Source organism: Adelges cooleyi, unplaced genomic scaffold (genome assembly GCF_023614345.1).
Source record: "Adelges cooleyi isolate 19-005CV unplaced genomic scaffold, UGA_ACOO_1.1 ACOO_flye_CR_arks_rails_tigmint_CR_PRNA_9, whole genome shotgun sequence".
Classification (NCBI taxonomy): Eukaryota; Metazoa; Arthropoda; class Insecta; order Hemiptera; family Adelgidae; genus Adelges; species Adelges cooleyi.
The window spans coordinates 14,619,024-14,864,168 of record NW_026096579.1 but is presented as its reverse complement, the minus strand read 5'-3'; the positions used below and the strand labels follow the sequence as shown (position 1 = coordinate 14,864,168).

The window sequence follows — 245,145 nt, the reverse complement described above, 5'->3', positions numbered from 1 at the left end:
TTTTTTTTTTTTTTTATACTAAACAATTATATAAACAGAGGTTTTAGTACATAAACATTGGGGGTGCATATAACCCAAAGCCCCTCCTCCCCCTACTCAATTGCGGCTATGCAGTTTTGTAATATCATATATTGTCGATATATGATCAACGAAAAAAAGGGCCCAGAGTGATTTGAAAATATTTGGCTTTATCAAAACGAAAAATAAATCTGCTATAATAGAAATAGGCTGGTATCATAGGTATATATGTATATGTTAGTCGTAGTACAGCGCAGTCATGTCACGTCCTACCTTAAATCATTATACATGTGTATACGGTAATACACTCAAGTTTGTAAATCGTATGCAGAGATAATTTCATATCGCAGTAAACAGTCAATTCAAGCTCGAACCATTTCCAAAATACTTGTATTTCGCTAAAAGATTTAAATACAATCTGCTTTTATGTTTGTACTATCTTGTTGGTCACTTTTACCAGTACAAACGTTCTCGTCCATCATTACAATGATTTTAACTTTTTAATTTCATTATCATCTATAGCTTACTAGCCTTAAAAGGCCCGACGAATGGGATCACTTACACAGCTACTTTTTAATTTTATTACAAGGCAATAAAATGACTGTATGTATAATAACGATTGGCTCTGTTAAATAAAAATCAACTCATAATTTTGATTATATTTAAATTTTTAACGCTCTATTTCTTTTAAGTTTCAATTAAGCATAATGCAAATGTTGTTATGAGGGCAGCTATGCGTCTGTTTCTTAGCCGTTGAGGTTCAAATAGGGTAGTTTTTTTGGATAAAGCTCGACATCTCATCTACTAATAAAATAAAACATAACAGTCAAATCAAATATCTCCTCCTTCAAATAAATTTTGGTTTAGGTCCATTTAAGTATAATACCATCTACAATTACACCCCTCATAAAATATGTATGTGCGCCACCGACAGTTTATAGACACCTTAAACATTTCGGTATCATATTAGTTATTCAAATTGTAGAAACTCATCTGACAAAAATGTTCCACTGACACTAGGAGTTGGGATTTAAATTTTTATCATCACACCAATTTTTAACTCTTCGCAAATAATGAATAGTTATTTTTAAACATATTTTTTTTAATAACTAAGTGTATTGTATACACTACCAAAAACGATTGCGATCAATTCTATTTTTGGCTAAATAAAAGTAAAAAAATGTAATTTAAAAACGCTAATAAATTGTTCATGTTGGTCCATGTTGGCGATTGTGGAATAAAGCAAAATCAGTAGTGAATTATTTATTTTTAATTATATTGTATTCGTATTACGTCCATGCTGCATATTTTAACAATGACACCAGATGTAATATAGTTAACAAAGATCATTACATATCATCATACTATCATACATACACGTATACATCATTATACATAGAACAAAGAAATTATTAAAATATTAAATTTTTTAATAGTAATCGTTATTTAGATAGCTTAATTAATTATAAAATAGATCATTTGACCACGATGAAATACAATTTTAATTCAGTACAACTAATAATAATAATAACAATTAAAATAATTATTTTTAACAGTGTTTTTCATATTTTTGTAAAAGCATTGCTGATAGCCTATGCCCTAGATGATGGGACTTATGATTGATATTCGCCACAATGTAGTAATATATATAGGTAAATGTGCCTAATATATTAGACATTTAAGTCGAGATTTGGATCTTTTTAATTTTATTTAAGCGACGTTTGGTTGTGGTTGTGTGGACACGCAAAACAATAGAAAATCAATTCACGTAGTGAATGTCGCGTCGGTATTGCGACCAGGCGATCACGGTCCACCTGCCTGGCCCGGGCCGTACGCATAATCTCTTGGGCATCCCTAGGGCGTATGCCGTCGTACAGACGGCCGCAATTCAGCTAGCACTATTGTTGTTGCAGTAATGTTTCCCGTGCAGGCCTCGCGGGCGACGGATTTTTATTGCCACTTCCCAATGACACCAGTAATTGGCGCCCACCGGCCGCCGCGGCCCACAGCACGGGCGACTACGGGCACAAACAGTCCGCGACGGCGACGGACCTCCCGACCGGACGGCCGCGCCGCGCCTCGCCGCAGCGGTAGCCACGCGCACCGCCGCCCAGCGTGTTCACCGGCCATCAATCACTATACGGTATATAGTGATCCGCACGTGCGCCAAGACTCCAGCGCACGTGCCGCAGCCACCAAGCACACATGGTACTCAATAAAACACGCCGCACAATCCCGGTATATAATCATTGCAAATGGCCTGTGTAATCATCGAGTTTGTTATTTTTCCGATCAACACAAAGATTGATCATAAGCGAGTTGCTCAAGTGCGTTAATGCTTTGACAAAAAATAACAATACCATATTAATTTATTAAAAAAAAAAAAAAATGGATCATGTACTGAAACTGTCGTGATTCTTTTAAACAACAATTGAACTGATACATTTTTACAAAATCTTTTTAAAAATGTTACAAATTTTTCATTTGTATTAACAGCATTTTTTTTTTCATTTATCACCGATGCGTTAAACAGTGGATTCTTGTAATATCGAATTTCTAGTATAAACAGAAAAAGTTGGTTTTTATTAAGTGAAAAAGCCAGTATGGTAAGGCTGGTTTTTTTTAAATTATTGTTTTCCAAATATTTTATTAATGGTTAAGTGTTTAAATTGAAGTGACCGAAAAGGGAATCGGTTGCTATCAGTTTTGTCTGAAAAGGATCAATTCTTTATATTGACATTAGACCAGAATTCGACTTACAAAGAAATCTACGGTATAGCATATATTTCTATTTATATTATCAGAAAATAATTTAAACATTATATATTTATAACATTGGGGGAACAATAATTAGAAGTGTCTTCCAAATTAATTCTTTTTATTTGCAAGTAGTTACAATTCTACAATGTTTGTCTTCTAGGAAGCAGATTTATGTTATCACAACCTACCCCAATTATCTTGGGGTTTGATAGAACGTTTAAAATGTTACCATAAAATGACCAAACCTATTTAATCTTCATTGTGTTTACTTTAGAAAATATGAGAAATGGCTAAGGGGGAATATTTTATTATTTTTAATCTGAAAGAAAAGATATAGAAGCAAAAAAAACGAGGGATTGAAGGGTAAAAGTCAATGGTTACCAGTAATAATATGACTATTTGATTTTCACAAGTAATTGAATATTTTCAATAACAAGCTCTGATAATTTTAATTTATATTTATCCCAGAAATTGACAGTTAATAACAGGGGAAATGTGAATACTTATTCTTAACACATATACATTTTAACAACAAATTTCCGGATGGATTTATGCTCAAACACATTCTGAAGTGATAATATAATTTATGGATAATATAACTTAAAATCAGTTTAACATTGTTTACGCTATTTAATATAACCACTCATAATTAAATGCAACTGAAAGAATAAATTACTGTGCTTATTCTTTAAGATCAACCACGATTATCATTATTATTATTTGTATTAATTTATTATACATATTTTTTCTACTGCTGTGTTAGTACTTTTTTTCATTGCTTTATTATTTTATACTTTGTTTTACATAAATATAATTTTATAAAACTATTCTTGTCGATAATTCGAAACACGTTAAACTCTATAACGTGGTGTGAATATTTATAATTTTATATTACTTTATAATCGTATTATGTTGCGCGGTCCGTGCACACATAAAACTTCTGGTAAAGTAATTCGATTTGCCTTCACTAAAGTAATCGTCCAATGCAATTACTTCCCCTTTTAGTTTCCGCATATTAATATGATCTAATTGAATAATGATACTCATATTATTATATGTTATATATTAAGTATGAGGGCATACCAATATTCATTCATATCCTCGGTTCTCACCGCCTGCGTCATGAATTCTTTATCAGTACCATACACAAACAATTGCTTAAGTACAGCCATTGGTTAGCCGATTTCACCAAAGACTTTGGAAACTTGTTTCGTCTTGAAATTAATTATTGTTTCCCATCGATGTTTTTAAGTGCACTTACTTATTTTCCAACAGTTACATGTGCCGTTTAGCATGTATACTTAAACTTTGAACTCGTGACCTTGATTACAGAATAGGTACATAAATAATGAATTATAGTACTAAACAGCGACAAAGACTTACTTTTTGTTTAGAAAAAACAACGCTTATAACTCTGTAAGATTATAGACTTTTTTACTCGAAGACCGTGTTGGATATAATGGTTCAGGTTGGATAATTTAATTATAATTAATATTATGATAATTATTATTATTATGCATGTTATGCGAATGGTTTGCCATCATTTGGAATCGTGACGGTAAAATAGAATTAAAAAATCGCGAGACTTATTGCATATAAACATCATAGGTGTAAGCGCGTCCCGGCGTGACGGCGGGGTGGGGTTAAGGGATGTTTTTTTCGAGGACGGAAGGCGGTGGCCGGCGGGGGTTGAGCGCGCGCGCCTAGGCCAATGGTAAGGGGTCGGCCGCGCGAGGGTGTCGGTTGTACGCTCCGCCTTCGCCGCCGGGTAGTGCTGTTGGCCCTCGGAGGCAGGGATGGTTCGCACTTTTCTACACAACGGGCAGTTATTGAATTACGCAGGGCCATCATTTGATTTGGAACCGACGACACCGTCGTATATAGCGCGTAAGCTATAATCATAATCATCCTCCTGTCCGTCGTTATGTAACTTAAGTATTTTCTTTTCCTCTCACTTTCTCTCCTCCTTTTTTATTTTTTTATCATTTGATTCTTATTTTTCCGTTGAAGTGTCTCCAGAATATCGTGGAATTAACATATCTAATACGTTATTATAGATCCCACGTCGAAGACACCACAACCGAACCGACGGGTCCACGGCGTAGTCAAGGTAATTAATTTCCGACCATAATTCAATATTGGCCTGTGATCCGATTACGCATCTTCCTCTTTCTCTTCCGACATCGTTCGGCCATCGTCGGTTATCCCGTTATTAGGCCAATTAGCTTAAAACGTTTGTTTTATCGTTACGACGTAAAGGATCACCTAATCGGGAATATATAATCACAATCATACGCTGAATCCTCCAACAGCAATAATTTAGCACATGCTTGTGCGTGTGTATGTGTTAGTATCGCGTGGAAAACGCGACAACAAGAGCGACACGAACAAGAACAGTCCAAGTAAATGAGATAATCGCAAATCCGCAGATGGACTACTCGTACTTGAACCAGGCCAACTTCGACGGGCTGACCGGCAGCTCGGTGGCCGGCAACATGGATCACGGGGCCATGGGTTACGGCGATCTGTCCGCGTGCGGACAGATGACGCATGCCGCGTACCGGTTCGGACCTACCGCTGCCGCTGCGTCCATGGCGGCCCGGTCGTACAACACGGCCATGGGCCATCATCTGTCGGCCGCAGCCGCTGCGGTAGCTGGCAACGGTCATCACAATGCCGTGACGTCTTCAGCTAGGGCCGCGGCTGCCCATCATGCAGCTCATCACCAAGATCATTCCGGCAGACCGACCATGTTCTCGACGGCTATGAACTTGCCAGGTAAAGTAATTTTCATTTAATAATATTACCGACACGTATCGCTTTACTTTAGAAACATTAAACCATTCTGTACTACTCTTTGTATATTTTTAAAAAAAAACTAATATTTACAATCCATACATTGATACACATATCTGTACATCGAGTAATCATGCTTACACGAAAAATATATATACAATGGTAAATCAGTAGTGTCATCCGTCTGTTTCCAATATTTAAGTGTGGGCAGATGAAGTTTTTTAGCCAGTTTCTTTTAAGTCATCAGGGAGGGTTTGAGAAAAAAGACGTTTGATTTAAATGGATTTTGATGATATTTTAGATTAGCGTAAAATAGGCTGATTTATAGTTTTTAAATCTGAATGTGGCTTTATTAGTTAAAAGTGGCGTATGTAGGAAAGGGATGGATAATAATCAATGATCTAGGTGTTAGAATACACTTGTTCGGCTGTCTTTCAATGTGTTTTATATAATCCACCAAACACAAAAAATCTTGGTATATCAAGATAATAGTAGGCATGAAAATATAAGCAAGTGCTAAAAATATAAATGGAGAACCGTTTAATTTTCGATTTTTTACACATTTATTAACAATATTTTGTATGTAGGTAACCACGTAAAGGGCATAGGGGAAAAACGGTAGTATTGACATATGAAAATGTTTTTTTTCAAATAGTTTTTTTCAATTTATGCTAATAATTTTTTTTTTATTTATGTCAATAGATTGTTTAAATAAATACATTTATTATTAGAGTAGCATTTTATGTGATTTTTTTTGTTCTTATTTAAGAGGTAGAGGAATTCACGAACTTCGTTTTTGCTATACTCTAAAATTTTCATAATGTGACAACTACCGTTTTTCCCCTGTGCCCTTCACATAATATTTTAATTCACGAAAGCTTTAACACATTCATAAAGATATTTTTTATTTCAATTATTGAAAAATAATAAAATATTTTTTTTAAAAAAAGGTTATAATGAAGGTAGGGGTAAAGGCAGATACTCTTTTATTTAATAATTTAAATAAACACTTCGATGTGACTGTGTAGACTCTAGAGACTGTAGATGGTAGAAAATCAGGTATTGATAAAAGCATTGTATTGACAATAATGTGTACAAAATGATATTTTCAATATTAGGGTGGATATGGTAGGGTAGGGATTGCCTGTCTATGATCATTTGTTGCCTATATATTTTAATCACAATATAGTAAAAGAATTTAATGAAACCTGTTAATTGTTGAATCACTCACACGTAGCAACCTAGACATTTACTACGGACTACAGTCTAAGTGTAATTCTCCTTTTTTTTGGGTGGGGGGGAGGGTCCAATTAAGAAAAAAGGTTTTATTTCAGATTTTTGAGAAAATTTAATATTTTACAATCCCACTCGTATCTACCTCCAGTCTAATTTTGAAACATTAAGCCCTACTACACTTTAAAAAGCAAAATAAATAAAAAGTTCCCATCCCTTCTGGAGGAAAGGGCTTTTGGTATTTGTTTTGTTGTTCAACTTAGACAACCTATATTGATAATACTACGTAGTCTAAAAAGTATTCTTTACAAATTTGGAACTAATTTGACTATTTTTTAACAAAGTTATAAAACACCGAAATTTTAGAAATTAGGTTGAAAAGTATGTACATTTTTTGTATGTTTCAACTTTATTGTTTACAATAGAGAGCCTTAGATAGCCAAAATAATTTTTTTTTGCCCATCGATGGTTGTTGATAATTTATATTGACTCTGTTATCTTGAAAATTTGGGTAGGTTTGTCTAGGCGTCAACGGATTCCCTGATTTGCATTTTATTTTGATTTCTGCAATCAAGTTAGCTTTGGTAGCATTATTTACAAAATAAACAATTTTCCCATTTAAAATCTTTTTGATTTTCCTTTGAGCGGTGAACTTTTTTAAAATCCGTTTTATTAAGAGTAATATTTAATTTATTACCTAGACAAACAATCACATCTGCCAGGGATTCGTTTGTAAATTTTGGAACACCTGATATTTCTATATTGTTTGCTAAACTGTTTTGATAAAAAATTTCTTTTAAATGGTTGTACATTTTCTTAAAATTTATCATACTTATCCTCAATACAACTTAATCGTGTATCGACCATGCCGATTATTCTGTTATCTATCTCCTTGACAACAGCTGCAGTTTTCGGCACATTTCTACTGACAATAGCGCATTTGTGGATACAATTGATTATGAAATATACGATTCAGTTTATCGAGTTTCGTGAGTTCAGCAATCACTTTTTCTTTGCGTGCTTGTAACGAGCCTAAGTTTCCCAATCAAACAGCATAGTCCGTCGTCATTAAGAAACGTCAAACGTCTACCAAAACGAGTAGTGCATTAGCCTGATTGCTTAACGTCACGCCTAATGCCCACTCAGTATTGTGCTCGTGGTTTAGCCCGGATTTGACTGTTGTCGAAAAATCCTAGCCTAAGATTTGGTCAATTATTGTTCTTATTCCAAGTAATCCGTTCAGGCTTAAAGCTTTCATAGAAACCTGTCGTTCGCCGTTAAGGAGCATACCCAAATGGCTGTTAATGCATTTCTGTTGACCGAACACCGACTTGACATTCGCAATAAACGCTACAAGGCTTCCCGATTTATTTGTTAGTGTCTCACAATTATAAATATTCCAAAATGTATAATAATAAAAAAAATCACAATAACCATACATAATATGTATGTGATGTACATTTTTTTTAAGGCCAAGCCGAAAAAAAAATTAAAATTAAAATATTCCGGACAACTTATGTTTTATATAAAAAATTGCACTTCAAATGAAAAAAAATTTACATACATTTAAAATAGTATTTGTATTTTCAGTACACTGACGACAAATGTATGTAAAAAATGTGCAATGTTTTGAGAACGGTTGGAGAATCTTTTTTTAAAACTGTTTAAACATTTCGGTTAGTTTTTATTTTTGTTTAATTGGAAATTGTCTATGTTAAATATTAATCAAGTGTAAAAGAAAAAATCATGAGGTATAGTTTATGCCGAATTAATATGTACATATTTATAGTTACTTAGTGAAAATTTAAAATCAATTGTTTTTTATAAATGAGCTTAAATTTGCAAAACAATTCATACATGGTATTTTAAAATGATACATCACAATGAAGTTAACAAATTTACTTTTGGGTAAATATACCGTAAATATTTTTTAATTTATGGTGGGCTTGTGAGTTTAAATACACAGGCACGCAAGTATTTTGTATTTTATGCTCAAAAACGTTGCACAAAAAATTGAATTCATTTTCTCGACTTTTTTTTAAAATATACATAAATTATTGTTCTTTTTTGTTCTATTTCAGTGGGCATAACATAACAGAAATATATCGTATTTTTAAGTTCTGTAGTATCACATTCCCCGCTATATTGTTGTATACATAATAAAGAATGTACGCATGTTGAAAATGTTCGCCTAATGGTTTAAGCTTTATACCGGGTGATTATTTTAACGCCCTACGCCATTTTTTCTCTTAAAATAATTGATATTTTGTAGTTTTTTCTTTTTGAAAACATTTTTGTTTATGCTTTGTTTCAGCTGTTATTTCACGTACTCAATATGAATAACAAAATTAAAAAAAAACATATTATAGTAAAATGTGTAATTTATAGTTAGCGCTGCTTAATCGATAAGCAATTAACGATTTTCCACGTTAAATAATGTAAAACTTTTAGGTACATAACATCATACACCGTACATACCTAGTTATTATATTTAAACATAATATGTTGTATGTAATTCTATCAGATCTCCGCAGTACACCGTATACACCCTATATCTATATTTATATAAGAATATTAGGTTACACATACTTGCTCTTCGGAGTCTTATTCGCCTGACCTTAAATTAACTAGATATATAATAAATAAAGAGCTAAAAATATTTGTATATAATTATCAAATTAGATTAGATGGGGTCCTAATTGTAAAACATTGGAATGAACATGCAATTTTTTTCTTATGGAAATAACCAAAAAATATGTATATTTTAACTAACAATTAAAAATTGAAATTAAAACATTGCTGATAATATTTTTGTACAATAACAAGTGCACCTATACAGTTAAAAAAATTGTTTTTTTATGGCGTATGTACATTGCAAAATTATTTTGTAGTTTACATTCGCAGATGATGCAATACGGTTGCGCTTAGGGAATATAGTTCTAACAGAGTATGTACATCAGTTGTGATGTATTTTAGTTGAAGGAAGTTTTGACACGGGGTCGGGCCGTTCTGATAGACAAGTGGGAAGACAGACGAGCAAAGTTGAAAGGGGAAACTATATGAGAAATTGACCGGTTAAGTAGGTATGACGTACGGCCTATAGAAAAATATTGTTTTTCACCGAAACAATGTGTTATTATCCTATTTTTATTTTTTATGTTTGCTCGAAAAACGTACACTTGACATTTTTATCTTGATATAGTAATATATATTATAGTAGTTGTTTACTTTCTGACTTAGTCAAACACACTACTGCGATACTCACTTAGGCAAACAATTAACCGTTTAAATGCGGTATTCAATTTTAACCGTTTAAAATGGTTTTAAAGTTAATTTAATTGTCGAGTACTAGACATAATAAAATTATTATGCATTCAATAAAGAGACTTGTTCTTTTTTTGTATTGATCCATAAAAAAAGTATAGAATATTAATATGTGGTTTTATATTTGGCATTATCGAAGTCATCCAGTAAGTACCTAATTTTTAACAATTAATAAATCAAATAATGAGGATATTAATGTTATGATAATGGTCTAAAAAAGTGAGGAGAGTTATTGGTTAATTTACGTTTTGCGGTCAGGTAGGCAAGCATAACGTTATTGCTAAAACAAGCCGAGAGTAATTCAATTATACAAAATGTAATCCGCTGCGTGCAACCGACGCTGAATTCATTCCGGAATTATATAATATACTGTTTTAGGTACCTAAAGTTTTGATGGTATTCATGAAAAGTTAATAATAAAATTTGCTGTTTTCCATTGAAAATTATATTTAAACAATAACACTATCAACCATTCACGTTTGAATTTTTACAAACTGTAAAAAAAAGCTTTAATTAATGATGGTGTTAAAATATAATAAATGTGGTGCTGTTTAATGTATATAGCACGGTACTTCTAAAGGGGTTGAAATACATTTTATGTTCAACATATAAGCATAGATAAATCAAAATAAACTCTTTGCTAAATATCTACGTAATTATATACCAACAATATTATTTACGCATATTTCGTGGGTCGTGTCCTTGAAAAATTCTCTTTAAGTACTTCAACGATAAAAAAATAATAAAAATACAAAAAATTATACTTCATTTTTTTTGTCCAAACACATTGCCAACACTTTAATGATTCGGCTAGTCGTAAAAAAAATCTTGACTTTTGTTCAGTCATATAAAAATAAAGTCTGTCATTCCATATAAATATCACTGTTGCATATTTACTACGGTAAATAATAAATAATAAATATAAATATAAAGGAATAAGACCATTAAAATTAAAATTTTCACAAAAACCGTTATTCTAGTTATATTGTTTTCTACATTTTTTTCTAATCTCATTTATTAATGTCATTGCAATTTAATTATACAATTAAGCATACAATCCACCGCAGAATTTTTTTTTTTAAAAGTATTGTGTCTTACCTACTGCCCGGTTCATAGTAGCATTTCATTAGTAGGTTCTTAATAAAATGCCATCAAGTTAGTATCAATGAGTTTTGTATTGTATGTTAAACGGCTGTGAAATTGAATTGAATGACGTAAAACATTATCAAGTGTGTATTAAATGATGTTAAAATATTTATGGACATAAACATTTTAGAAATACGAGTGTCAAAATAAATACAAATGTATAGTAATGTCAATTTTCCAAGAATTTCTATATTTCTGTAAACGACGTATATAGTCATTAATTAAAAAAAAAATCCATTTTGATCATGATTTTTTTTTAATGAGTCGTTATAAGTTGAGTGATTTGTCCAACCATTTCCTTTACATAGATGGTTCATTTTAAGTTCTAAAAAGTAAAGTACAAGTAATTAGAACTGGTTTTCAAATTCCTATGTGAGTAAAAAGATTTGCATAAATGCTATTATGAGCCCACGCGACTTTTCCAATTTTTCCCCTTTAAAATATTTTTGATATTAATAACGACGACATATAGATTTGTTCGTTCAATCTTACTTTTAAAGTTATTTACAAAAACCTTAATTTTTAAAATAATTATTATATAATGGAAAGTGCATAATATCATACCTAATTTTAAATATTTTATCTACCGACATTAAATATTGTTTGGGGGTTATCGTTGTATTCGTGGTTTATGATTATTAACAATACATAAATATTTGTTGCCAGAAATTGATTTGCCAATGACATGGTTCAATGTTAAAAACAGTATTTAGTAATATAATATTACATTATTAAATTATTAATAGATTAATTATTAAAGGACACGAAATGACGCGCTTTTAATTATTACTTTATCCCCATTTCATAATAATAAATAATCATTAAAAAAAAACTTAAGGAGTTAATTAGTATGGTAAAAATGGTAAAAATGTGTTAGGTTACGAAAAGCGTACTCAACTTAAAACGTAACATGAAAATTGAAAATATCGCTTTGGGCATTGCTGATCACTCGTGGGGATCATTAAGAAAAATCTGCAGGTGGTGTTGGAGTGCGTGAGGTGTTTACGGGAATTTGGCCCTATACAAATAACACTGCTGCCGAATTACCTCCCTCGTTCCAACGGCACGCCCGCCCGCCCGTTCGCCGTCACAGGCACGTCCTATTCCGGGGGGTCGTAAAAAATGGCGCACACCCGTCTATTGCGTGCGTGCGCCCGGCCGTCGGGACGGTATAGCGGTTGCCCGTGAACCGCGCGCCGCTGCGTCTACACTAATAACATCATAAGCCGTTAAAGAATATATGCACAGCCTTTTCGCGAAGAACGCATTGGTAGCGGCAGAGGCCCCACAGCGGTTAATGGGATTAAAAAAAAAAAACCAGCGACAATGTAAGCGTCAGCGGCGGCCGCGCGCAGTCGTTAAAATGTTTTACGCTGCCGCCCGGCAACAAAACTTTGTATACATACATTTAGACTCGCTGCATTTCACCACAGCCTCCCCCGGATCCGATCAATATGGACCCGCGCGCCAAACACCGCAGAGTAAAAATGGCGGCGGCGACGGCGGTTCGAACGGTTTTTGAGTGTATACGCACAAAGCTCGTCCGCACCAAACCTCATACACTCATTACACGTTTCCTCCGTCTGGTATGCTCTCCCCCTATCTCCCCAAAAAAAAATCACCTTATTTTTTGGGAAAAGATGTGAAGAGAGTGTCTGATACTTATATGAGTCTAAGGATTTGACGGCTTCCGGGATCATGATCACGCACGCAGCAAGCAAACCGAGTCTTCTCAAATAAACTTTCACATTATTTTCCGGTGACACCGGAAACGAGGAGCACGCGTGATTTTTCACCATCCTTCCCGTTCTTGCCCTCGGCATCGCTCTAAGATATATTTCTTTAGGTTTTTCACCCCTTGTGGTATTAAAAGGTTAACGTATTGTGGTATTCGCGTTACTATAAAAATATATTATGCTCAACTATAAATAATTGTATTATAAATATATATCACGACACGGGAACGGTATATAAACAATGCGGTGACACGAAGAAGGAAATATATTAAGAGAAATTTAAAAGTTGACATAATAAAATACAAATACAAATTCTACATTATTCTATAAATAATATATATTATATGACTGCACTATTTTTTCTGCATATTTTGATATACGACATATATGCAGCACATAAATTTAATAATGTATTATTTTATATTTTTATAAGAAATGTGAAGATTCTTTGGCGCTTTAAATAATCATAAATCGTGTAACATATTATACTATATTTATACGGTCTCCGCAGACAACCGAGTATAATTATTTGCAATATGTAGGTATAAATCATGTTACACGAATAATACAATTTTAAGTCATGTTGAATTTACATGGTTTAAATTAGTAAAAAAAAAGTGCTTAATTATCACAAGATGGATAAAACCAAAAAAACATAAACAATTGAAAACATTTTCTATGAAATGTGTTACAGGTGGTTTGGCGGCATACAAAAGTCTTCCATACACAACCCACGACAGTATTCTCACCGAAAAACGAAAACAGCGAAGAATACGGACTACTTTTACTTCAGCGCAGCTGAAAGAATTGGAAAGAGCTTTTCAGGAGACCCATTACCCCGATATATATACAAGAGAAGAAATAGCGAAACACATAGAGCTTACAGAAGCCAGAGTTCAGGTAAACAAAACATACTAATTGATTCAAGTAACTGTAAAAGACTTTTGAATTGAATTTCGCGCTTAACCTATTTTTGTGTCATAGTTCATTAACTATTGTTTGTATAAGCGATATTAATAATAGAAATAATAATAATAGTATTATTGTTTGTCTCTAATAGTCATTATACGGACAAAACCCTATATTTTTAGAGGAATTGACTTCATGTATTCTCTGAAAATTATGAAATCAAATTTTAGTATAATATACTAATTATGTAATTATATATTTAGTATATTATACTATTATGATTATGTAATTACATTATAGACTATACTGTAACAGATAAAACGTTAATGTTACATCAATATTTAATGTTATTTCGACCTCTTTCCTTGGCCCCTGACCATTTGGTGTGCAAAAAAAAAACGAGCTCATTCTACATTTATTTCGAACGACCGTGACAACATTATTGAAAAATATTCCCACAAGCAATTTTCTCGGCTGTCGCTTTGAATTCCGTATATCAAACGAGGTAATCTGAACCGCGTTCGGGTGTTGGCTGCCTGTTGTTATATTGTTGTTGATGCTCGTCCAAAAGGAAAAACGCGTTTGCCGTTGCTAATCGCGCGTGTACCGCCGCCGCCGCCGCTCAGCCGACGACAGCTCAATTTGCAACTACGCTTGACTCGAGCCACTATACATAATAGGTGGCCCTCTGTTCGATTACATGCCCACTGACCCACCGTGAAACAAGATACTCCTGTAATGTATGTTTTGGCCCGTCCGGCCGAGACAAGCGCACCACTTGACGCGGCACGCGACCCGCCGGATCTCCCCAATTTGTACCGGCGCGGCGACGATGGTGTCCGGTTTGCCCCCGACGAGACGATATTATTGTTAATCATTATCTTTGTGTACACGGTACATTATCGAAATATTATGTCGGCCACCGTATTACTACAATACAATAACAACACTGTTGTCGATGTCGCCGGCGAAATAACCGTGTAACGCCTATATATATATATACACCATACACTGTGCCCATATTATGACTTCATGCCGTGTGAAACGTTTTCGCATACATCGTGTGACCGTTTAGCAGTGGCGTTTCCAAGGGGCAGGGGTGGTTAAGGGGTTGTAATCCCCCTACTCCACCGAAAATGTTTCTAAAAAGTTGCGAAATCATCCAAACGAAAAATGAATTTATATATATTTATGGTTTAAAATAATTACATACTTTAATTTCAACGAAACAATTTAATTTGTTACAATATTTTTAACCCCCCCCCCCCCCCCAAAAACAAAAAAATCTGGATACGCTCTGAAAACGGAATCGCTATTCCACTTTATTATACTGAATAAATGTATGTATTATTACTATTACTATTAGGTATTATTACTACTGTTCGTTCGCTAAGTGATTATTAATCATATCAGGGTACAAAAATGTAGGGTTTCCAAATCTTTGCGCAAACAGCGCAAAGGGTGTTGTTATTGTTCATTTCTATTAACATTACACATGTACTTGTATTATAATGATCTTTCGCAGCAGCCCTGAGTAGTCAAACTGTCATATTGTCAGATATATATTTCATTAGCCGCAGGGGGCTTACACAATGCACAGTGAACATTTAATATATATTAGTAATGCATTCGTTGAATCTATTTTTTTGTTTATATCATAAATCATAATACATATGTGTGTGTATTATTAAAAGCTTAAATTGTATATTAATTGATTATAATATCAAAACATCAATAATATATGATAGCTAAGTTCAACATTTAGTAAAGAAACACACATATGTGATTAACTATTATATAATTCCTAAAACTATAATATTGTATATATATTTATTTTTCGCCAAACATAATTACGTAACTTATTGATTAGTTTATAAAAAAATGTCATAAGAAAATAGTGTAAACCATACTTTAAGGTAATATCTGCTCATTATTCGTAATTATAGTAACTTGCATAATTTTAGTACAGCTCTTTTTTTTTTGTAATTAGTAAAATTCAATTGTAATCAAAGTTTACCATTCGGCTATGCCGTAATATTAAATATACGTACAATTTTTGTACGTATTTACGTAAATACGAATCAGGTTCCTGTTTGTCGATTTTTTTTTGCGGTTTAACATAATAAATACACACAACAAAAAAAATGTAAATCTCTTTTCGACAAACGCGACCAGTTTATCTAATGAAGGGACAATATTGTGCTGATTTATATTAATAAAAAAATAATACATATGTATATATTTATATGAATCGGATGCCCGTAAGCCCCGTCGTGCGTGTATTTATGTACTAGATATTTGTTTTGTATGTAGTATATTTAAACGGCGTCACGGTCCCGGTGACGGACCAAAACCTTTTCTGTTTGCTCAGTTGTGCGAAAAGCGGGTCGGAGGACGGCGAAAAAATATTAACATGTGTTAAATAAGTATTTAGCCTTCTGTCGTCGCCAAAGGCTGCCGGTGTATATTTATTGTTTTCGCGGTGACAACGGCCAACGAAGGCGCGAGGTGAGGATCACCCCTCGCAAACAACAACAAAACACACTGGCTCCCGCTATATGTGTAGTAGTAATAATAATAATATGTGCACACACTGCACAATGTCCGTGTATAACTTTGTACTTGTGAACGCGTCACACTCGGTGCACCGGGGACAGTACAGGCGGTTGTTTGCATTACCGGCTTACATATATAATATAGGCGTGTATATAGGTACCGTCGCGTCATAGGCAACCAGACTGAAGTCGGTGGTGTTGGTGTTGTCGCGACTACGGTACGGACATGATGATAGTACCACCGCCGTCCACATATTAATAAACGCTTACCGGTTTAATGAACTGTACAACGGACAACTGTCTGTGTGTAAAAAGGATTCGACCGGCCCGGCCGGTGCAACCCATTGTCGTCCAACCCTATGTCGATGTAGATTTATATACAATAACGCTACTCGCAGTTTATTTGTTTATTATTATTATTTCTATACGCTGGTTTTTATGTCTACATTAAACTACTGTATTAAACACGCTCGTACATGTACGAAAACAATAATAATACAGGGACTTTTATAATGTACATAAATATAAGTCGTTTCGCAACTGGTCGCGAGGTCATGTGTAGCACTCGGTCGAAACAACACATCGCTTTCAAAGCACTCGCCCACGCGTTTGGACGGCGACCAAGTAATAATATATATGTAACGCGATCTCCATTTATAATTGTTTAGATTGTTTTGAAAATATATTCTCCGGAGTTTAACAGTCGCTAGGAGGTGACTTTTCGGGTGGTTATTTTTTAATATAATATTAACACGTTTTATTGCGGAAGTAAAGCAAAAGCATTCGTTTGCGCAATGTCATCTTGTCTGCGTATTGTCTTAGGGGGTGTCGCATGGTCGCACATACAATAATAATACACGTGATACGATGATGACGGCTGAGGAGAATACAAAACAGGCCTTGGGGATCGGCGTGAGGGGGTCCCCGATGGAAATGTATGAGTGCCGCGGGCCACACTCGCTGATTGAAATAGGCGCGAGCGCCTCGACAGCACGTCCCGCGCGCTGGTCGTGTGGTGACACACATACAAGGGTTCTATTAAATTAATAACGGCCCGCCGAACCAGAAGAACCGCCACCGACGGTGGTGTCAATTCTCTGGTGGTAAAGATGTCATGGCAGTCGCAAAATGTTGTCGCGATAGATACACTAACAATGTATTTTACGTATAAATAAATGTTAAAAACGTATGTATTATGTGTGAACACTATCAGTTATACATTAATACTTAAATTATATAAATATATAAGTATGTATTCACGGTATTTATTGCTAATAATTATTTATTATTTTATTATTAATTATTATTGATCATTTTTTGTGCGTACTTATAAATTATATATAATAATTTATAATTAAGTATGTACCACAAGTTTTCACTGAGATTATAACTGATAACTATAAATATAAATATTTTAGACGTTTAAACAGCTATAATGGAAAACTAAAATTAATCTACTAGGAAACTAAATAATAATGTAAACTCATTTTAAGTTTGACTCCTGAATGTTAAATGTCTTCATCAGTAAATAAACACTCTGTAAGGAGTTTATTAAATTTTTAAAAAAACTTCTAAGTACGTTCCCCTAGTTGTTTTCACAAAACGACCTGTGCATACCAGTTTCTCGATTATACTGAACGCTAAAGATCGATCTGTCCACCTCCCCTCTGTTCTCTCTGGATAATTAACGACCAAGAAGCTGTCTTGGGAAACGACACGAATTGGGCCAATGGAATAAATGTGAGAGCAAAATGAAAAGGGAGGGGGGTTTTGGTAACTCAACGGATTGGCTATCCTGGTCATCATGTCGCGGTCCACCATAATATTTTAAATTAAGTGTAGTAGGAAATTCTAGAAATACTAAAAAGGCCGTGATCACATTAGAAGTAATCAACATTTACATATTAATTTATGCTAAAAAGTAAACTAATATAAATCAACCGTTCTTATAAAAGCCAAACGAATTTTAATAATTTAGAACCATCGCGACTTGATATTGCATTCAAAATTTTATTTGTATCATTATATTATTGTAAAACAATAATACTATATTTTATTATTTTTATTTATAACATTAAAACAAGAGAAGACACGAATCCCTGTTTCATTTTTTCTGCGAAAGTTTAGATTAAAATAAAATGTAATATTTTGTTAATATAACTTATTGTTAATGATAAACCAGGAATATAGATTTTATTAAATAAACATGTTAATGTTGATTATTCTATATGCGACGCTTATACCTCTAATGGTTATGGGCTAAAGGCCAGAAACTCGTGTAATACTTCAGTGCTTATCCGTATAAATAATTGTAAGCACTCCGCGATATCATTGTTTGTAGAAATTTAATGGAACCCAAATAAAAATAGAAAAACAAAACAGTATACACCCATAATTTCTCATCTAGGCCTAGTGCCAATTACTTAAGTATGTAGTATGCAAATTTGGATTATATAATTTACTCTTTTTATTTTTTTTTCACTTTTATTTTCGATGAGAAGCCTAGTATGAGGCAGATAAGGCGAGCCTGAGAAGCTATTTTTACAATGTTTTTTTTTTTTTTTAGTATTTATCAATATACTACCGACGTTACCACTTATTTAAAATTAGTTTAGGTGTGCAAACCACTTGCAACGATACTATTATTTGTCACTTTGGTACACAAGTGCATGGATGATTTAGCGATTATTATACTAAAGCGTAGGGGATGACTTAAGCGTAGTCACAAAATATAATAAAAAAAAACAACATTAACGGCCTACGAAGGCATCATTCTCCTCTATGGCCCCGTCCCGTTTATCGATTACACAATTATAAATGACATGCCATGGATGAAAAAAAAACTTTTTGTTAAACGCGATCCCAATGAACACATCACGGTCCAGACTCATTCGGGCTTACCAGTTGGGCATGAAAATAAATCTATGAATCGCCCAACACAGCCGCTGGCGATGACACACCGCTATATACACTACAAGATAAGTGTATAATATTTATATTAAATTAGCCGGTCGCGCAGGAGTCGACGGGGGGTGAGCCGGGGATGACCCCTTTAACTGTTACGCCGTACAGCCCCAGAAATTGTTTTATGCTGACACGGTCAATTAAATCGCTTACACCGAAAGCTAAGGTCTGTACGGTACATTGCTCACGTATACATACTATAATACAAACAAATATACACCGTACATCTGTTGAGTTTTCTGTTCTAAGCGCAGAACGATCCGGAAATACGTGGCCAAATCCTTTGGTGCTTCATTAATAGGGATAGTAGATATCCCGGATCAATATAGTATTCTATAAAACCGTAATGAGCATTTCCTATTGAAAACATAATAATTTGTTAAGAAAATTTCATTGAGTTTTACAACTACAGCGGAACCTCGATATTATACAGGGTGATCACTTTATTGTGAACCACTCAATATTGCATAGGGTTAATAAGAAATTACATTTTTTTTTTCATAATGTTTTTATACAATGTTGAACTCAATTTTCCAAAAAATTGTATGTGCCTACTCCCCTCTCAAACTAATTATTCGTATACCAAATTTTGAAACTGGTAATGCATACATTTTATCAAACTTTTATATTGAGAAACATTTACTACAAATTTTGACTGGTCGATAACCAGTTTTGGATAACTATTTTTGAAGTCATTCAAGTTTGAAGTTTAGGACAAGAGGGCACCTCACCTATTTATATGCGATACGTTTAAAAATTTTAGTACAAATAATATGTTATATTGTTTCAATAAATTTTAAATCATCAAATTTTCAGCTTTGTTTTATCTTTGCGGGCCCCTGTATAATGGTACTGTGGTGTATTTCATATGTATGTGCAGTGTGGGCAAAACGCTTCTTTATAGTTTTTTTTTGTAAATTATATCAGTCGCCAGTCGTATTCGAATTAAAGTGTCTCTGTTTATTTTACCCGACTGCGGACCGAAGGAGGGTAATATGTTTAATTTTTATGTAAATGTAGAAAAATAATGTTAGCGATTGTCGACGATCAACGAGGTGAAGGATAAAAACAAGAAAAAAAATATACTCGCGTACCTACTTAATTGGCAATACCTTTATAATGATTTTAATTAACTCTCTCGCGGCCAGTAACAACAACAACGGGAGGGTGAGGGGAGGGTGTAATTAAAAAAGTCGACGGCGGAGGAGCAGCAAAACCAACGGACGAGCCTACTTTTTGCACCCTCGCTTATACATTGTTGTTAAAAGGTCACCGTACAGCCGAATCAAAGGTCCCGGTCGCGTATGTACGGTCGGTAAACGGAACAGAACTTTATTGGATTTAAGAGGTACAAGACAAACATCACGTGCTCCCGGTCGTTTTTATGCTCACAACCGACGGCTGAAGGGAAAAAAGAACAAAAAAAAAAAAGAGAGAGAGAAATCCAAAAAGAAAGGGCAGAAAAATTAACTATACACTCGACCTCTCCTTTTACCTTGCTCACTTCTCTTTACACAACCCGAGTACATATACATATACACATACCTACATACACCCGCACAAGTTCAAACAAAAGACCGGTCGTGTCCGACTTTGAACGCGTTGAAGTTTAGCTGCCGCCGCCAAGGGGCTGTACTCGGAGCGCCCTTCTGTATTTGCTTAGGACAAAAAGATAGATAACCTTTTAAAAACAACGGACAGGGTTGATTAACAGGCTGCGGTGTTGTACGGGTCGACGTCGAAGGTCGGGCCATAAGTACAGGATTATATTTAATGTAAAGCTTGTATACGGTCAAGCCAATCCGATCGGATAACATAATAATATGGCGTATGGTTGTGGAAAAAACTGGTTTTCCTAATTCTGAGTTTTTTCGGCTTTTCAACAAATTGTCTAAAATTGGATCTAAATCAATTTTTGTAAATACTCTTTATACTTGTTGTGTACTGTGTACACACCCGATTATATAGTATATAATATTATATACTGTGCAATACTGACGGCGATTTGTTTTTTTTTTTCAGGTGTGGTTTCAAAACCGACGGGCAAAGTTTCGAAAACAAGAAAGGTTAGCCCAACAAAAGTCGTCGTCGCAATCACAAAACAGCAACAGCACGGTGGACGCGACCAGCATAAAGACCGAACCCAAACAGTGCGGTCAACAAATCAAGGATATTAAGCCCGGTACTCCTTCCACCCCCGGCAGCATATCGTCCAACAATGGGTCCACCGACATGAAATCCATTAACGGATCAGGTAAATACAATTAGTTCATCCGAGTAACTTGTAAGATATAAAATAACATATTGTATATTCTGTCCGTTCTCGAGTTCAGTATTAAAGCTATTAAGTATCAAGTTGACAAATTGATAAATTTAATTTAATTTTAATGCCAATAATATATGACGTAATGTTATACATTTTACCTAAGTATAAATTAAAAATTGATATAGTTTTATTATACTGATATAGTTTCTTAGAGAAACGCATACGTAAGAGGTAGTATAGGCGCGGCTTCGATAGTTGAGAGAAAATGGTCTGGGATGGTTTGGGCTTGTTATGAGGTGTGGGGAATGAATCGGAAGCAGTAAGAATGGCTATGGAAATAAACGTAGGAGGAAAGATAGGAAGAAGAAAACCAAAAAAAAAAGAAAGTAGTTGAGTGCGATTGAGAATAATATGAGGAATGCTGTGGTGTATGTGGGAGATCGTGTCGAGTGGAGGTTTAAGACAAGGGTGGCCAACCCCAAAGAGCTGGGACGAAGGTGAAGGAGATGAAAAAGATATAGTTTTACTATCAATTAACATGGTTTTTAATTTTTATACAATTCAATATGCACAAGGAACATACCTACCACATTACACACACACGCACAAATACATACGTCAATTTAGCTTTACATGTGTAGAAGATACTTATTTGTTTTTCATACATGTAATCATTAAAAAAAAACATCTCGGGTGAAAAGTCATTTACTGCGGTCCTCAGCTGTTAATTTTTTTTTCTCACTCGTTAATGCGGAAAAAAGCTTTCTTCTTATTAAGGGCCAGTCGGAACGGTCTAATAGTTGTTGGAAAATCACGGCACAACGTGCCGGACTTGACAGATTGTATCATTTTATTACTATATAAAGTAAATATAGTAAATCGTTTCCGGAAAATGCGTTTTTGAATTGGCTACCGGTTGCTTACAATATATATATATATATAATAATAATAATAATAATAATAATAACAGTACGAGCTGGGGTCACTTGATATAATATACGAGGTAGGGATAAACGAACGCAACAGGCCCTGTATGACAAATGGTCACGCATAGAACAAGATTGGAAACATATATTTGTGCCAGCCATTCGTTTTTAAACTCCAGCCTGTGCGCGGGGGATGGGCAAGTAGGGTTTAGTAAGAAAAAAATCGCTAGAAGGGACGGACCGAGAAATGACTAATGACTTTTGGAGACCGACGGGAAATCTGAAGTTTCTGGGCGAGTATATAACGTATATAATATAATATTTATCGTAAGACGGTAAAGGAGCAGTGTGGGCGAAAGGCTGTGCGTGCACGTGGCTCGGGGGGTGAAAAAAAAGAGGGGAAGGCGAATGGACAAGAAATCCAAAATAAAGAATCCCGTCGAGTGTAAGCAAACTACCCTTACAACAAAGTCGTTTTCCTCCTGTTCGTCCCCCGGCTTGGCCACACCCACGCACCCCGCTATGCCACCGTCCCACGCCGCAGCGGATCTCTGTGTGTACTGTGTATGTATTGGTTTGTATACAGCTGTATATGTCTACATCCGGCGCGCACATTAACCGTAGGAAACACCGTGACGTTTAATCTAGAAAATTGCTGTTGGTTACGTCGTTCGTTTCCATTAGTGTCAGGCGACCCGTAGGACACATATGTAGTACACACCGAAAGCAGAAAGAAAGAAAGGTACAGGGGCTAGGGACGAACAAGAAGAGAAGAAAAAAGACAACGGTGAACGGAAAGTTCGTCCAACCTCTCCTATAGCTCGCAAAAGGATCGTCGATGATCCGCTCTGACAGCGCCGAACAATCCAGCAGCGATTAAAAGTTAACTGAGATAATAGATTTCCAGTTCGATCGTCCCTCCGCATGCTCTGCGTCGAACAAAATCTATTTATAGCCAACTGTCCTGCAATTTCTTTGTCCAAATATGTAGTGCCCAGTGTATTGGGTGCATGGGTCGGAAAGTAATTTATCACTTATGAACGTTAATAAATCAAACTGTGATGCGTTTTTCGATCGGCATTCGCAGGGCTGGTAGCGTTGTCTTATAAGACTTATGAAATATTAAACACCCATTTTTCTAAAAAAAAAAAATTACGATTCTCATTTGTATAAGTACAAAGTTTGAGTTTTAGTACTAAACTCGTGTCACTTACTACGTGTAAGCAATCTAAAATTACAACAAATACAATATTACTAATTATTTTAAAACAATTTGGTATATTCTATGAAAATAGTTTTATCAGTTCTCAACGGAAAAAACTGAAAAGTACATTACTTAACGAAATAATTGCATATGAATTATACAAATTAAAAAAAAAAAATAGAAAGACACTTGTAAGTTAAACCAAATGAATGTACACATTGACACAATGTACACAATATACACAATGAACACTATATTTTAGACACACCCATTGTAAATTAACTGTTTTTACAGTTTGTTTAGGTATCGCACTACGACGGTACCTACCTTTATGTATTAATAATTTAAACTATTTGTATTATTTTTTTTTTAAACGCCGTTTTTATACACAAATAAAGTTACAATACTGCAGAACAAAGTGCACGACCCCTTTAATTAAAAAAAAAAAGTGACGGTATTTTGTCACGAAATGTAAAATTTAAAAATAATCATCATAAACTACCGTTTTTAATGGTAACGCGTGCGCATTTAACCGAAAAATGATAAATTCAACACAAATCCGTATGTAGTTCTACTCTCGCTAATGACTCATATAAATAGTAATTTACTGTTTTACTTATCAGGTCTACTTGTAATAATTATAATTTAATATAGTATTATTTTAATTGTTTTAGGCATTAAAATGTCAGAACAATCGGAAGGGGTGAACAACAACAAATGGCTGCTGGGACAGGGCCAGAGCTACACGCAGCTTCATCATCAGCTTCAACAACAACAACAACAATGCGGCGGCGGTGGTGACGGAGGCGGTGGAAGTGGCGGCGGATCCGGTAACAATTCGCCGACCTCTTCGTCTTCGGCGCACAAAAGCGTCTCTATCGTGATGAACGGAACCCACAACAACAACCACAACAGCCATAACAGCCATAACCATCATCACCATTCTCCGTCGTCACAACACCCTCACCAACAGTTCGCGCACCATCCGTTCAGCCTACTAGGCGCCGGTAACCCGGCCGGTTACCTGCTGGGTTCCGATTCGCTCAAAATGACTGGCGGCGGTGGTGCCAACCATTTGTTTTAGTCGGTTCCTTTCACGGAGCGTACAACGGTCATGTTTCCGGCCAGATCAAACAGCAGTACCGCAGCATTTTCTTATATAGACTAATCTGGATTGGTATATGGTTTAAATTTGAAAATTAGACACCGAATGCGACAAATATTTAATATTACAATCTTTGGCAAAACCCCAATTTCCAAATATGAACAATAAATTTGTTTTTTTTGCATATTATAACGGAAACATGTAAAGTGTTTGAGTATTGAATAACCTACCTTTGTAAACATAGTAATGATTAATATTGTATTGCACATAGATTTTAATTGTGTTGCGAACTTGGATTTCTTTTTTAATTGTTTGAGTATACAAACATTTTACATTTTTTATTTGTCAACATTGTATGTTTTGTTTCTGGTAAATGTAAAAAGTAATTTATATTAGTATTGAATAAAAGATTGACGTATCATTACGATTATTATTTTATTTTAAGATGCGTGTCCTTCGTGTGATGATGATTTAAAGTTGTTATTTTTCGGATGAAATTCGGACTTAACGACCGAAACGTGTTACAGTGGACGGGCGTGTGTCTTGTTCGCGTTCAGGGCGATCTTGGACAGTGCCAGTTGGCCATTAATGATTGTATATACAGCCAGTTGAAAACAAATTGAAAGTAAAAAAATATTTTTCTTATGAGAAGGCTCGCCAACGGTGGGTGACGTGGACAGACGTACATCATATGTATATTTATAGTATACAGTGTGATCTAAAGTCAAGGGTGCCTTGCCTACGGCTAAGCTAAACCGTATAGCCATCATAATATAATATTACAGTCAGTTAATTTATTTAGTCTCCAATTAATTTATTAATAATTTAATTAGAAAAAACTTCGCCTTTTGTGCAAAAATGTACAAAAACCATCTCACACACAGATACACTTTTGTAAAACGTCAAGTTTACCTAGAGTCGTTGAATGTAAAACCGAAGTATGGATGACCAACTCTAAAGTACTGGTAGACATTTTCACCAACCTAACCAAATTTTAGTTTCCGCTAAACGCAAAACAGTATATTGTCACAGGCGACAGTGGCGTGTGATATAATTCATAAATATAATAATAATAAGGGAAAATTTGGATAATGTAAGATCGCTTAATGGTAATTATGAGCTTATAAAAAATATGCTTCAATCAACAATTTTAACTTATATTCGAAACTAGATTGACTTATTGGTTTGGTTTATAATATAAGCGGCAGTCGTCATAATAGGTAGGTATAATTTGTTTGTATTGATTTGATGTATCAATGTGTAATGTATATAATACCCTATATACTTACTTACACATTATGTAACAAAGATGATCATACTATATTTATCAAACGTGTAACGAAATGTACAATAAAACAAACATAATTGTATGTACATATATTAAAAAACATAAAGCCATAAGTGTTATTTTTAAAAAAATATATTTACAGTTTATAATATTTTGAATAAGTCGAATAATAAATTGTAATTCATTTTTATTTTTTACAAAAATAAGTAAATTTATAAGAAAAAAACATGTCAGAAAAAAAATAAGAAGACTAGTATTCTTTTTCTTCGTTTTTTCACTGTTAGCGAATATTGTTTTTCATTTTGTTTGAGTACATTTTCAAATCAAGCACTGCTCTCTTCGTCGTTGGAATCCATGTTTACTGCCAAATCCTTGACACGTTTTGTGAAGAAAAACAATCCACAGGACTTATCCACAAGCCATACTATTTTTGACGGCGATTTGAAACAAAGAGTTTCAAAATAAAATTACAAACGGCGCTAAATTGAAACAGACTTTCGCTTTTGGTAAAATTCGAATTGGGACCGTAGACACAGTTGCATGAAAAATTAAACATGAAAGATAAAAGTATATAGTTGAGTGAGATTTGCGCAGGCACATATAGTGTTATTTGATTAGGATGAGGTGTACATTTTGGTGTTTTTTTTAAGAAGAATAGCAGTTTAATCATTATGCACGGACGTCAGAAATCATTTAAATTAACAGAAAACTGTGTTCTTAATATCGAATGTAAAGTAATTTTTAAGCTATGTGTGCATAATACATTGTTATCCCTAGTAAATGAATCAGTTCCTTGATCCTTGTGCTCTCATTTTTTGGTACGAGTCGCTAGACTTACTTACCAAATCGACAATTTGTATGAATTCTACACCACTATGAATTTATAGCCATACCTATACGAGTAGTGTTTAAAACAACTTATAGCAACAGTAATTATTCTATTATTAATATAATCTAATATTAAAGTGGTTCTTTCTTTATATGTATTTATAGAACAGTCTTGTTAGCCACGATGTTAAACATAAATTTCTAAATTCTATTTGAGTACATTTTGGCAATGATAAATCACACACTTAATGTGTAAATAAGGTTGTATAAAATTACCTACTGACATTCCTCCGATGGTGTACAATAGACCCACTACAACGGTGTTCAGGTTATTCATGTGTGTGTGTAAATAAGTGTAAATGTATATATGGTTGCTCTCTCTGGCGCTGAGCCCGGATCGCAACAAAAGTTATCGTGGGAGTATTCATATTCATATAGGCCACCCGAAATATTATTGCAATGTGTATAAAATATATTTATAGAATATACTCTCACAAACACACATAATATATGTATATTCGTCGTTTTTTATCCCCAAACGGAGCGACCCGTTAATGCGAATAACTATTTACTTTCATGCGTGTCAAATGATTACGGTTTTAACGCACTCTTTGTCCCGGTCAGTTTTGAGTAATCACAAATAACGACTACACTAATATGTATATTTAATATTTATAAATATGACGTACATTGTACAAGGGTCTTATTAAAACAATTTTTTGCCAAGCTTATAGTAAACAATAAAATGCAATAATGAACAGCTTAGGTAGCTTATTAAATTTGAAAATTAGTTTAGAAAACGTTGAAATACATCAATACAAATCGATACAATAACTACAATGTTTTTGTCGACGAGAAAAACACGTCAGTTGTTAACTACCTTTATATTTATTTTTAAAGTTCTCGGTAGGTCGGCACGTATGACACAGGTGCAATGGCGAAACTAGAGAATAGCGCCCTATACTACACTACCTATTAACATGTGTATAGTAAACCGAAGGAAAACGCCCTAAAATAGGATGAGCCCTAGGGTAGTTGCCCCCGCTGCACCTACAGAAGCTACGGCCCTGCACGGGTGTTAAGTTCATTTACTACGTTTTGTATTTTTTTTATAATCACCTATTTTAATGTACGGCCCCTTTTACTAAATTGAATATTTTTTTTTATTTATTAAAAAACCGATTTTATGTATATTGGTATATGAATTACTTATTCATTAATAGGTATATACTAACACCCGCAAGGGATAATAAGTACAGTGAGAAAGTAAGTATAGGAAAAAAAACAATATTTCTATGTACATACTGCTTATAGACTATATTTTTTTAACTCTAGAATATTATCATGAAAAAAATCAAATTCAGAGTATAATACTCATTACAATATTTAGGCAAACGCCATTGTGGACCTATTTTTAATAGGTAATTAGTAAAACTAGCGGGCGAAGGGAAAGCAAGGGTTAGGTTAGCTCGAGAATTAAAAGAGGAGATTAATTACATCTATAAACTTACGTCTCACGTTAAGAGGGGCTAGCTTAAGAATAAATTTATGTATATTTTAAATAGTTAATATCGACTCATTTAGGGCCATTAGTGCCTCTACCGAGTGGGCGAGGTGTCTTCGTGGGACATACACACGTCCATGCGTAAATCGATACCTAGGTAGGTATTTTGTTTATTGAATTACCGTTTTTAATTGTTGTCCTTTTTTGAGAGAACTAAAAACATTTTTGGCTTTTTCCTGCGTGGCTTCTATATTATATACCATACACGTGCATGTACTGCACAAATATAGTACAAAAAGGCAATTACGAATGTTGGCGTCGAGCGGAGAGGAGAAGACATGAATGTTAACGGTGTACGAATTTTTTATCCAAAGTTTCCCTCGCCAGAGTTTACCCAAAGTCCGTTAATTTTGCACGTCAACCAGAAGCGCGATGAGTTATTACCCTCGAATAGGTGCAGACCGCGAGATAATTACTGCACGTGTGCCGCTAGGTTAATAAACCTTACCGTTTATGCGGCTACAATATTTTGTAATAATGAAAACGGGTTACTTCGTATAAAAAAAAAAAAAAATGGGTTGACTAGAAAATATGTAACTGTATATCGCTTGTGTCGACGTTGAACTGCGCCAAAAAAATATATGTCGAGCTGCCAAGAAAAATGTCTTTAATGTGTCCACGTAACGTTATATTATTATGTTGTTATGATTTTCCACACATTCCTAATTAGTAATTACGGTCAAAAATATATACTCTAACACTTACCAACGTATGTCCCAGAAAAAAAACATTGCTATGTTTATACGTATCGAACAATTTTTTTTTTGTCAAATCAATATGAATCATTTTAAATAAAAAGTGTCTTTTTTGTAGTTTTGGATAATATCTACTGTACATAACGAATCCCCGTGATTAAACTTTACCCAATTGAACAATAACTGTGTAAACATATTATTAATATAGTCTTTTTAATTTGACGTGGTTTAACACAAACATATTACATAATATATATAATTATAATATATTAAATATAGGTACAAAAGACAAATAGCAATCAATATGTATAAATTCAAGTCGACACTTCAATAGTAAAATAGTAAGTGTACCTAATTATAATAACGTGTGGATTGACACGATGTCCTGTTGGGATGATAAAATAAATGATAGTATTTATTTTACAAACGGCTTCGGATGAAAATAACGCTGATCTTCAGCATTGTTGACAATGATTTTATTAACGTTTGTTTTTTGGGTTTTTTTTTTTTAATTAAGTACAATTATTGATTTGTAAGGCGAGGATATATTATTTGCCGATGATGATCTTTCTGCTGGCGCCCATGTTCGATCCTGCCTGCGTGGCTCCTTTGTTCTGTCCGGCTTGCAGTCCAATGATATTCTGTCCGGCCTTCAACGTTTCCTCGCTGAAATCGCGTTTAGCCTCGTCGGAGGGTTTTGGTCCCAAGTAAGGTCCCTTCCATTCGGGGTGTCTGTAAGTCTAAGAAAATAAAAATACAACGACCATTAGTGTAAACAGACAACGATCATAACAAACTAACTAGAGTCTAATAATATTTAAAAAATAAAAATTGTATACCTCACGACCCAAAGCGAACAAGGCGGCGATCACCTGAGCGATGTCCTTTCCTTCCCACAAGTCGACGGTCTGGAACACGTCCGTGTCCGAAACTCCGTACGCCTTGATGGCTTTCTGAAACCTTTACACCGACAAGTTATACATTTTTTACAACGAGTTAACTTAATATATATTTATATACACTTTGACTAGAGTGGTTTTCATAGAAGACCGGTGGAAAAATGTCTGCGAGGTTTTAACACTTGGCGCATGTTAACTTTACGTTGTTGCGAGATTAATCGGTTTCTTGTTTGACGGATAAAGGCAGCTTTATTTTATGATTATTGTTATTATGTTGTATTTTTTGTTCCTACAAACTTCATCCGTTAAGCTTATTCGGCCCGTCAAGCTATTTAGGAAACCCGCTTGCCCCCCCCCCTCGTATGTATGCCGTGTAAAAGCTGCTATTCTTGATTTATGGACTGGAAAACTTTTATAATGTGCCATCGATGCGTTTCGAAAGTTTATATATACCCACTCGACAACAACATATTGTGCTCGAGACGAAGCATGAAAGTTTGCCCACGACCACGTTAAAAGATCTTCCAAAGCCGAGCAAAGGAAACTCTATCCGATTATCGCAAACTGTGTCCGGCTATAGAAATTGGTGTCGTTTTTGTGAATTATCGATTCCCGAACAAAGACATAAACTTTTAAAGCAACGGTAGTAGCAAAAGGAAAAAAACATTACTAGTACCAAAAAGGTAGTGTAATAATCTATATATGATAAGAAATAGAAAAAAACAATTAAAATGGGTTAATATAAACATTATTATTATGTAACATCACTTTTTAAGATTTTTTTACTCTTATTTTTAATCTTCTTATCCCTCTGTAAATTGTTAGTTAATTACAAGCGTGTTGTGCTTTTAAAAATTACCGTTGTAGCGTTTAAATATATAAATATCTATAAACTTGTTTATATATTATATTGTAAATTTTAAATGTGTCATACATATTTATATAAAAAGAGTGAGTAATTTTCTTTTTTCTTGTAATCGACGCATGATAAGTATTTGAATCTTTATTTCATTAACTACTATCCTATTTTACTTAGTATTCTAAATCGTATTAAAAGTGATATGGAAATTGGTCGAATTCATGTAGCTGTAACTAATTTATTATTATTTAGTTATAAATACCTAATTAATTTATCATGTATTATTCTTAATGAAAAAAATCCATAGTTTATTATTATTAAAAATAGGAAGATTATTAGAAAATTTCAATCTTTTTTATTGTATATTTTATAATAAGTAAATTCGTAGTATAATTTGTTTTCTAGCAAATATCTGTTTGAAACACTGTCAATTCATCAGCTGTCTCCTATTATTTCAATAAATCAAACTCACAGGTTAATGTTTTCCATCATTTTGAATTGTCCACCGGATGTGTTGAACTTGGGTACGGATCCGGGTTTGATGGCATTGATAAGTTCGCACAAGACTTGTCCGTCCTTAAGGTATTCTTCAAAGGAAACGCTCTTCGGGAACTTTCTCTTCAGTATGGCTTCGATCCATTCTTGTGCTTCTTGTTCTTGCTGTGGGTCGCGCTTGGAAGCGATCTGCACAAATAATTAACATAAATTTGTTAGTTTCATGTGAAATGAAAAACCCTTATTTTGTGATACTCGTATTGAATCCACTAGGTATTATATAACTCACTTTAGCGCGGACTGCCCGTTCCAGAGACATGAGTACTACGAGGATACACACGGTTTAAAGACAAAAAAATATTACAATATTGTCGGAACGGTGGTGAAACCGCTGTGATCGTCGAGCAAAAAATGTAACTTGGCCATGTCCCTGGGGCACTTTATATATAGGCGACTGGAATATTCTCGAAAATAGATCCAAATAATATTATGTGTTAAGTTTATGGCGTATGACACACGTCTAAAAATAGCGGTCATAGCCATTTTCACTCTCCATTCCAACGGGCTGGTAAAGCTTTACACGTCCCACTCGGAATGACCTGTTTTTTTAAATTTATCTTACTAGTTACTACGAAAAAATGTGCTCCTATTCGGTAGAAAATCGTGCTCGTGTAGAAAAATTAATAACAAAAACAAATTTCGAGTTTATCTCCTGCGAATGACAATCGCCAAACATATACAAATCTGATTCATTTCGACACTGACCTAACGTCTCTAATGTGTGATGAGTGGGTTGGACTATGAACACATCGTCGAAACTACATATAAAACCGAATAGTACACGGAAAACGAATACATGTATACTATAGTTTACATTTTAAAAGGACCTACATAAAATAAGCGGCATAACCTTAGCATTAACTTAACTTATCCGACAAATTTGTTGGATATTGTTGGAGAACTATACGTTTAAGTAATCTGTTCAAGGATAATAGTTCCATAAAATCAAATTTTTTCTGGATCAATCCAAAGTTATTTATTTATCAACATTGTTTTAGAACTACACACAGCTACTATTTTGTGTTGTTTAAGTAATCCGTCTAAGGGTAATAGCACTTCATTTTAATAATTTCTTTAACTGTGGTCAACATTTTTTAGTTTTTTATTTTAATCTAGGTTTTTTAATTACAGTGTAATAAAATGGACATTGCCATGGGAGCTCAAAATATAGTTGATTGTATTTGCGTATAATTTATAAAATATTAATAACAATATAAGGCCTAAAAATTACAATATAACGTGACATATCATGACTTGTATATTGTAAGTAGGAAATATTGGTTGGGTGGGCTTACACTGCGTTATAGTTTGGATAGCCGATTGTAAACTATTATGACGTACCGGTATTTAGAATATATTGTATGTATGCTCATTATTAATGAAGCACAAAAAACAAATTATTTTAGCTTGGATGTATTTTAAATTCTAATAAAATTGGTATATTTCTACCCACATTATTCAATTAGTTATGAGAACTGAGATGGGCCGTGTGACGTCATTGGGCCGTGCTCGTCGTATTGCCTATCTTGCACGTGTAGAAATTGCTCAGTTCACACGATAATTTACCTACCTTTAATATACCATATTTTTGAATTTTTGTTCAAAACTTTCAAACAGTATTTTTTAAAATTTTAATAACTCATTGAATAATAATTTTTTAAACTTAGGTTTTTCATTGTTTTTTTATGATATTAAATATTTAACTTAAATTTTCAAAAAAATGTTTAACGTTGTGATTTCCTTCGACCCTATATACAAGGTCAATAATTAGTAGGCATTTTTTTAGAAAAACCTAAAATCTTGATAAATTTTTTTATCGTCATCGTTATAATTATTGCAATTTGGAACTGTTATTTTTCAAACGATTAATACTTGGAAACAAATTTACAGATAAGTAGAAAAAAACGACCTCAGTATTCAAAATAGTTGAAATAATTATGTGTAAAAATAAGACAATTTTCCGTTTTTCAACGGAATATTATTATGGATTATGGATTATTATTTTTAAATGCATCCAGATTATTAGCATTTAAGTACAGTGGACTTAAATTAGACCCTTTTTACAAAAGTCAATAATTTTCTTAGTAATTTCCGGTAATGGTACTAAATTTTTTTTAACATGAATCGATGCGTTTAAATAGAGTGATAACAAATCTGTTATAATCACGTTTTTGATAAAATGGTGACTTAGACCCTTTTTGCATGAAGCGATTCATATTTAATACGTTTCACAATAGTTTTCATAATTTAGTTATCACGAAGTACCTGTGCATTTTGAAATTTTACAAACAAACGACTGACCGAAAAAAAAAAGTAAAATATTTAACCCGGTCCGGGCTAGTGATAAAATTACCGTGTCGAGTCCCAAAAGTGTGTATAGGTATAATTAAAAAAAAAAAAACGTAGCTCGTATTATTTTCTACTTTAGCCGACGGGAAACAAATTAAAAACTATACATTATTCAACACCGCGTAAAGCATGGCACAATGCACATAATATTCGGTGGATGTTTAATTGGTACAACATTTTCTCTGGGAATAATGTCCGAACGTATATCCAATCCCAGCGGACTAAGCGCAACAAAAGGGCCAATCGTGTACATTCGGAGGGTGAAAAAAACAACAAAATTGAATACCGAACAAAATATATACTAAGTTCGCACACATGTTTTCAAATGAATATTTATTGTTTTCGAACGACACCATACTGAGTTACATAGTACCACTTGACGCTATAGACTATGTTTATGTACCGTATATTAACGACTCTATTACTATATAGGTATGCCTTTGTACATGATATGAAAACCGTAGCTGATATTATAAATTCTAACGTCAAGGGGAACGGAAAGCTCTATTTACCAAGGGGCAAAATATAGGCAATATTTGACAAAAATGTATCCAGTAACCATTTTAAAAGTATACCGACTAATTTTAATGTAAAAAAATATTAAGTTTTTCTAGTTATAAAACTTTTAAAGTTATTTTTCTTCGGGTTATGGTGGAAGTTTGATAACAAATGACTTTCGTAGAATTCATTTTCCGGCGTATCGCTATTGGATGGAATTGCATTTTTTTTATGTGAAGCTTACTAAAAAATCGGCAGACACTTCAAAAAGTGATTTTTGTTTAGTCTTTATTTGTATAAAATTTGTATGGATTTTCCCGACTTTCACATTTTTTTCCTCTGGAATTTAACTTGCTAGTACAATTTTAAAGACAGATTTGTTTTAATCGTGAAAAAATCTATCAGGCCAGGTTGGTTTTATCCTTTGGAAAAAACCCAACCTAAAATTTGTCGAACTGTGTTATATATCTTATATACATATGCAAGTGAATAATGTTATACTATTATAACATTATAACAATTACAAATAATACCTAATAAGTTAAGGTTATTGGGGTTTCACTATATTCATTATTTTGTACATTATATTTCCTATTTGTCTTCTAAGTCCTATGCAATAACATCTTTACTTGTATATCTTGAAATGTATAACCTTTAAACTGATACTTATACTAGAATTCCTTATTGCTTTGTTATTCTCCTTTTTGTACGCGTGTAAGCACCTTACAGCCTACAGGTAAATTAGCATTTTAGTATTTAAGCAGTATGGAAATTATGCATTTTCGTCTGTCAGTCAACGTTATTGTTTTATCAGTTAAGAAAAATACTTTTACTTTTTAAACACTTTACAACAATTTATTCAATTAACTAATAAAAACAATAGATAACATTGGCATTTTAACGTATTGCATATTGATAGCAGACAACTAACTAACTATACAAAGTACTGGTAGTGACTGACTGACGAATTGCCATTATGCTTGAATGCTTGTATGCTAATTAGCCTGTAAGGTATTAAAGCGAACAAAAGTGAGAATAATAAAACAACAAAGAATTAGGAAATCGAGTATAAGTACTAGTTTATAGGTTACACATTTCAAGATAAACAAGTATTGATGTTAACTCGTAGAAGATGAATAGGAAATGTAATATAGGTAAAAAATAATAGCCTATAAATATAATAAAGCCTCAATAACCTTAGATTATTACAATATTATCCCAATTCTAGTAAATGTATGGGCTGCATAAGCTGTTTCCCACCCGATCACGGTTCTAATATCGACAAAAAACAAGTTTTTAATCCGGTTTTTTGAATTCCATTTTAAAGTAATAAAATAATTTTTATAAATAAACGATACATTTTAGATAACTACACGTTGTATAAAAAAAAAATATATTTATAATTTATCTTGGATTACAAATTTAATCCGATTGGATTCAGGGTCAGACCAGACTCACTTAATTTATGACTGTTAAAAAAAATATACCATTTAATTTACAATTTAGGCATATAATTTCTAAATAATTAGCAATTAATAAATGTGAATTTTCTAAACACTGAGTAGTTCGCTCAATATAAAACAGTGTTCTTATAAAAAAATCTTCAACTTTTCCGAGTGCTACTGTGTGTATAAATATATATGCTTAGTATATATCTATTTTTAATAAAACCTGGCGATGTTGTTATTCGGCAACAGATGATGTTGCACAACACATGTAGATTAACGTTGGACATAGTGCACATGTATTTGAATATTGCTCTTGTACGCCAAAAAAGAATAATAAAATACACATTTTAGTTTGTAATAATAATAGTTACCTGTAAAAAGGCGTTCGATGTATGCAAAATAAGTACATGTGTGTAAGTTTTTTTAAACCTACACTTCAAAATGTTAATACAAAAAGTATTTCCATATTTTGTCAATACTCTATAGCACGATTTTTTTTTACAAACAATTTTAGAGGATGTATATTTGTAGGAGAGATAGCCTGAAGGCCTTCAAAAGGTAAAATAAAATCTTGTCATATAGCTTTAGCGTACGATTTTCATACTAATTAATCGACTATGTCTAAGTACTGTCCTAATGACAAATTGCAATTATAATTTATGACGAATACCCCACATACGAATATCAAGTTTAATAAATGTTTGATTAAAGAAATCCAACACATTTTTATTAAAAATTAAAAAAATAATTTATTATTATTGAAAAATTTAAGTAAAAATGTATTTTAAATAAAAAGTAATTTGATGCACTAAATAAATACAGATTTTAACTAATTATTTTCAAATAAACATTTGTTATTTAAATAAAAACGTTCAAGTTTGCTTTAATAACTCCTACTATAACACAAAAAATTAAAATGTGTTTAAGAAGTTCTTTTTTTTTCTTCAATGTTGCTCCCATAAAATATGTGTGTTCCTTGCAAAACATTTTCCTTTTTTTAAGTATTGGTTCAGAACAATATCATTTAAACAAACCACTTGAATATGTTGTAAAAATTAAATTTTGATCACATAAAACTATAGATTCAAAAAGAGAATATACTGCACAGGAACTGTAACGTGTTACTACTGTTTCGCTGTACGAACAAACAATTGTATGTAAAACCACTAACCACGTATCACGTAATCTAATACCAATAGTTTAAGTTGTATTGTAATATCATGTTACAAATATGAATGTGTTGTATTAATACAAGCAGCTATTTTTTTCACTCAAATCTAACTATTAATGTAATCTAACACTGTATGTTATATGGAAAAAAAGTATGTAATAAAATACATCTAACAATTTATATCTCACTAAAATATAAGTATATTGTTTTTCAATAATATATAAATATTTAATGTATATAAGTACTTAAAATTATAAAAAAAACTATAAGTCATAGGCGCCAAAAATATTATGCAGAGAACATTATATAACATGTTACAAATATACATAAACAAAAATTGTAATCTCAAAAAAAAAAATGTATATATACAATATACATAAACTTATATTATATATTGTTATATACTATAATTAAAAATGAATAAATCTATACAAAACACAATATTTCTTATTTAATGGAAGACTAAAACACTGGTAAAGTGTTGATATTAAGTACTAAAGAATGGGATTAAGCCATTATTTTAATTTAATAAGTCACATTGATTGTAACTAATTTCGATTGGATTTTAAGCACATTCACAAATTATTTATTTTGATAGGCTTTAATATTTCAAGCCTTTATAAAATACTCCACTACAATTATTTTAATAGTATACATTTATTAAGTCCCAGAAGAGTTATCTATTATCCTTAACATAAGTATTATTTTAATACAACTAGAATATAAAGATTTTTTTATGCTGGTCATGACTGTATTCAAATAGATACAGCTTTCTCATCAAAATTATAGTTCCAGGTTAACAATTCATCGAGTATTTTCAACATGAGAGGGTTTCCACCAAGATTCTCGACTTCTTTCCGTGCATCATTGTCCAGTTGTGATAGAACCTTTCTAGTGTGCTCAAATGAGCCAAAATTGTTCAGCAATTTCACACAGTACTTTTTAACCTCAATATTTTTTGTCCTTTGTCTCAAAATATCTGTTAATTTTATACGGATAAAGAAATTATTTTACATCATAAACTAATAATTTATATAAACTGAAATAATAAAAAACTAATAATAATAATAAATAATAAAAAAAAATTGAATTGTTTAGTGTTGATACGTAGTTTTATAATTGTCACAAAAAAAGGATACTGATTACTTGTCTATCCTCGGGATGATTGTGAATAGCATGAATAATAGGAAAACTAAATTTTCCTTCGGTAAGGTCTTCACAATAACTTTTATTTTCAGAGTACTGAAATAAAAAATCAACTTATAAGATTTTTATAAATAATTTGTAAGTACAATAGTTTTGGTAATAAGTAGGTAGATAATACCATAGATTGTACATAATAGTATGTATAATCAATGATAATACTAGAACTCGAAATATACATTTAATATAACTTTTTGCAATCCTTTAGATAAAAATTAGTAGAAAGTAAATAAAGCTAATATTTAGTTGATATCTTTAGCCTGCCAACACAAGAAAATTTGTTGAAATCTGATGTTTGGCAGGTAAAGTCTGTGAAGAATTCCAATTCTGTGTGTGGACATCCACCGAAAATCTGTTGAATTTTATCCTTCGGATTTAATTCATTACTCGTTACTAATTGACCAAGGACTAAATCTATAGATTTTTTGAAATAGTCTAAAAGACCTGATCAGACAGATCAGACTCTCAGAAAAATGACTCATTAGCAGGCAGGTTTAGGCCATAGAAAATTGTTCCTTGATAGTGAAGGGATTTTTAATTTTACATCAATAGATAAAACGAAGAACTTATTCACTACAAACCAAAGCTAAAAGGGACTCAAAAATTTTATCCGTCGAAACAAATGTGTTCAAAGCTTCACTTATGTTTGACAGGCTATTTATTATATTGAAACCTTTAGGTTGCAACAAAAAAAATTATTTACAAAAAACTTAACATTTATAAATCAGCTTACCTCTTGCAAGCATAGATTACAGTAGTCGTCTCTGATTTGGAAGTATAAGCCTAAAATGCCTGTAAGTTTCGTAAAATCATTTTTACTGTCACTAAACAGTTGCATAAGTCGAATAGCAAGCATGAATAGGCCACCAGTCTCTAAAAATAATATTTGAATATAACTAAATTGTTAAATATTATATTGTAAATTAATTTGTACATAGTTACAATCATAAATAAACAATACATGAAAATTACTTCTACGAGTAATATTTTTGTTTATCTTTAGAAAACTTAGAACCCGCAGAGTAAGTACCCGATTTTTGTTATTAGTGCATGCAAAAAAAGAAAATTGGGGTTGGGAATACAAAGTATATACTCTTTCTACTACACTCTGTTTCACACCACAATACTACCGAAACAGCATATAATATGCATTTAATTACTTCTAATTGTCATTTTCTTATATTCTTCTTCGGTAGGACATGTATAATTATCTCGCCAATATATTTCCATTCCTTGTCCACGATGCAGTTCTAAAACTTGCTCAGTATAAACGGTTGTTGCCTATAAAATAATAATTTTTCGATCAATACATTTTATAGGATTTAATAGTTTTGCGATTTAGTAATAATGGCAATGTCAAACATTACCATTGGATGACCTAAACTTAATGTTCTTTCTAGGGCAACAAACGACATGTAATTGGCTGCATTTATCGTACTAGCTATACCATAAATGGAATGTGCTACGGGTATTCCTCGCCTTAAGACAGAGTCGTCTTGAATATCGTCAGTCCTTAAAAATGTACACATTACAATAACAAATATTAGTAATTGTTCAAGTCAAATTATTTTAGTTTTAAATTATACTAGCTGAGTAACTCTGCTTCACTTGTATAGAAATAGGTAGAAAGCGTGTTAATAATAATAATATATACAAATTATGATTTAAAAATTATATGGGGGGGGGGGGGTAGTGATTGCAAACACTATGTGAACAGTTTTTGAAATTATTCAAATGTCTCTATGAAAAACTGAAACATTAAAATACAATGTATGCCAAAAATTAAAAAGGGGTGACACTATGATATCTAATATTTGCAACAACTCTGGGAAAAATTATTATTATTATATATATATATATATGAGGAAAAAGATTTACATAAAATTAATTAATTCACTTAACTTTGAATCGTATAATATTACATAAAAGTTTAAACTACACTATTATTTTCCTTAATCTCTATATTATTATATTACATAACAGAAATATTTTTATAATAAAAATATCAGTTAAAATATTAGTTATGTAATATAATACCTATTATAGAGATTAAGGAAAATAATAGTATCATTACACACATATACATATTTATCAATATGTATGGATATCATTATTACATCAACAAATGAGATAATACCCATAAACTATAACAGTTGGTGTTATACTATTTAGCATACTAGACAGATAACTACTGTATAATGTAAAACTGAAACAGTAGTAATTAAGATTTTAAATATGTATGAACTTTGATCTATCATACAATTGGTAGACTTTTGTAATTCAGGAGCCTGCCATACATTAATTGGGATCAGTTATTTAACATATAGCTATTTAAAGATAAACCCATCGGATTTAAATTATTAATGAACAAAGCTTAAAATATATAACCAAAAGTAAAATTACACTTACGTTTATAAATTATACAGAAAAAAATGTATTACAATAGAGTGCAATACTTTCAAAGTAGTTAGTTTAAATATTTTAGTTTTTAATTTTGTATACTTTCTAATAATCAAATTTTTCCAGTAAAAAATTGTATTGTATTTATTAATTATAGCAAAGGTCACTTACAGCAGACTAGAGTTATGCAACATCTGTACTATATCCCCAATAACAGCCAACTTGTCATGGGGAATTTTCAGCCAATAATTAAATGCTAATGCCAGTTTTGCTCTGATCTGTTTTCCAGGCACTTGCATAATATATGTAAAAGGTAGCAACAGTATCTAAAAATATTCATTGTTAAGTTGTCAGTTAAAATATTGCAAAACATACTAAAAATGTTTAAAACTTTCTATACCAAATTTAATACAACCAAAATTAATTTGTTTGGGATTTAATTTTACATATTTTTAAAATTATTTTTAAAAATTATTAACAATTAGTGATTCTAATAAAATATTATAAAAATTGCTATTTACAGAAAAACACCTAGGTACGTTTTTTAAAATTATTAATAAGCCACAATTGTAAAACTAACTCAAATATCAAAGAAATGAAATGCTGCATAGTACATTAGTATCAACAAATATTTAATAATAAATTAAAACAAAATATTTTCATCTTTATACTGCTTACAAAAAATATTAATATTTTTGTTTTTATATATATTTTTGGTTCTTTCTAGTTTTTAACTACAAAATTAATTATTAAATGCGTTATTCTGTAATTTTACTAATATTTGTTCTTTCCATAAAAATTCTTATAAACATTTAAAATTGTTTTCTATAATTGTATTGTTATTTATTTCATTGCTTCATGGTTTTGCAATAAGTACTATATTAATTAATAAATCTATTGAGGTAGACATATTTTAAGTTTCAGAAATTTGTAGCAATACACAACAATTTGTAAAGTTAAGAATTATAATAATAATTACCTAATACAATAAATTAATATGATTAATATACATTTAAATAATGTAATTGTAGAATAATAAATTTTGGTAAACCATATATGAACTATAAAATGCAAAGTATACCAAAAGTTCAAACCAGAATTAGAAAACATTGTGGGATCAATTATTATGGAAAACAAAATTAAATAAAAAAACACTCACCATATTAAAATCAATATCTATTGAGCTTAACATTATAATTAACAAGCTTTATTTATTAGAAAAAATTGGATAAAACTAGTATATAATATGTTATTTTAAAATTTGCAGTAATCCCTTTGCAGAAAATAAAGTACTTTTAAAATTCTATTGAGAACTCGAAATTTTGCAAAACTTATATTAAATTACAAAACTCCATACGAAAAGTAGTAAAAAAAAAGTATCAGCCATATCATAGTATAATGCATATTTTATTAATACAACTTCCAAATAATAAACTAAAGAAACTCACTTCATCAGTCTCTTTTTCCCCGGACGTACTATACATATTATCCATTTTGTAGACGACTTCTAAGTTCAAATACTAAGGTAAAACTAAACGCTTTAACGTTTAAAAGAAGAGTTGAATCTTGAACATAATCCTACCCTCCAACCGATCGATTACAGTAAATGTTATCACAAAAAACATTTTTCATGGAATAATCAATACAAATTGATAACGAACACGTGAGTCTATTGTTTACTCAATAGACTGACCGATCTTATCACAGCTGATAAGAGACCCACGTTAACTCCATAATCTTCGTAATATCTTATGAGTTATGTTGTGAGGAATAAGATGTACATTTTTGAATTCTGTGATTACTACTTAGGTAAACCTACTTAATAATTATTAACAAACTTGTAATCATAATTGGTAGGCGTTAATGATATTACTCAAATAATTAATATTAAACATTAATGGTTTTTTTGTTTTAGGCAGAAAGTTTTAAACTCCAGTTCACGAAAACAAAATATATTCATATTGATCGATAGTTGACTGCAATTTACACAGTAGGACTAAAACTATGAGTGTTGAAATACCAAATCATCTGTTGGTCGTTATGATCCGTTCGTTGGTGTTGGACGGTGATCCTGAATTAAAGAAAGAAGTTCTAGAACATTTGCTCAGTATGTATTTGAAATCAATTGTAAATGAGTATTTATATAATTTAATTTTTTCAGGGTTGACTGCCAACAAAAACGAAAACAACAAAATGTTATTGGACAATATGAACGACCTGCTGGAAGGATTATTTAAAGTTTTAGAAACTGATGTTATGAATGCTAAGACTGCATGCTTGTGTTTGGTTAATATTTCGGCTAGACAAAAAGGCTTGAATAACATATTATCATACATACAAAACAATAGTACGGTAAAAAGTTCCGACTGCTCCCTAAATTTTCTTTTTCTTTTTTAAATATTTAACATTATTAACATTCGTTTTTTGTTTAGGTTATATCCAAAATGATTAAATTCATAAGTTCTGAAACACCAGAAATTGCAAATGCAGTATTAATGTTTTTGTGTAACATTACTCGTGAAAAAGCCCATGCCACCCAGGTATATGAAAAATTCATTGATCCTGTTACAACATTGGAATCTTTAATGAAAATATTTAATACACGAGATGTAAAAAAAGAAAACAATTATGACTACATATCTTATCTTTTATCTAATTTATGCCAATTGCATGAAGTTCGAATGTAATATTTTCTTTGAATATTATTTTAACTAAACCAATAAGGTCTAAGAATGTGTCTTAATTAATCTTTTTTCATTTATTATAGCTGGTTAATGGATAGCGATAATTTGCAAAAGTTGTTATCATTTTTAAGTCACAGTAGTTTAATTCGTAAAGCAGGAGTTATAATGACAATAAAAAATTGTTGTTTCGAGTTAGGTAACAGCTGTCATTATTTATTTAAATAATATATAATAATACTGTTATGTTAATTTAGATAAGCATGAATGGTTATTAAATGAAGATTTGGACTTGTTACCACGTATTCTTCTTCCTTTAGCTGGTCCTGAACAGTTTGATGATGAAGACAATGAAAAACTACCTTTAGACTTACAATATTTACCTGAAGATAAAGAACGAGAATCTAATCCAAAATTAAGATTGGCGCTTTTGCAAGCACTGACTCAGGTTAATTATTTTTAATAATAAAACATTATTCAAATATTACTATTTATTTATTTATTCAATTTTTTTTTTTAATAATTCTGTAAATATTAAATATATTATTATTATTGTCTATTTTTGGTGATGCAATATCTTTATACTTAGTTGTGTGCTAAAAGAGACTGTAGAGAAAAAATTAGAGATCAAGGAACATACCTTATATTACGAGAATTACATAAATGGGAACCAAATATGGAATTGAAATTGGCTTGTGAAAACATAGTGGATATATTAATCAAGTAAATACTTATGTTACAAGTTTATTTTTGCCATAAAATGCAGTTTACTTAATGGTCGTCTCTTTCAACAATTGTTTTTTGAATATATGCATACATTTATTATGTTTAAGGAATGATAATAACAGTAATTATATATCAAACTAACTTTTCATATTATAGCAAAACTTTATTTTCGTCATTTATTTAGGATAAAAAAATGTTTACATTTTTAAAGTGTTTATCGAGATTTTGTTGGAAAAGGGATAGGTTTTAAACTACAAATGCATTATAAAATCAAAAGCTAAAAAATGTAAACAGTTAATTCAAGATAGAAGATATTTCAATGTTACACATCTATAATTTCTTATAGGAGAAATTGGACATAGATTTGTGAAGAAAGAGAAAAAAAAAATCCCTTTAATACATAATTTTATTTTGTCTTTTATCTGTACTTTCGTTAGTGTTGTTGTAATGTTGTATTGTTATGCTTGTCATACGACTAAATAAATAAATAATTTCTTATGTTTGTACTTCAATGTACAGTGCTTCAATTAAAAAAACTTAAAATTTAGTTATTAAAATTGTATGTTTGAAAACTGTCAATATTTACTTTACAGAACTGAAGATGAAATTGGTGCTGATAATTTCCATGATTTGAACGTACCAGAAGAATTGTTAGACAAATTTGCAAAAATGGATGAAGCTTATTTAAGTTGATATTGTATCAGTGAAATGTGTTATTCCATTTAATTGTAAATATAAATAATAAACATATTTTTATGTTACATACTTATCATCATGTTATGATATATTATCATTATGTTACATATAACATTGCGTATTATATTTTATGGTTTAATGTTTTTAAGCAGTGGTATATATCATAATTTGTTTTAGAAGAATCTGGTTTGATTTATCCAACACGGTGAAATAGACGTCTGTCTTCAACTTATCCAAACTACTTATTTGGGAGGCTTGCCACCTTAGAAAATTAAAATAAATCTACAAAAATTAATAAATAAATCTAGAATTTAGACTAATAATATAAGTTTTGGTATTCATATTATGATAAACATTTGTAAAAAATCATTTACAATTTCACAATATTTTTAAGAATACAAAAACAGTAATTTGGTTTTTAAGTGTTACGATATAATATGAAAAAAAAAAGTTACGATACAGAAAAGAAAATCACGCTGTAATAATAAATATAAAATGATTACATAACTTCTTGAGTAATGAAAACATTTTTGTAAGCATAAAAGATAAAGAACTGTACACACTCTTATCAAAAAAAAAAAAATGTATAAACTAATTTTGAATTTTTTAATTGTTGATGAAAACAAAATATTTACATTATATTCTAGAAGTAAGAAATAATTGGTTGAGACAAAACTGTTTTAAGTAATACTAAATATTGGTACTTATAATACACCATGACAAAGTGATAATTTTATAACTATTGTGACAATACACAATATATGTTAATACTTAATATTTTGTATTATTAAATCAATGGTGTTATTATATAGGTAACACTTTTATTATTATAATGTTATATTTTACATTAATATACATATATAATTTAACATTACATTGCGCTTATTCGAATAAATATGAAATACTAAAATAACAATCACAACATTTACCTATTTCAATAATAAACATTTATAAAATGTATTAATAGTAATAGGTATTTGTTTTATTCGAGATACTAACATTAAAAATCTGTATCAATATATACATTTTTATAGTTATACAAATTTAGTGTACTACTAATTAAATGGTGTATTTTAAATGTATATGAGGCTGTAGGTTGTAAGCGTTAAAATTAAAATTTATGTCTTGGGCAGTAATTACTGTGTACAGTGTAAATGGTATTCTGTAACACAAACAACGAAATAAAACTATTTTTTTGTAAACCTCTACAGTTATAGAGGAAAACGTATTACCCGTGTTTGATATATAAAATGATAATATAATTGTTAAATTAAAGGCGGTCGTTTTACTTATTAGGTGGATAAGCGAGCACATTGTTTAGATGAAACGATTTCCAAATAAATTTACATACAAGTACAATATAAAAAAAACAGAGATTAATTTATCCATTCGTCGATAGTAGATTTCTATTTTTTGACGACTAAAGATTCGATAGAAGTGCGGTGTAAAAAAATTTGATTAGCATATTTAACTAAATTGAAACGTCTGCCGACTGATTCTAATCATAATAAAAAGATAAAATAAACTCAACAACAGTTGTACTGCTTACAACCGTATTGTAGTGTTATTATTGTAATTTTTAGGTTTCCACATTAATTAAATATGTAAATAAAAATAGCCCATATAGGAGTACCTCTAATATGCTAAACCGGTCTTAAGCTCTTTCGCACATTAGGTACGCATCCGTGTAAAAATAATAGGCGAACGAGCTCAAGATGAACCGGACGGGTTATAATAAGTATCTAATCGTACCTACTAGTGTAAACAGATTATAGATAATACATATTTTGTTTACGCATGAAGGTATATATTATTATATTCAATAGTGAATAGTGGTTTTAATTCACTGTAACTAACATGTAAATTAATTGCTCATACGGTTTTGCTGGTATATTAAAAAAAAAAACATGCATACCGCAAATAAGTATACGCTGATTATTCACCAATAATACTGTGTCATATTTGTTATTAACATCGACCGTACAAATTTGTATACACATGAATGGAATAATAATTTGGTTTAGGGATAATAACCCAACGAATTTTCCAAGTCTGTGCGGAAAGTCGCCGATAGATCATTGTCGTGAATCGAATGACGTCGTTTGCTTAAATACACTTGACAGTTAGTGTGCATCATTTCGGAACTTAGAGACCTGTTCATTGGTTTTATTGGTGCAAGGCCAGCGCCGGGATAGTATTCGGAGGGACGGGCCATCATAGCGGCCGCCGGCCAAGACGTTCTGGCCGGGAAGGCGGGTGGCCCGCGTTTGTGTTTTACGTAACCGCCCTGGGCCCACGCCGCCCGAACGCTCGTGGCCGATAAGGCGGATTGAGGTTTCCTGGCCCCGGCGAATAGCGCGTAGTCAATGGTTTGCAGGTTGTCCGAACTGCTGGATCCAGCCGTGCGCCGTCCTAGTACGCTAGATCCGGAACGGCTACTGGAATAGGCGGCCACGGAAGAACCACTAGATCGCGAGTCCAGTGCGGGATGAATGTTGTACACTTTCATCCGGTCGGCCCCTTTGAGTACTTTCGAGTACTGCTGCAACGGGTCGTCGGTTTTCACCTGAAGATACTCCAAGCTCTTAGACGCCTCGATACCACATTTGGCCGGGCCCTGTTGCACGAGCAACTGTTCGTTCTTCTTCCACGCGGTACCCGGAGAGTCGGCTCGAACCGACAGACTAGACTCGGATGCGGCGAATCCGCGACTCTTGAGTTCTTCGAATATGTTCGGCCGGCGGCCGCAATAACACTTATCGCTGTCCGCGCAACTGTCTGAGTCACAACTGCACGATATCCACGACGGCGGTTGTCCGCTGCAGTAGCACTTGCCTAGCGAGTTGCAACGACACGTGGTGGTAGTGAGGCTACACTCTGAACAGCTGAAGTAGCCGCTGGACGCCTGGTGCAAACATCCGTCGGACGGGACGCGGCCTCCTTTTCGAGTTTTCGGTCGTTGAACGGCCACAGCCACAAAATCGCTGTCGTCCGAGGTGCTGTTGGTCGACGATAACCGTTGACATTTCATCGCCGACGTTCGCTTTAAAACCCTCTTGTTCTTCCGGTGCTCGGATTTCCGTGCTATTCCCGAAGAGACGGTGGCGGATAAGGAAGTAGTGGTGGTAGTCGTAGCTATTTTGGCGGCTGAGGCTAATGAACACGAACACTTACGCTTCTGGTGACCGTTTCCGAAACGTTTACAGAAATTCGGCAAAAGCGCGGCACTAATTTTAGATTTGGCTCGATTGTAGTTGAACGCGTTCCGTAACCGTTTGTTCAACTGCCGTCCGGTTTTGGAACGTCTCCGTTTTTGCTCCAACATGATCACCTTGGTCCGCTGGTACAGTTCGTCTTTGGTGAGCGTCAACGCTAGTTTCATAAGGAATTCCCTGTAAATGGGTTTCAAATCGTTGAATGACATGCCTTCCACGTTAATAATGGCGTTCAGTATGTCGTCCATGTTGTTTAGGCCTTCTTGGACGCGCAGCTCGTTGAACATGTCCGAAAAGCCCATGATGCTACCGTTGCTCCGGCGCCGCCTCTCCGTAGCCAGCTCAATACCACCGCAACCGGCCGTCCGCCTCGAGTACTTGGAGCCCAGCGCGTTTGTTTTTAAAAAACTCCTACTCCTCGGTATGGCCACTTTGGTCAGGATGTCACCACCACCACCGCCGCCGCCGCCGTTATCCGGTTGTTCCGAAGAGACGCGCCGTATCACCGGTGACTTCTGCGCCGACCCGTCCGTGTAACTGTTGCACACGCCTCGTTTCAACGACGGAGGCTGTTGAACGCTCATCCGAAACGTTCTGGTTTCGCTACAGACCTCGGAGAGTGGTGCCGGTGCGCCGTCAGACGACGAAGCTGTGGATTTCTTATTCCTGCGGGGCGGCCTGGGCGGCGGAAGGGCGGGACTCGTTGTGTTGCAGCCACCACCATTGACGCTCGATCCAGCCGTGCTGCTCATGCTGGTGAACCCGTTGCGCTGTTTGATGCGTCTAGGCGCCGGCACGGACTCGGTGGCAACGGACATGGCCGCTACCAACGCGCCGTACAAATTGGCCGCCATGAGCAATGCGTCGTTCTCGGACTCGCACACAAATCCGTGACACTCGAGCCGCTTGCCCGATTTGCGCATGACCACGGCGAATATAGGCGCGTGCTCGCCCGGTGCGTCTACTCGAGCCCTGTCGTCCGGGTCCACGTCCCGGAACAGCGGCGCCTTGTCCGAACCTTCCGGGTCCGATATCAGCGGTAGGAACGCGTACTCGTAACCGTTCTGACGCCGACGACACACGAACTTCAGCGCGGCCCAAACGGCGATAGAAGGAAACTCATTGGTTCGGTTCACTCCATCACCGTTCGCGTTCTTGTATCGTATTGTCAGTCCGGCGGTCGATATTTCCAGTACACCTGAAAAATCGTTTTGCCCGTGTCCGTAGTTTTTCCGGTATGCAAAGTACATGTCCCGAACCGGATCTTGGAGGCCTTCCAACGATGATATCTTGGCCGACAAGCCTGCGCATCCGATGTACTGGACGTGGTACGTGTTGCCGCCCGCAACCGCCGCCACAGAGTCCATAGAAACGTCAGTATCCAGTTCGGATGAACTCACTTCGGCAAACATTTTTTCGATCTTCTCTTGGACAGTGTTCTTACCGGCCGTATCACCGTCGCCATAACCGTAATCGAATCCGCCGTCGACTACAGACTTGGTTCGTCGGCCGCCGCCGTCCGCCGATTTGTTGAACATGCTGTCGATGCGTTTTTTCGACGCTATCGAGCTGCTCGTGTCGTTGTCGTCGTTGAGCAAGTCGACAGTCGCACCGGACGTCGTCAAGTCGTTGTCAGCCGTTTGCAACCGAAAGCCTTCCAGTCCGTTCTTGATGCTTTCGTAGAAATGGTGACCTCCGCCATTTTGCAGGACACAGTCGGCGTAATCACCGTCGAGACGGCAATCGCCATAATCACTAACAGGCCGCAACACCATTATACGTGGGGCGTCTTGACACAAACTTGCGCTTTTCCACTTATTTCTTGTTACTTTGTTTATCTGCAAAATATTAACAAAACATTGAAAACCCAATCGATTAATGACAAGGGTAACGGCACCAGTGATTGACACTATAATCCAGTCTTTGGAAATGAAGTGTTTTTTATAATATCAGATAATTTTTTTTTAATGAATTTTCTATAAAAAATGTATTCTAACGGTATGAAATATCTTTTACCTAAAAAAAAACTGATCTATCTGTTATGAAAAAACACTATATTGCCAAAAATTGAGGTAGTGCCAATCATTTGGCACTAAAATATATCCAACTATATATTTCACATATTTTCAACCGCATAAGCGTTAATTTCGTGTACTTGACTTGGACGTATAAATAAAACTCATTAACGGTACTGATGGTGTGTGGTTACTAAAGGATGAAAAGAATTTAAAAGTGAAAGAAAATTATCCGCACTGTTATTGTGGTTCAGAGTTTTTACGTTGACAGTGTCTATAATACTAGCCTATAAAACTAGTCTGTATAGCATAATATATAACTTATAGGCTGGCTATTCGTGCAATTGCTCACGTTAAATGAATCTAGATCATAATCGTAAATAGTATTATATTACCGACTATAGTTGTCACATAATATAAGATGTATAATAACGTACACGGTACTACATAAGTGTTAGTTGCTCAAGACTAGAATTACCTTATCCCGCTCGAGTAATTAGAAAAATTGTTATATTATTTTTATTTACACTTGCGTTAGTATAGAAATGGCGTGGAATTTCTTGAGGTAAATAAACGCTATTTAATGCATTTAAAAATCGTTTAAGTGTTGAATATTTTTAAAATATAAACCTGTGTACCTAAGTAAAATATTTTCAATGAAAATGTAAAAATAAAACACCAAAAAGATAAACTCCTTTTGGTTTTCAGATTTGTTGAAATCCGAAATCAATTTAAAGTCAAAGTTAAGCGTTTTATTTTTTTAATTTTCATCAAAACATTTTACTTAGGTAGACAGATTTATATTGTAATAATATTTATATGAACTTTAAGTGGCTCAAATAGCGTTTTTTTCCCGAAAAATACGGATTTTTGGATTCTTATCAATAAATATATTTTTTAATTTTTTAGTTTTCCTTGATAAAAAAAGTGTAACTACCGATTTTTTTATAATAGATAAATGGCAACGCATATAGGTAATAACAAGGTATTTTGACTGATCGATTGGGAAGTTTATATTCTATAAAAAACTAACAAAAATATTTAAAAAAAACAGTAATTACAAAATTACTATAACAAAATTTATCTGCGTTAGTCAATTGTCGATAAATAATAATAAATTATAACTCTGTAGTGATGCAATTATTAATTATATATTACATGTTATGGAAGACGACATACAACTTACAGATATTGATATTTTAATAATACAGGAACGGCATTAGGAGGTATAGATTTCATAGTAATATCGACTGACATATAGCCAGTACATATTATAGTGTACACATAATATGTGTTATAATTAAAAATAAAAATATTACACTATTATTTTGGTGTTTTACGTTAAACCGATCATCCGTATAGGGTAATATAAAAAAAAAATCATTGTTAAGACAATATCATTGTGTTTAATAAAAAAATTGTACTTATTTATATTATGATAAAATGTGGAAACGAATAGGGTTTTTCGACAATCAGTGTAATGTTGTTTACAATTATTACAAACAATAGTCAACTTCTGTTTTTGCCAGAAACGATTTTTCACCTTGAACATAGCAATTAATGTTTTTTTTTACATAGTACTCTGTAAAATTGGTTTATTTTCACTTATTTGGTGCGTTGATCCATTAAAAATAATAACAACGTTGCAAATATAGGCCGAGAATCCCGTTACGACTATTGTAATTATAGCTGTTGATTACATTACATTTTCAAGTTAAACTGCACAAGTAGTAGCACAAACACTTTGTAGTATCTCAAAACACACATTTAGCTTCGTGATATAATCATCTATTAACATAATATTATCCACACTAATGTTGAATATTAAAATGAAAAAGAGTTCGATTAAAATCAAGTACAATATAATGTATGGGATGTACCACGTGTCTATATAATATTATTTTAATTTCCTCCCAAAATGATCCAAAAAGCTAAGACGTGTATTATCAAACCGGAAGCAAATGAAAGACTATTATTATGTATATTTCTTCGGACAAGTGTCACGCACACGCCATACACACACACACACACATACGTTCGACTTAATCTCAAGTTGAAAAATCATTTCAATATAAGTTGTTTATTATAAGTGTTATAACCAGTCGGAAGAGACGACCTTGCCGCCCCAGACTAGTGTCCCAGAAACGATGAAGACGCGCTGCCGGATCCTAGTGAATGAACACTATTATAGTGGTCCAAATCACAAATCCGTAACTATGTTATTAGACGGATAAAAATATTCGAGCCGGATGACCCAAGGCATTTTAATTATTATAAATCTCTCGAGTGTAATGTATATCTCACGAATTAGCTGATATTATTATCTCAACTTACAACACACCTCTCACCTATAATTACCTCTCAAGTATACTATAAATACTAAAATATACAAAAAGGGTAACATTAATAGGTGGTGTCAAAACAGTTTAACATTGGATTTATATGAACTATACCGCTATACGTACAGTATATGTACCTAGCCGTGCAGAGTAGGTACATGACATGTCGACTTAGGGTCTTTAACTTTTAAAGAACTTATATATTAAGTAACACTCAAATCTCAATAGAACAGCCCACACAAACTGAAGCATAGGCGTTAATTCCTATCAGCAACGACTATTACACTTTATTTTATTTTTACAATTCATATTTTAACTACGATAAGATAGCTAGAACTTAGAAGCTATATTGGTTTTATAATGATGTTTTTCTTTTTTATGTCTGTAAACACGATATCTTTTTTTCTTATGGACCGATTTACTCTAATAATTTCTTACTGTGTTGGTTTGAACTATGTTGGTTTAGACTGTGCTGGGTTCTTACTATTTCCAGAATCGCGTTGAAGCGATTGTGATAAAATCACATTCAGATGTAATAATTTATATGAACCATCTTTGATAACTTCTTCTGTACTGTTTTATACTGTGTTGGTTTGGACTGTACTTGGCTGAGCGTGTTGACGTGCACCAGCAGCTTGGATTTGGTGCTGGCCGCGTACAGCAGCGTGTCGACCATGGCCCGCCGGTTGACGAAATTCGTGTCGTCCACGTTGACAGACTTGCTTCCTGAGCACGTTGAACTAGGCGTCGTGATGAGCATGTATCAGAACGACAGCAGCACCATGGAGTTCTCGAAGGAGTCGACGGCGTTCAACGACCGGCTGGGCGGCAAGCTGGAGACTTTGGTGACGGCCACCGGCGTGAGACAGGGTAACGCGGTGCTGGACAAGGACTACCCGAACGTGGCTGTGGCCAACATGGGCCCCACCAAGGCGGGCCTAGACGAAAACGAGGCAATGGACTTGAGCAAGGAGAACGACCGGGAGCAAAGCCGTCGTTCTGTTGCCCGACGAGGGCAGCAACAAAGTGGTGTTCGACGACCTGCTCAAGAGCACGGCGTTCGCCAACGAGTTCATGGCCGACCTGGACTTTTTGCATCTCGAACTAGCCAGCGTCACCAAAAACGCCGACGAGGTGACTTACCCTTACCTGAGGCGGGAGTTCGTCACCGGTTGCATGACCAGAACCCTGATGTAAACTATCTACCAAATGGGCTGTCCCCATGACTCGGCGGCAATCAAGCAGACACCGCTCAGAAAATTATTTGAAATTAAAGTGGTATTAAAGTGTGTGAAACAACTTGTAAAAATCGCCTTCGCTTTTAAATTTGTCGTTTTAAAATTGTCATATATGAGATGTGGTAACTAAACAACGAGAATTTCTCATCATAATTAAAGTATACAAATCAAATGTATTATACGTTCGGACTTTTTTAAATCATTTTAAAAGTTATAGAATTAAAAAAAAGGCTTAGGAATGAAAATTATCCAAGAAATACAAAAAATGTATACAATAAAAAACTGAAGTGGTAAATATTAAAAGACACGAGTATATAAATCTACTAATAATAAATAAACTATAAAGGTTTATAGGTAATGGACAAACAAATAATAATCCAAAAACATATTTGTATACCATTGTCGAAGTCAATAAGAAAACAAGAAATGCTAACAAAAAGTAAAACCAATAACCACATTTTTTTTTTAGCTTCAATATATGTATACATATATATAAATACCTAAAATATGTATTATACCTATATATGTGTCAAACAAAATTAATATTTTCAAATTCCGGTTTCCGTAAAAGCGGAACAGGACTGGCGATTATTATGTTTATTTATACTTAAAATGGAAGTAAATGGAAGTAAAAACTCCGGCGAAAAATTATGCCCGAGAGAGAGAGAGAGAGAGAGAGACATTCAAAATAATAGGTATAATAAATTGTCGTTACTCGTTAGAATTGTACGAGCATGACTTTAATTGCCGGTGTCTTCTTTCGGGCTGGTTGAACGTCAACAAACTAGTTGACCTAAATAATATTCGCAAATTATTTCCATATGGAAATCCGAAACGCGCCTTAATAAACTTATTACATATATCTACATTTTTCTCATATACTTATAACTTTATAATTATAATCGCATTTATCATCATCTTTCCAATGAGCTCCATCCGAACATTGTAGCTTTAAAATAGAAAAAAATATAGACAAAACAAAACAAAACATAATCTTCATACGTTTTAAATAACTTTGAGTCACCTCTAATTTATTTTTTCCGGTCAAGTTCAAGTTTTGACATTGTTTTTTAATGGCAGATAGAAAAAAACATAGTAAGATTGGCCTGAACACGATGTAAGTTGCTGTACACAATAATTATGGTCGGAAAATCGCGATTTTACGGTTTTACGTGTCGTCTGTGTGCATATTCACTATCCTATCAATAGTACCATATACCATTGTATAACAGCCCACGACTGATCTGTATAATAATATTTTATTAGTTTAGATCGAATGCCGTGACGGCCGCCGACTGCGTTTGGCATTTTAAACGCCAATTTAGTGTAACATCCACCGCGGACTAATCGTTTTAGAAAGAAATGCAAACCTCGCTGCTCAGACGTGGGCTTGAAAGAAAGTGCGCGTGCATGCAGCATGTGCATCCGCCCGTTCAAAACAGGTTTGTAAAACATATTTTATCGCACACACACACACACACACACGGCCAACAGGTACATTACACTTGAATTATTGTTATTATATACTAATTTTTAGTGTAGTCACACCGTCTTATAATACTTGGTCTACGCCTTCATTCGATCACTAACTTTTAGTAACAATAATTATTACAATAATAATAATAATAAGCAGTGAACAATTTTTCAAGGGGTGTCTCTGGAAAATGGTTGCATTTATCTTTAGTCTGTCTTGACTGGGGTAATGAGACTTGGTCCTCGCGATTTTAAATTCTTTATTCGATAAGACACAGGGGCCTGGAAGATCCCGTCCGAGACTATCTATCAACGAGACAAATGTTTGAATATTACATTAATTGTACAATTAAATCATAATTTGTAATATTGCAATTTATAATACAGTATATAATTTTAATTTCTGAAAATCCTAGGTCATAGCTGCCAGTAAAAATTCTCCTTCTTTCAAACTAAAAAAAACTTTTCGAAATCCAATAACTACTGCCTACGAGACGTTATCGTTTTACATGTAAGACATGTTTTTTTTAGCAATTACCCGATGGTTTTATCGGTTCATTATAAAAGTAAAGTAAAACATTTCTGGTTGACAGTTGTCTGTTGTAAGAAAAAAATCTTTATAAACTGAAAACAATAATTGTAAATCGATGACCAGTGAGTATAGACAATAACGGTGCAGAGAGACTCGTATTATACAGGATTACGTTTGATGATTTATATGAACGGCTGATCGTTGACCGACATAATACCGTTGTTGTTGTTGTTGTGTGTTACATTACTGCTTGAGATTGTTATTTTTATAAAAAAGGAGCCATTCGCTGTGCTAACTGTAAGATATCCTGGATTCGTATCTATAATATAGTGTTACTTGTTACAGACAAACGCATAATATCAACGGTGTAAGCTACTAGCTATAATATTATATTGTTGTTTCATATTTTCTTATTATGGAAAAACTATCCGTTTACGCTTAATGCTATTACAGGCGTGGGTAGACTTTTTGGGCAGATAGTAGGTATGCTGTTCTAACATTTGAGTCTAACATTTTAGACTCAAATTTGTAGTCAAATCAATTTTTTTTAAAAATGCTCATGTTAAACATTTTTTTTTTCAAATTTGAAAATACTATGTTACCGTTCAGCGCCGAAAGAAATACATTTTGATGGCAAAAAAGCTGTTTTTAGAAATACTTATTGTCTTTTGCTATATCTTATTACTCATGGTAAAGTTGTTTTTCGTAATATGTGCTATGTGAGGCTACATACATAATATACTGACTTTACATTTCGTTCCGCCACAAAAATAGGTATGTTGATTTTATTAAGTATAATTTTTCTGTCGTCCCGACCCATTAATTCATCATCGTAGCACAAGATGCTATTTTTCGCACGAACCTATTATTTATTTAGTGACCGATCAAACACGATGCGATGACTTGAGTATACTGACTGACGTCCACACATATGTGTGCAGTGTACAGTTGTATATACAGTATAAAATACCGCAGTAATTGCCTGTACTTAGACTAGATAAATATACATCACATCGGTCCGTTGTAATGAATGAGTTAATAATAACGTGTCATTGATAAAAAAAAAAATAAATAAATAAACAGCTACCTAAGAAAAATTATTTTCTATATTGTCATTTTGCACGACCCACTCATGCGTTTATAGTTCCATCGACGATGAGTTCTTTTCGTTTCTGCCAAAAAGAGTCGTTACAGTTTATAGGTATTTGTTACTATTACAATCTAAAATAATAATATATGCAACAGGCCATTCAATATGTTACGCGTATCTCATATTATATAGATAGGTACACACGAGTGCGGTATAATATCGGTTGCTGTTATATTTTTCTTGTTTTTTCCCTTCATAGATCACAAAATTACCTAACACGACGAATGTACAATAAAACCGCCATTTAACCGTGAAATTACTTTTGATGCAAAAATCGAACTAACTCTCAGTGTTTGCCAGCGTTCGTACCTACTCGGTGGACGTTCGTGGTATGATGCGATTCCTGTTAGTTAGGACAACAGCATCGCGCAAGTTCCTAAGTACTCGGATAGCAGCTAAGTAGCGGTCAGTAAATGACATAATAACCGAACGACTAGAATATTACCATTAACCTAACCAGGATGACAATAGAGATATTTTTTTTAAAAGGCATGTCCGACTTGGTAATGGAAATTTAGTTCATAACTTATTTGTTTTATTTGTAAATTTGATTCAAAAAACAAAAAAATATGATAAAAACAACTCTAGGTCCCTATAAATACAGTGCCCCGTGTCACCCCGAAATGTTCCATTTCACCCGGGGTTGACGGTATATAGATATGTCTACTTATAATACCTTGATGTAACATAGACTTGTGGTTATTGATCACTGGGGAAAAAAGAGAAGGAAATTAGATTCCCAAAATGTTTTAAATAGCTCTCTCTCTCTCTCTTCTAAAATATAGCAAGCTAAACACAGGCGGAATGCTGTCTTTAGAATAAAAATATACATTTTAAATAGAGGTTTGAGAGACGATCATTTGAGGCGTCTCAAATAGTTTCAAAACCAGCTAAAAGCAATTTTTGAAAATTTTCACAAATAACTTCTTTGGATGGGCGATTTTAAAACCAATCAATAATATTTTCTCAACACAGTTTGAGTAAATTATAATCTTTATTTGATATTAAAAAATAGCTTTACACGCTATATAATACACTGTGCCCTGTGGCCACTTAAAAAAAACACGTTTTCAAAATGTTTTTTAGCTAGTTTTGAAAGTAGACGCCTCGTTTAACTTAACATGCATAACGCGATTGAAAGTTATTTTATCAAACACTTGCCGTAGAACAATATTGCAGTTTTTAGCCAAGGCAAATAGCTAAATGTAAGTAACAATATAAGCCTCTGGTTTTATTTATTATCAACGGTTTTTAATTTTTACGATTTGAATTAATGATTCATTCGTCCGGCCACGTCAGATAGGTATAGTCATAAATTCAAAAACCATACAATATCATGTGAAGGTACAGTAAAGAAACCTACATGCGTACGGGGCGTTACAACTTACATGGCCGTGACAATATAGCGACATTGCACCGTGTGTCTATTGTTATTTGAGACATGGCACACAACGACGGTGTTCCTGCGATAATATTTATCTCGAGTAATTTACCGCAAAACTAACGAAAATCGCGATCCACAGATTAACATCAAGACGGCGGTCAGCGGCGTACCTAGATCATCTCTGCTGCGGAAAGCACTTTTCAAGTCACGGTACAGTACCGTCGGTTGTCGTTAAACTGCGGTTCGGCACGGCATATTGTTACCGTTTCTTGAGTATTAGGATCAGCGAGATGTTTATGTATGGTGACATAAAAAAAAAACATTTTTTCCTTGTCTATTATCAAAATAAATGTTTAATCGCTTAGTTCTTAGAACCTATAGGACCTCTCCGATCTACAAACATCCAGACCGCAGAGATCCAGACGGTGAGCATTTAAATAATTAAATATCGCGAAACGGCGCTAGCAGCTGTTACGCTCTAGTGTCTACCCTAGAATAGCTAGGTAACATAAGGACATTATCGACAAACGTGACACCTTTACGGTAAATATAAGCACATGCACGCTATTTGAACGAATGTCAAGATGCGTCGTACTTAATCTTTGACGTCGTATATTTGGAAAAAAATTATTTGACTCTGTTATTATATTGCGCCTACGAATTTTATCTTGCAACCTACATTTCAAAAGGTGTAGTAATTGTGTGTGCGGTGTAAGTACTCCGGAACGGATTTAGGAAGCGACTGAGGGCTCTTTTTGGTTTTATTTTTATAATTAACTATAATAATATTATTATTATTAGAAATAATTTCTATCATTAGTGCTCAGTATCCGAAGAACTTTTTAATTAAGAACAATTGAAAACAATTTGCTGTTTGTATTTACAAGCAGTACATATATGTTGTATGTATTAATTTGATTGTAGTTAGCATAACGATTACAAATTGTATACGAGAAAATTTACCTATTTTTTTTATGATACAGGCTGGAGGCTATGATTACTACTTACATCGGAATAGTTTGAATTCTGGAGAATTTTATGATACAAATTCATAAGTATGGACGGAAATTACTGCACCAATGCCCACTGCTCGATACAGGTGCAGTGCTGCAGTATATAATAATAATTTAATAATGGATATTCTCTTGCAACTGTAGAATACTATGATTTTGAAAAGAAACACTGGAAACAACTCGATCCTATGCCGATGTTTAATTACGACATGAGTATATTAACAATAGATAACGTCATTTATCTCATTGGTGGTAGAGTTGGTAGGGTTGAAGAAGATAATGAACGACGAGTTATTAAATTAGATTTACAACATTACAAATTTGATGAAATGCCTAACATGAACATGGATTGTGGTCCAGGGAGCTCAAGTCAGTATATTTTTAATCAAGTATATAATCATTTTTTTACTAATAAATATTATAAAGTGTAGATGCAAGTGTAGCTATCATTCACAAAAACGACTTATTCGTGTTAGTGAATTGTGCATGAGAACTGGGAATTCATTGTGAAAGATATGACAGAGGAAAAATCAATGGCAATTGGTTGACAGGGCAGGAGAGTATAAAGGCTTTTTCTAAGAAGTCATATCATTACTTTCAATGATATTACTCTTCAATCCCATGGTATTCAATTAGAGTACAATTTTTTTTTAATAATACTTTATTGTGAATTCAATTTAGTCTTAAAATTATTTGCTAATTTTGTTGTTGATTTTTATTTGTATTTGTTAAAACTTTAGGAGAACTTCATTGTGAAATATATTACACAAAGAAACATGGCATCTGGTTACCAGGGCATAAGATACATCAAACGTTTTTATTATAATATTGCTTTTAATGACGTTACTTTGAAATCATATTACGGTATTAACTTATAATATTACTTTTTATTAATTAAATCCTGTCAGTGAAAATTAGATTTAAAGTTATTTTTATTTTTTTGGCCTTTAATTTCGATTACGTTAGAGGTTGCAATATGTTGAAACAGGTGGAGGGAAATTCCTTGGTTAGCTCCTGCTGTGTAGTACCTCTAATTTATTATTCAGTTTTAATTATAAATTATCTAGAATATACAAAGAAAGTTATACTTTTCATCATATTATAGTAAATAACATTTGTGCAAATATGGCCTACAAGTAAGTTGTATCCGTCGACAAAAGTCTCAATTTGTTATTATATCTTAAATACATTTAACAGAACTTTAATGATATGATAAAGGTTAGGTTAGGGTCTTTACAGAGTTGAAATCAGACCAGCCTGTGTAGTCGAAATTTTGTCTAGTTTTTTGGTCTAAAATGAATCAAAATGGGTGTTGCTCATAGAAAAAATTATTTAAATTAAAAAATATACCTCGAAGCTTATACAAATTAACCGGTAAATTAATTGTCACGGTTAAAATTTATTCAAACCACTTTTTTCTTAAATATCGCCTTTACAAAACTTCTTAAAAATAGACTGCATGCAATCACATTAAATGCTTATTTAAATTTATACTTACAAATAATACAAATAATATTAAGGTTTGGAATGAAACGTCCGAATCCGTATGTTTTCATGGAATCCTTACAGTTTCACAGACCTATCGTTTTAGATTGAGAATTATATCCACCAACAGCGCCGTCTTATAGACTATGGAAACCTTCCCAAAAAAATACCGTTAAAATGTAAATTGTATCATGAACCATCAAGTCAGGAGCCCTGGGCTCGTGCCCTTAAGATAAAGATGGAACTGTCCACCAAAATATACTAGATGTAATTACCGGAATCACTTTCGTTCGTTTTTCATTATTGTATCCTAATTTCCGGACAGGTACTGGTCAGCATGCAGCCGTATAGACGTATACAAAGATGTAGTAATGAATTGTTGAATATATTACAACGATTAACACATTTTTTTTTATATCCGTCAAACGCGGGTTACCGAAAATGGACCGATTCGATTAACATGTTAAGTCTCACGTTTGAAATACGTACTCCTTACAGTGTGTAAAATATATACTATACAAGTACACATAAATATGTTTAATGACACCTCACGTCCAAAGCCGCGGCCACCGTTTCGCCCTACGGCTTTGCGCAAGGATTAACATACACACACATAACGGTTGTTAAAATATATAATAAGTAAAAGAAAAAAAACGATTATAATGCTCACGGTCGAGAGTGTGTGATGACGTTTAGACAATAATATAGCATCAACATACACTATTGGAACCACTGGATTTCTGGAGAACCGGCACAGTAATGGTCCAGATCATTTAAATGTGGGTCAATGGGGTTGTGTCCGCATCGTTCACATTATATATGCATATTATTAAGCGTGTCTCTAAACAGCGGCTACCACTTGGACACACAAACACACTGGAAGAGGAGCAACGACGACACATCGAACTCGTTTTTAAGTGGTCATCGTCGTGGAATTCCAATTGATGGCGTTTACATCTCACAATATTATAATATTATACAGTCGTCGGGTTTTTTAGACATAAAATAACAACTGATTTTAAGAAGAAAACAAACAAAATAAATTAAATTTACTTTTGAACAAATCGGGTTATATTAGGACGTCTGACGCACTCTAACCAGTCCCAGCGCACAGTAATCTGACATAAAAATTAGCTTGTCTAAACTATATATGATTTTCAAATAATTGATTTTGATTATTATTTTTAGCAATTACCTACTGAATATGTAATACAGTAAATCCTACTGAAGCTAAATATAAAAAGTTAAGACCCTAAGTCGGTAGTACAGAGTGGTTTAAATTACATTTTAATTTTTATACCTTTTTTCGAGTTATTGCTGGGAATCTGTTCATAAACTTGACCAAAGCACACAAAAATATATGGGTCAAAATTTCAAATACGAACAAACGTTTAGAACGACCCTCCCTCGATTTTTTTGAAAATTACACTGCATGTCTGTTAAAATGAAAAGAATGTTCTCAAATATTTTGGATTTTTTTCCAATTATTTTGGCCATGGTCGTAAAAAGTATTTTTGGTTTTTTTCTTGACACTTCTATTTATTATTTGTTTTTATAGTATCTTCTGCCTTTAAAAAAATGTATTAAAAATCAGTGTCTTACGTAAAATAATTTCAGCTTTTTGAAAAAATTAATAATTACTTTTTTTGAGTAACAAAACGTCATTAATATTGAGCTTATAATTTAAAAATTTGGTTTTTTCGTGTTGCTCAAGTTGAGAATTTTTCTAAAAAAAATTTTAGAAATCTGAGATAATTTTACATAAAAAGTGTAAATTTCAAATTGGGTTCTCCATAAAAACGCTTAGAAAAAAAAGTGAAAATCATAGAAAAGTCGAAAAAACGATTACAGATCAAAATAGTTGAAATAATTGAATTACGTGTGAAAATAAGATAAATTTCTGTTTTTCCAGATTTTCAATATCAACAATACATGTTTTTATGGTCGCAGAATTCAAATTTAATTTTAATTGTTTTTTAATTTTAAATCTGCCCTCTTATTTGAATTATTTAGAAGAATTATTTTTTCGATTTTTAAACAATTTTCATGAGATACATCAAATTGTATGTTTTTGAGGTAGCTGCGTTCAAATTTTATATTAATTATAAAGTCATCTCCCTATTTCAGGAGTTACAGAGGACTTAAGGATAGTTTTTAGATTTAAAAAAAATGTCCATTATTAATGTCTTTGGGATTATTGAAATCCAATAATGTATACGATTTTCAATAAAATATTATTAAAACCGATATTAAAATTTAAACTATTGACCTTATAAACATACGAATTGGGTAACACCGGAATTTTTCTTCTTTCATATTGGAGATATTGGTTAAGCTAATTGTTATTTCAGACCACTGTACCCCGTTGGCCACAATAGTAATTATAGGTAATAGCCGTCCGTCGTTATATGGTTTGGTCCTCGTCGGCTATATTGAATACTAATGAAACCATTATACTGACAATCCGTGGATCGTACCATGGCAATTGGCAATAGGTATACTTTTTAGCGTTGACTGTTAAGTTTTTTTTTTGTGTTACTGTAAGTTGCTTGTAATGAGTAATACAAATGGGTAAGTACGATGTGCGTTGTTGACGATTCATATAGTGTACGAGAACGATGATACTTCAACAATCCGACGATTACCCGTTTTACCGTAAGACCGAGTTCCAGTAAAGTCAATTTATTCCATATATAGGTATCAGTGTATACTATATGTATCCCCCTAGGTCTCAAATGCGCAACACATTACTGTATATTATGTGTATTATGTAGTTGTTAGATTCAGTAGTAAGCCCTGGCCGTTAAGCACAACTCCATAAACTACAAGTTCTCAAACCCGGCTGGAGATGTCAAGCTGCGCGATTGCCTTTTAATATAGTATATAGGTCGAGTGTGGTAATGTGTAAATAATTCAAAGAGACATCGGACACTCGTTGACAATATCAACAGATTGGATAAGACGGTAAGAATAAGACGATGATTATTTATGTACGTATTATCTATCACTTGAACGAACGAAGTCTAAATAATTGAACAATTTGTCATTTTTATTGGACTCAATGTTGTAAATTTATAAATAAGAATAATTTGTTTTAACAATGAGAAAGTAAAATTAAACGTAAACTGTATAAATAAAATGTATTCAGTTACAAACATACAGTAGCGCAACTAGGATTTTTTTTTTGGGGGGGGGGGTCACAACGCTTAAACCTACCTCCCTCTGGTTGCTCCTCTGCCTACATATATTGTGTAAGGTTACATTTTTTTTTCAAAATTTGATGGCCTTTTATACTTAATATTTTAGACCGCACGACCGGTTTGGCTGACGTCGATTTTTTTTTTCTAGTCCCCCCTGCACACGTTAAAATAAGAATAATTAGTTTAATCAAAAAGTAAAAAATATCCTAATTCTTAATATGTAAGAGCCTAAAAAGTAAGCAGTAAATAGTAGAAGAAAGCGAACGAGGCGGAAAAGGTTCATGGGATATTTTAATAACAAAATGATCACAGATCATTGCAAAAGGATGTACATGTATAATTTGTTCAGAGTAAAATGTTCACTTAAACCTTAACTCTTGTTCTTTTAAAACTAACCCGCTTTCTATAACTCTATAAAACCAACTACTGTGACGGCGTCTAAACCACAAAATGCACAGTAAAGTTCGATGGTAAGTAATCTCGGTATAAACAACTAAGGTTTATTATTAGTTTTCCCTTGCCATCAGCACGACTATTGAAAATAATATTCACAGTAGACAATTGTTAGAAAATAAAGATATCGTAAAGAGAATTTCATTTTTTAACTTACAACAAAACTATAGCATAGACAAAGGCTTAACTCCAATTCAAATAAGCCAATAAGCTTTTTTATTTTATATTTCTTTTAAAGAAGCTCGTTAATGCAAGAATGTAAGATATCTTAAAGAGATCAGAATTAAGTGTAAAGTTAAATTCTTATTTATGATTACACTGACTCACGGGATAGTATAGGTACCTAGATCTAAATATCGAAAGTAAAAGATTCGTTTATGCTTAGCTTATGTGTGTTATAATACTCGCTAACGAATGTAACGAAACATAGAATTTTGAACCGGCAAACATTTTTAACTCGGATACATATCTAGATACAAATTGTAACCATAACACGAATATTTATAGCTAGAATAACATGTTTTGCTAATACTAAATTTATTTTTGTTCAATCCCTTATATATTAGGTACCTATACTTATGTGTCCTATTGATCATGTAAGAGATTATCAAAAAGTTTCAGTCCTGCTGTCGTAAAGCATATTCAATTTTTATAGGCCACAGCATGCGGTCCACAATTTAATTAACGACATTTTTTTAAAATTGACTCGTGATTTTAGCTGCTTCAGACGGAGAACTAAATTCAATAATAAACTGTACTATGATGATATTAATAATTGTAGGTAGGTACGACTCTTACCGAGAATAGCCATATCACGGCGGCAGTTATTATTGCAAATCATGGCCTTCGCCTGTAGTCAAATCAAATTACTCCGCAGTGGACTATTATTTTCGAAACCATCTTGCACGTTGTGAGAACAGAAGCAACACTAAGAAACACCGTGGAAGTAAGACAGCGGTTTTGTCTAGTATATACGACCGGCACGCCGACCTAGTCAACACTGAACGAACAACGGCGAGGAGCGACCGGTCCGCCAGCTTCAGCAGTGGATCGCCGCCCTCTCTTGTGTCCTATTACCTCTGCGGAAGAAGGATAATGAACACTTTATGCCTAATTTATATTATTCTACATCCAGGACGGTATATTATATATGGTGTGTGTGACCACCGTAGCCCGGTGGCAACTAGAGCATTGTAATAATAACTCCACAAAAATCTGGTAAATGAGTTATCATTATAACAACACATATTATTATGTAAAACTATAACAATACAAATAAATTATGCTAACAATACATATGCTATATGTATATACTATTTTAGGATAATTCATATTCCCCTACGCAGTCCAGAGGGAAACCGAAAAATTTAAGATTAAAGTGTTGTGTAAAAAAGTTGTCACAGAAATGTCAAACTTGACTATTGCCTCCTGGCCTACCTCCTTAATTATTATTCTAGTCTGGTTATAGGGTTAGTGTAATTTTAACCCTACTTTATTACCCATAATTATTAATCTGATTTCTGATTTAACTTGTTAATTCGTTACATTTTGTAGTTAGTAACCAATTAAATTAAAAAAAATTAATATCCCGCATCTTATCGATTTTTGAGTACAAGTTATTAATTAATTTTTTTAGTAATACAAATTCTAATATTAACCATTAAGTAAAGCTAATAATATTTAATTTATACCTGAAGACAGCTGTTGGAACAGCCCTTAAAAGCCTACCATACAATTGTCCAGACAATAAATCCAAAATCTGTTTCCAAAAAGTTGCACAAAATTACACTTAAGAACAAAGTATTAAAAAAAAAACATCGAATCTAAAAATACATGGATTTAAATTTGTACTCAATTGAAGCATGTCTAAACAAATTTTGGAATGATATTCACAAAAATGTTTAAGCTGATTAACCATATAGACAATTTCAAATGAGTTTTTTTTTTTTAACGGTCAGTAAACTCTATTGAAATTTATATTAAGTTGAAGATATATTTTATAAGAATTTATGTATGATCAATGTAATTCATTTTAATGGGTAAACCATTTTTCAAATTATCAAAATAACCGCTTTGCGAATGCACAATTCAAGTCCCTACTTTTTAAAAAGTTAAAAAAAAAACTATGTTCTAACTTGGTAAAGCTTTAGTTAGAAGAAGAGCTGTTTTTTTTATAAAAACGACATTTAATGAAAGCTTATTGTCTGAAAAAAATCAGGCATATTAGTATAAAACATAATTTTAGATCTAAATGAAGTTTTGAGAAAAATTGCCTTTTATCTAACGCCTTGAAAGGAAAGGGAATGGGCAAAGGCTAATTATTAAGGGGCAAAGGATAGGCAATATTTGACCAAAATTTATCATAGTACATTTAAAATATGCCGACTAATTTTAAGGTGAAAAAATATTTAGTTTTTCTAGCTATATAACTTTAATAGTTTTTTTCTTCGAGTTATGGTAGAAGTTGGTAGAAAATGACTTATTCTACTATACTAAGAAGTCATTCTTTGACGCATAGAAGGATTTCACTTTTTTTTTTTTATGTCTAGCTTACTAATTTCTCAAAGGGGTCTAAAAGGTCGATTTTTTAATTTAATTATTAGAAAACTTGTTAGATTTCTTAGAAAAAACTATAAAAAAAGTAAAAATATAAACGCTTATAAAAAAATTAAAAAACCAAAAAAAAATCGGCCTTATAGCCGTAATAGAGAAGTAAATTTATAAAACTTAATAACAAAACCAACTATACAGAGACTCTACAACAATCCTCATTGAACTCAAAAACGTTAAATCGTTACTTGTGTCATTTCTGAAATAACAGATTTTTATTATAATACTAAACTCTTAAGCATATTGTAATTTGTATTTATATTTATCATACAATTAATTACATTACCACTAGTATATACCTAATTACACGTGAAACAAATGATAACAGATTTTTAGTAGTTTTAAACTTTTACTCTAGTTAGGTATAATTCTAATAATACATTATATTGTTGGAATTATTTTGTATTGTTAATCAAAATCATAATTTTTTACACACCATAATGTTTATACATTATTTTATAAATTGTCATTGTTATTGCCGTATTAAAATATATAATAACAATCAAGTATAATATAAAATACAACAAAAATTACTATTTGTTAATCTCTAATAATTTTATATCCATAATTGGTAGTTTTTTGGGTCATGTGCATCCGTTCATGATTAGCAACCGCAGAAGCGCTTTTTAGCTCCATACCGCAAAAACTACATTGAAAGTTCATAGTTCCTTTTGTTTTGGTGTGGTAAAAATTGAAATGCACTTTAGCTCTGTCTTCCATTAAAAACATTTTACTACAAACACCACACCTGAATCTCTTTGGTAAATCGTCATGTTGAATCTCATCATGGTCAAGTAAATCACAAAACCTTGAAAACGTTTTATCACATATGTGGCATATATACGGTGATTTTTTTGAAGATCTCAATATGGATTCAGACTCTTGTTTGTTTTTCCTCGTTGGATGAAATTGTGTAACGTGTTCTTGAAGATCAGCTACAGTCAAAAATATTTTGTTGCATTTATTACATTCGGTTTTTTTATTAAGATCGCGATGCCTGGACACCGAATGTTGTTTTAAAAGCACAAATTCTTCAAACGTTGCACTACAATAGTAACATTGGAATTTATTATCTTCACCTTCATCCGACGTAGGAACTTCATTTAATTCATCATAATCAGTCTGAAAATTAAATTTTAAATTATTCACCAATTTTTTTTATTATTATTATTATTCTCTAACACTAATGTTATAATGTTAGTGGATTTATAAAATAATCTACAAAGATGTTTTTTACTTAAAACATACACAGGAAATACTGTCAATAAACAAATTGAATCATTACATTTTAACAGTTAAAAAAAAAACAATGCAGTTGAAATTAATAAGTCAACTTAATCACAATTTAATTTTCTTTTCTATTATTTTTTGTCTATATATCGTATAGAAATTTAAGAAAATGTTTAAACCTGTGTAATATTATCAAAATAAACATCATGCATGAATTGTACGGTTCATTGCAATAATATATAATTGTAAAGAAAAAGTTCTTTAATTTAAATACCTTTGACATAAAAGATTTAGTTAATGATTCTATGTATTGATCACATTGAGCATCCTCTTCATCTTCATCAATAAATGACCGACTATAATCCATACGTTCTTCTCTTTTTTTAGCATTTAATTTTAGTTCTGCAATTTCTTGGTGCATTTCACTAACGTGCTTTAATAATTCATAATCACTAGGAAACATTTTATCGCAAAATAGACAACAATGGTAATCAACTTCATCGATAAGTTCTAGGTGAGATGTAGTAATTGACTGAAATCATTAAAGAATGTTTAATTAATAATCATAAATTCCATTAAATATAAAATACATTAAATCGTTTATTCATGAAAGGAGATAAGTCACAATTTTCCAGTAAATACATTTTGTTTTTAAATATGTTCTGTAATTATAAAGGAATCATTTACTTTTGAAAGGAGTTAAATTCTTATAAAGTTCATGTTTTAAGGTGACCCAAATTCAAGAATTATTAGTTTATTTATGAAAAGTATTATTTTTATTAATGATTTTTATAAAAATATGTTTAAAAGAAGTTATAATTAAATATAATGGTGAAACAGTTTTGGTTTACATCAGTTTACACACACAATCACATTCATGATTAGGTAATTTTATTTATGAAAGTTATATAACTTATTTGTTTATAAAAAGGGTCAATTTATTCAATTAAACTCTTATTGGTTGAGAAATCAATTTTAAAAATTGGTATTCATAAGTTCAATTAAGTACAGTGCATATAATTTTTTTGAGGTAAAATTATGTGATAGTTTTTTTTAATTTTCTGAAATTTTTTTTTATAAATTATTGATTCTACAGGACAAAAAATAAATTGAACTATTACCTCTTTTTCATTAAAATTTATATTCGATTCTATTTCTTTCAAGGCTTCTTCGCTTTGTTTTTTAAACATCACCCAGTCTTGTACTCGGTCATAGCATTCATTACATATATGTTTTGGACCGATAGAATCTGAAGACAACTATAATATACATACAATTTAATTAATATGGATACTATTTATCGAAAACAGTCAAATTTTCAAGTGTATTTAGAAAATCGAAACCCAGCACATACCTTAATTTGTAAACAATTCATAATATCCTTGGCCAAATCAGGATCGGAAGGCATAAATATAGGAAAGGACGATTGCGAATGTCGTAAACAAAACCTACAAAACTGTAGTTCATCATTTTCAATTTCCATTATTCCAAACTTTTATTAAACAAACAATCGACAAAGAAAATCATAAAATCTAAGAAAATATAATAGGTAAATTATAATATTTTTATAATACTAGTTTTCAATTTCAATAGTTGTTATTTGTAAATTTTGTTATCATTTTTCTTATCTTGAATTCTGTGCTCGTCGTTATGAAAAATGTATTTTCTTATGATTAGAAAAACAATATCACCAACATGATGAGAAAACCCAAAATGAAGTTGGTCATTCTAAAACAATGTGGGCAGCGGCCGCTCATCCTTATCTCTCTCTTATCGTATTCGTGTGTTTTTCATTCATATGAATATGGTAGATATTTATTTTCGAAGGTTTAAAGTTTTGTTCTCAGAGTTGGCTGTTACGCTCAGTATACTATACTACTGGTGCTTCAGCGTACTATATTTAACTCGGTTTCTTTAAGAGTCCAAACACTAATGTTCCTATAGATAACAGTCCAGCACTCACCACAATCCACATTGATTTAAGATTTCTTTAAGTAAGTAAAAAATTGTAATACAATTTAAACTTTTTGGTTAATTTAAAGTATAGTCATAAATTCTAGATAGGTATCATCGTGAACGAACAGATCTAACAAATGTCGCTACCAAAGATTCTATACTTTTTAAGTTGTTTCTTAACCCCTACTATCTTAAAACGTGTAACAATTTCCGAAGTATTACTACTAAAGTAACTACAAACATCAATAATATCAATACTAGAAATAAAATGGCTCAAACTCAAAATCGTATATAAATATTTAGGGTTATCTCCGGGTGTCTTATAACCTTTATACAGCCAAATTAAGTATAATAACATCACAATTTGTGACTCATCATATGAAAGATACTTTCACTAAACCATAAAAAAACAATAAAAATATTTTATTTTTTCACATGAGCCTTTCTTGAAAAATATGAATTTTTTTTTATTTAACTTAACAAAAGTAATAGAACTCCCATTTTTATTAAATTCTATATTATCCAGTAGGTAGTTTTTAAAAATTGGTATTTTTCATAAAATATGTTTTCTGTAAAATTATTTGATAATAGGTATGTATTACAATATGTATAAAAAAATTTTTTTAGAAAGTTAGGTAAATGTTAATTTTTAATACATAACTATTAGCTATTCCTTATTTTAACATTTAAGTAGGAATACATTTATTTAGTCTAGAAGCAAACATTTTTAATTCATTTAACTTCAAAAAAAATTATTTTAAAATAAATTACTGACATTTATTTTAGAAAGTAATTATTGTATCTTTTGGTACTACCGTCAATATAATACTAGTAACACATAATAAGAAAACCTAATCTATAATGATAACCTCTTTGTTTACAACACAGACTTAAATATGGCTTAGTTGAGATTTCATGCTGACACTTCAATGCAGGGTATTTTCATTAATACCGTGCATTTCAATTTATACATTTTTAAAAAAAATTCTAAGAATTTTTAAATTATACTTTTTTTAATGATTAATCAATTATTTCAGCTTATTATGTTTTGTCAGTATTGATTTTAGACCATTTATTTATTTATTAACTACACAATAGGCACTATTGTACCGATGGCGGGTATCACAATGGTCAACATTTATTATAGCTTACTGTTGCATTACTATTAAAAAAAACTTACTTACTCGCACTACATGTTTGTACTATGTTTTGTCACTATATTGTTTTTACGGAGAACTAAAATTATCTAAAGATTTTCTACTGAGTTTTGTGATATTGTCACTATATATGAAATTTGTATTTGAAATATCAACAAGTATATTTATCTTTCTCTTTTATCTGGATTCATGTCTGATATGTGCTAGTATGTTAATATTGTAACACCCATAACTCTTAGTTTTAAAGACTATCACTCTCATATGAGTACTGAATTAATATATTTGTTATATAGATTGAAATTTTTTTTAAACAGCGTACATGTTATCTGATTTTTTTTTAATTATCCAATTATTTCATCATAAACTTACAAACCTATAATAGTAGTTCAAAAACCAAGTTTCTGTATTTATTTTAATCAGATATTGTAATCAATAATAGTTATCAATAGAATATTTCTAGTAGGTAATTATCAATTATTTTAGGGAAAACTGAACAAATTATTTTTAGATCAAATCCAATAATTAAAACCTGTATAAAAATGAAATGCATTACCTATTAATTTTAGTTTATTAAAATGTAATCTAAATATTTAAAATTTATTTGTTACAGACATTTTTCATTATGTGGTTAACTTGTCCTTCCAAATTACATAATTTCAAAAATAATATGTGAGTATTTGACAATCTAAAAATATGCAAGCTGTTGCCGTAAGAACTCCTAGGTCAATTTCAGCAGAAGAATGTTCACCCAGACAAAAATCCGATGTTGGAAAAGCAGCACGAAAAGCAAAACGTGTACGATTTCTTGTAAATGGTGATCGTTTTTGCAAAGGTAATGAGTAATAACTGTCTTAAAAATAATATATTGAATTTTAGCATAAATAGTTAATATAATATATTAATCGAATATTTACCCATCTTTCAAATTAAATTTATTAAATAAACAATTTCAAGTTCAATATTATGTTTTATTTATTTAAATTATAATATTTCTTCAACTAATATAAATGGAATTCTACTGTGTGAACATTAAATTATTGACAAGCGTAATGGCATATGTAATTTTTGTTTAAGTTAATTTTCACTTTTTAAATCCTACATTTGATATAATTTTCTGTATTTATTTCTTAGTCAAATTACTGTCGATTATAGTTACTATTTAGTTAGTTATAATCTAAAATAAAAACTGACACATTATAATTATAATTTACAATATCTTTGTCGTTATAGGTGTTGTTGTAGCTGTTACACATGAGCGCTATCGTTCGTTTGATAGTTTGCTCGCCGAATTATCAAACACGTTGTCTGAGAATAAACATCTACCTAGTGGAGTCAGAACGCTGTTCTCATTGGATGGACATAAAATATCTCAATTAGATGATCTCGAAGATGGCAAATTCTACATTTGCTCTGGTGGTAATAACGCAATTTTAAAAAAACTGGATTATGCAGCACTAAACAATGTTAAACCTTCTCGATCCTTGAGCAAATTACAATCCAATCATTCAGTTTTAAGTAGCCCAAGTAAACAACAATCGCAACTCAACATTAGACCTAAAATTATATTTGTCGTAAGAAGTGGCACTAGACCTCGTAAAATAATTAGAATGCTTTTAAACAAGCGCAACTCTCCGTCGTTTGAACATGTACTTTCACTCATCACCGATTCAATTAATTTGGACACCGGAGCTGTTCGCAAAGTATATGCAACATCTGGATCTCAAATAACATTGCTGAAACACTTTTTTGAATCCGACGATTTGTTTTTTGTGTATGGGTCTGAACGAGTATCACAAGATGATTTAAAACTAGATTTTGAAGAAATGAAAACCGTACAATCACATAAACGTGGCCTAAGAAAACCCCCTAATGAACTGAAAAATGGAACACATTGCATGGATGAAACTGGGAGACGAGTACCACGATTGCCAAAAACTACAAAAGCTAATAGAAACATCACTGGATCAATACCAAGCAAAGTTTTGAATAGGTATGTATGACTAATGTTTCTTGATGTATAGTTAAATATAATTTGAATTTAACATTTTGAAGATGAACTGTTTGTCTTAAGCCTTTCCATATTAAAGGCAACATTTAGGAACTGATTAATATTTGTTTCCATGTATCGATAAAAATTGAAATGTGTAACTAATAAAAATTTCCTTGGTGCGAATCTGGCTAAACACATGATTCATCTATCTGGGAAAAAAACCAAGTCTTCAAAATGTTAAATAATTATCTTAAAAGTTAATTTGTATTTAATTTTTTTTTTTACTTTTTATTTACCCTGACACACACATTACAAATAGGTAAACAACAAATATAATATAGGTTGCTTCCAACTCTTAAGACAATCTTTTTGAGGAGGATTGTAAGGCCTCTCCTAGACAGTTGCCTGCTTAAAGAGAGAGACCCATCAAATTGTTTTATTCTATACAATAAATATGTTATTTGAAATTATTCCGTAGAGAAAAATACCTCTCACGTGTAATTTGTAGTACCATGTATATAAAAATATCTAATACTTATCATTTATTTTTTTGTTTATAGATATACCATTGGCGATAGGCTAGGAGATGGAAATTTTGCAGTGGTGTACCGGTGTTATGACAAACGTAGTAATTCTGAATATGCTTTGAAAGTAATTAAGAAAATCGAAGCGCCTCAAATGAGCCAAATGATCGAAAACGAATTATCAATATTGAAAACAGTCAGTCATCCAAATATCATTAATTTGATATCCGATCTAGTGACGCCTACAGATGTTTACTTGATTACTGAACTCGTTAACGGTGGCGATTTATTTGAAGCCATTGCTAGGTGTACAGACTTTTCTGAGCGCGACACTCGTTTAATGACAAGAAATTTGGCATCAGCCTTAGCATACTTGCACGGATTGGATATTGTACACAGAGACGTAAAACCCGAAAACTTACTAGTCGAGTTTGACGACAGTGGGCACGTGCTACATCTAAAACTTGCCGATTTCGGTTTATCACAAAAAGTTACTGAACCTTTGTTCATGGTTTGTGGTACTCCCACGTATGTTGCACCTGAAATTCTCACACAGGAGGGATACGGTGTCAAAATTGACATCTGGGCCGCTGGCGTCATATTGTATATACTTTTGTGCGGTTTCCCGCCATTTGTCAGTGAGAACAATAGCCAAGAAGAACTTTTCGATGATATACTTAGTGGAACATATGGTTTCCCAGAGCCATATTGGGACAATGTGTCTGAAGAAGCCAAGGACTTGGTTTGCTCAATGTTACAGTCGAATCCTAGCTTACGGTTTTCTGCTGAGGACGTGCTCGACCACCCATGGTGTGATGAGTACGAGTTGTGATCAACAATTACTTCCTAATTATCAATTTTTTCCGCCATTTAATCAATTTGGCAAAACAAAATACGCTATTATTGTTTTATATTAATACAATAGTAATAATAATAATGAAGTGCAATTAGACTTGTATAACTGTTACGATATTTTAATTATTATTATTTTTAATTTGAAATTGTATTTTTTTCTTTTTTTTTTTTTTGTAGTGATTTAATGTTGATCTTGTAAGGCTATTTGTTTTTAGACACCCACCAACTTTTTTTTTTGTTTTTTTTTTTTTTGTAATTTTAGCCATTGCGAAAATCAAGCCAAAATATCTTAGACTTCCTAATTGGTATTATAATTTATAATGAAAATATTAAAGTGATATACCTTATAATAAATTATTCATGTGTTTCTTAAAATTGATTATATAGTATGTACAGTTTGAGTCGCAACAAATTCTAAAACTTAACACTTTTATTGTTTTGCACTAATAGGGGCAGTGATATTTATAAATCCATTTATTTATCCAACGTTGAATTTCATTTCTAGCTTTTTTGACGGATTTCGGGTCTAAGTGGTGTGACGCCCTTAGATCCAAATGATGGGCGGTGTCCGGCATCACTATAGCTCTGACGGAAGTAGACACACTGTGCAAAACACCACCGCTTGACCACGGGTCCAGCAAACCGTTACTGAAAATTCCACTTGTATGTATTTCAACTATTATATTAGCAAGCCACTTAAACAGTTTACGACGTTAGCCCTGTACTCACCTGAATACAATGTTGGACGCCGCTTTGAGATATTTGCCGCCGTACTCCTTTTCGACCGTATCGGTCTTAGGCATCACACCGTAAGTCTGTTGACAGTAGTCTGCGTAACCCTCGAAATCCCAGCCGTACGCTTCGAATATGTCCGTGACTCCGTTAGAGCAAAGTGGCATGATCATTTCCGTGCAGGCCTGCGAAACCGATCAAAATCGACGATTACAATGCTCCAAATGTCTTATGTCACCCGACTAAGAACTGATCATTGTTTCTCACTTGATAATTCCAGCCCATCATCATTTCTTCGGGGTAAGCTGTACTGAAATTTAGACAATCGGCCGCACCGGTATGGTTGAAGTACACGCTCAGTCCGCCGAACACCGACTCGAGTAACGTCCGGTCGCCTTGCTTGTGGTCGGTCATGGACTTGCACACTTCCTAAGATAAGGTTGCACGTGTTAAGTACAATATATATTATGTTTGTAGGTCGTCGTAGTCACGAGCATTCTTACCCGTATAGGGTTGCCCGGAAGAGGCGCCAAGAAATCGGCGGGATAGGGGTAATTGACCATGGCCAACGACACGTACACTTCCCAAGCCCAAAGCTTAAGCTTGATGACGTCACTGGTCTCCTGGAGAGGTTGGCATAATTTCCAACTGTCCGATAACCACTTTTTACCTTCGTCTGTATAATATATATATATATATACATATATGTATACAAGGTGGCCATTTTATCGTGAACCACTCGATATCTCATAGGGTTTAATATTAGTAATTGAATTTTTTTTTCATAGTGTTTTTATAAAATGTGATCTCAATTTTACACACATTTTTTTTTGTTACTACCCTCTCCCAAACCAATCATTTTTATATCTACTTTTGGAACTATATATGGTAATACATAAAAAGTTAATGAACATTCACTTTTTAAATTGAGAATAATGTACTACACACCAGTTTTGGGTCGCACTGTATAAAAAACACTATGAAATAAAAAATGCAATTTTATTGTTAAACCCTATGACATATTGAGTGGTTCACGATAAAATGATCACTCTGCATATCAATAATTTTCAACAATAAACCGCTAATATAATACTTTAATAATTATTATACTAGTAACTTATATAAAATTGCTAAAGAAAGACATATTTCCTCATATAACCTTATAATGTAATCATACAACAGATGAGCACAATAGCAAAGTATAAAGGATCGCCCAAATGAAATGGTAGCTATAGCCTATAAAATTGTGGAGTTATTGGACTACCTACCTAATGTAGCCTGACAACTATTTTTTTTTCGGGGGGGGGGCAGAACTAGTTATTTAAGTCATAGATAACTGGATGGTAATTCAGTTTTTAACTAAAGTCAAACCGTTAGAAATGTTTTATGTTATCCTGTACTTGACAATATTACCTATTACCTGATTCGGTGACGTTATCGATTGCTTTCCAAGATGCCCGTATCGATGCTCCACATTCTGCACTAGTATCCGTGTACACATTCGAGGTCACGTTGTAGAACGCGTTGCAGGGAGTCATCCCGGTAAACTGCCATATAGGGGCCGAAGACGCAATGGCTCTACTCAAAAGGTAAAATTCGCACTTAGGATACAATAGTTATAAAACTGTATACACGCGGTGGTGGTTTTCGGAAATCTGGATTTGAGTTTCAGACACAAATTACACACAGACAGTAGTAATCCTCCGACCCATATAACATAGTCGGTCTCACCACACTCTTGTCTAAGTCAACTTTAAGTCTCTCTCATTGGAATTCTCTTGTCGCATAAAACACCTGCCGCTACTCTCCACTCGATCCAACCACACGTAATCCTAATAACTATGATATGACTATATGTGTAAGGGTAAGCTATGATTATTTTGTTTTTTTATATATATATATACCCTTCGACCACCGTGGGGTACTTCATTCGAAACCAGGAAGCCAGCATGCCTCCGTACGAGCCGCCAAAAGCTATGACGGGGTTGGAATGTTTACCAGTTTTTGGACAGGGCGGACCGCGTAAGTGCGCTATCAAGTCGACAAAGTCGGCCAGGGCTTGTTGCGAATTCAAGTAGCCCAACCGGTCGCCTTTAAATGATTCTTCGTGTCCATAAGGCAGAGACTCTCCATAATACCTGTGCTCGGCAAATACCACCAACGCTTGGAATCGCTCTGCTATTTCCCACACAAAACCCTATAATTTCGACATTGTCCCATTATTTTGATTATCCGACTCCGGGAATAAACATTAATTTGCACTTATCATAGGATCGTTGTAGGCACCGAACGCACCTTGTTAATATTTTTAATCTATCATTATAATTCTAATCATTGAAACCGGCTCATGTTGATTTAAATATAAAAAGCTCCAGTTGCCAGCAGCTCTCGGAGAGTTGGATATTGTAAATCAGCAATCAGATTAACATCACAATAAATCCAATGGGTTGCTCACCGTATTGTCGCAGAAGACTTCGATTGTATCTTCACCGCCGGCATAAAAGAAAATCGGACCTCTTTTTGAATTCCAATACGTATCGTTGATGAGGTATTTCAAGTTAAACGTATGGCCGTTTGAAAAACTAAAATGGTCTACCTAATAACGATAAAACATTTGTGGATAAATTTTTTTCGAAAAAGGCTTCCTCTTGGATATTTTTACAATAACGAGCGATAAGGCCAATGACATTAGCTTAAGTAGTAGTATATTGTATGTTAATCCATAATATGACTTAGTTAAAATTATTTTAATAATATCTAAGTGTAAAGATTAAAATATTAGATTATGTACTATGTACGAGTACAGGTAATAGTTGGCCTTAATTGTTAACATTTAACATCAATAATTATCATATTCATATTTTTCAAACTAAAACTAATTATGTCCATTATTTTGTAGGTAACAGTTTTTCTTTTACGAATTTACTCATTAATATGTTGATCGTTTATTAGAATTGCTAATAAACATTTTCAAGCTTAAAGTTATTGAAAAATTTGCCAATTATTTCTACAATGAGATATTTAATATATACTTACCGGTACTGTGATGTATTCAACGTCATAAACATAGCCGCTCAAAACGGACTTTAAAATTAACGGCAAAATTAAATAGAATTTTATGATTGACATCTCTTAGACTATAAAATCGTACTGTTACCGAATATTATAGATATTATATTATGTTGGTAAAATAGAAAACAAATTCTAGTCATAACCAACAAACTTTTTTTTTTCAATCTATGTTTACGTGTAATCGTGGGCGTCGAACTAAAGTGTTAGCGCTTAGCAAACGAAGATAAGATTACTAACTTTTTAGTATCTAACTAAAAAAATATAGGTATAAATCTCATATTACATTATTAAGTGTCATGGACGGCTAATGACAGAAATTGAGTAGGCGGTTCGTATAATAATTATTAATCAAGCTATTCACAGGTATAGTTGCATATTATAAGCAACAAAATTCTAGCAAAACACTAGACAGAAATATGGGACTTAGTTAGTATGAAAACATAATGAAATTTATAAAATTTAAACTAGATTTTTCAATTTTTAGCTACTTAAAAATTTGCACAAAAAACTTTTTTAAATATGTTATGAAAAAGAACACTATTAAATTACAATTCTTCCGTATGAGTTTCATTTCAACACATAATAATAAGTCATCAAGTAACGTGGTCGTGAACTAATGATGCACAATAAATTTATGGAATATAGCATTGCCCAAGTCCAAAAAAAATTGTTTTTTTTTTATTCTTTAGATTTTATGGAACTGTCTGCATAGGTAATATAAGTTTGAGGCATTTAGAAAATACATTAGTACACATATCCAGTGAAACCATAGGCATTATTTATACATTTTTAATCATCAAAATGTCCATCTTTTTTTTAAAAAAAAAAACATTTTACTGCAATCATGACTTACGGTCATAGATACATACAAAAAATATTTGTTTTGTCAGACCAGTAATCGATGATGAGGTTTGCATCAAGATTTAGTTGTTTTTGCGGTAACCGTCAACCCATCTTTTAATAGTTTTTTTGTAGTACTTCCTGGCTTCGGTCACCGATTGAGGGTCCTCGGCGTTCGACGCTCTCAAGTCCAAATGGTGTGCAGCATCTGGCATTATGACAGCTTGTACGGTGTTAGAAATGTCGTGCAACACTCCACCGCTAGACCAAGGATCCAATAGGCCATTACTGAAACGATATAAGTAAATTTAACAGACTTTAATTCACTTTCTAGGGACTTAAGTTAGGACTTGGGCCCCTGACAAATGACAGTCTTTCAGACTCCTGTACTGGCGGTGCCATATTGATGTTATTATTGTAAACATTTTAACAAAATACCCACAAATGTACACTTGTGGGTATTTTGTTATGAAGTTCGACCTTTTAAAAACTCTGAAGTTCAGTAAAAATGATAAACCTTACTTGGGGGCTGTGCTCGATTGGTTGCTGACAATTTGTTTAGATCCTGAACGAGTTAAAACGGATTGTAACTTCCCTAGCCCTTCTCCCCACTAGTTGTGCCAATGGTGTACCTGCTCTATGCCTAATTAAAATATCAGCTGTTACGCTCTATTTTACCTAAATATGATGTTTGACGATGCGATGAGGTGTTTACCGCCGTAAATCTTCTCGGCTAAACCTATTGCCGGATAAACGCCGTATTCTTTATAACAATAATCAGCGTCTTCTGTATAATTTTGCGGAGACTTCTCAAATATATCTTTGATGCCGTTAGTACACAAGGGAATCATCAACTCGGTGCAAATCTGCATATAATACAATATGTTTTATAGTTTTAAAAAAAATAACACAGAAATAGAGTTGTACCACCGACCAAAGGTGTGTTTAGGATTATCTAAAAAAAGAGTTTATAATAATATTCAAACTAAATAATTATTAATAGTTAAATTCTGAGGTTCCGTTAGTAAACAGCCCCCTCTTCAGTCATTCATGTCGTATGTGTACATATTATGTCTTCAAATTGTCTTATTGTTTGAACTAACTTATTGTAAATATTAAAAAAATATATTACATACTTGGTAAGAAAATGCTTTTCTACTAGGCTTAACCGTACCATGAACATCAAGACATTGGGAAGAACCGGTGTAGTTGAAGTACACTTTCAAACCCTCGAAGACCGATGATAAAAGTGTATAACAGTCGCTTTGAGAATTTGTTAATGGCTTACAAAATTCCTAAACATTTACCAGAAACATATTGAATGTAAAAAAATGTTAATTTTTTTTTCAATATTATCGGTCAACAATAATTATGATGTTGGTCTGATTTGAAACTTGAAAAATACTTGAGGTTACCTTAATAGGATTTCCCGGCAATGGCATCAAAAAATCGGCAGGATACGGATAATTCGCCATAGCCATATTTTCATATGCTCTTTTAGCCCAACTTTTTAGCTTTGTAACGTCGGTAGAATTTTTTAAAGGCCAACAGAGTTTCCATTGATTTGATAACCATTCTTTACCTTTGTCTGAAAGTAACCCATTTTATTATTATTACATTATAATTTACAATCCAAGGAAATATGATTGTAGTGCGATTGCGTATAAAAAAAATATATTGGTCATAACTCCAAATATGAACTAACGTTTAGACCGAACCCCCCCTCCGACTTTATTCAAAATAACAATGCATGTCTGTTTCGATGAAAAAAATGTTTTTTTTTTTATTATTTTGGCTATGGTTGTAAAAAGTAGTTTGAGTTTTTATCTTGACCTCTTTTTTTTTATCCTTTTTTTATAAAAAAGGATCTGATTTTTTTTGTATCTTCGGCTACAAAAAAAATTATTAAAAATCAGTTTATTCTGTAAAATAATCGCATCATCCTGAAAATGTTTTTTCGCATAATATAATAAGATCACTAAAATTGAATTTATGATATAAAAAGTAGTTTTTGACATTTTCATGTCTTAGCTCTGGCACATAACCGAAAAAATTGTTTACGTGTTGGCCTAAATTTGAGCATTTCCCTAATATTTTTTTCAGAAAGCTGAAATTATTTTACATAAAAATCTGATTTTTAATACATTTTTTGACGGCCGAAGATGCTGCTATAAAAAATTGAAATACAAGAAGTACCAAGTGAGAGACATGCAGTGTAATTTTCGAAAAATTCGGAGGGAGGGGGTCGGCCCAAACGTTTGGTTATATTTGGCATTTTAACCATAATATTTGCCATACAACTAATATATTTACCTGTTGTAGTGACGTCATCGATGGCTTTCCACGAAGATCGAATTGTCTGACCACACTCTTTGCTGGTTGCCATATAGACAGATGACGCCACTCTGTAGAATGCGTTGCAAGGTGTCAGTCCTTCAATAAGCCATATCGGAGCCGACGAAGCAATAGCCCTAGAGATAATTAAATGGCGCTTACACTTTTCCATTATAAATTCCGTTATAAATAAAGTACGCTTTAGTATATTGTTACTTACCCTTCGGCAGAAGCGGGATACTTCATCCTTAACCAAGCGGCCAGTATACCCCCGTATGATCCGCCAAAAACGATAACCGGATTGGATCTTGTGTCCACCGTTTGAGTATCGTACTCGCCATAATCAATCGTGGGTGGTTTGTCATGTGATTTTGGTCTTAAGTGCTCAATCAAATCCACGTAGTCGGCAAGTGCTTGTTGCGACGTTAAGTAACCTATATGCTGCTTGTCGTCGAACGAAGCATTCCCATACGGCAAGGAGTCACCGTAGTACCTGTGCTCGGCGAATACCACAAGCGCTTTAAACTCTTCAGCAATCTCCCACATGAAACCCTAAAAAAAAACGCATTCATTACCAACTCAAATAGAATATTTTATGTCAGTATTTGGCTTTTAACGATTGCGGTTGATCTCTTCGCCATACTTACTGTACTATTGCAAAACATTTCAATCACCCCTTCGTTACCGGTATAAAAAAATATTGGTCCATTGGACGAATCCCAGTAGGAATCATTTATCAGATATTTCATCTTAAATGTATCATTTTTAGTAAAACTAAAATGGTCAACCTGAAAAAATAAAAATCAAGTTGTACTGACATTTACTTATAAAAATTCAATGTTAAGCAATCAGAAAAAACTAATGAACTCGATTACTTTCTACTACTACCGCTAATAAGAAATTTGACAACAAGCTAAAATTTTACATTAAATAAAAAAAAATTTACTGTATGCCAGCACGCAGAGGTGGGCATTTTTTATTTAAATTAAAAGTTAAATTTTTTCTATGTCTTATTATTTAGGTATATCTATTTAAATTTTAATTTTTACCAACAATAATTGTTTTCGGTTTTTTTAAATAAAAAGAGTGAACGTTTTAAGGTTTTGAATCTGATTGATGAGAAGAACCATTCGGTTGAGACTTCTAATCGATTGATGAGCTTATATTAAAAACCCGCTGTTTAAAAAGTATTACATAAAAAAAAAACAATTAAGTAGATACTGTGTAATTTTATTTTATAAATGTACCTAATTGTTAATTTTGAATAGTAATTCTACTAGACTTACCGGCACTGTGAAATATTTCGTCTCGTATACATAACTTGGTAGAGCACTTTTTAAAGTGATCACCAGGAAAATCAATAATAGATTATTCATCTTCTTCGCATAAATTCTATATTAAGTACTTGCTATTAATTGGATTTGGCCCAGCGGCTAAAAAAGTTATCGCAGGTCTGGATACAGAATTCATGTATGTATAGAAAAACATAAATAACAAATATATTAATTTTCGAAGTTGTTTTCAACGTTTTATACTGGTTTTTACTGTAATTTCCTTATTTACTCGTACATTACACTGAGTGATAAAACACAGGTCCAGGCCATTGTTTTGCTCCCTACAGTAAATTTTGACAGCTATTAAACTACATTTTTGAGGACAATTTATTTTTGTTTTGCGATGCAGCTGCGACAACTGACGGTACACAAATAAAAAAATCTAATTTTGATAGCTCTATTTTTCACAAAACCAACAGGTACACATCGCACGGTCAACAACAATAAGGCCATAACTCAAAAAAAGCAAATGTTCAGGAAATCAATATTAGAAATTAGAACAAAATTCTCATATTTTCACTGAACAAAAAATTATCTCGGAAGTTCTTACATAATTATAACTTTGTTGTGATTTTAATTACATAATTTGAACAATTTATTTATTTTTCTATATCACTACTATTGTCCCATGCTTCGCATATGCCATATAGAACACTGGCCCTTCTTTGGCTGAAAGAAATATTTCTTTGATTATTAATTAAGTCATATAAGTACACATTTATTTTTATTTTCTTATTGATTAATTTAATACAGTCTGTACATTTCAGCAATAGTTAACTACCGTCGATATACTCCCTTTGAGTTTGTGCTCTTAAATAATGAGAGCTTATACGAGGAAATGAATCAATGTAGTTTAACACTTCTTGTTTCATTTTTTCTGAAATGTGGTTATGGTTATCATGTTTACCCTGTTTCGCTGGTTCCCATACTCCTGCAGTATTCAACTTATTAAAATAGTTTCTTATTATTTTGTCACTTATTACTAGGGTTGATTCAAACATTTTTTTCCAACTTCTTCTTCTTCTAAAAAATATTGCTAATTTGTCTATTAGAATTGGGTGTTTTCATTTAATATTTAGGTAAAACTGGAACTGCATGTCTTGCAATAAACTCACGTTGTCTTTCTTTATCACCCATTTCCCAAAACTTTTTATTAATTTTATTTCTGATTTCTAAATTTAATATAGAGTTACACTTATAACGGCAATTTTCTCAAGAAGGTTTAAATGATTTTGACTTGACAATCAACCCTAATGCAATTACATATTCTTCACCACGGTGATTGATTTGTTCCATAACAATAAAATTATTAGTTTCTGCTAAAGTTTCCGATTCATTTTGACTTGGTTGTGTTACAATATTTTGTACAGATTGAAAACTTGAATGTGTTGGTTCAACTTCAATAATATCATTCCAAATATTCCAAACCAGGTAAAGAGTAAAAAGTATCACCCTATAAAAGTTAAATAATTCATTATGTTAATAATTAAATTATACTATGCATAGTGCAAAACAGAGTAACCTACAAAATAACAGATATGGCTTTAGAAAAATGTTATGTTAATAAACAGTATAAATATTATTAAACACAATCATACATTAGTGAAGTAGGTACTTACATTGAATTCAGGAAGTGGTCTATCAATATTTTCCTTAGTGGTTGAGTATTCATCATCTTGAAGAAAACAATTATTATTATTGTTATTTGTAGTCACTTTCTAATAAAAAAAAATCATAATAATGTATAAATACAATGAAATTGAGAAGGTCTATATTACTGAACTGCTGAACTGTATATTCGGTTGCCTATATCCAGGGGCATATGTACTGAACTACTGAAATGCGCTACCCCTCCAAACATAGTTATTTTTTTATAGCAACTTTTGGAACCTAAAAGGTAACGCATTTAATTTTATTACATTTCATTAACATTTTAAATTGAGAATAATGTACTAACAATTTTGATTGGTCAATCACCGTTTTTTAATTAGTATTTTTGAAGTTTTAAGTTTAGGACGGGAGGAAGGGTGGTGTACAGTATTTATTTCAACTGTGCGCATTGCTCAACCACACATCCCCTCCTATCCTAACTTTCAAACTCTAATTGCTTTAAAAATAATTAATAAAACCCGGTTAACCCAGTGACAAATGGCTTGGATTAATTAAAAAAATTACCCTGTGCTTATATATAACTTTTGGTGTATTTTGACCGAAAAAGTGCCACATATAATAATTAATGTTATACGTTATGACAGCGTCGCACGATAAATCGTTCACAATCGTTTGATTTTTGGGTATAAAATAGTTTTTCTTTGATCTACCGACAATCGTTCGCATTAGCGTTGTGAAAAAGGTAAAACGTTCGTTGTCGTGAATATTATTAGGTTGTAGTTTTTGTATTTCAATATCGTGACCTTGCAGCGAGATTAAATTGAAAATAAAACGGGAGAACACATTTTATAAAAACGATGAAAAAAAAATTAAATTATAAATTAAACCAAGTGAGATATTGAGTAGACTACCGGTTCTCAAACTGTGACGCTCGTCTTCCTTGGGAGATCCATGCACTGAACAGGGTAGGCACGAGGTAAATATTGATATTTTTAGATCAACGATAATTTCAAAAGATAACGCACTAAAGCGAGTATTTGTAATTAAATTATTCAAAGTAGGCGCGATTATTTTATTTTTAGGGATGCGTGAACCAAAAAAGTTTGGGAACTGCTGGAGTAAACCACGGTAAAAAAAAATCACCTGTATATACGTATTATTTAAACAACCAGTCACATTATCAACATATATTAAAATACACTGATTACATAAACATATTATGTAAATTTAATCTATGTTATTACTGAGTCAAATGTCAAACCTCCATTCCGACCTCGTTGCGCACATGATCAATTTTTTGGCGACCATAGACTGTTTTGTTTAACTAACCTAACCTAACGGGATGATTATTTTATTGTAAACCACTCAATATCTTATAGGGTTTAATGAGAAATTAAATTTATTTTTTTTCAGTGTTTTTTATAAAATGTTATCTTAGTTTTTCTCAATTTTTTACATTTTGTTTTTTGTGTTGCCCCTTCCAAACTAATTATTTTCATATCAACTTTTGAAACTTAAATGGTAACGCATATATTTTATTTCCTTTTTAAATTAACAATATTATACTAAAAATGTTGATTGGTTGGTAACCAGTATTTTGAACAACTATTTTTTATTATACATAACACATAACTTAATAGATAAAACTCTTTTTTTTACGTAAGTCATGACAGTTATTTTTTATCAATATTTATGACTTAGATTTTGAGTAGAAATTATATCCATCTCAAAAAAAAAAACCAGTACAGTGGGGTCGGGGCATAATGGGGACGGGTAGGTCACAGGTTTAGAGAAATTTTTAAATCTGAAAGTGGCAAAATCACTTTGTAATAAAATAAGCATAAAAATGGTTTTTAACAAAAAAAGACACCATGCTTAAGTGTAACGGATAAGGTTTTATAGAAAGTATTAGTTATAAATATAGTTATTATAGGACTTTTGTGTTCAGATTTTTCTTATATAATATTAAATAAAAATACAAGTTATAAACTACCTATTATTTCGATGAAAAATATTATTTTAAGGACTTTATATTATTTTTTGGTGCCTTGACGTATTACATTTTGCGCGATAAATTCTTTAATAGTTCTACGCCAAAAGTATAATCGGTGATCAAGGTTTGCGTCAAGATTTAGTTGTTTTTGCGGTAGCCGTCAACCCATCTTTTAATATTTTTTTTGTAGTACTTCCTGGCTTCGGTCACCGATTGAGGGTCCTCGGCGTTCGACGCTCTCAAGTCCAAATGGTGTGCAGCATCTGGCATTATGACAGCTTGTACGGTGTTAGAAATGTCGTGCAACACTCCACCGCTAGACCAAGGATCCAATAGGCCATTACTGAAACGATATAAGTACATTTAACAGACTTTAATTCACTTTCTAGGGACTTAAGTTAGGACTTGGGCCCCTGACAAATGACAGTCCTCCAGACTCCTGTACTGGCAGTGTCATAATGATGTTATTATTGTAAACGTTTAAACAAAATACCCATAAATGTACACTTGTGGGTATTTTGTTATGAAGTTCGACCTTTTAAAAGGTTCAGTAAAAATGATAAACCTTACTTGGGGGCTGTGCTCGATTGGTTGCTGACAATCTGTTTAGACCCTGAACGAGTAAAAACGGATTGTAACTTCCCTAGCCCTTCTCCCCTCTAGTTGCGCCAATGGTGTACCTGCTCTATGCCTAATTAAAATATCAGCTGTTACGCTCTTTTTTACCTAAATATGATGTTTGACGATGCGATGAGGTGTTTACCGCCGTAAGTCTTCTCGGCTAGACCTATTGCCGGATAAACGCCGTATTGTTTATAGCACCATTGAACTTGACCTGTAGAATTCCACGGAGACTTTTCAAATATATCTTTGATGCCGTTAGTACACATGGGCATGATCAACTCGGTGCAAGTCTTCATATAATACAATACGTTTTATATAAAAAAAAAAAATCAGAAATACAGTTGTACCCCAGAAGGTATCAGTAGACGGGCGCACACCAGTTGCCTCTCAAAAACAAGGAATTGCCTCCCTTGCCAGGTACTTAATATTTTTTATCCGAATGGCCTCCCAAAGATATCTGAATTTTCCCCGGTTACCTTAATTTCTTATCGTAACTTTTTGGGTCAAAAAGTACTAGTTGCCTCCCGTGTCAGATATTTCATCCGAATCTTATCCCAAAAATATCTGATTTCAAAAAAAAAATTGTATAAATACTTTATTTTTACATAATAATAGTATTTTATGCTGTAATCATTTTTAAATGGTCAAAGTATGACAGCTATCGATATAGTTGTTATGTGTGGGTATCTCGATATCAATGTTATTATTTAAAAGGGATCTTTGGGAAGGAATTCGGATAACCTTGAGAGGCAACTCGGATGAAAAATATTGATTACCTGGCACGGAAGGCAACTAGTAGTTTATGACCCAAAATATTACGACAAGAAATAAAAGTCACTGGAGGGAATTCAGATATTCTTGGGAGGCAACTAGTATATTATTTTAGACGACTACCTGAGGATGGGAGGCAACTAGTGTGCGCCCCTGTAGACAGTGGCGTGTTAATTTGTCAAGAAAGGATATATGAGTTGGTTAACATTTAATTGACCCAAAATGACTTTGTCTCCTTACCCCATCCATCACCACCGTATCTCAACCAGTGTTAGTTTTTTTTAAAACAATTAAGAATGTCTAAAGTTAAAATACAGATGAACAAGTGGATAACTGAAAGGTGTAATTATACAATAACGATAAATGATACATAATAGTCTGTAATTCTATAAGACATAAATACTTTGCACCTTGTCAATGTTGTGACAAAGTTGTGTCTCACTCTAATTTTTTGTGTGATAATAAAGTAACATGGAAAAGCTCGATTAGTGGTTACAGATGCATGTTTAAGAACTACTTTAATATGCAAATATTTACTAGAACGCTGTAACAATAGTTTAATGAATGTTAGCTCGCTTTAAAATATGTTACCACCTACTTGGTAACTCCATCCTTTTCCGCCGAGACTAGGTGTACCCGTAGCACGAACATCAAGACATTGAGAAGAACCGGTTGAATTGAAGTACACATTCAAACCTTCAAAGACCGATGACAAAAGTGTATAATAGTCGCTTTGAGAATTTGTTAATGGCTTACAAAATTCCTAAAAATTAAACAGAAACGTATTCAATGTAAAAGAATTTTAATTTATTTTTCAATATTATCGGCCAACAATAAATTATGGTGTTGGTCTGATTTGAAACTTGACAAATACTTGAGGTTACCTTAATAGGATTTCCCGGCAATGGCATCAAAAAATTGGCAGGATACGGATAATTAGCCACCGCCATAGTTTCATATGCTCCTTTAGCCCAACCTTTTAGCCTTGCAACGTCGGTAGAATTTTTTAAAGGCCAACAGAGTTTCCATTGATTCGATAACCATTCTTTACCTTCGTCTGAAAGTAACCCATTATATTATTATTACATTATTTATGATCACAATTTACAATCCAAGGAAATATGATTGTAGTGCGATTGCGTATAAATAAAATTTAATTTAACGATATTTGCCATACAACTAAATAGAATCACCTGTTGCAGTGACGTCATTGATGGCTTTCCACGAAAAACGAATTGTTTGACCACACTCTTTGCTGGTTGTCATATAGACAGATGAGATTGCGCTGTAGAATGCGTTGCAAGGTGTCAGTCCTTCAATAAGCCATATCGGAGCCGACGAAGCAATAGCCCTAGAGATAATTAAATGGCGCTTACACTTTTCCATTATAAATTCCGTTATAAATAAAGTACGCTTTAGTATATTGTTACTTACCCTTCGGCAGAAGCGGGATACTTCATCCTTAACCAAGCGGCCAGTATACCCCCGTATGATCCGCCAAAAACGATAACCGGATTGGAGCTTGTGGTCGCACAGCCCACAGGTTGAGTATCGCTCATGCCAAAATCAATAGAGGGTGGTTTGTCAAGTGGTTTTTCTCTTAAGTACTCAATCAAATCCACGAAGTCGGCAAGTGCTTGTTGTGACGTTAAGTAGCCCAACCGCTGCTTGTCGTCGAACGAAGCATTCCCATAAGGCATTGAGTCACCGTAGTACCTGTGCTCGGCGAATACCAAAAGCGCTTTAAACTCTTCAGCAATCTCCCACATGAAACCCTAAAAAAAAAACGCATTCATTACCAATTTAAATAGAATCTCACAGTTAACAGCCGGATATCGCCCAAGTATCCTATGATATAATACATATGGTTAGACGAGCTACAATATGATATACCACGATTTATATAATAACAATGTTAATTTTTATTGCTAGTCAAACGTTCATATAATTTATTATGTCAGTATTTGGCTTTTAAAAATTATTGCGGTTGATCTATTCGCCATACTTACTGTGTTTTCGCAAAACATTTCAATCGCCCCTTCGTTACCGGTATAAAAAAATATTGGTCCATTGGACGAATCCCAGTAGGAATCATTTATCAGATATTTCATCTGAAATGTGTCATTTTGAGTAAAACTAAAATGGTCAACCTGAAAAAATAAAAATAAAGTTGTACAGACATATACTTATAAAAATGACGTGTTGGGCAAACAGAAAGTACGAACAAACTTGATTACTTTTTACTACTACTACTAATATAAAATTTGACAACAAGCTAAAATTTTACATTAAATGAAAAAAAAATTTACTGTATGCCAGCACGCAGAGATGGGCATTTTTTATTTAAATTAAAAGTTAACTCGATGACTAAACATTTTAGTCATCATATAAACTTAATTTTATAATCTTGATTAATTTAATCATACAATAACAAATACAAGTAATCATGAATGCAAATTTCAACTTTGAAGTACGATTAAATTAGTCATGATTGAAATATTTAATCATGACCAATAGTTAAATTAGTCATGATTAAAAAATTAACTTTTTTGTAGGTACACACGAATAATTTTATTAGAGATATTTAGAAATACATTTTTTCACAATTTAAAATTATTAATTAGGTATTATGTATGATTTTATTTTTAACTCGAAAACTTAAATAGGACTAAAGTCGCATTTATAATAGTTATTTAGAAAATTATAATAATATGTAATCAGTGAAATTACAAAATCCCACCCAAGTTTAAATAGTTTTTCAAATATATTAGTGTTGTATAATACCTATTCAATATTGTGTTATGACATTCATTTATCTTTACGATGGATAAATTACATTTTGTAATACGTTTTTCGTAAACACTAAACAATTTTAAATATACATATTATAAGAGAGTGGCCGTTGTACGTAAAATTATAATTTTTTGAACATGAGGATTTTTGTTTGTTGAATTTTACACTTATTAGTTATTACCTGTAGTATTTAACCTGATATGTAAAAAAAAAAACTAAAACAACTGTGTAGAATATTTTTTTGTATTATATCAATTTATTTTAAATAATATATTATAGAGATGACAGATTTAAAAATAAGACATTTTTATCTTGAGTGTTTGTTTTTCTGTTTCTTCTAAAACTACTTGATTAGTATAAATTAATTAAATGATCCTAATCAAACGAGTATTACGTAAAAAACGAATTATTAACTACAAATAACAATGATTAAAAATATTAACCATGATAGAAAAATGTAATCATAGGTAATAGTTGAATCAATCATGATTGAAAAAATTAATATAACCAATAGTTAAATTAGTCATGAGTAAAAGAAATTGATCTCGTATAATAGTCAATTAAATCTTTTTTCGTATGGTTATTTGTGGTTATACGAATAATCAACTTTTATTCGAAAAATTATTTAAATAAAATATTAACTAAATAATTCCCAACTCTGTCAGCACGCATTAATGTAACTGATTTAAGATGATATTGAAAAGTGTGCCATTTTTGTAGTTTAAGGCATATTGTTTTTTTTTTTAACCTTTTAATATCTGATTATTTAACTAATATTTAAATTTAAATTTAATTTTTATCATTATTTAATTTCCGTTTTTTTTAATGAAAAAGAGTGAAAGTTTTAAGGTTTTAAATCCGTTTGATGACTTCTAATCCATTGATGGGCTTACTCGAATACAAAATATTCAGAATGAAGACTTTTTTAATATAAAAACTTACAATAAACCATAAGGTATTAAAAACCCGTTGTTTAAAAAGTATTGCATACAAAAAGAACCCAATCAAGTAGATACTGTGTAATTTTAGATTATAAACGTACCTAATTGTTAATTTTGAATGGTAATTCTATTAACTTACCAGCACGGTGAAATATTTTGTCTCGTATACATAACTTGGTAGAGAACTTTTTAAAGTGATCACCAGGAAAATCAATAATAGATTATTCATCTTCTTCGCATAAAAAAAAACAAACAAATCTGTTATAAGGACTTGCTATTATTTGGATTAGGCCCAGCGGCTAAAAAGTTATCGCAGGTCTAGATACAGAATTCAAGTATATATAAACATTAATGCAAAATTTATTAAAACAATGTTTTATTTACAAAGCTGTTCTTACTGTTTTTTAATGTAATTTCCTTATTTACATTACATAGAGTAATAAAACACAGGTGGAAGACATTGTTTTGCGCCCTATAGTAAAATTCGACAGCTATTATCATGTTATGTAAAACGTTGACAGCTATTAAACCATACTTTTGACGGCAATCTTTTTTTTTTACCATACAGCTGCGACAACTGATGATACACAAATAAAAAAATAACCTAATTTTGATAGCTCTATTTTACACAAAACCAATAGGTTCAAGTCGAACACGATTAATTTAAATTATTTAGTGTTCAAATATTTTACTCGAATTTTCTAAATATGTCTAACAACGGGGGACATAGAAGAACTTTATCTACGGGGAAGCGTTTTTAGTATTTTGATGACTTAAGTACAAGTAAAATTATTCATTCGTGAAGTAATAATAAGTATACACTATAGTTGAAACTACAAATTAAGGTTTTTCGAAAAATTGCCTATATTTTACTACTTAGAAATGAGCTGGGTAGCGTCCTCTTAAGTATTACAAGTTAATTATTAGCTAGGTTTTAATAATTCTACCGACTTGGACTAAGTAGCTGTTGTTGACTTATATTTGTTTTTTATCCCAACAAATGTTTACAACATAAATTAGAGTAACATTTTAGACTAACAAGTATGAAAAAATAAAGTACCTCTTCATTATTAGTTTTATATTAGAAAAACAATTAATGAAAATAAAATGATGCCGTACTTACATTTTGGTACAACTGAAGCAACATTAAAACTGCCTATTTAAAATTAAAGGTGAAAACAAGTATTCACTGCGTTTATTTTTACTGCACGTTATAACTAGGAATTCATTTGCTGATTTCATCACAATCAAACGCTTCGATGCGAATATGAAAATAGTACAAATCCAATGCAGTCTAAACAAGCTTAATATAAACCAACGCAGTAAGTAATTAAAAATTTGGCTTTTTCGTGTTGCTCAAAATCTGAGAATTTTTCAAATATTTTTTTTACTGAAAGCTGAGAAAATTGTATACAAAATGTGTAAATTTAAACCTGAATTCTCTATAAAAACGCTTAGAAAAACAAAAACAAAAAGAGATAAAAAATCATAGAAATGTCGAAAAATACAACCACAATAATTAAAATAGTTAAAATAATTATTATGTGTAAAAATAAGATAATTTTTCGTTTTGGTTAAAAAGAACAATTTGGAATTATAAACTTAATTTTAATGACTTCCTGTTATTCGAAGAAAATATCAATATATTTTGATATATTATATAAACTATATCAAATATTTTTTTCAGAAATCTGATATCAATTTACATAAGAAACGGATTTTTAATAACATTTTTAATATACGATAAAAAAAAAGGGTAAACAAATAATCAAATACATACATCCCAGTTAAAATACAGTCAACTAATAATATTGACATGGTGTATTTATGAATTACCACGCAGTAGGGAAACAAACATACAAATATAAGATAATATAGTGGCCAACAAGTGTTCAAATAAAAATTAAAAAAAACTTCAACTACCATAACATGTATTATTTATACTAGCTACGCGTTTGAATTAATCTAGTAGGCTATTACTGCACTGCATGTACATAATAATATAGGCATTTGCTTACACAACTGAATTTACATATTTTTATTGGTTCCGGTCTTATGGATTTTTGGGAAAAATTGTAAGACCAAGGATGAGATTTTTTTTTTTTTATATTAATAAAACAAGCATAAAAGTTGTTTATAACAATAAAAAAGAGACCACGCTTCAGTGTAACGGATTAGATTTTTATAGAAAGTATTATCATTAGTAATAATTTTTGTTGTTATAGGAATTTTGTGTCCAGATTTTTTCTTATATAATATTAGGTAAAAACATAATTATAAACTATCCATTATTTCGTTGAAAAATATAATTTAAAGGACTTTATCTTTCAACTTTGGTGCCTTGTCGTATTACATTTTGCGCGATAAGTTCTTCAATAGTTCTACTTCAATAGTATAATCGATGATCCGATTTAGATCTCGATTTAGCTGGTTTTTGCGGTAGCCGTCGATCCATTTTCTAATACTGTTCTTGTAGTATTTCCTGGCTTCGATCACCGATTGAGGGTCCTCGGCGTTCGACGCTCTCAAGTCCAAATGGTGTGCCGATTCTGGTATTATGACAGCTTGAACGGTATTAGAAATGTTGTACAACACTCCTCCGCTAGACCAAGGATCCAATAGTCCATTACTGAAACGAGATAAGTACATTTAACAGACTTTAATTCACTTTCTAGGGACTTAAGTTAGGATATTGGCCCCTGACAAATGACAGTCCTCCTGACTGGCAGTGCCATATTGATGTTATTATTGTAAACATTTTAACAAAACGTCCACAAATGTACACTTGTGGGTATTTTGTTATGAAGGTTCAGCTCTTTTTTACCTAAATATGATGTTTGACGATGCCAGCAGGTGTTTACCGCCGTAAATCTTCTTGGCTAGATCTATTGCCGGATAAACGCCGTACTGGTTGTAGCACTGTTGAGCGAAATCGTCAAAATTCCACGGAGACGTCTCAAATATATCTTTGATGCCGTTAGCGCACATGGGCATGACCATCTCGGTGCAAGCCTACTTACAAAACAATATGTTTTATAGATAAAAAAAAACACACAGAAATAGAGTTGTACCACCGGCAGAAGGTATCAGTAGACAGTGGCTTATTTAGTATTATGCCAAAGAAGGATATATGCGTGGGGCCTAAATATTTCTACAAGACATAAGTATTTTGCATCTTGACAATGTTGTGTAAAATTAAATGGTGTTATTTTTGCAGTGTAAGTTGTGTCTTACGCTAATTTTTTGTGTGATAATTAAGTACCACGGAAAAGGTCGATTAGTGGTTAACAGATGCATGTTTAAGAACTACTTTAATATGCAAATATTTACCAGAATGCTGTAACAATAGTTTAATGTTGGCAATGTATTGCGCCTAATGAATGTTTGCTCGCTTTAAAATATGTTACTACCTACTTGGTAACTCCATCCTTTTTCGCCGAGACTAGGTGTAGCCGTAGAAAGAGCATCGAGACATTGGGAAGAACCGGTGTAGTTGAAGTACACATTCAGTCCTTCGAAGACCGATGATAAAAGTGTATAATAGTCGCTTTGAGAATTTGTTAATGGCTTACAAAATTCCTAAACATTTACCAGAAACGTATTGAGTGTAAAAGAATGTTAAATTATTTTTCAATATTATCGGCCAACAATAAATTATGATATTGGTCTGATTTGAAGAATACTCAAGATATTACCTTAATAGGATTTCCGGGCAACGGCATCAAAAAATTAGCAGGATAAGGATAATTGATCATTGCCATGTTTACATATACTTCAGAAGCCCAACCTTTTAGCTTTGACACGTCATCAGAGTTTGTTAAAGGCGAACAGAGTTTCCATTGTTTCGATAACCATTCTTTACCTTCGTCTGAAGGAAAATACCCATAACATCATTTATGATGAAAATTCAAAATACAAGGAAATATGATTGTAGTGCGATTGCATCTAAATACAATTAAATGTATACATATATTTACCTGTTGAGGTGACGTTATCGATGGCTTTCCACGAAGATCGAATTGTCTGACCACACTCTTTGCTGGTTGTCATATAGACAGATGACGTCACTCTATAGAATGCGTTACAAGGTGTCATTCCATTAAATTGCCATATCGGAGCTGACGAAGCAATAGCCCTGGAGATATGAAATTAACCATTTACGATTAAAATTGGTGCCGAGACTTAGCTTCTAGTACTAGCAAAGCATCGGTTTGGTTAGATTTCTTGGTTAGGACCTTATGACAAATTTTAGATTCAACAAGGGTTGGTTTCAATAGGTTTTTACTTTTTAAATTTATATTTACCTAGTTTAGCGTTTTGGAAATCAGGCCGGAATGTTATTTATTATTTTTGTACACTGTTAACGAATACTCACCCTTCGACGGAAGCTGGATATTTCATCCTAAACCAAGCAGACAGCATACCCCCGTATGATCCACCGAAAACAATAACCGGATTAGACCTTGTGGCCGCACTGCCCACCGTTTGGGTATCGTACTCGACAAAATCAGTCGAGGTTAGTAGTTTTTCAACTTTTTTTTGTCTTAAGTACTCAATCAAATCCACGTAGTCGGCAAGTGCTTGTTGTGACGTTAAGTAGCCCAACCGCTGCTTGTCGTCGAACGAAGCATTCCCATAAGGCATTGAGTCACCGTAGTACCTGTGCTCGGCGAATACCAAAAGGGCTTTAAACTCTTCAGCAATCTCCCACATGAAACCCTAAAAAAAAAAACGCATTCATTACCAATTTAAATAGAATCTCACAATTAACAGCCGGATATCGCCCAAGTATCCTATGATATAATACATATGGTTAGACGAGCTACAATATGATATACCACGATTTATATAATAGCAATGTCAATTTTTATTGCTAGTCAAACGTTCATATAATTTATTATGTCAGTATTTGGCTTTTAAAAATTATTGCGGTTGATCTTTCGCCATACTTACTGTGTTTTCGCAAAACATTTCAATCGCCCCTTCGTTACCGGTATAAAAAAATATTGGTCCATTGGTCGAATCCCAGTAGGAATCATTTATCAGATATTTCATCTGAAATGTGTTATTTTGAGTAAAACTGAAATGGTCAACCTAAAAAAATAAAAATCAAGTTGTACAGACATTTACTTATGAAAATTACATGTTGGGCAAACAGAAAAAACGAACAAACTCGATTACTTCCTACTATTGCCGCTAATAGGAAATGTGACAACAAGCTAAAATTTTATCTTAAATGAAAAAATAATTTACTGTATACTAGCACGCATTAATATAACTGACTTAAGATGCTATTGGAAAGTGTCTCAAATTTGTAGTTCAAAGTATATTGTTTTTTTAATTTTCCAATGTCTTATGTCTTATTTTCTTATGTCTACTTATTAAAAGTATATTTAATTTATTTTTAAGTTTATCAACAATTTTTTTCGGTTTTTTAAAGTGAAAATAGTGAAAGTTTTAAGGTTTTGAATCCAATTAATGAGAAGAGCCATTCGGTTGAGACCTCTAATCGATTGACGGGCTTACTCGAACACAAAATATTCAAAATGAAGACTTATCTTAATTAAAAAACCTTTGTTTAAAATACAATTCAGTTGATTGTATTAAAATTTTAAGCCATTTAGGAAAGCTATTATGTACTAATTTACAGAGAGTGGATTACCGTCCTACACTTTTAAGTTTTATAGTTAAACCACCACAATGTCAAAATGAACAGTTATATATTTTGTACCCTTGTTTCATCTGCTGCACATTTATAATTTTTAATAATCCTGTATTATATTAAAATATATAGTTTTATTACATTATTAAATTAAACTATAAATATCCAATACGAAAATAAGTAATATTTGATTAAAATATAAATATAAAGTAAAACTAACACTTTTTAGTTAATGTAATATATGTTTAAGTAACAAAAAAAAACAGTAATTACTTTTAAATCTTTAAACAATTACAAAATGAGAACTTACATTTTATGTTGAACTCATAAACAATTATAAAATTCAATAAATCATTGTTAACCCTCAAATTGTGATTATTTTTTCACAACTAGATACTGTGTAATTTTACATTATAATATATGTAGTTATTAATTTTGAATGGCAATTCGATCGACTTACCGGCACGGTGAAATATTTTGTCTGGTATACATAACTTTGTAGAGAAACTTTGAAAGTGATCACCAGCAAAATCAGTAATAGATTGTTCATCTTCTTCGCATTAAAAAATAGATTGAAAACGTTTAAATAAATCTAAAAACAAGCGAACTCGTTATTTTTTTACACTTTTAACCATATATAAATATAAAATGCTCGTGTTGAATAAAAATTCTTATTAGTTATATTTAAGAGTGACCGATAAGCGTTCAATAATTATTATTAAATAAAATATCAAAACATTACTGTTGTTTAATCTCTTGTGTTACCTTTGAAATAAATTGTGATACCTACACTATCAAAAAAATGAAGAAAAAAAACGGAAAACCTTAACTATAAACAGCTATATAAAATAATACAATGCACAAATATTGTATAGTATTATTAGATAAATAACTATACTTAACATGCACACCATACGAGGAAACATGTACTTATGAACTAACAGCTTCAATACACTTAGTTTACTTGAGATATTGTTGCGGTTTGTATTTCTTAGACTCTATTCCATACTATCAAGCCTTCACATTAAAATAGAAGTGTAAAGAAAAAATATGACCAGTTCTTTTATTATATTTTGGTTTCAATAAATAACAAGTAAACGTGCGGTTCTAGAAGGCACTAATATGCGGTCTACCGTCTACAATCAATGATTTGTTCATTATTTCTTTACCTGTGTACCTATAGTTCAATATCCAACTGATTAAAACCATTTGGGTGTGAAGACCAAAGTACATACTAATGTAAATATAATCCAATAAATCAATGCGGAACCCACACCCTAACACAAACTACATAAGTAACACCAAATAATGTTTAGTTAGTAAAAATTTCAAAATAAGTTTACCTTTCCACTTTGAATTACAGAAAAACTCCCAAAAAATGTCCATATTTTTTAAACGAGGTACGCCATAATTGTTTTTGTTGTTTTGAATGAAGTTGTTTGTTATCTGTTCATTGATATATTCCATAGTAATAATATATTTCATAGTAATAATTAGGAGATGATATATTATATTAAGGGGATGATATATTTCATAGTAATAATTAAGGAGATCTTAGAAACGTTTGTTAAACGATTTTGAGCATTCGCACGGAATTTGTGTTTTTGTACAACTTAATTAACAAACGCTATCCATATATTTAATCCATATATCCATGGATTTAATTTTATCATAAATAATATTGACTTGTAACACTATATATATATATATATATATAGTAAAACTAAATATTAACAGTATATAATACAAATTATATAAGTAAGGTAATTCGATAAACAAAATACTACAACAATAAACAGTAAAAGTAGTAACAAAAATAAAAAAATATCAAAAACATAGCGAACAAATTGTAATACAAATAATGATGAAATACAAAACAATTTAGCAAAATACAAAAGGCGAGTGCGACTGTTTAAGACAGCACGAACTTATGCGAACTTGGAAAATAATAAATAAGATACAAATCTTAATAAAAAAAGGGATGATATTTTCACGGACGGATAGGCAAAGGTAGAACGGTGAACGAGTAACCATCCAGCGGTGGCTTGAAGGCACCAACAGCTGGAGTCGCGATGCTACTGTCACCGTCGTTCTTGCTTGTCTATCACGTTCAAATTAAATTTGGGTTTTGCTCGAATCTGGAATTAACCATATACTTAGAATAGATTAAAACATTTTGACCAATGGATAGGATTGATAAAAAACGAGCCACTAATTACAGCAACAGCAGAAGACACGTCGACCAACTACTCTTTGTCGTCGGCCGATTGAATTTTTTTTAACGTTGCCAAATTTGGAACTAAATCGACTAATTTTAAATTTAACCATTTAAATCACCTACTAATTAAGTTTTTTTTAACTTATTTCTATGGTGGTTTCAATAAGACATCACAGTTACAGATTCCAGAAATAATATTAAAAATTACCTTTTATAAGATACCCGCTCAAAAGCAACAACATCTTCTTAAGTTTTCCATCCCACGGCCCATGACTCGTCTAGCCCGACTCCACAACGAAGGTCGGCCTCTTGGGCAGGTTGTAGGATCCTGGGTACAATTATTAATCATTGTGGCCCGACAGAGGATAGGTTCTGGAGAAATATCCGAAATTGGACGATAGTAGTCGTCTGTGTCAAATCCTAATAAACATATCAAAAGTAAATATAATATGTTTTATTAAATTTATCATAATTTTACATATTTTACCAAAAAAAAAAAGTATAGTTTATACATATTATATTTTTTTGTTGGTAACATTATGAGTTATGTTTATGAACTACAATTAGCCATCTATCACATGGGTTTTATGCTACCAGAGCAGATCTCTGATAAAATCAAATATATAACATTTCTGTAGTTAAAAACTAACCGTACCGAAATAAATATACTATACATATACTACACACTAGATAAAAAAAAAATTACTTCTTATTTAAACAAAGTTAACCTAATACAAGTTTATCATGTTAAGCTTTGCAAATTACACTCAAGCATAGTATAACGCATTTTAGTTGTGATTTAAAACAATTTTTATCTGTGCGATTTAATCCCCCCAAAAAACAAAAATATACTCTTGTTGCGTCGTGGAGTACAGTGATAGTTTTTTTTTGGGGGGGGGGAAGGAGGAGTCTTGGGATATTTTCTTGGATAAATCTAAATGCGTGCATGTTTTTATTTTTTCAAATAAAATATTCGTGTCTAAACAGTAATATGTAATTAAAAGTACCTGTGGCATATTCGGTCTGTAGTTCCTTGAAGAGGAATTGAACGCTCTCCAGGCTATCTGTATCTGTATCCCTGGTTCCTTCAGTAAACTCATCGTTATTGAAGGGGGTGGCGGTGTTGTAATAAACTATAATAGACAAAAAAAAGATTAGATTTCTATGTATAAAATATATATTTTAATATTTGCTTTTTGCACATGAAAAGGTTTAATAAAAGGGTTTTCCTAATATGTACTTAAGGCCCCTGGATACCGACCATTTTTAAGAAGTTCTATATAGACAATATCTAAGAACAAAGTGGTTTGAATAAATTAGACAAGCAGCGAATGCTAAAAATTTGAGAAATTAAAATTGCTTTTATACGCAATTTTAATTGAAATATCAAAAATCGATTGCCACAATAAACCAGAAAAGAGGCCGATTAACTCAAATATTTATACAGAACTGATATCAAGCCATCCTAAATAGGGCTAATTTTGTCAGGCTTTTGATTATAAAGCGTCCAAAAAAACAGACCTTTTTCAATCCCCTTGAGAGGACGCCACACCGTCCATTTTTAAGGAGTAAACATTAGGCAATTTTTCACAAAATTTAAAGCATTAATGTGATGTATAATTTATTATTAGTCAAGTAATTAGGACTCTTATTTTGGTAGTTCAAATATTTTTCAGACTGCCACAGCATCCTCGACAGCGATTTAAAAAATAGTTTTCATCTGTACATTTCTACACATATGAGATTTATTTATTGCTACGCATATGATCTAAATAATAATCTTGGTCAACCCATTGTATGATAACTTTGTCTGGGTTCCCTCTTTGGCTTTTTGTTCTGTTGTCAATCAAACTTACTCAATTTATATTTTAAAATCTGTCATTTTTTCACTGTTTTAATTGCTTATATTTTAGGTGACATTTAAGTTTTCTGGAGTGAACAGGATTGCATGCGGTCGGTTTGTTCAGTCAAAACTCATCATTTTTATTCCATTGCATAGACCGAACCAGTGATCCGATAAGCAATCTGAAAACAGATTTGAATTTTTCATGAAGTTTACTTATGATTAGCCAGGGTATCATTCAGTTTTTAATTTTAACCCATTCCAAATTTGATTTTAAAATTGTATATAATGTTCAAACGTGTTTTATACATAATAGGAATAAGATATCAAAAAAGTACCGTGACCGATCATAAATAAATTTCATGACGAATTCAAATCTGTTTTCAGATTACTTATCGGATCACTGGTTCAGCCTGTGCGATAGAACAAAAAATGTATGTTATATTAACTAAAATGATTTGTACTCATAGACAAAATAATTTAAACTAAAAATAAAACCATGAAGCTTATACAAATTAACCGGTAAATTAATTGACATGATCGAAATTTTTTAAAACCACTGTTATCTTAAATATTGCCTATACAAAACTCCTTAAAAACCAACCGCATGCAACCCCTTAAAGATGTTTTCTATTTTTAAGCTCGACATTCTGGGTAGTATTATTTATGTATAAACTTTCATTCCTACCTTCAGCGTCCTTAGGGTCCTCACGGGAAACTGCAGTTATTGTCCACGTTTTTCTCCAGAAAACTGACTGACATTGTTCTTTGTTCAACTGTTTAGTTGAAACTCGCAAGTAATACATTTTTTTTTACAAAAACACATGTTGTTGGATGACAAAATGGTTAATAAATAAATAAATTATCATAGACTACATTTATGGAAAACCGTTCCATCCAACAATAACTTACCTAGCAACATGACTTAGATATTTTAATGACGTTAAAACATATTGTTAGATCTGATTTAATTACATTCAAAATCATACTCGAATGTACACAAATTGGGCCAACTTTGTCAGGCTTGATTACCTTTGTAAATTTAATTTTTTTTTTAATAATATTTTCTGCACTGTCACTTGTTAAACATATTTTTATTTTGCTAGCATTAAATAACGACAGGAAGTAGAACTTAGTCGACTACTCTCTTCTAGGCCTAACGGTTATAGGTACAAATGTTTTTTTACAAAAATATTTTTAAAAAAAAACCACTGATACAATATAGACATTATTTCACAAATATCGTTAAACTATGATTCACAGCTGTTTTAAAATGCTGCAAATTATATACAATTAATTTAATATGTTGTTATCATATCATAAGGATTACTTTAAAAGCAACAACAATAATAATTACACCTAATATTATTACCGTATTATTCTTTGAGAGTTTATCAATGCGATAATTTTTCTTGTGTAATCCGCGTACGTTTCATTCATATTATGTGTTATCTGTTGCATAATCGAATGCCTAATTAGATACAAAGGTACTTTTTTAATTGGTTGGTAACTCACCTTGTATAATTGTTGTGCTGAAATATCAGTTTTCGATGTAGATATACAGTGTGGGTCACGAGTATTTGACAAGACTGCATTTGATGCAATTGATCCGTCAAAGCCTCGTGACCCACTCTGTACATTTATTATTATATACACCGGGTGGTCCTTTTAACGCCCTACACTATTTTACTGTTAAAACAGTATTGCAAATTATTTTTAATTTAAAATTTTAATTAAACATATACGTTACCGTTTGGGTTTCAAAAATACACTGCAATACTAAAAAGATGAAAATTTGAATATTGTCTCATAATATAGTAATGTAGCATAAACAAAAATGTTTTCAAAAAGAATCATTAAACATAATTGCAATTATTTATTAAAAGTAAGCTAGTGTAGGGCTTTAAAAGAATCGCACCCGGTATATATTTTATATATATTGTAAACATATCTTTGAAATGTGTTGCCAATACTTGTAGTAAGTTCTATTGCACTCCAATAAAAATATATAATCTAAACAATAACGGGCGGAATTAATTTTTTTTTATTGAGTATATATATGAATTAGTAATATCAATTAACTATATTACAATATTTTATTAGTCTATGACGACGTTTTTTTTAAAGTGTGTACCTATATACACCGGGGCCCTGTTCAGTCGGTATACTTTATTCAACACTGTGTGTGGAGCACACCTTGAAAATAGTTCTGTGAGTTTAATTCAAGTGTTGTAATCACAGTTTGTACGACTCAAGATAGTTATCTCGACCAATCTAGACAACAATAATTATTATACTGCAGTCTGGAACAGTGAACACTAATTTCCGCACTAATCGGTAATCAGTTGTTGTTTTTTTTACCTACTGTGCTCACATGTGTTATTGTAAAATAGTAAGTGTTGTAAACGCTAACGAACTAGAAGACACAGGTGAAATAGTAAATTGTCATATTTTTATTTTACTTACTAACAAAAAATATTGTCTGTCCAATGGACTGACTATTATTGTTAATAATTGGTAATTTATTTTTTAATTTAAAAAATTTTATCTACACAAAACAACATTGCGGTTTTTAACTGTCTAAAAAATGCGGTTAAATTAAATTCAAACATGTCAGAAAAAGTGGAAATCGAATTAAAACCCGTCGAATGGACGGACGAGGTAAGTAAAACATAGCTTTAGAATTATTATAATTTTGTAACTACTGTGTGTACTGTCTCTGTAATAGCTACTCGTTTAATTATTATTAATAATAATTGTCAACCGGAATATTATTTAAAAACAAAATGATAAATATTTTTAAAAAGATTCATATATTTTCTTCAGGTATTATATAGTACTTATTGCCATTTAAATCAAAACAATTAAATGAGTAACCAAATTCATGTATTTTTGGCGGCGTATGTATACTCACAGAACACTAGGGAAGTCCAGCGCTAAAAAAAATAGTAGCCAAATCAATAAGTATTGTACTGCAAAGTAAAAGTTGGTATTTGTGAAATTAGCACATTATGTAGGTTATCAGAAAAACTTTAATTAAATTAAAATATAATAACTAATAAGATGAGTTCGGATTTTAATAAGGTGTATACGCAGGTCATAAGTTCTAGTTGAAAGTCTAATTTTTGTATCAATTACAAAATGCTCATCGAGCTTTAATCATTACCTGCCAACCTAATCCCGGTCTGGGTGCAGCTTTATCTAAGAAAACATCACCTTGGTTATAATCCGTTTTTTAACGATAAGGCAACGTTTATTTGCCGAGACTATACCTAATTATTTACTTTTTGTACAGTAACTAGAAAGAACTCACATTTCTTATCATTTTTAGGAAACAATTTCAAATACTTATAAGTCATACAAAAGCAGCTAAACTAAATTATTGCCATCGTTTTAGCAAACGTTTTCTTTGCAAAACTCTCAATCTAGTGACCTGGGGTTCATTCGAAGGTGTTCCTAAACTGTCCAATTATTAGGATCGTAACGTAGAGTTTCGGTTAAATTAAACGGATCTTTGGTTTTTGGTACTTTCAAGAGTTTAGTTCTTAAAAAATACATTATGATACCTAGAATGGTCAATCTGAACACAAGTGTAACTGTTAGGAAAACACTGGACAAATGCTGTCGCAAACAGATGACAAGACACCTTTACACTGATTTTTTTATACTATTTGAGGCGCTAAGATGCCAAACCGATTAACTCCGCTTTTTTTCAAATTGCGAATAATAGCATGGTTGAATTAAAAAAAGTGTATAATTTTCAGTGCCCAAAATAAACTTCATAGTTGAATTTTTCACCACTAGAGTGCGCTAAGAAAATTGGCAATTGTACTTACAAACATTGTTTCAAATAACTTTAACTGCCTGTCCTAAAAAATTGCATTTTATGGAGGTAATGAGTTTGCGCGCCCCATTTGTTAATTTATTATTAATGTATTTATCTCTGTTATTCTTTAGTGAAATAAATCAGTGGAATTTTTCTAGGTGCTATCGTTCAGTGAACTGGTCCGCGAAAAAGAAGGTACCGGAGGTCATAATGGCGTCAAATTGGGATGGATAGAAGGTGTATTGAACCCGTGCATCCTGAGCATGTGGGGTGTCATGCTATTTTTGCAGCTGCCTTGGATTGTCGGCCAAGCCGGCATACGGGATTTCATAGGAATAATTTTGATTTCGCTCATAATCATTGTCATCACTACATTCTCACTGTCTGCCATCAGCACTAACGGCCGGATCAAAGGAGGCGAGTACATCCGCAAAGTATTCCAATCAAATTCCCGTTGCTTTGTCATCAGCTATTGATTTGTATATATTTGTTTTTGTTTTTAGGCGGGCTCTATTTTTTAATTTCCAGATCGATAGGTCCAGAACTGGGAGCGTCGTTGGGAATTTTATTCGCATTGGCCAACACGATTTTGGCAGCTCTGAACACGTTCGGTTTTTGCCTGTCCCTCAAGTCGTTACTAATGTTATACGACGTTCGTCTGCTGGATTCCGAATACGCCGTCATATCCGTGGGAATCGCCACTATAGCAATTATGGGTATCATATGCTGCATGGGTATGGACGACGAAGCTAAAGTGTGTACATAAGAATCTGTGTTGCTTCTAAATTCTGACCAAGTTTCTTTGATCCGTTTACCAGGTTCAAAACTTGTTAATCGCTTTCGTAGTAGCTGCAATTGTCGACGTCGTTCTAGGCTCAGCCTTGGGACCGAGAGACGACCGGGCAAGAGCATCCGGTTTCACTGGGTTTAACTGTAACTCCTCTTGACCGTTTTTCAGGTCGTTGGTCAATTGGATTTTAATCCATTGCGGTTTTTTCTTTTAGCCAATACTTATGCTGAGAACTGGCATTCCGACTACAGACCTGTCGACAATGTGCAGCAAACGTTTTTCACTATTTTTGCCATTTACTTCCCCTCGGTCGCTGGTATTCAAGCCGGCGCCAACATATCCGGCGATCTCCAGGTACACATACACAATTAAATGCAATATAAATCTACAATATATTTTGAACCCTTCAATTGTCATAGTATAAGGTATGTGACGTCAAAGAACAATCAAGATAAACTGGGCGGATTGTACTCTCATGAATGTTAGAGTAGCCATTTAGACTTGCAAACTTCTTTATAATTACAGGATCCAGGTGCTTCCATACCCAAAGGGACTCTCTGGTCGATATTCATAGCTATAACGTCATACGTCGCACTAACAGTTGTGACAGGCTCCGTACACTTAAGAGAAGCCAGCGGTATTGTCGGCGAACTCCAAGATGGATCTTATTTGAACTGTTCAAGCAGGCATTGTGAACACGGATTGTACAATGACGATAAAGTAAAGACGGAGCTCAATGACATTGTGAAAGGTCTGCCGGCACTCTGACGTTTCGTGTTGTCGATTTCAGTTGATGCAGTCGATATCCGTGTGGCCGATTATTATTTATTTCGGTTGTTTTGCGGCCACCATTAGCTCTGCTCTGACCGCATTAATTGCCGTGCCTAAAATATTACAGAAAATGGGCCAGGACAAAGTGTATCCGTTCCTGAAATACCTGACCAAAGGCTATGGCAAAACAAACGAACCTTACCGCGCTCATTGTCTGTCAGTTATAATAGCGTCCACCTTTATTGTCATAGGTAAGTCAACTGGATTATACACACCAATTAGCCACTGTAGCAGGGGGTTTCTGCTTCAGATTTGTTCTTTTGGTAGCCCGAGCAAGTCTGGTTTACATACAAAGACAAACAGTCATTAAAAATATTTTTTGGCTCCTCTGTTTCTTATCTGATTATTTAAATATACTCTTTAGGTGATCTCAACGTTCTCGCCTCATTTTCAACGAATATTTACTTATGCACTTACGCATTGTTGAACATTTGCACCTTTCATGTTGCTTATTATAAACCTCTAGGATGGAGACCATCGTATAAGGTATTTTTCAGTGCACATAAATTGACATAATATGGAAAAATTAACAATTTGTATTTTGACGCATAGTTTTACAATAAATGGTTAAGTCTTTTTGGCGCTATGACTTGTTTCGTAGTCATGATATACATTGACATAGCAACATTTGTCATCATCGTTTGTTCCATGTTTATATTATATGCAATCGCAGGCCGGAAAAAATACGGTAAGTGCGCAACATCCGAGTTACAGGCAAACTGTTTTATTTTATGCAATTTTATTGCACAGATCACAATTGGGGCTCGTCGATGCAATACAGACAATACAAAAATGTACTGAACAACATGTATCGGATCAACTCTTATTGTTACCACGTTAAAAACTACACGCCAAACGTGTTGGTACTTTGTGGCAATCCAAAAGCGAGGAAAAACCTCGTGTCCTTAGCTCATTTACTCACTAAAGACAACGGTCTACTCGTGTGTATGAATGTGAAAAAGGTTAGCCATTAAACCCAAATCATAGTCTGCCTTCAGATTTACCTACTGCTTACTACTTAAATCAAGTTACACTTCCTTAAATGATAAATGGTATTTTTTAGGATCACCTGGCACCGGAACAGAGACAAACCATTTTGGACACGGGAATCGGTCGATTCAAAAAGAAAGGTATCAAATGCCTGTACAACGTTTTGGACCAGATCGACCTGGACACAGCTGTCCGAATGATGTACTTGTGCGGTCACGGGCAATTGAAACCTAATATCGTGTTATTCGGCTACAAATCCGATTGGATGAGCTGTCCGGAGCCACAACTCCAAACTTATTTCAACATACTCAAGTATAATACCTAACCTGTCCCTAATACGTTTTTCAATAGTTTTAGTTGTTAAGATCGCATCAGGTGTATCTCATTCCACTGGTATGATAACTAATGCGAAAAATAAGAGTTAACATAATAGGTGTAAATTCATTGAGTGTATTTAGTAAGGATAAGCATTGTTTTGTACCAAATGGATTTGTTTTTTTAGCGTGGCCAAAAATAATCAAATCGCTTCCATTATTGTTCGCTTGTCGCCGGCGAAGGAAAACGTACATGAAATCTCAATGTCAAAAAATTATGTCCAACAACAGAAGGACTATGAAACATGTCAGACCGACAGTCTGCTGGAAATCTCTTCGGAAACGAAAAATACAGATGCAAAGTAAATTCAACTGAATTAGTATAAAAATTATCGTGCCGATATTTTACAATATAATTGTACAAAACCCTTGTCGATCATAAGATTTTTAATGATAATAACCGAACGATATTATCACAAATTAGACACAATTTCATCATAATATCCAATCTGGTAACACTGATTTCATTTCCAGTCATGTGACGTCATGGTTTTTGTTTACATGCCTAGCGAGCTATCTATTTTCGTATAGGTCATCTATTTATTACTTTAAATTGTTTTTTTTTTCACAGGGGAACCGATTGTTCGGTGAGAATAATAGAAAACAAAGGGTTTTCGTTCAAAACAAAAAAATATGAAGGAGTGGTAGACGTTTGGTGGCTGTACGACGACGGAGGTACGTTGCATAGATATTACTATACTATTTTATATCTTATCACAAATGCGCCAACAATATTGCGTTACGTTTAGGTTTGGCGCTTGTCATTGCTCACATGTTAAAGAAGAGCACAGCTTGGAAAAATTGTAAATTTCGTATATTTGGTGTTACCAAGGCCGAAGAGAACATATCTACGGAAAGAAACAAGTAAGCCTTGCAGACTTATGTTTATTTACAAAAAGCGTTGGACTGAAAATAACAGTCACCTATATACCTATGTATGTTCTCTCTTAGATTGATTCGTTTGTTGTCGATGTATCGCATTGATTTCGATATAGTGGAAATACTTTTAGTGAACCACGTGAATTCAAAAACAATGGAACGTTTAACTCCTGTTCTAAACCATTCATTGAGGAAAGGTAAAGTAAACGAACGCATAGAAGCCAACAATAAATATTGGTCACGTTAAAAACAATTTTAAAATATACATATTCAATAATTTACAGTAGCTGGACGTCAGTGTAGCGAACAAATAAATAATAATAAGAACAGAGACACGTTTGTTCGGTCATTGTTTTTAAGAGATTTAATCGAACTCAATTCAAAGCAGTCGTCTTTGGCAATCGTGTAAGCCATTGGCACGGATTAGATAAAACTTAGGTAGTGCACTTTATTTGTAAAACAATAGATTTTCAAAAAACGATTTTTTAATGGTTTAAACTCAATGCATTAATAGGTAGGCCATTAATTTAGTGGCAAATGGCAATAAATTGCACACGCTATTTACAATAATAACGTAATCTGATAAGAATTACTGATAACAAGTAGTTGATAACATTACAGATGATTGATAATATTTCTTTGACCACATTGTGCAAAGCAGGAGAATTATTTTTTTCACGTTTTGGTAACACTGGCCTGAGAATGTTTAAAAGTTGTGTGTACATTTTTCGATTTTTTCATAGTGCACTTTCTGGTTTTATCTAATCTGTTCCATTATAGTAACCGAATATCAAATATTTACTATATCAGCTAGACGCAATATATAATGAACAAAATATAATAATTTAGAGGTAACAATTTACGATTACAGATCAATGGCAAAGCCACTCGGAGATTTCAACAAAATTCACATGTGCGTTTTGGACACGATAACCAAAGGATTGACTTCGTGTATAATAATTATTGGCAATACAATTCAAGCTATTACCGCTGAAGCTTAATTTTGGTATTTCGCAATTATTTTTCTATGGACTATGCGGCTATTGTGTAATATGTGTATCTAGGAGTATTTATTATTATTCAACAAGTTATTTATTAAGTTAATGATTTTTTTAATAAATATATAAACATAACTTTTATATCATAACGATAATTACAAACGATTTCACCGCCCTGCCATACTCATAATAGAGTAAAATGATATTTAATGGACCAGAGAGTTTCGTGGCACTGCCTCGTTGAATACTGTCAGCTAAAAAAAGTAAGTTCATAATTAATTTTTTTTTTAACGAGTTTCGCCGAAACATTATCCACTCCGCAGCTCATTAATAATATAACTATAATTGCTTCCGGCTGATGTTAAAAAAAAAGTATATTACATACGTTTCATGATTATTACATTTTCCTATGAAAAAGTATGTGTTCATGTGTAGTAATAAAATAATCTTTATCAGCCCCCAGAGAGGGTTTTTGAAAAATGTACTATTGTTCATATAAATGATAACTAAAGATCGCATGAGGCAGTACTAGTACTATATTACACACAATAATTCCATAATAATATTATAATATCATAATATAGAATTATGATGTTTATCGTCAGCCGCCTACTTAGTTAGCAAAGGGCGTAGCTCCGTAACACCAAAGTTTACAGGAAAACAAAACAAACAATTATACTTTTAACCACAACACTGCATCAATGACAACAAATAACTATAGATAAAGGGTAACGACCCTAAACGTTAAAAATACAATTTTAAGCATATTATATAGTCAGAGTTGGGCGTTATTTATCAATATAGATCATCTTACGTTTGGTCGAATAAAGAGATTATTCGAATAAATTATTTATTATTCGTTATTCGAATAATAAATGCCGAACTCTGATTATAGTTTTTACTTAAATGCTTAAATTCATTTATTTTTAACGCTTTTATTGATTTTTTTTATTTTAATCATATCCACAGACTGGTATCGAAACGTTTTTGTTTGATTGTAATTTTTATCACTTTCAGCTAAAATAATTCCTGTAAACCCGTGTCATAATCAATATTATGCTCTTTTTAACTTGTAGTGTAAAAAATTGTTCTTAATTACTGATATTTTTTGCTAAATAGATACAGAATAAACACTTTATTAGTGCGATCACTACTGCGGGTCCAGCTCAAGCGTTTAAACACACACCTAAAGAAACTCAAGTTATATTTATGTATATTTGAAACGCATACTGGAAAAAGGGCCCGTCTACGTATTTTTAAGAAAACCGTTTTTTCCCCATATAAAATGTACGGGAACACAGTAAAAAATAATTTCAATTGTTGTCCCCCTCTAAAACTTGTGAAAAGAGCTTATGAAAAGACGGTCGTCCGACCGCAACAAACACACTTCACTTCACATCACTCGATTTCACTTTTCACTTACTTCTAAGTATTCGGTCTTCGGTTGTCCCTTCATGGATTTTTGGCAATTGGGATTGCGTTCGGTCGGATGACCATTTCTTATATCCAGGCAGTAGCCTTACCTGTTATAACCAAGGTAGGTAGTTAAAACCAACGTTTGTCTGATCAAAGTAAATTATATAAACTGAGTCTATCTTCAATTTAATACACGTGGTATATACCTACATTTAATGTCGAATAATATAGTAGACATAGTAAGTGAACTCGGTTCTTTTGAAATTCAAGCAATAAATTAACTTAGTCAACGAAGGACTACCACTTCAAGAACGTCGCTGGACCACGACAAGGTACGTGGAAATAATATATCACAATAATATTAGAGTAACAATAGAATAATTAGAAGAAGATAGTAAATAAATATTTGACAGACTAAAAAGCAAAACACTCAACTACTCAAAAACCTCATAAACACAGATATTACTTTTTTCACTTCTTATTTATATTATTTGTATTATTATAGATGTTACACGTAAATACTAGTTTCCTATCTTTTTCAATAAAACTTATAAAATATTTATATTCTTATGCGGGCCCGCGAAGAGTGTTCATTAAAAAAAAAAAAAAAAAGTAAACAAGAACTGTATAAAAACTATAAAGTATAAAATGAAATTTGTAAGATTCAATTTTAATAGAGAAAATGCTAAAAATAATCTTTATACTTTTTATCGGTGTTAGTAAAAATAAGTTTTGCTTACACAAACAACGTTACAATACAGGGTGATACATCTGATGTAAGACACTAATTTTCTCAGAAAATATAAATATTTTGATAATAATTTACTTGTATAACTTGTAGGTATACGGGATTCCCGTGTGGTTCCCGGGCAAGAATAGGACCACGGAATGTTCCTCCTGTCGTAAGAGGCGACAAAAAGAACCTGATGCAGGGTAGCAGCTGCATCAGTATCAAGCTAAGGCGCAAAATGAATGACATTGGAACGGCTTAGTCTTGAAGAAATGCAAGCAGAGCTGAGTACAGCGGTATGGTTGCATCACTGCGATGTGGAAGGAGACGGAAGACCCACCACATTATTAATTATTCCTAGTAAAAATCATCATGGATGCACAATCTGAGGCAATGGTTTGATTAAAACAGCAACCAAATATTCAAAGCGGCCCAAGAGACAATCCAGATTAATATGATGATTTCCAACCTCCGTTAGGAGAGGAATTCCAAGAAGAAGAGAACTTGTAGGTACATATTTTAATATATTTTTCAACCCGCTGAAAATGTTTACCTTCATCCCTTCTTATACGTAAAACAATTATGGATCTCGTTTTTATTAAATGGGAACATAAGTTTTTAACTACATTGATAAGTAGGCAAAAAGTTTGAAAAATGTTAAAGTTTGAATTTTTAGTTTTTATCAATCCGTTCGTTTGCTATGACTTTGCAAAGATATTAGATTTCAAAAGCAAGTGGTCAATATTATTTTTTTTAATGGGAAATTGTCGTGCTACTGTTGTAAAAACTTATCGGATATTGATCTTATATTCAAATCTTTACAATGTCTTAGTAAACGAACAGATTGATAAAAAATCAAACGCTAACGTTTTTTTTCAACATTTTTTGTCTACGCATTTATGGAATTAAAAACGTACATCACAATTTGAATAAACATAGTCCATACAACTTTTTCACGCATGAGGGATGAAGGCTAAAATTGTTAAGCCTATTGAAATATATTGTAAAATGTGTCGCCTACAAGTACAATTATTTTCAAAATATTCATATTTTCTGAGATAATGAGTGTCTTACATCGGATGAAACTTGAATTTGGTAAAACGATACAGTAAACTAATTTTAGATAGACTCTCAGCCAAAAAGCTGTGTGCTCGTGTCACAAATAAATTATCGTTGTTGTGGATCACTTAATATTCTGTGACTAGGGGTAGAAGTTGCCAAATTTTTTAGCAATATCACTTAGTAGTTAGTTAAATATGTTTAAAATATTATGTGCTGCAATGAAACGTTGATATTCAGATATTAAAAACGGTAGTTGTTTTTTTTTGGAGTTATGCCGTTCGCTGAATAGCCTATATGATGATGATGATGATGATGATGTGTGTGTGTGAAATGGCAGTATAACGTGTAATTATATCCTAGTGCAGTCGTGTCCGAAAGGTCAGCACGCGAGCATGGATGGACAAGGCGAAATGGAATTCATAAAATACCATGACACTCAGTGGATTAATCAGGTACCAAAAGATACTGTGATTATAATCAGTAAAAAATTAAATCTGAGACAATTATAATATTATGTTTGTACGAAATTATGCTTAAAAATATAATTACTTAGAAAAAAAAGCACTTGCAAACTGTTTAAATAATAATATGTTTAAAATGATTCCAAGGGTTTGTCGTTCGAATTGAAAATTATTCAAAAAAATAATTGTTTCAATAAAAAATGATTTCAATAACTTTTCATTGAATAATATATTATTACCTAGATGATTATTTAGATAACGTTTTACCTCGTATCACGCACAACTCTGATCATTATTTGAGATTATTTTGTTGACTTTAAGCGGTGTAATTAAAATTAGAATTTTCAAATTAAAACTTATAATTGTATTTTTTATCTAGGTAATAATTTATTGAAGAAACATTTACAGTATTATTCTACTGGAAATACATGTTATTGTGTCCACAAAATTAAACCTTAATAATTAGAGTTAGACATGAGCGATTAAATTAAAAAACAGTTGCATATTTAAACAAAGTATATATATTTTTTTTAATTACGTTTTAAAATTAATAAGTTAAAAAATAGTTATTCAAATCTTGTCCAAAAAGTTTTATTTTAACAGTTATAATAACTTTTACACGTTTTTTTTAAGTTTTAGAAACAAAAGTTTGAACAAAAAAACTGGTTTTATAAAATCAGCGAAACCAAATTGTTTTACCCGAACTTATTAAATATTTATATTTTATATCTATGTGTAGAAACTTGGTTAAGAGGACAAAAAACTTGTATTAACCCATATTTAGGAAAACATTTTGTCAAACTTACAGAGAGCTTCAATCTTTAGGTATTTTTCTTATAAAACTCTTATCTGACGACAACGCCTTCGATACTGTTCCATAATGTTAAGGTAATATTAAGGTGTAAATATTTTGCCTTGGTTGCATGTAATCGAGTTAATGTAATAATAATAAGACATATTAGAAAATAATTAAGAAATTGATTGCTCTATAATAGACTTTTTGATGTCGAACCAGGGGGTGGCTATAGTAGTTGTTTTGATATGATGCAAACTAAAAGCCAAAGTCGGTCTCCCTAGTTAGAAAAAAATCTAATAATATTTTAAGAAACGAGGTAAAAGCCTATTTTATCCAATAGAGTACCAACTGCTCAACAATGAAGATTATCTTTTCTTTTGCGGGGCCATACTGGTTTTAGTCCTTCTGTTTACTGCACTAACGCATACAAGCTAGTATAATAATAATATGTTAGTTCATCTCTTTATATTATCACTACTTATGTGTCGAACCCGTCCTAACACTGAGGGTCTTGTGGACGGATCTGATAACACTGCTGGTACTGCTGTGTGGTGTTTAGATTCAATCGTATGACAGATTGGTGAGGGAAGAAGAAGAAAAACTGGACGTCGGTCACGGTGTGAAACTCGGATGGATCAAAGGCGTGTTGATCCCTTGTCTGTTGAGTATATGGGGCGTCATGCTCTTTCTTAGACTTCCTTGGATCGTAGGACAAGCTGGGATACGTGACTCGATAATAATCATTTTGATATCGACGGTCATAATTCTCATTACTACCACCTCGCTGTCTGCAATCAGCACCAATGGCCGCATTAAAGGAGGTAGGCATAATAATATATTGTCTAATTTCCAAAAATCAGCCAAAAGACGTGTTGCAAACGTGTGGCCACACTGTACCATTACAATACGACATGTAAAAACTATTATTAAAAATCAAATAAAGATTATAACTAGATCAGACTGTGTTGGATAAATCTCGGTTGGTTGCAAAATCGGCCACCTGAAGAAATTGTTTGTTTCAAAAATTGCTTTCAGCTGATTTTGGTGCTATTACTTTACGCAGTAACATTTTGTTGTAATTTATAATTTAACCAGCGCATGACTTAAAAACAGGTGGTAGACCTCTTCCAGTTAAACTAATCAATATATGTATGTATGTATGTTTAGTACTAATAAATGTACATTTTTCGATTAAATATTAATTACAATACAGAAAGCGACCGCATACAATAAGCATAAATTATTAACTATAGACGACGTTCCCTCGCAGGGGGCCTTTACTTTATCATTTCCAGATCGATAGGACCCGAATTTGGATCTTCGATCGGTGTTCTTTTGGCACTAGCCAACACCATTTCGGCGGCAATGAACACTATTGGATTTTGCATGTCGTTGAAACTGCTACTCCAGTGGTACGATTTGCATAATATAATGGACACTGAACACGGATACAAAATCATCGGCGTCGTGTTAATCATACTCATGGGCATTACTTGTGCAATCGGAATGGACCGTGAAGCCGAAGTTAGTAAATGTGTCATCCGGTTAAAATGCAAAATTGACTTGACAATGTCTATTGTGTTTCAGGTGCAAAACGTACTTCTTGTTGTTATCGTGATGGGCATTTTCGACGTTATCGTAGGTTCAGCTATGGGACCGTCCGACGACCAAGCTAGAGCATCCGGTTTCACCGGGCTTAAAAGTGAATTAAAACATGATATTATCCACCAATATTTGTTGTCTGAAACCAGTGTGTGTGTTTGTGTCTTTCAGATGCCACGTTTATAGAAAATTGGCATCCCGATTACAGACACCAGCAATCGTTTTTCTCCGTGTTCGCCGTTTTCTTTCCCTCGGTCACTGGCATTCAAGCTGGCGCCAACATTTCAGGCGATCTCAAGGTTTTTTTTAGAGCACAGACAATAATATGAAAACAATAGAAATGTTTAAAAAAAACTACTCCGTAATCAGTCGCGAGGAGATCAATGTAGCCGCATGGATTAGTAGATAAGACGTTATTGTGCACATATTCTGCATAATATTATTGTACAAACTCCTCATCAATCATAAGATTTAAACGATAAACACAGATATACATATAACTAACTAGATTGCTAAGTGTACCAATAGAGATAATTGAAGTTACCATTTTCCGCCAACTTTGTGGGAATTTGAACCTTATCACATGTTTATAACTGTAATCACTGTTTATAACAATTACAAGTTAAGTTGATAACACAGAATCACAGATTATATATATATATATGTTATTTAATACACACACAAATGGCCGACTTCTACTTCAATTCTTATCACTAGTTAGCAATCTAGTTTATTATATATATCTGTGATAGATGACTATATTATTATACAATTTTATGCTTGAATCACTGTCACGCTGATTTCATTCTCAGTCATAGTTTTTGTTTACATGCCGAGTGAGCTATCTGTTTTAAAATATATTAGTTATTTATTAGTTTACATGGTTTTTGACCTAGAATTTAACCTGCATTTCAAGAGCAACTGAATATTTTTTCTTAACAGACAACCGGAGAAAACTAATTGCGTTTCTTAACACCATCCGGGTAGCCATTGATTATTAAAGTTAAGATACATGTTCTTTTCACTCGCAAGCTTGACACAGTTTGATAAGTTTGTTAAATATGTTGTATCCGCAGTGTTAATAATTTTTAGTTATGAAGGGGTTAGAGGCTATAGTGGTGTAAGCCACGTTTTCGTAAAAGTTAAGCACTATAAGCATATCTTAACAAGTCAATTTATCGAAAGGCAAAGTAAATTAAACCGTAACTCTACCACCAGATGGCAGCACAATATAAGCTTGTAATACAAAAAAAATTACAGAAATTGTTATAAACCTTGTTTTTCCTTTCTAAAGGAAGGGATACTTTTTAAAAGTATCTCCTCTTTCCTAGCCTTACATGGCTTCTCTAACTCTAAACCCTCACTTATTCTTAATTCTCGTCTTGTTCCTATAATTAATGGCACTTTATCATTCGTTTTGAGGGCTAACTGCGCTGTATAGAAAATTTTTTTTTATTTGTTAATTTTTATTCTTTACACTCAACAATAAGTTTTACCAGTTCCTGTATTTGTACAGGTCAAGATATATTTTGTTAACAAGATATTTACCTTACTGTATAGTACTCTGGTGACTAAGGTTCATTGTTTAAGTGACATTTATGTCATTGTCGAGCCATAATATTTGCCCAATAAAGCCTAAAAAAAAACTCGTTTTTCTATAATTATGATTAATGTTACTTACACCACAATGGTTTTAACTTTTCACCCACTCATATGTTCCATCGTTTTGCCATTTGGCTTAGTTTATAATATAAATATTTTATCGTTCCTACAACATAACTGATAATAGCAATCGTGTATAGTGTTAAAATTAAAATAATCGTCAATTGGCTATAATTTCAAGTGTATTATTATATTACTCATATATTTTTCTATTTAAGTACTTGATCTTATCACGATCATTATAATGATCTAACATACTTTCTGTTTTACATTATAATCAAATTTCATCATATGTGTTTAAGAAAATCTCTGCATGTTTCTGTTCCACAACTCCACCGTTGGAAATTATCATTTACAAGTTTTTTTTTCAAAAACTAAATTTGCAAGCCATTTTAAATTTTAAATTTTGTTCCTTTTTCACATTTCCACAAACCGTTACTTTCATCATAAAATTACTGGAATTAATAAAAAAAATCAAAATAATTCATCACGCAAACACCACGGACTACTTTAGTCTGTAATTATATTTATATGATATCAGCATTTCCAAAGATAACTGGCAAAAGTTAATTATTTATCATCTTTCGTTGGGTTAAAAATTGTTATAGCATAAAATATTGCAAATCACCAATATTGTTACAAAAAAAATATACAATTTTTCTTTTAAATTATATAAATGCAATTATGTGGTAATTTTGGTAAAACAAATTTCTTACCTAACGCGTCAATCAACAAATAATTTTTCACCTAAACTGTTACCTTAACTAACCTAACTTAACTTAGTTTTCCTCAAAAGGGTTTTGTTCTGCATCGAACCCTCTCATATTTCCATCTAAGATATTAAGATAACGAGTTTATGTCAACCAGCATGCCTACCACCTTTGCACTGAATACTTATTTTCACTTACATTCATTCCCACATAATAATATTATTGATTTTTCCGGTTGTGTGCCAAAGTAAAGACATAAAATTTCAAAAATATGATATAAATTTTAAACATTTGCAGCTACACCACTTTTACAATTAACAACCCAATTGAATGTATTATAATACATTGTACAGGATCCCAGTGCATCCATACCGAAAGGCACTCTTCTGTCGATCGCTATTACCATAACATCTTACATTGCACTGGTGTTTGTATCCGGAGGAGCTCAATTAAGAGAGGCGAGTGGCAACTTCACTGAGCTCATAGACGGATCTTATTCAAACTGCTCGTATAGAACATGCCAATACGGGCTGTACCACGACGACCAAGTAAAAACTTCAATACTTATTAATCTCGCTTACCTGGAAATTATACGGTTCAACAACTAGATAATTGATTTGTATAAATTGTTGAAATGTAATCTGAAAATATTGAAGTACATATTTTGTAATTTTCGTTTTCAACGTTAATGTAAAAATCGTTTAAAACATTTTTAAAAAAATTGCTATTTTCCAAATAGAAACTATTAATTAACCGAAACTAATTTTAAAATCGTGCCAAATAAAAATCCAAATGTAATTTCAAAATTTAAATTGGATTATTTTTAATAACGTTCTGTTCCAAGTAGAAACATATTTTTTTATACAAAAATAGAGCCTGCATGCTTTATAAAAGTTGACAAATAAGTTGAACATCAAAACAGATGCCTCTTTCCTGTGTGAATACATGCTCACAAATTTTAGCTTAACGTTTAGTTTTAATGAAAAATTGCCTATACAATGCGCCTTAATAAATACTAGTGTAGAGGCCCCATAAGAAACGAAATTTGTCAAGGGCGGTCTGTTTGTTTTTTTTTTTTTTTTTTTTTTACCAAAAAGTCTAACAAAATTTCGACTACTTAGGTTGGTCCGGTTTCGATTCTGAAAAGAGATTTTTTTTTTTTTTTGGCTACTTAAATATTGCCTATACAAAATTAAAAACTTAAACACTTTGATTGTCATTGGTTTCAGTTGATGCAGTCGATATCCGTGTGGCCGATTTTCATATACTTTGGCACTTTCGGAGCGACCATCAGCACTGCCCTGACCGCGTTGATAGCCGTTCCTAAGATTTTGCAAAGAATGGGACAAGACCAAGTTTATCCTCTACTGAAATACCTGGCCAAAGGCTACGGACCGGCCAACGAACCGTACCGCGCTCATCTGTTCGCCATAGCGGTGTCATCTACATTCTTTGTAATAGGTAACAATGCCACGGTAAACGGTAACAATATCGGTTCAATAATCAGTGAAAACATACTATACACAATATAATATACCTATGTCGTCTATACCAATAATTTCGGATAGCCTATATTCATAAGCCACGTTAAGAGGACGTCACACACCCGTCATTTTCTTCAAAAAACCCGCCTTGCGCGGATTAATTTTACAAAGGCTATAAGTAAAACTAAGAAACCAAATTTTTACATAATACAGACAACAACATTGTCTGTGTTCTACCATCGCCCTTTTTTTAATATTTCAACCAGTACATGAATAATTAATTAATTAAGAAAGGACTTTTTTGACTTTTTTAAAAATGATATAGCGTTGGTTGTATTAGGTATATCAAAAAAATACGGATGATGGAACACGGATAATTTTGTCATAAATAATATGTATGATTTTCTTTCCTTAACTATGTATGAAGCCTGAGAAAAATTAATCCGCGCAAAGCAGTTTTGATGGCAAAAAAATTGTATTTTATCCTATAGAAATGACTGTGATAGTCTGACAAAAAAAAAAATGGCAATCGACAAAGTATCCTCAATACTGTATTAATAATACATTATAGTTCAAACTCCAAATTAAGATTTTTCGAAAACTTGCCTATACTTTACTCCTTAGAAATGCCCGGTGTGGCGTCCTCTTAAGACAATTTTAATAAATCAAATTTATATGGGGCAAAATGGGACAGACCTGTTATGCCTTACATAACAAGTCCCATAACGTCCCTCGTAGACTTAAATAATTGTCAATTGAACCAATACAATTGAATTCTCTATCAATTATTACTAATATTAGACAAAACTAAACTACATAAGTGTATAAATATGTTGGAAAGGTATTCGTTAATAATTCTTGCCTTGAAACAATGTAGGAGTTTTGACAAAAAAAGTCGTTGGATAACTAAAATTTAAAAACACTGATATTATGTTATCACTAATTTCTTATCGAAAATCATGTAACGCATTTTCATAGCATATTCCAAAGATGTACTTATATTTATAAAATTATCTCTGACTAAGTTGCCCCGCGTTCACCTATGAATGTCTAACGATTTCCTAATTTAAGCATGAATGCATTGGAAAAAAAACAAATATTTGCCGTAGCTACTTTAAAACACTCGTATGTAATATTATTATGTATAAATATTAAACAGAAATAATCGAATCGAATAACGGTTTATGTAACCGCTGACTGGTGCGCTATTTGCATTTGCCATTCGCTATACATAATATTATTGAAGAACACTCAAAAGTTGTGCGATCCAATCTCCTGGGACATTCTATCAAAGGCCTAAGCGTGTAATACCATACAACTCCTGAACGTTATTAATGACATACTATTATATTAGGCTTACACGCTAATTGAATTGCCTAACCATGACGCCACACGGCGTCATAAAGTTCTTATCACCGATACAAGCTGCATCGACAAAATATTACTCAATCTATTTTGTGTAAGCTGCTGCTGGTGCTGCATCGTTTTTGGTTTCGATATAAAGCTGAGAAGATTATTGATTTTACAATCACCTGTCGTAAAAGGCGACTAAAGTGACGTAGAGCCCCCGATAAGTGGCCTTCTAACAGGTCACTTCTTTTTGAGACACACCTTCCCCGGCCCGCAATTAGCACCCAGTGCTACTAGTCGGTCCGCGGTCGTAGGGGATCCCTTCGGGGCGAACCACTAAAGCCAAGGAACACCTGATTTTACAATGACGGTTTTTCCTTGCTGTGTCTGTACCTTTTATAACGTTAAAAAACAGTTGTTAATAACGATTGTCGGATTTCAGGCGAACTCAACGCGATCGCTTCGTTTATTTCGACCATATATTTATGCAGTTATGCGATGCTAAATCTCTGTACGTTCCACGTGGCACACTATAACCATTTGGGGTGGAGACCTACTTACAAGGTAGTGCGACGGTCAAATCGATTTTTATCAATAATACATTTAAAAATATAAAAACCTGTCGTTTGTATAGTTCTTTAACAAATGGTTGAGTCTTGCCGGATCCGTAATTTGCTTCGGAGTAATGATATCCATCGACATGGCAATGTCGGTAACGGTTTTTTGTGCTATTTGGGCTTTGCACACAATGGCCGCCCGGAGAAAAAACGGTAAGTCTGAAAACTCACACCAAGTCATAACATAATCACTAAAACAAAACATATCTTGTAATCATCACAACATATTATATTTGTGCACATACCGTCATTTAATAGATATAAATTGGGGCTCGTCGATGAAGATACAGCGATACAAAACCATATTGAAGAACGTGCAAAACGTATACGCCATAAAGTACCACGTGAAAAACTACTTGCCCAACGTGATAGTACTTTCCGGGATGCCCGACTCGAGGAAAGCCCTGGTGTCTTTGGGTCATCTGATTACAAAAGAAACCGGTTTATTAATATGCGTCAACGTTGAAAAGGTCAGTTTAAAGTTAAAACCATAATATTAATTATTCATCAAAATTATATTATGTCTCAAACTTAGCCACAGTAGATTAAATAAATCCAGACAGTGCACTCCGTTGTGAAACAATAGATTTTCAAATAACGATTTTTGATTGGTTAATTCTACATTACTGATAACAAGTAGTTGATAACGTATGTTGATGGTGATAACAAACACATTTGCTTGATAACATTTCTTTGACCAGAACGATTATTTTTTTTCATTTTTCGGTCACACTGACCTGAGATTATTAAGGTCTGTTGACAATATTAGAATTTTTTAGAGTGGAATATTTGGTTTTATTTTATCTGCAATACAACGACAAATAAAGTATAATACTTAACGAGTTAAACGGTTGTAGGGGAAAAAAAATAAAACCATTTTGACTATGAAAACGATGATCGATGTCTGCCTTTGATCGTTTTTCGTTGGAAAACTAATGTCTAGTGTATCGTGAGGCGGAATTGTAGTTAATAATGGATTGAACTGGGTTATACCTCACAAGACACAACTATAAAAACAAAAAATATAGATAGAAAGTAATCAGTGTTATAGTGAATCGCCCCTATATAGAATGTGAAACCCATAAAGATAATAATAAAGTACAGTATTGACTCTTTATGTACGATGATAAAAAAAAACTAGTGCAAACTTCCCAAATACACAGAAGATAAATACAATACATAGTCATTAGTCATACATTGTAGTAATTATTAAAGGTACATTACGTGACAAGTTTTATACTACTAATTTATTGATGTGTCGTGTATGTTAATAATAATTAATATACGTTCAAAATTATAAAAATAATGCGTTATTTCTTTTGTAACGAATTGTGACTAATAATTATAATCTGCTCTCCTTTAATCTTATTTATTTACCCTTCATTCACCATAACTTTCAAGAGGGCTCCTAACTATAAATATTATAAACGATGAAAATTGATATTAATATGATTCGTCATACCAATAATTCTAAAATCCGACCCAACAAAATAGGTAAAAAACAACTACAAGTATTATTTTGATAATATTTTTTTTTTGTATACTACTATCCGTTTTCCTAACACTTTAAAGCCCCTCCATCGGTAAAATGTTGAAAATACACTACTGGTTGGTCTTAATTCGTTAAAAGTATGCTTCTAAGCAAATGTAATCTCTTGTTAGGTATCTAACAATATTATTTTTACTATCTGTAATAAACAAATTCTGTATATTTTAATAAAATACTACTTTTAAACAAAACAAATAGTAATACTCAAACCCCCCCCCCCCCTTTAATAGTTTTCAAGTTTTAATTATAGTTAAATGAGTATTAACCTATTTATTTTAAGAGCATTAAACCTTTTAGTACTTATTGTAAATCAGGTCGACCTATACTTTCTCAACTAATTTCACACATTGAATACTTTAGTCTTCTTACTTAGCTTAATATAGTAAACATTTGTCTCGATAAATAGGTGAGGTTAGGTTTCCCTTAACTTAATTCAACTCAAGTACACCGCTATTCTCTACTGTCCATTCACACATTATAATGTCTCTAATTAGTGATCCGCCACTATTTGCCCAATCAAGTTCTATCTGTACATCGTTATTGACATCCATAAAAGGAGAGTCTTAAGAATTTTCTAGGTGTGATATTAGATGTTTTCGTTGACAACAAGACATACGACCAATTTTACAAGATTTTAGACAACTTTTGTCCACAATGTAGTACTTAATGTGTTGACATGTGACATGGATGCTAACCTTAATGCTATTTTAACGCACTTAGGACAAGCTGACCCACGACCAAAGACAGTCACTGCTAGACGAAGGGATTGGTTGGCTGAAAAAGTCCAGATTGAGTTGTCTGTTCAACGTGATGGACAGTGTAAGTGTAGATGCAGCCGTTCGCATGATCTACATGTGCGGTCACGGTCAACTTAGGCCCAACATCATATTGGTCGGCTACAAATCGGATTGGTCTAGCTGCTCTGAAGAAGAACTCCGTTCCTATTTGAACATATTCAAGTACACATGTTTTTTTTTTATATTATATATATATATATTATATAAACTGCATAAAGCTAAGGTCGCGATTGTTTAAGACCATAAGTGAGGTGATGCAAATTAAAAATATTTAAAAAGTAAGCAAAACTAATTATACACATAATATATTCCTGAAATACAAAGTGCCAAGTGGCAAAAATAATATGATATTTAAATCGAATCTATTTAATGGCAGTTGCCCATTTATAGGTATTATCTGTAGTTGATAATAATTTAATTACAGCACACCATATTATCTAATCTATCAAAGGTTTAAGTTCAGGGTTTTGTAATCTGTTTGCCATGTAGGTATTATAATTTGTAGATTTTTTTGAAACCTTAAAACTTATAGGTGCTTACAAACCACATATTATATCCGATAGGATAATCCAACAATTTTTGTTGTTGAAAAAACAACTGTTTTTCTAATTTTTAGCAGACATTAGAAAATTGTAAAAAAATTTAAAATTATTCAAATATTTTAATTTGTATTAATTATAAGAATATTTTTTTTTTATACAATAACATGAATTAATTCTTAACATTTAGTAGGTGTAGGTCTCCGTCGTTTTCGGTAAGCACCATTTTTCTGATAGTTTACCTGCTAAACGAATGTCACATCTTGATAATTTCAATCAGGTTTATATGGGATACTTAGAATTCTAGTTTTCGGTTGGTTCTAAAAAAAAACGTTTTTTGGCTTTTAAATTATTTTTTTAAGCATACGGTTAACATCAAATCTTTCTTCGCCATAACGTTATTTAAGTTGTACAAATAATTGAATTCTACAATAGTAAAAACTACTTGAATTGCCGTTTTCACAATAAAATAATAATTGTAAATTTATCGTACCGGTTTTACAGCGAGGCGAGCATGAACGAAATGTCCACTCTGATCATCCGCTCTGATGGTCCACTGTCAAATGAATTTTTCCACTGCAAAACCCAACGTTTGCTTGAGATTTTACCATCTAAGATAAAACCTGCAGAGTCTTCTGTGAACGTTTCCATTAATCGGTTATTGTTTACCCGCAAACGAACGGGCGGCACTGTTGACGTCTGGTGGCTGTTCGACGACAAAGGCATGTACAAAGGCAAATTTATCAATTCCCAAATGAATGTTATACAAAACTTTCAGATATTACTTAATTTTTTTTAAGAACAAAAAGCTTCTTCGATTCATTCAGCGATTTAGACAAATCACTAAAAAAATTATTTGTTTTTTTCCTTTAATTGATTTCAAATAAACCACTTAGAAAATGGTCACAGCAAGGCACTATATTTTTTAAAAGTGGTCAGATAACTTTTTCCAGGCTTAATATTTTTTATTTAAAATTCAAGTAGAATTTTCATTAAGTATAGTGGAAAAACTTAGCAGTATATATATATATATTGTTTTATTAGTCTTTGATTTATAACTTCGGCTGCTGTACATATTATAAATACAGGTTTCCCCGTTTGACAAATTAGAAAATAAGTAAGTTTCTATACCTAGTAGCATGATACGCCAAACAAATAATACTATGTCATCAACATTATAGCACAGAATAAACAAAATACTTTTAAATGCCTATTTTTTCAACTCTCTGATTATCCCCTACCCCTTAACCTTAAGGAACAAGCGCCCTATGAAATGTTGACCATCTTGCTCCCGGATTGGTTTTAGCTGCAATAATAATATTATATTGTATTTTCCATGATATATTTTTTAGTTGTGTGTATTACACTATAGAAGAGAAATGATTAGCTAATAGCTGTATTTACAGGTTTGTCGTTGACCATTGCATATGTGTTAATGTCAAGCACTTTTTGGAAAAACTGTACGTTTCGGATTTTTGGAGTGGCGAGTGCAATGGACCGATTGTCTACAGAAAAGAACAAGTACTTAACAAATTAAAATCATATATATATATATATTTTGTACGACCTTATAGATCGGTTGACAGCTGTATTATTGATTGAAATTCCCTAACGTATTACTAAATATGTTAAAAATATTGTAAATTGTTTAAATATTACATATTATTACATTTTAACCTTGAATAGGTGTTACACAGTAGCACACATTTCTAAACCGCGGTGAATCAGTCATCATAATTTAATCACGATAATAATACAAATACCTACCACCATTTACACAACACTATTTATATGCGACATCTAAACAGAGACAATTTAGTTTTTTTTTTAAACATCTATCGTACGCCAGAGTGTAAAGTACACAATGTAATAATATTAGGTAACACATATTTATGTGTATAAAACTATGTGTTTGTTCAAGTGTTAAGTCTATAATTTCCAATAGAAACATTTTGAATAACAAATAGAGCCTATATTATATGCATACTAATACAGTTAAACATATCGCTTATTTTCCTACATTATTTGTTAACCTATTTCGACAAGCATATTATATTTATTTCAGGACTAAAATATTCAATTCTGAAATGTAATATTATACTATAATAAAATTACATAATATTAATATACAATTTATTGTTAAAGAGTAAACAACAATGGATAACTTGGACCTTTTTATTCCTGTCACTGATATTCGTGAATAATTTACCTGATCACGCCTAAACCCACTATTAAGGGTTAAGTATCTCATACACCAATTAAACCTATGTAATGAACCGAACAACATACATGTCATGTGCATAATATATAATAGCGGTTTTTTGTAGTAATTTTTTATTGTAAGCAGCTGTGGAAGGATAGCTATAAGTCGCAATATACTCACAAAATAAACAAAACAACAACTATATTATTGAGTTTTAACAATTATTATTTATTATGGATATTAACAGCCGTTTTCACCAAATATTGTTACTCTTAACACAATGTTAGTTAACAATTCATTTAAATTTTACATCTGTTAAATGAAATAAGTTTCACCATAATATTATTTTTGTTAAATTCTGTTTGTCAAGTTAAGATACCGTTAGTTGGGTTACCAAAGCGGTTACCTCGATTCCAACGTTATCATTGGTTTTTAAGATATGTGATAACTGATAAGATGATTGTATTATTTAATTTGTCAGTTTGTCAGGTACCTATTATTTGGCATTTTATTTTACTTTCTTTACAGATTAAAAAAATTGATGACCATGTTCCGGGTGAATTTCGATTGTGTGGACATAATTGTGGCAAGCAACGCCAGTCCTTTGACGATGGCGTATTTCAATTCTTTAACAAGGCAAATGAAAGGTACCTTTCTTAAGCTTTTTACAACAATAACGAGACCGTTTTCGCTAGATGTCGGTTTTTTTTGTGTATTTGTATGTACAATATACGTACGTACCTTACACTTGCAAACCCTTGACATATATCGAGTGATCTGTATGTAACGGTGTAACACAATAATATATTGTAGAGAATAAAGACCACGGCCAAACGGACAAAAATAATTGGTAATAAGTTATATTGTATACATGCACAAAAGCAAATGCAATATATATATATATATAAATGCAGCCCATACAACTCTACTAGAGACGAGAAGATTCAATAATTTAAATCGTTTGTGTAACTAATTTACCAGCTATATAATATATTATTATGCTAGTGATGCCATCTGAATAAATATTAAGTACCTGTTTTACAATAAACTATATAGCTATGATATACTGATAGTCAGTTTCGATGGTGATTGATGTGTATTTTGTGGGAGTACTGATCTAACAACACAACAACGAAATTTGACCTAAATTAACTAGGTATCCGTTTATTATTTATCTATAATTAATTGCCTATTATACGGTAGTTGTACGGTTTTCGATAATAAAATAAAGAATATTATGCGACAAGGTAGTTTATTCGACTTTTACAACAACTACATAATATTATATTCACAGCCGATTTCACCAACATTTGTTAAGAATTTTACTTATTGTTAATTATATTTAACAATAAGTTAGTTAAAATCGGGTTTCATAGAGATTTGTTAGCCTTAACACGTTGTTAAAACGATTGTTGAGTTAACCAGCCGAAATCAGCTTGTTAAAAAGAAAAATTGGCATGTAAAATGCCATTGATCGAATTAATCATTACTAATTGAGATTTAAATATAAAATTATAATATTATCACTTATCACATTTTGTGGTAACCAATAAGAACGTTGGAATCAAGGTAACCGCTTTGGTAACCTAATAAACATTTTGTTAATTTAACAAATAGAATTTAAGAATAATGTTATGTTGAAACTTACTTAATTTAATCAGATGATAAATTTAAATGAATTGTTAACCAACATTATGTTAAGAGTGTATTTAATAATAGTTGGTGAAACCGGCTGTTAGTATCTTAAGATTTAAATAAGAATTACAAATTGTCCTCAACGGTAGCCACCGTTCAAGACAACCGAAACATTCATGAATAAAATATACAATTCCCATTGAGATAATCAAATCGTTTTTAAAAATTGAAATAAATTGAGAAAATATTGATTTGATTCGCTATTTAATTGCTCGGATAATTCATTTTTGTCTAGAAACCCATCCGAACGAACTCAAGATGAGTAAAGACAACGCGAGCAAGACGTTATTTTTAAGAGATTTAATCGAAGTACATTCAACGGGGTCGTCGTTGATAATTTTGTAAGTACAAATCTATTTCACTACCATAACTATTTAATACGTTTGCTCGCAGGAGTGTATGGTTTATGGGTAAATTTACCGGATTTACAGGTCAATACCGAAACCAATTAGAGAGTTTAATAAAATTCACATGTGTTGGATCGAAACCATTACCCGAGAACTGCCCCCTTGCATTCTTATCCACGGCAATAAGATTCCTACGGTTACAGCATACGCTTAATAATTGTTTTTATATAATTACATAAGTCGGTGGTACAAAATTATTGCTTGCATTTGGCTCAAAATTAAAACGGCTAAACCGCAAAATTAATCGGCATCTCCTTTTCTTTTTCTCAGCTTCATGGCGGTTAGAACTGTGAACTTTAATTTATTATACAATATAAGTTGCACATTTATAAACGATTGGGAATAAAATATATTAAATTAGTCGCATAAAATGTAATACCTCATGATTATACATTAGCTTTTTTTTATTATATAATATTTTTTTTTTACACTGTATTGTACTCGTAATTCTTATTCTATTTATTGTGAAAATAGCTACTATGTGTAGTTTTTCTTTTTGAAAACATTTTTTGTTAATGTCGTTTTACAACATTATAAAGCTACTAAGTATTCATCTCTCCTAGTATTTTCCACATTGTGCTTGCTTTTTTTTTTCTTTTGTAAATCTCTCATGGAACAGAGTATAATCAGAGTATAAAAAAATACATACATTTTACATCTCTTCAAAATTAACCAAAAGTAAACAGTAGGATACATTGGCTTGGAGATTGTTATGGAGGTGGGGAGAGGGGGTGATAGTGGCTATAAATTCCAAACTGATACATAAAATATTACAACTATTTTACTGTTAAAGTCGGGTGTAAGCGGCAGAATTTGTTGGTTATTCAAGTTTCATTTGGACAAAATATAATATTTTGTACCCATTTTTACAAGTTTGGGAACCCCGAAAAAGAAAGGATGAAACGTGTTGAAAAAAAAATTCATAAAATTTAAGTCGCTATTCTTTTATTATATACTAATATAACTAACCTAATATTATAATGAAATGTTCTTTTTTTTAACATTTCATGCATGACTTCTACGATAACAAGAAGAGTCTTCTATTCAACACATAGATTATTAATTATAATAATATGAAGGGGCGAGTAGATAAAGGTGTTGAGTTTTATAACTGTTCAGGAGGCAATAGTTTAGTCGATATTATATTATATTCAAATGCTTGGAACTTTTTTAATATTTTAAAATATTGCTAAATTGTGTAACATATTTATATACCAACAATTTCATTCTGTCAAATAATTTTCCTAACTATTCAAACTAAAAACAGCTATTTTACAAAAAAAAAAAAATCAGTTAACATGTTTCCTCCACTCACCCCTTTATATAGCTATTTATAAAAACTAGGACTCCAAGGGATGATATCCAACCACCCTGATCGCGCCCCCCTGTAAATACGCCACCGCGTCGGTAAATAAAATATTATTAAGACCGTTTTGCGATTCGCGGACTGCGCCCAGACCACGACGGCCGGTGGCCTACGTGAACGACGGCATGTACATATAAATAGTATTATGCACTGGCCAGCTGCTGCGGTGGTCCACCGCCTAGAGAGACTGACGTAGTCCTTATGCGCGGCGGCCTTAACTACCTTCTCTGCCCGTCTGTCCTGCGTCTAACATATTGTGTGTTGTTCTCAGCTATATAAGAATAATAAGTAATAATCTATATCTATATAATATCGTTTGGGAATCCGTTATGGAGAGACAGCAACGCTCAGCGGCGAGAGGGGCGGGTAGGAGAAGGTGAGGGGCGGGCAGTTCTAAAAATAAACATCCTGTTGACCTTGCGACGGGTCGTCCTGAGAAAAAAAATAAACCGTAAACACCGAGAACGAGGCGGCGGCGGCCAGTGGCTATTGCTGGCCGCAGCTGCTGCTGTCTGCCGTTTGCTCCGGCGTTGATTCTGTTGCAGCTGTAAATATAAGTTATAACTACCTATAAAAACAAAAAGAAATATATAAAACTTGAAAGCTGATAATATGTTATCACCTACAGACATCCATTGTAATATTTAGACACATTTCGGTCGCCCCTAACTAATTTAACTATTAGTCATGATTCATTTTTTCAATCATGATTGATTCAACTATTGCCCATGATTAAATTTTTCAATCATGATTAATATTTTTAATCAAATGTCTTATTATAACGTTTTTTTTAAATCTGTCATCTCTATAATATATTATTTAAAATAAATTGATATAATACAAAAAAAAATTCTACACAGTTGTTTTAATTTTTTTTTTTTTACGTATCACTCAAGGTTAAATACTACAGGTAATAACTAATAAGTGTATAATTAAACAAACAAAAATACTTATGTTCAAAAAATAATAATTTTACACCGGCCACTCTCAATAATATGAACAATGCCCATCTCTGTCGCCAAGTTTACACAATGACCGACGCTTTTTACCTGCGAAATCTGTACTGTTTCAATTAATATATTATTATCACATGTGATTTTATTCACAATCTGGCACGACAGTCGGGTTTGCGTACATGTTTCTGGCGCCGTACTGCGCGCGATGACGCTGGTTCGTCTCCCCAAGATTCGGCCAAAAAAAAAAACAATAGGTTACCAGACAACAACAATAGCTGTTAACCGTAATAACAGTGCGTCACAACAACAGGCAGTAAGCTTCGGTGGGGAATCAAATCTTAATAATGATTGGAAACCCTTTTACATAAAAAAATCCAATGCACTTTCTACAATCGTATCGATTGATAATACATATTTTATGTATTTATTAAAAACAATTATTCATAATTGCCAAATATCAAGACAAAATGTCGACTACTTAGAGTCCATACTACGACTACTTAGAGATGGTCCATTCTGTAAAGATAAACGAGTGTAACTTTGGCAACATTACTAGGTTTTTGATTTTTTTTTATGTAAAAAATTAGGGTTTTAATATTGAAAAAATTGCGAATTTAATTTACTTACATCACAAAAACCTGAAATTTTTCAAATGGCTTTACACATAGAAAAAATTATTTAAATTTAAAAAATTAATACTTTGAGTCTTTTTACCGGTCAATTAATTGACATGGTCGAAATTTATTAAAACTTTTTTTTTTACACATTACCTGTATAAAACTCCTTAAAAACAGACCGCATGCAATCCACTTAAGTTAAATTTTATTTAGACATGTATACAGGGCCCTAACAGCTGAAATTCATTACAAAATTTAAGTAACTAAAATAGTTTCTAAATATTATTTCAATTTACTTTAAAAATAATAATGCACAACACTAAGCTGGTAAAGTATTTTACATATTTTGTTTTACGGGTCGCATTCTATATTTTTGTAACAATATAGTAAAATACTAATGATAAAAAAAAATCCACAAACTTACATTAATTAATTTCAATCGACTAAGATATTATACTCAGCTGCGCCTACTGCTAAAAAAGCTTTAATAATTATGATTAAACTAATTAAGAAAGCTCGATGAAAAAAAAATTCCCATTTGTTTTTTAGAAACTGTAATAAAAATGGCAGTTAAAAATGCCAATGCAGATTGCTAGTATTATACCAGACAAAGGGAGGAAGGTATAATGCAAATAAAGAAAACGAGTACGTTCATAAGATGGAAAAAAAATGTTAATGCGATTAATTTTACTATAACTATGTATGTATAAGTTACAACTAAATGCATTCCACAACAGCTAACGTTAACAGGTCCAGGCCAATTTGTTTTTTAAATAAACAACAATTTGTCACGTTACATTCTATAAAAATAATTGTTTGTGTTCCATTTACTAAAAAATACTACTACAGTATATATATTCCTATAATTGGCTATACTTTTCTAATATTTTTTGAAAAATATAGACCATAAAGAAACGACCTAGAAAATGGCCAGAGCCAATGTGAATGAAGTGTCTAAAATAAATGATATTTTAATAACATAGCATTAGAGCAGAACAAAATATGAAAAGTAGAATATTAGTAACTAACAATTATTATTTGTGTTGTGATCAAAGCCGCAACGACCACGGTATTATCATATCAAAATAATGTACTAAATTATTTAAATTAACACTTACTTATAAATAGAAGTATTAAGAAATGCAAATTAAAAATTAATTTCTATATTAATACTAAATAGGTATAATAAAATATAATATGTAAACATAAAAATATGTATACATATAAACGAGTGTATAGAATATAGATCACTTGTATAAACCTGAATGGAAAAGGGTTTACCCCTCACCTTAAATCATCCTCGAGTGATGGAAATTTTAATATTTTTCAATTTTTGTTCAATATTATACACATACGTTTATCTTATCCAAAACTAGTTGTTATTACTTTTTTTCGATAATAAAATGTCATGCAGTCCGTTGAGATTGAGGCGATTGTTGGGCAACGCTACGCTAATTAATAGACAAAGTATGCGCTCGATGAACGATTGACACATGGACCCGCGACCGATTGCAATTCGTAATACAGTTACAAATAATGTAACAATTTATTGTCGAAACAATTTTACGAAATTCAAGCACTTTGAAGTGAAAATTTGGAAAAGTTCCATGATTGAGATATTTTGGATTTTGTGGCGAAAGGAATCAAATTTTGACTTACCATAGTACCAACCGCATACGGTTCCTGTTCATATAGGAGTGTTACTCTAGTAGTTCAGAGGTTAAAATGTTTTTGTCCACGTTCCAGAAACGATAACAAATAAATCTTATCAGTTATCAACAGATATAATATATAATAAATTAGATTGCCAAGTGTACATGCCGCCAATAGAAATAACAGCTGAAGTTGCCATTTTTCGCCATCTTTGTAGGAATTAGAACGTTATCAATTATAAGTTAAGTTGATAACACAGTATCACAGATATATATACCTTTATTATTGTTTACGCACATAAATTCAACAAAAATGGCCGACGTCGACTTGCATTATCTTTAGTTAGCAATCTAGATTCTAGTCTATTATAATCAATACCTCATCAACAGTTATCAGCTTGTAATTAAAATTGCAAATCTGTCGTGTACGGGCAAACGTCTAAGTAAGTGGTAAGTACAAGTTTGTTCAAAGTATATTATGCGGAACTTGTCCACTGCATTGGACACGTTTTATCAACACCAGGAAACTCTCGATGTAAAACGACTGTTTAACCGTCTTAATTAACTCGACAATTAAAACGAATTACCCTACGTCGGCGGCTAATTTCGATTAATGTACACAAATATAACTAAACCGCTGTTACAAGTTTCGTGTAAAAGCCATAATAAATATCGAAAGCCATTAATAACGACGATAACTTGTCTAAAATGAATTAGCCTGTTTACCCAAACACGTCAACCGCAGCGGTTAAAATATGTTTACATAGCCTAACCGACTTGTACTTGTGGCCTTTAAAACTGTCGTCTTATTTATTATATATTGGTGCACTTTCGGGGTGTAAAACGTAAATGTATATTAAAGAATTTATTGCCGGTTTTCGTTTTGGCTCCGGCAAAACAAATATACAACGCCGCTTACTTAAACACACCCGACCAAGTACCAATAGCATATATTATTATTACCTTATATATGATAGATGTCCTATACAATTATTAGGTATGTATACTGCTGCAGTAAACACATTGGTATAAGTCTCAAGTTATGACATTCCATTTTTATTACGCCATAGCATGATATTTTAGTAGCACCGAAATCGTTATGATTGAAAATTATCCAAGTCCGTTGCGTATTAACCACAGTTGATTGATATTCCTTCTTTTTGTTTCTCGTCAAACAACGCCCGGTCGTACTGAGAACTGCATACTTAAATTTTAACCGACGACTGTTTCTTAGAATCGTATGTCCGGTTAAGCGTCGTTAAAATATGAATTAGTAATTAACGGTGTTGAGTTTTTGACAGGATGACACGGGCAAAGTTATTTCAAAGTTCACGGTCTTTAGGCAGCTAAATATACATCATAATATGTTACTAAATTATCTTTTCTTCTTCGTCTACTAAAAGGCGCTGAACTCAATATTATATGGAACGCGCATTGCCTATAGGCGGCCGCCATGCTGTGAACAGTTTGTTTTTTTCCATGATTTATCAATAATATAATATGGCGGTGTTATCGCAGAATAAACAGTGATGCCGGAACGCAGATATTTGGTTTTTTTTTCTATGATTCATGGCTACACTGTTGGTTTATTAAATTTCCTACACCGACAACTATGGTGTGGCCATTTTCCGCGTTAAGCAAACAGTTTAGCCGGAATTAACGAAAAATGAAAATTTCCCTACACCTACCAATACTGTCCATTTCTGATGTAAAGTTCAAGATGTCGGACATGATTCTTATCTCTTCGCATGCGAGTCCATGTAAAAGTTATAAAGCTCCTCTTCTGTTTGTTCATTTTATTAGTACTCAGTTAATTATGGTAATTTTTGTGAAATATTTTTCCTTCCTTGTTCTAAATTTAAAAACAATTTATATAACTCGCTTGTTTCAATGTGTAAATCTTCGAAAAAAACATGGCAGACTCATTGAAAAGCAAACTAATAGAACTTATTCACGTACTTGGCAAGTCTACAAAGGTCAAACGTTTACTTTTTCTACAATCCTACTTTCTTGATAAGACTTTGTTTTGCGTTTTTCACTGATAAAATTATTTAAGATTTTTCACATCAGACGACGTTGTCAGTCAATTTGTAACTCTTAAAAAATAATACCTTAAAACAATTCTGTCGCGAAACAAGACAGCAGCCGTCAAGCATTTCAATATCATTAGAATCTTTTTAGTTCTAATCTGCGCCAAAGCTACGAACAAAATAATATTAAGACGTATATTATTCCCATAAGACCGTTAAACGTTCAATTAGTTAGTTATGTTTTACCGTTGTAAAAACCGAACGATTGTACATTGAACTTAATTAATATAAAAAAAAAAACCACCGTGACTAATAAACGGATGACTAATTTACTTGGAAAATCAAAGACAATCGCACACAAGATTATATTGACTATTTAATCGCATGTAATACGTTTTATTTTATTGTTTCCTACGCGTAAACTAGGCTATTGAGTGAAACAAATTGAGTAATAATAATAATAATACAACTAAATAGATACCCTACGATTAGGTTAGACTTAGAGCTATCTATTGTTTTTAAACGATTAAAATTCTTGTTGTTGTTAAATTTTATTCTTATTGTCAAATGATCGGAAATGCGTCATCTTATGTCAATTTCTTTACCTTTGTCCCGGTTACCGATGAGCAATAATTTGCCACGTCCTTTTAATATTAAGAAAACACTATATAATATATATATGTATGTAATTTATATTCTTTCCAATTACACGGTAACACGTGACTAATATTCTACAGGTATCTACAGATATCTACACGAATGCGTTTGTCATCGAAAGACGCACATGTTAGATTCCAATACAATCAGGTAATACAGGTATGACACTATAGAATATTGTTGTATTATTATTATTAATGGTAAACACTTTTCGGTATCTGATATCGTTTTGCGTGTAGAGAATTTCACCTCCTCGTCTACAATTTGCATTAACCTTATGTTGTCATTATCATTTTGACGGACGTCAACAGACATCATGACATATATTATATAGTACCGTAAGTGTTAGTAAAAAAATACAACTAAAACTGTAAAACAATAACGAGTATCCACACTACAAGCGGATACATAGGCACATGTATATGTCTTTATAGCCAAGTATAGTTCTCCCTGGAACTTTTTGGTACTTTCCTTATCTCTTATCTCCCCCTTCTTCCTCTGCCGCTGCCAAGTGTGACATCCAGCGTTACGTTTCGGTCAAATTTTTAGAATGATCCCCAGCGATAAAACATATACATGTTAATTGACATTTTATCTTTTTTTTAAGGATTTGTTTAAATTTTAATATTTGTCCGTATAAAGTCTAACGGAATTTCAATTGGTATACTACCAATTACGAACAAACAAATTGACAAATTTCAAGTGCTTCAATAATAAAACGAAAACAGTATTTTTGACAATTTTCGGAACAGATTTAACTCCAAAAATACATTTTTTAAATTTATGCCTAAATGAAAGACAAGTGTAGTGATTTGATTCAAGTAAAAGGAGGGAATACTTATGCCCACGAGTAAGTCGATTATCTAGTATAAAAGATTATAGATTTTGTAGATTTGAGGCGCTCAGAAGCCAAACTGATTAACTCCATAAAATGATTTTTTCAGGACAGGCAGTTAAAGTTATTTGAAACAATGTATGTAAGTACAATTGCCAATTTTCTTGCCCACTCTAGTGGTGAAAAAATCAACTATGGAGTTATTTATCTTGGCCACTGAACATTTTTAAATTTTTAAATCCAACCATGTTATTATTTGCAATTTGAAAAAAAAGCGGAGTTAATCGGTTTGGCATTTGAGCGCCTCGTTTTATAAAAGCACCGAATTTACTTGGGATAATGAACAATAAGACACCGAATCCGTTTTAGTCTAGTGGCTGCATTGCAGTGTAAATGTTGTTTGTAATATGCACGGACGTGACATGCCAGCAAATTAGAAGTTAAATTATACAAACTAGCCTTCGAGGGATGTATAAGAATGACTTTTTATTTTTGATAAATTAAATGATTTGGCCAAGAACCAAATTGTAATTTTTGCAGTTTAATTAAAGCGTCCTTGCTAAATAAAATAAAAACAACTTTATTTGCGGTGCCAGTCGCTTTTGGAATTTTTGTACTCCCGTCTATTCTTTGTGATTTTTGTTAAGAAAAAGAAATTTTTTTTTCTCGTTATATTGTCACTATTTTATATATTAATGACACTAAACCTTGGTTGGATTTTTTTTTTAATAAGTATTATAAAATCAATAGTGATTTCTTACTTAAATGTCATTCATAGTACTACGAATTCAAACACTTTAGGTAAAACATTTTGGATTGGTCAAAAACACGAATGAATGAATTATTAATAACGGTTTTCAAATGGTTGAATTTTGAATCATTTGCTATTTTAAGAAGTTTATACCAAATTAATAAAAATACTTCAAAAGAGAAACAATTATCGTACTTTAACTTAAAATATTTTTTTCAATAAGTATTTTCCCTACTTAAATTCCATACTTTTAGCCACTTTTAGCAATTATTTTGTTGTGAAAATTCAACATTTATTCTACTTAAAATTACCAAACTAAAAAAACAATTGAAAATAAAGTTATACATTATACTTTATCATCCTTAAATCGACACTCCTTGGCCCTTGGCTCAAAATTAACGTCGAACGCGTTTAAAATGTCCAACCAAAAATAACATTTTAGCTCGAATAAACACATGACAGAAGAGTTGTTTTAAGTGTTTAGCTTTATCGTCTAAACTACTCATTTAAATATTTAGGTACCTACAATTGTGTTTCTCTTTAAGTCGTTATTTTACAATAATGTATGTAGCACGTTAATGGTTAGTAGCACTTGACAGTATTTATTTTTTTTTTTTAACTGTACAACTATTATTACTAGTTCTGCTATAAGATAGTGCATATGAATTTTAAAAGAGTTATAATTACTAATTACTAACAATATGTATAGTCAGCAGTTATCTCAAAGACCGGAGAAATGTTCAAACGTTATATTCTAAATATTTATTTTGTTTTTGATAATATAATTTCAATAACAAGTGTTATTAAACAACACTATTTCATCATAAATAATAGTCATATTTTTGTTTATGTTATCTTAAGTATATTATAAAAAGTGACATACAGTGTATCAGCGTGAACTGTTACCTTCAAACACAACTGTGGTAACTTGTTACCAGGTCAACAAACACCGTGTATACTGTTGGTTAATAATACTTTATTTTAATTTAACTAAAATATACTATTATATTGTGACAGTGCGTTGTTTGTTTTCTTGTCACGAGCCATTATGTACAATTGAATATTCCACAACGCATTTTCTCAAAACTATAATTGCCCAATCCTTTTTACTTTTGTAAATATATTGAACTATGACGTGCATGCATTTTAACACTTGGTTTGATAATAATATAGCCCGAGACCAATGACGATTTTACTTGTCACTCTTAATAGTATAGTAATTCGACAAGACAACATTAAATAACAACAATAACTTTTTTATCAACAATTTGGTTTTTAGCACTCTTATATAATAACATCACTTCATCACCTTATTGACTGTTGACCGTGTGAATGCCAAAACAGGTATTACAAAATTAAGTATATTATCCTAACATTATTATGTAGTTTTTTTTTTCCTTTTGCCCGATTCGGCATGATGGAAATATTATAATATTGTTTTTTTTTTATAACGCGGTGTTTACAATGTATTTGACCTACAAAATATCCACGTACGGTTATTAAAACCGCATAAGCTTATCGGTGGCCGTTTAAAAATAGAAAAATTTCACAATAACAGTGTGCCTATTTATAGTGAACGAACTTCGTCATCTGAAAAAAAAACACATAATAATTGCGGAGATGTGATAAGTACAAATACAAATTACACTGACGTTGAAATAACTAATAAGTATAGCGTACATAAACTTTGAACGTTTTGTTAAGACACACATTGATACGGCAGAAATCGTAGAAAAGTACGTTAAAGGTAGATACGCCGTGATGGAGGTTCAGAGGTTCAAAACTGATAAGCGATAACTGATAACAGTTGTTATCAACTAAACGGAAGAGATTTTTTTGACATTTTCATGTCTTAGCTCTGGCACATAACCGAAAAAAGCGTTACCTAAAAGCGTAATGAAAAAAGTGTTACCAAAAAAAGCGTTACGCTGTTACGCGCCGCAAGGTACCAAAAATCATTCGTTATGTTAACTACGAAGCGACGACGAAAGACAATTATCGGAAAGACCATTTCGGATCCATTTCGAATGTTAATCTGTTACGCTATTATCTGATATGAGATAAGAGATATGTTGTACGTTCAACGTTCAAATTAGAACTAAATAATAAATTCAAAATAGTTTAATTCTCTATGTTAAGTTACTTTTGGCCAAATAATAAACACTACAATTTTAGCCAGAAACTTGATTGTACATAATGTTTTAATCTCCTTGGCCTTATGCTGTAACTGGAAGCTCCATGTAATTTTTTTTTTTTTAATTATAATTCTTCAACTAATCTAAATTTATTCGGTACTGCAACGAGACATGAAAATGTTCTATCGTGGTTGCAGACTCGGCTGAAAAATGGCTGATTTTTAAACATATTATTTAACTGATAATAAACGTGTATATACAGCTATAGATTGCGTATGTTCGACTTGCGTTTTATTCACTGTACAAAACCATTAGCAATTAGACAATCTTCAACACATTTTACACGTTATTTTGGTCTTCTTCTTCAGCGTCGGTTTTAAACTAAGAGAACTAAAGTCTCTAGAGTGGTTAATTTTTGCAGAATCTTTGAATAAAATCAATAATAATAACAAAAATAACATACAATTAAAGACTTTGATACTCATACTCATAGTAAGCAAATGAATTGTAATCTTAATTATGTTTTCATATACATAAAAGCCCAGCGTAAAATATACTTTTTAAATGGTGGTAAATTCGTGTTGGCTAAAATTTTAGGTGGGCATTGAAGTGTATATCTTAAAAAGTACAACTTTAATTTTACCATTAAGTACTACCATCTATTCTAATAATTGTATACTTACGTTTTATGCATATATGGCACACCCATGGAATAATGTCTTATAGTGTACTAATTACAATTTGTGTATGAGTTTTGTAGTATTATAATTTGTACAAATTTATTATAACGCGATTTTAATAGAGTTTAACCCAATTATTTGTAATAATATTTAAATTAAATTAAGTAAGTACGTCATAAAATAAGCATTAAATTAGTCGTTAATGAGATAAACCAAATTTTATTTTAATATCTCATAAAGCTTATCTTATATTGAACGATTAATGTATGATACAAACAACTACAAAAAAAATTATTAGTACTAAATAATAACAGTATTATTTAAATTTTCCGCAGTATAAATATAAAATCTATACAAAGTCAAAATAAAGGCATTTATCGCTATCCACTGTTTCTTCTTCTTAATTTCATTTATTGATCATTTATTCCATTGTATTACCTCGTGTACTCATTTTAGAATCTCATTAAAATACTGTTTCCATATTATTTTTATACTACTTTCTTCTCTTAGTGAAACGAACTTGAATATGGTTTATCTATGTATATGCCAACCAGTGACTTACAGGTACTAAAATACATAATTATCAAGTATTAAAAAGACAAGAGACATACTTTACAAAATTATCAAAAATGAATTGAAAATACCACATGACACATGTAAAGTATTAATGACATCAATGATCACCAACAAAATGCTGTATATTAAAAAAAGCAGCGATGAAACATCAAAACCGTAGATATGTGATGATCCAAAAGGGTGATGCATTATAATTATCACCCAACACAAACTACAAAATTGTCATAACATTTTGCAATAATCTCACAAAATTGGCCATACATGTGTTATGTGGTTAACAATAAAAGTTTAATTAAAAGTTTTTTTTTTTTTTTATATTCTCATTATCCATAGGCTTACATATATGCTTGACAAAAATCGTGTGTAATCCATACTGAATGAATGATCGTTTGTTTTAGTTTAAAATAATATTTAAATTATTATTGCTACTTTTAATTTATCCAAAACCATTGTAAATAATAAACACATTTTATCAGCCATTAGATATTCACTGTAGTTGAATATCCCCTGCTAAATATTATTCCAACCTCGACTACCCACACTTTCCAGGAACAATGTTATCACTAATAAAAAACGATTATTATTATTATAAAATATTCATGTTTAACTAAAAAAAAAAAATCATAAAACCATATCACGATTAATATAACTATGTCATAATAGTCTGATACACCTTTACATAAAGGAAAATTATTATATATTTTATCGACGTTCAATTATTTAATTTATTACATTATCAGGTTGGTCTTAAGTAGGTATAATATTCGTATATTATCGTACATATATATTTAAGTATAAAGTGTGGTTTACTCGTTCAGAAGTACCATATAATTTACATAAATACAATATTATTATTATAATATTTATGTATACTACAATGTACATAAATAGTACGAATTAAACAAAACTATATTGCTTTTAAATATACATATTAAAAACATTGCGACCTATCTTTCCAATGACAGTCAGCCTACGCATTCAGACACTGTATGTAAATTATGTACACCAGAAACAGATTCTGTGCGCTTTGACTATTTCCTTAGTAATTTAAAAATAATTTTTTTAAAAATTCATCAATTTAATACCCTTTTTGCATAGATATGAATTATTTTCTTATACTGAATAGAAAACTTCAATTATACATTACAAATATAAGACAGCAATGCTGTCACAGCATAGACACGTAGTGCATAATTATTATACTATCTATTAATATTTATTTTCCCAGAACGGTTGAGTAATGCGCGCATATAAGAATAAAAGACTTCACTCCAGCCTTTCTTCTCATTCAAAGCCTTAATATTTAGTATTTTTTTAAAATAAGTATTCTGTATAAATAAAAATATTTTAAAAAAAACTACAAATTATGAGTGTCGTACTTTATATGAATCACCTCTACGCTAATGATAAAGTAAGTTATAATTTACTTTTGTTTTTTAATTAATTACACGTTTATGTTTAACTGCTGGATGTAAAAAAAATAATATTTTTTTATTTTGGTAAAAAAGCTATGCAAAATTAAAAAAAAAAGAATATTTAACAGATGTACAAAAAACACCATTGGTCATCAAATAAAATAAAATGAATATTTTACAAAGACGTGATACAGTTACAATTATTTTTGGCTAATGACCATTATTGTAGTTGATGCCTCACCAACACAAAATGTAAACTTCTCAATCTCATTATCAATACCTTCCAATTAAAATGCTTATTTTTCATTTAATTTTAGATTAAATGTGTTTTTAAACAGTGCGTCTAACTACGTGCGCCATTATAAAATACACTTATTTGCCAAATAACCAAAGTAACCGTGGCTAAAAAATAATAATAGACTAGTGTAAAAAAACACTAGCTTAATGTTTATATATTATAGGTATAATATAAAATATGTATGTGCAATAACTTGTAATTTTGTTCAGCTACAAAGATGTTTAATAGTGTATGACCCTTTTATACTACCCCGGTGGTTTAAATATCACCGCGCCTGGATTTCTACACAAATAGATGTATTATAATACTATACTACTGTTCAATTCGTTTCTCTTTCTATGGAATTGAATGTAAATTTATTGCGGTGTTAACGGTAACGGCAACACTTCTGTTGAATGCGTTTTTTTTTTCTGAACACAATGCACAACGTATCCCGGTTGTCGGTGGGCGGTTATGGCGATGACGTCATGAATGCCGCCGCTGCCGGGTAAAACGAGGCTCGTTTGACAGTTCAACTAAACAGAATGCTATTATTTGGAACGTGTATCCGATCACGTAGGTGGCACACACACACACACAAATCACAATTCCAACGAAATACCTCTGGCCATCACCACCATAACATCTCCTAAGTGACTACTTATATTTCAACCAAAACATACTCGATATTTTGCTCTTTTAATGACTTTTTTTTTTATTTATATTTCTGACAGCCTATAGAAAGTGGAGAAAGCCATCCAAGCCATCCAAGTATCGTATAATATTTTGAACGGTCATGATAATAAAAAAAAAAAATTGTTACATTCGGTTCGGTAATTAATCGCCAATACGACATTGTTGTTGCCACCAATGGGAGAAATAATAAAAATAGAAAAATTACTGTAGTTTCGCAAGAACGTTATTTGTTTTTTGACGAAGTATATTGACCTCTGCGTGTCTGCCGCGCGTAGGACCTTCTGACAGACCTTCGGTGTAAACAAGTCGATCATCTATATAATGATAAATATATTAATATGATACGTTACAAAGCACCCACAATAATTAAGATGACAAAAAAAATCGCCACATGTAACAAGTTCTACTTGATTGGAGTACTTACCTATGTATAACATACAGTTATAATATAAAGAGATGAACCGAAAAAATATACTAGTTAGTAGTTTGTATGCTATAGTGAAGTAATCAAAAGGACTTAATTCTAAAACCAGTGTAACGGTTGAAATATATGTGACCGTTACACCAGTGTGGCCACACACAAAAGAAAGAAAAAGTCCTCATTATTGCGATTGGTACTCTATATGATAAAATACATTTTTACCCCTCAAGTTAAAATGTTATTGCTTTTTTCAAGATATTGTTATTACCACGATATTTCTAACTATACTTTTTGTTCTTCTAACTAGGCACACTGTCTTAAGTGCTACTGTTTGCATCTCATTAAAACTACTTTAGCCACCCCAGTCCCCACAGTCTGCGCTAATTATTCTCATAGGTATATTAGTAATATTAATATACCTATATATATATATACTAATTTACTGTGTATATACTAATTTAGTATATTGTGTATTATGCAAATCCGCGTTTTGTCTTGAATTCGAATGTTGAATGTAATACCATTGATTACTAAATACTAATTATTAGGTAGTAAAGGTGAATTGATAAACTTAAGCCCAACGACTCGGCATAAACAATATGTTAAGTAATGACGTATAAGTGGTTTGTTAAGAATCGAAAATAAACGCCAATCACGGGTATACCTACGCATTGGGTTAATGTAATCGATTGTTGCATTTTAAAAATAGACTAATATATAAATTGGCTCTGCGATACACGTAGGTACTATATAATGAGTTTTCTATAATTAACAAAAAAGGATAATGACGTAGATTATTACAAAACAAACACCTACCAAAAAATCTAATTCCGGGTTTTACAAAGATTATTTTTCTGTTCGGACGTAGGTAATTACATTTTGACTCCTTAACTAATCTCAAAATTTGACTGATTATTTGAGTTTTTGTTGATCAAATATTGTTAAAAAATGAACTCCTTTCTCTGCCTAGGCTGTTCTCTACTAATATTCTAGTAAAAATTGTATTGTCTTAGTAATAGTCTTTACTTATAAACTTTGCACACGTCTTGTCAGCTACTTATAGATCTCTCCATCAAGTTCGAGATGTATGTTTCAGACGTATCAGTTATAATATTATACTTATAATCTGATCTTAATTATAGTATGTAATATGACTATGTTGGTCTTGTCGTAAATCCTATACTATGTGGCAACTTTTTATTATTTCCTCATGCCTTATCTCTCGTTACTCAATAGTAAAGATATCTCGTTTTTTTCATAGTAGTGCTTATTATTGATGACCAATAATTGTTACTGATGTAATATAAATGTTAAATGTTAACATATAATATGTGAAATGATGTTACTGATATCAAAAAGACAGTGGTTGAACTAAATTGGTAAATGGTGTTCAAGTTCAAGTTGTAAGATACGTTGAAATTAACGAACTCATTATTATTATTGTTATTTTACATAACCGACTAGTGCTTAAATCTGTTTAGGCCAGATAATAATAGATATTACTATATATCTCTAGTATTTATTTAAGAATAGGGTAAAATTAAAACAAAAAGATCTGTCTAATATGGGTGTAAAAATTATAGAAATTCAAAAGCTTGACAATGCAAACTTTCAGGGAAAGGTTGAACTCATAAAAAACGTATATTACAATAATAAAATGTATAAAAAAAATGCATGTCATAGATATAACATCATAGTAAGATCATATATTAAGGGTTTGAAGGTCACACACATCTATAGGTGTACCAGAGACATATTATGGAAGCCGACTAAATTACTCAAAATTGCACTCACGGGTCTCTATAATATACTTAGTTTTCAACGATTTTTCAAGCTTGGGTTGACGGCCAGCAACCTTGAAAGGTAACAAAACGTTATTTTTTCTTTGTCCTCCGTGGCATACGTGGTCAAGAACTATAAAAAATAAATTGGGCCTAAATCCGAATGGTGATTGATGAGCATATAAAAAACCGCATAATCGTTGATTTGTTACAAATATTCTGTAAAAAGTAATAAGTAGATATATGTGATATAAGTATTCGACAAAGTTGAATGTTGGAACTATTAGGGAGCATTTATTGGCAATGTCCTTCACCAATAAGATCCCATTTCGCAAGGGCGCTTTGACTTAAAACTTTTAAGACCACGGTGTAAACACATTACTAAGGTAGTTTATAACGCTAGATTGGTACTCCTTTCTAATGTATCAATCTTAAATACTGATCATTTAGCAATAGTAACTAGTAGGTACTCCATCCATACAAAGGAACTTCTTATTGTGACTTTGCTTACTGTTTCTACTGTGTTTGGACTATGTTAGTAGTATGTACCTAGTGCATAATTATTCAAAAATCAATATATTATGTAAACTTTATAAAGAAAACCCATGGTTGACAATTTAATTACTTTACTTAATGGAATCGGAAATTTTCCAAAGTCTTAAATACTTATAATATATTATATATTATCCTTACATGTACTTCAACTTGGTCGAAACGAAAGAAATGTATTTCAACTACATTGAAACGTTATAATTAGAATTGATGATACACAAACCGAAATTGCTCTTAATAAAATCCGTGTGTCTGAAATTCAGTGACTCATTATTAGTTCCGTAGAGAGTGGTGACACCCACCATAAGGCAGGAATTACATCATCCGGTTTTTACCAATTATTGTAACTTGGCAGGTAATTGCAGGGCCATCGATTACAGTTATTATTATTAATTTTACTTTAATTTACTAAAACACAGTAGATAATAACATACTACGGGTTTGTTTTGAAGTACTGTGCTGTATAAAATAATGAAAATGATTACACCAGCCGAACGTCTGAAATATATATGTATACATTCTGTTTTTTCTAAAATCAATGTTAGATTGGATTTCAATGTTACATAATTATTATCAACTAGCAGTTTTAGTTATTACAAAAAACAAGTACTAGACTTACTTTTTGCACGGCCGACGATTAAACTGGTTGTCGAGTTAATCTACATTTGTATTATTGAACACACGAAGGTCGAGCCTTAAATCTGACGATGGAAAAATATGAACAAATTGTGTTATATTAAAAAAAAGAAATGTAATAAAATTGTCGCAACTATTAAAAGCTATAAAAATGTAGAAAACAATTGTTTTAAAAAGTTACTGGTTCATAGTTAGTGAATCCTGTATAACATACCAATTTTGTATACATATTATATACACCGACTTGTAAAATAAATCATTAAAAAAATCCACTCATTTAATAATTTCCCAACAGAAACTACCAGCAAGTACGATGATACTGACACTTTATTTGTACTTATACCACACAAAAACAATTTTATTATAGATTATTATATTGCATAGATGTACAAAAGATGGGTAGTTTTATTTTCTTATAAAAAAACAACGATACACTGCAAAACATTTGAATAATATCGGTCAGAAATGTATACATTTATCTTATACCATTGATTACAAAAGTGATAACAATTGTAGTCTACGACAATTTACTTACCTAACTAAGAATTTAATTTTGATTGGAAAAACGGCATAAAAATTGAACTTTCAACTGTCCGTTTCTTTAGACAAAGGTTACAATAATTTTTTAATGATAGAATTTAATTACTTATTACTACGTAAAAAGATTATCGCTCATTTCAAAACTTGAAATTATCTGAAAAAAAAATTTAGTTGCTCTCTTGTAAAAACCCAAAATCTGTAATAGGCACCTTTTTCCAATATGTGTTTCAATTGTTAATTTTACTAATTTTGTTACCCGTTCTTTAATGGAAAATTATTAACAAAATTTCACATTAAAAATGAAAAAAAAAGTTTTTATTTTTACACTTATTATAATAATTATATTTTATTTTAATTAGTGTCTCTGTTACATTGTATTTTTATGATTGATCAAATTTGTGGACATACTAGAAATATCTTTATCTTTCTTCTGTAGGTAACTAGGTATAATTAATCATTTTTTATTATACTGCATTGTTTATTTTATTTTATTTTTTTTTGCGTACGTTATCGCTGTTTATTTAAATTCCACGGTAAAATATAGAAATATCCGGCAAAAGTATTTTACTTATTTAGAAAGTTAAATCGTTAAAAATAAAAACCACTATACAGGTACATAATAATATCATTTTGGCGACGGATATTGCAACTTTTTAAAACGACAAGGTTATTTCTAAAAATGACTATTTTAGCTATTTTAAGATTAAATAAAATTACTGGACCAAAATAACAAATAACAATATACTATTATCGTTTAATAATAATAATTTTGTTATTCTTTGAATGCGGTCTTAAGTCTAGTTTCAAATGCATGATTCACATTCAAAACGTATTCAGCCTTTTCAAAGGAAAACTGGAGGTGAAATTACACACCAGTTTGTCCAAGAATGACGTCATTCGTTTTATTGACAATTTTTCTAAGTAAAAACCTGTAAGATTCATTTGAATTTGTATACATCTTTCGTGACCTTCCTTTCTCTATTTATTTTTTAGACACCACAATTTCAATAAAACATTCATACCCAAAGCCTCCTAATTAATTAAAGAAAATTGTATTATATATTTTAAAAAAACCTAATTTTTTTTTGTGCCGTGTTATTAATGTCCATTTGCAATTAACCTAATGATCAAAATGTTTAGAAAATAATTCTATACTGTACACTAAGACTTGTAGGTACAATTAGTAGTACAACATTACTTTAGGTTTAATGTAGGTATAATTGCTTTAGTATAACGTGTTTTGGTTTAGATAATTTTCTAATTAAATATAGATCTATTAAAAAACCACACGTCTATTGTGATGATCAAACTAATAATTTATATTAATAATAAAATCGTTTTTGCTGTTTGATTTCATTAGACATTAGTACCCTAGGTACTATTGTGTGTAATATACACATTATAGTATTATACTAATTTTAATGTTCTAATATACACACCTACGTTAAGTTTACAGTCAAATGGTTATTGATTTATCAATTTTTGTTTTTTGTTTTACTTGCCTACGACGACAAGTTCAATGCTTTGAGGACCAAATATGAAACTTCTAGCTTTGGATACCTAATAGATACTAAATGGATAAATAAGTAGATAAAACATTGTTCTAAAAGTCAAGTTGTCATGTTAAAAATCGATTGTAAAACCATATTTTTTTAACTTCTTCTCAGTTTTTACAGTCCATTTAGGACATTCGCTGCCTCAACCATTCCTCTCCTCCTATCTCTGTCTTCAACTCTTGTTTCTTCTATATTTTTTTAACTACTCGAAATTAATACAAATATTAAAACATTTTCGCATGCAACCATATTTTAACTTTCAATGGATCAAAATGTATTTTATGCATCACATCTGGTTGTATCTTCCCAAAAAGGTCATACGTTTCAAAAGTTGATACATTTTTCTTTTAAAATCTGGATAAATCCCAGCAGGTTTAGTTTGAAATATTTTTACATAGGGATAATAGATGCTGAAACCCGGCTTCCAATAGTTTACCCATTCTTTGAGGTGCTGCTTTTTTTACTAGGGATCAGGGACTATAATAATGTGTCCATAACAGAAATGTATGTCTATAGCTTTGTGACAACCGCAATTTTTAAAAAAAATATAATCTTAAGGAGCTGATCCCTGCATATTTTATCACCCCTAGTCCCTTACCATTCGTCGCTGGACAATATTATGGCACATAAAGAAATAAAGGTCCACAATTGACAAAATCCCACATAGCTTCTCTTGAAGTTAAAAAAGAAATTACATCCCAAAATCGTGTGTTGAATTAGTTAGCAAGTGTAAAATTATAATGTTATAGAATATATCAGCCATACAATCTGTTTATGATAATATTATTTTTGAAAATACACATCAATAACAGTGTTTTTTGAGTTTCAATGAAAATTAAAGCGCCCCCTCCCCCTGAAATTTTACCAGTGTGTCTGTTGGATTGATAAACTGAATGAGAAAATGAATTGGTGCTTGGGAGATTCGTCCAACTTACCTTATATTTTTTACTCTGATGAGAAATTTGTTTTGGTTATGGCAACCTATGTATATTTCTAGTACAGTGTACTTGCCAGAAAGTATTTTCATGTGTCAGGTATTTAAGCAAAATTATATTAGTTAATAGAAGATATTATGGAAATGGGGCTGGCTTATGTATACTTTTAATTCAACATGTAATTGATTTTATACACTTAAGTGAGCAGGCGTGCACCTATAATACAATCGAATAAATCAAATTCCAAGTAGAATAAAAGAAATCACGATAGTACTGAATATTGACTTGATAGGATTCATCAGTCATCAACATGTCTTATTAGCACCTGTCATCGAGTGGCGTAGAAGCCAAGGGTGTATTTTTTTTCAAAGTCCAAGCCACTCCCGTTGGTATTAATTTGTTAAAAACTTATGGCCATCAAACATTGTTGACAAATGTGAATTTAAATTACTGACATAACAGAGAAACAACAATATAATTCATAATCGTTCTTGTAAGTTATAGAAGTACATGTTTGGCATTTTGTAATGTTTAAAATAGTTATTTTGTGTGATTAACTATGATGTATAGGTAACCTCATTCTATTTAATATTCACTGTATTTTTTTCAGGTTACAATCATATTCCACTGACCAATGGGTACGTTTGTGAGATGGGGGTCTTGATTTCATGTCATTATTTTGTGTAGAATTTCAATAATTTGCTCTACATATAGACAGGCTATGTTAGAACACATGAATGCCAGCTGCCGCCCAGTGTCGTGAAGCGTGATAGCCGAGCTCTTAAACATTAAAACAATCATACTTAATTACAATTTTGATTTGCAAATCCGAGAAACACAAAAGCTCAAAACGTTTATCACCCGGAACCAGCGAATACACTTCTTATTAAAACGCTTTAATCATTCAGCCGTTTACAATACCTGATAAATCTTATCTAATCATAATAATATCATTATTAACCTCTGACCTAATAACTACCATAATATATCATGTCTCGTTCCTCGCACGCTTAAAACTAGCGTGTTTACAATTAATAATCATTCTAATTGAAAAAAATATAATATATATATTTAAAAACTAATTGTAAGCTACGCTCTTATAATCTATCTATATAAAAAAAAATCCATTGCCTAATGAGTTCAGTTAGACAGTCCACTGTACCACTGTACTAAATATATATATGTATGTATACATTAGGATAGTTTAACAGTACTAAACCAATATGGGCTTAACTATATATTTAATTGTCGACTATAGTTGATGCAAACGACCATACAATTTTCAAAACGTCCAAAATATTTACAAAGATAACATACAAGTTTTGCTTAAATTTTAATAAACATACAGGTTTCAAAAAATTATCCAATTTTTTTCTACTTGTAAGTGATGAAATAAATTGTAAAATGTCATCCAAAAAGTATATTTGATAAATATTAGGGTATTATTACCATCATCATAGCTCCTAACAGAACCTAACCTTGGGTTTGAAGGCTCTCCAATATAGTTAAACAATGGTTAAAAGTAAACTGTTAAGTGGAACTTTCGGTTTGGATATCTAGAGTATATTTTAAGAAGAGAAGCTGTATGGCACTTTACTCCTACAAACGTTACTATAATAATGAAAAATACCTTCTCAGCTACGGATCGATACACAAGTGAAAGGAACCTTTTATTTTTGTAGTTAAAAAGTGTTTAGTAAGAATAATTGAAATCGTTAACCTACCTATACCCATTACATAAGAACGTGGATGAAGAAAAAACTAAAAAATAAACATTTTCATAACTTGCAGAAGCCAAACATGGACAAGTGGTTACAACTGAACGTACAAAGTACACAAGACAAAACATGAGAAAACGACCAGATTATTATCAGCTAACAGTGGATTAGCTAATACTATGTAAAACAACATATTTTATTTATGTACCATGTAAACACGTCTGTTGATGATAATATGAGTATATTTATTTTTTATTTTTAAACAATGATAGGTAACACAAATTCGGCCAAAAGTCACAAAATATGCTACTATCACTAATGAATAATATGCAATATTGTATATTATTCATTAGTTAACACCACGGTCTAAGGTCCTGACAGTCGGTCCTGTCACTTGGGATCATGTTTGCTCGTAAATCACTGTTGTGTTTGGACGACTCGCATGACTCATCACCACCACGGTAAAGTCTATAAAAATACATTAATCCAGAGAGATACTGCGTATAATGTGTTATTTTTAACATTTCTAGTATACAAACAACAAGTGGCTGTTTAGCTGTTATAGTAGTATCAGAATAATAATTATTTTACCAGGGAACGCTTATCAATTAAAGATAATATAGAATGCAACGCAGAAAATAGTAAAAGTGTATAATAATATAATATTATACATTTTATTAATCAAGTATTCATAAACAATAAATAACCCATAATAGTTTTGTCATTAAAGTATATTATATATTTTGATTTGTTTTAAAAATAACATTTCGCGTAAACAAACATGTATAAATAGTTTTATGATAACGTTATAAGTGTGAATTCAATTTTAGAGATAGTAAAAACGCAAAACAACTTTTAAAATTAACTAATATAAAAAAAATATTTACTAAAAATAAATTGATAATGCTTTTTTTAATGCTGATACTATTTTTATGAGCTTGGTTTGATTATTATATTCTACAGCAAACTAAATACCGTGTAAACATGATAACACAGTTAAATTTTGAAATATTGCGCTTTCATATTTTACACAGCGGTCAAACGATACGTGCGTTAATTAACAGGTATTATGTACTTGTATTTTAATGTAATAATAATAATTAATTAAGAGTATGATAATTAATGTCGAAACATTTACACGATGTTTAACGTGTATTTTTTATATTTTGTTAGCCGCTAATTACACTAATAATGTTAATTAAAGAACCGGTTCTTTTTTCAACTCGATTAGATTTACTTTATTCATTTTTTTTCCAGAAACAACTAAAAATTCAAAGATTAGAACACTTCATTTATTGTGCAATTCCATATTATAATCAAGGACGTAGGGGTATAATTTATTAATAACAATATTATTTATGTTATCAGCTGTTATCACTTATCTACAAACTCTCAAGTCTCAACACAAGTTCTACTCAACTGTGTTGGACGATAAAAGAATATAATGCGCTTTGTAAAGCTACATAATATATCGAGTATAGGGGCTTAAAGAAATCAAAATAAATCCGTTAATCTTCTTGATGTTGTCAAGAATGCACAATATTATATATTGTACTCGATTCTCGAGCGATATCCGGTACTCAATGTCAATTGGTGACTTATATTGAGTCGACAAGTCGGTTGTTTTAAAATAACATATTTTTACATCGTTCGAACGTTATGAATGAGCAGCAAAAAAAACACCATAACAGTTTTACTGTAATGAATATTGTAGTTTTTTACCCACAAATATCGTTCTGCTATCTTATCACAGACACAGAAGATTAAACCTATAAAACCAGACTGATTTAATGTTTTCAATATTTGAGACATGGTTATGTATTAAACATTATACAACATGATATTTTTAATTTGTAGTTCACACCCTCGCCCTTAAAACTGGAAAAAGTCTTAAAACAAGAATGATAATTCAAAATATATTTCATTGGTGTTATACTAATTATTTGGTAATCAATTAAGTCCATCTGAATGGTTTGCTCCAAGTTCTTTTGGACCTTGATATAAACTATTATTATTAGAAATATTAGAAAGTATTAATAAACACTGCAATGCAAATCTATATTGGGCAGTAAACAACATTATAATATTATCATTAGCTGTTAACCATTATTGTGAAACTTCTCGGGTCAGGCTAAGAACATAGATATTAATATATCATATCAAAATATATATAAAACCAATAACAAATTGATCATATTATTAGTATTATTATCATCGCATGTTTACTCTTGTGTAGCAAGTCACATATATTATTATAATAATAATATCCAATGGGCACTGCAGTTGCGAACTGTATGGAAACGACCACAAATTAAAATCTTGTCTAGCTACTATTTTTAGATTTGTTTTTGTTTTCGTTTGTCGAAAACAACACTGAATAATATACATAATATTAGTTAACAGCTATGGCGCCATTTTCAATATTATACAACAAAAGCAAACAAGGTAAAAGTGATTAAATCAAATCTGACGTTTCGCGGTTATCTCATAATATCGCCGTGTCGCTTTTAAACACGATAGTAATTATTATTATTGTTTTCATTAGCAGATTAGCTTGACACAACAACAACGCAATACCAACCACAAGTCGTAGTAGGTAGTTAAGATGGTATATTAGCTGGATATTAGCTGGTATTGTAATCGATTGTTGTATTGACAGACTATAGCTGATAATTTACACATCCTTCCGGGATTTCTTTATTAATAAAAAAAAAACCAAAACACGATTCTTCTCCCTATTTCTGCGCATAATAATTCTGCAAAACAATAGATTCGTAGCCACCACTAGCTAGAAGTTGTATTTAAATTGTACACAATTATTAATTTTTTTCTACATTTAAAGTTTGAACAAGAGCGGTTAAACGGTTAAATTACCCTGATGGTGCCGCTACTGGATTTACATGGCAATAATATCCTATCCATAATGGAAACACATCAAGAAATAATAATAAATTCATTATTCTGGTAATTCCCTCATAAAAAAAAAAAGAACCACTTATTGAGCAATTTGGTAAGAGACTATTGTAGAGACACGTTGCTTTCTGTAATGTTAGGTTAGGTTAGGTTAAAACTTAAATAGTAATATTTTGTTATACTAGTCTTAAAATGTGAACTTTTAATTACTTTAAAAGTAATTATCGAAAATTAGTTATCAAGGTCAAGTGAGAACTGTAAACTTTAATAATTTTACAAAACTAATAATCGACCCCAGTCAACATTTTCAGCAAATTATTTTTAAAATTTGGTAATTTGTTGTTAAGTGAAAAGGTAGAATAAAAAAAACAATAACTATAGTAATCTATGGATTTGTATTATTCAACGTTTTATAATGTACCTATGTTTATTCTAGTGATAGTGAAAAAAAATGCTATTTAAAAACATTTGAAAATAACACAAACACAATATATTACTATACATGAATAATATATATGTATTTAATTTAAGTAAAATGTTTTTTTGATTAAAATAAAATGATTTCGGTTTCGTTTTAAATGCCGCCATTTTGTTGTCAAAGTTTGGTGTTAAGTTTAGAACTTAGATTTTGCGGTTATCATCAACTTTTGTGGACAATTTACGGTACACTGCGATGATAATATATAATGTACAATAATAATATTGGTAATGTCACATTGGAATTGCTTGGGGAAGTCTCTCGAAATCCAATAATGTTCATCCAAGGTCGTTTGTTCTATACAACAGTATAATGGCGTGTCTGGTCTTCACTAAGGCGACATTTTGCGCCATTAAAATATATAATAATATTATTAAATTATGTTAAACCCGTTTCCGGGTAACAAATGCAAATCGATACAACGACACAACCACCATAATAATACAAGTTGCTTTATACATTTTTGGCTATTTAAAATATATTAAGATTTTGAATAATAATATATTTACCAACGCCAAATAGCGCACATCCTTAATTGATATTACATTTTTACACACTATGTATACCTAGTCCTATACACTTTTTTTTTTTTATGAATCGATCGCCTAATTTTCAATTCATTTGGTGTAAACCACCATTGGACGTGTTGTATTTTATTCATTTGTTTCCTGTTGGCCATTATTACAATTATTCACTTAGGTTACATCAGTAAGAAACCTAAGACAATACTTATTTGGCGTAGGCTGACGGCGAATACCGTGGTCCAACGCTTTCTGTACCAGTTTTGTTTTGCTAAGGCATACATTTAGTATGACGAGTTCATTATAGAACATAATTTAATTATTTTTTAGTTATAAATATTTTATTAATCTGGTCGGCTTTGGTTTTTGTGAAATTTTTTTTTACTAATGTTCTCCTAGTGTCTACGCTACGATTGGTTTCGTGACCGATATCGTTGCATAATCTATTGACAATGTCGGTTACTGATCATTGATGATAAAATATAGCAAATATAACACTTTTTTAATTTCACACAATTCAGAAACAAACGTTACCAGCAAAAACTCTTTTTGTTTACCCTTTTATATGTAAATGTCAGCTTGATTTATGTTTTGTTGGAAGCCAACTTTTGCTTTAAAACCCAACTTGCGTATCTAACGATAAAGGAATGTATAAAAAATAAATCGAGTCATATTGAACAATAAAAAATATTTTATTAAGGATTTAATATTATTATTATTACAATTTTATTACAAATACAAATGTAAAATACATTTATTTTTACTTATAAATAATGAAAAGAGGCTTAGAATACATTTTTTTTTTTATATCAACTTGATGGGATTATACAGACAGAAAAGAAAAATTCAAGGTTCGGGGGAAATTACAAAAATTAATTATTTGTTGAAGGGAAAAAAACATGAAGTAGATTAATGTTTTAAGATATTGAATTAAGTACATTTTTTTTTTTAGTTTAAATTAATTACATTAATACTGTAAAAAAAAAAACATATAAATATATAATATAGATATATACTTATTGAGTCTATCAATCAGTCTAATTTGATGAGTGTTTTATTTGAAAAAAAAACTGGTGATAACATTTGTTTTGGTATCAGACATATGACAGGAAATACTTAATAAATAATAAAAATAATAAAATAAAAAGACTAGTTTCTTTCTTCCATCAAAATACATAATTAAAACGTAACAAGTATTCTGACTATTGTTTTCAAAGGACAAGCTATTATCACATTATGTACCATTTTAGGTTGTGGTTTCTAGACAAGTGTATTATTATTGTTACTATTGGGTGCCGGACAAATTGAAATTTACAAGTTACTATTATTGTTGTATTGAAATGGGATTTAGAAATATAAATATACGTCGTATCAAAGGAGTTTGATACGTAGAAAGGACAAGTGAACAATTTTACCAGTCGGTAGAGCCACAACATGATAACTGTAAGCCGTCAAACGTGTAGGATAATAGATTAAAATGAGAAAATCGAGTTAATTTGATATGGAAGAATTACTAAAAACATTTGAAATGACTATTAACTGTTTTGAATCATGTTGCAAAATTGAAATTCTATAATGGTATTAATTTTTTTTTTTTTAGGCACCCAATTATATTAAACGTTTTGAACTCTCACAAGGAAAATATTGTGTATGTATTGATATATTATAATATCCTATTTACCTAGATAATTATTGATAAAAGCTGAATAAATCTTAAAAAAATAGTAACAAACGTATCACAGATTATATGGTTGATTAAATTTTACCTATTTTAAACAAAACAGAGCATCAGACTTATCTTACCAACCCATTAAAAATAAAGAATTTCCATAATATGAAATCTAACAGCCTAAACTACATCTACACAATTCAAGTACAGTCTATCGTTTTGTATCCGGATGGAGCGTATCAGCCACTTAAAAAAAAAACTATATAATATTATGATAAGTAATAACCTATTGAAAAACATTGTGATATGGTAGATTTTTATTATAATTTATTTTATTTTTTATTTACAATAACATATTTGGTCGATCAGACTTATAGCATGCGAGTTAATTAACGATTGGGGGTACAGCCAATATTCTAACTAATTTTTGTTGTATCTGTGAACGTATATCGAGAAAAAAAAAACCCTAATCAAATTATTAATGAGCTGTAACTCAAACTAAAGTAGGCGGGTTGGTAAGAAAGAACAGTTTAATTTCCTACCGCGTATTAAATCTTGCCTAGATTCCATTATATTATAACATATTAGAGTTTAGTTTTAATTGCAATATTTTTTTTTTTTTTGACACACTTAGCATCGTAATATTAAAAAACCCTCATTTTTTTGATCACTGTTAATACATCAAAACAAATTTAACAATAAATTACATTTACAAACTTATATTCAAAATAAGAAACCTTATTCCTTGTTGATTGATAGGCTTAACGTTATATTTAACTGCGAACCTTTAAATAATTTTCAATATAATATATATTTAAGTCACTAAAATAATATTAAAAACCCTAACGCTGAGATAAGCCTTAAGCTGTCAATGTCGTTATGTACAATTAAATCTTAATAAAAAAAAAAAAAAGGTTGTTAAATAGGCTAACGTATCAACTTAAAGTAGGCTGTATTTATACAATTTTAGAATACTCTAATATTATTATTAGCCATATATAATATATAAAACACATACAATTGTTTAAACAGAGTTGAAGTTCCACATCGGATGCAGTTCATGTGATAAATAATGTATTCTAAGCAAAGTGTTGGCACTCACCCGTATACTCGTGCGCACTATGCTTAGCCGTTAACGTTGTTTCGTCATAGCACAATGTTGGTGCCCAGTGGACAAGATGTCGCCAAGTTGGATGTTGGTCGACTTTTATTTGACCGAGCCAAGTTTGGAACGGACCTTGGGTGACCGTCACCTTTGGCCATATCTCAGGATCTCCTCCGTGCAATATCTTTGCTGGACGTCGATGAAGTATTATCTGCAACAAGAGATTATTTTTTTCCCATGTTATTATTTATGACAATAAAAAAAATTAATAGATAGGTATAGGAAATATACCAAAGGGTTAGATTATGTTTGAACAACTGCAAAAAACTAGTAGAAGTTTGATATTTTTTGGCGTCCGCATGACAAGCGGTGCCGTCTTCACGTTTTTTTAAAGGGCCCCCACATAGCCTAAGACGGCCCTGGCGACAATTACAGTTACGATTATAAAATGTCATCATGGACATAATATATTGGTAAAAAAATGAAATCATATTGTTTTGTATAAATCATACCAGCTTGTTCGCCAGATGGACAGCGATGTAGCGATCATATTTCGCATATTATTGCGACAAAAATGTTTTGGTTTTTCGTAAAAAAAAAAAAATTTCAAAAACAACGAATTTTGTTTATGCAACACAGTGGTTTGGCCACGTGATCAAACCAAACACACTGGTTGCCTGGCTTGATCGACTGAGCAAATTTGGCCTAGTTGAATATTTTTTTCTTCTAGGAATTCGGCTGGTGACACGAATGTGACAAGGACACACCGAGGGAAAAGGCACACTCACACATGTCCCCCCAAGCACATTTAGCGGCAAGTTCGTTCACCTCGTGTGTCACTTGCTACGACGACCGGAACGGCTTTCCCCGCGAAAATAGCGGTACCGCGGCGCGCAATATTAAACGGTACCACGGTACGGGTGCGTTTAGATTAGAAATCGTGCATGGCACTCACTGTCTTTGGACTTGGACGTCAGCGACCGCCGGAGTTTGTCGACGAGTTTCGAGTGGAACATGTTCAGCGACGACGTGGACGACAGCTTCGGCGGCGACGACGACGTCGACGAAGACTTGACGGGACTCTGCAGACTGGACTGCGAGTTCCGCGAAGAGTTCCGGTGATGACCGCTGTTGGACTGCCTGGACACGCCGAGCGACCGGTGCGCCGGCGACCCGGCCAGGAAATCGCTACCGGGCGACGTGGACAGCGACGACGGGCCGTCGGCCGACTTGGACCCGCCGTGCTGGCGTCTCGCGCACGAACCCATCGTCGACGACGACTTGTCGTTGGCACACTCGGACACGCGCCGGCTGCGGTTAGAGTTGTAAATGTTATAATCTTTTTTCACCACGGGCATCATGAAAGCCATCGTTAAACAGTTAAATAGCACACACACGAATTGTTCTGTTTATCCTTTGTTTGTTTGTTTTGTACAGTTGCAATTAATACTATTTTAACACACGTCGACGATATCGTGGACTTGGGTATAATAAAATATATACCTATATTATATTGGTCGTCAATAAAAATGTATAATAATGATAATAACGATTTATACTATATATTTTCTTCTGGTACAGTTAAGTAAAAACAATAATAATATTATGGTTTCGTTTGCTAATCGAACATAGGTATTATGATGTGTTAGCGGTACGCACGTCTGTTGGCGACTGGCGGGAAGCTAAATGTTAAATTCGATTCGGATAAGAGAGCGGATAATAATAACATGTAATATTATTACAACAACAACAACGGCAAAACGTTTTTGTAACGATACGATTTCGTTTCTCTATTTTATTCCACTGCGGTCGAAACGCGATAAGAACGATGAACGAGTCGTGACTATGTGCAATGCAATGCAACGGAATGAGAATCACTTTGGCCGCCGTATGACCTTTTTGCCGCCGCCCCCCACCGCTGCCATTTCTATCGTTACTCCGTCGCGCTCCCCCCACCCACCATCGACGGGCGGCTGGCACACAACGTTATGAAATCGGCCGCCGCCCGTGGCCTCGGGGACACGACGGTTACTCCGGTCGGTCGGCGTCCTAAACCGCGGCGGTGGTGCGGCGTCGAAGAGGCGAGGGGGTATTCGTCGTCTGGATGTTATTGATCCGAACCTTCCCGCCACCACTACCACTGCGACGGCGTGGGAGCCGCATACCAAGTGACGGCAGTGTAACCGCTTTTTCCCCCACGACTATGGCCGCCAACGGTTTTTTTTCTCGTAGTGTTCCACTACCGACACGTCCGTATTCGCTGTGTGTGTTTGTGTTTGGCAAATTTTCGGTTAAGTTTGGACTTTGAACAGGTAAACAAGCGAAAACCCGGCGTTTGGCATTTGTGTTCCAATCGTGTGGCCGATTTGAAATTTGGCTTTTTGGGGGGAAATTGTCGGCCCCTGTCGACTGCCATTATTAGCAGATGGCGCGACACGTACGCTTTCCACTCGCCCCTCTCGCCCCTCTCGCCCTACCGTCCGCCGCCCGACATCTGGCGCCGCCCCGCAATGGAATTCCAGTGGTTCTCAAACCGGCGTCAACGACGATTTACCGCGATAATACGTTCACGACGATCGTCGTCGTCGTAAAACGCGAAACCACTAGAAGATTCTTTTACGACCAAAGCCAGGTTATGGTTTCGAAATCGCAATGCGCTCATCTACCGACACGGTCTAGTCTTTTATCAATATTACCGTTTACGTTGTATTGTGCAACATCCGTTTTGTCTCCTTTTTTTTTTTAATTTTGAATTTTTCCAATGTCTTTTTTTTTGTCAAATTCATCGACTAAAACCAATATTCAAAATCTAAACCGTAAAATACCGTTGCAGTATAATTAGGTATTATTACTCGACCACACTTATCTATAACTTCCCCTTGACGCATATTTTGTTTTTGTTTTTAGGTCGTCCTTCATCGATTTCAGGGATCAATTTTTTTATCACAATATATAATATACTTTATATTATATATGTGGTACACTATGATAGATGCAGTATGCACGGTTAAGTTGCTGTCGCCTGTCGCTGTGTAAATAAGAAAAAAACAAATTCATATTAACCATTACAAGACTGGTACAATTACAATGCCTTTGCTCGTTTGTAATTTAACGGCTTAACGAGCAAGGCAAAAATAATGCGGGGAAAGTTTTAATTACATTAAAGTAAAAGTACCAAGCCGATTGTCTTTTGGACTAGACTAGCATGAAATTGTATTATTAATATATTTAATATTAGTTTAAACAACCATCTAGTTTTTTTTCGGAGGAAATCGAGTTTTTTTTTAAACTCATATTTCGACATTTTCCGACCAAATTAAACATCAACGAGACAAAAGTACAATGTTTGAAATCAACAAAAAACACAGTCCAAACGGGTACGACGTACAAATAACAAGACTAATAGATAAATCTATTCTTTTGGGTAAAAATAGTAATAATAATTCGATAGGAAAATATTTGCACAAAACGAGATAATAATATTAATATACTATTGAGAACTTTTCTGATTATTCGTTGGAATACAATAAATCCAGCTGTTTGTTTAACAACCAACGTATATATAGGTATATGGCGTGGGCTTATTTATTTTACTTTTATCATTCTGTGTGTATTTTCCCATCTGACGATCGAGGCTGTTCTTATTCTCAATTGACATTATTCTATACCAAGTTATTTGAAATTTATTTGCAAAAAAAAAAAACAAATGTCATTCCGTTAAAGGGGTAAAAGAACAAAATTGTCTACCAAGAAGGATCATCCTTAATAAAAGGATTAGGACATCAAAATATAGAACTATAATATCAGTCAAGATGACGACTACCCTTAATGTCCCTTTTTAGTCTCTCTGGTCTTCTTTATAAATTATATTCATACATTTTATCGGTTTATCTAATTAACTTTAATACCTTAAATAATTGCTTCATATCAATGTATGGCTTTAACTTCAAACCCTATGTACAAGTTATTAAATGGTCACATTTTTTGTCCTGAACTTTTAAGTCTCATTCCAATTCGTATGTTCCCCAATACTTTTCTCGTTCCTGACCTACTTTTTCCATCTCTTCGCATAAAACTTCATACGGTTACAATACAACTCTGAATAGAATGTGATAAATTATCTTCCTTTGATTTTTTTTAATCTTGATAACCCTTCAATCTTTAAACGTTGCATATTATGATAGCTGTTATTCGAATATTATCAATTTTCTGTTTCAAATCATTGTATAGTATCAATTTTTAGGTTTTGTTAGAGCAATTTTATATTTCACTTTTCTTGCCTTGTATTTCTTAATATTGTATTTTGTTAGATTTAATTACTGTACTCGAGCCTTTGGTGTTAATTCGAATAAATACATTTTTGAAAAATGTAAAAATGTCTTAGCTATAAAATTTTTTTCCCCCTTTTAATTTTTAACCAATTCGTGTATTGGTTAGAATAAAATATCATAGTTATAACCCGGTTTAGTCGAATTCTACTAACTCAATCTTTAACACATTTATATTTCATGGATATTCTTAAAAGTTATAACTTATAATGCAACACAAATGACAAAATTTGTGTAACAATAGTCGAGTGAGTCAAAATGATTCTTGTGACATAGTCATGTCTGTGAGTCATAGTCATTAGTCATTACAATATATTAAATGTCTGAGTGTTTAACTTTCTTAACGTGTCTGGTATGGTATCTAAATTTTATTGTTTTTTTTTAATTTTAAAACACGGATGTAAAATGTATCGAAGTTAAACCCAATGATAGATCCATAGGGTCTAATCCTCAGAAACTTATTGTAAGCACTAACACAGATAGAACAATATTCAAATTCGACACTAGTTAGTTGTATCGACGTTATTAGTTAAACAGACATTTTTATTTATTTTTTAACCACATGTTTATACTTCAACGCAAACATTCTACTAAAAATAGCGTTGGTCGTTGAATAAACATACAAATAGGTATAATAATAATTATAGTTTTATCCGAAATACCATTTGAATAACCGAATTAAAAAAGGACAAAATATAAAACTTAAATAAAAAAAAAATCATGCGTTATATACTCCTTATACTTATAAAGTCCTTGTCTAAGTCGTGCGATAGGCAAAATGGTTATGGGATGCAATTTTTTTTTCTATTGAAAGTTTAATGTTGATTGAATAACACGTGCTATATTTATAGATACAATATTATTATATTGATGATTATTATAGATTAAACAATTAGCATTACACAGGTACAACAGGTGCGACGCCGTTTTACCTCTTGTGTCCTTCACATAGGCATATAACAGCTTGTCAACTTGTTAGGTATGCGTATTGTAAACTTTTTTTTTTCTATCACATTGTTGTATCGTTTAAATAATAATACTTAGATAATACTTGCAATACAACCACGCGTGTAATCGTCGGGCCTTGAACAGCAAATTTTCCTCACCATTTTCAATATTAACAAGATTTCCTTGAAACGAGATACCTTTTTTTTTTCAGGCTTTTTTTTTTTAGCACTAGCAATTTCTTTGCAACGATTTGGATTAATAAAAGAGAAAGATGTAATGAAACAGAACGTACATAGGTATGTACCTATTTGCTTGCTCGGCCACCGTTTTAAGTTTTTAGTTAAATATAAATTTAAAATATACACTATACGAAAATACAGTTTCTTTTGCCTACTCAATCACTCCGTATGTATGGTTGTTTTTTTTTTATACACTCGGATAACCTCGTAAATTAGTCTTGTATATTTTCGAGTTTTAAATACTATTAATAATTTCAGGACGGTTAAATTTAAATTTATATTTTTATTCTTGGACGCACAGTTTAACTAACACAATCTACACAATATTTTATTATTACGCTGTCCTTTTTGAACGCTCATCTTATTATAAATTATCACTATTGCATATATTACAGATTAGCACGTTAATAAATTATTACTGACAAGTTATCTTAAACATTTTACTCAAGTTTCACCTTGCAGTCACGGTGTTTGTTGAAATGGACTACTATCAGTAGCAGTAAATTAACGTTAAGAAATTAATAGAATGTATACATTTTCAAGATTGTTTTTTTAAATAAGAAATGTAAAAAATTGTGTTGGTAATTATTATCCCACATAGCAGATTTTTGGTCACGAGAAAATTAGATTTTTGAATTTATACTTGTTGGTTTAATACTTTCAGAGTTCATGGCATTGTAATTTAATTAATTCAGACTAAATTTACAAAAAAAGAATATTTTAATGAGAGTTTTTCGAATTGATAACGATAATATATCCAAACGATTTAGTATAATTAAATGTTTTTCTTTGCAGATAATAAGCAACTAAATACAGAGTTTAATCAACACTCGACATTTTAATGTTTATACTTAATAATTTTGATGACCAAAAAATGCTGACTATATTTTTTCCTAGTTTTAATCGCAATAAAATCGCATTTACCTAGTCTGACACTATTTAGCTATTTTTAAATGGACTTACTTCTGTTAAATGTCTTTTTTTCGAAGGTTTCTTGCTTTATCGACTGGTATAGTAAAAATAGAACAAATGATTCACTCAACCTTGACCTTCGTTGACTTGACCATCAAATAATAAAAACAACCGAAAACAATGTGTTTACATTTTAATGTAAATGAAAACAGTGGGCTACCGGAAATCGATATGCTCTTTCTTTTTTTTTGTTCTTGCAAAACGTCTTAGCCTTTCAATTTTACTATTATGTAGGTATAGGTATTCAAGACCTTAATTGTTTTATTGCCTACCTATAATATTTAATATTTTAACACTTAACACTTTTAACACAAAAATGTCAGCCTACTAAGAAGGAGCAAGATAGAACGGACACTGGTTTTGAATGAAAAAAAACCTCTTTCAGAAACGATGATTAAATGCAAATCTATGGAAAAAGATTTTTATGGCCTTTTTAACGGTGTATTTGAATTTGAATAATACTAAAAATAACTACACAGACTAAATATTATGAAGACACATTACTCCCTTTTTCCAACTTCAAATTAAAACGCAAGTAATACATTTACATTGAACGACAGTATTTATAAAAACAAATTACACCAATAAACAAATGAGAAAAACTCAATTAAAACAAGTGAAGGATAATAACTCAATAGACGTTTGTGCTGATTTAATGATGATGATAAACTACTATATATTTGTATGAACCTGCACAAAACCAAAGTCATAATGGAAAACTCGAAAATGTACAAATCAGCTCATATTATGGTAAATGTTGTTTTTGAATTTTTCGATTAGGTAATTATTGCTTAAACTTATATTAGTCTAACGTAGACAACATTTGATGAACCCAAAACAAAATATATTGATACAAATTTTAAACACTCAGCTAAGTTATACATACACACTAATTAATTGATAAAAAAATGTGACAACGACCACAGGAAAAATAAATAAATAACCATGGCTAGGAAATGATGTGTAAAATGTATGTAATTTTAAATTTTCTTCATAAAATCGTATAAAAGAATTTCGTAATTTGTCTTGAAACATCAACAATGTACACTGTACTAATTAATATATTTGTAAAGTATAAACCTAATGGTTAAGACATGTCTGTGCACTGTTGTGTAGGCTCACTATACGACAAATAGGTTTAAGTATGTTGTTTTTTTTTTACCGTGTAGGTAGTAAGAACACAATATATTTTATAGTCTATAAAAGGCCGAAATTAAATTCCCTTTTATAAGACACACGATGATGTCGTTTTATGTCATGTCTCTATAATGTTTATTTTAATACTGCATCTTTTGCTTTTTCAATTTTTTTAGTACACACAAATTATTGGAAAAGAAAAACTGACTTCATTAAAATTGGTACATTTGAGTGACTCAAATAGATGTCTCAAACTGGACAGAATCTATAACTAGTAGAAAATAGAACAAAATACGATACAGCTTGTACTGTGAGTATGCTAATAAGTATGTAAAACTAATATTTGTAATTATCCAAGGCCTTAAGTATTATTTACTATAGTTTATATATTATGCACGAACATAATACATATGTATATTGTACATTGTAATCTAATATCAAACTTGACAATATATTTTAATAAACCGATTTTTTCAATGCCAATCGTCTTCAAAATAACAATAATAATAAAACGTCAGAAACACAGTTACAATATAACCTTTTTTTTATGAGTTCGGTCTACATAGTTGACAATTGAGAACTCTCTATATATTATATAGTATAAAAAATGAACACTGTACAAAATAGAACAATGTTAACTACTACAAACTACTGTATATAGTCAGTGCTTGACTTGAGAAAAAAGTAGTAAAGGTACTCTAGATACCTTTAAAAAAGTAGCGTCCCTAGCATTTTAATATCCCTCACATTACCACATTACCCACACCCCCTTTAACGGTCCCCTAAGCAGCATTAATATAAAACCATTAAACAAAACAGAATAATATAATATAATAATTGTTTAGGTATAACTTGTCTTTTTTAAACAATTACAACCTTAATTTGATATAAATTAATCATTTTTCATTTTTAAAAATCTTCAATCTTCATTTAAAAGATTCCACGATACCATTGATTAATTGCAAATATAAATACAATTTTACCGGGTGATTACAAAAGAATAAGTCGGTTTCAGAAATCTGTATTTTCTAAATGGTACAGCTACAGAGCTGTTCGACCTCTTAAAATGACAGCTGTAACCTCAAGTTAGGTTAGGTTACCGCTACGATAATTTGGGATGAACAATATCCACACACAACCCTGGAACACTTAAGAGACTCGCCAAAAGTTAACGTTTTTTTGCGGTATGGACTATTTGTTTTTAATGAAGCCACTGTTACAGGAAACTCGTACCTTTAAATGTTGTAAGATTGGCCGTATGATTTTTTTTTTTTTTGTGGGGTTGCATCAAGGGAAAAGTTTGTGCCGCCATTGCCTGCGAAAATTGAAGATTTGAAGCCACGCATAACTTTGGCTGTGCAGACAGTAACTACTGACATGCTCCACATTGTGAGGGAGGAATTTGCATACCGACTTGACATTGTTTGGGTTACTCAAGGAGGACACATTGAACATTTTATAATTTTTTTTATTTTTAAAAAAACTTGAGGTTATAGCAGTCATTTTAAGAGGTCACCCAGCTCTGTACCGTTTAAAAAATACACATATTTGAAACCAACTTATTCGTTTGTTATCACCCTGTATTTAATCAATGACGGTACACCTCTAGACAGCGTATTTAAAGTTTAAACTGTCAAACGGAGCGATTCGTTCCATCAAATCGCGGTAACATTTCGCAACAAGACCAACAACATGACGATTGACGGCTACGAACGGGAAACGATAATGAAATATTGACAGTAAAATAAAATATACGTATCAGATATGAGATATCATAAAATTTTGTAAATATTAGAACATTTTGTAAGGTTTATATATTTAACACAAAAATTTAATTTGAGCAACCTTATAAATATAGGTAAGACTAAATAACAACCCGTCCCATGCGTTCCCCTTTAAAAAAGAAGTAGGGGTACGCTAGAATATTCAAAAAATGTGTTGAGGTACTCAGTCCCCCTGCGCCCCCCCCCCCAAGTCAAGCACTGTATATAGTACTCGGTAGAAGAGAAAAAACCAATATGTACAACAATTGTTTAACAAGTATGTTAAACAATTTGTATAAATCATAATTAATGTTCTGCTACAATAATAAGTGATGAAAAAAATAAACTTATAGATTTAAATGACGTTATCTTATATTTTTGTGTATAACACATCTAAATCTATTTAATCTAAATATTATTTACTCAGCTATATAAATATTAAAGTTTGTTGAAAGGTACATTATTTTATTTTTATCTCGCATCCTTGATGTGTGTATATGTTTTAATAATTTATGAAATACAAAATTGTAGATCACAATAGTATTTGACATGCCGTGTGTCCGGTTAAATTACACTTACATCTATAGTTGAGTTTCGATTCGAAGCTGAGAAGGTATATTGTTTTTACAATGATGTGTATTTATAAAATTCCGCTTCAAAATCCAGAATAACGCCCAAAAAAATGTGTATATTTTTCCAACTTAAAATTAGGGTGCGCTATGATTAAATAATAGTCAAATCAGTTCCAAATATGTAAGGCATATATATTCCTTTGTTATAGTACTATCTATATACCTATATACCTACATTGACAAACTAAAAACCCTTTTTTATTTCTCTTTTTCCAAGTCTGAAAATTTGACTGAAGGTAGTTATAGATTTAGAATTTTCTTAAAAATCTGTCAAACCGTTTTGAGAATGACATTATTGTAATCGCTTATAATATTATTGTTTGTAATTTAACATGATTTGTAAACATTGGGTGGTCACTGGTCGCGCTTAATGTCTAAAATGTAATATTGTACACAAACTGGCACAAGGCACGTGTAATGTTTATTACAGCGGGAAATTAATAATTCGTCGTAGTTGGGCGAATAAAAAATAAATAAAAACGTATTTAGGAATACAAAAATACATAGGACGCATATTACGACGAATAATACGATAATAACATTATGATATAATAATTAAATAATGATCAAAAGTGTGTAGATAAACATTGTATTGTTGGTGACGATAAAAAAAACGTACTTGGTACTCGAGAAATGTAAATAATACACAATGCCTTATCAGAATAATAATTTATTCTATTGCATCGTGTGTGTACTGTCCAACTCTATAATCATGTATATTTTGACAGTGGCCATTTTTCGGTAGTAAAAAAAATCCCAAATTCATATTATCAGACTTGACGGTCGCCGCCGATTGATAACCGTAAAATGACGAATTGGCGTGGACGATGAAAAAAAAATGATAAGAAAGACAAATACTGTGATAACATTGAAACCACGAGGTGTCCGGCGCCCGAATAGTGTATTGTCTTTGGCAAATCCCCGCAACTGGTCACACTGGACCGCCTAAAAAATCACGTTTCTCTTTTTTTCTTCTTTTTTTTTCATGATACTTGTTCGTTGTGGGAATCATACGTTCTTTCTTTTCGACCCGGTGTCTGTCAGCGTTCTATAACACGTTTTTTAAAATCATCTTTTTCTTTACTGAACTTTTTTGTTAATTGTGCGTTTCGTTTGAGTATTTATCCGAATCAGGTAACTTTTAGGTGCACATTACCCACCCGCTAAGAAACGATACCGGTTTGCGCCGGCATCGCGATTGGCAAATTAACATTTTAAGTGTTCGGTTTTTTTTTTGCCAACTACTGCGAATCGCATTGCAATAATTGTCAACCGAAAATGGCCGAGTGGTGGTGGCCAATTACTGATCACTTTTACCACATGGATATCATGTGATTTCTATTCGGTTCTACGAGTCTTTTGTTCGCCACCCGACCGTTGACGATTTCTTTGCGGTTTCCTCGTTTTCCATATTGGATATTTTACCCAAAACTTTAAAAAAAAATTTTTTTTTTTAGTACTTGTATTTTATAATTTTTTTTTTTTTTTTGTATTCTTTGTCGTTCAGCATGAGTTCCGGAGTACTGTGTTATCGATGCAACAAGTCTGGGCATTTTGCCAGGGACTGCAATGAGTCGGGATCGATCAATAGTGCGACGTTCAGTCGAGGCGGCCGCAATGATCGGGAAGCCAACTGTTACAAGTGCAATCGTGGTGGCCATATGGCTCGTGACTGTAAGGATAAGGACAGGTGTTACAGGTAATATTCATTGTATATTATAATATATGACTTATTGGTTTGGTATGTTGTCAGTTGGCCGTTTCATATCTGTGGGAAGAACGCCACACGTACAGTTTTTTTCGTATGAAACCTAGTGGCGGCATTTGGTATACAATGCTCTACATAATGATCTTATAATCACAACCCAATACTTGTTTTTCAAATGTTATTTGTTTTAAGTTATGAAAACGATTATTTTTATAATATGTTTTAAAATTATTAGCTTAAATTTCAAATTAATCTATACAAACTCTCTTCGACGGAGCACAATAGAAGTTTGTTCTATTCTATAAACTGTTAAACATTTTTTATTTGAGTTTTAGTAGAGTTGTACTTTAGTGAATCTTATCAAAGAGCAGTTAAAAAAAAAAAAGGCGATATGTGATAGTTCGATAAGGACATAATTGTTAGATTTTAACGACATTGTTTAATTAAAATGTTTGTTTCTTTCAAGGCAACATAAATTAGTATACTGAATACTGATGTGGTTTTAATTTATATCAAGATACATTTACTTTATGATTTGTGTTACTGTATCATTTACTGATGTTAATGTTATCTCCATCATTGACATCACAACCCTGTTTGACTGTAGCCTGAATAAATCTGTGCCATTCAAGAAATACAATATGTGTAGATAACTGGATTCTAATTATTTAACTCCAACCTGTTAGATTATGAGTTAACAACTAAGCAATATTGTTTAGTCAAGCAATTTTTTTTTTTTTTTTATTGCACAAATAAAGTAAGTATATAAAATAACTGACGTAGGCGTCCTTTTTAATTATAAGTATATTTGTTAGGTACTCAAATTATTCGTTACAATATCATATTTTAAAGAACAATTTCTTCTTGCACATTACAATTAACAAAACTGTATTTTTAAAAGTCTTCTATAAATGTGTATATGAATATCATAGCATGAAAGGTATACTAGTCTTTTGTGTTTTCAATGATTATTTCTTGTTCATCTAATGTAACGCTTTTTGGGGCAAGAAATGTCACCTATAAGGGATAAGCTAAAAACAATAAAATCAGCAAAACAATAATCCTATGACATGAGCGCAACATTAAAATATTAAGCAACCATGCACTCTAGTCTTGATTCTAGATGGCCATTTTATATGGTTATGACTACTATCCAACGCCAAAAAAAAAAGTATATGTGAACAATTTTTAAATCCCTAACTTAGTATTTCCTCGTGATTATTTTTTCATTTGATTAATATTGAAAATTGTATGTTTTTATATTGTTGTTTATAAATTTTTTTATACCTTTATACCTGTGTACCGTGTATTTAAAATATACATAGCTTAAATGGTGCAGGTTCAAATTCGTTAAGTCTAGTGACACGTGTATGCAAAGCTGAGATTTGTATTTACATATTGTCCTTAATATTTAAGGTATTTTTAAGAAGAGGACCATTTATAAGAAAGGGGTGGGGGAGTTGTAAGATACGATACATGTATAACCTAAAGTATTTTTCTACATAATTTTTGATACAAAGAGTTATGATTTTAGTAACGAGATATTTTGTAATTCATGTCAATTATATAACAATTAATTCCAATCTAATCAAAATTGAGATATTTATGGCAACTTAATAGTTACATAAATAGAAACTATTATTTATCAAAACTACTAATATTACTACAGACAATTTATTAAAAATGTTGTATTAGTCGTGCTCTCTTCTGATAATCTTTTTTTAGTTTTTCAATAATGAAAATATATCTTCTATCATTCACAGTTCAAAATATAAGGTTTTATTGTTTCTGAAATTTAATATTTAATCGACAATACAATTAGTAAATTTCTTCTAATACGATGTTTTATTTTGATACTGCTATTAAGAGTGTTATGATAGTATACAGTTTTCATTCATTCTTAAATTAAGTGTGACTAGGTTAACTCCTTATGTCAGTCACACGATTATATTATGTGACTGCGGTAAATGGTAACCCCGTGTACCTAACCTAGGGTTAAAATACAATAAAGAAGATAGAGATGGTCTCAATGTTTCACAAGACACTGCCACAATTACACATCTGTTTATTTAGGAGTAATAAATAATATTTTTAGCATAAATTACCTATATTAAACATATTTTTAATCATATAATATATTAATTTTGAAATAACTAAATTTTTAACGATATATTTAATTTAAGTACCTCTCAGTTGAGCACAAACTGCTAAAGATAGTTTGGTTTTTTTTTTCGTTCTTATTTTAACTCAATTTTTATTGTATCTTATTGGTTTTATTAAAATTTTGTTTGTATATTTTAGATGTGACGGCGTAGGTCATATAGCTCGTGACTGCTCTCAATCAGCTAGCGAGCCATCGTGTTACAACTGCCGTAGAACTGGTCATTTAGCTCGTGACTGTCCCGAAGAACGTGCAGAACGCCCAGAACGTGGATCAGGTGGTGGTGGTGGTGGTGGTGGCGGTAACAGCAATTCAACCTGTTACAACTGCAACAAAATCGGTCATTTCTCCAGAGACTGCCTAGAGAGCAGGTAAATAAAAATATCAATATAATATTATCTTTTTGACGATTATTGAAATCCAAGTTTTTTGTTCAAATTTAAAATGTATGGCGGTTTAGGTGTAATGTCATTTATCACACCATCTGTCACATTTTTTTTTCCATTATATTAATGAAAAGAAGTGTGTAAAAAAGTTTAAATCTTAAGCAGTCAACATTAATAGGGGTTTTTTTTTTCAGAAATGGCAATGGAAACTATTCTGCGTTGTGCCGTAACTGTAATGGTTCTGGCCATATGGCTCGTGACTGCCCCGAAGGTAACAAACAAAGCTGTTACAACTGTGGTGAAATTGGACATATGAGTCGTGAATGTCATAAGCGCAACTAACGCCGCATCGATGACACCTATACTTATTACATACTTTGCAAAATCGCAGCCAGAAAAAAAAACAAGGATATACTCTATACAACTTCGGAGAGAATAAATAACATCTCTCTATCTAAATATATAGTTATAATAATATTTTATATTACAAATATGATACCCTTAATTTGAAGAAAAAAAATCGAACCATTGTCACTTCAGTGTATGTTCGTTTTGAAATTAATAAAAAAAAGAAATATATTTATATATTTCGTTCAAATGAAACCGTTTATTAAAACCTAATTTTTTATAAGTATCATATATATATTTAATTTATATATGATATTTTTTTTTAAATGCATTTAGTTTCTCAGAGTAAAGTAACAAAATATATTTATACTATATTTTAAATAATACCATTAATTTGTATTATGTTCTTTTTATTGATATTCAACATTTAATAACTGCGCCAATCGTTTATTGTATTTAAGGGATATCTTGTATCGGTGTATTTTTTTTTTTTTTATTACTTTTATTTAAATAAAACCTGGCAGCGTCGAGTCAATATCTTTGGTTTACTCATAAGAGCAAAGACACTTATGTCCAAAATTCATTAAATCCATTCCTCAATGTATTACATTTGGTGTGCCACTTATTAACCGTGTTTAATATATCGACTTGTATGTGATAAAAAAAATTTTATATACACGTTATAATTACACAAAAGCATATAAATTTTAATGTAAAGTAATTCTATAGAGTGAATGTTATTGTTGTATAATGTTTGTAAGCATGTTTTGTTTTCGAAAAAGTAGTATTTGAAAGGACTCGTGTTTGTCCGCTAATATCTGTTGTGTCGTCGGGTGAGCAGTTTAAATATTATGACTTGAAGTAATTCATCATTATACATAAAGTTTACATTGTTTCGATCTCTAGGCTTAAACTGTTGAAATTTGTGTTACAATTTTTTTTTATCTGCCGTTTATTTCGGTCACAAGTACTAATAATATTTTTTTTTAATTATTTTCATATCGAAGAAATTTAAGAGCGTTATTTCTTTATTTACATTAACTTTGGTATTAATTTTAAAATAGAAAAAAAACTTCATTTTTTATCAAGTTTGTTTTTTGCCGGTAGTTAATTTCGGCGTTTCAATACATTTTCGTTTGATAAAGGGATTTGTTTCCGATTAAAAAAGTTTTATGGTCGAGGTTAAAGTGTGTTATTGGTGGTGATGGTTATTAAACTTAAGCATCACATAATACATGTTTGTTCATTTATGCACTTATTATTAAAATGTGAACTATTGTTTTTGGTTTATTAATAAAATTGAAGCTATTGAAAAGTGTTGATTACAATTTTCAAGTGTCACGTAGAGGAGTAATATGTTGATTGAACATTTTATTTTTTTGTTTTAATTGCAACAAAATTGATTAATCTATTTTACGACTTAAATTTACTTGTTAATAAATAAAAAAAAAACTAAACATTTTTCTTAAGACTATATTAAGATTGCATATTAAGCTTTGCAAATAATTTATGATTTTTACTGGTTTAAAACAATTTAGGAATATCTGGCACCATTGGTAATAACAGTTTTATTGAAATTACTCGTAATTTTACATATTTTATTAAGTAATGACAAAAAAAAACCTAAATATTTTTAAAAACTAAAATTTTTAAATAAACACATTTCTTAAAAATATATGCTCTTAAACAAAAGAACACCTAGTGATATGTGAAAATATTGGATTCCACAAAGTGCAATTGAAATTTGTAGCTTGTTACTGTGGTGTAATCGTCCAGTAATAAATGAAAATGCTGTATACATTACATTTCAGCACTATTATTAATTATAATACAATTTTTACCATAATTTTAGAACCTTTTAAATGAAAATTTGTCAAGGGTAGAACTCGTATGTATACCCATAATATATTGAACAGGGAAGAAAATCTAGACTACCATTGTTTTTATTTTTTTTGGCTAAAAATAATTACAATGTACTAATGATGATAATAACAATATTTGGTCGTCATATTCGACTATAATAATTTGCTCAGTAATGGAAAAGCAATAATAATTACATTAAATTTTAGGTCAACTCTAACAGTTTATTTCTCAATCAAATTCAGTGATTTATTCAGAAATTTTATTTGGATTTTTGTTTACTGTGACTCTTCAAATGGAAATCGGCGATCGAAAGTCTGATGTTCACCGAGACGTCTACATTTTTCAAAAGTATTAAAAGCATTTGTCCACCAATGTGTAAGTACGTTTAAAGTAATATTGTTCGTACATATTAGGAAAACCCTTTTATTAAACCTTTTCATGTGCGAAAAGCAAAGATTAAAATATATATTTTATTTAGAAATTCAAAATCAGAAATAGCAATTGGTATCAACTTCTTTGTGATTAAATCTATAGGACCTCTCCCTTCAATCAGTAAAGACTGCTAATATAAATATGTCTAGTGGCGTACATTCAATCTTGATCTGGGGAGGGTTGTAAAAAAATAATACTACCTAACCAAATGTTTCAAAATGATAAACAACTTTTTTCCCACCAAAAAATAATTAATCAATTAAGTGATTTTATGGAATATTTTTTCGGAAAAAACCTCGATAACCTTACCTTTAACCTTTATTTTGATATTTTGTATTATTGTTATTACTTTTACTGTTTATTGTTGTAATTTATTGATTATCAAATTAACTTACAATATATTTTTTAGTGTTAATACTAGTCAATGTTATTTATCACCAAATTAAATATATGTTAAATTTTTGTAATTGTTTTTAAAATTTACTCTGTTGTTTTTTCATATACTTATTCGCGTTTCTTTTTGGTTATTTCAAAAACAAAATGTAAATAGAACAAAATATAATATACTTATATTTTTACGACAAAATATCTGGTGTTTTTAATGACAGTACGCCTTTGATATTTGTCATTTTTTACAGGAAAATTTTCACTGGATAATAATTATTATAGTTCTAATCCGTCTATAGGGTTATTATTTGGAGGCCTACACAGAATGAACTTTATTTAGTACATACTGTAAGCATTATGTATAGCTTAGGTACGATCCGTGTTGCTATAGAAATACAATTGTTTATGTCAGTTGCAATGTGCGTGGTCGATGATATTTAAACATACATAGTTCAGTGAATTATGGCTAGTAATAATATAATTTGTATGACAGTAACTCTGTTGCCTTAAATTACATACTTTAATCGTAGCAATTATTATTTGATTTGAAGTAACAATGTCAAGTTACGAGTTTGCCAACCACAATTCGAACCACGGACACGATTTAGTAAGTTATATATTTTTAATTTTTCAAGTATATATTTTAGTTATAAAAAGTCTACAATTTTCTGTCCAAAATGTAATAATCCAATATTGGTCGTTGTTAAATTTGTCAAGCAACGACGTTGGAAGTAAACCGACAGTAATAATTGCTTTAGTCTTTACTATACACGATAACGCCGATTTTATTTTGGTTAATATACTTAACGATCAAGAACTAAAGGTCATTTTATATTTGATATGCTTTACCGTGTGAGGTACAGGCACATTTCCCAAAGATATACTTTGAAGTTTTATGTATATGCCTGCCATTTATAAAATGTATGTTGTATGTATGTATGTAGCCGTTTCGTTTCATTACAATAACTATAATAGTACTAGTATTATTACCTACTATAAACAATGGAAATATTCTATACTACAGTATATACAAATATTTGAATTTTTAATTTCAAACTTGATCTGTAATTCAGCTTGGAATATTTAAATTGATAATAATTTTTGACGTATTTTAACAATTAAAAATTTAACTAACACATTTTAACGGTTTACAGGAAAAAAAGAAAAAACAAGAAAGGAAAAAATCCATACTTTATTTGATTGAAAATTATCTAAGAACGGAAGGGTATGATCGATATTTTAAATTGTAAATGTATTATGCGTATAGTTTGGACTTTTTTTTTTTTTAAAGAAAAACAGTTGAAGTATAACTTTTCATACTACAAATTATAGTATCCATTACATATATTATATTATATGCATTTGGTTTCGTGTTAACGTATCTTTACTAGGTATACTTCAATCTTAATATATATTGTTCTTAAAAGATACCACGAAAGTGCATCCGTTTTGGCGAACGAGGCTTGTCTGAACACAGCACAGTACGCGGTTTGCGACAACATAGACTTGGACACTATACTTATGGAATACGAGAATTATTATTTTGTAAGATACCAAAAGAAACCGAAAATCAGCAAACAGTTAACGACCGAATGCAACACTACAGCTGGTAAACGCAACAAAATTGCGAATAAACATTTTAAGAAAACGGTATCACCGCCAACGGTACAAGACGTCGTGCCTCTCTTGTTGGACACTAGTTTTATAAGTGTCACTCCGGTGGTTAATAACACTTGCGGGAAACCTATGGAAGACGACCAACACGAATCAACGCTTTCGGTGGACCTAAGTCATTGGAAAAACGAATGGCTCGATTATGCCAAAATTATATCAAAAGTGAGCGGTGTAGTTGTTTCTTTTAAGATTCTCCTAGTGTAATAGACAGCAGATTATAAAATACAAAAAAATAATATTATTACTACACAGGAAATTTTGATGAATAATCCTAATGTAAAATGGTCAGACATCAAAGGCCTGTCGACGGCCAAACGATTACTCGACGAGGCAATTGTAATGCCAACCAAATATCCAGATTTGTTCACCGGGCTGTGCACTCCTTGGAAGGCAATGCTTCTTTACGGTCCACCGGGAACAGGTAACGATTTTACTTATTGTATTTACTAATTTATTAAATGGTTTTGTGACTTGTCACGTTCGACATAATGTACTATTTGTAGCACATAAACGTTGATATGTCAAGTATCTGTAAACGTTTATAGTATGAATATAACAAATAAAAAGCAGTAGGTATAAGTGGTTTTTTAATTGAATTTTCTAACGATTGTTTATACCATTATATTAGATTAACAATACTGACACTATAGGCTACTGTGATTTTAAGTTTAGCCAGTGCGGGCAGCCACAATAATAGTATTCTACGTATACAGCAGTACTGTATAGTACACATAGAGTATGTGTTGAGAAATAAATTAAGTTTTTTTTTAAAATAATTATAATATATAAGTAATTCAATTTTTTTCTTTCTAAATGAGATATTAATATTTACAAAATAATAATTCTCGTCTTCCGCAAGGGCATTGCATACGGTCTGTTTTTAAGGAGCAATTGTTTTACATAAATAAAGCAAAAATGTAAAAATCTGTTTCCTACATAACCTATTAACGTCGCCTAAGAAGTCGTAAATCTTTATAGAATTCGGAACATTATTTTGACCGCATGCAATCCCGTTAAGTATAGTGACCAAGTATGTGTTGTCGGAACCACAGAAAATGTGTCCAATCCATTCATTTCTAGACCATTTTTAAAAATTTCTTTATTTCCAAGTGCACTGAATAATTAATCATTTCACAAGACCTAAAGTTTTACAAGACGTATATTTTTTATCGCAGTCACCTCATCGCTGTCCTCATTGATAAAACAACATTTGTATGTAATTTTGATGGTAGAATGAGGTCCATAACCAGGGGAAAGGTCCTAGAGGACTACATTACTTATTTGCCATATTAATAGTAAACTTTACACCATTGCTGTTGGGTTTTAAGGAAAGACTTTGTTGGCCAAGGCCGTGGCTACCGAGTGCAATACGACGTTTTTCAACGTTATGCCTAGCACGTTGATCGCCAAGTGGAGAGGAGACTCTGAAAAGCTCATTAAAACCATGTTTGAAATGGCAGAACAAATGGCGCCCAGCACGATATTCATCGATGAACTCGACGCCATTGCGTCCAAACGAATCGATCACGAAGCAACCCACAGATTAACGTCTCAAATATTAATGCACATGGACGGCTTGCTAAGTTCTAACAAACGCGTTTTTCTGCTGGCCACTTCTAATCACCCGTGGTAATATGTACATTATATGTTTTAACCAAACATTGGAATTTAGTGTAGATCATCATCTTCTAAAAACTAGTATGTAGTGACCGCATGGTATAGAATAGGTATACTGTTATTATTTGAAAATTATGATCTGCGATTACGGAATCGTCGATTTTCTGTAAAAATTTAAAATTATTATTATGCCAGTATTAATGTGTACTTGATGCATAACGATGTTTTTATATTTCAGGCTACCTCGATATTAATAATATTTTGTTTAACTCTATGAGAACTTTAAAATAGCTAGCCTGTCTATTTTAATAGCATCTGAAAGTCCTTCTATAAACTCACTGATAGGAGTAAGACCATAGGGTATATTTTTAAAACTATAATTTTATCATAAAAAAAACACAAATCCGGACATTTCATCAGTTATGCAATTTTCTAAATTTATTATGTACTATACAAATAATTGTAGCAAAGTATGTTTTTTCCAAGTCACTAGAATACTGATTTTAACTCTTTCCAAAATGACTGATTTAATTTTGATAAGATATTATGAGTTTTATTTTCTATTACACTCGCCGATTACGTTCGAGTAAGTAATAGAATAACTTATGATGTTCGTGGCTGACACATAATTAGATATTTAAAATCGTTAATTCAGATGTTAATTACTAGTTTAGTCATTGTCAATGGAGTTATTAACTTCTCTCATATATATATATATATATATATATTATAATATTTTCATTTCTAACGTTATTGAATTTCTCTAGGGAATTGGAGACGGCCATTGTTCGTCGACTAGAGAAACGCATTTTCATAGATTTGCCAGACGAGCAAGCTAGGAACGATATGTTCGTTTACTATCTGTCAGAAATGTTAAAGAATAACAAGTACATCCGCTGTAAAATCGACAGCGACATTCTGGCACAAGTGAGTGTTTAGAGCGCATAAACTAACTTAAACTGACTGTATTTTAAAAATAACAAATTAATTGTAGCGGACCAACGGCTACTCCGGTTCGGACATAAGACTCGTGTGTAAAGAAACAGCCATGCAAACGATGCGTTCGATATTTAAAGGGTTGGGACACAAACCGGAGAACGTTGGCCAATTCAATATAACCACAGAAGATGTCTGCACTGCTATTGCGAAAACCAAACCTTCGACGGCTAAATCCGACAACGTCAAGTATCAATCGTGGCAAACTCAATACGAATCCGTGTAGAGCCATTGTAAAACAACATAATATATTGTAATATATATTATATTACCTACGACTAGTTTTCAAAAATGTCCCTAACATACAATTTTAACGGTGGTAACTTTTTGAATTCCGGTATATTGTTCAAGTACAGCGCCAAGTTGTTGTATCTTTCAATGCGTTTTTCTTTGAACCTTTCCATTTTCAGCAGCAACATGTCCAGTTGGTTTTTAATAGACGAACACAGTAAAACCATTTTCTGTTTCTGCTCGACTTCTTTCATTACCGTCTCGTTTACTAACGAATCCATTATGGATGCTAGTGTGAATTGTTTCTACAAAACGTAACATCATATTATTATTATACATTATGCATCGTAGCCGATTATACACAGTATTTTATACTTTTTACATTACACATATCTACATAATATTAATCTCACCTTCATTAAAACATTTCTGGCTTTGATGAATTGATATTTGGTGTGATGTCTAAAATCTGACACGATCTTACTGCGTATCGATTTAGCCGTATCTAGCGTGAACGGCCTTGTCGCCGCTTCCAAGTACGGCAAAGCGTAATCCACCTGTTTGGCTTTTTCTCTTTTTTTAAATGCTTGTTTTTTGTCTTTCTGCAATGGATATAGTAAAATTTTAAGTACCTACTAATCTAAATGTATATACAATTGACCAGACACAGACCTGTTTCCACAGTTAGCGTAGATTAGTTGTTGCACGACTGGAGAGAGCTAAATTTAGCCTCAGATCCTTTCGCACTCTTAAACTAATAACGATTAGAACCGGAACTAAGTATGGTACCAAATTATCAGACTAAGCCAAATTGAAATTTAAAAAAAATGCTCATTTTCTTTGCTCAAACGACTATTATAACCAAATCAAACCTGCTTCAATTTCAAAAATATCTCCTCCTTCCCCTCGTTTCAACGCTTTCCCTACCATCTCCTCCCTTCTCTCTCCACCCTTCTCCCTCCTTTTCCTCAACGATTCTAACTGCCCTTCCGTCTTAATCCCCTTCCCTATTTTCACTTTCACTGTACAGGAAGGGATAGAGTGCCTTACTATTACCGGTTTAAAATGTGGTCAACTTCAATGGTAGGTACTCACTTCGCCTTGAAGAATGCGCCTGCTTTTGGCGTTTCTATCCCAGTCCAGAGAATCCACAATCAGCCGGAAGTCGGATCGTTCCCGACAGCGCGTTTCCAAGATGGACAGCACGTTACCTTCGAACCGGTAGACGTCACGACGTGCCTCATACTCGGCTGCTATCATGTCTTTCAACATTAAGTACGCCTCGTACTGTTTCATCTTGTTTTCGTACGGGTAAACCTCGTTTTCGACCATCATTTCCTCGTCGAATTTAAGGTCATCGCCGCAAACGGCAGGCTTGTTGAACATCCGACTGGGCCGAGTGATCTGACCCTCTCCGTAATGGTGTTCGACGAGGATCGAGTTGTTTGCAAGATTAAACTCTCTGAACGCAATGTCCCTGTCGTTGGGTTTCGACTCGTCCCTCAGATACTTTTCCATGATGACCTGGGAGAAAATTACTGGCGTTTTGACCTAGTAGAAACGTGCTTTCTACACCTCTCTCAAAGCACAAACACGACTTACTTTCAATTTCCTTTTGGCAGTAGTGGAAATGTCCGATTCTTTCGCAGTTTCGTGAAACTCGTATAAACGCCAAAACAACAAATCCGACCTGAGGACCACCAATCAATCAGTGCCTACAATAACGGGAACCGATTTGCTCAATACTGACCTGCCCTTAAACCTCGCTATAACCAACAGCGGGTCCATGTGAATCTCGATCAACGAATCTAACCTTGTCGTGTCATAAAAGCTAATGACACGTTTATCTTCAACATTGATCGTGTTGGAGTAGAATCTGTGTGCTGCAAAAACACAAATATCTTTTCAAAATCATATCTTCTATTAGTCAATGCGCAAACCCCCAATTTGATTTCTGATTTACAGGGTGAAATCATTACCCCTTGTACTACACACTTTTCAAGCAATCCTCTCGGCCGCTACTGAAGTACTCCACGTTCTCGGTTTCTTCAGTGGTATACGTTATGTCGATTCGTACCAGCCGGTCTATTCTGTGTTTGTACACTTCTTTGACAAACGTTTTATTTGCACGATCTTGTTTCTCGTAGTACGTCGTCCTTTTTACCAGTCCATCTGGCATCACATAGTCAGCGTAACATTCTTTGATGGCGTTTGAGTACATGACAACTTTCTTACCGGCCGGGTACTTCATTAGGTATCCTAAACAACAACATTATAATACCAAGTACAATAGACCCTTATAACGTTCCAAACCTTCCTTCAAATTTTCCAATATACCCTTTGTTTATGTCATTACTCATTTTACAATATTAAACAATATTCAAATTTTTACTTTTATAAATATTTTTTAGAGCTTTATCAACTTTTTAAACATGTCTCTTTAGTTGAATTCTCAAAATGAGAATAATTTACTGAACAATTTAAATGGTCGATACCAGTTTTGAGTAATTATTTTTACAGTTACTTAAGTACAAAATTTAAGACGGGAGGTGGAGTGCGGTTGAGAAATGCGCGCAGATAAAAATAACTCCAAATTCCATCCTTCTTCTCGTCCTAATTTTTATACTTTAATTTCCAAAAGAAAAACTATTTTAATTATTTCAATCATCAGAAAACTGGTGTAAGGCATTAAGAGAATCACCCGGTATATGTAGATAAATATATATACCTACATAGTTATAACATAACTTATATTAAATACATAAAATCGAACGCTTACTGTGTCTTGGGACTTGTAAAATGTTTACCCACGAGCTAGGCATGAACAAATGCGTGTAAACATCATTTGTGTTGTCTTGCTTAAGCGGTAGCCGTCGTAGATGCGTGGGCTCGTCCACTAAAAAATGTTCCCAACATTTGGTGTTCATTAACGTATAGTTGTATTGCTGTAAATAAAAAAAAAATTATCACATTTGTGCGATGCTCGATTTTTGGTTTCGTTTAAATAATTAACTCAAAATTACTAGTAATTGCTAAACTAACTAAACTACTAACGATTATCTACAAAAAAAAAATCAAGAATGACTGTTTTGAACTTCTGGTCGTTACTCCGTATTAGTAATTAGAACACATTACATACACTCAGTTAGCATTTTTTTAATACCTACTCTAGAATAGCCCAAATCACAGACAGTTTATACATTTGTATTTAACATAGTTTATGTCACATTAAAAAAGTATTTTAATCTCTAAGAGATCGCATCCGAGAACTATTATTTTCATAATTAACAAATAAATAATGTGTTGGCACTTGAAGTAATTGATTGCAAAAATCCTAACAGCTTATCATAGCTTAACAGCTCACTGATGAAAAACAGGTACCCACTTAAGCATATTTTGATAATAATTATTGTAAACATACCATGCAACCTCCGTCCAAAGGTTGTAAGTTAACCCAATAATTTTGATGGTTCCACATTGCTTCTATTCCAATGTATTTTCTATTCGAAATGTTACAGCGTTCTCCCGTGCTGGGTTCGATGAAGAAAGTGTCTCTGCTAACATAATGGTCTTTGATTTTCAACGGCAAAATCATTACCCAACAGTGTACACGTCGCCCGTGTAACGGATCGTAAACGTGCATTTCATTTTCCTGAGATTAATCATTGTCACAAAAAAATATTAGTCACATAGATACTTGAAAAAGCTTATTATTTAGGTAGACACGGGCGTTCAATAAGAATACAGGTAAATTACTACTCTCCAGCCGCGGCTGTACTTTTAGTACACTGGTTCACTAAATAGTAGTAAATAATTTAAACTATGTAACCATTATTTTTATTTAGATCTGAATACAATTGGGGGAATTGCATGCGGTCTGTTTTTAAAGAGAATTCTACAGGCAATATTTAAGAAAAAAAGAGGTTTTTTAATACATTTTGACCATGTTAATTAATTTTTCGGTTAATTTGTATAAGCTTTAAGGTATTATTTTTAAATTATATGATTATTTTCTTTGAGTAAAAGTAATTTTGGCTTATTTTTGACCAAAAAGCTAAATGAAATTTCGACTACCTAGGATGGTCCAATTTCAATACTGCAAAGAGATTCGAGTTCTTTGGCTATAATATGTAGGAAGCCGATTTTTATTTCAAAATTTCAGTTTCTAGTAATTACATAAATTAAGTTTTCAATATTAAAACCTAACTTTTTTTTAGATAAAAAAAAAAAATCCGTTTCTTACATAACCTATTAAAGTTGCCAAAGAAATTTTTACAAAATTTCAAACGGACCATCTTAAGTAGTCAAAATGTTGTCTGACTTTTGGTCTGTAACGTCAATAAAATAGATCGCATGTAATCCTATTAAATTGATGTCATATTTGTATCATATTCAATCTAATATATAGTTGTAATTGTAATGATTTGCAAATGAAAAATCACCCCATAGTCTTCATCTTAATTATTTGGAGTCGGCCAAAAAGATCCCCCCCTCTTTTGGGTTTTATGTTAAACGCGGACGCCCTTGTTTGGTTATAAAAAATGCGTATATAGTTAAGGAAAACCTCTTTTGTTTCTTGAACGACGTTATATGCTTTTCTTTCTTCTTCTATCAATGTTGTCACGTATTCGCTGCAAAGATCGATTGGAGGGTCTACTGAGTATTCCTCGTCCACATCTTCAAGTTGTGCAATATTAGCTTCGTGGAGATCCTGATAAATGAATACATTAATGAGAACAAATACGCTTGCCAAGTCGAGGTCGGCTAGTAGACTTTCTTGATTTTTAATTTTTGGAGAATTATTTCAATTATATATATTATTATTAAACAATTAATTTAAAAAATGTGAACATTTATGCCCCCCCCCCCCAATAAGGTGAGGAAATGTGTTTTATGATATACAACTTTAAAGCCCTGTAGTGAATTAACTATATCAGACAAAGTTTTGAAACTCTACATTGGCTAAAGAAAATTGTAGTAAAAATTGACAATTTTTTTAATCATAAAAAACTAAAGAAATGTATTTTTAATTTTTTAAATTTGTGTTTTGTATCTTTTTGACGAACTCTTTCTAATAAGCTCAAAGTCGACTTTATAGCTTTTATAGTTTAAGATAAAATTGAAATTAAGCATTTATAAGATGCAACAAGCAGACTTTTTTCAAATTAAAATCTTTATACCACATGGATATGAAATCCTATTTACCTGTGTATACCTTTATTATCTTACATTAAAGCTAAGACAATTTCTATACAGTCTTCTCTTAATAAACTAATAAATTCAAAATTAACTAAATAATAAATACTTGTTTATATTATCTTTATATTTAGTAATTAATGGTACGAAATTTTTCTTGGGGATTTAGCGAGGGTGGGGAACTGATACAGGGGTGGGGGCCTGTATACACCTTTAAAACGCACCTGAAGACAAATATCTAAATATCTATCTTCTCACTATTAGTGTGTAGCATTTTAATTTTTCCTATTCGCAACAAACCCTTAAAGTTATCAACATAATTTTTTTTTTTCAATTTCAATAACCATTCTTGATATTTTAAAAATCAAAAAAGTAATAACAAATTTCTAAATCGATATACGTTTCGTTCGTCTGGAAAATCTAGCACGACGTTTGTGAGGTTGTTGGTACAGACTTCTTGTTCGGCATAACCTTGCACGACAAAAGCGTTGTACCCGCGGCCTATCAAGAACGAAGCCAACAGCGTGGCCATTTCGAAGCAGTTGCCCGTTTGTATTTCCAACACCATAGCCGGCGATATCATTTGTTTTGGCTGGAAAATAAACGATGCAACGAGTTACACCCGGACGAGTAGATCAATTATTTCAGTCATAGACCAGACATATAGTAAGTAATCGTTTACCACCACGACGGGATTGTCTAACGGCTTGTATGTTATGTGCTGGGCGACGAACATGCTGTAACTGTCAAGATCGTCCAAGTCGCTGTAGACCAATCTGGACGGTTTGATGGTAGTGCAAATGCATTTCTGAAATAATCACCAGCAATCAATAAAATGTATATCTTATGCGAGCAACTAATTGTTTGTCGAGCCTAACCGACCTGGTAACCGCATTCGTTTTCGTGGACCAACAACAGTTGCCGTCTATGAGAGTGCTTGGCATCGAACTGCTTAATGAAATTATCCGCGTACAAAAGAACAAGTTTCTCCATATTCGTGTTCTTCACATACAAATCCGGAATGTTTTCCCTATAACAATACAACAACAATCGAGAATAGCTAGTGAAGAAACAGTCACGTCAGACAATAAGGGTGTAATGAGATCGGTATAATATGCGGTTTGGATTTCCATCTTAACCTAACCTAACTTAACTTATCTTATGGTGTTATATCAGTTTATACAATAATTTTACTCGTCCGGATAGCGAATATATTTAATCGCTATATTAAAAGAATATTTCACACAACATTGTACAATAAGATTAAAAAAAAAATGTTCGAACACCATAGTAAAAACTGTCTTGCTAAACCTGGAAAAGGAGATTTTGATGTTTTGAAAAAGAATAAAACACCTCAAGTATGTCCCAACTTTTATAAAATGCTCCAACTTGCATTAACACTTCCCATTAGTTTTGCTACATATAAGAGGAGCTTCTCAGCTATGCGGAAAATTAAATCCTGGTTAAGGACATCAGCTATGGAACAGAATCTATACTATATATTAAAAATATACAGAATCTTTCTATACTATATATTAAAAATTTAATTACTCAAGCACTTAATTGTGAAACGATCTTCAATACATTTTCTAAAGAATGCAATAGAATAATCAATTTATAATATGTAACGACTGTTTAAATTCATTCATCAAATTGGTATGTTGCGTTAAAATGTGTCTGTTTGCTACACCTAAAATAAAAAATTTAAGCCCTTCCAAATATTAGATAGGATCTCACCTTATAATCGCATGATGACAGTTTTGAGCATTCAATGGCCCGTTAAGCTACACGATGATGATATAATTAATTTAGAGAAAGGGATTTTAATTAAAAATAACACAATGCAACATTTTATTTTTTTTAAATCATGTGCAAAACTGGAAGGAGTGCCTTCTTAAACTTAAGACCGTCCAATGTACCAATCACGTGCAATCTCAAATCGATGAGGTGCTATTTAAGGTACCTAATGAACCAAAAAAAAAAACAAATTCCTACTTTCTTAGTTCCATATAAAATTTAAAAAACTATAAATTTTTTAACTTCGACTACAAGTCATAATATTATATTCTAAAGACGAAAATAATAAAATATAATGAATTAGATAGGGACCTAGGGTTTTTTAATGCATATTCGAGTGCACTACGTTTGTCCATTTGGATTATTATGTACAAATTAATCGCGTTGACTTACTGGTTTAACAAACATTTTTGTAAGACTTCCGGCCATACGAGTTCGACTTCGGCAATTTTGAACTTGGCTTCTTCTAAGGCATCGACGTACCGCTTTTCAGCCGACCGGTCACCAATGTCTTCATTCAAGTCGCTCAGTAGTAACAACCGTGAGGTCGCATTCTCTTCTTCGTGGTACTCCTCGTTGGCTACAAGCTCGCCCACTTGTGCTTGCAGGTTTTCATCAAACACTGTAATAACCTCGTAGCTGGCACACGAATCAGATTGAGCGTCTTCGTCATTTTTGTAATCGTAGTCAATGTCATTGTCCTCTAGTTGTTCATCGTTAAACGCAGATGGATACTGGGACTCCACGTCTTCCAGAATCCAATCTAAAGACTCTACATCCATTTTAACGCTACAATAACGTTATTTCATACTGTACACTGTTAAACATAGTATACTAGCAGATAGCGCACATACGACGTTGATTGTTGCTAGGCTTTTAAAAATTTGCGTTGTTTGATCCATATGGGTGGATATTGGTTAATTACATTCAGTCGCATAGAATAAGATATCACGATTACAATGACATAACTAGACACTTGGGGGACCTTAAACGTGTTTTTCTCAAAAAAGAAATATTCCATACACCGCACCGTACAATACCACAATGTAGCACAATGAATTTTAATCCAATTGATTACTTAATTATTAATAAATACTGTTTTTTAGACATTTTTTTATACATAAATTAGGCATTTTCGTTAAAAATCACAAAATCGAAAGACCAAATTCAAGCAGCTGTATCGCCGCCATTTTTTCTATATGATTTTTTATTTTTGTAAAATACTTTAAGTGGTGTAATTTAATGATGTAATTTATTTTATTTTAATAAATCGTACCATTTAAAAAAAAAAAAATTCTGGAAAAAATGTAATAATTGTATTATTATGAAATTGAATCGTTTATCATTAATCTATCATGGTATAAAATTAATTTAAATAGTGTTTTCATGTCAGCAAAAAAAAACGAATCAACGGTTTGTATTTAGTGAATTTTTTTTTCTCAAGTCAGATTTATTTATATCACCGAAAAATCTTTAAAGAACATACTGGGTAGGTATACACGTACTGGGTAGGTACACCATGATAGACATGTATACAGAATATTTACAAAATATTTGATTTTCATCTCCTGCGAGAAGACCCCTGTCCTGGACTAAGAAAATTTGACCAAGTCATACGACTTAGTTGCCTTGTCTTGTCAGTATAAAACTGTACAAATGTTCGTTATTGTAGGCAAAAATCACTTACAAAACATGTACCTATGTATATTCAAATATGTAACAAAGATATTTCAGCATAGGAATGAAATGTAAATAATAAATTGTAAAGATTGGTAAATTTATTTTTAAATCGCCTCCAAAAATGAAAACCACATACAAAACGAAAATAGGAATTAACTTTTGTGTGTTAAAGAACGACGAAATATATTTGTAATCAACAAGTTTTTTACGTATTTATATAGGACTAAAAAATACATTTACTAAGTCTCAGAAGTAAATTTTAAATTCTGGCTTGTTAGTTACATAATAAAAAAAATAAAATCCTTCTACAAGTATACCGGGAAGTAACACAGTCAATATAAACCAACTATTTGAACTAGAAATGATTACCTTTATTTCACTTAAAATTACAAAAAAAAAAGTGTTTTAATCGTTGTAGATAAACTTTGAATTATTAAATCATTAAGCTTTTAACTTTTTTTTTCAAAATACATTAAAACAAAATGTTAAACAACAAAATAACACCGTTGGTTCTCGATCGACTTGTAGAAAGATTTTAAGTTATCCGCTTTAAAGCATTTGGCTTACAACTTGAGTCGGTAACGTGGAATGGTAACCAGTTGGAATTTATTGGAAAAAATTCCACATTTTATACGTTTGACGGGTTATTATGTTATAAAACAAATATTTCAGGCTGTCCTGTATATAATGTTGAAAAATCAATGTAACTTGGTCTCTAAAAGCTCTACATACATTTATCTACGTCTCTTTTATCTTTAAAATATTGAACGGTAGCATTGATAGTCCGAACTATTGGAAAAACTTTTATTCATTATTTTAAAAACAATGATTTTATAAAAAAAAACAATGACTTACTAGGGCAAGTTCTTGTATAAAAAACAAAAATGACATAAATAGTCGAGACAAGATTTAATGTAACCGTGGTTCGTTCATGAAATAATGCAACTTTTACTTAAAAATGAAGACGAATAATTCTGGTGTCGTTTTTGGATCTTTTTCGTGGGACCGACCACCGACTCTTTGTGCTGTTGTTCTAAGTGGCTTAGGTCTAATCGCTGAGACTGCTCCTGTAGAACAAGAATACATAATATTATCATCTGAAAAGTTGATGGATGATTTATTTAATTAATTTATATATTAGGGTACCCTCCTCTCAATATTGACTTCGATGCGATATTTTTTTATTGTCTATAAAAACATAAGTATGCCAAATTTTAACTGAATTAAACGATGAGAAAACATGCTAAAAGTCTTATTAGCAACTAATAGACGGCAGAAGGGCTCAACTTAAGGAGGGTAGATCACAATAAAATATGATATTTTTGACATGTAGTGTATTTTGGGAACCAGCCAATCTAAACAAAGTAACTGCATTTCGTGTATACTAAAACCACATACAAATTATATGCCAAAAAAAAAATTAATTTTGTTTGTTGCCCAGTGTAATTAAAAAAATTGTTTATAATAAAAATGAATACTAATATACCTAAGCTCAATTAGACAATAACATACATTTATATATAAAATGTACACATGATGTAAAAGTATATAATACTTATTAAACTAAGGTGTTGTTGATGCTAAAATATTGAGTTAGTTTAATACTTACAATGTAATATTACATAATATCATAATATGTAGAATTAATAACCTCTATCATGTTATATTTAACTTATATATTATATACTCATATATTTTAAGTACACTTTTGTATTCATATAAATGTTTTGATTACACAAATTTATTTTGTCATTTTGTTTCAAAATAATTGTGTACGAATTTATTAATATTTCGTTTTATTTTACTAAAAATAAAACGGTTAAATCAAAATTTAATATATGATTTTAAAACTAATTATACGGTTAATTTAATCGATCTCCGTCGATTTAACACATTAAGTTAGGCCTACGTTCGTAAACAAAGTCAAATTTTAGCGGATGTTATATAATATAATAAATAAGTGTTGTATACGATTTGCTAGTTACATAATATTACACCTTATAACACAGCCACATATAACACATATAACAGCCCTTATAACACATACAAAAGTTGGATCTTCGACAGACTCTACAAATTAATTCCTATGTCGTGTGAATCTAAGGTCGAAATTTTGCTCCCATTTTCAACATAACTTACCCTGAAGCGAGTGGTTAAGAGGACGCCACACCGGGTATTTCTAAGGAGTAAAGTATAGGCAATTTTTCGAAAAATATTAATTTAGAGTTTAAACTATAATGTATACTTATTAATACAGTAATGAGGATACTTTGTTATTTGCCATTTTTTTTGCCAGACCATCAGTCATTTCTATAGAATAAAATACAATTTGTCAAAACTGCTTTGCGCTGATTTATTTTCTCAGGCTTCATACATAGTTAAGGAAAGAAATTCATACATATTATTTATGACAAAATGATCTGTGTTCCATCATCCGTATTTTTTTTATATACCTAATACAACCAACGCTATATCATTGTTAAAAAAGTAAAAATAGTCCTTTCTTAATTAATTAATTATTCATAAACTGGTTGAAATATTAAAAAAGGGGCGATGGTAGAACACAGACAATGTTGTTGTCTATAATATGTAAAAATTTGGTTTTTTAGTTTTGATTATTATTATTGTCTTTGTAAAATTAATCCGCGCAAGGCGGGTTTTTTGAAGAAAATAACGGGTGTGTGACGACGTCCTCTTAAGCGGATCAAACTAGATTTTCATATATTTTGCTGTAATCTCCAAATGTTGATTCAATATTCGGATTCAGTGGCTCAAAACACATAGGAATTCACTAGTCGAGTCCATCGGATATCCAACTTTTTTCATTTTCTGTTGCTGTGTAATACTAGTTATAATTATGACGGATAGGCAACTCAATACACACTATTGTCAAGATATTTTATTATGGCAACTTCACACTCATAGAATTTGACTGTCTGGTATAAAGTTGTTTTACCGCATCTTACATAGGCATTATGTAGTTAAAGAATACAGGTAGAAACTTTGTCTTCAGTCATTCAGTTGTTTAGAGGTTATATCATTAACAACATTCAGTAGAAAATTATAAGAGCAAGCAAATTTGATCATGGGACACTTCTATTTAAATTACATAAATTACTAGAATAAAACACATTGAAATGTAGTGTAAACTAGGTTATTAGATTTAAAGATAATTTGTGTTGTAATAAAAATGATCATACTGAGGTTGTATTTTAAATAATCATAATAAGATCGTTTTCCTTTGAACAAATAAAAAGTATATATAATGCAATTAGTACTTACCTAAAATGTTTGTATGATTATCAAAACAGACTTCGGATTTCTCACAAATTTTTAGTACACTTTTTTCCTTATGATCCATCATAATTATTTCTTATTTTCATAAAATATTTTTTTTCAAATATCGAATGATATACATTATTTCATGACTTGTATTGAAATATAATTTAATATTATGTTGTGATTTATATATATATATATATTTATATTTATTAATAATAACAGCTATGAAGTAGATAAATTTAAAAATATTGCAAGTATATTAGTATTAATATGAATGAAGAAAAAATTACATTTTATAAATAATAATATAAGGGCATTAATATAGGGGCTAACCAAATAACAACAATGAACTTGAGTTTTAAAACCATTTAAGGTATCCTGAATATTTTAGTACATAACAGATTGGGAATTTTATTTATCTTTACATGACGCATTTAAACAAATTTGCATTTTCATTTTTTCCTTATAATTACTACATTAAAACAAATTAAACTGCTAATATCACAACTTACTACATATAGATACCACAAAAAGTGAAGAAGACTTAATCAAATGAATGAAAAGATTTGAAACTACTGACCTACCTTTATTATTTTGGATGAACTTGATGCTGAATTAGAAAAAGGTCTCTAGGAGAAATAAATCAAAGATACTCATCATATTTTTTTTTAGCAACACTTTCCCCCTCTGAATTGGATCTGTGTGCGAATTAACTAGGCAAAATATATCCCAATGATTTAGATACAAGTTTTTCAAATTAATGTCAACATTTTTCTAATTACCAGCTAATTATAAAACAACAATCTTCGGTTGAGATATTACTTACCACATAACAATATGAACAATAATGGTGGTTATCTACTGCAACCATTATTCTTGTGAAAGTAATACACAGTATTAATGTACGTCAGATTTTTAATATCGGTCACCATATAGTCTATGTTGTAATAATATGATAGCTAAGGTCTGATTTCACCAACGATATTTATTTCAGTTAGCCGTTAACCAGCCAATTTTGTACGATTAATGTCTAACAACCATAGTTAATATCACACCTAAGTATAATTTTACCAAATAATGTAAGTATTGATCAGTAGTATACTTCTGTAAGAAACTGTAGTAAAAAAAATAGCAATAATGGAAAAAGTGTATTGTGAGATCAATAGAATTGAGTTGTTATTGTAAAATTTGTATTATACATAGCCCTTGTATTTGACTTAATAAATTATTATAGTATAATTATTTTTATTTTGTCTAAGACATGTTCAATGGTCAGCTAAAATCTTCCGCTTCAGTCTACATTAAATCTAAGAAATATATTCCAAAACAGGTACAAGATCCACACACTTTAAAATAGTAATGTAAAATTAATCAATATGTATATATTTTTTTACATATTTTGAAATAAGATAAGGGGAAGTCTATTATTTAAGAAAGTATGTAAGTAGATTCAAAACCTTAAATTATTATTTTTTATAGTAATATTTCTATAATAATATTTAAAGTTGTATATATTTTTCCGTACTGTATTACACTTACTGTGTTTCCCTACTAGTGTTAAATATTATATACTACTGATCATAATATTATAACAAATTATATCACAATAAATATATTGAAGGAAATATTATAATATGCAAACATCATATTTTATACAAACTGTTTACGATTTTAGTTCAGATGGTATAAATTTTATTAATTGAAATGGGAAATCCCCAATCATGTATAATTGTATATATTCATTTATATATTTATCTTTAACAAATAATAAAAAAAAATCAATTATATACATTAGATGCCTTTCTCAGTGAAGGCAATAGTATCATGAAAATTCATTCCAAAAATCAAAATGACAAAAGGTATACACAGTATAGTCTACTAAATTGTAATAGTATTACTTAATAATCAACATGATTTGAAATACTTAAATGTCGATTTAATGTAATTAGGTTTTTTTTCTTACAAATATAACACAATCACAATGTGTAATTTTTCTATTTTTTTTTTTTATACTTATAATAGTAGTGTTTTTATATAAGAATGATTAGAAATAGTTTGAGGAGCATAGACGGAATAAAGCACGCCTATAATGGATCCAGTCAATTAAGAATACGTTCAGTTGCGTCTGTAAGGATGATACGGTTGTGCTTGGTTTGAGTTAAAATTATTCGCTCTCGTCGGTCCTGGGGCGTTATTGTACGTCGCCGCCGGTACACCGGCAGGAACGTTTGGCGTCACTACTGGGGCCACTAAATAATTATAGAAAGTTGTACATTTAAAACCTAGTTGAAAAAAATTGATTCTTTTTTTTTTATTAACAAAAAAAAGATAGAAAAAGAATAGGCAACACTGCAAGTGAGAAATATATATATACATATACATATATTTATAATTATGTGTGCATAAATATATAAATAAATACATAAACGTGTGTGTATATATATATATATATATATATTTACATTTTTTTTTATTAATAACAATAATAAAACAATGGCCGACTTTCATAACTGAATGACATACTTTACAAGTTTCAAATAATCGAGAATTATATGGAATAATAATAATACGTGAATTTAGAAAAGGAGGAAAAATTAAAGAAATTGTTACTACAATATTGTACTCGCAATGTCGCCCAATTTCAAATAGGAAGGGAACAAATTAATAATGGAAACTCAATATACTGTATTTCTTTTCAATTTTTAAACAATTTTTATTATCATCATCATCATTATTATTATATTATATTATTATTATTATTTTGTTTTAAATCACGCCAAAAGCGACCATCTACATCAATGAAAAACACTAACTGACAATAAATAATAGGATTCTTTCTCAAAATAAAAATTGTTACAGGCTAAGTATTAATAATAAAGCTCAAATTTGTTTATCCATAAATAATTAAACATTCATAAATAATAAATAAAACGAGAAATATATAAATAAATATCTATATAAATATTTTAGTATTTTTGTCACAGGTTAAAAAAGTTCTCAATCGTGTCCTATTCGTCGAATATATAAAATGTCTCGATAAAAAAAAAAAAAATCAATAATTAAAACAAATTCTTATTTAAAACCATAACAACTGTAAACCTAGACTTATTTTGTACAAAAAATATGCTTATAACTCATCACATTTAAGTCATTTATTCTTTAAAAATATAAGTTTTGGTAAAAATCGTTTTTTGAGAAGATTATTCTCAAAAAGCAAAAATTATTTCTAAGAAATTGTTATCCTATAATAAGTAAATACAGATAATATTATTTAAGTTTATCCACTAGTTGTGTAATCTTACTTTTATTCATAATTTTAAAAATAGTGACTTTATAAAAAAAACAAAAAAAAAAAAAAAAAACAGTAACTTACTAGGACGAGTTTTTATATAAAAAAAAAAAATAATGACATAAATAGTCGGGACAAGATTTAAAGTAACCTTGACTTATTCATTAAATAATTCAACTTTTACTTAAAAATGAAAACAACACTTATTTTTTAAACGATTCGAGAATCTTCCTTAAGCCTGTATGTACATTAAAAAAGTTTTTACCAATTAATCAGTCCTGTGGTTTTTAGCTATCTATTACAATGTGATTTTTAACAGTAATTTAATAAACCTAAGAACTTGAAATTACCCGAATTTTGTAATATTATGTATATTCCTTAACCCGATTCCCTTCACACTAAGTTATAAAATAATTATAATCGAAATATTTTAAATGTACTGCCTAGTCTCACTTTTGGTTTCACCTTAATAAACATGGTGCCGTTATTTTTACTTAAGTCCAAAGAAAAAAAAAAACAAACTATGATAACAATTGTCATATGTCTAAAAGAAAATAAACAGGCTAAATTATAAAATATAAAAAAAAAAAAAACCATTAGAATCTAGGGACATAATAAATAGTTACGCTAAGTTCCATTTGTTAATCGAGTATAAGTTAAATATTATGTAGTAATTATAAATAAGTTGTATTAATATAGATATTTAATATATAATTCTATTATATACGTAAGAATTACAAATATTAATCGATACTATAGTATTCCTAATATTTTATTTTATATAAGTTATATTATTTTAATTGTTTCGTTATTATTATAATAATGTGTTACCCAAACCAGTGAATATTGAGAGAAGAGTTAATTGATTTCAATCAGTCATGAAGTGGGCCATTCTTTAAAGTCAAATGGCTTACCATACCCACCGCCAGACCCGAGACCAGCGGCTGTGCCGTCCGCCCCTCTATAAGTTTGGCCTGCACCATAGCTGGTCGAATCCTAAAAATATAATTTACTCCAGTATTAACCTATATAAACTTATATCTAAGTAACACCACAACTACAACTAACTACAAAAAATAAATATATATATATTATAATATATAAACAAAAAAGAAATTATTTTAATAAAATAATTATTGAACATCTGCCTTACAAAACAAACATTTTACAATAAAAAACTGCAACATATATACATAAAACCATTAGTTATAAAAATAATTTAAGTTTTTACTATAAATTAGTTTAATCAAATCCAGTTTTTATAATAAAAAAATATGTATAAACAAATAAAAAAATTCAATTCAACAACTGTTATCCCTTTTTGCCAACTACTTATAATTTAAAGTACTTAATTACATTAAATTAACAAATATAAATATTCAATTAAATAGGTTGACAAAAAGAGTTAAACTTAGTAATCTAAGGAAAAAATCTATTTTGGAAGGCAGTATCATTTTTGAAAATTAAATTCAATAGCAATTACAGAACTAGTGCAAATTGTACGGCTCTTGTTTTTAACCTTTAAATTTTTACTATACAATTTGTAACACAACTAATATCATTACACATAAATCAATATATTTTTTTTAATACTATTGCCATTTATTACTATATAATATCAACCTAAAATAATTATCTTAAAATAACTTCCATTATAATTAATTTACATGTAACTAACTTATGTAAATTAAAATTAAAAATTAAACTTGTAATGAAATTACACCATAAATGTTTTGTATATTGATATGTACAGATTTTTTATACTATTAAATTTAACAAAATGAATAATAATAAACTGTTAATAGATGAGAAAACTTAATGTTACAGTAAGTACTAATTAAATAAGATTATTTGAAAATTTTAATCTTCACTGCATAAATTGTTTTAGAGAAATAAAAACAGTTTACTTTTAAATTTGTTTACAACAGTATACATTATACATTTTGCGCTACAGGACTAGGTCAATGCTTTTAGTAGAACAAAATTGTACAATAGAAGCTAGTATTTAGCCAGTGGCGCAGTTGACTATCTTCATATTATTGTAGGACAGGTGCTTTAAAACCTTAAACCCCCATTTAGAACCATGAGCCCAACTGTACAAAATAACCAAAAGTGACCCGTCGAAGCTAGTTAAAAGATCTTGAAGGGGATTTGGTTCATCCAAGTTAGCTTCTCTACTTGTGCCACTGTATTTAACCTTCACTTCTTATTATTTCCATACATACATATTTAAATCAGGACTTAGAATCGAAAATACTTAATTCTAGTTTTTTTTCTAACAACTGAAGACCTAATTGTATAGTTCATTAAAAAAAAAAAAAAAAATAACAACACAGCACCACAAAACGGGTATTTTGATATACCTGTTCAAGGGTATATCAAAATACTTAACACAAAACTGAAAAAAAACTTTTTTATTTCCTGTATTTATTATTTTAGTTTTGTGTATAGAGTTAATTCAGGTTCAAAGCACTGATTTAGCCTGAAGTGTAGTGAATGACATTGTAGAAAACTTTATAAAACCTAATGTAGGTAATATTCTTTTACTTGTACAAATACCTGATTAGGTTAGTAACGGTAACTGCCAAATATTCATGAAAATAATACATAGAAATGTATCATTTATAGAAATAGTTAGAATTTATTAAGTTTAACTAAATGTTATGACTTATCCACTACCAGTTGTATATAAAAAACTAATCTCAAATATCTGAAATTTAACTGCAGGGGCATCATCATTCAGTTTCTAAAAAAAAAACTACGGTTTTTGTGTGAACACTATTGTTAACATTAAAATATCACTTAGTTAAGTTATTATTTTTATATCATTCAATGTAAACACTAACTTGATAAAATTATCAACTTTAAAAAATGGTAAGATAATTAGAAATTTCTTAATGATAAGATGTTTTTATAACTATTAATATACAGCAGAACAAACAATTTGTGTTATCTAAGTATACCATAACCATTTATTATAATAATATAATTATGTAACACAAATGGTCTCTTTAAATTATTCAAGTTATTGATGTTCAATGATATGTGTAAAAGGTAATTAAAAAAGTTATTTCATTTCATAATTTCAAAAAGTATAAAAAAGTAAGTTATTTTATTTGGTTTTCAACCAACATTCATAAAAAAGAATTGGAAATTAATTTCAAACGTCAATACTAATTGAAAAAATTAAATCGTTTTACAGTTTAATTCTCACATAAATGTATAAAAAAATAATGATAAAAATTTCAAGTTTTTAAACCAAATAACCATACAATTTACAATGTCCACTTAATAAAATTTTAAGAAAATTCTACTAAAAACATTTAAAGCAACACCACAAATATGTATAACTTATATGAAGGAACTATCAAGTCTTTACTATCATACCTGTTGATAGCCAGTGTAACTTCCATAACCAGTGTAATCACCCGCTTTTTGTGGTGCTGTTCCAGGTGGCGTAGGGCCAGTAGCTGGGGCTGCTCCTGCAGAACGAGAATACATATCATCTGAAACGTTGATAGATGTATAAATTCAACACCTAAATACACCATTTGTACATGCAATAGAAACACTTACTTTGTGGGCCAGGACCAGTTTGTCCGGGTGGTCCAGTAGCTGCTGCGGGTCCATTTTGAGGCATATTCCAATTCCAATTATTACCATAACTCGATTGTGGGGGTGCTTGAGGTGCTTTAATAAATACAACAAAAATGTTAATGACAAAAATAATACAATTTTACCATGTTACAATCAATTAACTACCATAAGATCCATATCCAGGCTGTTGAGGCGGGTAGTTTGATCCCCATGTTGGAGGTGCCATCCCTTGGCCTTGGGGTCCAGGGGGTGCTCCCCAACCTTGAAATCCGCCAGGTCCAGATGGAGTACCATATCCAGGGTATTGTGATTGCGGTGTAGAATTCCATCCTCCTTGATACCCTTGCATCATACTACCAGGTCCCATGGGTCCCATTCCACCCATGGGGCCACCCATTTGTCCTCCTGGACCACCCATTCCCATTCCCTATAAAAAAAATAATGAATAAGATTTAATATTTAAGACATTAAATCACTACTAATTTAATTTTTTACTAACCCCCATAGCTAAGTGATTGTTTTGATTCATGCCCCATTGGTTGGCACCGACATCGTTCATTTTATTTGAGTCTCTTGGTTCAGCTTTTTTAATTTCAACCTGAAACATAATATTATGGAATAATCACAATGTTTTTTTTATTTTAAAAAGGCAGTTTATTTATATTAATTCAGAGTTGCAACCAGGAAGGATTGATGTCATAAAATAATAATCGTTCTTAACATGATGCACACCTTTCCCAAAAAGATATATTGGATATGACACTATAGTTACAATTATATAGATATAAATATTTATCAGCTATTATAATTTACTTGGCTTAGGCTAAATTAATATAAAAAGTAAAAACCAATCAAAATTAAATATATCCATCCAAATTAATTACTAATATGTATTTTATTGGTGGTTCTTATTTCAATTTTTGTATTTGACCTCTGATCAATTTTTTTAATATCTTTAATATTTTCAAAATACCATAGTGATTTATTAACAACAGAACGAAAAAAATATATTGAAATACCTAGGAATGAAAACTTAACTAAAAACAACTATTTCAAGTATTTTGACCCAAATTAGGGATATTAGTTAACAAATAATCAATTTTTTAATTTAAGTAACCGCAATTATTATAGAAATATTTTCATAATTTTTGACATTTTTCTTACGTATTTTTGGTAAAAAAATTAATTTGTACTATAACTTTCTAACACGTAATCTGACAATAGTATTGAAAACAGATAATAGATTTTCCATTACATGCTTTGTATTAAAATTTAAAGTATGCTTAGGAATATACTGTTAGAAAGAAGTATCATATAAGATGAAGACATATTGAAAAACCAAAATGAGTATTTTTAGCTGTGTTAATATATGACTATACATTTTTGCTTGGTGTTTTATTGCCTATATATTGCGCCTTAATAAATAATAGTAAAGAGGCCCAAAAAATGTTATAATACAAAATTATTTGTTTTGCGGCTACTTAATCACTATGATAGATGTTTTTAAGGCTTTGAGCACGTGTTCTCATTATTCAATTCAATTAAAGTTTGCATACTTATGTTTTTAAAAACAATAAAAAAATATTAAAAGAAGGGAGGGGTCAGGTACAAAAATGTAAAATGTTTAAATAAACATCTCCTAATCTATAAAAATTAAAAACACAAATATTTGAGAAAAAACACAATTCAATAATAAAAATGAATACTAATATAAGCTAAATTAGACATTACATCAAATACATAATGTACAATATGAAAAAAGTACAAATAATTAAGTAAAAGTATATATATGTATTAAACTAAGGTGTTGTTGATACTAAAATTGAGTTGATCTAATACTTAAAATGTAATATTACACCAATGAAATATTACATGTGTATAACTAAAACCCCTATTATATTATATTTAACAGTTAACAAAAAGAATATGATGAACTAAAGGTCTTAACTTATTATAACTATTGTTATTAATATGCCAAATTTCAATGTAAACTATGTCTTGGCATTAGAATACAAAGTTTATAGTAATATCATAATTTATTAGAGATCTATCACAGAGAATATTATAAGATGTTGCCAGAACATAAAATAATATCATTGAGTATATTATTATATTGTACAACATAATATACTCATTAATAATATATAAGCAATGTAAATAATATTATTTCTACTTTTATAAATCATTATTTTTCATTTTCCTAACATTTAAAAATTAAGACATAGTTTATAAAAAATTAGGTGTTTTGGGTTAAATTATTTTAGAAACATAACCTAATTATTATTCAAGAAATAAATATTCACAGTTTAAGGCGACAGTAAAAAAAAAAAAAAGAAGTTAAGATGAAATAGGTAACTTTGAAATTTTGATTAATAGAAGAAATACTTCTTTGCATATAATTGTAATTATATATCTTAAGTTTTTAATTCAACTAGACATAATATAAAGAAAATTAAATTTCCTTGATAAAGAACATTGAAGCATCAAAATAGTGATGGTGAATTACTGTTACATATTTTTAACTAAGAGTATTTCTATGGTTAGGCGCCTCATGTATTAAGTACAATATTTGCGTTAAATATTTTAAGCTATAGAATACATATATTGGGTGGATCATAATTTGTGTAGAAATGAGGTAAGTATATTAAATATTGCTATGACGTAATATTATTTCATTGTCAAATATTGTATTTACAACTAAACTATCTTTATACCAATCAATTAATTATTGTGTACTTAACACATGTGTGCACTTAACCATTGATTTGTTAATCGTTACTATTTGTATTGTTGATTTTTTATTTATTACTTCAAAGTTACCCTATTATACTTAGTAGCATTTTTACTAATAAAATATCAATACCTGTTTGCCACTAAGGTTGACAAAATGCTCAGCTACACATCTATCAACTGCATCATCATCTTCAAACGATAAAAATCCAAATCCTAAAAATACCATTAGTTATATTTATGGTAATCACCACGCCGACACTGCTGCCTATTATTGATAATCTACTTTATTTTAATAAAAAATAGAGTATACCTAATTATTAAGAAAAAAAAATACTATTCATCCAAGTACAACAAAATTAAAAATTAATAAAAGGATATAATTTTGTTAATAATTGAATTCAGTTAAATTTCATGGAATAAACTCAGGGAATTTTTATGAACTGTAACTGACTAAAAATGCAATTATTTTATTTTATTTCAATAATAAAATGGAAAAAAATCAATGGTACTTGGGCAGCAGTGCTAAAACAATACCTCTTAATATAACAATACGTATAAATAGGTAAATAAACAAACATAAATTATACATTTTCACAATAATACCTATTATTTAAACGATACCATATAATAATGTAAGCAACATACAAAAATAATAATAGCAGATAACTGAATCAAACACAACTAATACAAATTACCTTATTTATATTAATCTAATATAGTTTTTTTACTTTCATGTTACCTTAAACTTTAATAATTGTAGATTTATTAATTGTAAAAAAATTTTCATCCTATTATTTATGTAAAATATTTATAATAATTCTATTTTATATAATTAAACTAAAAATAAACAGTAACTGTATGTAATTGTTAGGAGAAATTAAGTTTTAAAATATTAACTAAACAACAGTCAAATGATAAATTATATTATGTTATGTTTGATATTCTGTTAAATCAAAATGATAAAGATATATAATAGAATTAACTATTTAAATAGAATTGTTATTTAATGTCTTGCAACTTAACAAAATATGAGTATATTTAACTTCAAATTTGTCTCTCTCTATACATATAATATGTAGAGTAGTAGATAGTAGTTAATTTATAACAAGCCCTACCATTATGTTATAATCTTAAAATAGAATAAAATAAATACTGGTCAATTCCAACATTATATAAACTATATTATAAAAAATCTTAATGTATGATATTAATACTGTATATATAAATTGCCTTATAGTGAACTAGAATACACTTGACATAATTGAACATAATACATTTAATTTAATTTAAATAAAAAATGTTTTTATGTTTGTTTAAACCTCCAAATTGCACTTATATGTCAATAAAAAAAAATAAAATTTTGACTTACCCCTTGATTTCTTTTTCTCTTGATCATACATTATAACTACTTCCATAACTTTTCCATAACGTGAAAAAAATGTCCTCAAATCTGTTTCAGTGACATTAGAAGGCAGTCCACCTAAAAATACTTTAGGGTAGCTTGAGCTCCTTTTTGGCTTTTGTAAAGTTCTAGGGTTACATGGCTTTGGATCAATCTATAACACATATTTAAAAAAAAAATGTCCACTAGATAATAAAACCATCAACTGTTTAATAAATGAAGACTTACCGTACGACCATCTAAAACATGTGGACCATTTTGTAATACTACATTTACATTGTTTGGATCAGCAAACGTAACAAATCCAAAACCCCTTGACCGACCACTTTCACTATTTTTCATTACAACACAATCTATTACTTCACCATAACGATTGAAGTATCTTTGAAGGCTTTCTAAGAAAAACAATTATTTAACAGTTCACATTTATAATTTATTACATATTTAATATATATATATATATATATATATATATATATATATATATTATATATATTCTATATATTTATATAAATAAAAAAATACCTTGTTGAGTTTCCCAGCTGAGACCACCCACAAATAATTTTCTGAAATCAAAATAATAAATATATTATAAAAACTATATATTATACTATAAATATATTATGTATAAAACTTTTAAACTAAGCACACTAAATTGAATCATAAATAACAGGTACCATAAAAACTTTAAAACATAATTAGCACGGATGGAAAGGCAGGAATACAATTTTTTAATTTTTCACCAAGTTAATGGATTTTAGCTACACATCTAATAAAAATTAAGATAATTAATAATTACTAAAATTTAATAGCATATGATAAGAATAGGACATTGTGTTAAAGGTAGTTCATAGTTTTTAGTCGAGTGAAAAAATGTTTTAAGGTCATTTTTTGTATTTATTTTTTTATTCATCATCATCAACAGCTTAACAGGCCTTTAAAGCCCAACACTGCCATCATGAGACGATGGGTTAAATAATCCAAGCTTATGCTGGTTAATATAACCCTAACCAAAGCCTTATTAATACAAACATAACCTAAAAAACACATCAATGTTTTTAAGAAAAAACAAGATTTTATATTATATGAGATAGTGATTATTTATATATTTGATAGTTTTAATAATATCTATAAAAATATTTTATAGAAAATAATTGTATTTATCAAGACTAAATATATAAAATACCACACTTTTTTTTAAATAAAATGTTTATCAAATTATTACTTTTATTTAAATAATATAAAATACCTTAATAGATATTACTAATTATTGAACGACGTGATCTGGGAATTTAATATAAATGATAAATTATTAAGTCGTCGTACATAAGTGGCACATTAAATGAACGTTAATCATTTATATCACATTAGTGAATATTGTCTCGAGATAAAAAAATTACTAAATATTTTTCAATTATAACACTATCTTTTAAGTAAACAGTTATATTTTATATATTGTTCTTTGTATCCGATACAAAATTGAATGATTAAATACGATAATAACCAACATATTTAAACATCTAGTCGATAGTTATTTGATACCCAAAATAGATGAAAGCATAAAACTTAAACATACAGAATTTTCGAGCATAGGACATACATAGAACCTATAAAAATCAAATTTAAATCGCTTAACACGATATATTGGCAGAGCATTTTATTATAATCATTGAAAATGTAATTAGAAGAATCTTAAAGACGCAATTCATCTGCTTAAGAACGAATAACGTGGGATGACAAACATAGCCGGCAAAAACGACATGGACGAGAAAACGTAGATTCAATTCACAGAGTACAATATTGAATGTTATGCTTTGTAAAGTGCCGACTGTATGCGATCACGCCTAACTATTATCAACGGGCATACGAGACGCTTATTGAACTTATTAAATGCGTACACACAAACACACACACACACATGCACACAAATACACCGAAGGCCGGGTCCATTAGGTCAGGCTGCCGAACTTACCCTTGCTCGTCTTCTTCCAAGTCAGATTTGCCCCTCATCTTGTCGCCGTATTCTTTATACTAAATTATATAAATTATAAAAAAATATAAAATCGAATTAGTAAAAATAAAACTACAAAAGTAAACAAACGGTGTCAAAGACGTATGCGATAATTATGTATTATAAGAGAATGTACAAAATAATATCAAACAAATGACTATCGTTTAATTGTCCGGTCGTCGGACATTTAACATAACGAATTGACACAAAAACACGACACGTCCGACGCAAAATGGCGTCCGCATTTTTCTCTCTCCTAAAATTTCGGCATTTCATGACACGCGACGTTGCCGCTCCGTCACACCAACCGATTGATCGCTTTTGCAATATCTTTGACCCCGGCTTCCGGCACGGCATCGGCCGCGCCATGCATCAACGCCGATTTTGTCCCCGGCTTTACTGGATTTATAATACGATCTAACCTGCAATATTTTTAATAATGACCGAAAAATCAACAATATAACAAACATCTCTAGAGTCGACGGCTTTGAACTTTTAAATAATATCATAATAATAATTTCGTGGCCGTTAACGCCATTTTGCTGTACGCTGATAACGCGACAAGGTTTGTTTTTGTCGACGGAAATGGCAACGTCGCTTACGAGCGCAACGTATTCTACCGGCCGCTTTGGTCAAACTCGACCGCGCGTTAACAACACCGTAACCCGTAGGTAACAACATATAATAACATAAATTGCCTGCCATTTTCGTGCTATGTCTATCCGGCTGTACTGTGTTTTACAGTGCAAGTAAAACATAATATTTTGCCGTCTCCACAGTCCAACGTTACCGTATCATTTTTTACAAATTACGATTTACGATATTCTGCCGTGTCTTCGCCGTTGTTAGTATCGTGCCCCAAAGTCGTTCTTGGTGTCGTTTCAATTCAACAGCCAAAAAGTGCCGCACGCTACATTTTCCGGCAATGTCCTCGTCGAACGTCGAACTGATCGATGACGATTCTGGGTAAAGTATTTTCCATTGACTCGTAGTGTAAAAAATATACCGTACACATAACCAGTGCTTATAAAGTTGATATACTGTCGCCCGTCAGTATTTGGGTTATGTTTACCGGCGTAATTAATAATGTTGTATAATATTATAATTTTTATTAGATATCCGTGTATTGTGTAAACGCGGGAATAATGTTTTGCCAAATTCCACCTAGCAGTGAGCATTCAAATTGTTTCGACTTCCCATAATGATAAATTCATTTTACAAAATTTATCAAACGCGTTACATGCGTACCTACGGACACACGGACAGTTCATTTCAATCGAAATTCGTTTCATTTATAAATCCAAGTATAGCTTCCTCTCTGAATCTGAACAATTTTGAAATTCACCACAATATTGTTAAAATTATTAAAATTGCCAATTTTAGAAAAACAATTATATCATTATAAATTTTAATGCTCAGTGTATAACATACCTAGGTTGTAGATATAAATTACAATTGTTAACTATTGTGTTGTATAGTAGTATAATGTTATTTTAATGTTAAATTTATTTACGATAATAGTATTAATTTTAAATAAATTAATGGGGAAGGGGTTAACTCATTAAGTTAAGTTTCATGAATAATCATTACAACCATATGCAACACAAACGTTTAAAAAAATTTGATTTTAGCTATTAAATCATATTTTGTTTAATTATATCCAGTTAAAATCAGATGTTTGTGGGATAACAAAGTTTTTGTATACATTTAACTACTAAATAATTTATTATTGTTGCTTTATAATATAAATGTAAACATTGTCTATTTAGAATCATATTATGTAACATGAAATTAAATAACAACTTCCAATTGGCTTCAATAGTCTAAGGTTAATTTTATTTTTCTTAATAAAAATGAAAACAATCTGGTAAAAAGCTATATAACTAATATTTTTAATAAATATTGGATTTGTTTAAATAATTTCAATAGGTTAACTTAAATGATTTAGTGTAATGCATTTGTTTGAACTAGGACTAACAAAATATGTTTGTTTTAGCATAACCATATAGTCTAATCTATTTGTTTTATTCAACACTAATGTTTTTTTTAAAAATAGCCTATAATAAATAAATAGTTTTATCATTTCTTTCATTTTTGCATACACAGTTCATTCTTGGATTTACTTTGCTAAATTAGGAATAAATTTAGTTAAAGAAAAACATTAAATCTATCAAGACACTTCACTTATAATTGCTTGCCTATTAGTTTGCTCATGTTGAAAAATATGATGTAATATAATGATTAAAGACCATTACTATTATTAAATTGTTCCTTTCAAGTGCTGAATTTGCAAATAGTTAATTTGAGTTGAAAATGTAATTTCTATATTTATAATATTTATTTTAAAAGTTTAGTTTAGAGTTTTTAATTTAACCAGAAACCCATTCTCCTCATTTGGTAACAAAAAAAATCTATTTTAGAATTATGTATAGTGATGAGCCCAAATATAAGCGTATTCGATCAGAAGATGATGATTCTCGAAAAATGAATTTGACAAAAAAATCATTCAACCCAAATTGGTTGAAGTTCAGTATGTTTAAAGATTGGTTGATGCCACATAAACTATCGGATAAAGCTGTGTGCAAAGTTTGTCATTGTGTGTTAGTTGCTGGAAAAAGTGAACTTGAAAAACATTTAGCTACCCGCAAACATGAAAGAAACATGGAAAAAATCAATGGTTCCCCTGCTGAGCCCGCAGAAGATATTGAAACTTATGCCATGCCCATACTTTCAGGTAGAGTATCATACTAGGTAATTAAAATCTAGAAAACGGCTTAATTGAAACTGTCCTTCAATGTATGTAAATCTCATTAAATTATTACAACATATTTTAACATTAGTGTTTTAAAAAAAATATTAGTGCAATTAAGTGATAATAAATTTAACTCATTTATGCACAGATTGTATTAAAAATTGAGGCTGAATGGGTCTAAAATATAATTATTAAGTTGTCAAACAAAATCATTTTAAGTATTTAACCAGGTAATTTGATTTAGTAACATATTTTTAACATCTTACAAAAAGATTGAAGAATTTTTACGGGTAATTATTTATGTGATACAATATTATTATTATTTAGTAATGAAACTTGTAGTTAGCAAAAACTGTTTATAAAATATGTAAGTATATGTTTTGGTAACTCACTTTGATTATTGATAAATATTACAAGTAGTATATTCTGAAATTAAACCATATTTTTTTGCCAAAATAAATTAAAAATAATAAATAAAAAGGTACTTTTGGATTATTTTGAACTTCTCAAAAAAGCTTTTGTATTGCATTGGGCTTTTACAAATAAGTATTATATAGTTTAGTCTGAAAATATATTCTGTTTTAAAATAAGGAAATAATTGAATATTATTTTACAATTTATTTTATCAAGTCGTACACAGCATTGCAATGGTTTCCTTCAATTTGGCCAACTGTAATAATTAATTATTAACAGTTATAAATAGTTCTTGTTCATACTATATATATAGTATTTTTTGAATTGTTTTCTTTAGTAAAAAGTTTTGTTTTAAATGTTGTAAACCACTCGGCAATTGTATTTATATGTGTAGCCAATTTAATGGTGCTAGACATTATGTATTATCAAACATATCAAGTTAATTTTAAGTGATTCAAATTGGATCTGTTTCCAACATTTGAATGTTGTTCTTTTTTATATTTTTATTAATTATGCCATATAGTGTTAATTAAGATAATTATTGATCTCTTTTATTCGTGCAATACCAGAATAGTGAAACTAATTAGGCTTCTTAATTAGTTTATATTATTATTTTTTGCAGCAAATGAAATTCAGTAACCTGCAGCACTTAGGGGAACTTGTGGTATTTGTGCATTAAGCGACGTATACATCCTTTGTATTGAGTAATAAGAACTATTATTATAAGAATATTGATCTTTAAATAATTCAATGTCCAACGACCAACAACACGAAGAATACACTATCATAACATCAACAGGATCTAACAACCGTGGTCAAATGTCTCAGCCACATCTTACATTTACACCGCCTACTCAAATCTTTCGTTCTGAATGGCAACGTTTCCCTGAATTTCATGCTTGGCTACGACCTATTGAGGGTGATGTGACCAAAGCCTGGTGCATTGCTTGTGAACGTATGTTTCGCGCTGATTTAAAATCACTTCGCGTGCACGGCGTGAGCAAAGCTCATGTACGCATGGTTCGTGCTCGTTGTCCTAATGCTGATGATAACCCAGTTCCGCCAATAGAGTATAATGTAGTAACTGATAAAAAAGGTACTTATGGTATAGCTGTTGTGACAAACAAAGACGACAAGAGGTCATTAGGATCTAGAGCTTTATACATGAATCAAACAAATCCTACCGAAGAAATAATTACATCTGAAATGGCGGCACAGTCTCAACGTGACAAATATGTTGTAGTATCATTACCTAATGATGATGAAGAGGAAAATGAAGGCCATCAAGCATCTGGTTCAAATACTCAATATATACAAAAAGAGGTTAATGTTATTGATGAGACTGGTAATTTGGTGTCTGTGGTTACTGAACATCATGTACAAAAAAATAAAGGTAAAATTTAGGTATCCTGGTCAGAGCTGTTTTTAAGTAAAAAAAAAATAATAAGAAACAATGTATTACTGGTATTTTTATAAATAGGTTTGGTCATCACTTAATAAATGATTCATTTTTCTATTTGTACTAGTTTTTTTAAAATTATTATTCTTTATTAGGAGATTAATTAATTATTAAAGCAAAACAGTCTTTTCGTATGAGGGTTGTATAAAAAATTAATAAAGGTCCAAGTGTTAACATAATGTTTGTGTGCATGTGTGTTGTACAATATTGCAGTTCTTGTCGTATAAAATAAAATTCATTAAATTCCCCAGAAAACCAAACACCCAAGTTCAATCTGAAGTGAAGTCAAGTGATAATGTTGAGGAACAGAAAAATTCTGCTGATGAAGATGACATAGCCATCGAAGAAGTATTGACACCTCTTCGCATAAAACAAGAATCGGCTGCTAATCGCGCTCATATGTTAAAACGAAAACGAGGTTTACAAAAATATCGTGCTGATTGGGAAAAACTATCGGAGTTTAAGGGATGGCTATCCCCAGAGCCAAAAAGCTGTTATAAAGCTCGGTGTGAAGCTTGTGACAAAACTCTAGTTGCAGACATTACAGTGCTAAGAAATCATTCTCAGGCAAAAAAGCACGTAATGAAAACTGGAGGTACTGTTTATGAAGGACCACTTGTTAAGAACAAATCAAAAACAAAATTATCTAAATCTGAAGAAGAAGAGTATGATTCTGCAGATGATTTACAAATGAAATCTTTGAGCATTAAAGGTTTGAAAATTAGGTACCTAATATGTGTGTCTTAAGAGTTTATAGCTTTATGCTTTTAGTAACATTTTTTTTTTTTTTTTTGTGATTAAAATATTAATTATACTTATAAATAACTCGACATTACTTAATCATAGTAAGCAAATTCAATTTAAAAATTAAAAATGGATAAATTATACTTAATATTTAAATAAATTAGTAAAGCTATAAACTATATTTCTATAATTGATAAAATTAACAATTGAAGATCACCAACTGTCATATAAAACATTTTAAGCTCTGTTATAATAGGAATAGATTCATGTTTTTATATTTAGATTTTTAAAGTTTATTGTGTTACTATTGGTCTTCAGTTGTGATAACAAACGTGTTTTGGCCTATTTATTATAATTGGTCAGAGCTTACGCGTTTAATGTTGAACTTAAAATTAATTTTTTTTTTTTTGTAAAATAATTTAAAATACCAATCTACACTATACTTTTGAGACCGTATGTTTGAAGGACAGTTTTAGGCAACAAGCCCTGCAAAAGTTGGTCAGAGCTTTTACTATGTGCATTTCGTGTATTATGGAACAATAGTTCATTATGTTAATACTTGTGACCTGAATATAAACTAGTTGTTGCTTAACTGTTTAAATACCAATGTTTACGAATGAAAAAAAATCTCCATTAATTTGATTAAATTACTTTTAAGTTATAATAAATAATATTAAGACAAATTTTTTTTACCGAAACATTGCAGCTCTGACCGATTTTAATAAATGTTTTAATTTTCATACTAAACAATTATGATGTACTTTATTTAAGTGTCTAATAATTTTTATTTATGATTTCCATAAATAGACAATGAGGATGACTATGATGTTGGTATTCAATCAAATGACTACCACAGTACATCAAATTATGAAAAAGTTGATCAAAAACATGAAGACGTACAATGCAAAGCAATAGGTACAATAAACATATAATCAAAAAATATATATGAATTTGTAAAATAAAAATATTTTTGTACGCTTTAGTTTCAAAGCCTGCGCCGTTTTGGAAGGCTACCGCTGTTGTAAATGGCCATGTAACAGAATTAAAACTCAGTGACTACAATGGTCGTTATTTAGTCCTGTTTTTTTATCCTCAAGATTTGTAAGTTTTTAATTTATAAATTTTTTTTTTTAAAACTAGTTAATACCTACAATTTATTAAGTAGTGTTAAGTCCTTGTTAAATAAACGTTTACACAAGATTCGTAATTGATTGACGAGGGAGCGAAGGTGAGTGAAAACTGAAAACCATATTCACTATTTCATTGCCACATTATGTTTGGTTTTGGAGGGAATGTAGTAAAGTTGCTGACTTCTTAAAATAATATTTCTCAAACTATTTCCCTACCCTGGTTGAAACTTAAAACTTGCCAGAGGAATAAGGTAGCTCTGTAGGGATGGACCTAAAAGTGATTTCTATATTTAACTGTTGATTGAACGATATTTTTCCAAAAATTATCCATCAACAGACGAAGGATTAGTATTGCTGCCATACAATAGTTACAAAAATAGTATGCTTAGCCATAATAACTCAAGTAAAAATTTCTTTGTTTTTTATCGTTTAATCATATTATATATAATTGCATCAACAGATTATGATTCAATTTTATTCTGGTGTGGAGTATTGATGTTATAAAAATATATTTTATAAAATTCTAATAGTAATGGTAAATTTATAGGTACATAAATGACATATTGTAAAATTACTTTAATATGTACTTTTCAAATTAATTTAATCTAAAAAAATCTAAGAGCAAATTACATCTAAGTTAAGGGTTATTAAATATTTAGAGCCTACTCTAATACTGTTAACTATACTTGTACAGTAGTAAACAGTTTCGCTTTTGGGCCACAGAAAAATTGCTTGATATTTAATTGTTTTCATTATGTGACTTAAATTAATACTCGAGCCATACATAAGTTATTTATAAGAACATTAAATTTACTTAACTAGCACACTAGTTGTCTCAAGCCTTTTCTAATACCGTTTATTGTAAATTTTTATACTGGCGGTTTCGCTATAAGGCAAAATTAAATTGGCAATGCTTTAAGTATAATTAAATTGTATTTCTACAATTCAATTTAGAGACGCCATACATTATTTTGTAATTTAATTAAACTTGTTAAATGCATTCAAAATTATCATATATACACACACACACACTGAAAGGTGTAATTATAAATAAAGATTCAATTTAAAAATAAGAAGTTTTCTCTCCAAATGCCCATTATTAGTAAATAATATAGGCCTATTTAAAAAATATACTTCTTCTCCTTCGCCTACATCCAAAATATGTGGGATCAGCCATTAGTGTCTTAAACCTTTTCACTTGTCTGGCTAGTCTCATTATTTTTTCTGATGGGTAATACCTTATGTATATTGTTTAAAATAGTACTGATATAGTTATTTTTATCACTACCGGTGTAAAACAATAAAATATAAGATATAATGCAGAATACCAGTTAAGTTGAGCCGTTTTATTAATTTGGACCGCCTGTCAAAAGTAATGTACTAGAACTGACCAAAACATTGTTATGTGGGTTGGGCTGGCATCTTCTCTAGTAGTAGGTATAATAATGTTGCAGAATATGGCAGAAACTTATACGTGCCCCAAAAATTCTGCTGAGTACAAGACTTGAGAATTAGGCATTTTAGCCTAATCAGGTTAGAGAGATCTTTTTGAAATCTTGGTGTTAATAAAAAAATTAGATGCCCATTCTAATACTGTTTATTATACTTGTTCAGTAGTAAACAGTTTCGCTTTTGGGCCACAGAAATTGGCTTGATATGTAATTTATTTTTATTTTATGATATAATTAAAACTCGAGCCTCACAATTATTATTAAGAAGATGAATTCCACTTCACTGGCTTACTAGAGCCTTTTCTAATACCGTTTATTGTAACTTTTTATACTGGCGGTTTCGCCATAAGGCAATATTAAATTGCCAATGCTTTAAGTATAATTAAATTGTTTTTCTACAATTCAATTTAGAGACGCCATACATTATTTTGTATTTTAATTAAACTTGTTAAATGCATTCAAAATTATCATATATACACACACACACACACACTGAAAGGTGTAATTAAAAATAAAGATTCAATTAACAAGTTTTCTCTCAAAACGCCCATTATTACTAAATAATATAGGCCTATTTTGTGTGAGGTAGATACACTAATTCGGTTGTGTATTGAAAAAAATTAATTGTATTATTTCATTTTTTTTTTCAGTTCTAGAATTTGTCCGAGTGAATTAATTGCTCTTAGTGATAGAGTATCAGAGTTCAGAGCTTTAAACACTGAAGTAGTTGCATGCTCAGTGGATTCATACCTCTCTCATCAAGCGTGGTCTCGTACATTACGATCAGATGGAGGAATTGCCATACCTAAAATGCCATTATTATCAGATCCTACCCATATAATAAGTAAAAGTTATGGGTGCTATTTGCCTGAACTTGGCCATTCACTCAGGTATTTTTTTTTAAGACAAGCTTATATTATAATTTTTATATGTTTATTCTAAAATACACAACAAATATTGCTTGATATTTATTTTTTAAACTCACCATTTCAGAGCCCATTACATTATTGACATGCGGGGTATCCTAAGACATGTGACCATTAATGATCTACCGGTTGGTCGCAACATCGGCGAGATCTTAAGACTTCTAGAAGCTTTCCAGTACACTGATGAAACGGAAACCCTCTGTCCTGCCGATTGGAAACCGGGCGAACCGACTATTTCATAACATTAACTATTATTTATATTATTATTTTAATTATCTATTAACTACTATAAAATTAAATTTATTTTGTAGCTCATTAATTTTATGATGAAATAGAAATATTTACTGGATAATCGACTTGAACGTCTAAGTCTTATTTACATGCCTTCATAGTGTATAATATCTTCGACGTGTATTTTTTAAATATTTACATTTTTCAAGAACCTATGTTAAGAATGATGATTGTATAAAATTAATAAAATAAACATAAAAAACAATATTTTTTTTATTATTCTTTATTTTTTTTTTTTTTTTAATAATGTCAACCTCTTTTCATTTAATTCATGCCTCGACATCTACAAATATATGAATTGGTTTTATGTATAGTCATCGTTTTTGTACAAAAAGAATACTTACAGCCGTACATGACAATATATTCACGCGAAATAATTATATACAGTGTCCATTCAATTATCAATAAACACAATTTTCATATATAAATATCAAATCTAAATAAAACAGAAATATTTCCTTTTGTAAAAAAAAATATATATATGTATATGCATATATATATAAAAATGTATGTATAATATAATAATTTTAATAAAATGTATAAGACACATTAATATTAGTAGTCTACTTTACAATTCATTTGAGGCAACTTAACATTTTTCAGGTCGAGAAAAATAAAAAAATAACGCACTTACAACATTATTATCATTATTATTAATATTACACATTATATACATAGTACAAAGTATAAAATATTTTTTTAAATATTACAAAAAAAAAAAAATATATATATATATAATAATAAATAAAAATCAATGTTACAATTTTTTAAGTATCAGTTTTGACTAATTTATAATAACCCCCACAAAATTATTTGGGACATTTATACATATAAAAAAAAAAATTGTTTTTATTATTTACACAATATTTAATGCGAAAAATGTTAACTATGTATAAGCTATAATATAAATATTAACAAAACCTCAATAATAAAGGAATTAACATATTATTGATTAGCTTGAAAAATACTAAAAACAATCACACGGTCAGTCTCTTTGTTTGATTTGTCTAAGGATTTAAATTTTTTTTTTTTTAATATATATTTTTGTTTTGTCAACTGATCATAAAAATTACAAAAAAGTTTCCAGGGAAAAACTTGTTTAAAATAGTCTAAGCTATCTTTCTGTAATTCGAAATATTATTTTTAAGCTGTTAAACGAAAATTAAAAGAAGAAATTTGGAAGAATATTATTGTTAGTGTTATTGTTACGGGACTTGTCTTTACTACTGGGTAAAAGGAGACGGTGTATTTCTGGAACACTGGAATAGAACGCGGGATATGAGTGCCGCCACTTGCTGGTCGAGTATTTGACTCATAACTAAGGACAGCAGCCTCTGTTCTTGTTGGAGGAATAATGGTCTGTTGTCTGGATGCCTGGACAGTAGCAACAGAATACGTGCCGCTCTCCTCAGCATGTCCAGACTGGTCCCCATTGAATCTGGGTTGTCACGAAGAGCGTTTAGTCCGTGTGTATTTACAACGCTCAGTGCGTTTTGCTCGGTCTGTTCAATAAATGCTACCAAAAGTGATACACAAGGACTTTGTAGAGCTATTGTACGAGCCATACTACTGTCGGCGGCAGCTAAATAATGTAATAGGTTGACAGCAAATTCCCTTAACACCTATAAAAAAATTAAGAAATCATCGAGTTAGTTATATCAGGTATTTGAATATTCGTTTATTCGTCGACTTACTTGTTCTTCCGTGCGGCACAACAACCTAGTGAGTACGTTGGCTAGTTTTTCCAAACGCGAGTATGGAGGTGTGGCTATGACCAAGTCGACATTGCTGTCGGTCACACACAGTTTGCACAAACATTCTAGGGCCAACCGTTGGGGAGACAGCGGTGCGGTAGGGAACGGATCTTGACCTGCCGCCGCAGGGCAAATGGCCCAATGTAAAAGACCATCCAAAATGGGTCGTGACACGTCTTCATTAAATGTACTTAAATCAACATAACCAGCAATATTGGCCAGAGAAACTAGCAAGTTTTCTCGGACAACATCTAAATAATCCCACCACCATTTAGGATCGTTGCCCGGTTCAATTGTATCGGCATCCGTTGTCGTAGTACAGTTAAACAATAATTCTGTATCGTCATCTGCTTTGTCGTAATTTCTGGTTTTCGATGATCGTAGAGGGTGTTCGTGATGGGTTAATAAAAGTTTGCCTACAAGACCTAAATACGGACCGCTTTTGGAGAATTCCAATTCGTTGCCAGGCACAAAAGATAAGTTCCGCAATATATTTGATATGCACACACACCTTTTGCCGATTGTATCTTGACTATCCGATATCAGCGAAAGACTCGACTCGTCTTTGGAATAACTCTCATCTTCATATTCTGATATACTCTTGCGTTGTAACACACCCATTGGGTCACAAATTTTTATATTTTTATTATTTACTACATTATCAATACCATTCCGTACAGACTCTTTATTGTCCAACTCTTCGTCTTCTTTTTTCACCAATGTTTTGTTGTCTTGTACAACATCCTCCACTTTGACTTTATTGCTTTTCAATAACTTAACAAAGGGTACGAGTCCAAATTCTGACCGAAAACATGGCACCAGAAAACTGGTATCCGTTTCTGCAATGTTGTAGCCCATATCATAATTGTCGACAACATCCCAAGGCCTTTTTCCATTTTTGATGAATAATTCTTTAGAGCCATCTACGATAGCTGAACTTTTTATCGGCCGTTGTGATGGTATTGATGGATCTGGGAAATATGCTTTTTCAGATGCATTGATATTGTCGACAATACCGATTTCCGGTATATCTTCTACAACTTTTGATTTTTCATACCAACAATAAGACTTTACGTCAGTTTCCAGCATGTTGATTAGCGACTGTCGAAAATGCTCTAACAATATGTCTAATAAGCCAGGCATATGAGAAAGGCCAAAATAGGGAATGGACGAGTCGTCAAATAACAAAATATTGAGCACATCTAATGCCCATGTAGATTCGGCCAAAAGACCAGAGCGTAATGACATCATTAAACGCCATCCGTCTACTGGGGTAATGTCTTGACGAGTAATACGACGACGTTTGTAAAGGATAGGCGTCACGGATTCCACACTTTCTGGTGGAAAAATCACATCACGTTTTAATAAACCGCTTCCTTGAAACATCGGCTGACCAGACATTCCAGGCTAAATAAAAAATAATATTAATAATATTAGTCAAAATTAATTATAATAATAATAATAAGTATCAGTGTCTATGTGCTTATGTGAAGAAAACATTACATAAATTGTGAAGAACAATATGTATATTTTTAAATTATAGATGTTGAGTACCAATGAAATAGATATAAATACACAATAATTAAACTCTTTGTGTTATATGCTGCAGAACATTACTCCGAGATATGCCAATATGCAGTGGTTATAACAATAGAAAGTATAAGCTGATATAATTTGGTCGCCACTGATATGTATAAAAGTAATAATCAATGAGTTCTTACTTTAATATGAGAAGGAGGTGCCATTGGACCATGAGGTCCATACGGTTTACTTCCATCTGGACGGTAACCATGTCTAGGCATTCTCATTGGTGACTGAGGCATAGAACCCCAATGGTTCTAATAAACACAAAAATACAAACAAAATTCAATTACCGTCTCTGATAGAATAAGTTAGATTAGATAAAAAAGAAAAATCCCATACTTGTTGTGCTCCATAGGGTGGCTGTCCTTGAGACGGATATCTATGTTGATCCCATTGTGGAGGTTGTCCTAGATGTGATGGTGGCATAGACCGAGGTGGACCCTGAGACCAATTTTGTGGTGGCTGCGATCCAGGTGGATATCCTGGTCTAGGGTATTGGTTGGCGGCATTAGGTGTACCTGACCACCCTAAAACAAACAAATAAATTTAAACGTATAGCTTCACGGCTCTTTGGTAATACTTATATGGTAAGCCTCATTTGAAATACTCATTAAAAAATAAATGAATACAAATATTATCTTAAAAAAATAATTATTTACCAGGACCTGGACCGGGCCCTGGACCAGGGCTGGGACCTGGATACATCGGCCTTTGTTGTGGGCCATAACCAGGATAACCAGCAGGTTGTGGTGGCCCAGCTTGATCTTTAGCAAAATCAGGATGCCGACGTGGCTGTGGTGGCGGCATACCTTTTCCAGGGTAGGCACCCGGCGGCGCGCTAGTAGGTGAGTATCCTGGACTCTGTACGAAAATAATCAGTAAAAATGAAAATCATATTGTATTATTGTGTGGATTAACTCAAATTGTAGGATAAATCCTTACCGCAGGTGGTTCTTGTCGATAATAATCAGATTGAGGTGGTTGTCCAGTGGGTGGAAATCCGCCAGGAGTGGACACCGACACTCCTTGCGTCTGATTAGCTGTAGTCGGTGTAGAATTCGGAAGAGGCGGACCTGGGAATCTAGGGGGTTGTTGGTAGCCGGACGGGACTGGACCACGACTATATGGGTCTGGGCCATTACCCGGACCTTGCGGGGGAACGTTTGGAGGTCCTTGTGGAGGAACAGACCCTCCATAATTCCTGAAAAATTAGAATTTTTTTTTAATGAATAAAAATCATATAAATAACCATGTAAAAGACATACCTATCGGCTTCATTAGAATAAGGCGGATATATTGACGGCCTAACTGGTCCAGTTGGGTAACTAACAGGAGCGCTAGCTGGTGGATAGTGTTGGCCGTATTGATCGTTGCTGCTAGGGTATTGGTTGTATCCACCGGGTCCCTGGTAACTTCCTTGCATTCCTAATGTATCAGAATATGTCAGTTGACGACAGTAATAATAATGATTGTAACGCATGATTCAGCATTACTCGTTTTAAGCGTAAAATGAAATTTTTTTTTGTAAAGAAACAACTTTGGATTTAAAATAAAAATTATAATATAATAATATATCACATCATAAAATTTGGAAATATAATAATAATAATACTACTAATAATTTTAAAAAACAATAATAACTATAACTAATAAAATAAAACTATTGAACAAACGAACACAACATGTTAACTGTTATGGGTCTACACATGTGACTGAAATAACATTACTATCACTGTATTCCCATATTTCCAATTATCTTATCAGTTATCAGTAACTGATTGCTTTGAACAAAATGTTATAAATACTGTGACGTGGGTACTTGATAAATAAACCTATTTTTAATTTAAATTTTTTCAGAAAATGTCAAATATAATACTTTTAATATAAATAATAGGTTTATCAATTCAGTTTTTTTTTTAAACAAACGCAACTGAAAAGTTTTTAAAACCATAAAACGTAAGAAAGCTTATTACAGCGTTGAAATAGGCCGAACAAAAGCTAGCAACTTATAGATAGTTTAATATTTATTAACACTGTATGTATACACTCTTTTACACAAGACTGAACATTTGTTTTCTAAAATGTTTTGGTTAGTATATTTCATTAACTCATAACCAGAAATCACATGTGACTGGCATGATAAAATGCTAAAATTTGGTAGGAAACTAGCCCTGCTACTTAATCAATTACAGCATATTAGTTTCCAATTACTCGTTTAAATTTAATTTAGTAAAATGGATATCTTTAGGGATAATAATAAAAATATAAATAGTAATAAAATAATTGTTATTAAGAAAAGAATACTATCCTAACAAGTTCTCCTCCTGTATATTTTTAACAAAAAAAGACTTTACATTATTCTTAATAATCCATATAATATTGAAATAAAAATAATGCGTTAAAAACCCATTTTTAATGTTGTATATACTAGACTAATTGTTTGACTTTTTATAACCATCCAATTCACATTTTGAGCCGGTTCGCTCATTACGATTGGCTCCAGATGATCTGGACAACAAATATATATCTAAGCGTTTCTTCAGTACATACCATGAGGAGGATGTGGAGGCCTTTGAGGGGAATTGTAATCTTGTGGACCACCGTAACCACCGCCGTAGCCTGGATAGCCGTCAACGTGACCAGATCCTTGAGCATTTGGAGCCGACGGCAAAGAGTCTTGAGAGTTAGATCCTGCAGAACCTAATGGTAATTATTCAATAAATTCAAATTTGGTCAACACGAGCGTGTTGAACAAAGTGCTAACTAACCTGGAGAGGGCACGGACGTGGCCTTCGAACTTTTCTTTTTGGTAGAAGATTCAATCTGGTTAATAATAGGCACAGGATCTATACCCCCGCGATCGAAATGGCATTCATACGGCAATAAGTTTTTTGTATAATGCTTTCGTAGTGTGTACGCAGCACTGGATGAAGCACCAATACCCAAAAGACCGGCAACGTCTTTCCAAATTTTATTTTTTGTTACCTAACATACAAATTGTTTGATTTAAGTATGTGAAACTAACACATATTTAGAAGTGAAGCATAGTGGCCAAATGTTATAAAAATAATAATAACTTGTGACTGCACCTTGCATACCTCCATGAAACCCCCCCGCTCTTTAACGTATATGTACAAGCGGAATAAGTCAAGGGGGTTTTTGGAGATAGTTGGACACGTAGAGATTGGCGTTCCTCTTTCGTCCATGAATTGCAATAATTTATCCAACCAAATTCGCCGCTCTGGATTTTCATCCATTTCATACAGTTTACTCAAACTGTCATGCTTCTAAAAGTTAAAAAATTATATTCAGTTTAAAAACAAATTTCTCTTAATATCTATAAAATCTTTCATATAATATGAACTGTTGTAAAATAATAGTAGTCACCTTTGGTCGGTATATGTGTTCGGTCGGAGCCATATGGCTGTTAAATACTGGATTATGGGGCGGAGGTCCTCTAGACCAAGCTGGAGCCATTGGTTCTGGATTAGAATACTCATCATGAGCTGGCGAACAAGGGGGTCCCATTACTCCTCCCATTCCTTGTTGATACATCATATTACCACTCATATTTTCTTTTCTTTTAGGTGTTGTACAATTGGAATCATCTCCGGAAGCTGAATATATATTTGATAACGAGATATATTTAAATTAATAAACTGACAATACGAATAATAAATAGACAAACTTACCAGCTGAAGCATTTGATAAGGTCGATTGTTGACTCGCATCATCGATAGCAGTACCATCAGGACCGGTCGTAATAACTGAAGTGACGACTCCACTAAGGTTTTGTTGTTGGGATCCTTCGTGATCAACAGACATCATTGAAACATTTGGTGGTGCCATTGGGGCGCCAGCATTAGATTGAACTGGTGCCGGTGGACCCATGCTATGAGGAGACATTGAATTGCAATAGTTGCCTGGACCTGGACTAGGTGGCACTGGGCCTGAGCTCTGGTAACCTCCAGGCATTTTATGTTGTTGCTAATATTAATGAAAAAAAAAAAAAATTTTTAATAACAATTTTATAAAGAAAAAACATTGTATGTATATTTATAAAAAAAAAGCATCCTTTAAAGTAATTAAAGCATTTTGTGTTTATGTGTTCACCTGTAAGTGCTGTTTGAGGTAGTGTGGATGAGGTGGTGTGTGCGGTCTGGGACCAGGTGAGACAGGCGGTGGCGGTCCAGAAGAAGGACTCTGTTGCATCGGATGCATTTGATGGGCATGTGGATGCATATGTGGTCCTGGGAGTGGGTGATGAGGATGGTGATGATGTAATGGTGATTGTGCAGGAGAAGGGTGTTGCATTGATGGAGGTTGGTGTGGATGTGATTGTTGTTGTTGTGGTGGTTGTTGTTGTTGTTGTTGCTGCTGTTGTTGTTGTTGTTGTTGTTGTTGTTGTAGTTGTTGTTGTTGCTGCAGTTGTTGTTGTTGTTGAGGGGAGGATGATGGAGGAGGTACTTTGGTTGGTGTAAGTGGCTGAACAGGACCGCTGTGGTGACTATTGTTTAATGGAGGTGGTGGTACTTGTGGCGGACAATTGCTAGGCCATCCCTGCAAAGCACATTTAATGTGTCACAAAGAGCGGTAAAGGTCAAAGGTTACGAGAAGCGAACAAGTCACACGACAAACTTATGAGACAATAACGTAACAATTAAAAAAAAAAAGTAAGCGTATTTTTTTTAAAACATCCAAATAATCAATGTATTAGTAGTAAATAAAAAATAAACGGTTCCTAAAATTGTTAACATCCAAAAGACGACCAATTTTACGAAATACTAGTTACCTGATAAGGCGGGAATTGATGTGGTGATCCATGGTGTATCGACATGGTTCTAGGAGAGTACTGTTGTTGCGGGCCGCTACTATTAGTTGGCGGGTAGCCTTGATAAGGTAAACCCGGTCTCGCACCATAATTACCTTAAAAAGAAAAACAGCAGGCGTCAAAATAATTCGAACATATATCTTCAAAAAAGCTGCGAGGAATTTGTTGATTTTCAACTATTGCGTGTACTTACCGGGAGGTTGTTGCGGATAAGATCCCATCAGCGGGGGCGGTTGTTGCGCCGGATATCCACCGTGCGAAGTGGCTGGAGGCGGAGGGCCATAAGGGCTGGGTGCGGGCATTTTGTACGGACCTCCCGGCGACGCCATATGAGGCGGCATGCTACCCTGGGATTGAGGGGAAGGCTGCTGTTGATACCCTTGTTGCGGGCCCATCGGCGAATGGCTCATCCTGTTGTTGTTGCCCTGCCCAGCTTGTCCCTGGTCCGACTGAGGCTGTTGTTGTGGCTGGCTACTCGGAGGCCTGGGTGGCATTGGAATGTTTTGTTGTTGCTGCTGCTGCTGCGTTTGTCCGCCCGACGCCGTAACAGCGGGCGACATGGACCGCGAACCCGTGGATCCCGTCGGCGACGGCGACGGCCGCAGTGGCGTGCCACCGTTGCCCGTGCCACCGCCACCACAATTGCTGTCGTTGCTGTTCTGACTCGTTAAATCCTAAAGCAGAAAAACAAAACAATACATTGACTGGGTTATCCATACCGATACACGACACGTACACGCACGATGTTACAATAAGCATACAGACAAACGCACAAACGGAATCAACAGGTCTTTTTTAGACGGTAAAAAGATGCAAAAGGATCAACGCGGAGGTCGGGGTGCGGAACGAGACAGACGGTGGCAAAGAGTGAGAGAGAAAGAGAGGTCAATAAAACATGTGCAGGTCTCGGGGAAGACCGTCTGGCCGAGAAAAAATACGATCGAAAGAGACGAAACGAGGAAGACGGACAGAGAGAGAAAGGGAGCGGAGAGAAACACACGGTTTGCGTGTACTCTGTATATACATACATAAAAGGTATTCATTCTATATTGCGGTAATTGGAAAAGATATGATAGGAGGGCAGAGGGTAATGGCGCGGGGGGGGGGGGAGGACAACAACACAAAGTTGTCGGATAGAAGCGGAGGGTTAGGACCTTTCCAACGGGACAGCAGCGAGGGAGAGGAGGAGCACGGTATTCTACAACCAACGCATATATATACATATATTGTACATATAAAACGCGTACACACGCACGGAAATACTCAAAGACGACAGATGATAAGGGCGACGGGACGAGGGGTAGGCGAAACAACGGCGGGTGAAGAAGCACGTGTGATGCCATTCATAACGTGTGGACGGACCGAATACCCGCACCAGTTATTTCACACCACCGCCACCACCATCATCATTGCCGCCAGTTTCCAATAAAATAAATCAAATGGGTTGTGCGTTACACGTCTTTGCGACGTGTAAACGGTCGAGTTCCTTTTTCTTTTTTTTTTCCTCGGCGGAATGGGGTCAAACGACGACCGTGACCTTTCCCAGTAAGAGAGAGAAACGGGGACATATCAATCACAAAACATACCGTGTGTGTGTATTTTATTTAGCAGTGAAAACAACAAAACGGTAAAGAAAGGGAAAGTAGTCGAAACCGTCGGATTGTGTCAAGACCGATAGTTTAAAAACGCCGGTTGACAACAATAGACGGCAATAATAATAATAATTTATAGATAATGCAGTTTACACAGACCCAATGTGCGCGGACCTACAATTATGTATATACCACATTACACGCACACAACAACAGCTATATTGTTATTATACAACATACAGGTAGTACGTCGAATCCGACGATAAACACCACCGCCGTTAACGGAAAGTACACGTTGTTGTTATATATATATATATATTCAATTCAATTAGAACAGCTGCTGTGGGACTGAATTTTTGCGTACACTCATTTTCATTGCTACTGTGAAAATATTATATCCAACTACCGAGAGAGCATTGTTATAAGAAGCCTCGACAAGAATAGATAGGTTTACTATTCAATTAGTAATTTTAGTGGTAAAACGGTCTATATGTATATCCTACACGAGTTTTAATAAACACAGCGAGTTAAAAGCAATACGTTATCACAGTCAAACGGACAGCACACTTACTGGTGTTCATAATAATTCACAGCCAACATTGAAAAAGATAATGTTATTATCAGGGATGAAATTGAACAAGTGGACTTTCCCGTTATAGTGTACCGATAAGCGCGTTTCAAACAATTTAAAACTAGGTTTTGTGTGTCAATCCAATTTTGGATCAAATCTGTGGGCAGAGAAGATGATGTGATATGATTTTATTACAATTTTCGAGTACAGGTCATTTTGCCAAGTCCGATTCAGTAATATTCAGTGTCGTTCATTGTAAAAATGAATTATCACCTTGCAATTTAATTTTTGAAATAACGAGCTTTTTGTCAATTAATGTGTAGGGAACACAATACAAGTATTCAATCAGAGTTTTCCATTTATTATTTTTTCTTGTATTTATTAGCAAAAATATGTGTAATTATAAATTTTGGAATTACACCATTATTACAACAATGAACGACCCAGCCCGTTCGACGACGGTCATTATGATAGCCCAAGTTATGGCCAACGGGATTGAAGTCGGTGTTTAGGAGTAAAACCAAAAATGATTTGAAATTACATACCACCACCACCATTGGAATCGGTCGTTATTTATTTAATTATTATTTGTTCGTCGAATTCAAACACACATGATGTTTATATAATAATTAATTATCGCACACCGATTAATGCGGACGGACAAAAACGACGGTAATGCTCCATATTATAATATTGCGTTTCTTATTGATCCGTCGCGCAGCCTGTGGGAGAGCACACTAGTCGAAGGTCGTATAATATACTAACCGGCGGAAAACAGAATATTTTGTTATTTTTTTTTTTTGTAAAAAAAAAAAGTAGCTCGATTGTTGTAACACGTGCGTTAGGCTTACGCCGCGCCGGTTGTATTTTCAAATTGTTTTGATCCATATTATAAAAAATAAAAAAAGTTTAATGGGCATATACAGCGGAGAGACGATCAGAGAGAGGTAGTGATGCGGGTTTAAATTAAACGTCAATCAATAAGCGCAGTCTGGTCGCCTTTATAGGACTTTTTTTTTGTGGTGAACAAATTATACTTAAAATTAGTCCGATACCGGTGAATGAAATAAAAAAAAAGCTCTTGACAAATATACTGCGCCTAAAAGAGGCTGTACTGATGTATAGTTGGTCGTGCGACTTTTTTACAATAAATTATACCTATTATATTATTATGTGCATGACGTATTTTTTTGATATTTCTTCACTATTTTCCCTCCAAATTGCATGTACAGTGTACACGTCATCATTCGTTAAAGATATTAAAATAAATAGAGATGAAGAATTGTGTTTTAACACAGTCGTCTTAATGCCGGGGAGAAAATTTAACAAATTTTGTACGATACCACGTAAATTTTGTAATTTAAATCCAACTAGAATTTCTCAGAAGGGAACCTTGTCGTCATTTTAAGTAAAAAAAAACAACTTAAAAGAAGGTATTAATGACTTTGTTGCCGCATCATTAATATTATTGATTTAATATCTATACCTTTTGTATAATAAAATAAGTTTGATAAAACACACGGAAATAACAAATTAGATGACATGAAAGCAGAATGGCAACCTAACTGCATCGTTTGGTGTACACCTAAACGATTGCATTGTCAAACGCTAAATGGCCTTTTGCTAATGAAATGTTGTAATCATCGCGGCGGCAGTACACGGTCAGTTTGTGAGCCGACGGACAGAGAGAGCGAGACGAGGAGGGGCGAAAAAGGGTTACGACGACGCCGCTCAAGAAATAACTTCACCCTTAAAACACAATGGGGGAAAGGGGTGGAGGGGACGCGGACGGTGAGGCAACCTGTCGGATAAAATGCTCGGAGAAGTGATTACGTGTACACGGACGCCGCCACCGCCTTTCTACGTATACCGGCGTCTCATCCGTCATGCGGACCCTCCCACCCCTCGGGAATGGCGTGCAGCGAATTATGTCCGGAAGGGGGGGGGGACACACACACGCACCGACCAAGTGTATACGGGAAAAAAATGTATACATATAAATGTGTAAATGCCTGTACAGATAAGCACGCATAATACAATATTCCGGTTATCATGCAGCGGCCGCCGGTTCGGGTCTACCGACGCCGAAATTACAATTTTACATGGATGGCGGCGGCGACGGTTACACGTCCAAATAATAACGCGCCCATCGCCCGGCAGTGTTGCCAACTCGGTCCGGCCGCTTACACGGCCACCGGGACGCGAGTAGGAGGGGATCGCGGAAAATCGAAATTTCAGTTGCCGGCGTTAGCGCGCGGCAACGTCGAGGCGTCATCGTCCCGGGCGACGGCGGCGGTAGATGCGAGGTGAAACGCGCGCGCTACCCGCCGAACAAAGTCCCCTTCTCTGCCGGGTACCCCACTACTGGGTAGTGGGTACCCGTCCACAGACTAAGCCGGTATCGCTGCCGCCGCCGCCGGGCCCCTTACCACCGCGGTTGCGCGCGGACGCAAAAACTCTCGGTGAGACCGACGGTCGGTGTAATAAACAACGCGAGTTCCGAGTAGCAGCACACCGAGTTAGTGGGGACAAGGGGAGGGAAGGCGAGGACTGGAACTTGAGTCGAGTGTGTACTGCTAACAAACGTTCGTGCGTTGGCCGTGTCGGAGCGGTGGGGCGGCCATTGGGGTAACGGCGCAAATAATGGATGCTCGGGACACGCCGGTCGGACTGCCGACCGAGCCGTACACATTCTACTGGCGTATTATATACGACGTATACGAAAAACGTATTGTATATATATATATATATGTATATGTTTGTAAGGGGAGACATGCCGTATAAACAACATTTGTATAAAATTGTGTGCGCGTCCGACCGATATTTTATTATATATTTAAAAAAATACGTATACACCGCCGCCCGCATTATTATGTTTATTATTATTCCTTAACGTACTGGCCCGTTGAAAACCGGATTCCTGCACAAAAATACCAGTTACTCATTTTTGTCTTTCGCCAATATAATAAATGAACGTGAACAATAAATAATAACTGTTTTATAACCCTCGTCCGACGGCTATTGTTGAAGTTAACCCCGTCGACCGTACGGATTAGTGACAAAACAGTCTTTTTTTCGTTAATTGGCAATTATTTCTACATATTTTACCGTGTACCTCTATAAGAATTCACTAGTAGCGCAAATTGCGGGCCTGGAAGTGCTAAAAGATCTTTAAAAAAATTACTAAGTGACAAAACGTGATCATAAAGCAATCGAAAAAACTCCCTTTTACAATTTCTTTTCAAACATATAAAAAGGTTTTTTAAAACTGTAATAACATGAATTATGGACTTTTCTATTTATTAAAATATTGGTTTGAACTTATATCAATAGATACCACACTAAACATAAAACTATAAACCATCTCTTACAAAGAGAGGCTTTATATCGTCGATCTAGACCAACGGGAGAAACGTTTCAACCAAAACACTTTTTTTTAATGAATTTTATAGAATTTGTGATGAAACGACATATTTTTAAAAGTATTGAAAAGTTATCTTACATCTTGAAAAACCGGAAAATCATTTTGTTTTTAATTTAATAAATAAAATACTCTGATCAAAAAACGGCCATATTATAATACAAATAATATAACCTGTGCCGAATTATTGATGTAGACAGTCTTTTAATAATCTTAAAAAAATGTATTTGAATTTTTCAAAATAGTGTGTACATTCAGATTATGTGTGTACTTAAATCGAATACCTAATAGCAAGTAATCTAATTAAAAAATTAACAAATATTTGTTTTTAATTCTATTATTTTAATACGAGTTTGGTGTTAGGGAAATATGATTTGTGAGGAGGAATTACTATTTTTCAGTTCAAACTGGTCGGCATAATTACTCAATGTAATAAAAAAAAATGTTCCATTGTCAGTAGAAAATGATCAATAAAAAATTACTGATCATGAAAGGCTCTGTTTTGAACCAATAAAATAACTAAGATGATGCATAAGAATTTTTCAACTGTTTGGAAAATGAGAATTTTTATCACAAAAAAAAAACGACTAAGTCAAACTTTAGATAAGGTCTCAATATTTATTTGGTATAACTATTGTACTCAAAATCAGTGTTTATTTAACAATGCTTCTAACAACCAAACTTGCCCCCCTCCCCTTATGTTATACCTGCATTTAAGTCAGATTACACGGTTGAGTCTGCATGATTGGTGAGATAAATATCAAAATCATCAATACTTCAAAAGTAATCATCGCGAGCGAAGTAAGAAAATTCGATGATTAAGTTCAACTTTGGTTACAAGGATGAATCCAAGGAAAAATTATTGAACATTTCATCAGCCACGAACTATTAAACTATTTGACACTAAACAAAAAAGTAAATCGCACCTACTCACTTTTCGGTTTTTGATTTCTTCGACATTTTGGGGGGAAAAAACAAGATACCTTTTTCGTTGTGAGTGTCGCGTAAAATCTTCAAATTTAATAATCTCGTTAGAATTTTACTATTAGTAATTTTTTACTATTAGACGATTAATAAGCCAAGTAATAACAAAATGCTATACAAGCATTATCGACTGTTATTATTAGACCGCAAGTTAATGAACGAGATACGGATTGGGCGACTTTGCCCCAGACGAGCAAGGTCACGCATTCGATAAAAAATAATAATTTCCAAATGGACAAATATTCTACACCGTGAACCTGTCGTAGCAGCACCTGTAACCATCAACAGTCTCATGATACGTTAATGGCTACGAGACTACATTATCCATGAACAATAATTATTCATACTGTTTATTGATTTAATAAAAAAAAAAAAAAAACCAAAACAATATAAAAATTACAGTCATACATTTTTAAGAGTTTCGTTTTTGGCTAACTAATTTTTTAACTGATTTAAAATCGTTTAAAAAAATTGAAATGGTGTTTAAGAGCAATGGACGATTTTAAAAGCAGCTTTCAATAATAATTGAGTAATTAATTTTAGCGTCTAGCTGCGTCGGATCACAACCAGAACTGATAACAACGGATTTTCCATTAGACCAATTTAATTTAAGCACACACACACTTTATTTTATACACACAGTCCGTGAAAAAACTTTTGAGATTGATTTTTACCTACTTGGTACAACTATTTTTACTTGGTAGACCGGTGCAATGACTTAGGGCCCATTTTTGTAGTATTTATTATGCATATGTGATAAAAATTATTAAAAAATTATTTTTTGTCGTTAAACAAAATTAATAGTCTTAAAACTTATATAAATATATATATATTATAATTTATCGAGGTATATAATACACCTTGTAATTTTAACTCCATGTAAATATTCTGTGTACTAATTTAACCTTAGGTAGGATACATGCAACTTTTTAGATTATTAAAGTAATTTTATTATGTAATATATTCAATTAAACCCGATATAGGGAATAGTCTTTCACCGTTCAATGGACAGAGATATATCTGAAGTACAATTTATAAAACTTTATCGATTGACGCAGTGCGTGGTAAGAATGAAAAAATATTTATCTGCGACCACTGTACTTTCGTAGTTCACAATAGCAACTTATCACAATATGATGACAATTTAATACAAATCTAAAATCTAAAACTTACACTCATTAGAGAAACTGTTTGGCACATTGGACCTAAAACCTCAACTGCACAGAAATAGTAAAAAGAGACAATTTGAAATTAAATTTAAAATATTAACATCAATTTTTCGCTACTATGTCTTTTGACAAAATTCAATACAAAAAAAAAACAGCAGTTTAAAAAAAGCCAGTACAGTGGGATCGGAGAAAATTGGAATGGGGGGAGGTCACACGTTTACAAGAATTATTATAACTGAAAGTGATAAAATTAGACTTAAAAAACGCTGCAATAGACGGTAGAAATACACATATAGATAAAAGTATTGTAATAACATTAATACGCTTAAAATTGTACTGTTATAAAATGTATTTCTTTTTTGGATTTAAAAAAAAAATAACTACACATTTTTTATATAACTTTATACGTTATAACCTCACTCTAGATTTACATCAGTCCAATTTTAAGAAATTAAGCTCTAACATTACACCTACAAAAGCGAAAAAAATGAAGTTTCTATCCTTTCTAGGAAAAAGGGTTATGTTTTTAAAGTATCTTAACAGTACATTTTCTGAACAAATTTAGAACTAATTCGACAATTTAAAAAAAAAATGCATGTAAAAAATGTATATATTAAGTTAAAAAATATGTACATTTTTGTGTTTTTTTAGATTTTGAAGGGGAAGGGATAAATTTTATAATTTTTGGCCCAATAAAGAACCTTTCAGGTATGATTTCTAATCTGAAAAGTTGCTACATGAAGAAATCGGGTCAGGTGTTTAGAAGATATCGTAGGTCCAAGTACAAAAAAAATCACATAAAAAAGAATAGAAATTTATAAACATTAAAAGAGCACATATCATCAAATAATGCTTTTTCACTTCTCATGTACGCATGGACATATGTGTCCATGTGTGTTAGCTAAACCAGAATTTCAAAATAACTTTTATATAAATATAATTATACAGTTTGACCTCTAAATTAATGTTTGTCAAGTATATATCATTAGTCAGACGAAGTAATTTAGAAAAAAAAAGTAAAAATAATTATTTTTAGAAACAACAATTTTAATTAAGAAGCTTTGGAATTTTGTTATGTTTTATATTAAATTGTTATGATTATTTCTCCTGCCCTTATTAATCAATGATAAACAACAAAAACCTACTACAATAGGTATATTAGTGCTCTTGAAATATTATAAAGATAGTTAAAAAGACTCGAATATAACAGCTCTGATGGTCAAGTATAAAAAAAAGCCCATATATTAATTTAAGTATATATACTTCAATTCAAGTCAGCATTGAATTTGCATGGCAAAACTTGTTTATAATATTAAATTAGTTTTAATAGAAAAAAATGGGTCAAAGTTACTTAGGATCCACACTCAGACACACTTGTCCTCCTATCGAGGGTATATCATTATTATAGCTGTCGATATGGTGAGGATTATAATCGGACGATGGACTTACTGGATGAACTTGCGGTGGTGATTGGTGAGGAGGTGGTGGTGGCTGCTGCTGCTGTTGCTGAGGGGGCTGCAACTGCTGCGGAGGGGGCGACGGGTGTTGTTGGGCATTTTGCGACTGAGGTACGGGCGGCGCGGCCGGCGGGCTGGCCGATGCCGCCGGGCCCGGACCGCCGACGTGTGGCTGCGGAGGAATCTGAGGTTGCTGCTGCTGCTGTTGTCGATCAGTGTGTGGTGCTTGCTGTTGCTGATTCGGGTAGCTGCCATAAGGTGTCTGTACGGAAGAGAAAATCGATAACGTCAAATGTTAGTACAAAATAGTAATTTAGCACGACTATATTATAATAATGAATTCATATCGTATTGTAGGACGGCGCGCAGAAAACGAGAGTGGGCACGACGGTGATCCCGAGGGTTTTTAGGATATTGGACAGCCGTCGCCAGTAAGAGAGAGGTGTATACATTACTATTATTATTATTATTATTTTGGGGCCGGCGAAAAACATTTCACGGGAGTCAAGGTCGTGATGGGTAACGACTACACACGAGGCGTTGCGGCAAGTAGAGGATCAGCTGTGCGAGTGATAATGCCACAACGCCGCCGCTACCCGCCTCCTATCCGTTTCACGATGGCCGGGCGGTGCGAACGCGACCATTACCATTCTATTTGAAGTCGGTCGGGCGACATAAAACTATAACGCACGGGTCAATGACGTTTGCTCGTAAACGGCGGTAGTTTTTATTTTTAAATAACCCGGAAGCGCTATTGATCTCCTCGGCAGCATTATTATTACAACGACAGCGATGATCAGCTACTATACTATATCCCGCGTGTTGCACATATCCCCGCTCGGCCGGTCGCGCTTTTTCATCCCCATTTAAACAAGCACACGTTCGCCGGATGATCACTTTTACTATTGCATAATCGATTTAGACTGCAATTATCTACGACTACCGCCAACAGATAACAACACGGTGTATCCGTGTCATCTCCCGGTAAAATTATTTGTTTTAACTAATAATATCCTTGTTTTAATTACCTGTTGTGGCTGCTGTTGTTGCTGCTGCTGCTGCTGAGGCGGCGGCGGTCCGGGGGGCCCCGGCGGATACTGATGATGCAGCGGCGGTACCCGATGATGCTGCTGGTATCCAGTGGGCGAAGACGGCGGTGGAGGATAATGCGCTGGATGGCCCGGCGACGGAGGTGGAGTCGGTCCTCTGGGGTTCGCCTGCGGACGAGACAGATTTTAAGCATGCGAGTAGTGAACAACAAATGGAGGTGTTTGTGGGGAAACTAGTGACCTTGTCGGGTAGTATAATAGATAGGGTATTAGAACAGTTGAAAAGTTTCAAGCGGTGCGTGTGTTAGAGGTTAGACATGTAGTAAAATGTAAATAGTAGTTTTGTTGTTTGTGCGTAATGCGCGCGGCCGCGGTGCGGGAAGATATCGACCGCCGGCGGAGGGCAAGGCAGGTCGGTCGGGGATAAACACTTAAGAAGGGTTGGTTGTAAAATGACGGCGAAACTTCAAAACCGTACGATTCCGGCCGGGATGATGATAATGACGTTATTTCATTCATGAATCACGACGGGCAGCGTAGTCGTCGTCGTCATGGCACTAGACGATGCGGAAAAGGTGACCCTAATGGGTCTAATGCGAAGCACAATAATTAATGACCTATTATCGCGACTGCGTGTTTATACTATATATATATATATATGTATGTGTGTGTTTGTGTATATACGTGTACGTAACTTGATTGTAACAAAAACAAGATGACCACGTGTTGTATACATACAATACAGAATACACTTGCACACACAATAATTGCTATACAACAATAATAACAATAATAATAATGATATTTTTTTCTTCCTCCTACGTGAACCGCCGCCAACGTTTTAATTGCATTCGTAGACCAACCCGACCCGATTGTGTGTGTGTCTGAGGTTTGTGTTTATCGTTATTGAATTACTGATAAAACGATTAAACAAGGAGCAAATATAAAATATTCAATAATAAAAGATGACAATTTCCAAAAACCTTAAATCCTCTCCAGTTGAACGAGATTTCACATATTGTGATGTTACTGTATCACTCGGGGGGATGCTCCACAGGTTATCGACGAACGTAAACTCGTCTTATGCTTAAGTGTGCTTCACCTTAGGCCTTAAAATGTCTGAACTCAATCTTCTTGTATATTAATTTTACTTATATATGAGATTCATGAGGTCTGACCACGAGGAGGTTGACCCCTATGTGTCAAAGTTGTGAAAAACATTGCAAATAGCGTTGTAGAGACGTAGGCTGAGGTCGTTTGGACAGTTAAAAACGTTTGGCTTTCGTATGGTACACGGTAAAGTAAACAAAATTAACATAAAATACATAAATAAAAATAAAATAAAATGTATCTATAGGACGTAATAGTGCAACGCGTGGGCTCGATGTAAATCCCGGCAACGTGACGCGTGTTTGATTCCAATAATACATATATATATTTTTATGTATGTATATATATATATATATACGTATATATTATTATATTATGCGTACCGATATAATATACGTGTGCGGTGTTGAGTAAGGGCATGGGCGGCGTGTATATAGTAATAATAATATAATGCATGCGTGCCGTTGCCGCCGCCACCGCCGCTCACCGTGCACACAATAAACAAACCCATTCTCTTGTAATCTGGGTTAATAAACCTCAGTGGCTCGCTCAGATATGCGGCACTCGAGATCAAAGAATGATAGATGTTTGTGTGTGTGTGTGTAACGTTTCCGCAAGCCGCAGGGAACGGAGAGAGCGACGAGTGCTACGCTTCTATTAACCGCTTGTGTGTGTGTGCTGTATTAGTCTTGTGTAATAATAATTGTCTGGCGGTGACGACGACGACGCTTTTAAACGACACTGAACAATGATAATGGCCACGGGTGGGTGCACAATGGGCGCCGGTCGCACTGGACTTCATCGCTGCAGTCAAGAAATTATATTCGGTAATTAATGTGACTATTTGGCCCGTTTGGACAGTCCCGCTAATGTTTTTTTCACGATAAAGTCAAAATGGCCATGTTTGTTACTCAAACGCTGACTTGAATTATTATTTCTATTTAAAATACATAAAATTAACATTGATAGGCACTGCCAATAGCAATAATTATAAATTGTATTATAAAACCTAACCAACATCATAATATCAAACTTGAGCAATTTCCTTTGGCAATCAATTTTTTTTTTAACAATCTTTAAATATGAATAATAATGATTTTGCGAGATAGAGATATGTAAGAATTACAGAAGAATATAAACTAATAAACGTTTATTACACGATTCTATAGTAAAAAAAAAAAAATCACCGTCACTATAACCAGTGTTTTATTTTAATATAATATACCTCCAGGCATGTCTAAAAAAAACAGTTCACATTTCAAATGACCAATGAATGCGTTAACGCAAGTGTTTTACAAAAAGATTATACGTTGTCAACTGCACAACACATAACACACACCATGTTGAAAAACTGCATTACGCACAAAAAAAATGCAAACTTGGCGTAATACTATGCTCAAACAGACCATTGAAAATCAATGCATTCGAGCCGAGCTAATTTTCAAATGGCATTTTAGCATATTATAATTCAAGCCGAAAAAAAATTACCATGTTTCATGTGTACCTACTGGGAATAAAATTATAGCAATGTTTTTAAGCGAATAATTTGCAAGCATTATATAATAATTATTATAAACAAAATTTCCATTTACGATAAACTAACGCGTTGACTGTACAAAGACTATATAGCCCACAAACACAATAAAAAATTACACCAGAAACTTAGAAATTCATTAACAACAAGCAAAATACATTTCAATGAAACCAAATGACAGCTAAAAATGTATTACGCGTTAATGACTTATATTAATATAAAAAAAAAGTTAAGCGTAGGTAAAAATAACAAAAATAGACGAATCAATAAAGTCATGATAATAATGTCATACCAATATACTATGAATCTAGGTATATATGCTACTATGTTTAAGTAAACACTAGTTTCTGCTTGAAAAAAAAACAACAACAAAATGGTGATAAATACACTTGTTGGCCCAAATCATAAAATATATGCATGTACACATCATATTATTATATTCAAATTTTTTTTAATCTGAATATTAAAACTAGTTTATTTTACAATAAAACAAGATTTTGTTTCAAGCTATCTAAAAAAATACTTAAACCGAATATGTTGTAAAATAAAACAGTCAAGTAGCATTGCAGAGTACTGTACTAGGTAAACCCATGTTTTTTTTAAGGTATCAGCAGAGTGAAAAGAAAAAATTAAGATACAGTCGTTGTTACAGGCATAGCAATTTTTTATTTATCTATGTGCAACTTATAATTGAAGGTTTTAAACAAATATCTCGACCCGTTAAATTCAATAAGGTATGGGTATAAGGTGCTTAAAAAAAAGATAAACAGTATGCTGTCATACACGCATAAATAAATGTTATTCACTTATATTATACCTACCTAGGTAATATACAAGCGCAAGATAACTGGTTTGTGCTCCGCAAAAAAAAATGGTTAAGGACAAACAATTCCAAGATCAATAAGTATTTAAGCGTGGAAAAATTAAAGTAAACTTTTTTGCAACTCTGCATTAATGAACTCCCATCTGTTTATAAAGATTCTCCATCGCTATCCATTATGCTCTCAATGGCCTATAGTGCTCTAATGGAATAAACGACTTCAACAACTTTAAAACAAAGTTTTCTTACTTCTTAGAAGAGCTACCTCGATTTCGTGTCATTCGCTAAAACGCAATACTTTTTTGTATCATTATAAAAAAACCAGAATCCAATAAAAGAATTGTGATTTTTTTTATCGTCAATATCTCAAGGGTTCAATTAATAATTGAAATTTTTTTTCCACTGTGTCTTAAATTTTAATATAGATGTGATCTCAATTTTCCACAAATTTGTATGTTTCAACCTCCCCCGCCCTAACTTATTATTTTTTAATTAACTTTTATAACTTAAATGATGACCGGTCGTTAACCAGTTTTGGCAAACTATTTTTGAAGTCATTGAAGTTTCAAGTCTAGGGCAGGAGGAAAGGTGGAGTGTAGTATTATGTTTATACGACACTCCATCTATCTATACTCCACCTTTTCTCCAGTCCTTTACTATCAAAAATTGTTGTTCAAAACTGGTTATCAACCGCTGTCATCATTTTTAGTAAAATATTTAAGTTAAAAAAGTTAATATAAAAACAATTAGTTTGGTAGGGGTTAAAAAACGCAAAAAATTGTGAGAAATCACATTGTTTAAAAACACTATGTAAAAGAAAAATTGTATTACTAATTAAACCCCGTGATTTCAAATGGCTCACGATAAAAAATTCGCCCTGTTACTTATATTATTCGCATTATTATTATTATTATTATTATGATAAAACCTAATCTATCTAACCAATCACCATCTTTTTTATTCTCAATACAAATAAAAAATTTACTATCATGATTGCCAAGAACGAGTGGCGGCAGTTTAAAAGTTTGAAAATAAATATTATGTCGACGACGGTGTCCAGTGGTCAGGTCCGAGTAAAGAGATGGGGAACGCGTAGAATTGACAAGAGGGCAAATAAATGAAGGAAAAAAATATAATTCTAGCGTGACGTTCTACGACGGTCTTCTTATAGGTACGAGGGGCCCCTCCGACGAATACACGGCTTTTCTTTGGGTCGACCGACGAAAACGGCTACGTTGCCATTTGTGCGACCGCAGTACCATTATATAACGTGGACGCGGCAACGGGACATGACTTGGCAACACAGCAGGGCTGTGGGCGTGGCGTCGGACGAGCGGTGCGTACACCGGGAATATATACATATACATACACTACACGCCGGTGTATATATATATATATAATAATAAAAATATATAATATAACATATATATACTCAAGCCAACACGCAGCTGCAGCGCGCGATAGGAGCACCGAAAGAAGTGAATGCTGCCGCTGCTGTTGTTGCTCGGTTCTCTGTTGGTTTTCTAACAAAGCCAGCACGCCGCGAGAAGTGGGTTCATCATCTATACACTCTACACGGCAACGAGCAAGGAATAACAATAATAATAATAAAATCGAGTAATAAAAAAAAAAAAAAAAAACATTGACGCCTTGAAGATAAGAAGCATAAGAAAAAAAAATTGTATCCTATACCTATGTCGATGACGACACACGACGGCGATAACAATACTAATAATATATAAAGTAATTTAGTATCGGGAACCCGTAAAAACACCACAATCGACGGGTTTCTAAAAGTAATTAACATTTGGAAACTATGCGAAACCGTTTACGGCAGTGTAACAATATAAATTGGTAACCGAATGAAAAAACATAACGGCGGCTATAACGCGTTATATAATCATAATTATTATTAATACCATTAAGACAGTGGGAAGACAAATTAAAAAAGCACGACTTCTGTGCTGATTATCAGACGATAAACGAGTTAGAAAATAAATATTTTGGTGCATTCCATTCCATTGATTCGGATAATGAATGAATCAATTACCATCGACGGTCGGTTGGTCCTCTCTCTCTCTCTCTCTCTCTTTTACACAATTGTCTCGTCTTTAAGGCGACGATGGTCATGATCCAACGCCGTGTAATTACCATGCCAAATTATTGCTATTATTAAAGTACTCGGTTAGGGTAAATAGTCAAATATAATAATATTTAATTCCGAAATAAACATATTATGGAAAACTGATAGAGAAAAACAGTTTTTTAACGAATAATTAAAAAATTATATACCTCTCACATAAAATCCATTTGAAGAAGGGGATAATGCAAATTGTTTTACCTAAAAAAAAAAAAAACAAAGAAGTCATAGCAACAAGCATCATAAGACTCCTATAATTTGCATTATAAAATTGAAAATTAGACATTTATTTATTGTAGAGAACTTATTAAATAATCATAATCTGTAATAAAATGTATTTTACGAAGGTCTTTTTTGCTAATGGCCATTACTTGGAAAACTATATAATTCGAAAAATTCCAGAATAATATATAGGAAATAATACTAAAGATCTCTACTAAATCTAACCAAAGAAAAAACATCCTTTGTCATTGAATTTAATTGTACACTCCGGGAGTATGTTAAAAAATAATAATAAGGTGTGTAAAATTTAGTTAAAAATCAAAACACCAAATACTAAAGCACAAAAAGACAAAGTATAGAAAACATACAGTACTAGAAATGTACTAGTACCAAAATATTATAATGTTAAATCTGGTCCTACAAAAACTAGCGATAGGAATATGAATACATTGAATTTAGCCTTTTAAAAGGTTTAATAAATACTTTTATCTAAATAGTCAAAATAATTCCAAATTTGTAAGCAATACTCTTTAGACATAGTACTATCCATAAACGTCAACGAACCAAACAAATTTTACTTTTAGCTATAACAATTCATATATAAACATTATACATTACTCGCCCCAATATGCTAACCTACTGTACTGGCTATTTATTTATTAAATATATTCAAGAGTAATAAAATATATAGAATTTTTTTTTTTTTTTAAATAAAATATGTATAAATATCTTATTTAAGATTACGTACAAATCATTCACAACATTATTGACCAATAAATAGTAGCAGACGTAGCCTAATTTTAACATACTTTCAAATAATTTTTTATAATTTGTTTACTAGTAAATATTACCTTAAGTGATCGATATTACTTTAGAAATTAGGCTTTTACAATTTATATTTATAAAAAATATATATATAAGCAGTACATGGAAATGTCAATCAACTTCTTTTTACACGTAGATTTACAAGGAGGACGTATCTCCAATTACAATGTTCAAGGTTCATGTTTGCCAAAGTTGTTCAGGTTGGCTTAGTTAAAAATGCAATAAATTATGTAAATAAAACTCACTATTTTATAGTGTCAAAAATTAATATTTTGTCAAAATAATTTGTGTTGATAAATACATTTTTAGAAATGTGTATTGAGCTGACAAACTTGCACAAACATGTGGGAAAAATGAAAAAGTACTATGTTTGATATGTGACAGACAAACATTTTGAGCATATGGATAATAAAAGAGGACAGATATTCAAGTGACTCACTGTCAACAGTTCGATACTCATTCAGGTGGTTCTGTTTACAGGCGGAAATAAGTCTAGCAAAAAGAAGCCACCATTCCCCTCTCTAAGGCAACGGCCTGACGATCCGTTCCAATAACCAATTCGTTAAGAAACTATCTCATAATGGCTTGTATTGGACCTTTAAAACACTTTAAGCTACGAGGTGATCGAATTGATAATAGCTTAAGTATTTTTATTGTAATTTAGTCTTATGAATTGGTACATGAGTATTGAAGTATAAGTACCAAAAAGTGTACAAATTCTGGACCCTGCTATAACATCCTGTCCAACCTTTTCGATTTTTTTTGAATATCTAGAAAAACTTAAGGAACACTGGTTATATATAGTAAAGAAATAAAATATTTAAATAAACCATTAACCACAAAAATAATACTCTACAGCGTGTACGTATTTTTGGCAGCAATGTTACCATCATCAGCGCATACAATAGGCTGAGAACTTACATTTTTTATGGGACAATAAGACTATAAAACTTTATAATATAATAATTAAACTAAATTTATTTTACCATTTTATTGAAGTGATAAAAATAAATTGATGACTTCAATTAAACATTAATATAATAATAAATTATACTTTGCCCCTTAATAAATAGCAGCGCCTTTATTAAAACTTGATTCATGTGTATCGAATTATTATTAGTAAATTTTCATCAAACGTGATGTTTGATTTTTTAAGTTTAGTTTTTCAACAAATTAAATTTTAAGTGTGATAAAGTATATTATATGTTATGATTATAATCTATTATAACGATAAACTTCTTTTAATTACTAATAAATCATTTGCTCAACTTAATTAGTTTTTATTATGTCTGTATTTATCGTATTATTATGTTTAATTATCATTAAACAAGCTAACAAAATTGTGAATTCCAAAACCATAAAATCAGAAACTATAAGAGTTGAATTGATATAGTTTATTATTATAATTTTAAATGTTACTAACATTAAAAAAACGGTAACCACTCATTACCGCCTAATTGAGGCGGTATAGGAAATTGTTACAGTGTATATTTAGTATACAAGAATTCTATATGGTTGTCTGACTATCACAAACTTTCTACAGTATTCATTTTTGTAAATCTTGTTATCACACTACAAATTATGAGTGGATAGCGTTCTCCATACATGTAAATCAAAACAGTCTGATAAAATGTTGTTTTAATTTTTTTATGATTAAAATTTTACACATTTATGTACGTAGCATAGAAATTGTGTAAGACATTCACTATATTTAAAAACATTTAAACATACATAGAAGTACTCAAAATAGTGGCAACTAATGCCCTGAAAACTATGATTAAAATTCTGTTATCATAATTATAATCATATTAACTAATGTATTTTTACCAATTATTTTTAATAGGTTGTTATATCCAATATTGCAAAATTCACACCATAGTGACTCAATTAATTTACCATTAATTATTGTTCCTTGTTTTTAATTAATATTCTTGTAAAATGCAATATATTGTATTCATCCTAACTTAAAAAAAACATTGTGCACTTTTAACAGGTAATATATTTTAGTCGTCTTAGAAGACATTCTGTAAGGAAAATTTATTTACGCGATAATCTTACAATTATATTTAGTAACTAAATCTATTAAATAAGAAAAGGTTTCTAATTGGATAAATATGTAAATCCAGTAGAAGAGACTGACATTCATACAACCCAAAATATTTAATAGAGAAAAAGATAAATACAAAAAATGAAGATAGTAAATTATGTAATGCATCATCAATTACAAAATGATTAAAGTTCCATAAATTTTTGTTTTAAGATTAAGACATTGATCCAGCATTTATATCTAACGAGAATAAATTCACCTGATAACATTTTATACAAAATACTGGAATTATTGCTGTAATTACTTAGCTTTGTGCTTAATAAAAAAACATATTGGATAGTGAAATTTATTTATTATTTTGAATCATGGAAAATATGTATTATTGGATATTAATACTATTTTGTATTATACCTAGTTATTAATAAATAGACCTAAAATCTGAACCTCGAAACAAAATAAAAATAACTACCTTCAATAACAATATGGTTTTATCTAGTTATAAGGAATATTTATCCAAAGATTTAAAGACTTTCCGTTCCTAGGCAAACAACATTTGTCGTCCAATCACTATATATTACAATTCATACTTTTTAATTGTGAAATAAGCATAAACATTGAGGCACCTTAAGCAACTGCCATAAATTCTGCTCATAAATCTGCTGCTGGTTCAACAAACAAGTTATCAATAAGCAGCACTGGGTAGGACCCATTTGTCTTTTTAGCGAAAAGGACAAAATACTTGAAACAGCCATATGAATATCATACATCCATTATGGCTGTTTTAGTTTTTTGTATTATACATACATTTTGGGTTTAAAAACAGATAAAGAGAATACTAATTTGGTCACTAGTTATTTAAAAATGATTTAGAATATATTATATTGTAATTACAAAATGGAAGAGAAAAATCGACTTACCCCTGGAGCGACATTTCTATAGGGCATGCCATGTTGAGTAGGGTAAGGTGGCATGTTGTGGCGCGGAGGAGGCGGCCAGTTCTGATTATAATGTTGCTGATTTTGTACCGGCGGTGGTGGTTGGCCATCGGGTTTTTGGTACTCACTACTATAGTTATTTTGATACCTCGTTGCCGGATTAGACGACTGCAGCAATTGATTGAGCGTGGGTGTGGGTCCAGTAGGCTGCGATATACTCTGACCGGACATGTGGTATCGCTGCTGCGGAAACATTGCACCTGGTGGTCCCGGCACACGCATCATGGGTTTTGAGTATGCGTGCCTGAACTGGTTGAAGCTATTGGGCTCAGAATTGCTGTTGGTATGGTGCTGTTCGTTGAGTGGTGGATGGTGTCCAAAACTGTTGCGGAACCCGCCCGGAGACGGCGGCGGATAACCGTCTTTGTCGGGCGGCGCCTGTTCGAAATTATTCACCTTTGGCGATTCACCGTCGCCGGTCGGCTGATCAACGCCGTGCTCGGGTCGACCGTACTGTGGCCCGCCGTTGCCTGGACCGGGTCCGCTTCCGCCACCTCCGCCGGCCATGCCGTCGTAGTTGTGGTGGTTGACGGACGCCTGATGCTGTTGTTGCTGCTTGCCGCTTTTGGGCGACTCGGGAGCCTGAAGGCTCATGGGGGTCCTGCGTTCGTGGCTGCCATTTTGGAAGCCGGGCACGTCCAGCGGCGGCCTTTCTTGGTCGCGATTGTTCACGTCGCCGCTCGGTTGGTTTTCCGCGTGTGCAGCAGCCATGTTAGAAGGTACAGGCAGCAGAACGTTTGCCAACACCCCGCCGCCGCCACCCGTCAACGCCAGCGTACATAATATAACTCGAGTCGGCCACTACGTTATGCCCGCGCCGTTCGCGCTCGGCGAACCGAATATCGAACACAATCGCGTCGCGTACATCACATACGATAACAAGACAACGCAGAATAAAATATGCACAAAAATATGATTTAAAAAAAAAACGAAATTTCCTATATTATAACAACAAAAAATATTTTACGCGCGCGGGTATATTATACTATATTTGTATCAACCAGAAACCGTACGCTTATGTGTGTGGTGTACGTCGTATCGGTTGCACTATATCGACCGTAATAATATTTCGTATCCGGTGGTGCACTGGAATAACAGCGTGTCGTCGGCGGTGTCCGCAACGCCGGCGTCCAACATGGCCAAAGAAAAAAAAAAGAAAATAATACTCGACGACGACGGTGGTTTACACGCGCGCAAGTGTGGCGGCCACTCGATAACACACATGCACACACACACTCACACACACACCGTAAACGTTTGCCCGTGTAAAGACGAACGAACGGCCAAAAACGAGGTTAGGACGGCAAAAGGTTACGACGCACCTATTTGGGACGAACGGCGAATATACACCGGAATCGGCACGACGACAATAATAATAATAACAATTTATATATTATTATTGTAATTAATTTTCCGTAGTACAAACGACGGCGACGACGATGAAAAATCTCACGTATACATGCACACTGTCGCGCACTCACACTCGCACGCACGCACTCACAATCGCACACACACGCCGACGAAAAATAATAACAACACTATATAGAAAAATCATACGTGCCCGTATGTATGTTGGAATATTTAATAATAACAAATAACGCGAGATACCCTTTTTTTTTTTCCAATAAATTTCGGTTGAATATAATATACGCCGCGCACACTCACCGATTATCTCTCCCGTTCGCGCGACCGAAGACACACACAGCACAGAAAAATGTACGGCAACGCCGACAGTGTGACCGGAACGTCGAGCGCGGGGCGACCGCGTCATGCGGCAACACTGCAACGCAACGCCGCGTACGGACGCCGAGACATTTTTTTTTATTATTTAAAAAAACCGGCATGAAAAAAAAAATGCCGTGTGTCATAAGTCTTACGTGTCAATGGTTGGATTTAATTTAAATTCGGTTAAATGGTTAATACAATTTTTTTTCGTCCAAATCTTTTCGTTTGCCCTACAATTTCTGGCTGTCCCTTTGCAATAATATATTGTTTATAGTATATAAACAACAAAAAGACATCGCAAGGCGGCGGACGAATGCAGAACGCCATCTGGCCGTCGATTTCCTCGTTAAAATTAACGGACGAACGTTTAAAATTTTCGTTTTGATTATTATCGGTTTCCGGTGATTGGTAATTGAAGGTCAATCAGCTGATGTCTCAAAGACCGAAACATTACTTTTGAAAGAGAACCTTGTCTAAATTCTCGATTTTCCGAATTTATGAATTTTGTTTATTGAAATTGTTAAATTTTACCTAATACACCAAATAATTAACTATTATCAATTGTAATGAATGCATATATAACATGATAAAATCCACTTTGACCCGATTAAAAATAACATGTAGTACATTGGCGTATACTGCAGATAGAAATCGTATACTATATTACTTTTACAATGGTACAATTGAATATTATTCGGCTAAATGGGTCCCCTA

The 245,145-nt window shown here is 32.0% G+C and overlaps 20 protein-coding genes and 1 long non-coding RNA gene across 40 annotated transcripts; 8 read left to right on the top strand and 13 right to left on the bottom strand.

Moving 5' to 3' along the window:
• Positions 1–4,647: 4,647 nt before the first annotated feature.
• LOC126846673 (paired mesoderm homeobox protein 2A-like) lies at positions 4,648–25,227 on the top strand. Its single transcript, XM_050586390.1, has 4 exons — positions 4,648–5,556; positions 13,708–13,913; positions 21,464–21,695; positions 24,512–25,227. Exons 1-4 carry the CDS (start codon positions 5,208–5,210, stop codon positions 24,919–24,921), a joined length of 1,197 nt encoding a protein of 398 aa, XP_050442347.1. The 5' UTR covers positions 4,648–5,207; the 3' UTR covers positions 24,922–25,227.
• A 4,573-nt stretch (positions 25,228–29,800) lies between these two features.
• Positions 29,801–32,001, bottom strand: LOC126846272 (muscle-specific protein 20-like). The gene is made up of 4 exons (XM_050585560.1): positions 31,860–32,001; positions 31,548–31,759; positions 30,157–30,277; positions 29,801–30,057 (listed from the first exon to the last, which is right to left on the bottom strand). Exons 1-4 carry the CDS (start codon positions 31,887–31,889, stop codon positions 29,866–29,868), a joined length of 555 nt encoding a protein of 184 aa, XP_050441517.1. The 5' UTR covers positions 31,890–32,001; the 3' UTR covers positions 29,801–29,865.
• Positions 32,002–37,538: 5,537 nt separating this feature from the next.
• LOC126846108 (terpene synthase) lies at positions 37,539–42,306 on the bottom strand. Its single transcript, XM_050585251.1, has 7 exons — positions 42,148–42,306; positions 40,871–41,025; positions 39,667–39,811; positions 39,460–39,580; positions 39,033–39,172; positions 38,236–38,338; positions 37,539–38,075 (listed from the first exon to the last, which is right to left on the bottom strand). Exons 1-7 carry the CDS (start codon positions 42,190–42,192, stop codon positions 37,852–37,854), a joined length of 933 nt encoding a protein of 310 aa, XP_050441208.1. The 5' UTR covers positions 42,193–42,306; the 3' UTR covers positions 37,539–37,851.
• A 105-nt stretch (positions 42,307–42,411) lies between these two features.
• On the top strand, positions 42,412–45,104 carry LOC126846107 (protein HGH1 homolog). Of its 2 annotated transcripts, none has more exons than XM_050585249.1 (9): positions 42,412–42,508; positions 42,615–42,806; positions 42,861–43,051; positions 43,132–43,382; positions 43,467–43,579; positions 43,638–43,828; positions 43,970–44,103; positions 44,700–44,834; positions 44,980–45,104. In XM_050585249.1, exons 2-8 carry the CDS (start codon positions 42,704–42,706, stop codon positions 44,797–44,799), a joined length of 1,083 nt encoding a protein of 360 aa, XP_050441206.1. In that variant the 5' UTR covers positions 42,412–42,508; positions 42,615–42,703; the 3' UTR covers positions 44,800–44,834; positions 44,980–45,104. The 2 variants fall into 2 exon arrangements, with proteins under 2 accessions (XP_050441206.1, XP_050441207.1); XM_050585250.1 differs by having other exon boundaries at positions 42,420–42,508; positions 42,619–42,806.
• Positions 45,105–45,770: 666 nt separating this feature from the next.
• LOC126846105 (uncharacterized) lies at positions 45,771–65,318 on the bottom strand. Its single transcript, XM_050585248.1, has 2 exons — positions 65,098–65,318; positions 45,771–49,855 (listed from the first exon to the last, which is right to left on the bottom strand). The coding sequence occupies exon 2, from the start codon at positions 49,790–49,792 to the stop codon at positions 46,823–46,825; it is 2,970 nt and encodes a 989-aa protein (XP_050441205.1). The 5' UTR covers positions 49,793–49,855; positions 65,098–65,318; the 3' UTR covers positions 45,771–46,822.
• A 1,902-nt stretch (positions 65,319–67,220) lies between these two features.
• On the bottom strand, positions 67,221–69,744 carry LOC126846675 (zinc finger protein 271-like). The gene is made up of 4 exons (XM_050586393.1): positions 69,494–69,744; positions 69,261–69,398; positions 68,414–68,671; positions 67,221–68,031 (listed from the first exon to the last, which is right to left on the bottom strand). Exons 1-4 carry the CDS (start codon positions 69,620–69,622, stop codon positions 67,450–67,452), a joined length of 1,107 nt encoding a protein of 368 aa, XP_050442350.1. The 5' UTR covers positions 69,623–69,744; the 3' UTR covers positions 67,221–67,449.
• Positions 69,745–69,926: 182 nt separating this feature from the next.
• LOC126846722 (serine/threonine-protein kinase GL21140) lies at positions 69,927–74,789 on the top strand. Its single transcript, XM_050586498.1, has 4 exons — positions 69,927–70,133; positions 71,863–72,084; positions 72,483–73,242; positions 73,803–74,789. Exons 2-4 carry the CDS (start codon positions 71,946–71,948, stop codon positions 74,596–74,598), a joined length of 1,695 nt encoding a protein of 564 aa, XP_050442455.1. The 5' UTR covers positions 69,927–70,133; positions 71,863–71,945; the 3' UTR covers positions 74,599–74,789.
• Positions 74,736–78,624, bottom strand: LOC126846723 (lysosomal Pro-X carboxypeptidase-like). Its single transcript, XM_050586499.1, has 8 exons — positions 78,390–78,624; positions 77,809–77,949; positions 77,258–77,550; positions 76,774–76,931; positions 75,857–76,029; positions 75,621–75,782; positions 75,351–75,538; positions 74,736–75,269 (listed from the first exon to the last, which is right to left on the bottom strand). Exons 1-8 carry the CDS (start codon positions 78,480–78,482, stop codon positions 75,065–75,067), a joined length of 1,413 nt encoding a protein of 470 aa, XP_050442456.1. The 5' UTR covers positions 78,483–78,624; the 3' UTR covers positions 74,736–75,064.
• Positions 78,625–79,245: 621 nt separating this feature from the next.
• LOC126846343 (lysosomal Pro-X carboxypeptidase-like) lies at positions 79,246–91,974 on the bottom strand. Of its 2 annotated transcripts, none has more exons than XM_050585670.1 (8): positions 91,806–91,974; positions 82,247–82,387; positions 81,820–82,151; positions 81,579–81,736; positions 80,681–80,853; positions 80,402–80,560; positions 79,944–80,131; positions 79,246–79,553 (listed from the first exon to the last, which is right to left on the bottom strand). In XM_050585670.1, the coding sequence occupies exons 1-8, from the start codon at positions 91,893–91,895 to the stop codon at positions 79,349–79,351; spliced, it is 1,446 nt and encodes a 481-aa protein (XP_050441627.1). In that variant the 5' UTR covers positions 91,896–91,974; the 3' UTR covers positions 79,246–79,348. The 2 variants fall into 2 exon arrangements, with proteins under 2 accessions (XP_050441627.1, XP_050441626.1); XM_050585669.1 differs by lacking the exon at positions 91,806–91,974 and adding an exon at positions 82,886–83,182.
• Positions 91,975–93,447: 1,473 nt separating this feature from the next.
• LOC126846342 (lysosomal Pro-X carboxypeptidase-like) lies at positions 93,448–98,444 on the bottom strand. Of its 4 annotated transcripts, none has more exons than XM_050585664.1 (9): positions 98,094–98,444; positions 97,789–97,920; positions 96,620–96,760; positions 96,042–96,385; positions 95,644–95,801; positions 95,362–95,534; positions 95,081–95,245; positions 94,491–94,678; positions 93,448–94,295 (listed from the first exon to the last, which is right to left on the bottom strand). In XM_050585664.1, the coding sequence occupies exons 2-9, from the start codon at positions 97,876–97,878 to the stop codon at positions 94,016–94,018; spliced, it is 1,539 nt and encodes a 512-aa protein (XP_050441621.1). In that variant the 5' UTR covers positions 97,879–97,920; positions 98,094–98,444; the 3' UTR covers positions 93,448–94,015. The 4 variants fall into 4 exon arrangements, with proteins under 4 accessions (XP_050441621.1, XP_050441622.1, XP_050441624.1 ...); XM_050585665.1 differs by having other exon boundaries at positions 98,119–98,444; XM_050585667.1 differs by having other exon boundaries at positions 98,232–98,444.
• Positions 98,445–99,317: 873 nt separating this feature from the next.
• On the bottom strand, positions 99,318–102,243 carry LOC126847013 (uncharacterized). Its single transcript, XR_007686955.1, has 4 exons — positions 102,078–102,243; positions 100,554–100,679; positions 99,755–99,966; positions 99,318–99,466 (listed from the first exon to the last, which is right to left on the bottom strand). It is a non-coding gene; the product is annotated as an uncharacterized LOC126847013 (long non-coding RNA).
• Positions 102,244–102,811: 568 nt separating this feature from the next.
• Positions 102,812–110,212, top strand: LOC126847240 (bumetanide-sensitive sodium-(potassium)-chloride cotransporter-like). Of its 4 annotated transcripts, none has more exons than XM_050587406.1 (18): positions 102,812–102,876; positions 103,631–104,050; positions 105,374–105,632; positions 105,719–105,969; positions 106,034–106,148; positions 106,220–106,359; positions 106,531–106,725; positions 106,796–107,027; positions 107,201–107,322; positions 107,389–107,524; positions 107,587–107,798; positions 107,900–108,138; positions 108,329–108,502; positions 108,772–108,875; positions 108,950–109,064; positions 109,152–109,276; positions 109,364–109,484; positions 109,951–110,212. In XM_050587406.1, the coding sequence occupies exons 2-18, from the start codon at positions 104,000–104,002 to the stop codon at positions 110,078–110,080; spliced, it is 2,721 nt and encodes a 906-aa protein (XP_050443363.1). In that variant the 5' UTR covers positions 102,812–102,876; positions 103,631–103,999; the 3' UTR covers positions 110,081–110,212. The 4 variants fall into 4 exon arrangements, with proteins under 4 accessions (XP_050443363.1, XP_050443364.1, XP_050443362.1 ...); XM_050587407.1 differs by lacking the exon at positions 102,812–102,876 and adding an exon at positions 105,154–105,281 and having other exon boundaries at positions 103,514–104,050; XM_050587405.1 differs by lacking the exon at positions 102,812–102,876 and having other exon boundaries at positions 103,515–104,050.
• Positions 110,213–111,059: 847 nt separating this feature from the next.
• On the top strand, positions 111,060–129,585 carry LOC126847241 (bumetanide-sensitive sodium-(potassium)-chloride cotransporter-like). Of its 3 annotated transcripts, none has more exons than XM_050587410.1 (17): positions 111,060–111,825; positions 113,646–113,737; positions 115,102–115,363; positions 115,813–116,066; positions 116,130–116,244; positions 116,316–116,443; positions 118,870–119,064; positions 119,746–119,977; positions 121,793–121,914; positions 121,985–122,120; positions 122,226–122,437; positions 124,237–124,475; positions 125,357–125,574; positions 126,259–126,373; positions 127,584–127,702; positions 128,986–129,091; positions 129,182–129,585. In XM_050587410.1, the coding sequence occupies exons 2-17, from the start codon at positions 113,678–113,680 to the stop codon at positions 129,309–129,311; spliced, it is 2,643 nt and encodes an 880-aa protein (XP_050443367.1). In that variant the 5' UTR covers positions 111,060–111,825; positions 113,646–113,677; the 3' UTR covers positions 129,312–129,585. The 3 variants fall into 3 exon arrangements, 2 of the variants coding, with proteins under 2 accessions (XP_050443367.1, XP_050443366.1); XM_050587409.1 differs by lacking the exon at positions 111,060–111,825 and adding an exon at positions 112,156–112,733 and having other exon boundaries at positions 113,523–113,737; XR_007687004.1 differs by lacking the exons at positions 111,060–111,825; positions 127,584–127,702 and having other exon boundaries at positions 112,156–113,737; positions 129,182–129,300.
• A 28,868-nt stretch (positions 129,586–158,453) lies between these two features.
• LOC126847247 (putative protein TPRXL) lies at positions 158,454–160,502 on the bottom strand. Its single transcript, XM_050587421.1, has 2 exons — positions 159,581–160,502; positions 158,454–158,836 (listed from the first exon to the last, which is right to left on the bottom strand). Exons 1-2 carry the CDS (start codon positions 159,993–159,995, stop codon positions 158,787–158,789), a joined length of 465 nt encoding a protein of 154 aa, XP_050443378.1. The 5' UTR covers positions 159,996–160,502; the 3' UTR covers positions 158,454–158,786.
• A 9,133-nt stretch (positions 160,503–169,635) lies between these two features.
• LOC126847246 (uncharacterized) lies at positions 169,636–173,502 on the top strand. Its single transcript, XM_050587420.1, has 4 exons — positions 169,636–169,778; positions 170,152–170,343; positions 172,654–172,884; positions 173,094–173,502. Exons 2-4 carry the CDS (start codon positions 170,153–170,155, stop codon positions 173,239–173,241), a joined length of 570 nt encoding a protein of 189 aa, XP_050443377.1. The 5' UTR covers positions 169,636–169,778; position 170,152; the 3' UTR covers positions 173,242–173,502.
• A 2,918-nt stretch (positions 173,503–176,420) lies between these two features.
• On the top strand, positions 176,421–180,570 carry LOC126847248 (katanin p60 ATPase-containing subunit A-like 2). The gene is made up of 7 exons (XM_050587422.1): positions 176,421–176,536; positions 177,084–177,154; positions 177,357–177,765; positions 177,856–178,024; positions 178,932–179,232; positions 179,988–180,147; positions 180,215–180,570. Exons 1-7 carry the CDS (start codon positions 176,486–176,488, stop codon positions 180,440–180,442), a joined length of 1,389 nt encoding a protein of 462 aa, XP_050443379.1. The 5' UTR covers positions 176,421–176,485; the 3' UTR covers positions 180,443–180,570.
• On the bottom strand, positions 180,466–181,735 carry LOC126847245 (dynein regulatory complex subunit 7-like). Its single transcript, XM_050587419.1, has 3 exons — positions 181,543–181,735; positions 180,861–181,049; positions 180,466–180,752 (listed from the first exon to the last, which is right to left on the bottom strand). The coding sequence occupies exons 1-3, from the start codon at positions 181,717–181,719 to the stop codon at positions 180,495–180,497; spliced, it is 624 nt and encodes a 207-aa protein (XP_050443376.1). The 5' UTR covers positions 181,720–181,735; the 3' UTR covers positions 180,466–180,494.
• A 416-nt stretch (positions 181,736–182,151) lies between these two features.
• On the bottom strand, positions 182,152–188,222 carry LOC126846303 (dynein regulatory complex subunit 7-like). The gene is made up of 9 exons (XM_050585610.1): positions 187,834–188,222; positions 186,526–186,673; positions 186,326–186,451; positions 186,098–186,235; positions 185,012–185,158; positions 183,964–184,099; positions 183,227–183,343; positions 182,443–182,706; positions 182,152–182,330 (listed from the first exon to the last, which is right to left on the bottom strand). Exons 1-9 carry the CDS (start codon positions 188,220–188,222, stop codon positions 182,152–182,154), a joined length of 1,644 nt encoding a protein of 547 aa, XP_050441567.1.
• A 5,904-nt stretch (positions 188,223–194,126) lies between these two features.
• LOC126847242 (heterogeneous nuclear ribonucleoprotein 27C-like) lies at positions 194,127–205,677 on the bottom strand. Of its 2 annotated transcripts, none has more exons than XM_050587411.1 (11): positions 205,396–205,677; positions 203,949–203,989; positions 203,652–203,818; positions 203,391–203,577; positions 202,152–202,234; positions 199,788–199,886; positions 199,454–199,715; positions 199,268–199,381; positions 199,079–199,197; positions 196,606–196,687; positions 194,127–194,651 (listed from the first exon to the last, which is right to left on the bottom strand). In XM_050587411.1, the coding sequence occupies exons 1-11, from the start codon at positions 205,431–205,433 to the stop codon at positions 194,518–194,520; spliced, it is 1,326 nt and encodes a 441-aa protein (XP_050443368.1). In that variant the 5' UTR covers positions 205,434–205,677; the 3' UTR covers positions 194,127–194,517. The 2 variants fall into 2 exon arrangements, with proteins under 2 accessions (XP_050443368.1, XP_050443369.1); XM_050587412.1 differs by having other exon boundaries at positions 199,079–199,173.
• A 411-nt stretch (positions 205,678–206,088) lies between these two features.
• On the top strand, positions 206,089–214,820 carry LOC126847244 (peroxiredoxin-4-like). 5 transcript variants are annotated; one of them, XM_050587415.1, is made up of 6 exons: positions 206,089–206,400; positions 210,311–210,771; positions 211,611–211,718; positions 211,787–211,904; positions 214,035–214,274; positions 214,378–214,820. In XM_050587415.1, the coding sequence occupies exons 1-6, from the start codon at positions 206,360–206,362 to the stop codon at positions 214,550–214,552; spliced, it is 1,143 nt and encodes a 380-aa protein (XP_050443372.1). In that variant the 5' UTR covers positions 206,089–206,359; the 3' UTR covers positions 214,553–214,820. The 5 variants fall into 5 exon arrangements, with proteins under 5 accessions (XP_050443372.1, XP_050443370.1, XP_050443373.1 ...); XM_050587413.1 differs by lacking the exon at positions 210,311–210,771 and adding an exon at positions 209,223–209,993; XM_050587416.1 differs by lacking the exon at positions 210,311–210,771 and adding an exon at positions 207,855–208,168 and having other exon boundaries at positions 206,092–206,400.
• Positions 214,821–215,378: 558 nt separating this feature from the next.
• On the bottom strand, positions 215,379–244,399 carry LOC126847239 (trithorax group protein osa-like). Of its 5 annotated transcripts, none has more exons than XM_050587399.1 (18): positions 242,629–244,399; positions 232,993–233,181; positions 231,957–232,226; positions 222,964–223,444; positions 222,732–222,865; positions 222,053–222,499; positions 221,632–221,926; positions 221,327–221,556; positions 221,017–221,226; positions 220,708–220,924; positions 220,490–220,639; positions 219,205–219,364; positions 218,882–219,140; positions 218,599–218,800; positions 218,279–218,466; positions 218,077–218,193; positions 216,296–217,762; positions 215,379–216,223 (listed from the first exon to the last, which is right to left on the bottom strand). In XM_050587399.1, the coding sequence occupies exons 1-18, from the start codon at positions 243,415–243,417 to the stop codon at positions 215,825–215,827; spliced, it is 6,204 nt and encodes a 2,067-aa protein (XP_050443356.1). In that variant the 5' UTR covers positions 243,418–244,399; the 3' UTR covers positions 215,379–215,824. The 5 variants fall into 5 exon arrangements, with proteins under 5 accessions (XP_050443356.1, XP_050443358.1, XP_050443359.1 ...); XM_050587401.1 differs by having other exon boundaries at positions 221,029–221,226; XM_050587402.1 differs by having other exon boundaries at positions 221,038–221,226.
• Positions 244,400–245,145: the final 746 nt, after the last annotated feature.

Coding starts and splice junctions, on each gene's coding strand:
- LOC126846723 (XM_050586499.1), bottom strand. CDS start 78,482: ATGTCAATCATAAAATTCTATTTAATTTTGCCGTTAATTTTAAAGTCC. Junction 77,950..78,389: donor TTGAATACATCACAGTACCG/GTAAGTATATAT, acceptor TATCGTTATTAG/GTAGACCATTTTAGTTTTTC. Junction 77,551..77,808: donor AAGTCTTCTGCGACAATACG/GTGAGCAACCCA, acceptor TCGAAATTATAG/GGTTTTGTGTGGGAAATAGC.
- LOC126846303 (XM_050585610.1), bottom strand. CDS start 188,222: ATGGATGTAGAGTCTTTAGATTGGATTCTGGAAGACGTGGAGTCCCAG. Junction 186,236..186,325: donor TAGACAATCCCGTCGTGGTG/GTAAACGATTAC, acceptor TTTATTTTCCAG/CCAAAACAAATGATATCGCC. Junction 183,344..183,963: donor ACCCAGCACGGGAGAACGCT/GTAACATTTCGA, acceptor AACATTTTTTAG/TGGACGAGCCCACGCATCTA.
- LOC126847245 (XM_050587419.1), bottom strand. CDS start 181,719: ATGTTGAAAGACATGATAGCAGCCGAGTATGAGGCACGTCGTGACGTC. Junction 181,050..181,542: donor GGCGCATTCTTCAAGGCGAA/GTGAGTACCTAC, acceptor TATCCATTGCAG/AAAGACAAAAAACAAGCATT. Junction 180,753..180,860: donor CCAGAAATGTTTTAATGAAG/GTGAGATTAATA, acceptor TACGTTTTGTAG/AAACAATTCACACTAGCATC.
- LOC126846108 (XM_050585251.1), bottom strand. CDS start 42,192: ATGGATAATATGTATAGTACGTCCGGGGAAAAAGAGACTGATGAA. Junction 39,581..39,666: donor TAAGTTTAGGTCATCCAATG/GTAATGTTTGAC, acceptor ATTATTTTATAG/GCAACAACCGTTTATACTGA. Junction 38,076..38,235: donor CGAGGATAGACAAGTAATCA/GTATCCTTTTTT, acceptor TAAAATTAACAG/ATATTTTGAGACAAAGGACA.
- LOC126846107 (XM_050585249.1), top strand. CDS start 42,704: ATGAGTGTTGAAATACCAAATCATCTGTTGGTCGTTATGATCCGTTCG. Junction 43,052..43,131: donor ACATACAAAACAATAGTACG/GTAAAAAGTTCC, acceptor TTTTTTGTTTAG/GTTATATCCAAAATGATTAA. Junction 43,580..43,637: donor AAATTGTTGTTTCGAGTTAG/GTAACAGCTGTC, acceptor ATGTTAATTTAG/ATAAGCATGAATGGTTATTA.
- LOC126846342 (XM_050585664.1), bottom strand. CDS start 97,878: ATGAACAATCTATTACTGATTTTGCTGGTGATCACTTTCAAAGTTTCT. Junction 96,761..97,788: donor CAAAATATTTCACCGTGCCG/GTAAGTCGATCG, acceptor TTATTTTTTTAG/GTTGACCATTTCAGTTTTAC. Junction 96,386..96,619: donor AAATGTTTTGCGAAAACACA/GTAAGTATGGCG, acceptor TTTTTTTTTTAG/GGTTTCATGTGGGAGATTGC.
- LOC126846673 (XM_050586390.1), top strand. CDS start 5,208: ATGGACTACTCGTACTTGAACCAGGCCAACTTCGACGGGCTGACCGGC. Junction 5,557..13,707: donor GACGGCTATGAACTTGCCAG/GTAAAGTAATTT, acceptor AATGTGTTACAG/GTGGTTTGGCGGCATACAAA. Junction 21,696..24,511: donor GAAATCCATTAACGGATCAG/GTAAATACAATT, acceptor TAATTGTTTTAG/GCATTAAAATGTCAGAACAA.
- LOC126847239 (XM_050587399.1), bottom strand. CDS start 243,417: ATGGCTGCTGCACACGCGGAAAACCAACCGAGCGGCGACGTGAACAAT. Junction 233,182..242,628: donor ATAGAAATGTCGCTCCAGGG/GTAAGTCGATTT, acceptor TCTCGTCCGCAG/GCGAACCCCAGAGGACCGAC. Junction 220,640..220,707: donor CACGTCCGTGCCCTCTCCAG/GTTAGTTAGCAC, acceptor AATTACCATTAG/GTTCTGCAGGATCTAACTCT.
- LOC126847247 (XM_050587421.1), bottom strand. CDS start 159,995: ATGGCTTTCATGATGCCCGTGGTGAAAAAAGATTATAACATTTACAAC. Junction 158,837..159,580: donor GACGTCCAAGTCCAAAGACA/GTGAGTGCCATG, acceptor CTCTTGTTGCAG/ATAATACTTCATCGACGTCC.
- LOC126846343 (XM_050585670.1), bottom strand. CDS start 91,895: ATGAATAATCTATTATTGATTTTCCTGGTGATCACTTTAAAAAGTTCT. Junction 80,854..81,578: donor CGATGACGTCACTACAACAG/GTAAATATATTA, acceptor GGTTACTTTCAG/ACAAAGGTAAAGAATGGTTA. Junction 80,132..80,401: donor GAAAAGCATTTTCTTACCAA/GTATGTAATATA, acceptor TATTATATGCAG/ATTTGCACCGAGTTGATGAT.
- LOC126846675 (XM_050586393.1), bottom strand. CDS start 69,622: ATGGAAATTGAAAATGATGAACTACAGTTTTGTAGGTTTTGTTTACGA. Junction 69,399..69,493: donor TGAATTGTTTACAAATTAAG/GTATGTGCTGGG, acceptor TGTATATTATAG/TTGTCTTCAGATTCTATCGG. Junction 68,672..69,260: donor TAAATTTTAATGAAAAAGAG/GTAATAGTTCAA, acceptor TAATGATTTCAG/TCAATTACTACATCTCACCT.
- LOC126846105 (XM_050585248.1), bottom strand. CDS start 49,792: ATGGTGTTGCGGCCTGTTAGTGATTATGGCGATTGCCGTCTCGACGGT.
- LOC126847240 (XM_050587406.1), top strand. CDS start 104,000: ATGTCAGAAAAAGTGGAAATCGAATTAAAACCCGTCGAATGGACGGAC. Junction 106,360..106,530: donor ACATATCCGGCGATCTCCAG/GTACACATACAC, acceptor TTATAATTACAG/GATCCAGGTGCTTCCATACC. Junction 108,876..108,949: donor GTGGCTGTACGACGACGGAG/GTACGTTGCATA, acceptor CGTTACGTTTAG/GTTTGGCGCTTGTCATTGCT.
- LOC126847241 (XM_050587410.1), top strand. CDS start 113,678: ATGGATGGACAAGGCGAAATGGAATTCATAAAATACCATGACACTCAG. Junction 125,575..126,258: donor GTGGCTGTTCGACGACAAAG/GCATGTACAAAG, acceptor CTGTATTTACAG/GTTTGTCGTTGACCATTGCA. Junction 127,703..128,985: donor TTTAACAAGGCAAATGAAAG/GTACCTTTCTTA, acceptor ATTTTTGTCTAG/AAACCCATCCGAACGAACTC.
- LOC126847246 (XM_050587420.1), top strand. CDS start 170,153: ATGAGTTCCGGAGTACTGTGTTATCGATGCAACAAGTCTGGGCATTTT. Junction 170,344..172,653: donor GATAAGGACAGGTGTTACAG/GTAATATTCATT, acceptor TGTATATTTTAG/ATGTGACGGCGTAGGTCATA. Junction 172,885..173,093: donor AGAGACTGCCTAGAGAGCAG/GTAAATAAAAAT, acceptor TTTTTTTTTCAG/AAATGGCAATGGAAACTATT.
- LOC126846272 (XM_050585560.1), bottom strand. CDS start 31,889: ATGTCTCTGGAACGGGCAGTCCGCGCTAAA. Junction 31,760..31,859: donor AACGGGCAGTCCGCGCTAAA/GTGAGTTATATA, acceptor TTATTTGTGCAG/ATCGCTTCCAAGCGCGACCC. Junction 30,058..30,156: donor TGTTCGCTTTGGGTCGTGAG/GTATACAATTTT, acceptor TTATTTTCTTAG/ACTTACAGACACCCCGAATG.
- LOC126846722 (XM_050586498.1), top strand. CDS start 71,946: ATGCAAGCTGTTGCCGTAAGAACTCCTAGGTCAATTTCAGCAGAAGAA. Junction 72,085..72,482: donor TGGTGATCGTTTTTGCAAAG/GTAATGAGTAAT, acceptor TTGTCGTTATAG/GTGTTGTTGTAGCTGTTACA. Junction 73,243..73,802: donor CCAAGCAAAGTTTTGAATAG/GTATGTATGACT, acceptor TTTTGTTTATAG/ATATACCATTGGCGATAGGC.
- LOC126847242 (XM_050587411.1), bottom strand. CDS start 205,433: ATGAGGGGCAAATCTGACTTGGAAGAAGACGAGCAAGG. Junction 203,578..203,651: donor ATGTTTTAGATGGTCGTACG/GTAAGTCTTCAT, acceptor TATGTGTTATAG/ATTGATCCAAAGCCATGTAA. Junction 199,887..202,151: donor TCAACCTTAGTGGCAAACAG/GTATTGATATTT, acceptor ATTATGTTTCAG/GTTGAAATTAAAAAAGCTGA.
- LOC126847248 (XM_050587422.1), top strand. CDS start 176,486: ATGTCAAGTTACGAGTTTGCCAACCACAATTCGAACCACGGACACGAT. Junction 177,766..177,855: donor ATGCCAAAATTATATCAAAA/GTGAGCGGTGTA, acceptor ATTACTACACAG/GAAATTTTGATGAATAATCC. Junction 180,148..180,214: donor ACAGCGACATTCTGGCACAA/GTGAGTGTTTAG, acceptor AATTAATTGTAG/CGGACCAACGGCTACTCCGG.
- LOC126847244 (XM_050587413.1), top strand. CDS start 209,351: ATGTCCAACGACCAACAACACGAAGAATACACTATCATAACATCAACA. Junction 211,905..214,034: donor TTTTTTTATCCTCAAGATTT/GTAAGTTTTTAA, acceptor TTTTTTTTTCAG/TTCTAGAATTTGTCCGAGTG. Junction 214,275..214,377: donor GAACTTGGCCATTCACTCAG/GTATTTTTTTTT, acceptor TCACCATTTCAG/AGCCCATTACATTATTGACA.